The sequence below is a fragment of the Ischnura elegans genome, chromosome 11 (assembly GCF_921293095.1).
Source record: "Ischnura elegans chromosome 11, ioIscEleg1.1, whole genome shotgun sequence".
In the NCBI taxonomy this organism is placed as follows: domain Eukaryota; kingdom Metazoa; phylum Arthropoda; class Insecta; order Odonata; family Coenagrionidae; genus Ischnura; species Ischnura elegans.
The window spans coordinates 61,878,638-62,111,297 of record NC_060256.1 but is presented as its reverse complement, the minus strand read 5'-3'; the positions used below and the strand labels follow the sequence as shown (position 1 = coordinate 62,111,297).

At 38.4% G+C, this 232,660-nt stretch overlaps 6 protein-coding genes and 1 long non-coding RNA gene across 7 annotated transcripts; 5 read left to right on the top strand and 2 right to left on the bottom strand.

Moving 5' to 3' along the window:
• Positions 1 to 4,329: 4,329 nt before the first annotated feature.
• LOC124168332 lies at positions 4,330 to 11,698 on the bottom strand. Its single transcript, XM_046546505.1, has 2 exons — positions 11,442 to 11,698; positions 4,330 to 8,992 (listed from the first exon to the last, which is right to left on the bottom strand). The coding sequence occupies exon 2, from the start codon at positions 8,962 to 8,964 to the stop codon at positions 4,582 to 4,584; it is 4,383 nt and encodes a 1,460-aa protein (XP_046402461.1). The 5' UTR covers positions 8,965 to 8,992; positions 11,442 to 11,698; the 3' UTR covers positions 4,330 to 4,581.
• A 21,983-nt stretch (positions 11,699 to 33,681) lies between these two features.
• LOC124168030 (3'-5' ssDNA/RNA exonuclease TatD) lies at positions 33,682 to 42,717 on the bottom strand. Its single transcript, XM_046546121.1, has 6 exons — positions 42,266 to 42,717; positions 42,094 to 42,192; positions 41,864 to 42,024; positions 41,604 to 41,787; positions 40,959 to 41,121; positions 33,682 to 34,701 (listed from the first exon to the last, which is right to left on the bottom strand). Exons 1-6 carry the CDS (start codon positions 42,429 to 42,431, stop codon positions 34,539 to 34,541), a joined length of 936 nt encoding a protein of 311 aa, XP_046402077.1. The 5' UTR covers positions 42,432 to 42,717; the 3' UTR covers positions 33,682 to 34,538.
• Positions 42,718 to 43,217: 500 nt separating this feature from the next.
• On the top strand, positions 43,218 to 51,727 carry LOC124168230 (26S proteasome non-ATPase regulatory subunit 9). Its single transcript, XM_046546368.1, has 4 exons — positions 43,218 to 43,378; positions 43,475 to 43,574; positions 43,674 to 43,858; positions 51,186 to 51,727. Exons 1-4 carry the CDS (start codon positions 43,262 to 43,264, stop codon positions 51,432 to 51,434), a joined length of 651 nt encoding a protein of 216 aa, XP_046402324.1. The 5' UTR covers positions 43,218 to 43,261; the 3' UTR covers positions 51,435 to 51,727.
• Positions 51,728 to 71,491: 19,764 nt separating this feature from the next.
• LOC124168277 lies at positions 71,492 to 131,411 on the top strand. The gene is made up of 3 exons (XM_046546422.1): positions 71,492 to 71,775; positions 111,165 to 112,136; positions 131,215 to 131,411. The coding sequence occupies exons 1-3, from the start codon at positions 71,725 to 71,727 to the stop codon at positions 131,356 to 131,358; spliced, it is 1,167 nt and encodes a 388-aa protein (XP_046402378.1). The 5' UTR covers positions 71,492 to 71,724; the 3' UTR covers positions 131,359 to 131,411.
• A 41,002-nt stretch (positions 131,412 to 172,413) lies between these two features.
• On the top strand, positions 172,414 to 183,458 carry LOC124167759 (putative uncharacterized protein DDB_G0271606). The gene is made up of 3 exons (XM_046545773.1): positions 172,414 to 172,571; positions 178,947 to 180,212; positions 182,837 to 183,458. The coding sequence occupies exons 1-3, from the start codon at positions 172,551 to 172,553 to the stop codon at positions 182,981 to 182,983; spliced, it is 1,434 nt and encodes a 477-aa protein (XP_046401729.1). The 5' UTR covers positions 172,414 to 172,550; the 3' UTR covers positions 182,984 to 183,458.
• Positions 183,459 to 220,354: 36,896 nt separating this feature from the next.
• Positions 220,355 to 223,245, top strand: LOC124167641. The gene is made up of 4 exons (XM_046545621.1): positions 220,355 to 220,416; positions 220,932 to 221,497; positions 222,528 to 222,704; positions 223,198 to 223,245. Exons 2-4 carry the CDS (start codon positions 220,958 to 220,960, stop codon positions 223,243 to 223,245), a joined length of 765 nt encoding a protein of 254 aa, XP_046401577.1. The 5' UTR covers positions 220,355 to 220,416; positions 220,932 to 220,957.
• Positions 223,246 to 230,712: 7,467 nt separating this feature from the next.
• LOC124168493 lies at positions 230,713 to 232,020 on the top strand. The gene is made up of 2 exons (XR_006866951.1): positions 230,713 to 230,810; positions 231,864 to 232,020. It is a non-coding gene; the product is annotated as an uncharacterized LOC124168493 (long non-coding RNA).
• The last annotated feature ends 640 nt before the right edge of the window (positions 232,021 to 232,660 follow it).

Sequence of the window (232,660 nt, the reverse complement as noted above, 5' to 3'; positions counted from 1 at the left end):
ATTCAAGTGCTAGTACCTATCAGGGGCAGATTAAACATCAAATTTGGTGGGGGGGTCAATGACCCCTTTTTGGCAATAAACAGTGATTAATATAGTATTCCGGGTTGTATTGACGAAGTTTAAAGTTCATCTACAGAATTTTATGGTTTTACGATGCGTGAGAACGATCAACACATTTTGAGAGTATGCAACCCGCGTGGCACCCAAAGTGTTGGCTGGGGTGGCGCGCGCTCACTCTCGGTGCGATATCCCGAGAACCAATGGGCAGAAAAGAAAGATATCAGAGGTGATACAATAGAAATGTCTAACGAGTCGTTGTAAAAAACAGAAAAGTGATAGAATAATCCGAGAGTGACATTATCTTAAGTTATGTCCGAAAAACACCCAAAAAACACAAAATTTCTAAACTTTGAGTGCGATGCGGCACGTTTTCTCGGCATCAGATTGCAAAAATAATTTTTAAGATTTATTTTCTCACCAAATGGAACAAAACTGGGGGATGTCCCGAAAGAAATTCGAAAACTTCAAAAATAAGGACCACCCTAGGGGGTCATTGATCAGGAGAGTATAGATTACCCCCCTGGGAGAGAGGGGCGTTCCCCCGTGTAAAATGTTGCATACAAAGAGTCATGCTCTAGGATAAATGCAACTCAAACTTCTCTCACGTTAGGGACTTGTAGCCCTGAATTTTCATATTCACTCCCTGTACTACTTTACAAGGATACAAAAACTATTGAACTAATACAAATAAAAAATGTTTGATAAAATAGGGGGAAACATGTCCCCCCATTAAATTCACCACTGTTGCCTACCCTATCCTGCTCCTTGCCCTTGGTACTTGCAATGGACATGACCATTGGTGTAAATGGGAATATGCTTCGGGGGGGATGGGATGGCCTGGGGTGGCAATCAGGCCCGTCGCTAGCTGATCTGGCACCCGGGGCGAACTGGGATCGTGCGCCCCCCCCTCCCCCGCCCCATAACATTGATATATCTGCAATCGGGAGAGTTGAAAATATAATTGAAAACATTTTTTTCGTAATAAAGATATTTTATCGATTATGAAAGTAAAACATACAAGGATATTTTAAAAATTTTTTTCATCGGCGAACACAGTGCGCCCCCAACTTGCTGCGCCCAGGGCAAAATGCCCTGGTTGCCCCGCCCTCGCAACGGGCCTGGTGGTAACCTACCCCACCAGGAAAGAGGGGTCAGGGAAAAATTTTGACATTCCTGGAAATACATTTTACATAATTTTGGCACTAAAAATTGAACTTTAAGCAGGTGCAGTAATTTAATCCCTAAACTAGGCTATAGTTTGAAATATTTTTTTTTCTCTTGACCTGTGATACATGCACTATGTTTAGATTCCACATATTATTTCGCATCTAGAAATTATGAAATGGAGGAAGGATAGACATATTAAAAAGCATTTCAAAATTGTAGGTAACATGAATATTATTTATTTTGCTCAATTATTTATACTGTTACATTTCTTTAGAGGAGCAAATTTAAGCAGAATATGAACAAGACCATATCATTAATAATGATTTATATACACATGAAAAAATATTTGTAGGGTTATCATCTTTGCATGATGTTCAAAAGTAAAATCAGTCAAGTTGAGAACATTCACATGTACAGCATGCCTACATAATTAAGTATTCACATTATTAAATATTCACATAATTTAATATTCAGCATACTCATAAACTTTATGATAAGCATGGCATCATATACAGGCTTGCCAATTGCTTAAATGAAAACACAGTGTGCAGTGTGACAAATCACAGAGTAGCTAAGAGCACATTTTAAAATTAATGGAACACAAGCATGTGAACATGGGCATATCTAGCCAGGGGTAGGAGGGAGAAGCTGCTGCCCCGCCCCCTAGAAGCAAAAATCACAAAATCTTTAAGGAAAATCAGGACTGGATATTAACGAAAGTTTTTAACAACTTTTTCTTAGAATCCACAAAAAATAATATTAGTATTAGACATGTAACTAAAATATATTTTTTCTGGCAAATAATTTTAAAAACTAATAAAACGCTGTTATAGTTTTCTTAGAATGTTAGTTTTGTTCATCTTTTCCATACTTAAATGTTACAACTGAACGACCATGGCTTGCCCCCCCCCCCCTAGTTGCAATCTTGGGTATGCTCTTGCACATGAACACATCTGACACGGGGGAACAGGGGTGGTCTGGCCAGGTTGGCTGGTCGTCCATCGCCAAGGGCCCCAACCTTATGGGGGCCCTCAAAACATGCGTGTCTATTGTGATGCGTATATATGAAAGGTGTAAAAAAAGACTGAGATTACTTGAACTAAAGTATTTTTTGCAATTAAAAAATTCTACGTTTTCATTAGTTGCTTTCATAGAGGTTCCTCAATGGTTGCTTTAAAATGTATGCATGTAAAAATATACAAAAGAAATAAAATAAAGGTGTCTGAAGGTAAAGGAGAAACTGATGCTTTTTTGAAAAGGTCATACGAAAAGGTAATTTCAGAGTTTTTTTTTTTAAAGGTAAGCGCAGTTTTAAGGAAAAAATTTACTCAAACATAGATAATAGAACCATGATACATAACTAAATTATATAACATGGGACATGCTCACTTTTCATAGTATTTTTATTAAGATATTGCTCTTGTTCATTAACTTCTATCTAGTTTTTAAGAGTCAGAATAGCATCAAAATCCATTTCTGGGCATTTTCCTAAGAATTTTGTGGGGGAGGACGCATGAATTTCCTAGTAAGGAGGCCCCGATTATGAGCCCCAGCCGTGGGCCACCAGTCACCTCAGACCACCCCTGCAGGGGAAGTCACTTGCCCTCCATGAGTAGCCCCTTGGAAAAGCTTTGCAGCTTTCATAATGCATAATAGGTACATAATCCACCACATCATCAATTGCAGTGGATTTATTTCAAGGAGCAATTGGCTTCTTCAAAATTCATACTAAGTATGTGCCTGATTTTCCCAATCATTCTAGTTTTCAATTCTATATGAAAGAAGGAAGTTATAAATTAACTGCACTACAAAGTTTTCCAAATTCTGTACAACAGAGTCCATACAAACTTAAAAATATTTAAGTCAAGGAAAAGGTCGCCTCACATTGATTGAAATTTCTTGGATTTCATACACCTTTTCGCAAAACTGAGAAAATTCTTCCCTCCACATTAAAGTAAACATAATAGGTGAAGGATGTAAAGAATACTGTAAGGATGGCCATGATAGTCATGACTCTCATACTCAGCAAGCTATTTTTGTGAAATATTTATCATTCCATTCCTGATAAGTAATTAAAAATGAACCGCATAGTTACAATCACCCACATTTTATAAATAAGTCTCATAAAATTCCATAAATATCGTCAGATATGAACCCATTCATGGATCTCTAATCTACATAATTCAGTGAGTATGAATTTATGAAGTACTCAGTGTAAAGTCTTTGACCAAAAGTAAAAAAAATTACTCTTCTTCTGAAATGGAAAATCAAGGAAAAGATACTTTGTTAAGTCTTTGGTAGTTTGATGGTATCTAAATTCAGCAGTTTTTCAGCTACGAGGAATAAGTACAGAAATTCAGACAAGTTTTGATAGAATCACTATAATATTACACATCATTGCGTTAACCAGCAGGTTGGGAAAAATCCAGCGGTGGGAGGTGGTTCTTTCTACTCTAATCTGCTGGACTGGGATGGGGATAGTGAACTCTTACCCTCTCCTCTAGCCAGAGTATATTAAATCCTGGCTTCATCCATGAACAGTAGACAACATGCCTTTGATTTCATCTGCTCTCTTAGTGCAATTTACAGTCTTTTCCACCTCATATCCTTGTGAGGTGAGAGACATATTGAGATAGATAACACTAAAAAGTAGCCTTTTGGACTTCATTTCACTCTTGCACCATGACGAATTTGGCTTGTACTTGGTGTCTTGGGTTTTCTGAGGACATTAAAATGTTCTCCGCTCTTGGTGAATAATTCTTATTGGTTTCCACAACCTATTTCCAATTACATTTAACCAAGTTTTCACAACCTATTCAGCCTTTTTCATTTAACCAAGGCATGGTAACTGTGGAATCCTGCTATCAAGGGCACTATTTTCCTTAATCATGTCCTAAGTTTTACATAAGCATATAATACATAATTAGTTTGGTCAATTGAGAACCATGTCATGATTGGCCTAAAGGAAATTAAGCCTAAAGGAAATTGCCGGCCTCGGTGGCGGTGGGGTAAAGTCCTCGCCTGCCAATCTGAAGGTCGTGGGTTCGAATCCCACCTGGGTAGGCGATCCCTAACCAGGGCATGGATGTTTGTGCTGTGCTTTGTTAATGTTGAAGACCCGTTGTAAAGGCCACAATGTGCTGTTTACGGGGAATTTGGAAATAAATAAATACTAAGTATTCATGATAGCGTATTGTAATCCATGAATGATGGTAAGCCTTCATTGCCAAGCTAATCCAGAAAGTGATTGAAGAAATTCATTTCATCTTTAAATAATAGTTTTTGTGAAGAGAGTAGGTGAATTAGTTAGTGTGAATAAATTTCTCATTCTTGGTTTGCTTCATTATCACTGAGTTATAGCAGGGTACAGTTGTATGCAAGTCCTTTAAAACAGCCTCCACATAAGTAAGAGCTGTAATAATTTCGGTGATATCTTGCAGCATGGGTTGCGTTGTATTTTTCATTTCCTGTCTCATTTCTTTCTTCATCATTGAAATAGTCTCCATCAATGCTACACTGCAGCTCAATAGAGAGGCTTTGTTTAGAATTCCTATGATCACCGCTATTTTGCAAGCTCTCCCTCATTTTATGCCATGCTATGGTCATATCTTCTTTTGTTGCCTTCGTAGTGGGATGGCTTTCTCCTAGGATTGCCCTCTGCTTCTGATAAACGTTTTCATAGCAACTAAGAGACTCATTCGCTTTGCCCAGCTTCAGAAGAACAGAAGCCATGTTGTGTTCTGTTGTTAGTGTTTCTTCATTCCACTCTCCGTAAATGACTCTCATTTTCTTGTTTAATGTTCGGTATATGCTGAATGCCTCTTCATAGTTCCCAAGTTTTTCATAGATGTCAGCCATCAATTGCCTTATGGATATTGCTTGTGGATTATCCTCTCCAAGATCCATTTTTATCTGTCCATAAATTTCTTGATATAACTCTAATGCTTTATCGAGAGAACCTAGATTATACATCGTGTTTGCAATGCTTTGTTTCATATGCAAGACTTTAGGATGCCGCTCTCCCAGCGATTTCCTGAAGTGTTCATAGACCTCTCTGTAGCATCCAATTGCTTTTTCATGTTTTTCTAAGCTCCCAAGAACCTGTGCAATACAAAATTTGGCATGAATAGCTTTTTCATGTTTCTCTCCATAGGCATGTTTAATTAACAAATATACAGATTCATATGATTCAAGGGCCTCTTGATTTCTTTCTAATTTGAATAAAATATTTGCAATGCTAAACTTTGTATTCATGGACTCTGGATGCTGCTCTCCATATTTCATTTCATATATTTTGTTGACATCTTTGAAGGCACGTAATGCTTCTTCATGCCTACCTATTTGATCAAGAAGTGAAGCAATACTGTGTTTAGTTTTGAGTGTCAATGGGTCATCCTTATCAAGAATAGTTTTCAAATGATGGTATACTTCTTCATAATTATTAAGAGCTTCATAGTAATCCCCTAATTTTTCAAGGACACTGGCAATGTTTTTTTTGGCATTCAGTGTGTTTATATCAAACTCTCCCACTGAAAATTTCAATTTTTCATGAACCTCATGATACAGTTTAAGTGACTGAGTGACCTCACCCAAGTTACACAATACATTAGCAATATTCTGTTTTAAATTCAAAGCATCTGGAGAATCTTCACCATGTGTGCCGATCACTTGATTATGCATGCTTTTGTAATAATCCAATGCCTCATAATAATTACCAAGGTTGTACATCATATTTGCTATGCTATGCTTCATTTGGATAGTCTTGTGGTTACTTTTTCCAAGGGTTTTCTCATATTTCTGGTAGAGTTCCTCATATTGCATCAGGGCCCCTTCATAATCACCAATTTGGTCCAATATTTGAGCTAAACTTTGCTTGGCTTCCAGAACGAATGAATGGTCAGTACCCAAATGCTTTCCCATTGCTAAGATTGATTTTCGTCCAAAGGACAATACCTCCTTCAAATTAAAATTATCAAAGAGTCTATTAATGACATTGCTGACTAAGTAGCCAAATGCTTTGGTAAGATTTTTATTGCTCGATGAAAACTTCCAAATGGATATGATATTCTCCTCATCCAGTTTCGGAGCTGTCTCGAGCATGCGTCGTAATATTTCTTCCTCTTTGTTCTCCCTTTTTAACCTCAGTCTCGTCAAGAGTTGAACCAATCTGTGTGCACTCACCTTACTACCTATAATTTCTACTGCAGAATACTGTTGCAGCTGCCTCAGAGCCCGTAATACAGCAGTCTCGTCCGTGACTCCCAGCATAGCTTGTAAATTTTCAAGTGATACATCATGTGGGGCACAGTAAGAAATCATGTACAACAACTCCTCAGCTAGTTTGTGATCTGTTTTCCTCACAATGTCATCCACTATTATTTTCCAAGTTGTGCCTATAATTTTACTGTACGAGTCAGTATCTTCAATGTTAATGGCATAGTCATAGAGATTAGCGCGAGCATCCTGAAATAGCTCCATGTAATCAGCAATAGTGAAGTTTTTCCCAAGCATCATTTTTTCTTCATTGGCGTTAACTATGTAAGAAACGGCAAGCCGTAAAGCAAGGGGATAGTAGCGCAATGCTTTCACTAAATTCTTCGCCTGAGCTTTCTCTGAGGTTTTGCTCAGATTGATTGACTTTTCTACAAACTCCAAGGACTCCCTCTCAGCCAAGGCAATAAGTGTTATTGGCTTCAGGTCTCCCCAATTAGAGCTTTGAGATGTGATCAACATAGAATGTTTACTCTCCAAAGAACACTTTGGCATGTAGACCTGTATTTCTGCATCTGCATCCTTCTCTACTTTCATCTTATCGGCGTTGTCGAAAATGAAAATGCTCTTCTTTCCCCAAAGAATGCTGTATACCTCATCAACAACAGACTCCAGCCTCTTGGTTTTGCCTTGAGAATTTACTTCACTGATTCCCAACTCCACAAAAGCTAATCTGTGAAAGGAATTTGCCATTGCCGCAAGACTTTCTGCATTTATCCAGATAATGTTTTCATACTCACTACTGTGGTGGAAAACAAATTGCTTTGCCAGTTCTGTTTTACCCACTCCTCCCAAGTGGCTGATGGATGCAGAATTTGTTATGACTGCAGCTGACTGGACTTTCTTATTTCCGTGAAGAGCTTTGCTGATAGTAGAAAGTTCTCTAGCCCTTCCAACAAAGTTATATGCAGGGGTCTTAACTTCAAACCACATTGATGCCTGAGCTTTCTTCTTTATCATTTCAAATTGGAAATGGATATCATCAGGTGAAAAGAATTTGCCACCTTTGTCCTCAACCCAGTAAAATGTCTCCACCAGCAATTTGATGTACGCATTTTGTGTTTCATTTTCATGGAAGTCTTCCAGCAGTTCACTTCTGATGATATCATCCAAGGTTTCCTCATCAGGTTGATTGACTGCAAATGCTAGCTTCTCGAAAAAAGAATTTATTGTTTCCTCAATGTAATGTCCAGTAATTTTTTTATCACCTTCATTGGGTAAATTCATTTTCTCAAAAACAAAATCTTCCAAATCTATAAGATCAATGCCATGTTGATTCAGTTTGTGGATTAGATGATCCCTGAATGAGTTATTCACCAAGAAATCTTCCTCCTCTAGGAATCTTGGATTAATTTTAACCTTTCCTTCCACTTTGATGAAAATACTGCTGGATAGATTGAAGATGTTTTTCATAATTGGACTGTCAACTTCGGAAGTTTTAATGATCTTGCTATCTACATTCCTACCTATCAGTAATGCAAATTGTTCAGCTAAATATTCTGTAGTTGCAGTCTTGATGTCAAGCCCAGTTTCATGATTGTGAATTTCCAAGTGTTTATTCCTAATTGTATCCTTGAATACTGTATCATTACCTTGACCACTCCTGAAAAATTCTCTCTGGAGTGTACTTCGGAAATGGCTTGCCTCTGGGGACAAATTATTCATTTCCACAAAGTCTTCTTGAAACATTCCACTTTCACTTTCAATTACTTCATTAAATAAAGCTTTTTCATATAGCTGGAGAATTGGTCTCAATCTAGGAGGAGTGTGATACTCATCTAAATTAAAGTCTTTTCCATGAAGCACCTTTTCGGCAAATACTTTGGGGAGGTCTATGAAAATGTCTTTTAGGTGAGACTCGACAAAATCCTTGCCACTGAACTCGGTTTTAAAATGGAGAATTTTTGTTTGAGGTATTTCATCAAGTTTTCCTTCACCACCCATGGCACTACCATCAATAAATATATCATCACAAAGTTCAAAGTCCCCAAGCCTGTCACCATACTTGAAATTTGTGTTTGTGTAAAGTATCAGATCTTTAATCTCATCTTCCTCTCCCCTATATCTTGGATCCTCCCTTATTTTTAGAAACAATTTGAAGTATTTCTTCAGATTGAAATCTCCATCATCACCTTGCAGCATATTTTGAATGGATATACCATTCTTGTGACCACTGGTATCACGCTTTGGGTATAAGAAATGAAAACTTTTCCCACCACTCAAGCCTCTAACACTTTCTAATATCAAATGATCACAATTTCCAGAAACTTTCATCCCTGCTTCCAGATTAAAGGAGTTGTTCTTGAGTCCCCGCAGTGCCAGCACCATAAGTAGCTTGAGCTTGTAGCTATAACCGAGATATGATAATTCACCGTCATATTCTCCATTTCTCTCTGAGATTTGTCGACTTCTTTTCTTGAGGGGTGTTCTCCTTATAAGCTCAGCATGTAGCCCTCCTGGATCCATTTCAACTGTTCACTAGGTTTGATTTGACCTGAATTTGTGTAAATGAAGAAAAGAAATGAGAAAAATAAAACCTTACATTCTCAAAGCGGTAGAATAATGCTTAAAATAGGTCCCCTCTCAAGAATACCTATTTAGCATCTTTTTGCCCATTGTCATTTCAAATCTAAAGCAGTGATCTCTTCTTTAATGATAAAGGAAATACAATTTCATTGGTTAAATATTAATTTTAAGGGAAGCAATGGGCCTCAAAGGCTTTCCTGTGTATTGTGAAGTACTTTATTTCAAATAAGATCAATGTTAATGCCTAGTTTCCATGAGAAGTCATTCACCAGGACCCAGTGGCTGTGCTTAGGATTCAGGGCCCCCGCAAACATTTTTGTGGGGCTACATAAGCCTATATAAGCTGATTTTGAATAAATGGAAATCAATTAAAGGAATGAATTAAAATGAATTAATCAATGAAGTATAACAAACTTATAAACAAGTTATTTAAACTGATTATTATATATTCCTTGCTTGTCATGGGGTCCCCCCTGGGCTGGAAGGTCTGCTGGGCACTTATTGCTGCCACTGCCAGGACCATTCATTTTAAGGATTCTGTGACAACTTTAGCCTACACTATACAAAAAAGGTATCCGTTCATTACATCAACTATGGTTATGCATTAGTCCCCAAAAAATCTCAATGGATTTCAATGTGAATGCCCCAATGAAGAGATGGGCATCCATGCATATATGTATACCCAAGTTAAGGTAAATATCATTCCTTGACATGTGAGAGCTTAGTGAAGAACAAAGTGAGTGGCAATGGAGATGAAGTCCCCTGAATTGTTGGCTGCCAAAACGTTATGCCTAAGGTTATGGGATGGAGTCCCACATCAGGAAAGGAGATATTGTTAGCACTAACAATATCATCTTATGTTACCTTGTAAATTTAACCCTCATTCAGCACATCAGTAAGAGATAAAATAAAAGGCAACAAGATGTGATGCCATGTCTTTTTCGTAGTAATTTAGTAGTAAAACCTGTAATGTTATTATAGTTATAGGTGATGGAATTTTCTGGGGGGGTCAACATATTTTTTAAGTCATTTTAATGCCAAGAGCTGTGCAAAAGAAAAAAAATAATGGACCCTTACATATTTGAATACTTAATAGTATATTAGAGCCAAATTCTACCCAAAACATGAGAGCTCAAAGTAAAGCTGAAATTTGGAATATGAATTCACTTACCATGTTACTTCAACCACTTTATGTCCACTGGTTGATAAGGTTCATGGCAAACTTCGTATTCTACCATGAGATGTGGAACTTGGGATTGGAAAAATTAAGTGCTGACCCCTACTGTACCACTTGAGGGTTAATCTGATTAATGCAGCACACAAAGGGTTGCTTTGGGGATTTATACTACATGTCCAGTTCAATAATTTTTCTTGCCTTTGGAATGTAAAGGCTGCTTCCAGAGTCATTTGAGTTGATTTTGGGGGAGATACGAGAATGTCTACGGAGAAATAGTGCTTGCCAGGAGCGCAGCTAAGAAGGCTTGAGGGGGGTTTTAGGCGCAAGTAATGCTTAGGAGTGTGGGGGTATTGCATACCCGCCAGGGTAAGCAGGAGTTGCGGGGGGCCCTAATCCAAAATTTTTTTTAAGAATAATGGTTCAAAATGGTGAATTTTATGGCTTTCTGAGGGATATTTGATTAATCCTATAGCACTATGCTATAAGTAATACTGATCCATTTAAGTAAAATGGATTAAACTTAAAAATTTCTGAGCTCTGGGGTTTTATCCCCCAAATCCCCCCTCGCTGCGCTGCTGGTGCTTGCTATATATTTATTTAAATCACAGTTAAATTTACATCCTACCTATGCACGCCTGCTTCGGAGTCACCTTTATTGAAAAAAAAGGCATCCAGATTCAGCATCCAACAACTGCAAATTGAGTAATTTCTCTGGGCAAGACAAGGAGGGTCTCAGCTAGGAATTAAGGCTAGGAGGCAAGGTGCTTATAATAGGGGCACTATTATACGCACCTTGGCTAGGAGGGATTTTAGGCACAAGTAATACCTTAGGGTCTGGGGGATATGGAACACCCGCCAGGGTAAGCGGGAGTTGCGGGGGCCCTCCCCAGAAACATTTTTGGATAAATAGTGAGTTTTACGGCTTTTAGAGGAATATTTTATAAATGCTTACACTATTATAGAAGTACTTAATATGAATGCAATTAAGTAAAATGGATTTTACATGAAAATTTCTCTGAGCTCTGGGAGGGCATTTATCTCCCCAGACAAAAAGCGACGGAGCGGTAGTCAATGGATACTATCTGCATACGAATTAGATACGGAGGATTCTGTGCCGTCTGGGTCGCAAGGGGGGGCTTTTATCCCCCCCCTTGCTGTGCCACTGATCACAAGTATCACGTTCACGAACGGTTCAGAATTCTAAGACAGAAGATGGAGAAAGAAAGGTTTTTATTCTTACCAGAGTGAATATGAGGCTGCATACAGTCACATGTGGAATCCAGTCTTTATCCTTATATTGATTACCACTGTCGAATCTTCCTATATTCTCTTATGCGAAGTGATTGCTCGCATTTGAGAGTTTTGGAAGCAAATTTTAAGAGTCTTCAAGTGAATTCCGACGGAGTCCAAACTCTTCTCGATCTACGGCGGAGTGCTAAACTGATTGTGTGGTAACTCATTGTTTTTGCGACTGATTATTCTTTCCACCTTCCCAAATGTTCCATTATCTCCAGCTTATCGGGCTCAAATGCCCTTCCTTCGTCACGGAACTCGATTCAACTGCTTCGATGTGCCGTGATATCGCGATTTTTATCGGTCGCTAATGAGGCTGCGTGAGCGAAATAGATAAGACTGAGTATATTGTTTTTCTCTTAAAATCGCGGAAAAAATAACCTAATTTGATTGAAAAATCGCAAAAAAATACTGCGGGCTTATTGTGAGAATCCAGCTTCGAGGTCTGCCGATCCGATGACAATTATTTTTTATTGAAGTGAGTCAGTGGTGCTTGTAGATCCTCATTTCGGTCCAAATGCAACCTTAAATTTCCAAGTTATGTATATTCCACGCGGTGTATATCATAAGCCATTTTCATGCATCATCATCGCTGGTCAATAATCCTAAGATTGGTTTGACGCAGCTCTCCACAAAATTCTCCGATCAGCTAATCTTTGCACTCTTACGTATTTCTTCTCTTTCACATCTTCGTTTACCTTTTCATATATTTTGTTTGAGGTCTTCCTTTTCCGTTCTTTCCATCTACTTATCTAAGGGCGGATACAGAATTTTTTCGGGGGAAGGGGAGGCACAAGGTTCTGACAAGAAAACGGTCTTCTCATATTTGAGATAAAAACAACATGCAACAATTACTGTAAGAAATATTCTCCTTATTTTAATATGAAAGTTATTAAAATTATGTTAAATGAACGTGGTTACGTAATACATAAAACAAAATGAACGTAATGATAGCCGTTTTAAAAATCTTGTCTATTTTGTAAGCGTCTGGCACGTGCCCCCGTGTCCCCCCCTAATTCCGCCTATGTACTTATCCCTCGACAATTGTCTTCATCAGGCCATCATGTCTCAAGATTTGGCCTATAAAGTTGTCATCTCGCGCTTGGAGGATTTAGGGGTATCCGAAGGACTCACCTGAGATTTGAAATCAGGACCCTTCTGTCAGCAGCCATGCGTTATTCCCACTAGACTACCACGCTCCCGTTTTGATCAATTTTATACACCCAGAAAATTTAAAGGTGATATCTCAAATTTTAAGCGTGGAATTGAACAATGAATGAACGTATATTATTCGGGCCGGAACAGCCTCATGTTTTTCTTTTCTCTTAAGTTGAATTTCCCCCCTTTCTTCTCTTTTCCCGCCTGCCTTGGTTTTTGTTTCTTTTGTTCCTCTTCGCATATAGAGGGCTCTAGAAGCCAACGAAGAATAGTGCATGCCTTGCACCAGGGCATTCGTACGCCTGTGTCAAGGCGAAGAGGAAGCTTTCGTTATCTCGCCGAAGCTCGCGCGAGGAACAGGAGGCACGACGGACGCACGGGGTGCAGAGTTCGGCGGAAGCCAAGGTAAGGCGGGAATCCCGTCCTTATTTTCTTTAACACCCCCTTCATTTCTTCCTTTCCATTTTCAAGATTTGGTTTCCAGTCCCTCATTTTTTATTTTATTATTTCGTTGTAAACGTAAGGCTAAGTTCCGGCCCTGCATGGATTGCATTTCGGGCGGGACACAACGGCCCCGTGACGCGATTATTGCTCTAGGATAACCTGAAAGAGCAAATAAAAGAAATCAAATATAAACCTCACCTTGGAAACAAGTATCATTTTAATAGGGCTTTCATGGGGCTTCTCTTTTCTCTTTCTGTTCTTAGGATTTCTTCATTACTAACTCGGTCGATCCATTTCATCCTCATCATTCTTCTTTAGCACCAAATTCAAAAGCCTCTACCCTTGATTTTTAGAAAGCCATTTTAATAATCTATATTAATTTAATTAATTTTTGCTACTTATTGTGGAAGATGAATAGTGTAGACGTAGTAGTTTTCCCTAGGTTGAATTACAAAGTTCATGAAGTTGACTAAACGGCTAATTTTACGGTGCACGGAGTCATTTATTGCACTGGCGTGTCTACATTTTTGAATTTTTCATGAAACAAAAAAATAAATCAGAATTGAGAATACAATTTCCTTTAAGATGACGTATTATTTATCATTATTAGTTTTGAAAGTTTATAATTATGTCAAAAATGCACGAAACTGATTTTGACGCCGTGACTTTTCCTAAATATATGTCCTCTAAAACACAGCAAGAAATAACGAGAATGGGCTCATTACATTTTATAGTATGCTACAAAGTTACATAGTGGACGGACTGGGTCCATTGGACCCAGTTGACTATTTTCAATGCTATGGGTAATTCATTTCAACTTTTCAGCAATTTTCTTATTTACTTTGTATTTCTGGGAGATTCAATGCTTGCGGAGTTATAAACAAAGCCGTAGGCGATACTTATTACCAATTAGTGGGCGATTTTTATGGATGGGATGGAAGCCTTTCATATTCTCTTACAACGTCACATTTAGAGTGATACGGTCAGAAACATGTATCCACACCGTTTCGAAATGGGTAGTTTTTGCCACTTTCTCTGGTTTGACGCATACACAGTGTGAATTATCTACATTCTGTCCCATAATCTATTAGTTTTGTATGTGAGACCGTTCATCTAACGTCTGCAGTGCTTTCGTGGTGGTCAGTCAGAAGTTACGTTCGCAAACTGGAGTATTCTTGCTGCCTGCCAACATTTGTTTTTATTCCAACTATCTAACTGAAGACATTGAAGAATTTGAATTCCATCATTACATTTTGATACTGTACATGGTAAGTACAAACCTTTATGGATTACATAAAAGATTATAGTCTTTCATTCTAATGTACTACTTCAGCATTTACTTCATTTACCAAATCGTTTACTCCTCCGATGGATTAGTTAGATGAAGTGGTGTATTGATTGTCATCTACTATGATATACAGCAATTTTATTATTCCTAACTTTACAGGATGCTTATTGGTACCAAATTTTTTGTTGTGAGGTATTGATGGTACTGAATTCATAGAGTGACTATTGATATACTGTGTAGTTGAGGAGCTAAGAAATCGGCGTCGCCCATTCCCAGTGAGAAATGGGTGGTGGAGTCCACGTGGAACCCACGTGGAATCCACGTTGAGTGGTGGATATTTGGTGGTGGTGGATATTGAGTGGTTGGACCCACGTGGAATCCACGTTGATTTCAAGTGGATTTGTGGTGATTAGCATAAAATGGTAAACAGAATTTCTAATTTGTGGAACTTAATTCTCTGGTGACATTGCGTCATTTATCATCCTGAAACCACGCTAGTTATGTGAAAATGTATCGCACATTCTATTTTTATATAATTCGTGGAAAGGCAGCCATGAGAGCACATGAAAAATCGTAGACACATATATAAAAGGTTTAGCTATAGAGTGGTTGAGGTTTTAATGGTTTTAGGACATCACCTACTGCTGTTTTAATTTTTCCACCAAATTTCCACGTGGGTTCCACGTTGATTCCACGACCAAAAACACGTGGTATCCACGTTAATTCTCCACGTGGGTTCCACGTGGATTCCACCACCCATTTCTCACTGGGTTGGATATTACAGTCAAAATAACTATCAAGATATTTTTGAGGTAATAATAAAAAAGCATTGTTTGTAGTTCTTGTAAACATTGGTTGTTCTACTATGACTATTGAGCTCTTTGAATTGCTTGATGATATCAGAACATAATATGAGACAGTGCTTTGCTAATGATTACCTCAATTCACAACAAAGGAGTAGCACGAACAATGTTATCTTCCATTTATATCTAAGTAAAGTTTGGAATGAAAAATTGATGAATTTCATTGACACTTTATTCACAGGCTTGCTAATAGTGACACATTTAGAAGGCATTCATCTAAAGATTGCAGAAGGACGTGTTCAGCATCTAAACATACAGCGCTGACAGGAGGAGGGTAGTTGTGACTCCAGTGGTGATGGAGCCTAAAGTGTTGAATAAGGATGGAGTATAACTAAACCTTGGGCGATTTTTTCTTCATCTTGCTGAGAAAATGATAGAAATACGAAAATGGGGAATTCTTATCGAGAGAAAATTTTCATTTCACGAAATCTGAAAGAGTGGTAAACAAAACCTCATGCCACTAAAAAGGGTAGAACGCAAAGGCGTAATATTTTGCGTCATATCCTGTACGCCGTGCGGAATTTCTATTCTGTCTTCTGCTCTTTTGCTAATTTTGCGTTCTAAAATTTTTGATTTTGTTAGAAAATGGGCCATTGCTTCAAGCTTTGTAGAATGAAGAAAATGACTGGTATTGCTAGTATTTATAATTTTTACAAGTCAAATATGAAAATGTTTCACAACTCTGGAGTAAACTAGACGGGCGACCAATATTCAACAGTATTATAGAGACAAAATAATACTGCATGTTATTCGCTTTGATAATGTGACAGAAATGAGGAAAAGCAGAGGCGAAGATAAGTTGCAAACTATTAGAGAGATATTTGATGGGCGGAATGAATATTTGAAATATGCATTCGTGCCAGGACCCTGCATGACAGTTGACATCAGTTATTGATGTTCCGTCGGCACTCTACCATTAGAGAGTTTGTTTCATCAAAACTAGGAAAGTGTGGTATTATAACTTTGAATAAAATTGAAATTTTGGCTGCAAGTGGTAGTAGTGATTCATACAAATGGAATACCCAAATATACACAGGTAGAGATTATAATATGTAGATGCCAAGAGGTCATTCAAGGAAAAAGATTTGTTACAGATATGGTTGAGGGACTAATCAGCCAAAAACATAATATGTGAAAGTAGACCGCCGACTACTTTCCAGAGGTTTAGCGATTTTAGAGATCATGAGGCAAAATAAACGAGGGATTCCACCCGAGCTCACGTCTGTAAATTCCATACAGCCTACAGGGTTTTCTAACAAAGTGGTATCTCATGAATCTCATGGAATCCAAGAGAAAATCAATTATCGGAAGAATTTACATCGTGAAAAAGAAAATTATGACAAACTCCTCCCCAACCTTAGCAACCTAAGAAAATAAGTGTCGTAAGTAAAACTACAAAAAGGATAGAAAGACACAAACATCATCTTTACTATGTGCGCAAAATATATTCCAAGAGCATTCAGAAATTTTATGCAATCAGTGATTGCAGTAGCATAACGGTTTATAACATTTGTAAATGCATCATAATTTTGTTTCATCAAATTTGTTACATATCTTATTTAACATGGACAAATAATCCATTTTGTAATTTGTGTTCATGTAATTGTGCTAATGAACATACATAAAAATGGGAAAGGTGGAGTGATATTTCTGGTAGAGAGAATAATATTATGCTTCGCTGCAGTAATAGCTTCCAACAAAATAATTTAATAATAATAATAAATACGAGAAGAAATATGTTAAGGAAGTAAATAAGATGGAATCCATCTCTTAACTCAGCCTAAATTTATCATAAAGTGGTTATATTGTGGAAAAAATGTTTCAGGGTCCATTGGACCCAGTCAGGCTACTACGCGATAATTTTTTTTCAGTCTTCCTAGGGTTAACAGACAAGTGTAGTATCCTTTGAGGTTTCCCTCCCCCCTGTGAGAATGTCAAAAGGTGTGCCTACCCGGCAGGAGTAGAGTCTAACCGCAGAAGTAGTATGACGTGACGTAACTACCGGTAATGAGAAAACAACGTAAAGAACACGTCGGATGCAACCGAAAGTAGGACTAGCACTGCAGGATTTGAGAGCCTAAGATGCACCTGTGTACTAACTTTGCAATTCGTGCTACCATATGGAAACGCATGGCGGACAGACAAACAGACATCCCCTTTTATATATATAGATTTCTGCCAGTTCAAATTCATAGCTGTTTTATGGAACAAATTTATCTCAGAGTATACCTGTTTTTGAAGAGTACGCGATGCACCGTGAAATTGATTAATGGATGAGATTGGGATTTCCGTGGCTATTAATTTTGCGACGATACCAATTATCTGCCCCATTTTCTTGATAAGCTATGGGGAAGGGATTGACGTAAAGCTCATTGTTATCGGCTTTATCTTTTGTGAGTGAGTGAGTGGGTGAATTATCTCCCTACACTAGGTCCGTACCGACAGTGTTTTGTCTGGCTAATTAAATGATTAACTTGGAAAGTCAGTGTACTTATTCTTCTCCATCATGCCGTAGAGATCTTTTTCTAGTTCGATGGCTCTTATAGAATCTCCAACTGGTCAAAAATCCTTAGATTGGTCTACAATCAATTTTTCTCTCAGCCAATCTTTTTACGCCTACATTATTTTTCTCTTAATATTAATATTCACATCCTTTTTTATCTATATCATGCATATTTTATTCGCAGTCTGCTTTTACAATTTTCTCAACCACTTATCCCTCGACGGTTGTCTTTATCAGGCTATCATGCCTGACGATACAGCCGATTATTTCTTCTTCTGTTAAGGTTTTCATGATGCCTCTCTTCGCTTGTATTCTTCTGGACTCGTCATTGCTACTTCTGGCGATTCATTCGAATTTCGTCATTTTTCTACGGCGCCAAATTTTGAATGCCCTCGCCTTTAATCACTCAGCCGTTGCTCTAGTCCATGAATCACTGTCTTAGGGAGTCATACACCAGATGTTAGTCATGATGAAATTTTTTCCTTAGTTCTTTGCTAAATGTCCTGCCTACATTTGAAGGAAAAGAGCCGAAAATTTTGAAAGAAAGTGTAGCAATTACGTTGAGTGACCTTTCATTTTCTCTATCAGATATCTCTTTTTTCTGGAATTCTCTCTTCAAATGGGCTATTCTACTGATAATTTATTTCTCGCTTCTTCCGTCGCTGGTTGCGCTATATAGTCCAGCGATTACTTACATCTGTAGGACTTCCATATTGTCTCGTTCACATTACGATTGTTCCAGCAATCGTGGGAACTATCGTGCATTCACACAACGATGGCTAAAATCTGTGTTGCCCTCTAGTGCCGACATCTAAAGTGAACGAGAAATTGACGGTTAGCAAAGCTGTTTAGGTATGCATGGTCAAGATATTACTTTGTTCAACGTGTATTTAACGAATAATTTTTCTTCCGCCCATATTATTCCTTGTTTGGGCAAATTCATGAAAAAAATAGAGCGAAGGGAGCTTTACGAACTTTTCGTCTTTCTCTTGTCGCTTCCTCTTCCGGTCTCCCAGCGCCTAACCATCGTAAAGTGGCTATGGGTAAAGGTAATGTTTGGAACTACGGTAACTATTGTCAGGCCATGCATTCACACTGCTAGTTATTCATTCACACTGCTAGTTATTCATTCACACTGCTAACGGCCAACTATCGTTAGGACGATCGCTTGGACAATCGTAATCTGAATGAGGCATATCTAATTCTTAGCTTGCGAATCTATTAAATTACTATACATTACTTCCACCAATTCTTTTCGCCTCTTTTATGCAGTGTTAACGCCCCATAATTTAATTATGATAACCATAGCTCTCTTTTACTTCTTCATTGCATGTAAATTTTGCCGAGAGACTCGTTATTGCTTCTTCTGGCGTCGTCTCCAATTTCGTCAATATTCTGTGGCACCAAATTTCGAACGTCTTCACCTTTTATTACTCGGCGACTGTATTAGTCCATGCTTCACTGCCATAGAGAATCATAAACAAGGTGTAAGGTCATACACAAGTGCTCCTCTCCCCTTTCTTTTGTAGACTTTCTATTTCGCCGCTATCACCCAGTGGCGGATACAGATGGGGGGTGCAGGGGGCGCGCACCCCCTCTTACGTGCCCGCCTGTATTGCCGAACATAGCAGAAAAACAATTACAACTTTTTCATATCATAAGATTGCATTGTCTTTAATAGGTGTTTAATAAATTTAATTAAAATTTTCGTAAACTCTGAATGTGACTTGATTATTTTTTATTAGGATAAAAGTAAAAGTATTAACGCATTGATTAAGAATCGCGTCTGTGATTTGACTTTTTTATTCACCTCTTCGGATGCATCCATTGATTACGTGAGGCGTTGAGGTGGGATAGAGGGTCAAACTGCCCAACACCCATCACAATAATGGTTGTAGAACAACATCATGACGTGGACTTCAAGCTAAATTTTCCGCACAACGCCTCACATAATAGCGACCACAACCGCGCAATCAGACCGATTTTCGCGACTTTTCTGACTGAAAGATGGTGAGAAAGAGAGGAGTTAGAGGAGGTAGGAGCAGAAGGAGGACAGAATTCAAACTTTAACTATGGAAAAGTGAATTGAAATAACTTCAATGGTTATGGTGATTATATAAAATATCAAAACCAGGACATTTGAAAGAAAAAAGCCGAAAAATTTGCCGGAAATAGGGTGGTTTTCTATTATTTTTTATTGCCTAGATCGAAAGATTATTACTTCAGGAGTACGTATTTCAAGCTTTTAGATTTTTAAATGACGATGTCTATTTTTCGCGATTAAATGAAAAGTGAAAAATTTCAAGCGCGCAAAAACGCGACGGGTAAGTATGAATGCCGGGAAATCTCTCCGTGTGACGTATTTCTCGTTCCCGCTGCCGCAAGTGAGGTGACCTTGGGGCGAGGCTCTGAGCGCTGATATGACGCAGTATGCTAACAGGTAGCAGAGTACCATGCTAGCTGGTAGCGATTGGCTCAAATAAGGATAATAATACCTTATCAAACGAGGAAAACTTTCCGACCTTAGCCAGTTTTAATAGGTGATCATTAAGAGACGTTTCCCTGAGCTCTGTGCCTCATGCATGCATTTGTAATCTCAGACGATGTAAAACTCCTATCTACTCGTATAGAAACTAGGTCCCTGTGACGTCACGTGGAGTGGCATCGCATGGGCGCCAATCTGTCCTTTTTCAAATGAGGATAAAATTGACCCTTGCCATTCGTCTAAACCGGTATTTCTAAAACCAAATAATTTGTATATTATGAATACAGTAATGGTGGGTAACGAATCGCAATCAATGCCTTTCGTTTTCTTTGATGAAGGAAACTACCCTATTGTAGATACACGTTTGGTGGCCTTTCATTTGCTCTATGCTGTTTATGTTATTAACTCAATATTCCAAGTTCTACGAAGAGTAAATTTTATTCTGCAGTTTCAGAGAAAACAAAAAAAATGTGTGGCGCATCATCTGTCGCATACCAAGATACGCGTTCAGTGGATACGCGTTCGACATTTAGCCGGACGGCACGCGTTCAAATCTCGGCGGCGGCCGATATATTTTCTGTATCTTTCCTGAGAAATTCCATAATATTCGAGGAAGCTCTGACGCGGCGTTGGAGAGAGATCGTCGCCAATATATAAGCAAGCCATCTCGGCTACCAAATCAGTCTGTATTCTGAAGTGGTAATAAACGCTCCTCCACAGCAACTTCGTGAGAATTTAAGTCAGCGTAGCAATCGCCACAAATGCATGCAAAATTGTTTTCTAGAGTAGGTACAGGGACGCCGACCTACAAAAATTATTGGGGAGCCCTAACCGGGGATCTTGCCCCGGGAAATTTTACAAGTAGTGGGTTTTAAGTTTCTTAAGCATTTTATAAGAGTCATATGATCAACATTCGAACCCTGATAGCTTTATAGTTAACTTTATAACCCTGATAACTTTGGATACTCCGGGGAAAATCGACAAGCCTGACACATTTTTTCCTAACACCCCTAACGAATTTTTGACGGGGCTCGAGCCCCCTCAGGCCCCATGGAGTCGGCGCCACTGAGTACGTACATAATGAAGTGTATACTAGCAAGCGTTAAATCAATGTAATCATAAACTAGAGCAGGAATTGAAAAGTGATCTTTATGAGGACGGATCCTTCCCGATCGACCGAACTGTTTCGGTGACGTGTTTATCTATATATATAAAAGAAAGTCGAAAATCGTGTTAGTTAGAACACTTATAACTCGAGAACGGCTGCACCGATTTCAATGAGATTTGGTTCTTTGGATTCGTCACAGGCGGGGTTAACATATAGGCCATTAAAAAAAATGATAATTTCACAAAAAAAATTCATCTCTTTCCTATGGACATGCATTTAGGAGTTATAGTAACACAACAATTGATAAGTCGGTAAAAACTACAAATTAAATAATTAGTTTTGTTTTTACCACTTTAATAACTGAATTTAGTAACAATATAACATTTTAATTACTAAATATATTCAAAATATTAATTAAATTGAAATTACATTTTTTAAATTTAATTCGAGCTGATTGTAAGCCCAGCCGTGGCCCAGCTCGAGTTGACACTTCACTACCGTGTTTGTAAACAAATCTCCAAGCAATTGTTGACAAACGGTAATGTCCGTGTTCCTGTCGAGGAATCGAGTAGTTTGCTCATCAACAAAGAGTTCCAGTATATGATTGATCACCAAAAGAATCAAAGATGGTTGATTTAGCGAGCAAGAACGAAGATGTGGATGACTAAAACGAGGTAAATTCAAATAGTTCGTACTCTGCATGGATTCGAATCTTTTAAATGTGTAACAAACGAAGACGAAATCACCAACTATCAATCTGAATATTTTAAGTCCTTGGACGTACCTGGCTTACCAAGGCACGATTTACAGAAAAATGTAGTTTCTGTGCTCATGATCTTTCGAAGCCTAAACCAACCATAACTATCCAACGGAACGTGTTTGATCATTAAAAAAATTGGTGATGAATGTGATTCACGCAACTTTACTCAAAGGAAAATTCAAAGGTTAGGAAGTCCTCATTCCGTAGATTCCATGATCTCAACTCATATGCCCTTTTGAGCTTAAACGTATTCAATTTACAATTCCTGTTGCATTCGTGATAACGATTAAAAAATCGCATGGTCATTCTTTCAGTTTTTGTGTTGTTTGTGCTCATGTGCTAATGAAAACCCATGATTTTCTCATGGTCAATTTAGCGTGCTATGTTCACGAGTCGATAAACCATCCTCTGTATTTCTTCCTTCGCTTCAAGTGCGTAGCTAGGATAGGGGGTTTTGGGCGCAGCTAATACCACGGGTCTGTAGGGTATAGAAAACTCGCTAAGGTAAGCGGGAAGTGTGGGGGCACTTCCCTCAGACATTTTTTGAGATAAATGGTTCAAAATAGTGGGTTTTGCGGCTGTGTGAATAGTTAAATATGTTTTGTTTGTTAGTCATCCGTCCCCCTAATATTAATAACAAAATCATTCATAAAAAAATTCTCTAAGCTCTTGGGGGGGGGGGGGGTTATCCCCCAAAACCTCCCCTCGCTGCGTCACTGCTTTGCTTCGCTATATTTATTTAGCTTCATCCGCTTCATCTTGCGCCTGATAACAAAACAAAAACTGTTGTTTCTCAGAAGGTGCTTGACGCAAGACATTAAACCCGAATGTGTAGGGCTCACTGTGGTGCGTTTACGCATGCAGTACATTTACGCAGTGCATTTTTTCCAAACAGAGATACTAAAACTGGCGCGCCTTAAGTCATTTAATGCGAATGCTGCTTCATAGGGGCTTTTCTTGCACGATTTTGAGCATCAGTCAAGCGTCGGTCTGGGGTCGTGTCAACCTGCCCCCTGAATGGGCCAAGTGTATGCAACAGACTTGGACCTAAAACATTTTTTTACAGCTAATAACGCAAATAGCCAACAACTGAATGCGTATAATTTTTATTTCATGAACTGCTTTATCAAACCACAATGCCCAAAATTTCTTAAGCTAAAACGTAAGAAAATTTGTTGAAAAAATCCGCGTAAACGTGCTCCGATTCACCCTATGTAGATTCAATAAAGAAAATGTCTTTCTGACAAGCAATTTTGGTACTCATTTACGTAGTTTTATTGAATTTGTACCCTTATTTTATTATAATAAATTAAACATGATTAAAAACGATACAGCCGCTCCTGATTTATAAATGGTGTAAGTAAACTGTAAGTTCATTGATTGTTAGGCGGTACGAAGTTCGCCGGGTCAGCTAGTTATTCACATAAAACTATGATCATCACCACCATAAGTCAACAGTACTGAGATTGGTTTGACGCAGCTCTCCATTCGTCTCTCCTATCCACTAGCCTTTTCATTGCGACTTATTTATTCTCTTTTACATCCTTTATAACCTGTCCTATGTAACTCATTCGGGGCTATTCCTTGCTCTTCTTCACTTTCACTTGTCCTTCTACGATTGTTTTCATCAGGCCATCTTGTCTCATAATGCGGCAAACTAAGTTTTTTCAAAACTTATGGATAACTTCTTGAAAATTTCAGAATGTATAAGTTATACCTAAATTTGGAAAATTTCCCCCAGTACTTTCTAAGATACTTTTATTTACATTTGAGAAGCAGTTAAATGTAGTCGGAGGTTTACTCTGCCTACCCTGAATATTTCTGAACTTTTCATTATTAGGTAACCCTTGCGAAAATATCGCTTTTTCTCTTAATTTTATTTTTAATATTTTTCCCTGATTATGCTACGTTTCTTTGGTTCATTTATTGTTCTAATGGGTTTTAAACCTTATTTGAAGTTGAGAATAAAAAGATGCATGGAGTCGATATACCTCGAGCGAGTAATTGACTTGGAAAAATCGAAACTTTTATGTAAAATTTATGGGTAAATAGTGAAATTTGAGATTGAGATTGTATTTTTCCTCAAAAGCCGGTGATTCAACGTTTAAAATGATGCATCATTCATCACTGAATGTGGAGTATTAACGAAGTATATATGTAATGAAAATAAGTACAGAAAAAAGACCCTTCTGTAATAATATGCATGAAGATAACGTAGGTTTTAAACAAGAAATGCGTACAAAAAAGACAAAATAGACCGATGAAGAGGGAGGGAGGGATCCTACAATAAACTCTTTGGCGAGTTTTGTGGCTAATAACCGGAAAAAAGGACCAAAGTCTTCTTAAAACGAACGGAAAAATTCTCGTTAAATTTCGTAATTTTCATATCATTACAGGCGCAAAATAAAACTGGCGCCCTTGGATATTATCTGGTTATTTTCCCGAGATTGATATTATCTCGGCATTTTTTTGCTTTGATTTCTTCACCGTAAACCCTGTATGTGATAATTGCCTTGCATGGATAAAAACTTCTATGAATCACATGCCGTTACGCTACTTTTTGATTTCGATGTGAATGTATTTGTAATATACTCTCGGATGGCATTGAGCGATGAATGATTGGTGGGAAATCGCACCACTTGCGTGCATGTGTACTTGCTATTTTTTACACGCTTTTATTTAACTCACTCTGTCTGTTTGTTTGTATGTTTAGTTCAAATCTTGCAATCGAAAATTCGACCACTTTCCGACTTCCAATCGATCTGAAACTTTACAGGAAGTCGTATTCCCGGTGACAATACAATATTTTACCACTTTCGAACATATTATAAACTACTCCATAACATATACCTCCATTACATAAAAATACAACTCCACGAAATTTCTATTACATTTTATATCTAGAACACACCTGATGACACCATATGGTGAGGCCCCCACGCTTTTATTTTTAGTGAAAACATTATAGATCACCTAGGTTCTCTGAATTATCATTTCAAAAATTTATTAGTGAAAATATTATGGATTACCCAGGTTCTTTGAACTATTCATATAAAAATTTATTTTTTACTTTTTAGTCCATTTTTTGAAATATTTTTTTATTACTTGTTCCAAGCGAAATAAAAGCGTGTTTTTTAAGAAGTTTTTTTCAAAGAAGTATTTATTTATCGTTTGTCTTTCTTTCGATAACCTTGAAGAGCGTATGTGACGTTTTGCATGTTGCATTTTGGTTGTAAGTCACCCCCTACCAAATGCCCTAGGGGTGGCCCGGATATCTATGGATGTATCTTATTTTTTAATGAGAGTGCTTACAAACACATATGTAAAAATGAGCCTCGTTCTTACTTCAAAGGTGTAGCATTGGGTGGTGAATGGCTTTATTTTTTGTAGAACGCATTTTTCGATTGCTGTATTTGACTCTTTATTAATGTATCTTAGCTTTTTTGCAGAATTCGGTGCATTATACTTTAAAAATCGCCGGGATGCTTCTATTTTTCTTTAGTCTTCAACCTGCAAGTTGGTTTGTAGCAACTCACTACTTCTCAGTATCATTTATCTTGTTCTTTATTTCGGCTGACGTCTTGCATCCGACTTCACTCATTATCTGTCTCACATATTTAAGACATAGGCTTCATCTAGTGCTCTTTTCTTTGAATTTTTCCCGCCGTTATCATATTCCGGATACCATCTTGCTTCAGTAGATGCGCAATAAGTCCAACTAGTCCCTGGACCTCTTTCAGGGCCTTCCTCATCCTGCGTTTTTCTTTTACTCCTCGCCAAACCTTTTCATTTTCCACCTTGTCAGCCCATCCGATTCTTATCATTGTAGCCCGTTGCACCCTCGTTCAAATCAGTCGATTCTTATCTTCTACGCTGAGAATCCATGCATCGCATCCGCGGAGCATTACACTCCACCAGTAACGGATACAGAAAAAACTCAAGGGAGGGGGCGCAAAAGATATTTTGAGCTACCTAAACTTTTATCGCAATGAAAAATAATCAAGTTACATGGAAAATTTAAGATAGTTTTATTTACACTGATTATACGCATATACAAGACAGTGCTATGTTATGCAATAAAAAAGCTACAGTTATGGCTCTGCAATGTTCGGCAATGCGGGCAGCCCCGCAAGGGGGGGGGGGGGCGCCCCCCATATGTATCCGCCACAGCACTCCACCTGCATGTCATAAAAAGCTCCTTTCTTATTAGTAAGCTGTTGCCTTGGGACGAGGATCAGTGGCGTAGCCAGGAATTTCGTTCAGGGGTCCAAAACCAGGGAGGAAATATTTGGAAAACAGGGTACTAAGTAATGGGTTTTAAACTAATTTCAACACTTTTCATAATCGAAAAAACTTAATTAGCTAAAAAAATATTTTGTAAATTAATTATTTTTCAATATTTTGTTTTCTTTTATGAAGGAAAATAATTGTGTTTTTATATTTCGGGGCGGGGGGGGGGGGGTGTTCCGGACCCCCCGGACACCCATACCTGCAGGCAATGCCATGGCTACGCCAATGACGAGAATAGCTTATTTGTATTGAACGGATTTTTCGCTTGCTTCATTCTGCTCTTTATCTTCTTCTCTACGTCTAATCCTCCTTATTTTACTTCCTAAATATAGAAAGGAGTCAACTTGGTCAATGCGCTGTTTATCAGTCATTATCTACGCATTTGGTAGTCACTCTCTATCACATACTTTGTTTTGACTCACTATCACTTACTCATATCACAACTTTGTCTTGAAGGCATTGATTTTCATTTTGTATTATCTTCCCATTATATCATTCACCTTATATGCCATTATTTGCTGGTATTTTTCCTTTAATGCCGACATAACTAAGATGGCAATGTTGTCAGCAATAATCTGTCGGACGCTCATGTATTCATGAAAATCCAGGCATGTCTGGCGAAATCTGGACTTGTTGTGACCTTATCTATGGTCCCATCGAATCTATGATTCGTAGCGCGTGTGAATAGATAACACCGGCAATGAGGATCCCTGAAGACGACCATGGCCTTGGACGTCTTTGCGGCTATCCATTCCATGATTTTTCTGTCAGTTGGGAATTTTGTGGACGAGATTTTCGCGTAATCTTTCGAAGCTCAATTTATAAGATTCACATTCGAGGTAAACACCTACAGCAGCAATTTCTGGCTATTAGGCGTTGGACCAAAATAAAAATGGCGAAATCTTACATCACGTAATAAGCTTTAGAATACCTGTCGGCTATTTTACATGTAAAACTTTAACTCTCAAATGGAGGAGCAATATCAACATTTTAACATATATATCGCTTTAAATTTATTTTAATATTTTTAACTTTTACATTATTTTAACATTTATAAACGTTAAATTCATTTTAATATTTTTGATTTTTAATTTATTTAATTATTTTAGCTTTACATTAGTTTACATATTTAACTTTATCTTCATTTTACATTTTAACTTTAACCTTATCTTAATATTTTAACTTTAACTTTATTCTGCATGTTAAACTTCAACTTCATTTTAATATAACCTTTAACTTAACCTTCACGTTTTTGGCTAAAAATTGAGTACACAACAAAATATAGGAAGGACGTAACAGTTAATAAGGCATTGTAAATTATTTGGTATTTACGATAGAACGCATCAGAATTTTTTACTATTTCATAATAATTTCCTTGATAGCATAAAAATTAACGTAAGGAAATTAATGAAACCGATTTTTATCATTTTTGCTTAACTCCACCCTTTTCCATTGAAAGGGTTTGTAATTTGAATAAGCTCTTATAAAAAATTTTTTTTTAAAAACCAGCCTTTATATTTAGATTACAGGGGATGAGCAACGTTTATATATGACACAAAGCAAAAAAACTCAGTGACCCCGAAAAACCAAAAGTGACGTATTAAAAAAGTCACTATATTTATTAAATTTTCAGTGAATGGTAAGCCCCCTATGTTTCAAAATGCCACCCCTATGCTTTTAAATGCCTACCCCTATGTTAAAAATGCCACCCCCCTATGTTAAAAATGCCACCCCGTACGTTTTATGTAACGGTAAAACAATATTCAAACATTTACAAAACCTTACAATTGTTAATAAATATATGAAGATCATAATTAGCTGTTGTACATAAGGGATTGAACGAACTACAGCCGTTAAACAGTTGAAAGAAAATTAATTTCCTCTCCCATCCGCCCATCAAAGAATACGGTCTTGGCAAATTAATTTTCTTTCAGCTGTTGTACAGTTTTCACAAATTAAATGTATACACGAAAATCGACCATTTGGAACTTCTTAGATAAAAAACATGTTTTGGGGGGCTATAGGTTGACTGGGGGGTGGTTAAAGGGGGGTTGGAGAGAAAAAGTTATATTTTCATGTATTGTCATCGGAAATAAAGAAGTGTGCAAAATTTCAGCGTTTTTGCTTCACAGGAAGTGAGTCAAATTTGAGTTACAAGATTTGTACCAGACAAACAGACAAACAAACAGACAAACAGACAGGTTGGTGAGTTGATATAAAGGCTGGAAAAATAAATTAAAACTCACATCATTATGAGTCACCAGTGGCGCTGACTCCATGGGGCCTGAGAGGGCCCGAGCCCCCTCAAAAATTCGTTATGGGTGTGAGAAAAAAATGTGTCAGGCTTGTTGATTTTCCCCGGAGTGTCCAGATATTGAGATTCGGGTTATCAGGGTTCTAATGTTGATCGTATGACTCTTCTAAAATGCTTAAAAAACTTAAAAATCACCACTTATAAAATTTCTCGGGGTAAGATCCCCGGTTTGGGCCCCCCCAATATTTTTTGTAAGTCGGCATCCTTGTGAGTCACCGATTTAAATATTGGTTTGATGCAACTTTTCACTCAATTCACCTATCAGCTTGTCTTGTGACAACTTATTCTTCTTTTTTGTAGCCTTTTTTACCTGCTCTATCTCATCGGAAGCAGTGGCAGTGGTAACTAGGAATATGCTTTTTGGGGATGGTGGGGTTTGGAAGGGGGACCCCCCAGGCAACAGGGGTACCGGGAAAATTTTAGAAAAATGACATTCCTGGAAATGCATTATACATCACTTTGGCACTTAAAATTTAACTTTAAGTAGATGCAGTCTGTATACGTCAAAAATAGACAATATGTAGTTAAAAAAATATTTTATTTGTCTGGGAGTTTGGGGGATCTTTCCCCTTATCCCCCCCATAGTTACACCACTGACCCGAAGCCCTCCTTGCTGCCTTCCTCTCCACTAGCTCCCAAAGATTCACCACTGTAGCTCATTACGAGGCTGATGAATTTGTTTTGTCCTCTCATTAAGATTTTCTAAAGTCTTGCCATATCCCCTACTCTTTTAGCTTCCATATTACACCCGCTATCTATCCATTTGACCTTCATAATAGGATGGTTTCCTATTATTTTTTATTGCCTAAATTGAAAGATTATTACTCCTGGAGTACGTATTTAACGCTTTTAGATTTTTAAATGACGATATCTATTTTTGCGGTTAAATGAAAAGTGAAAATTTTCAAGCGCGCGAAAATGCGACAGCTAAGCATGAATGCTGGGAAAACACCTTGTGACGTCACTCTGGTTTCCGCTGCCGCAAGTGAGGTGACCTTGGGGTGAGGCTTTGAGTGCTGATACGACACAGGCTGCTAGCAGGTAGCTGAGAACCCAGCTAGCAGGTAGCACTTGGCTTAAATAAGGATTATTATTACCCTATCAAATGAAGGAAACTTTCCAAACTTAGGTGATTTAAATGGGTGATTATTAAGAGATTTTTCCCTGAGCTCTGTACCTCATGCAAGCATTGGTAATCTCAGACCATGAAAAACTCCTATCTACTCACATAGAAACTAGGTCCCTGTGACATCACGTGGAAAGCATCACATGGGCGCCAATCTGGCCTTTTTCAAATGCGGTTATAATTGACCATTGCCATTCGTCTAAACTGGGATTTCTAAAATAAAGTAATTTGTATATTATGAACACACTTATGGGTATGGAATCGCAATCAATGCCTTTCGTTTTCTTTGATGAAGGAAACTACCCTATTATTCTGTTACACCACAATACGAGAGACACAACCTTGATTTCTCCTTTGATCACAACCATGAAGCATGCTACAAATGTAGGCCCTATTGAATTTGTTCCATTTCTCAACGTTTACATTTACAACTGTTACATGGGTGCCAGGCTGAGGAATGCTCTTGTCACTTGGGCAATTCCACTGACTTTTTCCCTCTTACTTCATTCATCGTTGATCACTCGACTACCTTCATGTATCAGATCTTTCACTCCCTTCAGTTAATGATTTCCAAGTTTAACGGTGATCTTCGCCCCTTCTCTTTTGCTGCAGGCAAACACCTTGGTTCTATTCACATAAAGTTATAGCCTGAGTGCAAAGCAAAATCTTAGGTTTTCACCCGTAAATCTTCACATTTTTTCACCATTAATGCGTTGCCAATTTTCCATTTTTTGATTGTTTTCTAAATATACCATATTTTATACTTTTCAATTTCATTTTAAATATACATTATTTTTTCCTTTTTTATTATATTTTTTGCTTAATTTTACCTTAAGTTACATTTTCCTGGTTGCGTCTTTGGTATTTTTTGTGAACTGATTATTCTAATTCCCTGATAGTTATGCAGACCTACTTTTTTCACATTGCCGAGATGATATTTGTGAGGGAAGCCGTAGTGATCCATTCTTAGGTGGCGGGGTCCTTGCCTGCCAAACAAGAAGTTGCGGATTCGAGTCCCACCTGGGTAGGTTTCCCCTATCCATGGCATGGTTGTTCTTGCACGTGTAATTGTTAAATTTACTGAACTCCCCGATGTGAAATGGCCAATATGAGCTGTATTCGGTGGTTTGGGGGTAAAATAATACTAAAAGTAAAATAAAATAAATGAATCGATCGATAATATATGGTCTTATCATCTGCTACCGCCTCCTATTGCCCCTGTTCTTGCAAAGAAAAGTTCAAATCAGGTTGATGAGTCAAAATATTATGGACTACTGTCGTTTTCCTGAAAATTTTAGCCGAGGTCAGTTGAGACGACACCTGAGGGTCTCTAGGCATACCAACCCTTTGGATTTCTTCTCTCTTGGTGACAAAGGCTATGCGCTTGGAATAAATTTTGGTGTAGTAGAAGGTGACCATATTTTCGCTACTAATGGGAGCTGCAGAAGGGAAATATTTTACTATCTCGAATGGAAAACTTAAAAAAATCGAAATCTTACGTTTGAATTTGCCATTATGCGGCATTCGAAGACAAGAGCATTCGTCACCATTCTCACTTTTTAGCAGTGAGGTAATCCCCTATTGAAAATACTAGTTTTTGTTTTCTTTTGACTTGGTAACATATGCTATTTTTAATAATATTTTTTTGCACAACACAGCATTTTGAGTAGTATTCTTGCAAAATAATCTTTTTATTTTGATTTTATATTCTATATTTGATGATGATTTGATTAATTATCATATTCAAGCTGCCCTTATCTCAGACTTGGGGAAAACCAATTTTACCTTAGAATCAAGTTATCACTTCATTAAGGATTCAGATTTTCATAAAAAAATATGGAAATTATTGCTAATAGTCCCTCTTAAACTTAATGTTGCAATAAACCTACATAGCTTATCCTCTGGATTAAAATGTACCTACCCTACAAAAATGTCATCAGATTTATACCAGAAATATGATTAAACACAGAGAATTTAAACAGTTATCATCAAAAACTCAATGATAATTTACCTTAAAAAATAAAAATTGAAAGATAAAATTCCTTTATTCTTTTGTATTGCCCAAAATAAATATTTTAGGGAAAAAGTTCCCTTTAAGAATAAATATGTTGATATTCTCCATCAGGGGCGCAGTTAGGAATTAAGGCAGGGGGAGGCTTAGGTGCAACTAATACCAGGGTGTGTGGGGGTATGGAATACCCATCAGGATAAATGATAGGTACGTGATTAATAAATTGCAGAATTTTAAGGTGAAAGGTTCAAAATGGTGAATTTTATGGCTTTCTGAGGGATATTTCATTACCCTATTCCATTAGTAATACCAATCCAATTAAGTAAAATGGATTGAAATTAAAAATTTCTCTGAGCTCTGGGGGAGGAGGGGGGCTTATCTTACAAACCCCACCCCTTGCTGCGCCACTGTTCTCCATGACATAAAACCAACGCCAACAACAATCTGTGAGCAGACTGCAGTATTTCGTAAACACCATTGTACACCTTCCATAAACCCCAGGTAAATTAAAATGACCTGTAGTTCTTTGCAGCAGCCTTTTTCCATGGTTTTCAACTACAAGTTACACCTTGTTTTTCCAGTTTAACTGCAACCATGATTGACTGGCTTCTAGGTAGATAATAACCAGGCAACTAAAATTTTCATCCATGTCTATGTTTTCTTATTGAAGCACTTGTTCCTCCCACCATTAATTTTATCTCAAATAATGGTAAAAATACCTCAGATATTCTTTACAAAGACTTACCATCTTGATTATTTAGATACGCTTTGATAGCCCTTCATAATGAAGTGCCAAGTTCATATTTATATTCCATATTTTCAGTTTCCCGATATTATCAAAAAATAACACTCATTTCAAAAGTACATTTATAGTTCACTATCAGGCTGCCTGGCATTGCTTGGGACGGACAGTACCCAGAGAAGTGGAAAACTTGGAACTTTGATTTCATGGACACAAGGCAGGATTTGTAAGAAAAAGACCAAAGCAGGTACATATGTGTACACATATACCATCGAAAAAGAAAAGAAAAAAAAAAAAAGAACAATTTCCTGGTATACCGGGTGCAGGATCAGCTCATACCCCACTACACAACATTGATCATTATGTACATAAAACCGTTTTTCCTGCAGCCATGAGTGTAAAATGTATTAAAAAGTTCCTACAGTCTAAGTGTTAAGACAGAATATTTACAGAATGTGGCACTCACGGATGCAACTACAGGATACATCAGTATTTAGCCCCCTCCCTGAAGAATTATGCCATATTGACAACAGGCAGGGGTGCAGATAGGAATCAAAGCTGGGGGGGTTTAGGTGCAACTAATACCGGGGTGTGTGGGGGTATGGAATACCCACAAGGATAAGCGGTAGGTGCGAGATTAATAAATTGCTGAATTTTAAGATAAATGGTTCAAAATAGTGAGTTTTACGGCTTTCTGAGGGATATTTAATTAATCCTTACACTATTCTATTTTGTAGTAACATCGATCCAATTAAGTAATTTGGATTAAACTTAAAAATTTCTCTGAGCTCTGGGGGGGAGGGTTTAACCCCCAAAATCCCCCCCCCTCGCTGCACCACTGACTACAGGTATAACATAATTATGGCTATGTGAATGAATTTTGGAAGATCAATCAGGACCTTACCCAAGCCCAGGGCAAGAGACCTTTCAAGGCAAAAAAGGTGGCAAGGCCCTAGCAGTCTCTATCACATGCATTACTTTTAACAGACTTATAAGCATCCAGGAACGAAGAAAAGAAAACAGCAGCTAGCTTAGAGACAGAATATTTGGGCAGTAAGAACAGGTAACTAAGGATCATAAAGATGGAAATCCCAATTATAGTAAAAATATATTTATTTCTAAATATATCAACTTTTGGCAGAGAATATTCATTCTCTTTCACTAGTTTTCTCACAAGATTAAAAATTACATCAGATAAAATTTTCACTTAAACTTCAATAATAATAATAGACACCAATAGTCATCGTTTTCTTCAGAGTCCATTCAAGATTATGATTGATGATAAACTTATAACTAGCACTTAAAAAATCTTCCATAAATAGAGGAAACATCAACACTTAACAGTATCTATATTATTGCTGTCCATATCTGTGGCACTTATAATTGGAAGAACCCTGTGTTAAAATGCTTATTGAAGCTGATCGACTAATGCTCGACAAAGGTCAGCTATCACAATGAAGCAGACACAATTCACAAAACTCTGGTAACCACATACCCTCTAAAACATTGGGACATTAAGTAGGAAAAACATCGCAGGATTCTTTCTTGAAATATAAGTTCACTAATTACTCTAGTAGCTGCAAATCCACAACATAAGCAGAAAATGGCACCTATTGAGCGAATTCATAGGATTAATAACATTGGCTAGTGTACAATCATTAAGAGTACACTTTTTATAATACACCTCATGACTCAATAACAATAACACTGCTGATTTAAAATGCAAAGCAATAGGCAAGGTTTTCGTTCAAGGATACACATCATAATCAACACATAAAATCTCATAGTTAAAATGCAAGCTTCGATGTATGTGTCCAAGTAGGAAATGATATTTACAGAAAAGTCAAGGCACTCATTTTTCAACACCCCAATAAAATATCATTTCTAAATAACACAAGTGCTTAAGCACGCTTTTATATTATTTTGATATAGACTTGTTATCACAGAGTGGTTCATTCAGTTAGCCCAAAGAGCTTTAAGGCATTGAAGGCAGTGGCTAAGGCAACCTCTTCTGGAGATTTCTTCATAAAGGCAGCAATCATTTCCACTATTGCTGGTAGAGAGCAAGGTTCATTCCGCTGGAAGGTGCAGTACCGATGTAGGAAAGTAAGCGACCTAGAATTTTCAAGACAAGAAAATATGTCATTAATTCACTCATTATGGATGTATCAAACACATCAATAATTAATTCAATGCTTCAAGATGCATATTTTCTCAAACACAGATTAAAATATCTCTTTTGAGCTTAGAAAATACATTAGGATAACACAACACAAAAATAAAAAGAAACAAAATATTTCCACAATTAGGAAGTTCAAACTCAATTTAAACGGTTGAATGAAATGAAAGCCTTTTAAAAGCCCTGCCTGCTATGTAGACTATACAGGGCAGAGAAAAATGTGCCCTAAAATTTTATCCCTGGTTAGTTCGTGCCAGTAAGAACAAAAACTACCAATCTAACCAACTAGGTCCAAAATGCATCATTTTTTTAACTACAGAAAATATTGGCCAAATGCTCTGATTGGCCGTGTGTTTGGCTTGTAGCTGGATGCTAAGAACATGGGTATCTCTGGCAGCCAATCAGAGAGCTTGGTAAAAAGCTCCTGTGGTTTAGCAATGATGCGTTTTCAACCTCAATACCATTAGTAATTTGGGGTCATACTAGCATCACCTATTCAGGGCTAAAATTTCATCTGAACAGATGAAAATTAAAAACAGCCAATTATGAACTTTAAAGAACCCTTTATGATGTAAAATCAATACTAATGATCCTAGAGAAGGATATATATGTAAAACATACATAAATGAAAGATGAAAAAATAAATTCTGTAAACCATCACTTCACCACAGGTCTGAAAACCATAAAAACTTCTAGTATTTTCAGTGAAATCATGAGTCTCAAAGAGGGCAAATTATAAGGAAAGATAATCCGGAAATATTTCATCCTTGCATGTCAAGTGGTATTCTTTTTTGGGTAGCCCTCAGTGTCAGAGATAACAGCTCTGCAATATGAAATTCCCTGCCAATGACAAGCATACAAAGTTGAGTGGCTTTTTAGGCTTGTATTACTGGCTCAAAGTCAAGTAGACCTTTTTTACAAGGATACCTCTTGAAACATTATGTCTGCCCCATGGACTGATGAGTTTCTAAAAAATTGTAACAGAAAACGGAAAAAAAATTCTCATATAGAATGGAACCATGAATGTAGGGATATGGTGCGCAAGGATAATGACAAGGGTGGGTTAACCCCTCAACACCATCATTTGTACCTAATATGCGCCCTTTAAATTTAGTATGCTGCCATCATGCGTACCCAGTACGCTTCCTGAACTTCATTGTCTAATATTTTTTCTCCATCAGAAATTGTATTTTAAGTAAAAACTAATAACTCTAATTTTGAAGAAATTTTTTTCTTTCCAATAAAATATTCATACCAACTCCATGCCTTCAGGTTTTTTTTATGTTTCGAAGAAATTCCGTTTCAAACCAGCAAGTTAACGAATTCAGTCTAAAATGTCTTTCTTCAACTGCACTATCTTGAAAACTGCTGCCTATTCTGCTTGTGAGATGTCAAGAAGGGTAAGCTACTTTAGCTTGAGATATGATATCTTCCTCATAAGCTCACTGCCCTCTCTGTCTTCTCCTTGTTCGTCATCACCTTGAGCCCCAAGTGTGTTTGGTCCACCTCATTAGTCCTAAGCATCCTAAGCGAAGGGGCCATGTGATTCGCTCTGCATTTATTTTTTCCTTCTTTAGTGGACAGTAATCAATGAAGATAAGATTCTTTCTAAACAGTCAGTGTATACCAGGGCTCCTTGGAGATAATATCTCGTCTCTTGATGGAGCTTCGAAACCACGTGCTTCAGTCCACTAGAACCATTCATGCTGTGTGGTGTTCTTTCAGGCAGTGTTGAAATTCTTGTCAGGTGTACTTCCTGTATGTGGTTATTTTTATTTATAACAGGGGGTCCTATGAAATGGGAATAGCATTGAAAGGCAAAAACTCGCAAGTCTGTTTGTGTGTTAGGTTATAATAAATTCATTGGTGGAGTGGATCTCAAGGACCTGTTATTGCATTTGTACCTAATGGAATGAAAACGTCATAACAAGTGGGTAATGAAGTTATTTAGGAGACTATTTAATTCCGCAGTCCTAAATTCATATGTTGTTCACAGGGAAAACACATATAAAAAATTGACCCTCTTATCATTTCGCCTGCATACGAGGTAATATTTTTGAAGTATCCAACTCCATACAGACTGTTTGGAGATGGCCCTCACTCCTTAGACAATTTAGTACCAAGACTCACCGAAAGACATTTTCTAGGGAGAATTACTGCAGCAGGAAAGAAATCAAAGTCTCAAAGTAGGTGTGCAGTTGGCTTATACTTGGATTGCTTCAAATCATGTCACACCAAGCAGAATTACTAAGGTAAAGTCATTAGAATATTTACATATTGATGCTTGAAATAATAGCATGTGAAATGATTCAGTAATATTAGAACAAAGTCAGAGAAATGGGCGAAGTGATGAATTTGCAAGAAGGCGAAATGGGTAATACTATCGAAAATATCCAATGGTTTATAAAATTTTCAACCCCAAATCACAAAAATAAATCACGTTATTACATAAAGAATTGTATGGAATGTTAGAGAACTCGTCGCTTAATCGAAACAAAATTAAAATCTTTGAAAATGGAAAATTTATTCATTAGTTTAGAGAATGAGATATGTACATAAAACAATAACTATTTATCCAAATTGCTTGAAAAATTATCATATAGTAGCACATTACATATATATTATGCAAGTTTACAAAAATTTTCAACACTACTGATCGTATATTATGAAAGTTATAAATTATTGAACGATAAAATGTCAAAAAGGCGAAGTCATTTAAATCTCATCCGGCTGGTGGGATGGGATTTAATTAAATGCCCGCTGGTCTTGAGGGGTAAACAAGAAAAATTCAACAAGAAATGGGGAAAGGGTGAATACACATTTAGGCTCTGTGTGAGGTGTGAGGGTTTGGAAGTAATATCTTCTCTCAGTGGATATAAACAAATCACCAGTGGCTAGGCAAAGTACTGCACAGAATGGGGCAGAGTTTGCTAGGTTGAAAAGTGAATGTTGAGATCCATTGATAGGTAAAGGAGGATGAGGAGTTATTGATAGATATAGGGAAAACACAGGGAGGGTATCAGAAATGAAATACAATCCCATAGAAAGCATTGCAGAATTTGCGGACAGGATAAGGACTACCGCTTGCAGATATGTGTAACAAGGATGGCCCCAGAAACTCTATAGGCACTATGTTACCTATATGAGGCCTATTAAATACAACTTGGCTCTAACTTGAGTGCTCTCTCAGGAGTACTGGAGTGTCGGTGCTACCAAATGTTGTTAAACAAACGTCAGTCTCTCCATGAAGCAGTGCAGATAGCTAAACAAGTGGAAGCTATGAAAGAACGGGTGAAATCAAGGCTACCACCAACAGCCACAACGATGGTTTGAACTTCAGCACAGAAAACATATCTTTGAAATAAATACTTGACATATTCATCGGTTATAAATATTTTATCATGACATAGGTTTCAACATTACTACATCATCTTCAAGGTAAAAAATGGTGCGTATTGCATTGAATTTACACAATTTTAACTGGAGTGTGGGAAGTCAAGGGAGTAAAATAATAAACTGTTAATTGACTGTTAGAAGCAACAGAGGAGATGATGATAGCGAGTGAGACCGTTATACTAACATGGCCACCTTTAAAGTTTGTAATCTATGTACATATATGACTGGGTGTGCTTCGTAGTCAAGGAAGCAGACTTAACGTTGCAAGGGACGATTGCAGAAGCAGGAGCAGACTTCAAATTGACACAGGGAAAAATGAATTCCAAGATCAAGTTACCTGAAAATCTATAAATCTATGAGGGATGTGTTTTTCAACCTCAGATATCTCAGCAAAAACCCCATACAAGCGACAGACGGGTACTGTGCGGGTAGGGTAATTGTGAGTCCTCTGCACCACATGATCAAGTCATTTCTGACCGTAAGTTGATAGTTTAAAGTTAGTAGCAATCTCATTAACACTTTGCGTGCCATGGACGTAATATTACGTCCTGATAATCTTTCTGAAGATAGCCATGGACGCGTTATTATGTCTTTCTACAGTGAAACCTCGATATAACGACACCCCACGGTGCACTAATAAACACTCGCTATAGCGAATTGTCGCTTTACCGGAGGTGGAGCAAATAATAGCCAATATACCTGTTGCGAACAGATATAAAGGAACAGGAGTGGTTCGGCGACAGATAAACATCCATCCGATAAACGTAAACATAAATCCAGGCGAAAGGCGATGTTTTTTCGCATCACTAAATTTCCTTACTCAAATAACAACTAACTATTCAAACAATTTATAAGCGCTGCACTGAATAAAAATCATGCAAAGCATTGTTTCGTCAATCATTATATTTATCGAACGACAGTTTACCACATAAATTTGAGACTGAGCACTCCATTAACTTCATTTCTAACAGATCGCTAGCAATTACAGAGGTTCAGGAGTCTTGATGAAAGTCTTCCGGCGGTGAAACGCTTGCTATGGCGAGAGCCAACACCGAAAGGGTCTCGTAAAAACGAATTTTTTAACACTCTTGTTATAGGGTCAATTGACGGTGCATCGGCTATCTCTCGTAATAGCGGGGGTGTCGCTATAGCCCGTACTCGCTTTAACGAGGTTCCACTGTATTTAATTTGCTTTGTATGCGAGAAGCCGTAATATTTCGCCCGTGGTACTTTTCCACTATACTGCTTAGGTGTTCTGTTATTTCAAAAATCAAATCCTCGATATAAAAAGTTCTTTTAATGTCTTGAGGACGAAAAGTTCTCTGCAGCTACCGGCATCCTTATCTTAGGCCACTTGGTGTGAAAATTCTTTTGCGGAAAGAACCTTACGTTGAGGGTGCAGTGACCCTTTTTGTCATCCAGGATTTATAATGTCTTGCTTGGAACAATGCTTTTTATGATTTTCATGCTTTAAATAGTTCAAATTGAGTGTAATAAAAATTGTTTAGCATGTTATGGCGGTAAATCATGTGTTGCAACTTTTTTATTTTTCTAAAACAGTAGGCTTTCATTGTTAGATTATATATTTAAAAATTAGCAATAAATGTTATTCAACTCATTCATAAAGAAGAGAAAAGTCACATTTTTACTGAAATACACACCGATATAAATATATTTTTGATGCTAATGTTTTAAAAAATGTACAAATTTAGTAAAAATGGCTGGATTTTTCAGTAGGGCTTTACAATTAGCAGCCGGCACTCAAAGTGTTAACTATACTGCCTCCATTGATTCTCCCGCCAAGTGTGCACTGCGGAGCGACAGCCAGAAAACTCACCGAATGGCTTCAGCGTTGACATGTCTTGACCTTTATGCCAATAAAAGAAAATTTTTCTTTAATGCAATATGGCTAGGGTGTGAAACAGCGTGAAAATTATGTCCATTCCCATTCAAAACAAAAGAAAAGACATGCTGACTTCTGGAAGTGTTCTAATCCATGAAAACACACATCATCTCAGCACTGATGCAGCCCAACTGCTCCTCGAGCAATTTCAATGGGACATTTTCGATCACCCGCTGTGCATTACCGACCTAGTGCCACGCTGAAATGAAGATTTGGCTAGATGGCAAGCATTTTCAAATGGCCAATGATCTTCAGGACAAAGGCATAATTCATTGGAAGTCATGGGCAGCAACATTCCATGAATAAGGTATAGTAAAGCTGTATACAGGCACGACTGATTCCTCAATCGCCAAGGTAATTATGTTGAAAGAGCACCACAAGTATGCTCAATATTTAGCAATGAAAGAATTTTTAATCAATCACTTCGTCTTCTGATCATCACCCATTGGAGGTAGAAAAAAAATTGCCCTCGTAGTAAGCTCCAAGCACAAGGAATTTCTTCAGACACACCCCTACTATAATAGTCACCATGAGGTGACAAGGCTGATCTCATGCTCCTCATGACAGTCATAGCTGTGCAGCCAATAGATTGTTTTAAATGGGCTACGGCATTAAAAAACTTAAAAATAAGTTCAACAGATTCAGGCTTCAATTGATGGAAGGTAGACATATTTAAATAAATGTGCTACGATCTTTTATTTATATAAACTTAAAAATATTGAGCTTTAAAGAAGTGTGATGGTCAACTTAAAGATAACACCCAGAAAACTGTTAATTTGATGATTTCCTTGGTATTATTTAAAACTGAACATGCGCAATAAGAAATATAAATCACTACAAGTGAATTCACCACACATTTTTATGTACAGCTATTAAAAGCCTGTCTGGTCTTACCTTTCTTTTAATGCTTCCTTAACATGAGTCGGTAACTTTGAAGCTCTGGTGTTCGGATACATAAATGGTGCATCTGTTTCCACCAAAAGCTTATCCAACGGAATCAAACCATCTTCCAGCAACTTTCGCACTCCCGTGTCAGATTTGTCCTTACATAAATAACCTGAGAGAGATGATATCATTAGAGTAAAAGGTTGAGCAAAATAAAAGTTTTAATAGATTATGTAGCATTTCGTTCATTTTTCTAGGGGTATTACTATGTCCACATAAGAGGAATGAACAGCACTCCACAAATCTTCGCATCCCAGTGTAATTCTTTGCTAGGCCATCTTATATAATTCATAATAAAGTATGTACATATATCTATACAACGATTAGACAACTGTCGAAAAAAATCTTTTCAACAGGACGTCAAAACATCACCATAAAAACTTACAAGATATGACGAAAAAATCGCAAGAGGATAGCATCCTCCTCTTTCACCAGCATTGCATGCATGAACTTAGATCAAAGGTGATTAAAACGATCATATGAATGCATTCGAAAAGCTCAGCAGAGGCAGGCAATCATCATTAACCTTAAAGGATATAATCTAACATGAACATCTTCTGGGGAACTGAAAAATAGGAGAACGTTTGCAGTTACCTGTTAGTCCTAGATAGAATCCCATCTCTAAATACTTTTGAGCCTGCTCTACAGTCCCAGTAAAGCAGTGAATAATTGTGGCAGGTAGTTGATCCTCATATTTTTGCAAAATTTTTAATAAATCTTCGTGAGCGTCACGCTCGTGCAGAAATAATGGCTTGTGTAGATCACATGCAATTTTTACCTGAAACAATTTAAGGTTGAATGACTCGGATTCGGAATTTGTAAGACCATTCATCAGCATTAGTAAATTGACAAACCTGTTTTTCGAAAACTTCTCGTTGAACTTCAGGGGAAGAAAAGTCTCTGTTATAATCCAGCCCACATTCCCCAATAGCTACACACTCGGGATTACAAGCAATTTCCCTCAAATCTTCATCGTATTCGTCAGTCCATGATTTGGCATCATGGGGATGTATTCCTACGATATAAACCATTGGTTATAACAGGATTTTATAATTAATATACCCTACTGTAAAACGTGCTTTACCTGCAGTGGAATACAAAGTTCCGGGATAAATCCTAGTGAGACGGAGGGCTTCTTTGCTGGCTTTTAGCGATGCACCGGTGACCATAATTTTCTTTACGCCTTAAGAGAAGAAGAGACTCAACTTACGTCACGTTTGATATATTTAAAACCAAGCTTGCACAGTGCAACATACCTGCATCTTTAGCGCGCTGAATCACAGAATCTAAATCCCTACTAAATTTCTTGTTAGTTAAATTAGCTCCAACATCGACGATTACGTAGTTCTCGTAACAATGCTGCATACTCGAGGTGGAATTTTCCTTCGAAGATGTAGTAAGATCTGAATCATTAGAAGCCATTTTATGGTCACAAATTTAATTTTTTTTAACTTAAATAAGTAATGAACGTCTTCGATTTTTATTCGATGCCCTAAGGATGTCTCACTGTTAATTAAATGAATTACACTCGTCGGCTCATTATCGCTGTCGGCATTACTTCTCGTAAATTATTCCATTTTTACTTTAGTTACATGAAATTAATTGAAATCAATAAAACGCTATTTACATTCCTAAAAACCAAAGATAAACTACTGATGACTAATTTCTTGCGGCGGTGGCAAGAATATTAAGTAAAACATATGAAAGACAGAATTCGCAAAGTAGTAGTGGAGCCTATACTCCTGGTATTCATTACCTCATTACCCGAAAATACTAGTTTTACCCACTTATGCCGCTAGTTGTTAAAGACCTTATGGTCTAACTTCATGGAACAAAAACCGATTTCACATGACCATTCTATTTTATTTATCAAATTGCTTACAAATTAAACAGTAGATGAGTTAAAATAAGCAAATATTTGCAGATACCTTACGTTACAAGTTACTTTCTTGTAATAATCTCTTGATGTAATCCCTCCACCCTTTCATCGCATTTTGACAATTAGAGTAGTAAAAATCCGTTATTCTATTTGAAAATATAAATTATAGCTATAAATAAATTATTTATATGTACCATTTTTCATTATAATTAAAATTAACTCTCTTTTTAATAGTTTTGTTACGTTTAAAATATTTTTTGGACTGTAGATGTTAGCGCAAGTAGTGCTACATATTGGTACTACTCACAATGAATTTGTTTTGGTTTGGTACTGTTTGATCACTTCTATAGACATACAAAGGGAATTTGTAAACATGGAAGTCATGGCAGATGATGATGCGAATATGACCCGCGAAAGTCTTCTTAAACTCCATGAAGAGAAGGAGAAAATTGAAAATGAAATCATCCAGTTGAACTCTGTGCTGTCATCGGTTTGTATATATTTTAGAGTGCATTCATTTCAAGTCGTACGCACAGAGCTGAAGTTTTCCCCCGTTGTAACTCTGTACCTTGTTCTTCCTCTGTAGAATAACATAGGAATGACAGAGCCTCTTATTGACGCCCAAGGATATCCGAGATCGGACGTTGACGTATATCAAGTCAGACATGCAAGGCATAAAATAATATGTAAGTATTAAAAAGGTCGTTTTATATCAACTGTAACCTGTTTATTTCATTAGCTTTCTATTAATATGCTATGGAATTTACGGTTTTATATTGTGGCAGGTCTTCAGAATGACCACAGGGCGTTGATGCAAAGAATTGAGCACGGTCTTCATCATTTACATGCTCAGCAAAGGGAAGGGATTGGGATGGATATAGAATCGCCAGAGCCCAGAGTGGAAGTAGTGGAAATGACACCTATAGTGAGGGTTAATTTGGTCACACCTAACTCACCGGCATCGGATGCTGTAAGTATGTTCTTAACTTACATAGCTAGAACAACATTATCGTCGACACCTCTCGACATTTGCAGAATAAATTTGAGCTTGAACTTTCCAGGATATACTAAGAACGCTTTTTTCACCATCAAATTAACAGTTTTGTGGGTGTTATCTTTAATTTGACCATCACGCTTCTTTAAAGCTCAATATTTTTGAGTTTATATAAATAAAATATCGTAGCACATTTATTTAAATATGTCTAACTTCCATCAATTGAAGCCTGAATCTGTTGAACCTATTTTTAAGTTTTTTAATGCTGTAGCCCATTTAAAACAATCTATTGGCTGCAAAGCTATGACTGTCATGAGGAGCATGAGATCAGCCTTGATCAACAATGACTGGAAATTCAATAAATGATGATGCCATTTTCATTTTTTGTGCTAACTTAAAATGGATAAATACAAGAATACAAAATTCAATTTACTACGGTGGCTTCAATTATTGAGAGGAATAATGTGCCTGATAGTTAGAGATTCCATAGTAATACCATTCCATAGTTCCACAACAAATTATCCAAGCCTTGACACCCACAAATTTGCATTCCATAAAATTTGTTATGGATAGATATTATGCAAAATTTTAGCCTCTTTTTGTCAATGTATTATAAAATACGGACAGTTAAAATTTGGAAATGGCCCTAACATTACCACAACTGGCAATTAATGGTGATTTTTGTTTTCGTCCATAACTCCATTCCAGTTGGATGAAAAGTGATGATTTTATTTCTGCAGCTATGAACTCTAATTTGATCCCATGAATATCGCTATATATTACTATCATGAAAAAGATGTGCAGCAAAAACAATATGAAAAAAAATCCTGCTTGTGCCATTTTCTATTGAAAGCATCCTCAGGGAGAGGCCACGCAAAAATAGACTCATGATTTAGCTTAAAATAATCATCAATATATGGACAAAGGTCATGCAAAAAATTTATGCCTGACATTGTTTTTTGTAAAAAGAAATAATTATAATTGGTCACCAAAACAAATGTTATCTTATCAGAGGCACGATGAGGCCATGAAATGACAAGATGAACAGAGCATAAAATATTCTATGTAAGTGAGTAAACAATATTAAAGCGTGTATTATGCACCTAAAGCCTACTGTAATGGCTCTCAGAGTAGGAAATACATCTTTCATCACACAAATGTACACCCTCGAGCTATTAATTTTATGTTATCAGGAGAATTTTGAGCTGATGGAGTATTAATTTTCAAAATAATAACTATCATGGATCATAGCATATTGCATTTCTTGTAATCTTAGGCATGGTACATTTCAGAGCCATTTTAGCTCCAGATATGATGCCAAAGTCATCCTTATCACATCGCTTGAAGGGAGTAAAATTCTTGTGTACTTCACACTAATCCTTACCCTTCACACTGATCTAATTTAGAATTAAGTATCTGCTGATCTATTTTGAAATAGTAAATTATGATGCATGAATAACCTTCTAGAATTGCAAAGAGTTGAAAGTACTTATGCTGACAAATTAAACACGGAAAATAATAGGATCCCATTGGGGTTTTTGGGGTCAGTTACTCTCTCTCTTGCTCTCGCGGAAATTTCTGTTTTCACTCGTAGAATGCTCAAGCCCGATTCAAGAATGTGTCAGGAATTTGGAAGGAGAGACAAATTATTTTGTTTATTTAGAACACTAATCACCATAGAAGAAATACCATTTCATCATGAGTTATTTTCATTTTTAAATGATGCCCAATATAAAAGTGAAACTAATTCAAAATATAGTAACCAAAGATATTTTTTATGGGTTCAAATGGGTTAAACCGTATGCATTTTAAGGCAAAAACCAAAAGTAGATGTAATGGCACATTAAGCTTCTAAAGGTTGGGTTTTTCAGTGGTCTAGTACAAACTAGAGGCTGATAGGAGAATCCTTATACACCCATGCCTCGTATAGCGCAAGGGATGCGTTCCTTGGGGTCTTTGCGCTATACGAATTTGCGTTATACGATAGCGTTTTAACATTGGGAAGATAGGGATGCGTTCCTGGTAGCATAGGTCTTGGGTATTGAATTTCCTCTAAAACATATATATTCCCATAAATAGCCTTAGAAAACATTATTTATATAAATGTTTATAGGTTAAAACATCTTTAAAGATAGTATGCACGCATTTGAAGACTTTTATTCACGTTAAAAAAAATTCTTACGTGCTTTTTAAATTCCCTCCTGTCGTGCGGGTGGGCTAACATCTGCTATCTCAGGGGATCGTAATGCGTTGCCGGCAGTTGACGATTTTTCAAACTTGTCTAAAAACAACTATTATGTCACCCAGGCCCTTTTGTCGCTCATCGAAATGACAGGAAAATGCTACTTTGAATGCCATTTCATAGCTAGCGGAGTTAAAGAATGATAAATCATTTTAATTTGAAGTCCTCCGAGTCATTATAGCAGCTACGTGAAACAGTCTTTAAATGCCTTGAAACCTGACCCAGGTTTTCCTTCCCTGAAAATGAATGAACGAGATTGCATTCTTTTCCAAAACAATATCGTCTCGTCTACACTAAAAACTGGTTGAGGGGGAAAGGAGCCACTTTCAATCACAGCTTGGAGTTCATCAGAAAATGTTGCGGTGACTGCGCTATCAACACTTGCAGATTCACCTGATATCGCCGCACTGAAAATACCTGCTTGCCGTTTAAATTCTGGAACCAACCGGAGCTTTCACTAAATGTCTCGGAGCGATTACCACTCTTGTCTTTTTGTACTGATTCACTATGAACTTTCCGTATGTGTAGACCGCTTGGCTGAAGTTGGTGCGGCTGAGGTCACTGATGTTTTAACTTCGTCTTTATTCAGAATAAGGCATCGTGCGTTTAAACTTCCGAGCAATATCGCTTTGACGTTCTCCATTTTCAAAGCAATTGACCTCTTTCAATTCCTCTTCTAGGTTTATAGTTTTTCTTGATAAATTCTTGATTTTCTACACGCATTCCTATTTTTTTGTCATATTCTCTTGGTTTTTACTCTGTATGGCTCTATCTATATCACCTTCCACTGCTGAACTGTATTCCTGAGACGTAGAAGGCATACGACTGCGGGGAGGGAACGAAGCCATTGTGTTTGAGACTCTATAGTGGACCCTTTTATGTGTTGATGCTATTCATGCGCCACTCGGCCACCGCTCCATTTCTCCCCCGTGAATACCGATGACCTTGAAGGCTTTAGCGTAGACTCTACCTGGAAGTCAATCGCCCGATTACCTATATGACGGCAAAAATACGTCTCAAACCGTATTGCTGAAAAAAAACTCATTTCTACTAGCCCCACGCTTAATTAACGATCTAAATTATTCATTATTATTCTGTTAAGGAGACGAGATAATTACTTCGGTAGGCCGGCTATCTTGACCCAATGACGAGTAATACTTTTGGCCATTGCACAGCAATGGATTTCGAATAATATATAAACAAAAAAGAAGATTTGAGGCAAGCAATAATATGAATATGCGTAAAATGATAGAAATTTCGTGTGTACTTAGCGCAAGTTCACGTTTTATCACGAGAGCGTTTAAGATTTTTGATTAGGCTACACTGCGTTGCAATGTTTCCCCGAGGAACGAATTTGCGCTATATCGAAATTGCGCTAATCGAAATTGCGCTATACGAGACATGGGTGTAATATAATGGTCATGGTGTGGATAATGGTAATTATGTTATTGGCAGCTTGATTGATAGTGTTGATACCATGATTGGATAGAGTTGGGAATCAATAAATCTAAGAAGGAAAGGATAGCTTAACATTATTGTGCTGTAGATAAGGTGAAAAGGCAGCAAATCGTGGGGCAGATGTTAAGCCTGTATGACACTTCCCAATTTATTGGCCAATCTATTGGATATTGGAGCGTGGTCCAACTGACACACACTAATTTCTTGTCCAATATCCTTTTCACAATATTGGACACAATTTCTTACCCAATTTGGAATTTAGAACAGGTTTTATTTTCTCACGGCCAATCTCCAATCAGAAGTCAGTTATGTTGACTCCTAGTGGCCAAAACAAGAAGCTCTTTGCAAAACATCAGGTTTGGCTATAAAACATTGTTTTTTTTTTTTTTGTGAAAATTCGCTTGAAGTTTCTAAAATGTGGACGAAAGAAGTTGTGTCACAATTGATTGAAGCGTACAAATCACACGGGCCTCAGTCAGTGATTGTAAAAAAATTCTAGTGGATTGGAGATGGTATTATCAGGGGCGCCGACTTATAAAAAACATTGGGGGGGCTCATATCGGAGGTCTTGCCCCGGGAAGAGGTTATATTCAAAGTGTGTCGCAGCACCAAAACACTACCATGATTCACACCACTTGATTCAGTTAACCTGCTTAACCTTATAATTATTTGTTTCAACTCAAATTGTTGAATTTATTTTAAAAGGTAACTATCGTCAAACATGGGAAATAAAAGTAACAAATATATTTATGTGATTTCACAAAGCAAAATATAACTTAATTATTTTCTTGAATTATTGAGGGGGCTCCGCCCCCCCAAACGAATCTTTGAGGGGGCTCAGGCCCCCTCAGGCCCCATGGAGTCGGTGCCGCTGGGTATTATCATCACAGGATGGAATCATGAGGGAGTAGTAATAGATTGAAAGGAATATGGAAATAAGTATGTAGTCTTGTTTGACAATGCCCTTCTTCAAAGCTGTGATGTTGAATAAGAGAAAGATAACTTCTGCAAAGACTTGGGCTAAATATTTATTGGAGTTCCAGAGGGTGTCTAGTGTACCAGTCTAATCATGGTACTCTGCTACCTGCTAGCATCCTGCGTCGTATCAGCGGTCAGAGCCTCGCCCCAAGGTCACCTCACTTGCGGCAGCGGGAAGCAGAACGACGTCACGGAGAGTTTTTCCCGGCATTCATACTTACCCATCGCGTTTTCACAAGCTTGAAAATTTTCACTTTTCATTTAACCGCGAAAAATAGATATCGTCATATAAAAATCTAAAAGCGTGTAATACATACTCCAGGAGTAATAATCTTTCGATTTAGGCAATAAAAAATAATAGGAAACCACCCTATTCACCGTGGTTGTTAAATAATTTTAAAATATTTATTTTAAAATCGCTCCTATAGCAGTTGTATATTAAGTGTTTAGCAAAATTACATTTATCATCTTTGTTATTTTTGTAAGCACTTAAATGTTCTTTCTTCCTGACTTTGAAGTTTCTTCCTGTTTGCCCTACGTAGACACCATTGCAATCGCTGCATTGCAATGAATACACTCCACATCTATCCAATTGGTCTATCTGATACTTACATTTAACAATCAGTCTGCTCAGAGTGGCATTAGGTTTAAAACCATCCATAATTTGTCTCTAGGTAAATGATAAGCCATTTTCATAGAAAGTGCATTGAGGTACATCACTGTGGACCACTGCTTCTTTTTATTCTTGTGCACAGAAAACATTTGGCCTATAGCCAAACTTCTCTGTTTTTTTTAAATAAATTTGTTTATTAAATTTTGTTCAAATGTAAGTGCTTTAATCTAAAAAAATGTAGATGTTATTAATATGTTACTTGAGGGATGGTGGCCTATAGGAGCTTAAGAGGAAATAGTCTAGGGTCACAATTCAGCTGAAGCCTTTGAACTCTTCCTTACTAAAAGTCTTCATGGTCTGAGGTGACCCTGGTAAAAGGATTGGCTTTCCTAACCTGAATGTGTGACATTCAGAGACCCGAGGCTTGTCTTTTTTCTTGACTAAAAACTCTTAGCTGCCTTTGGGTGATGCTGTGCTGTGCACTAGGTCACCACATACATGTTATATGTATTATTTTACTGCTCTATGAATTCATCGCCAATTACATATTTGGTGCACAACTATATTCAATGGGTCCTTATCTCAGGTTGAAGATTTTTTTGAAGGCTTCTGCTTTCTAGAAGGATGATCAATGTGGATTTAAAAAATTTCTATTTTCTAAAATATTCCAATATGCCAGCGTGGGAGAATCCAAAAAAACCTTTCAAATATGAATTCAGCGAAAAAATGCTAAGAACATTGAAAATTAATGAAATATTTTTACATTAAGAACATTGATTACTGAAGATATACTATATCAAGTCACACTTACCCAATGGAAATGATGAAATTTTAATCCTTTTACTGTCAGCCCAGCCCAGTGCTTTGGCTGATTTCAAGAATTTTGCAAGATATCTGATTTTTTACTATTCATATAGAATACTGATTCGATTCATGGCTATGAACATAAAAATGTGCATCAGAAACATATTGCACTTGGTGAATGGCACCACTTTGGTGAGTGTCAATCCTTCGGTAGAAGATAATGGTTGTACAGAGATTTGGGGCATGAATAACATGATAAATCAATGAAATATGTAGCCAACTCATGTTGTCAAACTTAGCAAACAGAAGCTGTCCTCAAACATGCCACAAGTTTTGACGAATTATTTCATTTATTTGTAATAATTTACTACATTTTTACTTTTTTTCAATTACCAAAGTACATAGCTCAAAATACTTCATAATGTGGGTCACAAATATTACAAAGGTTTTGATTGTTTTCATTTGCCATTGCTAGTGGACTTAAAAATAGTCATTTCACATCAATCTGTGGAGCCACCTGAGAAATTATGGAGAGTATTAAATAATGCTTTAGAGAATATCATCTATAATGATTTAACCAATTATTTTTTTACTTTTTGATGGTATATGTAGAGGAAATAGTCAAACTTGGAATCCAACCATATACAAGTTAGTAGAAGAGGTTATATCCTTTGTAATACTTACTTCAGTTCACTGTAAAGCTTCAATATACTTATAGAGTGTTTAAATTTTGGGGCCTATAGCTCTCTCTCTCAGTTTCATTTTCCTTTACAATCAGTTAATTAATCATATCTGTTGTTAATGGAGATGTGTATCTTATAAATGTGGGGATTAAGTTGTATTTTCCTTCGTATCTCCTTCTAATGTTATTGCCAAATGCCATGACAGTACTCACAGTTTACTCAAAAACTGGTCCACTTGTAAATGCTAGAAAATCACAGTAGTGTCGAGATTCTCTAGAGGTCCACTCGTTTATCAGCACTTTTGGCTTGAGGACTGTGAGGGTTCTTAGCTGCAAGTGGACCACAGCCTATGAGGTTTACTCAAGAAATGTGTTAAAATGTGGGGTAGATTGGTGAAAAATAATGCTTTAGGGAATATCATCTATAATAATTTAACCAATTATTTTTTTGCTCTTTATACTTTTTCGAGGGGATAGATGTGTTGACTATGTATGTTACTTGATAACTCTTATCCTTTTTTGTTAGGGTGTCATGGAGGATGATGTCATCGTGCAGTTTGGATCGGTGAATGCTGACAACTTTCGCTCCCTGCAAGACATTGGTAATGTTGTCAGAGCTTCTGTGGGCATGCCAGTGGAGGTGATAGTCCTTAGGAAGTGGCTTGGAACTCAGAAGAAAGTGAAGTTAACTCTGACTCCTCGGAAATGGGATGGGCAAGGACTCTTAGGCTGTAATATTGTACCTGTTTCATCGGGTGATTCTGTGGAACGGTAAACTAGTCTTGGGTTGTGTGTGTGTGTGCCTTTTTATGTTATTCTAGATAACCTTTTTTTGTAATGAGAGCACCTTATACAAGGATGAATATGGGTGGATTTTCTAAGCCTATGTACCTACCAATCATCATTGAACTCAGCGCCTGCTTTTGAGTTGCCCCAATGTTCATTTTCAGTGCTTATTTAATATCTAAATGTTATTTTTCTATTCTCTACCCTTTTGAAGTTTTGATTAGCTGGCATAGTTTAACACTATCAAAAAATTAGACTCAATAAAGTAATTGTCTGACTCAGTGTCGTCATTCTTTTCTTTTTATTTATCCTGGAAGCTCTTATTTATGTACCATACAGGGTGTCCCATTTATCTTGACCACCCAAAATAACTTTTTGTCCAGATGCAAATTCAAATGCGTCATGTACTGTACTGTACAGTACTGCAGTACAGGAGAGTCCACGTGAATTTTGTGTTATGTTTTGACTTGGTTGTCATTTGTTTACTGCTAACTGCAATAAGTGGACGCGGTTGTGGTCCCAGGCTCAAAGTGACTTTAGTGTTATGTTTTGACTTGGTTGTTATTTGTTTACAGCTAACTCCAGTAAGTGGACGAGTTTCTTATGTTTTCCTAACGTTGCGTTTATGTAAATGGTCCACTTTGCTACATTTTTGAATAAGCCTTTAGGAGAGGAAATGAATTGCCGAATAAAAGTTATAGGGTGCCATTTAAAAATGACATAGCGCTGTTCATATCTTTGTAAATAACAAAGCTACAAGGAAGGCAATCATCCTGATTAATGTCCCCCTTACGGCTAATGAACATTTACTTGACAAATTTTTGAATTTGCATCTGGACAAAAAGTTATTACGGGTGGTCAAGATAAATGGGACACCCTGTATAGTGCAGGTAATCAAAGTTGAAGTGGGATCTGTAAAATTATTAGATTTTACTCCCACCTGAGACTTGAGGTTGGTCTGATGAAATGGACCTCTGACTGCTGGGATATGTCATACTCCCGCAATAGGAATGCTGTGCATATCTAAAAATGTCTACCTTAGCAATATAAGTCATGCATTTAAGTGGCTAATAGTGGAATAAAAATAAAGTGATGGCTTAGGGAGTAAGCCATTAAATGCACTTGCTGTTTTGGAATTGAAACGGAGAAGTTTAAATGAATGTGAGTAATGAATAAAGAGTGCTGACCATCTATGTATTATTAATAATTTGGCCATTGGAATACCCTTTTATAAGCCTAACTCAAGTTGCCTCTTATCAGTATTCCCCATTCTTCCTTTGCTACCCTCAGTCATCACAAGTATAATATGCAATGTATACATCACAAGCATAAGGTAAGTATCATGAGAAGGTCATCGTTGTAAGTTAACACCAGTCGATTGGTTTTACGCAGCTTTCCCCTCTGCTCTCCTATCTTCTAGCCTTTTTAAAGTTTTGCGTTTCTTCATATAAATAAAAGTGAGAAAGTGTTTAGATTTGCCAATCATTGCAGACAGTGTGGAACACTTCAATGGATGAGGACTGTGCTTCCCTAATGTATGGGACCATGTTATTTGATGTTATCCTCCACCTTGCCAACTTAGATCTTTCTCATCTTTGTGGATATCATCTTGAATTTGGTCTCGTAGACACTCGCTCAGTTGGGGCTAATCTGTGGTTTTGACCATCAGTCAGCCCTTTTCTTCAATTGCATGCCATCTATAGTGCACTCATTTTTGTCTAAAATTTGGGGACAAAAAAGTTGTTTACCTTTTGTAAGCATGTGTATAAATTATAAAAATTGAATGTGCAGGCATCAATCATAGCTTTGACAGCTCTGGCTACCATCAAGCTGTATTACATATTCATGTCAACTCGTCTTTGTATTCCATCCTTAAGGCTTTGTGACTGACGTTGCTCACTTTTTTAGCCCCTTCTTATGGAGTCCTGTATCAAATGGTACCTAGATATGAAAGGCATTCCAGGCAGTGGCGTAGACAGGAATTTTGTTTGGCGGAGATCCAAAACCAGGGGGGGAAATTGTTGAAAAACAGGGTACTAGAGGGATTTAAACTAATTTTAACACTTTTCATAATTGTAAAAACTTAATTTTTCAAAGACATCTTTTGTAATTCATGATTTTTCAACATTTGGTTTTCTTTTACGATTCAAAAAATTGTGCTCTCATATATCAGGGGAGTCCAGACCCCCCAGAACCTACCCTCACACTACGTCACTGATTCCAGGTACCTATAGGTATCTATAGATTATCACCTTTGTGACCAGGTACTATCTAGAACTGAACTGGGTACACCAACACTTGTGCTATTCGCAAAAGTTGGACCCATTTTTGGGGGAAAATCAAAATCTTTGCTCTGCATAGAATGTGTCAATGATCTTGCTTGATGTACACATATATAATATATTTTAGCATAATTATTAGATATACATAATAGGGTAGTTTCCTTCATCAAAGAAAACGAAAGGCATTGATTGTGATTCGTTACCCGCCATTAGTTTGTTCATAATATACAAATTATATGGTTTTAGAAATAGGTACCGGTTTAGACAAATCGCTACCTGGTTTGACAAGGTTCTCACAGACCATCAGCTGGTTTTGAGAAAAACCTTGTCAAAGTTTTAAACTGCTCTATTTCTATTATTAATAGGAATTTATTTTTGATTTTTGGCACATACACTAGTGATCCACTAGATACACTAGTAAGTCTTACTTTAAGAAAATATGTTATTTATTTTATTTTTTTTACATGTTTATATGAGTAATAAAATAAGTAAAATGCAGTTAGAACCTTGTCACACCAAATATTAGTTTTTTCTCCTTGCAGTTGGAACTTGGTCACTGTTCTAAATTTGTTATTATTTTACATAGAGGAATAAAAACCGGTGCAACACGTAGAGAAACATAAACTTAGTTATCTTGATTGAAAACACCAAATTTTGCAAAAATGTCAGTTAGAACCAAGGTAGCGAAATGGCAAGGGTCAAATTTTATCCTCATTTGAAAAAGGCCAAATTGGCGCCCATGCGATGGCACTCCATGTGACGTCACAGGGACCTAGTTTCTATACGAGTAGTCTGGAGTTTTACATCGTCTGAGATTACCAATGCATGCATGAGGCACAGAGCTCAAGGAAACATCTCTTAATAATCACCTATTAAAATTTCCTATGGTCGTAAAGTTTCCTTCGTTTGATAAGGTATTAATAATCCTTATTTAAGCCAAGCGCTACCAGATAGCATGGCACTCTGCTACCTGCTAGCATCCTGCGTCATATCAGCACTCAGAGCCTCGCCCCAAGGTCACCGCACTTGCGGCAGCGGGAACCAGACAGACGTCACATGGAGTTTTCCCAGCATTCATACTTAGCCGTCGCGTTTTTGTGCGCTTCAAATTTTTCACTTCTCATTTAATCGCAAAAAATAGATGTCACTAAAAAATCTAAAAGCGTGAAATACGTACTCCAGGAGTAATAATCTTTCGATTTAGGCAATAAAAAAATAATAGGAAACCACCCTATTGATAGTTATTATTGTAAAACTTATTACTTGGTATGTATCTCGTGCAAAAATTTTACACTTTCACTCTATCAGGGAATAAGCATGTTAAGGAAACGGTGTAATTGTGTTTTAAATAGAGATTAGAGAGGATGATGCTGACAGGAACTGCTGTCAGTGTATAAGGCCATTGGATTTAACATGCCACTGAAATTGCATTTCCTTCTCTCACACCAAAACTTCTTCCCAGAAAATTTAGGAGCATTTTCAGATGAACATGGGAAATTATTGCATCAAGACATTAGCAAATTTGAGAGGATATTTTCAGGGCATGTTGGTAAATCATCAATATCTCATGTACGTAGGTGATCCTTTATCTCATTTGTTGTTTAAAAGGTAATCATTCATGGTTTTTTAGCCATCCAGGGCTTCTATACATATGAGTAAAAATACAAGATACGAGCATTTTATCACAGAGATAATTTAAGAAAAACAACCCAGACTGCCCTTATGGTATTTTTGAGCTAGTGCCATTAGCATCAGCTAGGAATCAACCTTAATGGGCTTTGTTGATAAAGAGTAATTTTGCAGTATAAAGGGTGGGAGGTACAAATGCAGAGGGAAGGAGATGAGGGAAAAGTGAATCCAGTCAGTTCCATTTATTCAGCAAAACAGTGGTATTTAAATAACCCAACATGCTTAAATTTGAGGAATATGCCTGTTCTCAATAACTTAGCGTGGTGGAATTTTTTATGCGGCATGCTTCTTCTACCGAAGGATTAGTCATACTCATTATGTCAACACCCTAGCTATCTAATTTTAACCTTAATTTCTAATCCCTTCAGATAGTACTGGGAATAAAGTCTTGGATATTTAATTCCCGGCGCTACTTCGCAGATCGAGACACTCACGATATTAAGCGTCACAGAGTTTCTGCTGAATGTGCCAGTGTGTCACTAGAAATAATATACGACGTACCTCAAGCATATATGCACGAAAAACTGTTTAAATTCAATACCCTTAGTCATAAAAAAATGTTATCCCATCTATGGTTGCTAATCAATGAGACAAGCAACCAGGGGGATATTATGCGGTGGAGTAAATGGGGTAATTTGGTAGCCGTGTACCGTGTAAAACGGCCTTAAGAGCTAGCAAAGTTTTTTTTTCGTTAAAAGCTTAGCACTACAACTACAACTACCAATGAGGGAGTAGTTACAATAAAATAACTGTGGGCAGTATTTGTCTCATTCATACATAAAAATAGAGTACATGTGTTTGAAAGCAAATATTAAAAATATGTGATGAATGAAAAACCTTGATATATACTGTGCTTCATGCATGCTTGAGGCCTGAATTTGGCTGGATGCAGTCAGTGCATAGCAAACCACAAAGAGTTGGATTCTTGCAAATGAAATTACCCTTCAGGGGTTAATGCAAGCCAAAACAGAAGCTGAGTAAGATGATTTGAGTGGGAATGAAGTGAGGCTTGGCCAGGTCAGTTGGTCAGCGATCCCTGGGGGCCCCTGGCGATCTATCCTAAAACTTATATGAAAGGCGTCATTAACCCTTTTGCTGCCAGCCCATTTCAGGTGGGATGTACGAAGACTGCGGAGACTATTTTCCGGAATTAGCAACATTTCAGATTTAAAAATTTTTCAGCTACTTAATTTTATTTAATGCGTCTACATTTTTTTCCCAATTGTTAAGATATATTTATATCTTATAACCATAGATAGATTATGGAGGTTTCCATAAATCACAGCCGTTGAAAAGGCCACAATCACGAAAAAGAAGTGAAATAATTCGGGCCAATAAATCGGCCCCTGGCAGTTTTCGCTTAACCAGCGAGGGCCGATATATCGGCCTGGTGGCAATAAAATGGTTAAAAAAGACCCATATCACTTGAACCAAAGTTTGTTTTTTGCCATTAAAAAATTCTACATTTTCATTAGTTGCTTTAATAACAACATACTAAGTGTAAAAGGATCAATTGAAATAAATAATGTGTCAGAAGAATGAAGAGAAGCTGATGCCTAATTAGTAGGGTTATTTGAAGAGGTTTTATTGGATTTAGTCCAGTTTCAAGGAACAAATTCACTAAATAAATAATTGAGTTATGATGTACATATTCTTAAATTTTATAAGCTGTGTAATTCTCACTTTCTGCAATATCTTTTCTTTACATTTTTTCTTACATTTTAGAGAAGATTTTTTTGCCAACCTTTATCTACTTTTTAAAAGCCAGAATAGCAACAAAATCCATTTCCAGGCATGAAATTTCCCAAAGTTTTCGGGGGAAGAACCTCCAAATCCTACAGTATTGAGGGCCCAATCAGGAACCCAGCCAGGGGCCCCAAATCTGAACTACCGCTGCTGGGAATACATGCAAGTCACTATGGAAAGAAATGAAGAAAGGAAAGATGTGCTGCAGGTTAATATGGTGAGATTTTCTGAAGAATACCAATGTAGAAGAAAAGTGGCAGACATTGTGCACTGAGAAAAGAAGAGAGAGAACAAAAGGATAAAGGAAATTTCTAGTGCAGGAGATGAGGACAGGGGAAAATTTTTGAAACAGGGTAGTAAGTAATGGGTTTTAAACTAATTTTAACACTTTTCATAATAAAAAAAACTTCTGTTGTTATAGAAATATTTTGTAAATTCAGGATGTTTCAACATTTTCTTTTTCTTTTCATGAATGAAAATGATTGTGTTCATATATTTTGGGGGGTGGAAGTCTGGACCCCCCGAACCCTGGCTATGCCACTGACACAGATTACAAAGCTTACAGAGATGAAATTCCATTATTGAATTTTGTGATAGGGCATGGGTACGAGTGCGGCAATCACTAAGCCACTTTGATGAGGTTGAACATAATCAGGTTCCATTGTCAATAAACTACGTTAATGTAATGACGCTTCCTGTTCAATTTTCAGCACTTTTGTCATGGATTGTGTAATTGTATACATCCAGACCCAGAACTGAGGCAGAGTGGGGACATTCCCAGGGGCCAGCAAAATTTTAAAATTTTATTTTAAAAAGTTATTGAATTTTTCAATTATAATTAAATTATTTAACAATAATTAATAAATTAACAAACAGTTATATTAACCCTTTTACTGCCACCGGGCCGATATATATTGGCCCTCGCTGGTTGAGCGAAAACTTCCAGGGGCCAATTTATTGGCCCAAATTATTTAACTTTTTTTTCATGATTGTGGCCTTTTCAACGGCTGTAATTTATGTAAACCCCCATACTCTATGTTTTAAGATATAAATATATCTTAAGAATTGGGAAAAAAATCAGGACATATTAAATAAAATTAAGTAGCTGAAAATTTTTAAAATGTGAAGTGTTGCTGATTCCGGAAAATAGCCTTCGCAGTCTTTGTACCAAAACCACCTGAAATGGGCTGGCAGTAAATGGGTTGATAAAACTTCTTAATAGCAATTATGGAATGTAATTTCCACTATTGCATCTCAAAAAAATAGCGCACACATGTACATATTACATTTTAGTAGTTGGAGACTCGAGGAGGGATCATGGGATGGGGGCAAACTGAACTTTTGGCCCCCCTGATAAAACTCCTTGTTCCCGTCCTGGGTGTGGACACAGCACAGCGAGGGGGGGCTTTTGGGGGATAAAACCCCCCCCAGAGCTCACAGAAATTTTTAAGTTAAATCTATTTTACATAATTGGATTAATATTACTAATAGGAAGTGTGAGGATTAATAAAATATCCCCCAAAAGGCCGTAAAAATCACCATTTTGAACCATTTATCTTAATTTTTTTCCGGCGGAAGGCCTTCGCACCTCCCGCTTACCCTGGCGGGTATGCAATACCCTAAGCACCCCAGTATTAGTTGTGCCTGAAACTCCCCCTAGCCTTAATTCCTGGATGCGCCCCTGGGTGCAGATGCAGTGACCACTAAGCTGCTTGGGTGTCGATGAATGTAATTGGCTCCCAATATCTAGTAACTAGCATGAATGACACTGCCTGTTGAATTTTCAGCTTTTTAATTTGGAGTCTTTCATTGTATACATCTCAAAATTGCAAAACAATATTCTCATCAATTCCTTTAGGGATGTGGAGCGCATACGAGGAGATTTAAAAAGTTACTAGGAATCCTGTAACCATGTAAAAATACTCTTTGGACATCACCCCCTAAAAAATGTATCCGTGAATCTTGTCAGGGGCGCAGCTAGGAAGTAAGTCTAGGGGGGGGTTTTAGGTGCAGCTAATACTGAAGGGTATGTAATACCCACCAGGGCAGGGGCGGTCTGGCCAGGTCGGCTGGTCAGTGATCGCCGAGGTCTCCCACAACAAACTAAGTGAGAAAATATTACATAAAAAATAAATAAAATAAAGGTGTTAGTAGATTCAAGATAACCTGATGCTTATTTGAAAGAACTTTTTTAAAAGGTCATTTAAAGATATTTTAGATTACAGTGCAAACACATGCAAAAATTTCACTAAATAGTTAATAGAATCATAATACATTCTTACAATTTATAAGCTGTGAAATATTATCATTTCTTAACTTTTATCTAGTCTTTAAGAGCCCGAATAGGGTCAAAATCCATTTTGGGGCATACAATTTCCTAAAATTGTCGAGGGGGCCCCCTGGGATGAGGAGGAGGGCCTGTAACAAGTCCTATCCCAGGGCCCCAATCACCCCAGACCGCCCCTGCACCAGAGTAAGTGGGAGGTGTGAAGGCCCTTCCCCAGAAAATATTTAAGATAAATGGTTCAAAATGGAGAGTTTTACGGCTCTATGAATAGTTTGATGTTTTGTTTGTGAGTCATCCGTCGCTTAATATTAATTACAAAATTTGTCGCATTAAAATATTTTTGTAAAAAAATTCTCTCAGCTCTGGGGGCGCTAAGCGGATACAGAAACAACTCAAGGGTGGGCGCAAAATATTTCTTGAGAACTTTTATCGGAAAGAAAAATAAGTCGCATACAAAGTTTGAGAATGATTAATTTAAGCTGATTATACACATATAAAAGATAATGCCAGTCAGTGGCGGCTTGCCCATACGGACTCTCAGACGCCGCCCCTCCCAAAGATTTGAAAAAGGAAAAAAAATACCCATTCAATTATAATTATACATCTAATTAACCAAAGTGTTTTTTTCCATTCGCAAAAATTGGAAATGTAGGAAAAACACGCAAAAATAGCGCGAGAAGTTCGTATTTGTGGCCGTGGGGCGCTGTCCAAAACGTCCCAATCCATCGCCGTGCAGTTATATGAAGAGTGGTAGTGGTGGGGGCTGCTGGTGCTATGACGCTTCTAAGCTTGTGCCTTGTGGAAGTCTTGTGACACCGCCCGAGCATGCGCCGAGCGACGAATGTATGTATGTATGCATAGAGTTTAGTGTATTTATGTATGTATGAATGAGTTCACATCGCCGCGCCGCGCCGCGCCGGCCGGCGGGCGTATAATCTGGCGTCTACTTGGTGCTGCAGTGTTGCAGAATACTTGTTTCGGTTCAAATTTTATGATTATAAATATTGAAATTATATAATTTTAAATTAAACAAATTTAATACCTAGATAGCCTTACAAACTCACTAAAATACACAAAATATTTAAAAATGTTGACCCCCCGCTGAAGTGTCCCCCCCCCCCCCCCCCAGGATTTGACTCACGAGCAGGGATGTGATCCGATACGAAAAAGCACTTTAAAGCACGAAATTTCAATAGTTTCGGACCGCTGCCACTTTAAGGCACTAAACCGAAAAGGCACGAAACCGAAAAGGCACTAAACCGAAAAGGCACTAAACCGAAACTGCACGAAATGCGATGGCACGAAACCTCCTCAAGCCCGAAATGGCACTTTACGGAAAAAAGTGCCGATCCGAAAAGGTACCATAGTTTCGTGCCATATAGTGCAATTTAGTTTCGGATCTCACTCACTCAAAGGCGGAGAGGGGCTGGAGAGGAAGAACATTTGCCTATAAAAATTTTAGGAAAGACGGAATGGAGGGAAAGAGAAGGAAAGGTAATTGGCCACTCAAATGAGGTGGCAATCTGGGGAATTCCCCGCGGGAGAAAAAGGGACGGGGCGGGAGAACGTCCGTTTTCGGGACTCTATTGAGGGATTATACGGCATATGCTGGGGTTGTCCACTCATAAAGAAAGGTTCAAGGAGTTGTTTTAGAAGGTTTGGCATTTTTGGCATTTTTTTTGCATTTTGCATTGTTTGAGAAGGTTTGGGCATCGGGTGAAGACATAGTTAAAGAGGTAATTGAAGTGGTCAGGGTTCTGTGGCGTCTGGGGATAATGAGACGGAATATCCAAGGGGTTAAAGGAGAGACGAGAAGCGCAAGGGAAGGATAAAATAAGGTGGAAGGGGGTTGGGGTTTCCAACGCGAGAAGTGAGCGGCTACAGATAGGAGAAGGCGAAAAATAAACCAAGTATGAGAATTGAAAATGGACAATTTTTGAATTACCTATAATGCAAACTCTGAATAGTATTTCAGCATCCATGTGACTTTGCACTGCACTCCTTTGCAAATTCACATGTATGCTACGAGTTTATCAGGTATTTTGCAGGGAGAAATGAATCATTTTGTGATTGCCAGCAGCTGTTATACCTACTCTAATTATTTTATTCAGGTGGCGACCTTTCTTCTTACCTGTCCTAAGTAGATCATAAATTTGAGCATTTCACTTAGTAAACACCCCATCGGAGAAGGTGGGAATATGTCTGTATTTTTGTACAGTAAATTTCCGAGAGTTGTTCTCGGAGTTGAAATGCATTGTATGGTAAATAAATACTGTGGAAATTGCAAACAGTTTTATTGTTGTAGACAAGTTGCCAACAAATTGATGACGAAAAATAACTCTTCTCTTTCACCCTTTCTTGAAGAAAGTATCCCGTTCTTGATGTCATCTCTCATAATAGTTACATCAAAAAATTATATGCAAAAAGTTATTCTTTTGCTTTCCCAGTTAAATATTATGAGGTGACGAAAACTTAAACTGGGATGCTGTTGTGTCGTACGAAAGCGGATCGTGAACTATCAAAAAGCGTGATGTCATTATTGTTGACACCTTTAATGAAAGTTCTTCTAACCGTTTGACAGCGCACTAATTAATAGTTTACATAATGAAAAATCAATCCTGATATTACAGTGCCTTAGTGACATAGTGAGCGCTCATAGAAAATTAGCTCGGAAATCGGGTAAATTAACGGGAAAAAATTAACGTTTATGGATTCTATCTGCGATAAAAGCATTTTTTATTTTCTTTAAATAAAAAAATTAATGGACTTAATCGTCTCACACGGTAGTAGACATCCATGGTTGAAATATAGCATGTATATTATAAAATAAGATTAAATTATATTGATATTTATTATAATAATGTTTTCAGAACAAATTAAAATTTGGGATTATTTGCACAAAGGTTAAGAAAACACTTAGCTGTTTCACAAAATAAAATATATTGCGACCGGTTTCGATACAGCGTATCATCATCTGGCAATTACAAGTATCAGTACACAGAATTTATACCCTTGAAGGCGTTAGAGGGGTGGTAGAGTGGAGGTGGAGAATGGGGGGAACTTCGGAGTACCCATTATTGGATGCAATTAGTTTGATTGTGTTCAGCTCCTTCATCCTGTTGTAAGTCGACAATGGAATCAATCATAATCTGTGAAGCATACAATGTATTGCTGATAGTTTGTGAGAGAAGTGGTGTCTTGAATTGCGGTGTATTATTTGGTGGAGGGGGTAAGGGAAGGGAAGGTAGGTTTGGGAAATACGTCGCTGATGGGTCACTGCACGGTGTAGCCGAGGGTAGGTGTATGATGACGAAATACCGGGAGGGGTATTATGGAGTGGTGAGTGTCATCCGTAATGGTTTCTCAGAGAAAACATTGAAAAGTGGTGAATGGTGAGAATACAAGGCCTCCACGACGCGGAAGACTCGCTACCAGAAGTGTGTGGATGCCCGAAGGGCCGGTTTTGAAGAGTATTGAGTCGGTATATCAAAATGTTCCATAAATTAATTTTTTTAAAATTAGTCCTACTATTTCTGGATACCACCCTGTATATATAAATAGTAATGTAATAGATATCTACCTTAGATATCTATCAGATATGCTGCTGTTTTGACTATAATATATCTAATTGATATCTACGGTAGATGTCTATTGGATAACTATTTATCTGTCCTATATGTAGATATCTATTAAATATCTAATATGTAAATATCATAATGTAAAACGGGGGATCCAGGACTTTAAAAAATATACCAAATAAAATGAAGTTATGGATGTGTTGTGGGCCTTTGTTTTCCTTTTAATAATTGCATTTTTTGCATCGAAGTTAAATTTAAAAAAATCAATTGGGATGGGGATATTATTAACATAGTTTGGATAAATTGCTACAAAATCCCCCTGGATATATCTCTGCATGCTATGTAGGCTCTTAAAAAAATAATTTTAATGACCAAGGTGATATTTATGCCAACGTGAATTTTAATCCATGGTTACTCCGAGCTGCGGATGACGATATGCACTCTATTTTTTCCCTGTACTCGTTTTTTTATATTTATTCCTCGAATACGTGTATGCATTAATCCTTGGTCGCTCATTTGTGGGAGCTCCCGGGTAAAGCTAGGCGGATTGACCTTCAAGAGCTTTGTTATGCCATGACGCATTCAATTAGCGTAAGCATGCTAAAACGCTTTCTTCCGCTGAGTGAACGCTGGGATTCTCTTCCAGAAGTCAAACAATGAATTAAATTAAATGCTACAAAACAGTCAAATATTTTCGCTAATCAGTATCCTTGAGTAGCTACTTTCTCAAGGCAGGCGAAGGAGAGGAGCATTGGTCCACGAGGGTAACACAAGATTTTTAACATTTTTTTCCAGAATGAGCCTTTATTTCAAGGTTGTCATGTGTTTCGGAGTAATACTATCCTCTAAGGCGCCCGAAGGTTGCAATAAGATATTTTAAGCGAGATTGTAAATTCAGGAATTAGGATAAGTAAAAAAAAGAATATTGATTGATCAAAGCTGTCGCGATGCATGATGATTAAAAATGACATACGGGTGTATGCTGCGTGTACAATCGGATTTTGCACCCACCGATGTTTCGTGGCCGAATGCCGGTCACTTCTTCAAGGGAATAACCTCTAATCAAAAGAGAACCAACTAGAACCTCTCTCCTTCCGGAAAATGGTATGCATTAAAACAAACCCTTGAATGACCAGCAGTCGGTCACGAAACTTCGGTGCAAAATTCAATATACCGCGCGGCATACACCCGTTAAGTCACTTTTTAATTAATATTGATTGAATTACATAGATACGTTGGCTTTGGGAGGCAAATAATCAAATCTGAATGGTTGTTTTATCCTGAATAATAAACGTAACGGTCGTTTGAATGATTGAAAATATTCCTTGAGAAACGTAAAAAATACGGAAACATGAAATGAAATAACGAGTATGGATTCCTCCAGAACTACCACCAATAATGTGTTATTCCATCGCACGGAAATATAGGGAGATATAAGCAGCGGTGCCCACGCCCCCCCCCCCCAATGTTGGTGGCGTATGCCACCCTAATACCAAAAATTACCCCTCCCCCTCCTTCCATTTTAAAAATTCCTCCTCGAATATTTATTTACCCATAATTTTTTTCTACGGCGCAACTTGCGCATTTCATACCTCAAGTGGGTGGCCCTGTACAAAGAGATAGGCATAGGTATTTAAAAAAAAGATGTGAGTGATTTTAAATTAAAAAGAGGAAGAAGCGGCCTTAATTATTCTACGCACGAACATCGGGCAATAGAAAAATTTTAATGGAAAGTTGATCAAATTACGAAACGACAGCGAAAGAAAATTCGTCAAACTTGAGTTCGAGAAATAACCATAAATACATGAGATATAAATGATGATTTCAGGTTTGAATGAGTGAAACTTTTCCATTATGTAAAATGAAATAATAAACTTTATCCGGTTCACTAATATATTCGAAAAAGCACGACTCAGGTTTCATAACACAGTGACGATGACATGACGATGTAACTATGTCACGAAATCGGGGTCATGATTTTTCAAATATATTTGTGAGTCTAACAAAGTTTATTTTTTCATTTTCCGAATTAGATGAGACTTTCTACTTTCACTTCTATTTAACTATAAATGGAATATCCTGCTAAAATGAAGAATTTCTAAAACACATCGATCAGACAAAGAAGTAAACAATTCTCAAATGTTATACATGATGGAAAATATTAGAATATATTTTGTAAGTTTTAATTAATAAATAAATAAAACTTGTCACGGGATTCGTACGCGCGTCTCCTGGAGATGTAACCATGTAACGAAACCCGGGGCGTGTTTTTTTTGATGTATCAAGTAAACCCTCTTATAATTTTATCCTTATTCTCTAAAATAAAAGAATATATTAATGATATTTAAAAATTTTTTCATGCTTATTCTATTATTTTCTATAGTGGAAAGATTCCAAAAAGTTAAGCCTGAAATCATCAGTTATATTTTACACATGGTTTTGGCTGAGATAGCTAGCAGTGACATGAGATGTCCATATTTAAAAAAAAAGCGATTGAAAATGAAGGGGATATACTAACCGGTTTATTTTTCATATGAATTGGGCTACAAGGGAAAGAAATTATTCTAATTTTTCAGAAATAGTCAAATATATCCGCGCGACTCTTAATCGTCAGAATGTTATTTTTACCCTCAGTTCTTACCAAGATGCGTCTCATTGGTATAAAATTCCTTTGTCCGCGTCTGCTTGTATTTCAAGTTCATAAAAATCAAGGTCGTTGAAAGGAGCCGAGTGCTTGCTGTCGCAACGGAAACGCGAGCTGATATTAGGCGGTGAGATGGAAATTTGAAAGTTTTTGAGTGTCACCATTTAGAAAGCTCTTTCTTTTAGATACTAGACTGCGCGTCACATGTACCCCACGCAAGGGAGAGAGAGCTAGACTTAAAGCAATGAAAAATCTACTGCTTAGGTAAGAATTATTCATTGGAAAGTTTGTTTACTAATTTTTCGAATGCTTTTAGGAACATGTTTTCTTTCGCGGCCGTTCGATGAAGACATTTATCCACTTCCTTCCGTTTTACCAGGTAAGTATTTTAAATTTCACTGTGGTGGAGGAATGTATTTTGTATTGTAAAGGAATTATTTTGAAATTACTTTTGTATTTTTATCGAAATTCCAATTTTTAAAAGTATTTGTATTTTGTTTTTGAAATACAGATTTTTAGAGTAATTTGTATTTTGTATCCAAAATGCGTTTGACATATATTTTTACCATCTCTGCTTGATTCCACCAGGTCTAATAACTCATCACTTCATTTATCCCTATCCATCATATTATCCCTTTCAAGCTCTTCGAAAGGCCAATTCCAACCACAGTTTTGACAGTAAATAAAATATATTTGAATCAATGCATCCAAACTTAGAGTTTTCATAAAATTTATGCAAATAGATCCTCATATTACTTAATTATTGTGAAGCCACAAATTATGATCGCTGGGTATTATTAAGCCTTAAAAGTATCATAACTATAGAGAATACAAAACATAGGTATTTATTTATTAATAGGTGAATGCCACTCACCGCGTAAATCTTTAGTCTGCTTGAATTTGTGGTAAGGGCCAAATACTAACATTAGCTACTAAAGAAGCCATTTCGTATAAATTGAGATTAATTGCGATGAAAAGATTGAAAACACGTATTTTTCCACACTTTGACTTAATTCACCTCGACCGATTTTTAACGCCTACGTCATTCAAGAGGCAACCTTACTAATTATTAGTTCATGCATGAGCATTCAATTCCATGTTTCCTTGACTCAAACGAAGCCAATGTTTAGTTCTCCATTAATTTATTCTAAAGCTGAAAATTTAGGCTTTGGTGTGCTTGTCCAGCTTAATGAACCTTTGCGCCATTAACATCGTCTTCATTCTACGATTATTAAGTGAATTAATTAAAAGCAACAGGCATTCCTTAAATGCGGTTGTGCGCTATGGCATCGCTAGGAGTTGGAATATTAAGAATGAATTAATAAATACTTCTTTAAAAAAAAACTTAAAAAAAAACACGCTTTTATTTCGCTTGGAACAAGTAATAAAAAAATTATTTCAAAAATGGACTAAAAAGTAAAAAATAAATTTTTATATGAATAGTTCAAAGAACCTGGGTAATCCATAATATTTTCACTAATAAATTTTTGAAATGATAATTCAAAGAACCTGGGTAATCTATAATGTTTTCACTAAAAATAAAAGCGTGGGGGTGGAGTAATATGTTATGGTGAGGCCCCCACGCCCCCACGTTGCATATTTGCTATTAGCATGTATAGCATTATTGCTATAATTTCTTCAAATTATAGCAATAATGCTACATTTTTTTCGAAAAAATCCGCCATGTTGAAAATTCCATATTTAAAATTAATATGTTTATAACGATCAAAATACACACTTTAGATGTTCGAAAGTGGTAAAATATTGTATTGTCACCGGGAATACGACTTCCTGTAAAGTTTCAGATCGATTGGAAGTCGGAAAGTGGTCGAATTTTCGATTGCAAGATTTGAACTAAACATGCAAACAAACAGACAGAGAGAGTTAAATAAAAGCGTGTAAAAAAGACTAGCACCACGATTGTCCAATAATATTGTAAATTGCTCATATAAGTGAAAATTTAAGTTTTCATCGTTGGTAAAGTGATAGTGCTGATTAAAGTGGTAGAATTGATTGTAAAAGAGTCTGATAGGTGAGGGAGAATTAGCACGTAATATTAATTTCTAAACCTAATCAGATTTCGTGCCATATTCTTGGAGTAATAAAAAGTTTATTTTTTGCTTGTTTTCGCATTTCATACTGTTTTTAGTAAAAGCGAGTTTTTTTTCAATCTTATTCAGTATATTTTTATTTTCTACTTTTTAGTGGTGAATCATGAAATCAATTAAACCAGAGCTGTTGAAGAAACTCCTGACGTAAATTTATACCTAACGCTATCTATTGGGAAAATGTAAAACTATTTTCCAAATGGAAGTTACGTTAATGAATTGGAGCGCTATGGAACAATATTTCAAATGACTGATAAATGAAATTGTACTACTATCAGAAGCAAACAAGGGTGCAAAATTTGAAGCCGATCTAGCCATAGGAAGTTGGTTACAATTACTAGATTTCATCGATGAAAAAAAACGAACACATGAGCAAAGTGAGAAACAGTGTATACAAATAGAAAATATGGAAATGTATGCAAATATTGCAAGCAAATTGGTAAGGTATAATGTAAATATATCTGCATCAACATAATACCCCGCAAGCCGCCTAAAAGGAGTGTGGCAGGGGGTGTCAGGACACCAGCCGTTTACAGATAAAAAAATGAAGTGCTCTAACGAAGTTGGGACTAGCGTTTATTAAAGTCCTTTATGGTTCGGGGGAAAAACGAATTCCCATATCTATCCGTCCCTATGATGATTACCCATTTTTATCTATCATAGCATAAAATATATGAAGGAAAATGGTTACACCTTGAAAACTAAAGGAATGGCCGCTAGAATCAACTATGCCATTGCTATTACCATTTTTCCACATTATACCCAAGTTCTGGACAATCTGTAAATATGGACAATTTATTCTTAAATTGGTATGTTACGGAGCAACAACGCAACTGTTTGCACTCCCGAGCGAGCGAGATAAACACAACTTTGGGTTTCGTAAGCATCGTGCACGGTAATGAAGCGGTTGTTAAGTTAATTCCTCGCATTTCCATAAATGCACGTCGTTTGCCTGCACACGTCGCGCAGACAGCGCTGGAAACTCACGAGAGCTATGCATCGAAAAGTGACCGTTGGAAGAGTATAAATTACTCGAGTGGAAAAAAGCATGTACCCCCTAATTGCCCCCTTCCACTTGAGTCATACATAATTGTCCATTTCGAGCGGGCCGTGTTACGAAGCACTGAGGTACGCCCTGACCTCGTCCATCTATCTCCTCCACGCGGAGTTACCTGAGAGCTATCCAACTCCCCCGCCAGCACCCTGGCCGTTTCGCAAGAGCCATTAGCGAGGACACCGCCGGGATCCATCTCGTCACGTCCCTCAAGAACAGTGGAAACATCCGTCCCATCTACCCGGCGCACCCGTTGCAAGCCTTAACTGATACATGTCTGTGATTATTAGGCCACTATTTCACTAGAAAAAAATAGGAGCACCTACCAGCCATGCGTGAACTAAGTTCTGGGAAAGGGCAACCGATTTAGGCCTGATATAGTGGAAGTCCAACCATGGGCGTACCCAGCGAGGGTCAGCTTTTGGTGTGACATCCCTTCACGGTTAAAAATAGTATAAGATATATGTTTCATAACCTCACGTAAAAATTCATGCCGCAAAATATCTGTTGAGTTATTATAACCTTGGTTTATTTAAGTATACTGCATTTCTCGAAAATTATGACCTCCTAAAATAAATAGCGGTGATCTAAAAAATATTTTCAGGCAAACTAGTTTTTTTCCCGCTATTCTGGTGTCTAGTAGATGAGTTGAGTAAATTCTGTTACACTTCATTTAACTACAAATTAATTCCGTAATAATTCGATAAGGGTAAAATATATAATTTAAAAAATCATGCGAACGGCATCTCTTTGTGCCTATGCGCTTATGAAAACCATATAAATTTCAATGGTAATAAAAAACTTGTCCAAATGAACGTAAAGCAGTCTTTTCAAATTTATTTTCTTAATGCGTTCGTACCTCCTGGAAGTGCGGAATAATTATTGATGAATTATTCCGTATGTACGAAAAATAAGTTATTCTTTAGTTGGTTTTTTAATAACCAATACATTTAGAAATACTCCATAAAGTTAACTAAACCAGTGGTGTAGTCGTGATTTCCTAGGGGAGAATGCCAAAACGCTTTTGGTACTTTATGAATAGTACACTTTTATTTGTTTATTTTGCAATTAGTTTGAAAATTAGTGCAAAATTTTTAAAAATTATTTTATAGGGCTGTATCATCGAATGAATCATTGTTTTAACTCGCGCGTAGGTTTGAATAGGTGAGAATAGGGCTTATCTCAGACTTAGACGCAAGCGAATTTGACGCATTCAGGGAAGGGGGGGCATTTAACAGTAACATTTTCAGGGTTATGATGCAACGAAACCATGGTAACACGTATTTTATAGCAAAGAATCGTGCGTGATAATCAAATTCAAATGATTTTCGGCCTGAAAAACAATTGTGCAGCTGAAAATGATTTGAATAACGATTACGAGAGTGCGTGATCACCTATTTAACAGGTTAGGGCAGGATTTGGAGAACCGAGTACGAGTGGTGAAAGGCCACATATTCTAAAGGTTATATTCAAGGAATACGCATTGATAATGGTGAGCAAATCATATTTTTACTGAGCCGTGGGAGGTTTATTTAAGCATAAATATTGCTATTTTTAATAACATTTTTTCGCCATTATTCCTCATTACAAAATTATTAAATTCCTAAGAATAAATTTCCTGAACTCGATTGTTTCTGGCTTTACCTTGTGAAAATCCATTCTGAACAATAAAAAGTTATGGTACCTTTTCGTACGATTTATTCAATACGACCGGTTTCGTCGCTGAGGCGACATCATCAGGTACAGAAATCGTTATATTAACAGTTATTTTGCTGTTTTTTATCTGGTTGCTATTACGCGTTGGTAGGGGAGGGTTGCGTTGGGGTTGGAGCGTGACTCAGCGTCAGGGGAATTTCCAAGAGGGGTGAATAGTTGATAAAAATATTTTCCTTTGCTAAAATTCCATTCTTGATGTGCTTCCTTATCTTCAACTCCTCCAAGCAGTCCATCCTTCCCTTTTCCTCAAGGTGGAGAATTTCCGGAACAAAATCGCTCCTGTGGTCACTCTTCCATAAGTGTTTCGCGAAATAAGATTTGTCTATCTCCCCGTTTCTCAAATGCCTTCCGTGTTCTTCTGTTCTTAATCGGAACGAACGTCCAGTCTGGCCTATGTAACAGGTCTCACAGTCACTGCACTTGAGTTTGTAAATGCTACTTCTATCATTTATGTCAATTTTATCTTTCGTATTGCATAATAACGCCCTTAAGTTAGATGTGTTATAATATGCAATTTAAATTCTTCTCTGGTAAAATAAATTAATGAAAATAAAAAAATAAATGAAAGTAAAATAAATAAATTTCCTGATAAATTCTAATTCATCATATTAAAATATGAGAGCATGTAGAAAAATTTAGAAAACAAAAAAAAATATTTACAGATATATACCTACTGTAATACCAAGAAGTATGTAGAGCTATGCATAAAGAATATCCTGGGAACTCCATACCGTCCCCTCTCCTCTATGGCCGTGAATCCAGCAGCTATCGTTTATATCAGCTCTTACGAGAATGTGAAAATAAGACAGGGTGGAGCGGTCTTGAGTTGAACATGGGGGAGGCGGTAGGTTGGAGGGGAAGTTAAGAGAGACTCACTCACGTGCGTGCGTAAGGCACGCTTCTGTGCCAGCAGTGTGCTGCGTGTCCACGCATCCAATGATTTCTCCATCATTTGGGAAAAAGAAGAGAGTGGGGAAGCAAGAGAAGTTGGAGGAGAGGTGTAAAAAAGGTTTTGGTCTCCGTCGCGAGTCGGTACTCAACGCAGTAAACCACTTCGGGACGAACGACGAACCGGTCACGCGCTAAGCTTACTTTCCGAGGATCTTCTGGGGCGGCCGCATGTGAGATAGTGGCCCATAAAGAGAGAGGATACGACCGATTTGGGACGAGGGAGCATGCCGTGCCACGACAAGGCGCTCCGGAGGATGGAGACGACAGACATAACGGTAAGACGACCGCGATCATATCTCTGGCCGCTCGGCAGCTGTTTGCACACGAGTTCCAAGGGAGTGTAGTGTATCCATTCACTTACTTACTTTCGCTATCTTGCCGCATCTTGTCTTCGATACATCTCCGGCAGGCAAAGCGTTCGAATACATGAGCTTTCCCGAAATCCGGCAACATTTTTAATGTGGGTAAACTCTTCTCGGGATTCCCACCGGGTTAATTTTTCCATATGCTGAAATATGATTTGAGCTTGCCCGGCGAATGATGTGGGTAAACTCTTCTCGGGATTCCCACCGGGTTAATTTTTCCATAATGACCAACGTTTCAAGCTGCGACTCGGGGCTCATACTCAGGGCTGAATGGTGTTTTATTTTTTTGTTGGATGTTGTTTTATTTGTTTCCAACAAAACAAATACAACAACAACAACAGCATCAATCAGCCATGAGGATGAGCCCCGAGTCCGAGCTTGAAACGTTGGCCATTATGTAAAAATTAACCCGGTGGAAATCCCGAGAAGAGTTTACCCACATCATTCGCCGGGCAAGCATCAAATCATATTTCAGCATTTTTAATATTCATGTTGATGTTCGTACTATTGCGATCATTCTTAGTTGCGTACAAATGTCAGTTTCAATATTTTCTGCATAGGGTGGAGAAAAATTGTGTCGCGTAATTTTAATCAAGAACAGCTGATTCCAGTAGGAACCAAAATTAATTATGATGTGTAGGTCGAAAACGCACCAATATTAAAATACAGAAACTTTGAGCTAAGTACTCCGATTGGCCGTGAGTTTGCCCTGTTGCCGGACACTCTGGACAAATCGAATACTTTGCCTGTTGGAGATTGCGATGTATTCAAGGAAGCTTGATAGCTCAGTGGTAGAGCGGGACAGGACAAATTCGCGGCCAATCGGAGCGATTAGCTTCAAGTTAATGATGGTGCAACCTGAAATATCTACCCAAAATGCGCAAATTATCGGAAGCGGATATATACATATTGCTTCTCAGGGAAAGAATTTAAATCGCTATCGATTTAATTTGATCGTCTAAAGCTTACGTAACAAAATTTGAATTCGCCTAAAAAAAAATCGAAAAAAAAAATAAATAACAACGTAAAAATTATTATCACAGGTTTATCAAAAAATCAAACCTTGTGGATATTAGTGAAACATTCAAAAGCATTATAAAACGATAATTACTATTGAACGGTAATTTATTAAAAAATGCTATTGTAAATAAAGGTATTTTAATTCTAAAAAAATAAATTAAAATATTTCTGAAGCTAAACAACTTTATTTTTAAACAACAACGCTTTTGAAACATCGGGAATTGAAAAGAGGTGACAATTACGCGAGTTCTAACCATTCGTGATTAGTTTGAATTCGCCTATTGAGGCTGAAATGATTTGAGTAACGGTTAAGAGGATTCGTGATCAGTCATTTAACGTGAGCAAAGATTTGGAGAAGCGTATACGTGTAGTGAAAGGCTGTCAGAGCAGCAATCACGATTCAAAGTATGTTCTATTTTGGGAACACGCATTGATTATTTTGAGCAAATCATATTTTCACAGAGCCGTGGGAGGTAAATACTATAATTTTAATTTATTTTCTCCAATATTCCTTTTATCCAAATAGTTACTGATCTTGGAATCATCTTCAATAATTTTTTGGTGTTCTAGTAATAATATCAATAGATGAGTTGGAAGGATACTTACAGCATTGTATTATTATTAATTCATTGATCCGTGTATTGTTGCGATTATGAGATTTATGGTACCTTGATAGGGAAATACATATCTATGGAATGGAAAAATTAGCTCAGTAGGCCTAAAAAAGCTATTTTCCACCAATGAATAACAGATAAACTTAAATTAAGAAGGAGGCGCATTTCCTGTTTCGATGATGATGATGTCTTGTTGATAACAAAAACCTTATGGTGGGAAGATTATAGGCCATCTTTCATAAAATAAAAATAAAATCAGAAACAGCTACAAGCTTCATTTCGTAGATTTAGCTAATCATTTAGGCATCATTTCAGTGAATACTTTGTAGAATATTTCCGTTATACGTTAAAATACTAAAAAATAGATTCTAGAATGAAATTTAAGCACGTGTAAACTGTATTTTAAAATCTATCTGCCCTAAATGCTCAACATATTAGTAGCAGGTAGTTATTAATTCTCAGGGAAAAAATTGAAATTGCTATCGACCTTATTTGAGCATCAAAACCTTACGTAACAAATTGGCAGTCGGTGGTATCTTGAGAAACATATGCTACAGCCACTCATAAAAGCAGGAGGAGCGGTAGCGAAAGAAATTAACCCGGATAATGTTTGCGAAATGGAATGGTCGTATCTCGCGATGAGAAAGTCCAAGACTTCGACCTCATGAATTCATGATTTGAGAAAAGTTCCACATATTCAATCCAGATAAATCGATTAGATGGCATCTTCTAATCAAGAAGATCAGGAACTAAAATTGAGAGATGACGAGATGTGTATTAATGAGAACATTTATACCTTGTTTTCACATCAGTTTGTGAATGTAAATGATGTAAAAAATATGAAATAAAATTTATATTGTCACTACAAGCAAAACAATTTCTCTCAAAGAGACTGCCCCTCGTAGAGCTAGTTTTTCTGAATTTAACACTCCAAAAATTATTTTTCAGCATCAGAATTGGGATTGACAAATTATGGATGCAATGTTATACGAAAATTCGAAGCACTCGTGAACGAAAACTTTTGTTTCTGTCATAGAAAAATGACACAGGATAAGGGCATAACAATCATGGATAACAATCGCCAATGAAAAGCGCCTGTGGGTTAACCTTATATCGGATGGTTGGCTTAAAAATTAAAAATAAGTAAGAAATCCTCATCGTCTTTATTTTTTAGTATAGGCTTGCTTCCCTTGAGACATCTTTTTATTTACAAGGATTTACGGCGATTTTTCATGAGAAGTGGAAATACGGGGTTATTATTATACAAACGTCCTTCCTTAACCCTACAAAGATCACGTATTACTTTACCAAGACCTAACCTTACGCTGTATAAACGTTGTTTCTTGTTTATAGGCCCAAAAGTGTTTAACTTATTACCTGATTCATGTCTGAAAGCAAACAATAATAACGCAATTATGAAAAATATAGTCTTGGTTGTTTAGAATTCAAAGTATGGAGGATATTTTTCTATGATATGATACTATGTAACACATGTACGTACTTACTTCAATTCAAATGATGTGCCTAACATGTTTATATGTCAGCATGACCCTATGTAAATGATGGTAGCCATAAAACAGGTTGTCCTTAATGGCTACCTAAAGTTACTCCGTTTTAAGTAATTAATTCTATTTTGTAATTTTTTTGAGTAATAAAACAATTTATTTATTGTTTATTTTAATTATTAGTTTGAGTCAGAAAATGTTAAATCAAACAAGTAAAAATTTGGAGTAATCTGATTGTGATCTTAATCAAGGCTGTAGGCATAAAATGTTTCTGGCAGGGTTTTTTGGATTGGGGGCAGACATTTAGTATTTTTTTTCAGCTTTCGAACAAATTTGTGAGCGACCGACTAAACAGAACCTTAGTTTACGCATTAAAAAGTTTTAAAGAACGTAGCTTTGTTCATATATGCGTAATGCGTATGTTTTTCATGCATATCTGTAGCAGGGGACACGCCAACATGATAGCTTCCTTCATCAAAGAAAACGAAAGGCATTGATATGCGATTCGTTACCCACCATTAGCGTATTCATAATATAGAAATTATGTGAGAAAATTATTTTAGAAATCCCAGTTTAGACGAATGTAAATGGTCAATTTTAACCTCATTTGAAAAAGGCCAGATTGGCGGCTATGCGATGCCACTCCACGTGACGTCACAGGGGCGCAGATGCTATACGAGTAGTCAGGAGTTTTACATCGTCTGAGATTAGCAAAGCATGCATGAGCCACAGAGCACAGGGTTCAACATCTCTTAATAATCACCTATTAAAATTGCCTATGGTCGTAAAGTTTCCTCCATTTGATAGGGTATTAATAATCCTTATTTAATCCAAGCAATACTTGCTAGCAGGGTACTCTGGTACCTGCTAGCAGCCTGCATAGTAGTAGAGCTCATAGCCTCGCACCAAGGTGGTCTCACACGGCGGAAGCCGGAACCATAATGACGTCACAATGGCTTTTCACAACATTCATACTTTGCCATTGCGTTTTCGCGCGCTTGAAAATTTTTACTTTTCATTTAATCGCGAAAAATAGATTTCATCATTTAAAATCTAAAAGCGTTAAATGCGTACTCCAGGAGTAATAATATTTCGATTTAGGCAATAAAAAAATAGGCTTGTTCACTTCATTTAACACTAGGAGGACGGGAGTTTGCGGCTACCAAGAAAAATGGCTATGGGCCATTTTCACCCATCATGTTTTCCAGGTTCAAGCAAATTCTCGTATCATCAAATTGTCCAACTCCCTGTCATATATCCGTGATGCAGAATGAAACACGTCATGAAGGAGGAAAAATCACTTGCTGATGATAAAATTCCAAGGACAAATGCAATTTTTAGTGGAGACCAAGGAATATAATAGTTTTTACTTAAGAAATCCGCAAATGAAGCAATCAGAGCAATCCTTATTTGTGGAAACTAATGGAATAATTGTTTTTTAGCAATCCGTATATCGTTACAATCCTAAATATCGGAAAACAAAAGTGAAATACAATAAAAAGGTTTCAAATATTCTACTTAATGTATTCTGATATTTAATTTTATTCATAAAGAAATACTCTTGGTGTATAGAAGGAAACGGAGAAAAACATGTCCTTAATAATAGAAATTGGGGAGTAGGGGGAAATGAGTACGTTAATTTTTTAAGTTTAAATGGTTTAATTTTTATGTTTTATGGGTCATTTTGACCCTTACCTGACCTTCTAGGTATAAAATCCACTGTAGAAATGTCTATGAGTAATTGCGAAACTATTTTTATAATACCTTAGTATGAGATATCATATACAAATTGACGAAATTTCAGAGGAATAGGGGTTGCAAAGAGAGTTGAATTTAATTTTGAACGTGGTAGATGTGTCAAAATGACCCATCGCCTCCTATAGAAGAGTTGCTAATGATAAAATTCTTGGGACAAATGCAATATTTAGTGGAGACCAAGAAATATAACAATTGTTACTTAAGAAATCCGTAAATGAAGCAATCAGAACGATTCGTATCAATTTTTAGTGGAAACTAATGGAATAATGGCTTTTTATCAATCCACAAATCTTATCAAATGCTTATATAATTAGAGTTCGTGGTGTCCGAATTAAAATTCTGGTATATAAAGAGGGGACACACCTTACACCGTTGTTCCCAACAATATTGTAGGGCGAGTTCGAACTTACTGCATCCCTCTTCTAGCGCTACCACCTTTATTTGAAGAGAAGTTAGCATCAGGTTATTGTGAAAGGCTTTATGGAAATGTGGCGCACGCTCGCTCTTGGTGCGATCCCGTGAACCAAAGGGCAGAAATGAAAAATATTTGAGGTGAAGCACTAAAAATGTCTGAAGAGTCGTTGAAAAAAAACAGACAAGTGTGATAGAATAATTCGAGATTGACATCATCTTTAGCTATGCCCGAAAAAACCCAAAAATTCCAAAATTTCTTAGCTTTAAGCGCGATGCGGCTCGTTTTCCCGATTTTCCGATTACAAAAAAAATTTAAATGATTTATTTTCTCACCAAACGGAACAAATATATATAAAATGAGAACTATCCTAGGCTGGCATGTCAACATTGCCAGCTACTCTCCTAATGAAGTCGTTTTTCATGGGTAAGATGTTGATTTAGCTTTAGCCAAATCAATAATTGGGTGCCTAGCAACCAACTATTCACGGGATAACCACACATTCAACGTCCTATCATACTCGTCGAGAAACTTTGGAGGCGGTCTCAAAGGCTTTGAGACCCGATTTTCAGTGCGATTCAATAAATAATCACACTCGAAGCTCAAAGGGAGCTCTCTAGTAATGTGCGATGCTGTCATGAATGGAGGGGCGGAAGGAGAGATGTGTTGAAATTTAAATTGATACCCTTTAGCCCTTACGGATAGACTATGAGAGACATTTCTTGAAAGAGATTCTTGTGTTCATAGAATCACTGCCCTTTGCGAAAAAAACTGTTGAAATATCAACAGTTAATTGGGACCACTGTATCCAACAGTAACGGCTGAATTCATCAATAACTATTGGATTATAAGTTACTGTTATAGTTAACAATTACTTTTAGTTTTAACCGTTACTGTTAGTTTTAACAGTTACTTTTAGTTTTAACCGTTACTGTTAATTTTAACCGTTATTGTTAGTTTTAACAGTTACTTTTAGTTTTAACCGTTACCGTTAGTTTTAACAGTTACTTTTAGTTTTAACCGTTACTGTTAGTTTTAACAGTTACTGTTAGTTTTAACAGTTACTGTTAGTTTTAACAGTTACTTTTAGTTTTAACTGTTACTTTTAGTTTTAACCGTTACTGTTAGTTTTAACCGTTACTGTTAGTTTTAACAGTTAATTTTAGTTTTAACCGTTACTGTTAGTTTTAACAGTTACTTTTAGTTTTAACTGTTACTGTCAGTTTTAACAGTGGTCCCAATTTACTGTTGAAATTTCAACAGTTTTTTCGCTAAGGGTGGAAACTGCGTAGTAAACCCCGGATAAGTAAAGCTAAGAGGTTAGATTTTGTTAAGCCAAGAATTTAGAAAAAAACCTGTGTAATCGTAACCGTCGTTCCAATCATACCTATCTACATTAGCTGTGACGCATTGAATTTAAGGCTTGGGAAATTAAAGATATAGAATTAATAAAGGGAAAAGCTAACGTCAGTCGGGAAAATTCTTGCTACAGTGGCTAGGCAGCAATCAATGATATATGGCGAAGGGAACATTCGCTTTTATTTAAAAGTGTATTTTTTTCCCGTGAAAGAGATTCAGTTTAATATTTCGAACCGTGTTTTCAAATTTAAATGTAGTGTACCTATTTTAAAAAAGAGTGCCTGAAAAATATTTTGTCGTCAATTGAGAAAGAAATATTACTAACGGTGAAATTGAAGTAGTTAATCTAGATTTTATAGGATCCTCTTGTCTAACCAAGTCAAGATTAATGTCAACCACCGTTCACGGCCTGAAACTTTCTGAATTAAAGAAAAGTTGTTAGTGTCAATACAAATCATAGTTATCTCCATAAAGGTTGTTCCAACTGTTAAGGATGTCGGATAATATTAAAAATATTGATAAGTTAGGAGTTTCCTCGTGCTTCCATTCCTATGGGATCCCTTCTTAAAATATGGTAAGAAATTATTTCCTTTTTTTTTTAGAGCGTCTCAGTTTTTAAATCAAGCGAATTTTCTTAATTTAAATATCGTATAGGATACGTATAAAATCAATTTAAACTAATAAATTTTTGGTGGTTTGGTGTGTAAAATTTATAAAAAATTATGAGAATATTTACTTCTATACACGTTTTTACCACTATACCGGTGGTTTGGGGTGTAAAATTTATCAAAAATTATGAGAATATTTACTACTATACAGGTTTTTACCACTATACCGGTGGTTTGGGGTGTAAAATTTATCAAAAATTCTCATAATTTTCTTTGGTGAAAACGTGTTTTTCACATTCAATCCCGTCAGGGAAGACAAGTAAAGAATTGGCTTTTACTAGTTATTGTTTATTAAACATGGGTTAGGAAATTTGTACTCTGGGTGCCTATTGACTTTAAGAAAATATTTTTTCTGCATGGGATAATCTCACGTCGTCATGGGGTGACTTTGTCTCGCGGCATAAACTTCATTATTTTGCTAGGGGCAATGATAGGTTAATTTAACATAAGTTTTCATTCAACGATTCACTATAAACAGTGAAACGTTCTCTGAAGGCCGAAAATACTATACCTTAACATACATCACCTGATACTAAAAATTTTTAGTCAGCCACACTTAGGAAATCTAAAAACTACAATATGAATAGAAATAAATAGCGCATTTCAAAATTGAAAATGAGTTAATTTTGGGTTATATAATCAGCGCAAGCTCTGGGAATACATTGCCGGTAGACACATCGTTAGATCTCAAAATGAACCATAAATATCGGCCTACATTATGTCGAGATGGATTATTTGAAAGCTCTGAGCCTATAATTCCCCGCCAAAACATATTGAATTTTGATTTTCACGGGCAATTTTTTTTTCCCTAAGAGCTGCCGTTACGTCACGGATGTTTGGATGGAATGTGCTCCTGGGAAAGCACATAAAGATATCTTTCCCTTTTGATTGCCATTCATAACGTTCTACGGACCAGTATTAAAACCGGTTTTTTTCTTTAATCGCCCGTGGACGCCATAAATTTCACTTAATTTCTGATCGGTTTGGTCGGAGTGGATCTTGTTTTTGGATGATGCGTTAATTTTTTTCCTTATTTCGCTGAAACACGGACTGGGATATTCTTTTTTTTTTGGGAATATCTTTTCGAGCTGATCAAGCGCAAACACTATCGACGTTAATGGTCGTACTCGGGACATTTTGGGTATCATCTAGCATACCGATAGCCTTTTTTTTCAAGTTGCGATGGCATTAAAGAAATGAAGTCTCCCTTTTTGATCGCTGTGCCACTTAATTTCGTGACATATAACATTTGAATACAAAATTTGAGTCAGACCTTTCGATAGAAACTCTATTAATTCATTCCGAATGGCATGGTAATTCATATTTCTGTCTGAAGAATATTTTTTTAATTGCAATTTTGCTCCGTTCACAACTATCAATGGAAAGCGATTTTCATTCATTGGGATTAATGTGTGAATATAATGTCTACATACCATTGATGCACATCTATAATCTGACGCCATTGGTCGACATATTATCTTTATAGCTACATCGATGATATTTTGACCAATCAAATTATTACAAATTATTAGCAACTAATTATCCAAAATATTAATTCGTAATCGTGCAAAAACCCCTCTTCACTCCTCAAAAATGAAGCCTTTGATTTATTTCTATGTGGCGCATTTGAAGCAAATGAATTCCGAATCTGCTATCTCAGCGTCCTAAACAACAATATATCTATCGACCTTTGGGCTATATTGTTGATGGATGAAAATGTCTCTCTGATCATGGAGGAAGATTAATTTGTTATGTACTAAGCTAATGAGGCTCAAACTCATTTCCCAGGAATATGAAAGATATGAATGTAACCCTAAGATCATAACCCATAACCAAACAGCAAATGTCTGAGCTTAATCTCTAGTCTCCGCAAAACGTTCAAAAATCTTTCGGACCTTAAGCTGAAAAAAACCTCTTCACTTTAGTCATTTGAACACTTTTTTGGTACTCAACATATCAATTTCTCAATATTGCTAAAATACAAACAAAAATTGTGCAGGAGTGAATATTGTTTAGCGAGGATCGCAGAGTTACCAGAAAAATCATCGAGATCTGCGAATACAAATCTTCATCTTGAGGTATAAATTACATGGCATTGATTGCCGCTGGCAATGGTAGAACGTAGCAATATGCATTTTTAGTACAACAATTTTTAAAGTATTTAGACATTTCTGCAAGAGTGCTTATTTCAGCTTCGTTAGACTAGCAAAAATAACCTCTTTATGAAAAAAAATTTCAGAGCTTCGAAGCTACGACATTATATGCAACAACTCGCACGCTCCGCGCGCTCGTTAAGGGGCTCCGCCCCTTAAAAACCCCGGTTCCGGCTTCGCCGTCTACATTTGTGGTCGCTCGAAGACTTTTAAAGTTCGAATAATCTCACCTCAGCTAGGGGCCGGGGGTAGGGAGGCGCCCCACTCATTCCTCGAAACGGCTTCGCCGTTCCACGCTGGAGGGCGGCTTCGCCGCCCAGGGGTTGAGTGTGAGTTGAGATGGGTGGAGTCTACAGCGGCTGCGCCGCTTGAACATTGGGGCGGCTTCGCCGCCCTAGGGTTACTGAAGCTCCCCCTCGCCTACGCCAGTCACTCCTCGGAACGGCTTCGCCGTTCCTCGTTGTGGGGCGGCTTCGCCGCCTTGGGGTCGAGGAGCCCCCCCGCGGCTGCTCCGCTTAGTCTTCATTAATGCTCTTCTCCACCGAGAGGGGTGCCCAGGGGGATTCGGGGGTTGTAATGTGTTATGCATGCGGTCACTAATCGTCCACAGTGATCACGTAGCGATGATTGTAAAGGATAGTGCAATGCGGAGTAATAGTGGCGACAAGTACCCATAAAAGAAGACTTAATGGCAAGTTTTTCATTTTTTGCGGGGGTTCCAACGGAATACCGGGGGGTTTATACTTGTGTTACACCATTGGTCACAAATAGTTCTCATAAATTCCGTGCCGATAAGTCCTAGGGGTCCGGAACAGTGGTCTGACGATTCTTTTACCTGGGGAGGCGATTTATTAGACATTTTTTGGGAGGTTTCACGGGGTAATCGGGGGTTTTAATAAGTGGTTGGGGCACCGGTTAAATTGTGACGAAAACTACTCGGAAAGGCGACTCGGCGGAAAAGCGAAAGGTTTCTGGTATTTTTTCCCGTATGGTTTACGGTTGCTCGCCTTCACCAAATATTCTGGATCTAGAGCTCAGAGGGGACGGGTAGTGTGGCGTAATGTTTGCGAGAAGTACCCAAATAGGAGACTAAATGACACATTTTACGATTGGGAGGGATTTCAGGGGGATATCGGGGGTTTAAATATGTGTACTCCTGGCGGTCACCATCCATTTACATAAATTCCGTGGGGATGAGTCGTTGGGGGCGGTGGAATAGTCACGAAAAGTACCCAAAAAGTAGACTTATATGCAAAATTTTAATTTTTGGGGGGGTGTATGAGGGTTTACCGGGGGTTTATAGGTTTTTACTGCCAGCGGTGATCAATCGTCCACATCAATTCCGTAGCGATGAGTGGTAAGGATTGGAAAAGCGGCGGAATTGTGACGAAAAGTACCCGATAAGGTTACTTATGTGCAAATTTTAATTTTTAGGGGGTTTCGGGGGGTTTAAAGATGACGATACTATATGGTCACATTCATTTACTGTCATATCTAACAGAAGTGTGCCCTATGACATCCATATTTCGAGAGTAATACAATAAAAAGCAAACCAGTCCCCGAAAAAAGTGAGTAGTGCCCGCCATTTTTATTTTTTTAAGGTTAAACACATTGAATCATTTATTAAACGTTCATGTTTTCTGAAATAAATAAGTGTATGTAACTACAAAGTTTGAAAGAAATCGGTCAGGTTAAAATTGACATAATCTTGTGTTAATCTTTTGGAAATCGTACTTTTCGGTGATTTTCGGAATATTTTAATTTTTTTCTGAGTAACCAAGGACGACGAAAGAAAATTGTTACCTACATTTCGTAGATGATGTTGAGAGCATATATAATAATCATTTTCGTTATCATACACTTGAAATTAAGTCGAGGGGAGCGGAAGGGATGAAATTATTTTCGAAAAACCAATTTTTGGACGCCATTTTGGCTACAAGTTTCTTTAACAGAAACTAAAAACATTACAGAATTACGTGCCCACGTTCATTAGCTTTCAGAAACTGCATTAACTATGCATGTGGCACGTACGGTTCGCGCGCAGTAAAATTAAAACCGAAAGACGGTCCCCGGAAAAAGCGCGATTTCGGCCATTTTGTCGACCTAGCGACGACACGTGGCGGAAACTTCCGGTTTTCGGATTTTTCCTCCGGATCATTTCGGGTTCCCCGCACGCGTGCCAAATTTCAGCTCTCCAGCACTTCTAGAAGTGGTCGGGAATTTGTATCCATGAGTGAGTCAGTCACCACAAGGGCTGTATATAGATAGGACTCGCACGCTCCGCGCGCTCGTTAAGGGGCTCCGCCCCTTAAAACCCCGGTTCCGGCTTCGCCGTCTACATTTGTGGTCGCTCGAAGACTTTTAAAGTTCGAATAATCTCACCTCAGCTAGGGGCCGGCTTCGCCGGCCAGGGGGTAGGGAGGCGCCCCACTCATTCCTCGAAACGGCTTCGCCGTTCCTCGCTGGAGGGCGGCTTCGCCGCCCAGGGGTTGAGTGTGAGTTGAGATGGGTGGAGTCTACAGCGGCCGCGCCGCTTGAACGTCAGGGCGGCTACGCCGCCCGAAGGTTACTGAAGCTCCCCCTCGCCTACGCCAGTCACTCCTCGGAACGGTTTCGCCGTTCATCGTTGTGGGGCGGCTTCGCCGCCTTGGGGTCGAGGAGCCCCCCCGCGGCTGCTCCGCTTAGTTCTCATTAATGCTCTTCTCCACTGAGAGGGGTGCCCAGGGGGATTCGGGGGTTTTAATGTGTTATGCATGCGGTCACTAATCGTCCCGTAGCGATGATTGTAAAGGGTAGTGCAATGCGGAGTAATAGTGGCGACAAGTACCCATAAAAGAAGACTTAATGGCAAGTGTTCATTTTTTGCGGGGGTTCCAACGGAAAACCGGGGGGTTTATACTTGTGTTAAACCAGTGGTCACAAATCGTTCTCATAAATTCCGTGCCGATAAGTCCTAGGGGTCCGGAACAGTGGTCTGACAATTCTTTTACCTGGAGAGGCGATTTATTAGAAATGTTTTGGGAGGTTTCACGGAATTATCGGGGGTTTTAATAAGTGGTAGGGGCATCGGTTAAATTGTGACGAAAACTACTCGGAAAGGCGACTTTAAAATTCATTAATTTTTTTTTCAGCGATGTTCTAGGAGGTGATCGGGGGTTTCTGGTATTTTTTCCCGTATGGTTTACGGTTGCTCGCCCTCACCAAATATTCCGGATCTAGAGCTCAGAGGGGATGGGTAGTGTGGCGTAATGTTTGCGAGAAGTACCCAAATAGGAGACTAAATGACACATTTTACATTTGGGAGGGATTTTAGGGGGGCTACCGGGGGTTTTAAATGTGTACTCCTGGCGGTCACCATCCATTTACATATATTCCGTGGGGATGAGTCGTTGGGGGGCGATGGAATAGTCACGAAAAGTACCCAAAAAGGTAGACTTATATGCAACAATTTTTTTTTGGGGGGGGGGGTGTATGAGGGTTTCCGGGGGGTTTATAGGTTTTTACTGCCAGCGGTCATCATACGTCCACATCAATTCCGTAGCGATGAGTGGTAAGGATTGGAAAAGCGGCGGAATTGTGACGAAAAGTACCCGAAAAGGCTACTTATGTGCAAATTTTAATTTTTTAGGGGGGTTTCGGGGGGTTTAAAGATGACGATACTATATGGTAACATTCATTTACTGTCATATCTAACAGAAGTGTGCCCTATGACATCCATATTTCGAGAGTAATACAATAAAAAGCAAACCAGTCCCCGAAAAAAAGTGACTAGTGCCCGCCATTTTTATTTTTTCGCGGTTTTATCCATTGAATCATTTATAAAATGTTTATGTTTTTATGAAATACAATGCATAGTTGTATGTAACTACAAAGTTGGAAAGAAATCGGTCAGGTAAAAATTGACAAAATCTTATGTTAATCTTTTGGAAATCGTAATTTTCGGTGATTTTCGGAATATTTTAATTTTTTTTTGAGTAACCAAGGATGGCGAAAGAAAATTGTTACCTAGATTTCATAGAGGATGTTATAAGCATATATAATAATCATTTTCGTTATCCTACACCTTAAATTAAGTCGAAGGGAGCGGACGTTATGAAATGTTATTCGAAAAAAGAATTTTGGACGCCATTTTGACTGCAATTTTCTTAAAAATAAATTAACAATATTACGTAATTACGTACCCACGTTCATTAGCTTTCAGGAAATGCATCAACGATTCGTATGGCATGCATGGTTCGCGCGCAGGAAAATAAAAACCGAAAGACGGTCCCCGGAATAAGCGCGATTTCGGCCATTTTGTCGTCCTAGCGACGACACGTGGCGGAAACTTCCGGTTTTCGGATTTTTCCTCCGGATCATTTCGGGTTCCCCGCACGCGTGCCAAATTTCAGCTCTCCAGCACGTCTGGAAGTGGTCGGGAATTTGTATCCATCAGTCAGTCAGTTACCCCAAGCGCTGTATATAATAGAGACTCGCACGCTCCGCGCGCTCGTTAAGGGGCTCCGCCCCTTAAAACCCCGGTTCCGGCTTCGCCGTCTACATTTGTGGTCGCTCGAAGACTTTTAAAGTTCGAATAATCTCACCTCAGCTAGGGGCCGGCTTCGCCGGCCAGGGGGTAGGGAGGCGCCCCACTCATTCCTCGAAACGGCTTCGCCGTTCCTCGCTGGAGGGCGGCTTCGCCGCCCAGGGGTTGAGTGTGAGTTGAGATGGGTGGAGTCTACAGCGGCCGCGCCGCTTGAACGTCAGGGCGGCTACGCCGCCCGAAGGTTACTGAAGCTCCCCCTCGCCTACGCCAGTCACTCCTCGGAACGGTTTCGCCGTTCATCGTTGTGGGGCGGCTTCGCCGCCTTGGGGTCGAGGAGCCCCCCCGCGGCTGCTCCGCTTAGTTCTCATTAATGCTCTTCTCCACTGAGAGGGGTGCCCAGGGGGATTCGGGGGTTTTAATGTGTTATGCATGCGGTCACTAATCGTCCACAGTGATCACGTAGCGATGATTGTAAAGGGTAGTGCAATGCGGAGTAATAGTGGCGACAAGTACCCATAAAAGAAGACTTAATGGCAAGTGTTCATTTTTTGCGGGGGTTCCAACGGAAAACCGGGGGTTTATACTTGTGTTAAACCAGTGGTCACAAATCGTTCTCATAAATTCCGTGCCGATAAGTCCTAGGGGTCCGGAACAGTGGTCTGACAATTCTTTTACCTGGAGAGGCGATTTATTAGAAATGTTTTGGGAGGTTTCACGGAATTATCGGGGGTTTTAATAAGTGGTAGGGGCATCGGTTAAATTGTGACGAAAACTACTCGGAAAGGCGACTTTAAAATTCATTAATTTTTTTTCAGCGATGTTCTAGGAGGTGATCGGGGGTTTCTGGTATTTTTTCCCGTATGGTTTACGGTTGCTCGCCCTCACCAAATATTCCGGATCTAGAGCTCAGAGGGGATGGGTAGTGTGGCGTAATGTTTGCGAGAAGTACCCAAATAGGAGACTAAATGACACATTTTACATTTGGGAGGGATTTTAGGGGGCTACCGGGGGTTTAAATGTGTACTCCTGGCGGTCACCATCCATTTACATAAATTCCGTGGGGATGAGTCGTTGGGGGCGATGGAATAGTCACGAAAAGTACCCAAAAAGGTAGACTTATATGCAACAATTTTTTTTTGGGGGGGGGGTGTATGAGGGTTTCCCGGGGGTTTATAGGTTTTTACTGCCAGCGGTCATCATACGTCCACATCAATTCCGTAGCGATGAGTGGTAAGGATTGGAAAAGCGGCGGAATTGTGACGAAAAGTACCCGAAAAGGCTACTTATGTGCAAATTTTAATTTTTTAGGGGGTTTCGGGGGGTTTAAAGATGACGATACTATATGGTAACATTCATTTACTGTCATATCTAACAGAAGTGTGCCCTATGACATCCATATTTCGAGAGTAATACAATAAAAAGCAAACCAGTCCCCGAAAAAAGTGACTAGTGCCCGCCATTTTTATTTTTTCGCGGTTTTATCCATTGAATCATTTATAAAATGTTTATGTTTTATGAAATACAATGCATAGTTGTATGTAACTACAAAGTTGGAAAGAAATCGGTCAGGTAAAAATTGACAAAATCTTATGTTAATCTTTTGGAAATCGTAATTTTCGGTGATTTTCGGAATATTTTAATTTTTTTTTGAGTAACCAAGGATGGCGAAAGAAAATTGTTACCTAGATTTCATAGAGGATGTTATAAGCATATATAATAATCATTTTCGTTATCCTACACCTTAAATTAAGTCGAAGGGAGCGGACGTTATGAAATGTTATTCGAAAAAAGAATTTTTGGACGCCATTTTGACTGCAATTTTCTTAAAAATAAATTAACAATATTACGTAATTACGTACCCACGTTCATTAGCTTTCAGGAAATGCATCAACGATTCGTATGGCATGCATGGTTCGCGCGCAGGAAAATAAAAACCGAAAGACGGTCCCCGGAATAAGCGCGATTTCGGCCATTTTGTCGTCCTAGCGACGACACGTGGCGGAAACTTCCGGTTTTCGGATTTTTCCTCCGGATCATTTCGGGTTCCCCGCACGCGTGCCAAATTTCAGCTCTCCAGCACGTCTGGAAGTGGTCGGGAATTTGTATCCATCAGTCAGTCAGTTACCCCAAGCGCTGTATATAATAGAGACTCGCACGCTCCGCGCGCTCGTTAAGGGGCTCCGCCCCTTAAAAGCCCCGGTTCCGGCTTCGCCGTCTATATTTCTGTTCGCTCGAAGACTTTTTAAGTTCGAATAATCTCACCTCAGCTAGGGGCCGGCTTCGCCGGCCAGGGGGTAGGGAGGCGCCCCACTCATTCCTCGGAACGGCTTCGCCGTTCCTCGCTGAAGGGCGGCTTCGCCGCCCAGGGGTTCAGTGTGCCCCCCCGGGGCTTCCCCGCTTAATACTCGGAACGGCTTCGCCGTTCCTCGTCAAAGTTCGCCATAGCCGCCCAGAGGGCGAAGGCATTTCGGAGCTGTTTAACCGTTTTTCGTTTGAGGGGAGTCCACAGCTTCTGCGCCGCTCATCCGAACATCGGGGCGGCTTCGCCGCCCGAGGGTTACTGAAGCTCCTCCTCGCCTACGCCAGTTACTCCTCGGACGGCTTCGCCGTTCCTCGCTCTGGGGCGGCTTCGCCGCCTTGGGATTGAGGATTTTTTTTGGTGATGTTCCAGGAGGTGATCGGGGGTTTTCTGGTATTTTTCCCGTATGGTTTACGGTGGCTCGCCCTCACCATATATTCCGCATCTAGAGCTCAGAGGGGACGGGACGTGCGGCGTAATGTTTGAGAGAAGTTCCCAAATGGGAGACTTAATGGCACATTTTACATTTGGGGGGTATTTCAGGGGGATTCCGGGGGTTTATGTGTGTATTCCAGGTGGTCACCATCCGTTCAAATAATTTCCGTGGGGATGAGTCGTTGGGGGCGGTGGAATAGTCACGAAAAGTACCCAAAAAGTAGACTTATATGCAACATTTTATTTTTTGGGGGGGTGTATGAGGGTTTACCGGGGGTTTATAGGTTTTTACTGCCAGCGGTCATCAATCGTCCACATCAATTCCGTAGCGATGACTGGTAAAGCTTGGAAAAAGGGCGGAATTGTGACTAAAAGTACCCGAAAAGGCTACTTATGTGCAAATTTTAATTTTTTAGGGGGTTTCGGGGGGTTGCAAGATGACAATACTATATGGTCACATTCATTTAATGTCATATTTAACAGAAGTGTGCCCTATGACATCTATATTTCGAGAGTAATACAATAAAAAGCAAACCAGTCCCCGAAAAAAGTGAGTAGTGCCCGCCATTTTTATTTTTTCGCGGTTAAATACATTAAATCATTTATTAAACGTTCATGTTTTCTGAAAGACAATATATAAGTGTATGTAACTACAAAGTTTGAAAGAAATCGGCCAGGTTAAAATTGACATAATCTTGTGTTAATCTTTCGGAAAACGTAATTTTCGGTGATTTTCGGAATATTTTATTTTTTTTCTGAGTAACCAAGGACGACGAAAGAAAACTGTTACCTACATTTCGTAGACGATGTTATAAGCATATATAATAATCATTTTCGTTATCCTATACCTTAAATTAAGTCGAAGGGAGCGGAAGTTATGAAATTTTAATAGAAAAACGAATTTTTGGACGCCATTTTGGCTGCAATTTTCTTAAAAAGAAATTAACAACATTATGTAATTACGTGCCTACGTTCATCTGCTTTCAGGAAATGCAGTAGCGATCCGTATGGCACACACCATTCGCGCGCAGTAAAATAAAAACCGAAAGACTGTCCCCGAAAAAAGCCCGATTTCGGCCATTTTGTCGTCCTAGCGACGACACGTGGTGGAAACTTCCGGTTTTCGGATTTTTCCTCCGGATCATTTCGGGTTCCCCGCACGCGTGCCAAATTTCAGCTCTCCAGCACTTCTAGAAGTGGTCGGGAATTTGTATCCATCAGTCAGTCAGTCACCACAAGGGCTGTATATAGATAGGACTCGCACGCTCCGCGCGCTCGTTAAGGGGCTCCGCCCCTTAAAAGCCCCGGTTCCGGCTTCGCCGTCTATATTTCTGTTCGCTCGAAGACTTTTTAAGTTCGAATAATCTCACCTCAGCTAGGGGCCGGCTTCGCCGGCCAGGGGGTAGGGAGGCGCCCCACTCATTCCTCGGAACGGCTTCGCCGTTCCTCGCTGAAGGGCGGCTTCGCCGCCCAGGGGTTCAGTGTGCCCCCCCGGGGCTTCCCCGCTTAATACTCGGAACGGCTTCGCCGTTCCTCGTCAAAGTTCGCCATAGCCGCCCAGAGGGCGAAGGCATTTCGGAGCTGTTTAACCGTTTTTCGTTTGAGGGGAGTCCACAGCTTCTGCGCCGCTCATCCGAACATCGGGGCGGCTTCGCCGCCCGAGGGTTACTGAAGCTCCTCCTCGCCTACGCCAGTTACTCCTCGGACGGCTTCGCCGTTCCTCGCTCTGGGGCGGCTTCGCCGCCTTGGGATTGAGGATTTTTTTTGGTGATGTTCCAGGAGGTGATCGGGGGTTTTCTGGTATTTTTCCCGTATGGTTTACGGTGGCTCGCCCTCACCATATATTCCGCATCTAGAGCTCAGAGGGGACGGGACGTGCGGCGTAATGTTTGAGAGAAGTTCCCAAATGGGAGACTTAATGGCACATTTTACATTTGGGGGGTATTTCAGGGGGATTCCGGGGGTTTATGTGTGTATTCCAGGTGGTCACCATCCGTTCAAATAATTTCCGTGGGGATGAGTCGTTGGGGGCGGTGGAATAGTCACGAAAAGTACCCAAAAAGTAGACTTATATGCAACATTTTATTTTTTGGGGGGGTGTATGAGGGTTTACCGGGGGTTTATAGGTTTTTACTGCCAGCGGTCATCAATCGTCCACATCAATTCCGTAGCGATGACTGGTAAAGCTTGGAAAAAGGGCGGAATTGTGACTAAAAGTACCCGAAAAGGCTACTTATGTGCAAATTTTAATTTTTTAGGGGGTTTCGGGGGGTTGCAAGATGACAATACTATATGGTCACATTCATTTAATGTCATATTTAACAGAAGTGTGCCCTATGACATCTATATTTCGAGAGTAATACAATAAAAAGCAAACCAGTCCCCGAAAAAAGTGAGTAGTGCCCGCCATTTTTATTTTTTCGCGGTTAAATACATTAAATCATTTATTAAACGTTCATGTTTTCTGAAAGACAATATATAAGTGTATGTAACTACAAAGTTTGAAAGAAATCGGCCAGGTTAAAATTGACATAATCTTGTGTTAATCTTTCGGAAAACGTAATTTTCGGTGATTTTCGGAATATTTTATTTTTTTTCTGAGTAACCAAGGACGACGAAAGAAAACTGTTACCTACATTTCGTAGACGATGTTATAAGCATATATAATAATCATTTTCGTTATCCTATACCTTAAATTAAGTCGAAGGGAGCGGAAGTTATGAAATTTTAATAGAAAAACGAATTTTTGGACGCCATTTTGGCTGCAATTTTCTTAAAAAGAAATTAACAACATTATGTAATTACGTGCCTACGTTCATCTGCTTTCAGGAAATGCAGTAGCGATCCGTATGGCACACACCATTCGCGCGCAGTAAAATAAAAACCGAAAGACTGTCCCCGAAAAAAGCCCGATTTCGGCCATTTTGTCGTCCTAGCGACGACACGTGGTGGAAACTTCCGGTTTTCGGATTTTTCCTCCGGATCATTTCGGGTTCCCCGCACGCGTGCCAAATTTCAGCTCTCCAGCACTTCTAGAAGTGGTCGGGAATTTGTATCCATCAGTCAGTCAGTCACCACAAGGGCTGTATATAGATAGGACTCGCACGCTCCGCGCGCTCGTTAAGGGGCTCCGCCCCTTAAAACCCCGGTTCCGGCTTCGCCGTCTACATTTGTGGTCGTTCGAAGACTTTTGAAGTTCGAATAATCTCAACACGGCTAGGGGCCGGCTTCGCCGGCCAGGGGGTAGGGAGGTGCCCCACTCATTCCTCGGAACGGCTTCGCCGTTCCTCGCTGAAGGGCGGCTTTGCCGCCTGGGGGTTTAGTGTGCCAGAGGGCGAGGGCATTTCGGAACTGTTTCACCGTTATTCGTTTAAGGGGCGGCTTCGCCGCCCAGAGGTGGGGGGAGTCCACAGCGGTTGCGCCGCTTGAACATCGGGGCGGCTACGCCGCCCGGGGGTTGCTGAAGCTCCCCCTCGCCTACGCCAGTTCCTCGTTGTGGGGCGGCTTCGCCGCCTTGGGGTTGAGGAGCCCCCCCGCGGCTGCTCCGCCTAGTCCTTATAAATGGTCTTCCCCACCGAGAGGGGTGCCCAGGGGGATTCGGGGATTTTAATGTGTTATGCATGCGGTCACCAAAAGTCCACAGTGATCATGTAGCGATGATTGTAAAAGGTAGTGCAATGCGGATTAATAGTGGCGACAAGTACCCATAAAAGAAGACTTAATGGCAAGTTTTTCATTTTTTTTCGGGGGGTTCCTACGGAATACCGGGGGTTTTATACTTGTGTTAAACCAGTGGTCACTAATAGTTCTCATAAATTCCGTGCCGATAAGTCCTAGGGGACCGGAAGAGTGGTCTTACGATTCTTTTCCCTGGAGAGGCTATTTATTAGAAATTTTTTGGGAGGTTTCACGGGGTTATCGGGGGTTTTAATAAGTGGTAGGGGCACCGGTTAAATTGTGTCGAAAACTATTCGGAAAGGCAACTTTAAAATTATTTTTTCGGCGATGTTCCAGGAGGTGATCGGGGGTTTTCTGGTATTTTTTCCCGTATGGTTTACGGTGGCTCGCCCTCACCAAATATTCCGGATGTAGAGCTCAGAGGGCACGGGTAGTGCGGCGTAATGTTTGCGAGAGGTTCCCAAATAGGAGACACATTTTACTTTTGGGGGGGATTTCACGGGGATACCGGGGGTTTAAATGTGTGTACTCCTGGCGGTCACCATCCATTCACATAAATTTCGGGGGGATGAGTCGTTGGGGGCGGTGGAATAGTCACGAAAAGTACCGAAAAAGTAGACTTATTTGAAAATTTTATTTTTTGGGGGGGGGGGGGCATGAATGTGGGTTTACCGGGGGTTTATAGGTTTTTACTGCCAGCGGTCATCATACGTCCACATCAATTCCGTAGCGATGAGTGGTAAGGATTGGAAAAGCGGCGGAATTGTGACGAAAAGTACCCGTAAAGGCTACTTATGTGCAAATTTTAATATTTTAGGGGGTTTCGGGGGGTTAAAAGATGACGGTACTATATGGTCACATTCATTTACTGTCATATCTAACAGAAGTGTGCCCTATGACATCCATATTTCGAGAGTAATACAATAAAAAGCAAACCAGTCCCCGAAAAAAGTGAGTAGTGCCCGCCATTTTTATTTTTTTAAGGTTAAACACATTGAATCATTTATTAAACGTTCATGTTTTCTGAAATAAATAAGTGTATGTAACTACAAAGTTTGAAAGAAATCGGTCAGGTTAAAATTGACATAATCTTGTGTTAATCTTTTGGAAATCGTACTTTTCGGTGATTTTCGGAATATTTTAATTTTTTTCTGAGTAACCAAGGACGACGAAAGAAAATTGTTACCTACATTTCGTAGATGATGTTGAGAGCATATATAATAATCATTTTCGTTATCATACACTTGAAATTAAGTCGAGGGGAGCGGAAGGGATGAAATTATTTTCGAAAAACCAATTTTTGGACGCCATTTTGGCTACAAGTTTCTTTAACAGAAACTAAAAACATTACAGAATTACGTGCCCACGTTCATTAGCTTTCAGAAACTGCATTAACTATGCATGTGGCACGTACGGTTCGCGCGCAGTAAAATTAAAACCGAAAGACGGTCCCCGGAAAAAGCGCGATTTCGGCCATTTTGTCGACCTAGCGACGACACGTGGCGGAAACTTCCGGTTTTCGGATTTTTCCTCCGGATCATTTCGGGTTCCCCGCACGCGTGCCAAATTTCAGCTCTCCAGCACTTCTAGAAGTGGTCGGGAATTTGTATCCATGAGTGAGTCAGTCACCACAAGGGCTGTATATAGATAGGACTCGCACGCTCCGCGCGCTCGTTAAGGGGCTCCGCCCCTTAAAAACCCCGGTTCCGGCTTCGCCGTCTACATTTGTGGTCGCTCGAAGACTTTTAAAGTTCGAATAATCTCACCTCAGCTAGGGGCCGGGGGTAGGGAGGCGCCCCACTCATTCCTCGAAACGGCTTCGCCGTTCCACGCTGGAGGGCGGCTTCGCCGCCCAGGGGTTGAGTGTGAGTTGAGATGGGTGGAGTCTACAGCGGCTGCGCCGCTTGAACATTGGGGCGGCTTCGCCGCCCTAGGGTTACTGAAGCTCCCCCTCGCCTACGCCAGTCACTCCTCGGAACGGCTTCGCCGTTCCTCGTTGTGGGGCGGCTTCGCCGCCTTGGGGTCGAGGAGCCCCCCCGCGGCTGCTCCGCTTAGTCTTCATTAATGCTCTTCTCCACCGAGAGGGGTGCCCAGGGGGATTCGGGGGTTGTAATGTGTTATGCATGCGGTCACTAATCGTCCACAGTGATCACGTAGCGATGATTGTAAAGGATAGTGCAATGCGGAGTAATAGTGGCGACAAGTACCCATAAAAGAAGACTTAATGGCAAGTTTTTCATTTTTTGCGGGGGTTCCAACGGAATACCGGGGGGTTTATACTTGTGTTACACCATTGGTCACAAATAGTTCTCATAAATTCCGTGCCGATAAGTCCTAGGGGTCCGGAACAGTGGTCTGACGATTCTTTTACCTGGGGAGGCGATTTATTAGACATTTTTTGGGAGGTTTCACGGGGTAATCGGGGGTTTTAATAAGTGGTTGGGGCACCGGTTAAATTGTGACGAAAACTACTCGGAAAGGCGACTCGGCGGAAAAGCGAAAGGTTTCTGGTATTTTTTCCCGTATGGTTTACGGTTGCTCGCCTTCACCAAATATTCTGGATCTAGAGCTCAGAGGGGACGGGTAGTGTGGCGTAATGTTTGCGAGAAGTACCCAAATAGGAGACTAAATGACACATTTTACGATTGGGAGGGATTTCAGGGGGATATCGGGGGTTTAAATATGTGTACTCCTGGCGGTCACCATCCATTTACATAAATTCCGTGGGGATGAGTCGTTGGGGGCGGTGGAATAGTCACGAAAAGTACCCAAAAAGTAGACTTATATGCAAAATTTTAATTTTTGGGGGGGTGTATGAGGGTTTACCGGGGGTTTATAGGTTTTTACTGCCAGCGGTGATCAATCGTCCACATCAATGCCGTAGCGATGAGTGGTAAGGATTGGAAAAGCGGCGGAATTGTGACGAAAAGTACCCGATAAGGTTACTTATGTGCAAATTTTAATTTTTAGGGGGTTTCGGGGGGTTTAAAGATGACGATACTATATGGTCACATTCATTTACTGTCATATCTAACAGAAGTGTGCCCTATGACATCCATATTTCGAGAGTAATACAATAAAAAGCAAACCAGTCCCCGAAAAAAGTGAGTAGTGCCCGCCATTTTTATTTTTTTAAGGTTAAACACATTGAATCATTTATTAAACGTTCATGTTTTCTGAAATAAATAAGTGTATGTAACTACAAAGTTTGAAAGAAATCGGTCAGGTTAAAATTGACATAATCTTGTGTTAATCTTTTGGAAATCGTACTTTTCGGTGATTTTCGGAATATTTTAATTTTTTTCTGAGTAACCAAGGACGACGAAAGAAAATTGTTACCTACATTTCGTAGATGATGTTGAGAGCATATATAATAATCATTTTCGTTATCATACACTTGAAATTAAGTCGAGGGGAGCGGAAGGGATGAAATTATTTTCGAAAAACCAATTTTTGGACGCCATTTTGGCTACAAGTTTCTTTAACAGAATCTAAAAACATTACAGAATTACGTGCCCACGTTCATTAGCTTTCAGAAACTGCATTAACTATGCATGTGGCACGTACGGTTCGCGCGCAGTAAAATTAAAACCGAAAGACGGTCCCCGGAAAAAGCGCGATTTCGGCCATTTTGTCGACCTAGCGACGACACGTGGCGGAAACTTCCGGTTTTCGGATTTTTCCTCCGGATCATTTCGGGTTCCCCGCACGCGTGCCAAATTTCAGCTCTCCAGCACTTCTAGAAGTGGTCGGGAATTTGTATCCATGAGTGAGTCAGTCACCACAAGGGCTGTATATAGATAGGACTCGCACGCTCCGCGCGCTCGTTAAGGGGCTCCGCCCCTTAAAAACCCCGGTTCCGGCTTCGCCGTCTACATTTGTGGTCGCTCGAAGACTTTTAAAGTTCGAATAATCTCACCTCAGCTAGGGGCCGGGGGTAGGGAGGCGCCCCACTCATTCCTCGAAACGGCTTCGCCGTTCCACGCTGGAGGGCGGCTTCGCCGCCCAGGGGTTGAGTGTGAGTTGAGATGGGTGGAGTCTACAGCGGCTGCGCCGCTTGAACATTGGGGCGGCTTCGCCGCCCTAGGGTTACTGAAGCTCCCCCTCGCCTACGCCAGTCACTCCTCGGAACGGCTTCGCCGTTCCTCGTTGTGGGGCGGCTTCGCCGCCTTGGGGTCGAGGAGCCCCCCCGCGGCTGCTCCGCTTAGTCTTCATTAATGCTCTTCTCCACCGAGAGGGGTGCCCAGGGGGATTCGGGGGTTGTAATGTGTTATGCATGCGGTCACTAATCGTCCACAGTGATCACGTAGCGATGATTGTAAAGGATAGTGCAATGCGGAGTAATAGTGGCGACAAGTACCCATAAAAGAAGACTTAATGGCAAGTTTTTCATTTTTTGCGGGGGTTCCAACGGAATACCGGGGGGTTTATACTTGTGTTACACCATTGGTCACAAATAGTTCTCATAAATTCCGTGCCGATAAGTCCTAGGGGTCCGGAACAGTGGTCTGACGATTCTTTTACCTGGGGAGGCGATTTATTAGACATTTTTTGGGAGGTTTCACGGGGTAATCGGGGGTTTTAATAAGTGGTTGGGGCACCGGTTAAATTGTGACGAAAACTACTCGGAAAGGCGACTCGGCGGAAAAGCGAAAGGTTTCTGGTATTTTTTCCCGTATGGTTTACGGTTGCTCGCCTTCACCAAATATTCTGGATCTAGAGCTCAGAGGGGACGGGTAGTGTGGCGTAATGTTTGCGAGAAGTACCCAAATAGGAGACTAAATGACACATTTTACGATTGGGAGGGATTTCAGGGGGATATCGGGGGTTTAAATATGTGTACTCCTGGCGGTCACCATCCATTTACATAAATTCCGTGGGGATGAGTCGTTGGGGGCGGTGGAATAGTCACGAAAAGTACCCAAAAAGTAGACTTATATGCAAAATTTTAATTTTTGGGGGGATGTATGAGGGTTTACCGGGGGTTTATAGGTTTTTACTGCCAGCGGTGATCAATCGTCCACATCAATTCCGTAGCGATGAGTGGTAAGGATTGGAAAAGCGGCGGAATTGTGACGAAAAGTACCCGATAAGGTTACTTATGTGCAAATTTTAATTTTTAGGGGGTTTCGGGGGGTTTAAAGATGACGATACTATATGGTCACATTCATTTACTGTCATATCTAACAGAAGTGTGCCCTATGACATCCATATTTCGAGAGTAATACAATAAAAAGCAAACCAGTCCCCGAAAAAAGTGAGTAGTGCCCGCCATTTTTATTTTTTTAAGGTTAAACACATTGAATCATTTATTAAACGTTCATGTTTTCTGAAATAAATAAGTGTATGTAACTACAAAGTTTGAAAGAAATCGGTCAGGTTAAAATTGACATAATCTTGTGTTAATCTTTTGGAAATCGTACTTTTCGGTGATTTTCGGAATATTTTAATTTTTTTCTGAGTAACCAAGGACGACGAAAGAAAATTGTTACCTACATTTCGTAGATGATGTTGAGAGCATATATAATAATCATTTTCGTTATCATACACTTGAAATTAAGTCGAGGGGAGCGGAAGGGATGAAATTATTTTCGAAAAACCAATTTTTGGACGCCATTTTGGCTACAAGTTTCTTTAACAGAAACTAAAAACATTACAGAATTACGTGCCCACGTTCATTAGCTTTCAGAAACTGCATTAACTATGCATGTGGCACGTACGGTTCGCGCGCAGTAAAATTAAAACCGAAAGACGGTCCCCGGAAAAAGCGCGATTTCGGCCATTTTGTCGACCTAGCGACGACACGTGGCGGAAACTTCCGGTTTTCGGATTTTTCCTCCGGATCATTTCGGGTTCCCCGCACGCGTGCCAAATTTCAGCTCTCCAGCACTTCTAGAAGTGGTCGGGAATTTGTATCCATGAGTGAGTCAGTCACCACAAGGGCTGTATATAGATAGGACTCGCACGCTCCGCGCGCTCGTTAAGGGGCTCCGCCCCTTAAAACCCCGGTTCCGGCTTCGCCGTCTACATTTGTGGTCGCTCGAAGACTTTTAAAGTTCGAATAATCTCACCTCAGCTAGGGGCCGGCTTCGCCGGCCAGGGGGTAGGGAGGCGCCCCACTCATTCCTCGAAACGGCTTCGCCGTTCCTCGCTGGAGGGCGGCTTCGCCGCCCAGGGGTTGAGTGTGAGTTGAGATGGGTGGAGTCTACAGCGGCCGCGCCGCTTGAACGTCAGGGCGGCTACGCCGCCCGAAGGTTACTGAAGCTCCCCCTCGCCTACGCCAGTCACTCCTCGGAACGGTTTCGCCGTTCATCGTTGTGGGGCGGCTTCGCCGCCTTGGGGTCGAGGAGCCCCCCCGCGGCTGCTCCGCTTAGTTCTCATTAATGCTCTTCTCCACTGAGAGGGGTGCCCAGGGGGATTCGGGGGTTTTAATGTGTTATGCATGCGGTCACTAATCGTCCACAGTGATCACGTAGCGATGATTGTAAAGGGTAGTGCAATGCGGAGTAATAGTGGCGACAAGTACCCATAAAAGAAGACTTAATGGCAAGTGTTCATTTTTTGCGGGGGTTCCAACGGAAAACCGGGGGTTTATACTTGTGTTAAACCAGTGGTCACAAATCGTTCTCATAAATTCCGTGCCGATAAGTCCTAGGGGTCCGGAACAGTGGTCTGACAATTCTTTTACCTGGAGAGGCGATTTATTAGAAATGTTTTGGGAGGTTTCACGGAATTATCGGGGGTTTTAATAAGTGGTAGGGGCATCGGTTAAATTGTGACGAAAACTACTCGGAAAGGCGACTTTAAAATTCATTAATTTTTTTTCAGCGATGTTCTAGGAGGTGATCGGGGGTTTCTGGTATTTTTTCCCGTATGGTTTACGGTTGCTCGCCCTCACCAAATATTCCGGATCTAGAGCTCAGAGGGGATGGGTAGTGTGGCGTAATGTTTGCGAGAAGTACCCAAATAGGAGACTAAATGACACATTTTACATTTGGGAGGGATTTTAGGGGGCTACCGGGGGTTTAAATGTGTACTCCTGGCGGTCACCATCCATTTACATAAATTCCGTGGGGATGAGTCGTTGGGGGCGATGGAATAGTCACGAAAAGTACCCAAAAAGGTAGACTTATATGCAACAATTTTTTTTTGGGGGGGGGTGTATGAGGGTTTCCCGGGGGTTTATAGGTTTTTACTGCCAGCGGTCATCATACGTCCACATCAATTCCGTAGCGATGAGTGGTAAGGATTGGAAAAGCGGCGGAATTGTGACGAAAAGTACCCGAAAAGGCTACTTATGTGCAAATTTTAATTTTTTAGGGGGTTTCGGGGGGTTTAAAGATGACGATACTATATGGTAACATTCATTTACTGTCATATCTAACAGAAGTGTGCCCTATGACATCCATATTTCGAGAGTAATACAATAAAAAGCAAACCAGTCCCCGAAAAAAGTGACTAGTGCCCGCCATTTTTATTTTTTCGCGGTTTTATCCATTGAATCATTTATAAAATGTTTATGTTTTATGAAATACAATGCATAGTTGTATGTAACTACAAAGTTGGAAAGAAATCGGTCAGGTAAAAATTGACAAAATCTTATGTTAATCTTTTGGAAATCGTAATTTTCGGTGATTTTCGGAATATTTTAATTTTTTTTTGAGTAACCAAGGATGGCGAAAGAAAATTGTTACCTAGATTTCATAGAGGATGTTATAAGCATATATAATAATCATTTTCGTTATCCTACACCTTAAATTAAGTCGAAGGGAGCGGACGTTATGAAATGTTATTCGAAAAAAGAATTTTTGGACGCCATTTTGACTGCAATTTTCTTAAAAATAAATTAACAATATTACGTAATTACGTACCCACGTTCATTAGCTTTCAGGAAATGCATCAACGATTCGTATGGCATGCATGGTTCGCGCGCAGGAAAATAAAAACCGAAAGACGGTCCCCGGAATAAGCGCGATTTCGGCCATTTTGTCGTCCTAGCGACGACACGTGGCGGAAACTTCCGGTTTTCGGATTTTTCCTCCGGATCATTTCGGGTTCCCCGCACGCGTGCCAAATTTCAGCTCTCCAGCACGTCTGGAAGTGGTCGGGAATTTGTATCCATCAGTCAGTCAGTTACCCCAAGCGCTGTATATAATAGAGACTCGCACGCTCCGCGCGCTCGTTAAGGGGCTCCGCCCCTTAAAAGCCCCGGTTCCGGCTTCGCCGTCTATATTTCTGTTCGCTCGAAGACTTTTTAAGTTCGAATAATCTCACCTCAGCTAGGGGCCGGCTTCGCCGGCCAGGGGGTAGGGAGGCGCCCCACTCATTCCTCGGAACGGCTTCGCCGTTCCTCGCTGAAGGGCGGCTTCGCCGCCCAGGGGTTCAGTGTGCCCCCCCGGGGCTTCCCCGCTTAATACTCGGAACGGCTTCGCCGTTCCTCGTCAAAGTTCGCCATAGCCGCCCAGAGGGCGAAGGCATTTCGGAGCTGTTTAACCGTTTTTCGTTTGAGGGGAGTCCACAGCTTCTGCGCCGCTCATCCGAACATCGGGGCGGCTTCGCCGCCCGAGGGTTACTGAAGCTCCTCCTCGCCTACGCCAGTTACTCCTCGGACGGCTTCGCCGTTCCTCGCTCTGGGGCGGCTTCGCCGCCTTGGGATTGAGGATTTTTTTTGGTGATGTTCCAGGAGGTGATCGGGGGTTTTCTGGTATTTTTCCCGTATGGTTTACGGTGGCTCGCCCTCACCATATATTCCGCATCTAGAGCTCAGAGGGGACGGGACGTGCGGCGTAATGTTTGAGAGAAGTTCCCAAATGGGAGACTTAATGGCACATTTTACATTTGGGGGGTATTTCAGGGGGATTCCGGGGGTTTATGTGTGTATTCCAGGTGGTCACCATCCGTTCAAATAATTTCCGTGGGGATGAGTCGTTGGGGGCGGTGGAATAGTCACGAAAAGTACCCAAAAAGTAGACTTATATGCAACATTTTATTTTTTGGGGGGGTGTATGAGGGTTTACCGGGGGTTTATAGGTTTTTACTGCCAGCGGTCATCAATCGTCCACATCAATTCCGTAGCGATGACTGGTAAAGCTTGGAAAAAGGGCGGAATTGTGACTAAAAGTACCCGAAAAGGCTACTTATGTGCAAATTTTAATTTTTTAGGGGGTTTCGGGGGGTTGCAAGATGACAATACTATATGGTCACATTCATTTAATGTCATATTTAACAGAAGTGTGCCCTATGACATCTATATTTCGAGAGTAATACAATAAAAAGCAAACCAGTCCCCGAAAAAAGTGAGTAGTGCCCGCCATTTTTATTTTTTCGCGGTTAAATACATTAAATCATTTATTAAACGTTCATGTTTTCTGAAAGACAATATATAAGTGTATGTAACTACAAAGTTTGAAAGAAATCGGCCAGGTTAAAATTGACATAATCTTGTGTTAATCTTTCGGAAAACGTAATTTTCGGTGATTTTCGGAATATTTTATTTTTTTTCTGAGTAACCAAGGACGACGAAAGAAAACTGTTACCTACATTTCGTAGACGATGTTATAAGCATATATAATAATCATTTTCGTTATCCTATACCTTAAATTAAGTCGAAGGGAGCGGAAGTTATGAAATTTTAATAGAAAAACGAATTTTTGGACGCCATTTTGGCTGCAATTTTCTTAAAAAGAAATTAACAACATTATGTAATTACGTGCCTACGTTCATCTGCTTTCAGGAAATGCAGTAGCGATCCGTATGGCACACACCATTCGCGCGCAGTAAAATAAAAACCGAAAGACTGTCCCCGAAAAAAGCCCGATTTCGGCCATTTTGTCGTCCTAGCGACGACACGTGGTGGAAACTTCCGGTTTTCGGATTTTTCCTCCGGATCATTTCGGGTTCCCCGCACGCGTGCCAAATTTCAGCTCTCCAGCACTTCTAGAAGTGGTCGGGAATTTGTATCCATCAGTCAGTCAGTCACCACAAGGGCTGTATATAGATAGGACTCGCACGCTCCGCGCGCTCGTTAAGGGGCTCCGCCCCTTAAAACCCCGGTTCCGGCTTCGCCGTCTACATTTGTGGTCGCTCGAAGACTTTTAAAGTTCGAATAATCTCACCTCAGCTAGGGGCCGGCTTCGCCGGCCAGGGGGTAGGGAGGCGCCCCACTCATTCCTCGAAACGGCTTCGCCGTTCCTCGCTGGAGGGCGGCTTCGCCGCCCAGGGGTTGAGTGTGAGTTGAGATGGGTGGAGTCTACAGCGGCCGCGCCGCTTGAACGTCAGGGCGGCTACGCCGCCCGAAGGTTACTGAAGCTCCCCCTCGCCTACGCCAGTCACTCCTCGGAACGGTTTCGCCGTTCATCGTTGTGGGGCGGCTTCGCCGCCTTGGGGTCGAGGAGCCCCCCCGCGGCTGCTCCGCTTAGTTCTCATTAATGCTCTTCTCCACTGAGAGGGGTGCCCAGGGGGATTCGGGGGTTTTAATGTGTTATGCATGCGGTCACTAATCGTCCACAGTGATCACGTAGCGATGATTGTAAAGGGTAGTGCAATGCGGAGTAATAGTGGCGACAAGTACCCATAAAAGAAGACTTAATGGCAAGTGTTCATTTTTTGCGGGGGTTCCAACGGAAAACCGGGGGTTTATACTTGTGTTAAACCAGTGGTCACAAATCGTTCTCATAAATTCCGTGCCGATAAGTCCTAGGGGTCCGGAACAGTGGTCTGACAATTCTTTTACCTGGAGAGGCGATTTATTAGAAATGTTTTGGGAGGTTTCACGGAATTATCGGGGGTTTTAATAAGTGGTAGGGGCATCGGTTAAATTGTGACGAAAACTACTCGGAAAGGCGACTTTAAAATTCATTAATTTTTTTTCAGCGATGTTCTAGGAGGTGATCGGGGGTTTCTGGTATTTTTTCCCGTATGGTTTACGGTTGCTCGCCCTCACCAAATATTCCGGATCTAGAGCTCAGAGGGGATGGGTAGTGTGGCGTAATGTTTGCGAGAAGTACCCAAATAGGAGACTAAATGACACATTTTACATTTGGGAGGGATTTTAGGGGGCTACCGGGGGTTTAAATGTGTACTCCTGGCGGTCACCATCCATTTACATAAATTCCGTGGGGATGAGTCGTTGGGGGCGATGGAATAGTCACGAAAAGTACCCAAAAAGGTAGACTTATATGCAACAATTTTTTTTTGGGGGGGGGGTGTATGAGGGTTTCCCGGGGGTTTATAGGTTTTTACTGCCAGCGGTCATCATACGTCCACATCAATTCCGTAGCGATGAGTGGTAAGGATTGGAAAAGCGGCGGAATTGTGACGAAAAGTACCCGAAAAGGCTACTTATGTGCAAATTTTAATTTTTTAGGGGGTTTCGGGGGGTTTAAAGATGACGATACTATATGGTAACATTCATTTACTGTCATATCTAACAGAAGTGTGCCCTATGACATCCATATTTCGAGAGTAATACAATAAAAAGCAAACCAGTCCCCGAAAAAAGTGACTAGTGCCCGCCATTTTTATTTTTTCGCGGTTTTATCCATTGAATCATTTATAAAATGTTTATGTTTTATGAAATACAATGCATAGTTGTATGTAACTACAAAGTTGGAAAGAAATCGGTCAGGTAAAAATTGACAAAATCTTATGTTAATCTTTTGGAAATCGTAATTTTCGGTGATTTTCGGAATATTTTAATTTTTTTTTGAGTAACCAAGGATGGCGAAAGAAAATTGTTACCTAGATTTCATAGAGGATGTTATAAGCATATATAATAATCATTTTCGTTATCCTACACCTTAAATTAAGTCGAAGGGAGCGGACGTTATGAAATGTTATTCGAAAAAAGAATTTTTGGACGCCATTTTGACTGCAATTTTCTTAAAAATAAATTAACAATATTACGTAATTACGTACCCACGTTCATTAGCTTTCAGGAAATGCATCAACGATTCGTATGGCATGCATGGTTCGCGCGCAGGAAAATAAAAACCGAAAGACGGTCCCCGGAATAAGCGCGATTTCGGCCATTTTGTCGTCCTAGCGACGACACGTGGCGGAAACTTCCGGTTTTCGGATTTTTCCTCCGGATCATTTCGGGTTCCCCGCACGCGTGCCAAATTTCAGCTCTCCAGCACGTCTGGAAGTGGTCGGGAATTTGTATCCATCAGTCAGTCAGTTACCCCAAGCGCTGTATATAATAGAGACTCGCACGCTCCGCGCGCTCGTTAAGGGGCTCCGCCCCTTAAAACCCCGGTTCCGGCTTCGCCGTCTACATTTGTGGTCGCTCGAAGACTTTTAAAGTTCGAATAATCTCACCTCAGCTAGGGGCCGGCTTCGCCGGCCAGGGGGTAGGGAGGCGCCCCACTCATTCCTCGAAACGGCTTCGCCGTTCCTCGCTGGAGGGCGGCTTCGCCGCCCAGGGGTTGAGTGTGAGTTGAGATGGGTGGAGTCTACAGCGGCCGCGCCGCTTGAACGTCAGGGCGGCTACGCCGCCCGAAGGTTACTGAAGCTCCCCCTCGCCTACGCCAGTCACTCCTCGGAACGGTTTCGCCGTTCATCGTTGTGGGGCGGCTTCGCCGCCTTGGGGTCGAGGAGCCCCCCCGCGGCTGCTCCGCTTAGTTCTCATTAATGCTCTTCTCCACTGAGAGGGGTGCCCAGGGGGATTCGGGGGTTTTAATGTGTTATGCATGCGGTCACTAATCGTCCACAGTGATCACGTAGCGATGATTGTAAAGGGTAGTGCAATGCGGAGTAATAGTGGCGACAAGTACCCATAAAAGAAGACTTAATGGCAAGTGTTCATTTTTTGCGGGGGTTCCAACGGAAAACCGGGGGTTTATACTTGTGTTAAACCAGTGGTCACAAATCGTTCTCATAAATTCCGTGCCGATAAGTCCTAGGGGTCCGGAACAGTGGTCTGACAATTCTTTTACCTGGAGAGGCGATTTATTAGAAATGTTTTGGGAGGTTTCACGGAATTATCGGGGGTTTTAATAAGTGGTAGGGGCATCGGTTAAATTGTGACGAAAACTACTCGGAAAGGCGACTTTAAAATTCATTAATTTTTTTTCAGCGATGTTCTAGGAGGTGATCGGGGTTTCTGGTATTTTTTCCCGTATGGTTTACGGTTGCTCGCCCTCACCAAATATTCCGGATCTAGAGCTCAGAGGGGATGGGTAGTGTGGCGTAATGTTTGCGAGAAGTACCCAAATAGGAGACTAAATGACACATTTTACATTTGGGAGGGATTTTAGGGGGCTACCGGGGGTTTAAATGTGTACTCCTGGCGGTCACCATCCATTTACATAAATTCCGTGGGGATGAGTCGTTGGGGGCGATGGAATAGTCACGAAAAGTACCCAAAAAGGTAGACTTATATGCAACAATTTTTTTTTGGGGGGGGGTGTATGAGGGTTTCCCGGGGGTTTATAGGTTTTTACTGCCAGCGGTCATCATACGTCCACATCAATTCCGTAGCGATGAGTGGTAAGGATTGGAAAAGCGGCGGAATTGTGACGAAAAGTACCCGAAAAGGCTACTTATGTGCAAATTTTAATTTTTTAGGGGGTTTCGGGGGGTTTAAAGATGACGATACTATATGGTAACATTCATTTACTGTCATATCTAACAGAAGTGTGCCCTATGACATCCATATTTCGAGAGTAATACAATAAAAAGCAAACCAGTCCCCGAAAAAAGTGACTAGTGCCCGCCATTTTTATTTTTTCGCGGTTTTATCCATTGAATCATTTATAAAATGTTTATGTTTTATGAAATACAATGCATAGTTGTATGTAACTACAAAGTTGGAAAGAAATCGGTCAGGTAAAAATTGACAAAATCTTATGTTAATCTTTTGGAAATCGTAATTTTCGGTGATTTTCGGAATATTTTAATTTTTTTTTGAGTAACCAAGGATGGCGAAAGAAAATTGTTACCTAGATTTCATAGAGGATGTTATAAGCATATATAATAATCATTTTCGTTATCCTACACCTTAAATTAAGTCGAAGGGAGCGGACGTTATGAAATGTTATTCGAAAAAAGAATTTTTGGACGCCATTTTGACTGCAATTTTCTTAAAAATAAATTAACAATATTACGTAATTACGTACCCACGTTCATTAGCTTTCAGGAAATGCATCAACGATTCGTATGGCATGCATGGTTCGCGCGCAGGAAAATAAAAACCGAAAGACGGTCCCCGGAATAAGCGCGATTTCGGCCATTTTGTCGTCCTAGCGACGACACGTGGCGGAAACTTCCGGTTTTCGGATTTTTCCTCCGGATCATTTCGGGTTCCCCGCACGCGTGCCAAATTTCAGCTCTCCAGCACGTCTGGAAGTGGTCGGGAATTTGTATCCATCAGTCAGTCAGTTACCCCAAGCGCTGTATATAATAGAGACTCGCACGCTCCGCGCGCTCGTTAAGGGGCTCCGCCCCTTAAAACCCCGGTTCCGGCTTCGCCGTCTACATTTGTGGTCGCTCGAAGACTTTTAAAGTTCGAATAATCTCACCTCAGCTAGGGGCCGGCTTCGCCGGCCAGGGGGTAGGGAGGCGCCCCACTCATTCCTCGAAACGGCTTCGCCGTTCCTCGCTGGAGGGCGGCTTCGCCGCCCAGGGGTTGAGTGTGAGTTGAGATGGGTGGAGTCTACAGCGGCCGCGCCGCTTGAACGTCAGGGCGGCTACGCCGCCCGAAGGTTACTGAAGCTCCCCCTCGCCTACGCCAGTCACTCCTCGGAACGGTTTCGCCGTTCATCGTTGTGGGGCGGCTTCGCCGCCTTGGGGTCGAGGAGCCCCCCCGCGGCTGCTCCGCTTAGTTCTCATTAATGCTCTTCTCCACTGAGAGGGGTGCCCAGGGGGATTCGGGGGTTTTAATGTGTTATGCATGCGGTCACTAATCGTCCACAGTGATCACGTAGCGATGATTGTAAAGGGTAGTGCAATGCGGAGTAATAGTGGCGACAAGTACCCATAAAAGAAGACTTAATGGCAAGTGTTCATTTTTTGCGGGGGTTCCAACGGAAAACCGGGGGTTTATACTTGTGTTAAACCAGTGGTCACAAATCGTTCTCATAAATTCCGTGCCGATAAGTCCTAGGGGTCCGGAACAGTGGTCTGACAATTCTTTTACCTGGAGAGGCGATTTATTAGAAATGTTTTGGGAGGTTTCACGGAATTATCGGGGGTTTTAATAAGTGGTAGGGGCATCGGTTAAATTGTGACGAAAACTACTCGGAAAGGCGACTTTAAAATTCATTAATTTTTTTTCAGCGATGTTCTAGGAGGTGATCGGGGGTTTCTGGTATTTTTTCCCGTATGGTTTACGGTTGCTCGCCCTCACCAAATATTCCGGATCTAGAGCTCAGAGGGGATGGGTAGTGTGGCGTAATGTTTGCGAGAAGTACCCAAATAGGAGACTAAATGACACATTTTACATTTGGGAGGGATTTTAGGGGGCTACCGGGGGTTTAAATGTGTACTCCTGGCGGTCACCATCCATTTACATAAATTCCGTGGGGATGAGTCGTTGGGGGCGATGGAATAGTCACGAAAAGTACCCAAAAAGGTAGACTTATATGCAACAATTTTTTTTTGGGGGGGGGGTGTATGAGGGTTTCCCGGGGGTTTATAGGTTTTTACTGCCAGCGGTCATCATACGTCCACATCAATTCCGTAGCGATGAGTGGTAAGGATTGGAAAAGCGGCGGAATTGTGACGAAAAGTACCCGAAAAGGCTACTTATGTGCAAATTTTAATTTTTTAGGGGGTTTCGGGGGGTTTAAAGATGACGATACTATATGGTAACATTCATTTACTGTCATATCTAACAGAAGTGTGCCCTATGACATCCATATTTCGAGAGTAATACAATAAAAAGCAAACCAGTCCCCGAAAAAAGTGACTAGTGCCCGCCATTTTTATTTTTTCGCGGTTTTATCCATTGAATCATTTATAAAATGTTTATGTTTTATGAAATACAATGCATAGTTGTATGTAACTACAAAGTTGGAAAGAAATCGGTCAGGTAAAAATTGACAAAATCTTATGTTAATCTTTTGGAAATCGTAATTTTCGGTGATTTTCGGAATATTTTAATTTTTTTTTGAGTAACCAAGGATGGCGAAAGAAAATTGTTACCTAGATTTCATAGAGGATGTTATAAGCATATATAATAATCATTTTCGTTATCCTACACCTTAAATTAAGTCGAAGGGAGCGGACGTTATGAAATGTTATTCGAAAAAAGAATTTTTGGACGCCATTTTGACTGCAATTTTCTTAAAAATAAATTAACAATATTACGTAATTACGTACCCACGTTCATTAGCTTTCAGGAAATGCATCAACGATTCGTATGGCATGCATGGTTCGCGCGCAGGAAAATAAAAACCGAAAGACGGTCCCCGGAATAAGCGCGATTTCGGCCATTTTGTCGTCCTAGCGACGACACGTGGCGGAAACTTCCGGTTTTCGGATTTTTCCTCCGGATCATTTCGGGTTCCCCGCACGCGTGCCAAATTTCAGCTCTCCAGCACGTCTGGAAGTGGTCGGGAATTTGTATCCATCAGTCAGTCAGTTACCCCAAGCGCTGTATATAATAGAGACTCGCACGCTCCGCGCGCTCGTTAAGGGGCTCCGCCCCTTAAAACCCCGGTTCCGGCTTCGCCGTCTACATTTGTGGTCGTTCGAAGACTTTTGAAGTTCGAATAATCTCAACACGGCTAGGGGCCGGCTTCGCCGGCCAGGGGGTAGGGAGGTGCCCCACTCATTCCTCGGAACGGCTTCGCCGTTCCTCGCTGAAGGGCGGCTTTGCCGCCTGGGGGTTTAGTGTGCCAGAGGGCGAGGGCATTTCGGAACTGTTTCACCGTTATTCGTTTAAGGGGCGGCTTCGCCGCCCAGAGGTGGGGGGAGTCCACAGCGGTTGCGCCGCTTGAACATCGGGGCGGCTACGCCGCCCGGGGGTTGCTGAAGCTCCCCCTCGCCTACGCCAGTTCCTCGTTGTGGGGCGGCTTCGCCGCCTTGGGGTTGAGGAGCCCCCCCGCGGCTGCTCCGCCTAGTCCTTATAAATGGTCTTCCCCACCGAGAGGGGTGCCCAGGGGGATTCGGGGATTTTAATGTGTTATGCATGCGGTCACCAAAAGTCCACAGTGATCATGTAGCGATGATTGTAAAAGGTAGTGCAATGCGGATTAATAGTGGCGACAAGTACCCATAAAAGAAGACTTAATGGCAAGTTTTTCATTTTTTTTCGGGGGGTTCCTACGGAATACCGGGGGTTTTATACTTGTGTTAAACCAGTGGTCACTAATAGTTCTCATAAATTCCGTGCCGATAAGTCCTAGGGGACCGGAAGAGTGGTCTTACGATTCTTTTCCCTGGAGAGGCTATTTATTAGAAATTTTTTGGGAGGTTTCACGGGGTTATCGGGGGTTTTAATAAGTGGTAGGGGCACCGGTTAAATTGTGTCGAAAACTATTCGGAAAGGCAACTTTAAAATTATTTTTTCGGCGATGTTCCAGGAGGTGATCGGGGGTTTTCTGGTATTTTTTCCCGTATGGTTTACGGTGGCTCGCCCTCACCAAATATTCCGGATGTAGAGCTCAGAGGGCACGGGTAGTGCGGCGTAATGTTTGCGAGAGGTTCCCAAATAGGAGACACATTTTACTTTTGGGGGGGATTTCACGGGGATACCGGGGGTTTAAATGTGTGTACTCCTGGCGGTCACCATCCATTCACATAAATTTCGGGGGGATGAGTCGTTGGGGGCGGTGGAATAGTCACGAAAAGTACCGAAAAAGTAGACTTATTTGAAAATTTTATTTTTTGGGGGGGGGGGGCATGAATGTGGGTTTACCGGGGGTTTATAGGTTTTTACTGCCAGCGGTCATCAATCGTCCACATCAATTCCGCAGCGATGAGTGGTAAGGATTGGAAAAGCGGCGGAATTGTGACGAAAGGTACCCGACAAGGCTACTTATATGCTAATTTTAATTTTTTAGGGGGTTTCGGGGGGTTAAAAGATGACGGTACTATATGGTCACATTCATTTACTGTCATGTCTAAAAGAATTGTGCCCTATGACATCCATATTTCGAAAGTAATACAATAAAAAGCAAACCAGTCCCTGAAAAATGTTAGCAGTGCCCGCCATTTTTATATTTTCGCGGTTAAATCCATTAAATAATTATTAAACTGTTTATGTCTTCTGAAAGACAATGCAAAGCTGTATGTAACTACAAAGTTTGAAAGAAATCGATTGAGTTGAAATTGACAAAACCTTGTGTTAATCTTTTGAAAATCGTAATTTTCGGTGATTTTCGGAATATTTTAATTTTATTCTCAGTAACCAAGGACGATGAAAGAAAAACGGTACCTACATTACGTAGACTATGTTATGAGCATATATAATAATCATTTTCAATATCCTACACCTGTAATTACGACTAGGGGAGCGGAAGTTATGAAATATTTTTCGAAAAACCAATTTTTGGACGCCATTTTGGCAGCAAATTTCTTAAAAAGAAACTTATAACATTACATAAATACGTTACTACATTTACCAGCTTTCAAAAAATTCATTAACAATCCGTGTGGCACGCACGGTTCGCGCGCAGTAAAATAAAAACCGGAAGACGGTCCCCGGAAAAAGCGCGATTTCGGCCATTTTGTCGTCCTAGCGACGACACGTGGCGGAAACTTCCGGTTTTCGGATTTTTCCTCCGAATCATTTCCGGTTCCCCGCACGCGTGCCAAATTTCAGCTCTCCAGCACTTCTAGAAGTGGTCGGGAATTTGTATCCATGAGTGAGTCAGTCACCACGCCGGCTGTATATAGGTAGGATTAAACAAAATCTATGATTATTTACAGGACGTCTTCTTGGCATGCTTACTGGCGTCTGCAGCCCTGATTAACCTCGCTGAGAGCAAGCCACTCACTGCGTTTTCAAGCCAGCAGTTCAACGCCATACCATCCCAGATTCCTTCTTTCGTGTACTATAGAGATTCACAGCCCCGAACACAGACTCCCCTACAACCTCAAAAACTCCTTTTTTCTCCAATAAATATGGCCTATAGTGATTACCTTCTCTCCAATAACTTGAAGAACGGTGGATGGCCACCTCCTATGCCAGGTACTGTGAACCTAGGTATATTAAATCCCGGAGTTAGGCGACCCCAGGGCCTGGGTGGCTATGAAATTCGAGAAGAAGACACGTTTCCATCTGATGGAAACAATGATTTCAGCCTGACAGCTACGAATGGCATTGTCGTACCTGCGATCAACAATCCTGGATTCATACTACAGGGCAACAATGGATTCGTCAACCCTACTGTCAACAATGTCGCGTCGTATAATGGCGCTCAACAATCCTTTGGGCTGCCAGGACCTTCGCCTAGCCATCAGATCTCATCATTGAGGTACGCAAGCAGCTTTTCTAGGCCCGCGAGCCAGCAGGACGATTTGGGGAAGAGACTCATCGGGCTCAGTCCGACTCAACACCAGCGCCAGAGGAGCGTAGCGAGTGCTGGCGAGCTGATCTACCGGCAGCAGAGGGCAGGCGCCAAGCCATTCCTTACGTCTGATTCGGGGGGTGTGCAGAGAGAAGGGGGGGAAGAGCTGTCATCTTCTGAAGGGTTCCTGGGTCAGCCTTACAGGCGTCCCATATTCGTCTCAGCTGTCGGCACGCCTGTCTCAGGCGTGGGTCAGAATCCTCTGTACACGGCTGATTCAGTACAGGCGTCAAAGCTTGACGAGGCGTCAGACGTGAAGGGTGTCAAGAGCCCGGGAGGAATACCCTCGCCAGGACGCCTGCCTGTCAGCCACGATGCTCATTTTGCCAGGGTAAGTCACTTTTAAGACGATGCATTTCTGAATATACGTATTTGGTCCATATCTCTGGCAGACGGCTTCTGATTTTTGGCCTCAAATTATTCTTGTCCATCTACATATCTTCCAGTCATTTCGCTCTGATTTCTTAACTAACTCCCTCACACTGTCATAATATTCCAGGGCTTCCATAATGTGCCGTATTCATTTGCTAGTAAATATCTTTATTCTTGATACTACAGAAGATCGTCTTTAGTAAGCGATTTCAATATTCTTTAATGTTTTTACGATGCGGTCCTTTATTTTCCAAACTTCACAACCGTACGTTATTACACCTTAGACAATGTATTTTGTTTTCTTTTTATATACGACTTATTGTTAGATATTTGTCGGTTCCACAAGATACTGTTCAATAACCTTATAACTTTTCTCCCATGGTTATTTCCGTAATACAGCTTCATTCCGTCCATTTATTTCAACAAAATCAATGTTTACACCTATACATTCGTATTTATAGAAATTTAAAAATAAGAAGACTTGTGACTCTGATGATATAATATGCGTTAAATATCGAAGTAAATCTCATACTCACCACAATATTAGAAGACAACTTTTGTTTTCTTTTTATATCAGACCATTAATGTTACAGAGATTTCGAATGGTTCGTTTTGACCACGCCTTTTTCATTCCTTATTCATAACAGCTCTACATATTCTTTGGAAGTATTCTTGTGCAGCAATATCAATGGAGTAATTATAAGGTGGATGTAATAATCATAATGTAGTCTTGAATCATAAAACCAGGAAACATTTTTCATTTATTTATGATTAGAGCATTTACATCATTATTTGATTTCATCCTTTTCTTACATATTTTGCTTTCTTCACTGAAACCCTTCCTCGTGTTCTTAAGGTTTCAGGTAATTGAGGTTTTGATGTAAAAAGGCTTTGGAATCAGTAAATCCAACGATATTATTATTTATTTCCAAATGCATTTTCTGATACCGCCTTTATCATTATTACTATTAATAAAATCAATTATTATGCCGGCATTATTATGTCCATATGAGTTTCAGAATGAGCTTCAATTATGCTGGCTTTAAAGAATCGATAGCAATACATTCCTGTTTAAGATATATCAATTTCATGAAAATATATCCATAGGTATACATAATTTCATAAATAATAAAATCGTATGCGAGGGCAATTGAACACGTATTGCCACCATCTTCAAAATAGCGTACGGTACTGCTTGCCTTCTCGGAACGGGGTAATTCCCCTCCAAATAATAGATAGTTGCTCGGATGCGTAATACTGCTGCAAGTCGAACCCTCGAAGGCATGATTGCGAAAGAGCGAAAGACAGAACGTCGGAAAGAGAACATAAAAAACCCATTTGAGGTTGAAGTGCGCCCTCTATCGAGCGAACGGATACCTCGAGGATGAAAAGGCGTGTATGCCGACTTTCGGAATTAACAGCTGACTGCAGGCGGGCCGGGAATCATTCCACGGAGAGGAAATAAGCGTCCGTATATCGTATATATATTCTTATACTCTTATATATCCACCATACCTCCATTCTGCCTGTCTCTCAGTGAGCCAATCGCGTGTTGCCATGCCTTTACCTGGGGAGCACGTGAAAACTTCAAACACTGCCACTCAGTTCTTTGCCTCTCGGCGTCCCAAGAGCAGCCGTGTAGTTACGATCAGGCTGAAGCGGTTTCAAACGATACAATATCATGACGGAAAACGTTGGCAGTGCAGATCGATAATCGATTGGTAATTTGTAGCGTATCTCTAGAAAAAAAGCCATAAAGCCCCATGTAGGTAATGAAGCAAGAATTTCGGGAGAAAGGGGAATCAAACATTCCTCGAAATTTTTAAGGCAACTAAATGAAAAGAAATTTCGCGATACTGGTATTCCAATCATGATCATCGACCTACGTCAAAACTGGGCTTCAAAGGATGGCGAAGCAGTGTTGCAGAGGCTACAAAAAATCAAAGAAAATATCTTATTCCAATTTTCATCTGCAGTTTTAAAATCCCCTCTGAGGTGACCTATTTCGATGCAACATATCAAACGTGGTATATGGTAGTTGACCTATGTTTTTTTCAAATAAAAAATTTATTCCGCCGTTGGAACCAGCTGTAGCTTAATTTGAACTTAGGTAATGTATCTTGACCGTAACTACGGCCTTTGTTGGCTAAAAAACAAACAAGTAGATTTTAAGGCGCCACCGATTTTTGTTTACCATGACTTAAATATTTATCTCCTTTTGAAAACTGAATTAGTATTTTAATAACCATATGAGTTTCTATCGCGTAAAGACAATAATAAGCATGGGATACTATAAAAGTTAGCGGCTAAATTTTAAATTTGAAAATATCGTCAATTTAAAAAAAGTAATTACTGTACCAAGTGAGTAGAAATAAAATATTTCGTCATTTAAATTTCAAAGCTTTCCCGAAAATTGGATGCTATATGCAATGATTGGAAATTCAAAGTAGGTATCATAGTAAATAAATAGACGAACGTAAATCTTCCGAAAATTGCTTATCATTTTCAAAGCCTTCAAAAGTCGACTTCGGCAACGATCTTCAGTCCGACATCGTGTTTTATTTTTAAACAGTTTTATACGAAATGCATTTATTGTAGAACATGTGAAGTTCACACAGACAAAGCTAAGCATATTATAGAGGCACAAATGCCCTAAGGAGGAGGGAATGCAAAGACATTTATAACCTTCTAAGTTTTTTTTTGGCTATTTGGCTATTAGGCTGCTCGTAGAGAAGAGAATGGAGAGGAACAAATCGACTTTCGTAGCATTTGTCGATTTAGAGAACGCATTTGATAACGTGGAATGAAATTCAATGCTTAGATTTCTGAAAGAAATCGGAATTTCTGAAAGAAAAATGATTGTAGAATTGTTCATAGTTCGTATAAAAACCAAGTAGCTGTGATAAAATGTGGACCCAACTGTGCAGAAGTAAGGAGAGGGTCATTAGTTATGCGATTAATCGGTGCATCTTTAATTTACAGGAAAAGTGCTAAAACTTATGCAAATATAATTGCGTAACCCTAATGTAACGCTGCATTAAGAGATTTGCGTCAGAATAAGGCCCCAGGAATATCTGTTGTTCCAGCAGAGCTACTCAAAAATGCAGGGGAATAGGTCTTAACTCAACTGTATAAAACTATCTGCGATATGTACTTAACAGGGGATTTTCCTAGTGAATTCGAGAAGAACATCATTAATCCTATTAAAAAAAAGGGATTAGAGAAGTGCGAAGATTTTAGGACCATAAGCCTGACGACATAAGCTTCGAAGATACGGACAGTAGTCATTTACAGGAGAATAGAGCGAAGAGCAGAATTATTCCTGGATAAGAATCAATTCGGAGTTAGGAAAAACATGGGCACAAGGGAAACAAATTTTGCTCTTAAGACTGCTCATGGCGAAGAGAATAGAGGAAAACAAACCGACTTTCATAGCATTTGTCGATGCAGAGAAGGAATTTGATAGCGTGGAATGGAACTCAATGCTTAGAATTCTGAAAAAAATCGGAGTGCTCTACAAAGATCGTAGAATTGTCCATAGTTCGTATAAAAACCAAGTAGCTGCGATAAAATGTGGACCCAGCTGTGCAGAAGTAAGAACTGGAAAATGAGTGAGACCTTGAATCACGTCTTACCTTTACATATTTGATGCAATTTAATTTTCAGAGCCGGCTTGAAGAACCGTTTGCTGGAAATCGAGCGAAGAACTTGGAGTAAAAACAATCGTGTTTGATGCAGAAAATAACAAAAAATATATTTTTTACACTTTTTCGACAAACTTTATGGAAACAATTGCTTGAATTCTCATTTTAAATTAAAGAAGAGCAATAAATTGCGTGGTGAAATGTTTATTTTTCCGCATCTATTGAATTGTGAGAAACGGATTGCGCAACACATGGAGATTAATTTAAGGAACGCACCTCCAAGCCACACCTTTATGAACCCCAAATGTCAAATGAATGTGGGACGCACTATCTCATATTTAAAATAGTGCGATTGTTGAAATAATCGTGGTATGCGATATGAAGTGAGCCATAGAAAACGTTAGGTATGAAAATATATCCTAATTCCTCTTTAGCCATTTACATTCCCAATATTTACTTTTATCGACTTGTGGAATTTAGAAAACTTACATTTTTATCGTTTCTCCAGATGTTATGAGGCCGATCTTCTTTTTTTATGAACATTTTCACCAATACACTTTCACTCGAAGATTTAGTTTGCCACGATGATTACTAGTAACAAAAATTCATGCTTGTCAAGCACAGTATGTCACAAGATATTTAGGAATATGATCGTTAATATACTTAACAGATGCATGTTCTTCTTCATATCCGGTTTGTGCCTATAACGGTACCCTAAAACATAACTTGAACACTTGAAACCCGATCAACGGCGGTCACGTAGTGGGAAGGAACAAAATGCTTTTATACGCCGGCCATTCCCTGTTCACCTTGATACTTTAGTGACGTCATAAACTTTAATGACGTTAATATGCTTTTCCCTCCGATCGCGAAAGAGCCCTGGATGTCACATTTTATGTCCCTGTGATATGGTTTGAATTGCCAAAGTGGCTTCACTAAGGCTCGATCGCAGTGACTGCGTTATTGGATTAATTTGGTTCTTTAAGCTGCCTCCCCGGGGCGATAAGGTTAATGCCCCCCCGTTTTCCGACGTCATCTGCAATAGCCAACGAGTTGATGGTGGAACTTTTGAAAGCATATTGATTGGGGATTGTAATAAAGCTATGATCCATGAGGGTCGGGGGATAGGTACGAAAATTATCACTCATCAAGGTATGCGGAAAATTTGGGCTACATCGACCACAGTAACATGAGCCCATCAATCATAGTAACTTGAGCCCAACATGAAAACACGTCGTGTTGAATTCAAATCATGGTGACTTTAAGCTAAAGCTCTTACTTATTGAAGAAAGTACACAATCAAGAGTGTAATACTTAATTACTACTCGCGTATTATTTCCATTTATAATATTATGTAACCCATTTCCATGTTTGTCTCAATTTATCCTTATTTATGATTCATGTGGCCCAGGCTCACAATATCAATAGGTGGAATGAAACCCTTAGGACGGGCTCGCGGGGTACACTCCTGGGGCAGGGACTGTAAGCGTTAGCTTTTCTCCTCTACCACCGGAAGGGGAAGGACGGGAAGGATCAAGGAACGGAGGCGCCGCCGCGATGAGAGCCCGACGACGCCTCCAGGGGAAGGACGGGGAAGGAAGGGAGAGGACGAGGAATCCTGCACCGTCACAAGGCGGGCAGGTCCTACCATCAGCGAAACCAAGCATACGCAATTAATATACTAACGATCTTGGAGGAGTATTCTATGAGGAAGAATAATCCAACGATCATTACTATATCAATAGTGAAATCAGCAGCATATTTTGCTCTTAGCTATTTGTAGGCACCTAAAATATGAATAAAAGAATAAATTAAGAAAAAAATCAACGGCTGCAGAAAATAAATCCTAGAGCTGATAAACTATGCAATAATACAGGTGTGCAAACAAAACACAATCACTTTAAGGGTACAGAGGATGAGAAAAATTCGTTGTAATCGTGTGATAACTAGAAAATTTCTCGAGTTTGCGACAACTACTCAGGAAATATACAGAAGCATAAATAAATTCTATGTGATCCTCTATAAAAATTAAAAGCTTGATCTATGCTCGAAAACACTTTTTTGAACGGCTTTTTTTTTCCACATGTTGCGATTGCACTGGCGCTGTAATATGATTATTCATGCATGCCTCGCAATTGTGGAATGGCTTGTATTGAATTAAATTTTGGAAACACCGCTGAAATGACCTTAAACTAAATCAATCAAAAATGTTAATAGTGTATTTCTAACCCAAAACTAGAAATACATTTAGCAAAAACACGATTTTCATCATTACGTTGATGTAAATAAGAAAGGTATTCTTCATTTACTGTTGCGCTTTCCTTAGGGAAGTTTATGTATGACATCCAACTTTTTTAACAATACCAAACCTTTTTTTAACAATGTTTTGGCCATATAATCACCCAATGAAGTCGATTGGTACAAAATAAAGTGATTAATCGCTAATAATAGGCTATTTATGCATTATTAAAGTCACTGTGACTATCACAGATATTATTTGGATAAACAGTAATTTTTGGCATATTTTTAAAGTGCGTCGTAATAGGCGATAATAGCAAATAAATGGCTGTTCATGTATTAAAAATCATATGCCCTATCAGCGATACTTTAGTATTTTGACCGTGATTAAAGCACAAATGGTAATATCCACACTATTTTATTTATCACTTAACCGACCATGGTTTCGACAAATCTCTCGGTAAATATACTCAGGCAAGGAGGTGGGGGGTGTAAGGAGGTGGGGGGCATATGGAATTGGAGTGAGGCGAGTGGGAGGGGGAAGAGTTTAGGTGAACAAATGAGTGAAGGACGAAACCAGAAGACATACAACATGAGGAGCGTGAAGGACAGGGTTTTGACGTCATGGTTGGTTATGTGATAAATAAAATAGTGTGGATATTACCATTTGTGTTTTAATCATGTAGGTATATATCATTATTCCATAAAATTAAGCCGGAACGATTTTATGCGTTAGTATTTTGAATTAATTTAATTTTTACCTTATTTTCAACGTGGCTGTCACGCCATATTATGGAGATTCCTTTGTAAATTCTACTTTTGTCTTCTCTGCATTTCCTAACTCAGTGACTTTACTTCGTACGGATGCACGAGGCGCATGAATAATTCAGTTCGCTATTCTTCTTCGCTAATGCGACGTCATCACCGGACGTGAAGCAGTCGTCACCAGTCTTCAGTGGGAAAATTCTCAGGAGTACCTACGATGCGAACGTATAATAGTCAGGAAGAGACAGAAAGGCTGCCGCAAGACCTTTAATTGTGTCTCCGGAAACGTTTCGAACGGGAATAAAGGTGACTTCAGTTTGGCACTGGGCCAGGAAGGGAGGCACCAAAGGGATTGGTTGTCTCCGCTGACACGGATTCCTTTTCGTTGCCGGAATTTTCCAGCTAAGCGTTCGAACGCCACGCAGAGTTTAAAGAGGCATAAATTCTCAGCGAGATTTTCCTCCTTTTTTTTATGCACCCGAATTCGTTGCCTAGATACCCGAGCACCGTAAACAATGTCTTGCCGTTCCGATTATCATTCTTCCTCGAGAAAGAATGTGAGTCAAGAGATATTAAGAATGGCTTTGAGTCAGAGAAAAATGTGTGAATTACTACTGTGCGATGTGTGTTACCACTCGTAACTCAAGCGAACGACATCACGGTAAAGCAGAAAACATGCCTTAAACATAAATATGACTTACAGATTCAATTTTACCTCAGACAGTGGATGTCTCGATAATGTAATAAGATAATGCTAATTATAAAAAAATAGTAATTATAAAATTTTGTCTTGATTACAGACTTTAAAATGCGATTTGCAAAGGATTGCTAATCATTTTGCTCGACTTTATTAACCCAAAATGGACCAGGGAATTAGGTGCGAATCAATGTTATGGAGAATGTGACGCTGGATAACTGTATTGCAAGTTTCCTCCTGACATTTTGAGTGCAATTATTAGTATTATTAAACTGCCAAAGTTTAAACCCCTTGAAAGCACCAGAAGCGCAAAGGAAATATAGTGCAAAGTATAAAAATAGATTAATATGATTCATTGTCTTGGAAATATAAAAATTATTAAAAAAGGTAGAAACTATAAACTAAAAACGGTATCAGCTATGAAATCGCAATGCTAAGTTTAAAAGTAAAAATTTTCACGGAGATGGATAATACAGGATGATCTCCTATGCAGAAAAAGTAACTAACCCATAAATCCTAAACACTCATCTAAAGTTCAATCAAAGATTTATTGTACAGGTAAACTACCAATCGAAACTCTAGGAATCAATCATTTACATGCCTGACAGTGATATCATGGTGCCGGAACGCCATTCCGGCTATGGCTAACAAAAGATATAATAGTCAAGTAATATTCTAATCAATTTTGTTGCCTCAAAATTTCTTATATATACATTCGTACCCAAAACAAAAAAAAATTGCAGTAAAATTAAAACGATAACTTGTAATAAAAAACACTGAAATATTTCTATTGTAAAAATAGTTAAGGAAAGTGCGTTCGGGACTGCTAATTTTGCCATGACGTTTCTGATGCCTGAGGGCTATTATACTATAATTAACTATGAAATTACGTTTTTCTCATGTATAGAATTTGATGGATTTTAGCATCACTTTTATTCATCAAATACTATCCATGGTAATGGTTTCTTCCATAACTTCGCTACTATCAAACAAATAGCTTAAAGCAGTGGTCTCTTAGAGGCTACCATGGTGAAATTTCTCACTGGTTTCTGATACTTTCCTCTCAAATATTCGTCCCACAATCCAGTATTCAGGGATATTTGAACTACTTTTAAAAAGGCTTGCCCAACTAGCACAGATTTTGCCTTATCCCTAAATACGAGGATATTATACATATATGCCGTGACGAAACCTATCTGAAAGCAGAGATAAAGTATGAATAATCCACGCCGTTTTTTGGGATAAATCGGAGATGCACTTCCGCATTTTTGGAGATATGCCTATCCTTACGCCGTACAATTGCCGCTAGGTGGCAGCTGTTTCGCGTACGATCGCTGCGCTGCCACGCGAGATTCATGAGAACTACGTGAAAATAATGTAATAACCGTAATAACATAAATTGGCTTTCGATGAGGAAAGATTCAATGCATTACTTTTCATCATTGTATTTTATTATATTATGGTATCCCTTATAGCATCAAATATGCCAGAGACATCTCACGAGGCATATATGACCACTCTGTCTATGAGGTCTGTATGCCTATGAGATCATATCTCGTGAGATTCCTCTGAGATATTTGATGCTACATGGGATACTGCAATACAATACTGTATAATAACATACACGATGAAATATAATGCACTGAATCATTCACCATCGAAAGCCAATACCGCATTAGTCTCCACAATGAGGTTTTTTTTCACTATGTTACACATTCACGCAAGTTTAGGAACATACCAAAAATCCGTTAGAAGAAGGTGGAAAATAAACAAAATTATTGCTCTAAAAACGATATATTTAATGAATGATTCATCTTGGAACGATATACAATACACTAGAACACGGAGCAGTCCTTATACCTTCATCGGTAAACCATAAATCTTACTGTTCAATTCCTTACATCACATTATAGAGGAGACTGGTGAATTACCTTACGAATGGTTTCTAAAAGCACAAATTCGAAATCCATTACCGTTATACCCAAGAATTTGGCAATTACGATCACTAATACCTCGCATTTGTTAACAAATCACAGCACTGTCGATGATTCCTTCATTAATATCCACGACAATCCGGGATGTTTTGATGTGTCGCCACAACTGTACGTACCGTCGTAGCCTACATCGAACTCAGGCACACAAAAACGATGCTTAGGTCGCATTATCACTTTAACTATTATTGTATACACAAAATAACACCACTATACACAACACCAAAAATGTAAACACGAAGCCACTATAATGGATTTAACGGTAATGGAGGACTTCCGCGCTGCTATGCGGCCAATTTTGGCAATATGGTACCATGACATCCCCTCCCCAAACGCTTGAAATCGTGGAAAAAAGGGATATTACACATGGAGGATAAGCTTATCCCCACAATATCTGATTTCTCCAAGGATAAGTTCAAATCTGTGCTGGCTGGGTGTTGAGAATCGAAAAAAGAATTGATTGAAAATTCAAGATTTTTTTAGGAACGAGGGTTTAATAGGGTGCTTCGTTTTGCCACTTTTTAAAGTAGCGATTCGTAATACCCGGAACAAATTGCGTACCCGGTTGGGTATTACAGGTATGATTTTTTTTTCAAAATCGGTTAATATCTTCTGCTCGCCATATTTTATTGAAATTTCGAAATTTTTAATGAAAAACGTTAATTGGTATAACCTATTTTTCCAATGGGGTATAAATTGGTCTTTCCTTGATATTTTAGACCAAATACGTCAGCTCCATTGCTTTTAATTATCGAGAAATTTTTATCGTGCCCCCGAAAGCAGTTTTTGTTGGTAAGCAAACCGCAGCTCGCCGCCTCATTGTACGCATGCGATAAATGACACGAAATAGAGATGTTTTTCAGTCAAAAAGGTGGAAATCATGTCTGAAGTTGTCAAGGGTAGTCACTAGGATGAGAGTGCTCTTCTATGCCATCACCGACTATATTGACTTTATTTTCGTGTAAGAAGATATCACTGAAGTTTCTGTCAAGGTATGTGCCATTTGGAAAAAAAGCGTCTTTTTCGATAGTTACGTAAACCAGAGTACTTCAACTCTTCTCAAGCTACACGAGGGAAACAATATGACATATTAAATTCTATAGAGTAAAACGGTAGTTCAGAAAACATAGGATGACCTGTTAAAGTGTTTTACTAAGGAGGCGACGAAACTATTTTATATAGCCTTCTGCAAATGTGCCAAATTTCCCAATTGTGTCTGTCATAAGGAAAAAATGTTTCTATTCTAGAGTACTAGTTCCTTGTGGAACAGAATAATCCCCATTGGATCCCGGTTTAATCACTTATTTCCACCGTCCCATCTACGCAAGAAATATTTTTATCTTTGGTAATATCGCTTATATGATTGTTATGTCACCCTCCTAGGTTCCCGTCTGCTCGAATTTCTCGTTAGTCTATGAGTTCTTTCCCATCATGGGATAAATCTCTAGAGATGCATATTAATTTGCCAATCCATGTAGCTCTTCCGTTTGTAGGTGGAGAGAGGTAATTAGTCTCCGGTGAGAACGCTGTCTTAGTCAACGTATCTCTTACCGTGTACCGAGGCGAATACACACATTCACTCTTATTTCCAAGAACATGGTAATTAATTTGTACGTGTTAACGAGTCGTGGATTCGGAGACGGGGAGATTACGGTTTGCTGACCAATTTTATTCGCCACTTCAGCCTGCTGAGCTATAATTTGCGAGGATAAGCAAATAACTTCCAATTATTTTGACTTTTGTAGCCGAATTTGAACTCAAAACAAGTGAAGTATCACGTACACGGTATGCTATACCAAATTAACGAAAGCACCAGTATATGCTTCTCGATCCCTACCATATGTACCATACCAGGCGTAGAGGATTTATATTGGAAAATTAATATCATTGAATTTTAAATATTCACTATCTAGTTTCATTTTGGTAATGTATTTCTCATTTGCAATATTTTTGTTTTTCTTTTTATTTTGTATAAACTGTTACCACCTGGCAAATAGCCAACTTGTAACTTGTACAATATAATAATAATATATGATTCACTTTGATCCATCCTTCAGCTTATAATAAGTAGAATAAGACAGTGTGGTGGAACTGTGCCAAAAAAATAACATGCATAGCATATAGTAGAATAATGAAATAAAACTTAAGGCATAATTCGGAATTATTATTTCCTGCATTTTAATTAGGCGCATAATTATTTTGATGGAGAATAACGAAGGACTCACCCACTTCAGATCAGGAATGCATTATAGCCCGCCGTCAAAATGTAATTTTTCAGATTTTTGGAGAAAATTAGCGATAAAGCACCTACCAGATACCCTCAAGTTAAAAACTCATCAACTTAAAGCTGGATGGCGGTACTCGGTGGAAATGGGTACAGGAAACATAAAAGCCTTTGAAAATGACGTAGTGTAATGTCGAAATCTGGGTCGCTTAAGTAAACTTCTATGGGACACACAACATTGTATCATTTATTATGTTTCCTTAAAAATTCTTAGCCATTATTCCTTGAACGGAGGATCAAAAGAAGTCCATCGAAGGAAAACTGATAAATAGAAATTAAAAAAAAGTATGGAAGCATTTCAAGTCTTCATCTTTCTTTACAAAGCTATCAAAAGGTCAAGAGGAAACTTCAGTATTTTCTTCTTACTTCAGTATTTTCGTCTTTTGTTTCAAAATTCTCTCTTATTTTTTTCAGTTTTTAGTTTTTCCTTATTTACACCACTCTAGATCGGTTTTTTTCTCTTCCACCGTAGATGTTCCTCTGCCTTTATCCTGAGAGTTTTCTGATAGATATCTTCTCTTCTTTTAAAAAATTTGTTTTAGTCTATTTTTCAAAATATGTGTAGGTGCATATTCGCTTCACTTCATTTTTTTGTTTTACTTTATTAGTTCTTATTTTCAACTATTGAGTAGTTATAGCTAGAGTTGGGTCAAATAGCATTTTTCTCGAATTCGAATATCGAAAAAAATACCTATTTTTTCCCGAATACCTACTGAAATATCGAATACTGAATTACTGGATACTAAAAATGCATTTTTACGCCAATTTTAAATACAGACGGCTATAACAATTAAAAAATGCTGAACATTTTGCAAGTATTCTACTTCAATGCAGCTCCTAAATCCTAATGCAGCTGTCATCCATGATTGAATCAAACTTTCGCGTGTGGCGATCACCGCAATTCTTTTGTTTTTCGGATTCAAAGGGAATCACGGACGATCTGTGATGTCTGTTCGAAATTCAAATAATTGATGACTGCGTGATTGAATATCGAATAGCATAGAAAACACAGTATTCGAAATATTCTGTGATTCGACTAATCGAACGTCCAATTCCTAGTTAATGGAAACAGTGATTTCTAGTAATCTGTCTTCATAGAATTTTTATCTAGTTTTAATTATAATTCATCTACGAGAATCTCATGCATCTTGAAATTCTGGCTTCAAGTAAAGAGTTTTTCTGCATCATTTTCGTATTTTTATAAATGAAATTCACTTTTTTTGGTGAAACAATTGATATTAACACTATTATGTCCAGCTATAAACTTATTCGCCCTTACCTTAGTTACGTTATCCTGTATAATTACCAACATGATGGAAGCCCTCCATTTTTACGTTAAGTTTACGATGCCATGTACACACCAGAGTAAAACGTTGCTCAAAGAGAATAGAGATCACTTTGTATCTCTCTGCCACTTCAAGTCTTTCTATGTATGTCCCTTGAAATAATGATTTACACAAATCTATTCAATAATAGTTAAATTATGCTAGCCAATATGAGTGATACAATAGGAAATATTGAAATGATGACTATGATATTATGCAAAAATATTACCTCAAATTGAGTACATACAAGTTAACATTTGATCAGCTTCTCTCAAAAACAAAATAAATTCAACTCAATCGGATTATATCTTTAGGCTGCGCTTTTTAGTGAGTGTTGGTTTTCGTTAGAATATGAATGCATTAGGACTTAAAAAAAATACGGTAATAATCATCACCAATTAATGAAGCGTAATTTTTCTATTTTGCTAGAAACCATTACAGTCTTACGTTGTCATATATAAACTACGTAGTCATTTAGGTTTTGTTTTTGCTTTCATCAATATTCCGCGGAAACGTGACATTAATTTGGAGAGTTTAAGGGAGGGAGGGAGCAGCAATTTTCCTCTAATGGCCATGTCGGTAACTCTTTGACAAGGTTTGTGGGAAGAGGAAAGAAAAACATCTGTTTTCTTCTTTAAATATGAATCAGGAGTCCATCGGTAAGGGGGGTCGTGATCTTTTGAGAATGTTTCAGGAGGATCTCGCCTCAAAGGGATTCAACGGTCTCACTGAGACGACGACTACGAATGTCAATTTGTGAAAAGGAACGCGTGCCTCCCCTGCCTTCGTTAGCGTTTATGGAGACGGGAACTTGAAAGCGTCGAGCAATGCCCTTATGTACCCTTGACGTGACAGGCCAGGTAAGATCTGTGAACAAAATTTATATTCTATGCCACCTCTAAGTGACGCAGCGTCTTGGAAATGAAAATGTATCTAATGGGTAGCGATACGTTGTTTATCATTCATGTGGTTCCTATTTCAAAGCGCTTAAACTTCTATTTTTACACTAGAATGCCCGCCTGGGTCAGTTTGACCCAAAAGAGAATATTTATGTTAATTACTTTGAAACGAAGAAAAATTTAGACACATATTTCATTACTTTTCATTACTTCGTTTGGTTTACCACTGTGCAAATGTTAGGCCTGATATTATTATTTTTTCTATTTTTTCTCATCACTTATACCTGCCATGCTCGGATGAGTCCTTTTGACCCAGGCTGTCAAATTCATTTAAGCCTTTCTACTTTTCCTTTGTTTTCAATGTGACGGTGTGATTTATACTGATCTTTGTCAAAATGTTAGTGTAATTGTTTAACCTGATACCATTGAAATTCATTGTACATCCCAAACCCACCATAGGAAAAGTGATAGGTATTCACAAATTTGTGGAAGGTAGTTTCCCATAACACCATAGAAATTGTAGAACAACTACAATTTTAATATTTTTATCCTAATTAAATTTTCTACCACCCTCCCAAATACTTTCTAAGCAATATCAATTAAGAAACTGGGAAGGAATTAAATATTTTGAGTAAAATATGCAAACCTGATCATATGGGTCAAATTGACCTGCTATGGCATTAAGGCCGTTTTACACGGTACTCGGAATCGCGCAATCTGACGTACGTGCGAAGGCGCAGTCAAAATTGCGTCGTGCAAAGCGGTGAATTGCTAGAACACATGCGAGAATGCGTGGACGTGAGATGGAAAAATAGCCCCTGTTCTAATTTCGTTCATGCATTCGCGCAATTCCACGCCATTTTAGAAATAAATGCAGCTCTAACCTGCGCAATTCCGTGCCCCGTGTAAAACGGCCTTTATAGGGTGTAAGGATCGGTCGGGCATGCTAGTGTTAACCCATTATAACCCAAGGTTGCTTCTAAGTAACATAAAAAATGTAAAAAATTCCAGCTCTATTAAAGAAAGGTTTAAACAATGTGTTCTTTTGTGCTGTAAAGTTGAATGGCGAAATATGTAGCTGCCACAATAATTATGATCGAGTAAAAATGTTCACTTGTTTAAAATGACAAGTCTTCAAATTTAATTTCTCCCAGAAGCAGCTCTGGGTTAGTAAGGGTTGACAAGCTATATTTTGAGGCTTCAAAATGAATTTTTTCCTACTTTAAGATTCGTATATCATTTACATTCGTACAAATTATGGCTGTGTAGCCGATTAGATTAATTTCAATAGTTGAAGCTTTTAGCTTAATGTTTTGCATCTCACGTCATTTGGGGACAGAGATATTAGTTAACGGGTTTATCTGGTTGAGGAAGTTGAATTAGTTAAGGCAGTCGTCGAGGGAGGAAATTGAGAGGAATGAAGAGAAAAAAACTCTTAAGAGTTACACTTTTAAGAATGAGGAAATGGGAAAACAAGGTCACGGATCCTGCTTGTCGTTGTAACGCGGAAATAAGAATATATTTTTTGTACGGAAATATCTAAGTAATTTCTAATAGACGAAATGAATTCAGGCGAGATATAGAGACGATTTTCCATTACATTCGAATGAAAAAAAACCTTGGTGTAATCTAGGAAAGATTTATCTGTATTATTAGCGAATTAAATATACTATTTTTAATTCAAATATACTAATTCAATTATGATGAAAAACGCATCGTTAAGAGAAACGTATAGCAAAATTATCTGAATCCATTTATTATACCGGACATTTCATTTCTTCCAAAAAAATTTCAAGCAAGAATTAAGAGTAAGATAGGGTAAATCAGAATTAATTATTGCGTGCCAAAAATGCAATGTCTTCGATGAGGAATAATTAAAACGACCCTTATTTTACCTGTAATTCATCATAACACTGAGTGCATTTCGATAGCTCCTGTTTATTCCGCGCTATTTCATTTTTTTTTCAATAGTTGTGCATATGCCATCGTTTGTATCGTCCGGTCCTTTACTTAAACTTAACCCGGAGTTCCGACAAGGGCGTACCCAGGATCACAACTAGGGTGGGGGGGGGACAAGCCATGGTTGTTCAAGTTATCGGTAAGATTTAAGCATGGAAAAGATGAAAGAAACCAACATTTTAAGGAAACTGTAACAGCTCTTTATTAGTTTTTAAAATCATTCGCTTGAAAAAATATGATTTTCCTTAAAGACATTTGCGATTTTTGCTTCTAGGGGGGCCAGCTGCCCCCTCCTGCCCCTCGCTGGGTACGCCCATGAGTCCCGATATGCTAGCTGTATTGCTGGCACAATTGAAATAAAATGAATCAAACCCAAATGCATAAATTCGTTATATTACATTTGAACTGTGAACCTGAGACATTATTCTTTATCAGATTGTCGCACCTTATGTTAACTTGCAGATTAAGAAATAAAGAAATTTTTGCTGTGATATGAAGCTTCTTCTTGGATAGATAACATTATGACTTAACAAATTAAAGAGAGCAATTATTTTTGAAATTCTTCTTCTCTGCTCTCCATCCCTATGAGGAAACAAGGAAGTGAAATATTGCGCAAACCCATTAGCGGGAATGACTTGGAGAAAAAAAACTTCGCTCTAAATTTTACCTACTTGGATGTCCAATACGCCAGTACAGAAAGAGCAAAGGGGATTTGCGTTTGATGTTCCTTTTATTTTCCTTCTAATATTCCTTCCCGCCTCTCTTGACCTACCCTTCTCGCTTTTATTGGCTCGAAAGTAACAAAGCGCTAAACAAATCCCTGGTCCACTTTGAGGAACGCAGCTATTAACTCGCCCGTCTCGCTTCTTTTGTCTACCTAGTTGGGGATCGCGCCGAAGAGCGTCGCTAGCGGTCCGGCCTAATTACTCCCACCGAGATTGCCACACGTGCTCTCAAAAGGGACAGGAATTTCCACTTGGAAGCCATTCTACCGCGACTTAGTCACCCTCGCAATGCGGGACAAGAGGACCGGACTCTGTAGGTCGTGAGGGCTCGTCTGCCTCCGTTTCGCTATCAATTACTACGGCAGAGAGTCGACAATGGCGAAGTGAAAGTTGGAAATCAGGAAGAATGACAGCGCGTGGACGATGCGCCTTAAGCAGTGTGGGTGTCTCGCTTCATTTGTTTCGGTGTCGTCAGAATCGGCCAATTTTCGAGGATCTAATTGAGTATATTGTAGTCTGAATAAATGGGAGCGCTTTCATGAATTATGATATCATTTAAATCTCATTTCCAAAATAACACCTTCGAATTCCGAAAACTAAATTATACCAGGGTGGCCATAAATGATTTCACCCATACCGGGACATCTTATTACTGGGGGAGGGGGTTAATGGGTCCCCCATGAGGTCCGAAAACTTATTGCCTTACTCTATGGAAATGGGTTTGTAAAATCAAATCTTAGATTATTTACTGTTATTATTCTATATTTTTCCTTTTTTGACAAATCAAATTCTAAACTATTATTACCGTGTTATGTTACGCTTCCTGTTATAAACTGTTATTATAAAAAACATGTTTCTCATAATTTTTGCACGAAACTTGTACAGTTCCCGAAATTTTTGCACCTTGTAGAGAAATTTCGGAAACAGACGGGACGCCCTCAAAAGCGGTCGAAATCGGGACTGTCCCGGCCAAACCGGGACGTATGGCCACTTCAAAATTGTACTCTATTGGCTAAATAAAACTGGATGACGATAACCTCTCCCTGAGTGATGCCAAGGAAAAAAACGCGTTTCACTACCTTGAGAAGGAACTGGAGAAGTCCGCTCCCTTTTTATGCAGTGTATAAAATCCAGGGTACATTTTTCTCAACTACTATAATTCAGATGCGGTTGTGAACGACTCTTACGTTCTCCGCATAGTGCATAATGCTGACTAGACCGGAACTGTCCGTACTCCGCATAATACCCCTTACCCAACATCGCATATTGCTGTTATGCCAGCGGCCATAGGTTGTATATCGGATCTTAAATAGGAATATAACTATGTATATAGGCAGGAAACATCTTGATTTTTTTGCAAAAAAAGTGGTAATAAAAGAAAAGATTGTGACTAGAGTTAACTTCACTAACTCTTGGTTTACTTTGTGGTATTACATTATAAGTTTTTCCTGGATATACACAATTACTTATACCACTTATTTTTTATCAGAGCGCGACCCGGGTTTCAATGAATTATCATCATATTCGGGCGATAATTATGATTTGTTTATGTTATGATCCGGGTCGCGCTCTGATAAATAATAAGTGGTATAAGTAATTGTGTATGTCCAGGAAAAACTTCGAGTTAAATTATCAATCGAAAATGACTCAAAAAGCATTTAATTACCGAAAAAGCTAACTCGTAGACTTGTTGCTTAAAATTTCAGCCTCAAACGATTTCCGAGATTACTTCCAGAATAAAATTTCCACCCCCGAGAAGGTGTGTAAACCACCCCCAGGTCAATGGAAGCGTCAATCAAGGCTGTGCCATAAATGTTTGCTGACTCATTCGGAGGTGAAAATCTTCAATGACTGGACCACTTATTTAATTTCAACCTTAGTTTCATCATCAGTTATCCCTCTAAAAAGGCAATGAGAATGATATTTTAGTCGTATCTTAGATAGTGACCCATTTATGTAAAAATTAAAAAATAGCTTAGCAGGGTAAATATAATTACAAATAAGTTTTTTTTTTATATTACACTATTACTTGTACCTCTGCTTTTTTACATAACGCGACCCTGGTTTCGATGAATCATCATCATCTTCAGGCGTAAATTAATAATTAATTTACCTCTAAAGATAATGATAATTCATTCATAAAAACTCGGGCCGTGTTATGCAAAAAAGCAGTGGCAGAAGAAATAGTTTAATATCCAAGAAAACTTATAATGGAATACCACAAAGTTAATAATGAGTTAGTTAATTTTATAATTACAAATGTTCACCATGATTCAACACAGTGACTCAGTGTATGGTAAAGAATTTATCTCCACCATACTTAAATAAGTCAATTTATCTACAGAATATATGCATAGAATAAAACTTCTTAAAATCTATAAAATAGGAAATAGTTTCTCTATATAGGAATACAAAGGACTTGTAAGAGTTGATGCCTCATATTTGATTGATATCAATGATCTATTGGGTTGATGGTAAAGTTAATGATTCCCTTTTTCTATGAATTTCAGCCGTTCACCGGGTACGCCAACAACTTCGGCTATACCATTCAAGAGGATCCATTATTCGGCCCAGGCCCGCCACCCGGGACTCAGGGACGTGGACCCTTTATCCTGCCTCCAGGAGATTTCCGAAGGCGTGTGATAAACAGATGAAGATTCGAACAAGACATTGTAATTAACTCCTATTTAACATTGTCTTTTTCTTACAGCGCAAACCAAAAATGTTTATTTCATTTTTTATAAGAGGAATAAAATTTTTATAAATAAAAAATAAATGAGAGATAAATCAGGCTCTTATATCCCTTCTAAATTCCTTCGTATATCTGAATTCATTTGCTGGTTACGGAAAAGTTTTACGACTTAAAAAAATGGTACTTGCTACAACGAATAAAACTAGCAAACGAAGAATATAACTGGCTATCTAGCAGGCCACCCGGAGTTGCTCGGGAAGGATAGTACTAAGATAAGAGGTAAACTTGGAACTTCGAATTCATTGTCATTTGAAGATTTTAGAGGGGGTCGATTCTATGACTACAATCTCATCTTCTTCACCTCAAGCATTAGAATGAATTAATCAGTCAGTGGTCGGAAGTGGATTTAATAGCACTTATAGATTTATATCCATAATGAAAGAACACAAATGGTAAATTCCACACTTTTTAATTCCAAAACTCAATAACCGACCCAGGTTTCAAGTCATTGTGCCATTTTTTTGACCTTGAAAATGACATGTTGTGACACAATGGCACAATGTGTTGAAGTCTGGATCGGTTTTTGAGTTTTGGAATTAAAAAGTGTGAAATTTACCGCTTGTGTTATTTAATCATGGATTCACCGAACTTCCTCCAAATCAAGCCAGACACGATTTTATACTATAGATTTATAATCACTATAAAAAGACTTATACTATGGAGAAGACTGCTAGGGATACCGACTTACAAAAAAAATATTGGGGGGGCCCAAACCGGGGATCTTCCCCAGGAAATTTTATAAGTAGTGAGTTTTAAGTTTTTTAAAGAATTTTAGAATAGTCATATGATCAACATTAGAACCCTGATAACTCGAATCTCGATATCTGGACACCACGGGGAAAATCGACAAGCCTGACACATTTTGTCCTCGCCCCATATCGAATTTTTGAGGGGGCTCGGGCCCCCTCAGGTCCCATGGAGTCGGCGCCACTGAATACCGCATTGTTAGTAAAATAATATGTTAGTGAGTGACTTTTTCGCCCTGACCTCAAGAGGGGAGAGGGAGGGAATGGAAAAGTAAGGAGTCGTTTTAAGGAGCTCGACGATGCCTTCGGGGTAGGCATAAGGACGGAAGAGAAAGGACGCAAGAATCCTGCCTTGTCATTCGAGCGACGCGTGCTATTACTAGCGAAACCAATTTGCTGTTCGTAGCGAAAGGGAAGACCATCCAATGAAGAGAATGATCCTGAGAAATTTCGCCATATTTGAACTCGGGCAATCTACTGTCACAACAAGCTTCTAAATTTTCCAGCATTATCTCGCAGGTTAGCTAATGGCTCGTTTTTTAACGTCTCTCGCTTAAGGCCTATTTAAAGATGGAGATACATAGTGAATTGGCTTAGGACTACTAAAATTGTGGTATTTGTTCGCTAAAAAAGAAATTAGTGGATCAGACTTGAATGTGGTAACCGTGGATATATTTTCGGACAAAGTAATATTAATGAAGTAAAATGTAAAAGCTGTCATGATCCCCCAGTTATCACGTCCATCAAGAGGACGGAATGATCCAGATATGGTAAGAGCACTAGCAACTTAGGGTACAGACTATTGCGGAGAACACGCACCTTAGATAGTCATCTCTCACGAAAAGTGTCATTGTTGATGGAAATAAATGTTTTTCTTACATTTTATTACGCACTAATCATGACTCGACATACAATTATCAGAAAGAAAGACCAAAATTACATTTTTTATGTATGCCATCGGAGAATCATCAACAATCCCAATATCTTGTCACAGTCAACAATTAACTCTTCTTAAAAATCAGGAATTAGGGCCATCATGGTTGAAATTTTCACTCTAACTCTTGTTTATGAGAGATTTAGATGCAAGAATGTGCTGAGTAAAATGTACTGAATGCATAAGCAGGTGTAATAAATGAAGGTTTAATTATATTAAAATAGAAATAAGCTGCTCCTTTCTTCATTTAATTATCGAACCTGGAGGATTAAGTATATTTTAAAGGGTAGTAACTTAAAGTTCCATTTAAGGTAGATGTAGCTCGTAATCTCAGCAGCCTACGAGAACTGACACATTTTTGGGAGTTATAACCAGGTACAATCAGCCTGCTAACGTTGTTTATTACGAAGATTAATTATGTGCCAGCTTTCTTTCATTTCAAGTTAAAAGGGTCAGCGGACAAATTATCCAGCTGGTCATCCAATTTTGCTACCAAGGTAAGTCTGCAGTCTGCGCCCTGCTAAATAAACGAGTGAATTTCAAGAGCATAAAAAAAGGACGACGCACTGTGCGTGCCATAAATGAGTCACGTCAGCCTTTAAACATTTAAATGCTTCCCGCATGTGCAGAAAGTGAGCTGTTTCAGAAATTGTTCCCAACGGATGAAAGCTAATGCCATTCATTTTCTCTCGTAAGCGCGCTTAAAAAATTCCATTTGCAAGCCGGTTGAAGACTTTACTGGCTCATGATAGAAGATGATCTAGGAACAACCGAGCTGGCTTGTACTGCAGACAGTTTTTCCATGAGAAACAGTTTTGATTAAAAATGTAGCGCATTTCTGATTGAAAATAAAACATTTAAACTGAACTGTAAGATAGATTATCCTAATTGAAGGAGAAAAGAAAACTTTTATGCCCTACGACTTCTGATGACGCTAGAGTTATCAAAATAAGTGAATAAATGGAACATTTTTATCGCTATACCACCAATATTTTAGGAACTTTTTTATGTCCATTTTTGCAGTAATAATTACTGGTACAAGAATATAAGAGAGAATAATCTAAGAATAATAATAATAATCGAATAATATATATATAAGAACAATATTATCAGATCGTAAGATATTTCTGGTGTTTACATTATAATGTTTGTTGAAAGTAGTTAAGGCGGGCTTGAATGCCCATCAGTTAAAAATCTCTTTAGAAGTTATTCGTTCTCAAGCATATTAATCGCAATCAACACATCAAATATAAATATAAGTTTCAGGTAAAAAGTAGAGAGACACCACTTTTTACTATGAATAATAAAATAAAAAAAAGAATACTAATTTCCACCCCATTTTAGTATATAATCCACTGACGACTAATGGTATGGATGCTCTTCTGTTATTCTCAAGGTTATTTCAACATTTCCTACAGGTCAAGCCTGAAACTATTACATAATTTCATATTAGCAATACTCATATTATATATATCGTGAAAAATTCAACTTCCAGGTATAAGTATTTGTTTTAACAGCACGGCAAATATATGGGAAGGTCACGTTTAATGATGTGAATTTTTTAATTGCCAACTAGCACTAATATATCAAAGCGATTATTGGTATAAAATAAAAACTTCATTATGCCACCATTTTACTTTCTTATTCCTTACATATCATCGTGGCATCTTCCACAATAATCCCTTGTTTTTCTCTCTGCAACCAAGGCTCCAACTCAACATAAAACACTAAAAAAATCAAAGAGCAAATACAACAAATGAACTACATAAAATGAAAGACATAAAAAGATCGGAAAAAATTTTCAATTTGATAATTTATTTAAAAATTAGCTCATTATATTCTTTAATTTCGAACACGAATTTATTTAGCCTGACCAAGATTATCTCTCAATGAAGATTAAATTTACTGAATGATAAAAAAATAAATTTGAAAGCGATATATCAAGCGGTTAAAAATTAACATCAAGAGGAATGATTTGAGGATTTTCATTCTCACCGAGCTCCTGACGAATATGCCGAATACGCATTTCGTTCGCAATTATTTTTCGCTCGGCTCCATGGAACTCGAAGTAATGTAAAGCCATCGAAAAATGCCTCTCGATTTCTCATCTCCGTTAACGAAGCCAGCCAGCCAGCTGTGGCATTCTTCAACAAATAAATAACAAAATCCGTACCTTCGATGTTTTTTTGGAGACGGGACGAAACGTATCGAAAAAAAAGAGAATCAAAGATAAAAAAACGAACGCGTCCAATCACCGCTCGGGATCCACGAACGGAAAACTCATTTAACAAAAAGAGTCCCGATGGAAGAGGGAGTAGAAAAACATCTCGAAAAAAATTATGAACAGGAAGGGAATTTCTGCCTTTTATCAAGCATAAAATGACATTGGGCACGTTGAGGCTTTTTATATTCCAGGCTTTGGGTAGTTTATGTACTACCCACGGAATTAAAAGAGGTGCTGATTAAAAATTCGTTTTTAAAAGCTACAAAGGATTACAACTGGATGGTTAGCGCGGAAAAGATAATTAATGTGTAGTATTCTGTGCATACAACTGCTTATCAAGTACAAACGGGTTCGTGTGCGGCAGAATGCAAGTTACACCTATGTACAAAAATTAAGTCATTTTTATTTATACTCAGATATTTTTCAATATGTTAACGTAATTTCTCGCGTATATTAATAACATTTCCGGAGACATTGGTTGAATTATGCGTCTAAAAGTATATTATAGCCAACTTTCAGTTATTGATGAGAAAAAGTCCAAAACCAAGAACATGAACCGATAAACAGAGTACCTATACGCTGCACGAATTGATGATTTTTATAAAATGGATTGTGTAAAACTAAAGACATAAGAATGAAAAACTGTCAAGTAACTTAGAAATTAAATTAATTGCATATGCTACAAGGAAAAGTGTCATTGATACCAACTAAAATTGTATGATTTGACGGATTCGGAAACTGTCATTGATCCCATTTCTCCTCTCAATTTTAGTTCAATGATGAATATAATTTCAGAAGCCAAGGGACATGTGCACCAGTCTACCACGTTCAAAAATGTCTCATTAAGGAGTGAATATGATCGCATGATGAAGACAATCGTGCAGTAACAGGCAGTTGATAAAAGCGGAAGAAGAAAGCCTCGAATAAAATATGTGGAACAAGTAAAGAAGGATGCGAAAGAGAAGAAATATGTAGGTGTGAGAAGATTAGCTGATAGGAGAATTGAGTAAAGAGCTGCGCCAAACGAATCTAAGGATATTTAACCAGTTATGATGACGAGGAAGTGAATATAAGAAAGGGTTTGGCATTTGGAAAGGTTAGGGGCTCACTAATGATAAAATAAATATCGGAACCCATACGCTCCACGCAGTAGACGCTTAATAATGTAAACAGGAAGTGAATATAGCGTGACATGGATAATATAGAAACCATAGTTCTCCCTATTGTTCTGATAATTCATCTTAATTTACATCTACATCCACATTCTACACCTCGAGCCGCTACAATAGACGGTTGGGTTTTAGGACATTAATCGTAAAAAAATAAAACAAGAAAATGAGATGCGTGTTCCGAGTCTCATCTAAACTTTATTTAAGCCCCTTTTTGTCCGGGGGAAAGGGATTACTATACATTTCCGTTCGGATAAATATCTCCCTTCATAGATAATTTGTGTTGGAATCCGAAATATAGAGTTGTTCAACCATGAAGCTCTCTATGCCGCTCAAAATGTAACTATAATAGCTCGATCAGTCAAAACATAGTACGTATCTAACCTTGAGTCTCTAGCGGCTTCCAGACCAATTCGTGTATCAGCTGTGTAACGCTTTCCTTTCGCTCGTAGCAGTTTTTGACGTATTCTGACGCGCAGACTTCCTTTGTATTTTATTGAGCTCACGAATTAAGCAAGGAGGCTTGACCTTCGATTCGAACGCGGGAACTTCGAATTGGAAGACTCGAAATACGACCAAAGTCTCTGAAAAATATCATGAATAGCCGTGGGATAATAAGTTAAAATGTTGAAATATATCTGGAAATCGATTATAAATAATCCCTCTGTGCCGCATCCTGTATTGATAGAGGCAAAGATTATCGGTGAATAAAAACTGGATTTCGTCATGAAAATCTGTCAGTTTCGGTTAATAATTTCGTTTTAAAACTCCAATTTCGTCATAAAAATACAGTTTCGTCACGAAAAATACACTCGTGCCACAAATATTATTTTAATCCCAAAAATAATAATTTCACTAATAAATATGTTTGCAACCATGTTAGATATATTTTAATTGTATAAAAATGAAGGGGGCGAAGCAAAGGCTAAATGAATAGGTCAAGCATTTGTTAGATATATTTACCATAAACACTATTAGCTATGTATTTCAACCTAACAAAGCTAGAGAAATGCGGGAGTTGTATAGATGGGGAATAGTGTTGAATGGTCGAAAATTCACTTCCACACTGGCCTGCATGATGTTATTGTCAAAAATTTAGCAGCTCATAAGAGACTTATATCTCTCTCGCTTAACTTATAGTTTTAACTTAATGCATTGATAACTTCGCCTTTAACCCATTATAACCCAGTGCTTCTTTTAAGCAGCATCAAAAATGTATGGACTTTCCAGATCTATTCAAGAAAGATTTAAAATACGTGTTCTTTAGTGCAATAAAGTTTAATGGTCACATAGGTAGCTGCCACAATAATTATGACTGAGTAAAAATTTTCACATTTTTAAATGGTGTCTTGAAACTTAATTTCTCTCAGAAGCAACCCTGGGTTAGAAAGGGTTAAGGTCTTACACTAAAAATATAATATCAACACTATAATACGGTATTGATAATGAAAATATCAGGATACCGTACCGCTCATAGCTATACGGTCATCGAACACCTTGGGGTGCAAATTCGATCTCCGCGCCAAATATCCCGTTAGGAGGGACACGTTCGGTGGGAGGAGGATTTCGTTGGGGGCGCGTGAGGAAAACAAGAGACATGCGGGAAAGCGCAGTCGTGAGAAGTCTCTTCCATCCTCTCCTCCGCCCACTCACTCACTCCTTGGGCAAACACATTCCCCTACACCTCTCCTCCCCTCCAATTTCCTTCCTCCCCTCCACCCAGACGCCGATGAGTGAAAGCGAAAGTAAGCCATCTAGACTTCGTTTCCCCGTTTTTCGTTCCGCTGATTATTGCAGGAGCGCCCGCCACCCACCCGCGCCCACCGCTCCTCTCCGAAACCGGCTCGCTAAAGGATTGAGCGAAGAGCACGGAGATGCCGCTTCGATCTGCCCGCTAATCCCCTATCATAATCCAGTATCTTTCGGCGACGTGGAGGGGGGAGGATTTAAAGTGAATTGAGTGGAATTATCCTGAGCTGTTCCGTGTAACGGGTTTCTCACGACACGCAACAGTTTGAGAGACGCGAAGCAGGTGTCTTTCGATTCGTCTCTCGAGACAAGTAACTTCATTCGGCACATACAATAACACTGGCCAACAAAAAAATTATCTTTGAAAACTTTTTTTATTTTAATAGCTGATCTTTATAGATTTTTATGTGCCGAATACAAACCTGGCCTTAGTTTTTTCGTACCACCCATAGTTTCCAAGCAATATGTACTTAATATTTAGTCTAATACCCCTATACGGTATAAAGGGAAATCAATGAAACACTGTGTTAGATCATAAAATTGTTTGTATTTACTGTTCACTACATCGTGATAAAATTGTTTGTATCTACTACAGCGTGATAATACAGGGCTCACTTGTCAACTGGAATTGGTCTACATTTTCTTTCTCTTTTTTCCTTGAAGCTTCTTGGGTAGCTTTCTCTGCGATGAATCGCTTTCCAGTACCAGCTTTGAAGTACCAACAGTAATCCTCCATTATCTTTGTTCATTAGACCTACATTTTTCAATTTTATTAAACTATAAAAAACCTGTTAAATTCTGAAAAAATGCTTGGTTTCATAAATTTAACTGTAAAATGTGAATAAATGGTGGATGAAACAACTTTAAAACCATCATATTTGGATTCAGCTTCTTTAAAAACATAAGTATAAGGTATTTTCAGTAAAAAGATTTTTGATTGTTGGCCTGTGTAATCGTTCCATTCTTTCTTCAGAACTAGTAAAAAGAGAGATAAATTCAGTGTAAATACTGCAACGCATTATTTAACAAATAATAACAACTGTTACCCACGTGCCATACAAAATATTTTTTGTCTTATTACCTCTTATTCCACTTAAGACAGCAACTAAAGGGCTAAAAATATGTTCATTTATGATCGATGCACCTGACTGAGGAGAGATACAAATCACCATTGCTAATTGCACATAATAATCGCAACGATGCATGTAAAATTTTTTGAGTGACTCGGTAATATACCCGGTTCTAAACTATTGAACCGGTAGGAAATAGAGAGTAGTTATAAGGCGCATAATGATGACTGGCTCATGCTGAATTTTACGAAGCTAGTGAAACCTAGGTTAAACTATTACTTGTGAACAGCTTAAAATAGAGATGTACTCTCTATTTCTAAAATTAAAATCGCAGACCGTTGTCATAATCGAACAAGGCCATAGAGAGGCAATCAAAATATGGTATGGTTCGTACATCAGCATATATAAAAAAACATTGAGTCTCCATTTTCTTAATTACGCGTCTAAAAATTTTGGAATAGGAGGTTGTCCTCGGTGAAATGAGTCCATAAAGGTGCCAATTACGAAATGAATATGCTTAGTGGAGCTCTGGGGTTCATTATTGTCAAAAATATAGCAACTCATAAGAAACATATATCTCTCTCGCTTAAGTTTTGGTCAAAGTGCATAGTGAAATAATTTCCTAAACAACTTTTATTCAAAGCTTATGCAATATTCAGAGCTTAGAAATTCACACTACATCGACAAACAAGAAAAAAACTATTTGCGGGGAAATCAAGCATTACAAGGTGGAAGATTAGAACATTAGAAGACATGTATTTAAATTTATAACCCCCAAAGATTACAAAAATAACGGCAGATACGTAAGCAAAGAAATAAGTTGATAATTTTTACCCAAATTAAATAGAGTATTGTTTTCAATTAGTAACATTGTAAATAGTAATTTCATAACGCATTTCGCGAAAAAAGTGCTCAAAACATTTAATTTAGAGAGCCAAAGATTTGCTTATTCCATAAACAAGTTAGTAACGACAAAAGAAAGTTGATAACGTGCTGCTGGTGGTAGATAATCTTTCACTCAATTCCCTCGTTCCTGACAAGGCCCTCAAAAGTATTACCATGCATGTAAAATCAATGGAAATTATTCTTCCTTCTTGAATTCTGTCGAAAACTTTTCTAACTTAAAAATTAGTAGATACCTTTAGATTACTAAATAGGTAATTCCAAGATCATTCATGTTAAATGATTCATCATTTAGATTCTTGGCATCTTTGAATAAGTTTATTTCATATTTCAAGACAGCTCAATAAGTGCAATAAAGGGCAAAAATTGTTAAATTCTTTCATTCCTTGAGCTTGAATTAGGTGATGAGTTGAAAATATACTTCATTTTTGAATTCTATTGAAAACTTTTATAACTTATTAAGCAAATTTGTGGCACAATTTGTCGATTTACTAGAGATGCCAACGGCTTCTAATTAGAGCATATGCTGAAGTCGTGGCTTGTATTCCATACTGTCTTTCGTAATATCTCCCTTTTTGGAAGGTCATGCAGTATTTCTTACAAGCAACGGTCGAGATCATGTTGCCTACATCTGTACCTAAAAGTCACCATACCAGCATTGCATAGGAAAAAGTTAAGCGTAAAAGTGAAACAAGGCCCTGAAGGTTTTTATAGCTGTTCAGTTTTATCACTGTCATATATTGTGGGCGGGCAAAAACTCACGGACAAAATAACCCGTAAAGTATTACCCTTACTTAATTGACCTTTACAGGACTAGAAATATAGTGCCGAGCTGTAACGCTATTCCTATGTGACACTGAAATGCACCCGTTTCGAATGATTCAAGCCTCAAGGTCCCCGAGGCTCCTTCTCCATGAAACCAAGATAAAATTGCGAGCCAGATCAATACTTAGATAAAAATAATTCAATAAGAACCATCTTTCTTAACTTTACGGAAAGATGCACCCTAAATATCATATACTAATTATGCAATCTTTCGTAAAATGCAGCAAAATATCAAACTAGAGGAAAACGAGTAAAATCTCCCTACCCGCATGACACCGTATTAACTGGAAAATGTATCATGAATTCGGAGCAATGCAGCGTATTAGAAGAAAATGCCACATATGTTTTCCATACTCCATTGATAGAAATTTTGATTCTGGAAATTTTCAACCCATATCTTTTTATCCTTGCTTTAATTTTCCACTTACGAAAATATATTACCTCTATGTCATAACATTCTTTTAAATTCAAACTCACCAATTGTGTCAGGTGGAAAGAATTATGGGAAGCTGGAAGGTCATCCTTTCTTACAAGCAACGGTCGAGATCATGTTGCCTACATCTGTACCCTAAAAGCCACCATGTCAGCATTGCATAGGAAAAAGTTTAGCGAAAAAGTGAGACAAGGCCCTGAAGGCTTTTACGGCAAAAGTCCACTGCAACATCAAGGAAATATAAACGATGATATACACATCCAAAACATTTAGTTACGCTAAAAACTCCATATATGGAAAACATTTTAAAATTTTTCATGTATTGAGCTTGAATTAGATAATCATTTAAAATATATTTCCTTCTTTAATCCCTCTAAAAATCTTCCTTACTAATGAATATCTCCAGCGATTCAAATAGGCAATACAAAAACCATTTATACAAAATAATACATAATTTTAATTATTAACATCTTAGAACAGAATTATTTAATAATGGAAGATAAATCACACATCGTTTTTACCTATTGTGTAAATATTATTAAAATTATATTAAAATCCGGAAACGAAAGCTATTCTTACGAGTGGACCTTTCAAGATATTGGTTCTGTGGCATTCCCTTGGATAGGATTGTCGTAAAGTCGTGAGAGCTCTTAAACTCGATATTGGAAAGGCCACAGACGGCATTTTTATTGCCAACATCAGCGGCGCATCTATCAACGTGTGTATCGTTTTTATGGATCTTCAACAAAAGTAGAGCCGAAGATTGAGGCAATACAGACAAATCAATATCATGAAGCGTTTTCAAGCACGAATGTGTTGAGGGAACCTTCGACTGTCTTCAGAAATTGCTTTGGAATGATATAAGGGCGAATGTCGGGCAAAAACCATGAAATCTCAAGTTACATAAATTCACAAAGTATTGACCGTTGGTGTGCCACTTGGAAAAATTAAGGGTTACGGAAAAGTGAAAAGAAATTCAAAAATATGAAAACTGAATTGCGTCATGGAGGTTACTTACAGTAATTATGACAGTAAAAAACCTAAGACAAGGCAGGGGAAAAATTCGCCTCGTGCGTGATTATAAAAATGACAATTATAATTATCGGCAGGTAAGAAATTACCCTGGATAATTAAGAGCCTTAATCATAAACTGGATGCCATTTTATGTGTGCAAAAATTTTAAAGTATCATATGCACTGTGAAGGCAAAAAAAATGAAGGCGTAAAATAGTTCAATTAAAGATAAATATTTAAAATTTAATTTAGATTTAAAAGAGTTACCATCTTGAAATCCTTAAATAATTACTAAAATAAATTCCTTGAGATACAGGAACTGTTTTCTGATGTCTTCAGATTTTGTGCTTGCTTCATCTTAACATATCAATTCAACTTTATTAATCGACTAAATGGAAAAGCTACTTAATTACACCTACAAGCATCCCCAAATGAGTAGTAGTGACCCTGATTTATTTGACCATCGCTACCGCTTTTTATGATGAAAATTTCCCACATGATTCTAAAACAAACAAGTCGAAGCTGTGACCGTCAATGCCAGAATATTAAACAGAACATATTTTCACCATTAATAACAATGTTTCATGGATTATTAAGTCTACGAAAACTTGTACATTATTAGCCTCGGTAAAGTCTTAAATGAATCATAAATTTAAATAAATTTCTCTTCCATTACGATGAGTTTTCAAAACGGCGTAATCGAGAAAATGAATGCGTTTCGACCTGCTACTTTTACCTTGTAGCTATTTATATTCAATGACGATGATTCAAAGGCTTTACAATGAAAAATAATTTCATTTAATTCAATATTTTAGGTCAAGATAACTCTTAAACGAAATATTATTGCGTTTCAAATCCGTAACTTTAGCTTTTAGGCATTAATGCTCAGTGCAGATGAAGCACATACCATTCAAAACAATTTTCACTCTCTCGTAATTCCAGGTCTAGCAATTTGTGCAACAAAAATTCTATCTCAATCGTACTTTTTGGCCCAGCAATCTCGGCATTAAAAAATACGTTATTCAGGTAAAAAACGAGAGTCGTTCTGGAAAATATGCATCGGTAGAAACGAGAGGAAAGCGTAAAAGGTTCCATTGAAAAAAATGAACGAAGGAAATGAAAAACCGTTGCGAAAATCTCCTCCGGAGGGTGGGGAAGAAAAAATTTCTGGTTCCGTCCGTCGATCCAAATCCGTTCGGTCAACATGAGCAACGATGGATCGAACACGTTTCATTAAGGAGGCGCTAACTTCTAGTGCGGAAGGAGACCAGCGATGGCGTTGGTACGCCTTCAACGGAACCACGCGTGCTTTGTTTTTTGTGTTTCGGGGTCTTCTTAACCGTTGGGATACTTAACGTCAAGGCCGAAAACAATCCGTTATAGCACCCATTTCTATTTAACCCAAACAGTCCTGGCCTTCGAAAAATAGCGTATGCAAATGCCAAATCTCTCCTGTGGTGTAGGCCTCTGTAATTTAAAGATAGATTTATTTATGAAAACTTAGAGAACAGCATAAATAGCTATGAATATATGCATTGCCTTGATGAAAATTTAAACTGTGTAGTTACAGCTATAATTTCAATGGCTGAAAGAATTGCCACATTGATCTTAGAAGACTTTCGAGCAAAAAACATAATAAAAAACTATATAATTGCAATTTATTTGGCTAAAAAATTATTTTCACAAAATACGCTGTTGAATAATCAATTTTCACCTGCGTTATTATTAATTTTAACTTATTTCAATGCTCTAACATGATCCATATTCTAAAGGAACTATTAAAAATAAGTCACCAATTAACAATTTCGGTGGGAGTAATTCAAGGAGTGCAGTTAACAGGAAATATAATGTATAGGAACCGTACATGAATCTACTCCATGAAAATAAATTACATGAACTCCATGAAAAAAGACCAGCTTTAAACCGTGAATCAAAACTAGCCATATCAAAAAATAGTAATGAAATACAAGGTGAATGAGTGACTAATAGTAACAAATAATTCATCTGACTAGCAGAGGGCGGAAAAGAGTTTCGAGAACGCTTAGCTAACGTTGTGTGAACTTGCTGAAACCAAAACGGACGCCAACGGAGATTTATGACCGCATAGATATGTCGCGGAAGAGACTGAACATACCGGGAGAAACTACCGTTTGACACCAGAAGTTGGACCCAGTTGCGAAATGAAAATATCATTAACAGCTTTCTCTCGGATTGGCTTCTTAATGAGGTTAATATATTAGACCACTTTACATGACTAATTCTTACCATAGAAGGCTTCGTAATCAATTAGATAGTATTTAGTGATATCGAAACTCATTCCTGTCGTCCGACATGAAATATAACTGCATTGAAATACAACATTTACCTTTTTTTTTTTAACTATTTAAGAAAATTCCAAATTGATAAATTCGGAAGAAATTTGTAGTAAGTTGTGCGAATCCAAAAAGTTATCACCGGGCTAGTCCCGGTATACTTAGGATTTAGAAAGTTTTCAATCAGTGAAAAACCGCTGAGCAACAGAATAATTGATTGTTCCATGATAGCCCTTGATAAATATTTTTGAATGAATGCCTTTCATTCTATAAATCTAAATTAATACGTGATTCGGATAGTGAATGACTAATGTGGAGGGTATTTCTAAATTAAAGTTTTCGCGGCACATGATGATTAAAAAGTGACAAAGGGATTGTATTCCGCGTGGTATATTGGATTTTGCCCCATAGTTTCCAGACCTACTGCTGGTCCTGGTCCCCCATTCCCTTATGGAAGTAACCAGAAGTCGCTAAAGAAACATGCAGTACATGTGGAATAGGTGTACGGAGAAATCAAGCTGTTTCTCACCTATGCTAATTTATCCTTTAAATTTAAGTCATGGCTCCCAATTCCTCATTTTTATTGTAAAAAATCAATCAATTTGGCTACAGCCCAAAAATAAGAGCTGTATTTTTTAGATGTAAAATAAAACCAGAAAGTTGAATATTCATCGGGAGGAAAGCATGCTACTTCCTGCCGATGCCGTATTTGGCATAGCAGAGCCAACAGATGGTTTGCAGAAGGTTCTAGTGAGCATATAATTGACAATGAGCGAGTATCAACTGAAGATTAGTGCGAAGAAAACTAAGATATAAATAGATATAACAGAAGAGGAGACGTCAAGAGCAATCCTAAAATAGGAAATCCAAAACTGGAAGGGATGAAATAATGTTGCTATTCGTGAATCGGAATAGCGACCGATGAATAGAATTGCCACGGAATATTTCAGGCGAAAAGAGCACAAAAATAACGATCTACTTACTGCAGGCGTAATCAGCGAAGTAAGGAAATAATTCATAAGAGCTTACAGCAAGAATATAATTATCTTTGACAGTGAGGTATGGTCGACGACAGCAGCGGTGAAAGGGTGGAGTCATTCGAAATGTGGCCCTGCAGAAGAATACTGAAAAATAGAACAAATTTACCAAGTGAGTTATTAGGAAGTCCTAAAAAGAGTAGAAGGGGAAGGAGAAGCCTTATGAAAACCTGAAGGAGAAGGCGGAACACCATAATCGGCCATATTTTGAGGCATCATGTGCCCTAGGAAGGCAATCGTCGAGGTACAAGTGGATGACATGAACGGAATCAGAAAACTTAGGACAAAATGAGAGGAATAGGTAATGAGGCAAGTAAAAGAGAAGAAATACCTTCATGTAATGTATTTGGATTCTAGCTAAAATGGGTGGAGATCTGCGTCAAACCAATCTTATTGAATTACTTAATAACATAATATAAAATGGACATAAAAATTACATGAACATTAAAAATAGGTCGCCTTCCGTGGATATTCATAGATATTAAGGAACTAAGCTCAATGATGAAGATAAAAGAAAAATAGAAACGGCAAATGTTATAATTGAGAGATAATTAGGGATATTTTATGCCGCCAAATACTAGTGCATATTTTTAAAATATAAAGATCATTAAATACAAAGTCATAAAATTTCAGTTAATAGGAAAAGAAAACTATGCATAAAACAAATACTTTTTGGTGAGATATTGAAAAGAAAAATCTTCTAAAGGATCTTCCGGAGGAGAGTCGAATGGAATCAATGAAATAAGAGTTGGAATTCAATGAAGACGACAGGAGGAAGAAAGAAAATCTAAAGGCCCTCAAAATCCTGGAAAACGACATTTATCTCCATTACGTACATATACAATTCAAAACGTTCTCTCAACGACTATATCATCGTGGTTACTAAGACGACCTTAAATATTGTTGAGGGCGAATATGCGTGTTGTCCGTCTATTCCGTTCATTTAAATGACATTTTGAGTGTTTTTCGCGCTTCTTAAGCAACTTATGGACCCAATACTCGAACACACGTGACACAAATATGTTCCCACACCACTCCCAAACCCGCTTGATGAAATCAAGCGCCAATCGACTCGTTTAGAGTATAAGGCTAGAAAAATGACGTAAGAAACCTAAAATTAATGAATGAGAGAATTTCAACACTTTCATTATGACAATTGATAAAATTAGGAACATATGCTCGTAGCTTTACGGTTACTGTGTTTCTAAGAGTCGGGAGAAAACGAATTGATGAAGGTAAAAAAATGGTAGCATTTTGTGGATATTTAATCAAAAGAATTATGTAAACATCAATGAACTAGCTAAAGATTGAAACCATAGATCTTGAGACGTTGCTAGGCGCCATTAATTTCTAAATAAAAACAAAGTAAGCCGAAAAGGAACACGGATTCAAATTTTATGATGCTCATGTGAGTATAAATAAGTGGTTTATGGCATTTTTAGTAAACCACGATTCAAAACTAAGAACACTTTTCTGAGACAATTGTGGTAATACTTATTCGTTTATAGCCATCTTAAACCCATGAATTTGAGGCACATAGTAAAGAAATTCGTTTTATAGACGTATTTTTTAAAATTTTACCTGGACTTTTGCTGGATTTTTGTTTTCTAGCGGGAACAGGCGACGCAAATCTTTTATTCCACACTGAATAGATATCCTCAGAAACTGTAAAAAATGTAACAGAAGTGAGGGAGATTCGGATGTGTCCATGAATAATTCACACGCCGACCATTAATACGCCGTATCCGCTGGAGGAAAACAGTCATTCTCAAGGATGCATCACGGACCCACGGTCGTCACGGAAAGAAATAAATGTGTGCGAATGTCGGGCAGAAGCGACGATGCTGAGGGATATATTGCGAGCAGGAGGTGAGGGAGAAAATGCACTCGAGTTCTTGAATAAAAAATAATAACAGGTCCTCGGGATGAGTCCTTTGCAGCAAACGTAAACAACCGTTGCAGATGATGCGCCAGTCGCAAAACCTGGGAAGGCAAACTGGGATCGATGAGAGTTTATGGGATACGTACTCCACCTCTGGTTCCGTATATATTACAGGGAAACATCGCGTTTGGTCAGCCTTAGAATTGTAACGACACAAATGCTTTTAATCCGGGAAACGACACTGTAATAGTTTTAAAATCAATAGAGACAACACTGGTAGATAGGTGATCATTTTTAAGCGTCGAAAGGAAATCCATGATCATCGACCGGCCGGATCTAAATGACGGGGCCAACCACGTTACGCTATTATAAGGTATACAAAAATGATTAATTCTGTTAGGTGGAACGCAGAATTTCTCGTCCTATGGCTTCGTTAGCTATATTAAAAAAAAAGTTTTCTTTCTGAAAACGTAAAAAAACTGTAGAAATAACAAATAACAGAAATCCGATATAAAATTATAGAAATACAACTGGATGTTAAAAAAATATAATCCAAATGAGCAGTATTCAGAGGTTAAACATTAAGTTGTGGCTTACTTTTTGAAAATTTCCTTCGATTCTTGATTTCAACCTCTGACGAGATTACCATTGAGAGTAAAATGAATTTACTTAAAATCATGTTGATTATGGTAGTTTAAAATCTTTTAGGGCTATATCCCCGCGACAATTTTTGGGTAGCCCCAATGTTTCCCGCACTTAGCAACCCATAATGACGAAAAAACACCCACCTCAACAAAAAACTCCTCCCGCTCCTATTCCCATAATCCCTGCCACACCCTACCCTATAAATACGAATAAAATTCCTGCCCCGCCCGATTCAATTGATAAAGCGGCTTGCATCGGTCGGGAAACGTTGGGGCCACCCAAAAATTAACGATTAAATAGTTCCTGGAGTATAGGTCATATATAATGCAAAAAAGTTTATAGCCAACGTTACGGTTTATTTTAACCCGTTAAAGTCTAGCGGTACCAAATGGTACGAGCTGTTAGTGCAGTGCTAAACGAAACTTTTTCGTCATTTATCGTAATTTATTAGGGTTTTTGAGAGTTTTAAATTGATAAGAATATTTTTAATAAAATTTACCCGATAAATTTGCTATTTTAAAGCCGTAATTAACGCATTTAGAGCCGTTTCAAATTTGTGAATTATCAACTAGCCAAAAAAAAAAAGGAATTTTTAGACCAAGCATTTCGATTTTCTTTACTTACGACTTATATACTGTTAATGCAAAGGTTTTATTATGAAACTATGATTTTTGTAAGATGTATATGTCATATAAAGTATGGTTATTTAATGTGAGCCTACTATTTGGGATGTTATGATGCAAAAGATTTTGGTGGTACCACATAGTACCGCTAGGCGTAACTATTAGCGGTAAAAGAATACAATTTGCACCTTATGACTCGGAAATTCATTGAAATTTAAGTACAGGATCAGCACAAAAATCCAAAAAACTTTTTAATTCAGGCGTTACCGGGTTAAAATCTTCATCATGGAAAAAATCCTGATGGATAAAAATAGCTCTGATGAAGGTTTTAAAATAAATCGAAACGTTAGCTAACAAGGTTTTTGCATTACATATGACCTATTATCCAGGAACTATTTAATCATTAATTAAATGAGGACAAGATGAGAGGAAAAAGAAAATCCAAAAATTAACGCGGCGAAATGGCCCAAAAACCTTTATCTCCATGACGAGCAGCCGCGAAAGTTTAAATGGAGAAATAGGTTGATTGTTAAACATTAGATCAGGAGCACCTAAATGCAATAAAAATAAATGTTCGCAAATAGACGAAGCTTTAGATTTATTTATGTAGACCACATTTTATAAGACCACAGATTTATTACACTAAAATGTAAATTAATTACCTTTAATTCTGCTGTACACTCTTTTCTTGTTTCTTCTACTGCTAGTTGCCATTCCACTTCACAAACAGCATAATTATTTCATCCCTTTCACTTTTGGAGCCGAGGGCGTACCCAGAATCACAGCTAGGCAGGGGGGGCAAGCCATGGTTGTTCAAGTTTTAACATTAAAGTATGGAAGAGATGAGTTAAACTAGCATTTTAAGAAAAAATATAACAGGTTTTTATTAGTTTTTGAAAATTTGCAAGAAAAAAATCTTTTAGCTACATGTGTAATACTTATATCATTTTTCGTGAATTTAAAGAAAAGTTGTCGAAAATTTTCGCTTCAATCCAGTCCTGATTTACCTTAAACACTTTTGCAACTTCAGCTGCACCCTTCTGCCCCTCGCTGGGCACGCCCATGTTTGGATCCCCTATTTTAGCATTTGCTCCTCACCTCCTCTCTTCCTTTCTTTGGATTCTTTAGCCTCTATGGGCCGCAAGAAATTAGCCGGCGGGACTCAGACCCTTGGCATCTACGTTTCACCGCATGGACCTTGTTTATGACAACGATTTGGACGCTCTATCATTGACATCAATCTGACGATGCTGGTGGGATAACCAACGCAACCACCGTCATAAAATAAGTTCCTGCGGTGAAACGTAGAAGCCATAGAGACTGTACTCAAAATGATGGCCTTTCTACACGCTCAAAGACTTGATGACAAAGAATTGATCGAATGAAATCACGCAAAAACACCCTATACAGAGGACGAATTGAAAACAAATCATTTGTTTGAATAGTTATTGGAATAATTCCTGGATTAAATTTTCATTCAATTCAAGATATATGGAAGTTTTTCCGTAGAAAAAACTTCATGTATCTTGAAAAGCTCGGGTGAAACAAATAAGATATCAAATTTCGCAAGATTCATCAAGTCACAATGAATACTAAAATAAGGAGTTTTAGGAGTTTTTCAATGAGCCTCTCCCAATCAGACGATTATAACGGTTTTTGTTACGGCATCATGTCTTGTGTGAATGAGCGAACGAATTTATAGATCATTGATAACCAGGGAAAAATTAACGAGCATCGGCATTACAGGTTTATTTGGGTCATTTATTTGGCTGAAAAACAGGATGTTTCCCACCTCTAGAATCTCTGCCTCGTTATGAAATTGAAGATTAGCCATTCTCCAGTATTTTACGTATGTGGGGCGAACATTTCTAAAATTTTAACAGAATGTAAGTTTTATTTATTAAAAAAACCTCTCCGGTCATGGCGACTTATGGGCTGAAAAGAAAGACTATAATGTGCATATAACATACATTCATGTACTTACGATAGATAAGACAGTAATCAATTAATTCCTAAAACAGCAAAGTTTTTTGCATTGAACGCAAGCACCTTCTATTATTGTCCCAAAAATAAGACAGTAACCGGTTTCATAACGGCTGTTGAGGGATAAAAGCGGTTCATTCCTTGGTTGTCAACCTTGCTGGAACTTTGCCAGCACGAATCAAGGTTGATGAGATTTTTTCTCGCATTACCAACACGTTACGAGTAATGGCACTCGAGGAATCAAGGTTAACCAATTTTGGCAGATGCATGGTATTAATCTTAATTAATTATTAATTAAAATTAGCTCCTCTTCGAAGAATATCTCATAACTACTAACCACAGGGTACCAACCTCTATTAATAAAAAGTAACATATCAAAACAAAATTTTTGGTTTGCTTATAAAAATTAAAGCCAGTTTTACAGCGAGTGGTGAGAATGAAAAATTTCTTTTTAAGCTTAAATATCAAATGCTAATATCTAAATCTAATATCTAATTTTCTCAACAAAAATATCAATGGATGACTAAAATAGTTGACTACATTTTATGAACGAAATTTAAAATAAATCTGCCATGCCATCAGCCTTATGCACCATCTGTAGTTAAAATAAAAGCTATGAAGAATTTAAAGTTTTTTTTCGGTTAGAATTTAAAGGAGGGAAGAAATTAAAACCAAATAAATAGATTCAGAAAATTATCAAGTAATATAAATTGAAATTTTCATTTCAGGTAAAAAAAAACATTGAAGTAGCAGATATGCAATGAAATCATAATGCCTACTTTATTAAAGCTTCAAGAGCGAACTTGAAAAATTAAGTTCATTTCCAAATTTTTCCAAGAAAATATTTATCAGTAATAAACTTTCAATAAGAAAAATTTCAAATCTTTCAAAGATATTTTATACTGATATTACCAAATCCACCAGGCCTCCGCAAAAATTTGAAATATTTAAAAAAAGAAGTATATTAAATAAATTATTTTGAAACAGTCAAAATGTATACAATAGGGTGGTTTCCTTCATCAAAGAAAACGAAAGGCATTGATTGCGATTCGTTACCCACCATTAGTGTATTCATAATATAAAAATTATTTTGTTTTAGAAATACCGGGTTAGACGAATGGCAATGGTCCATTTTTATCCTCATTTGAAAAGGGCCAGATTGGCGCCCATGCGATGCCACTCCACGTGACGTCACAGGGACCTAGTTTCTATACGAGAAGATAGGAGTTATACGTCGTCTGAGGTTACCATTGCATGCATGAGGCGCAGAGCTCAGGGAAACATGTCTTAACAATCACTTGTTAAAACTGGCTAAGGTCGGAAAGTTTTCCTCGTTTGATAAGTTATTAATAATCCTTATTTAAGCCAAGCGCTACCAGTCAGGAGGGTACTAGGCTAGCCGCTAGCAGCCTGCGTCGTATCAGCGCTAAGCCTCGACTCAAGGTCACCTCGCAGGGCGGGAGGGGGAACCAGAAATACGTCACGCGGAGAGACTTCCCGACATTCATACTTAAGCGTCGCGTTTTCGCGCGCTTGAAAATTTTCACTTTTCATTTAATCGCGAAAAATAGATATCGTCATTTAAAAATCTAAAAGCGTGAAATACGTACTCCAGGAGTAATAATCTTTCGATTTAGGTAATAAAAAAATAATAGGAAACCACCCTATTGGTTCATAAATGACACTAAATTGGAAGATGTCTTTTGGTATTTTTAGCACAGTTGAAATCACTCAAAGGATATCTATTCCGGTCATAGATAGTATTAAAAAACGGAAGCAGCATTCAGCATATCGCAGTAGCTTGATAGTGGTTCGAGTTTTGGGCTTAAGGACTTATTAAACAAAATATTGTTCTTTCCCCTTTAGTGTAGACATTTTTTCAAGGTCAAACTACTATGGCAAATATTGAGGAAAGTCTTAATGGGATTACATCAGAATCACGTCAGAGTTGATTGCGTATTGGGTACAACTTGATTTCACCAGCGCTGTGTCCACAAAAGACCAGAGATGCCACTGCGAACAAGGATATCAAATTAAAACCAGTTGTCCACAGATGGACTCCGACCTTTTCGATACATTCATCTCCATTGGCGTCAGCGACTTTTTAAGTTAGTCGCGCTTGTCATTATAACTACTTGCAAAAGGAAGGGTAGCAGAATTTTATTTTGCATGAGTGTGTATTCTAAATGTTTCCTGTTTTTGCATTGGAGGAGTTAGGCATAAAAATTGAAAACGGCGTTTATCCCTGTGGTGTTCGAGATTAACTAATAAATATGGTTATAGTTAATTGCAAATAAAGCCTCTTGAAAAATCTGGCTACCATTGATGCAAAAATTGATGTTCATAGAGGGAAATATTTACATTGCACTTATGGACCCCAATAATTGCTTTACGGGTTTGATATTTAGATGACCATAGATTTGTAGCCATTTATTGTTCGGCATGTAATCCTAGATAAATTGCAATAAAAATACCCATAATTTACCTCTTCGTGAAGATTCCATACCATATAAGAACTATAATAATGCAGTAAACGATGTTATATCATATCTGAAACTGTTAATGTTGTTCATAATACCAAAATGGAATTCCAATGAATTTCTTTACACTCAAAGTAAATGGAATATTTTCATTTCTTTCTCATTTTTATATGATTATTTGTTTTCACCTGAGATTCATTGGTTAGAAACGTTCAAAACTGGGAGCAATAGTTACCAAATTAATGCAAATAATAATAGTTTTTGAATTTTTTTCAATGTACTTTCGCATCACCAACCTTTCAATTATAGACACACTACAAGGAATAATCTCAAATAATATAATATATAAACCACTGTTTAACTTCTGTACACTTGTGTTTCTGTTTCTTGAAAGAGGACAGGATGGATTCTTTACACACAACTTATAGAGAACGAATATTTTATGGTAAATTCTGTTCTGCTAATTTGATACTTATATATATGCGCATATGGAATCCCAAAATTTCATCAGAGAAGATCTTCGGGTACATATCAATAGAAATTAAATTAAAAACAGCGATTTTAACTAACTTCTACGATTACTAAAACCTATTAGAAAAAGAATCCAAGATAGCTAAGAGGAATACTGATACAATATGATTTAAGTCGCTACTCTCATACGCTAACTGCTGACCTCCTTTTTAAGGAGTATAATTTATTTCTTCTGAAATTAGGTAAAGCATGTAGTTAAAAATTAGAAAGAAAATATAAATATCAGAGGTTTAACGATTACAGGTTAATTTGGACAGTTTTTATTCATTTGTAGTATTCATGGTTCCCATACGATATTAAAATAAAAATATATGCAGTTTGGAAGCCCTCTGGTATTGGTGGTTAGAATGCTAATATGTTTCCATAAATTAAATTAATTTCCTAATTAGGGTATTCCAAGGTACAAATAATAATTCTCGTGACCTGAAGCGTAAATTAAAAAAGAATAAACTAGTACAATTAAGTATGAAAAATGTGTGTATTTTTCACCAGAGGATAAATAGAGGATCCGTCATAAAATATATCAGACTTCAGATTCAATAAGGTCGTATGCGAAATAAATGAATCTACTATAAAAGAGATGTAATACTATCACATAATTTTTGACGTTGATTTAGTTTAATGGTAGCAACGATCTTACAATATAAACCGTCAACTCTTCTGGTCAACAATTCTATCTGAAAAAAGAATACAATTAACAAAACTACGTAAGGTTTTCACCTTGATCGCCATATTGTAGAGGGAAAGTTAGTGTAGTTAGTATTTTGTAGCGTAATTTCAAAGTTTTTGTTTAAAACTGAGAGCAAACAGAGTTTTTAATTTTTGGAATGTTTACTTTTTCAGTATATGTAGTGAATAAAATCGTCAACTATGAGGTGAATTAGACGTTAAAATAGAGCGGAAAGGTAGTTGAAGGCAGTTTTGTTGGACTAGGAATTTAAGATAAGCCTGAATGGAATGATTTTTTGAGATACTACTTTGCTGTTAGGAGCGGTCGATAAGGGGAAGAGGCGAGCATTGTACCCTCGCGAGGTTGAAGAAAAGCTTTTCTTCAACCTTATCTCATTTAAAAATTAAAAAAAAAGAAAGAGTATATCCAGTATAAGTGGTTGCTTGACCATGGAGCACCGGGTTCAAATCTTGGGTGAAGACTAACCAAAGTAAAAATAAATTGAAACTCAAAACTTGTGCGTGGTGGAAGGGCTCCATATTACATAATAATAGTTATTAATAAAAGACACATTGTTACTACCACAAAATATTCAATTATGACACTAAGTTTAAAGATGTCTTCGGGAGTATTAGTAAAGCTGAAATCATTCAAAGAATATCTATTCCGGTCATAGTAGTGCAGTATAAAAGCCATATTTCTCCATATTAAAAAAACGTATGCTGCATTTCTGCATATCGCAGTAGCTTGATAGTGGTTCGAGTTTCGGGCTTATGGACTTATTGAACAAAATATTTTTCGTTCCCTTTTATTGTAGACATTTTTTTAGGGTCAAACCGCCATGACAAAAATGGAGGGAAGTCAAAGAGATTACTTTTCTTTCTCCTTCCTCTTCCTTACTTTCATCTCGATCAACCTTTTTTATAACGTAGGTAACGTAACGTAGGTATTAAAAGCCAATAGCTTATGATATCATCTTGAAAATTTCAAGGCATACATCATAAACCGTGGTAAAAACTTGCCTAAATCTCAAATTTCAAAACGTAATTTTCAATCATTTCCTCAAAAAACTTATTTGTAATATTTATGTTCTAGCATACATAGTTTACTCTACTCAACCAGAAAATGTCTGAATGATGGCGTAAATTTTAGGTGAGTGCGATCTATCGTAAAAAAATCGGTCGAGCAAGAGATTAACGTCCTCTGAAGCACTTCAGTTTCTCCAGCAAGTTTATTTTCTCCCCCTCTTTCCTAAGAGTCCATGTTACCATACCACGGAACGCCGATCTCGGGAAAAAATTCTTTAATATTATTTTTCAATCACTCTCACATCGCGATCCTCTTTGTAGCCCTTCCTATTAAAAAAACGCCTTCCGTACTAAAGAAAGTTTCTTCCTCGTATCCTTAATGCTACACAGTTGGCTGACATCCAGAAAGCCAACCAAGACCTCAAGAACTTCCCTTTTTTTAAACTTAAAGTTGAATCTTCGCATGAAATTTCACAAAAAATTTGCGCATAGCACACTGAATTTGTTTGTTCACTGATCCCGCGCGGTAGCAATATTATCATTATTAATATTCTAAAAAAATAACTGTCTAAGTAGGCAAAGGTGATGATTCATCCAGTTGAGTTAATCGTTAAATTATTCGCTGGAATCGTTCAAAAAATTGACCCGCGTCTGGGGGAAAATTTGTCATTTTAATTGTGTCGTTAGACGCATGAACAATACGATTGAAATGCCGAACATGCCGAATACGATTGCAATTTCACAGGGATTTGCGGGCAAATCGCTACTTTTTCCTCAAATTTACGCTAACGCATTGATTAAAGATATTTATGAATATACTATTCTATGTCATAACTCCCCGAAGAAATAGCTCGTGCAGAAAAATAAATGATTTTTCTAGAAGTTCTCTGCAATCCACACAGTAAAGCCTAGCGGGAAAATCGAGAACGGATCTGAAAATTGGTTGTTATTCGGGTAAACTGAGGACGCGTCCCGTCAACCGGTTGCTACCACAATCATTCACAAGATTGGTTACTCAATTATTTGCGCTGAAGCTCTTTTACTCTACGCCATGCATTCTGTCGCTACTGTTGAAGCCACTTCAAAGTGCTGCTTATTCCATGAATGTGATGCGTAAAATTGCTTTCAAATTGTAATAAAAACTTTTAAAGGGCTTTTTATCCACAAATGGACCTTTTTAGCCTTTTTCCACGTAAAGTCAGACATTCGTTTTTCCCAGATCCTCTTTATTTAAAAAAATATACAATTGTATTTTTTTGCTCTCTTTTCTTTAGCAAATTACCCCTTCTATATCTCCTCAAAAAAACCCCTCTCTCCTTCCATCAACAACTCCCTGGCAACATCAACATCAGTGTTTAAATATCAAACGTTACATCAAGTTCACTTTACGTCTATTCAACTTCAGTGACCTCGCTCACGTATTTTTTAAATTGTTAGTTGGAATGAAAAAATAAATGAACCCGTAGTTGACCGTTTTTCGATCCTTTGATCTCATTGAGAAATATTCGCGAACGAAAATCCACTGACTCAAACATTTCCGATGATAACGTCACGGGTTTCTGCTCAGTGAACCACCACTTCCTGACTACTATTCCTTTTCACGCATGCACCTCGCGTGGTTTGATTCCGCTTACACTTTTGCGAGCTTTTCCTCCCATCAATGAGAGGTTCTCCCAGAACGCATCAATAACTGGAGGTCTGATGACGTCACAAAACCATGAAAAGTAAGCTGTAAACAGGTTACTAGGCATGTTTTAGTAATCAAACATTTCCAGAATTAAGCAGGATTTTTTTGTGGCAATCTAACATTCTATTCCACAAACCGAATGATTTTATGGAATTGAGATATGTGGTCTGAGTGAGCATGATTCCTATGAATTTTTCACACTTTTTAATCCGTGTGGAATCTTGCCACTCAGCTTTAACCTACTTTTAGATTAGCTATCAAGCTGAAATTTTCAGGATAACTGAGAACCAGATGATAATTCAATTTTATTGCTCTTGTAATTGCGATTGGACTTTATATTGATTTTAATTTAGAATTTAAAATGAAATATGGAGCTGCATCAAAAAATCTAGAGATTGCTGATTTATGATAATTATGACTTTCAGGCTTCAGCGTCTGCATTTTCTCTCTTACCTTTTACTTTCCCTAAAATATTTTCAAGTGAGTCCACCTTCTATTTTGGATTCTCTTCGTCGTCCGCAATATCATTCATGGCTCTACATCACATTTCAAGGAGTTCTAAGAAATTTCACATATTTGTTGCATGAACTGTGACAAGTTGAGAGTTTATTAAATATTGTATTACGTTTTCACTAAACCCATCTGACACCCATCCCCACCTTTTACAATGATGATCGTTTTTAAACGTATCTGAATAATCCCTCTATTAGACCAGGGGCTCCGACTTATAGAAAAATATTGGAGGCCCTTGCGACACATGCCTTGATCCGGGAAATTTTCTAAATGTTAGATGAAAAATTTTGAATTATAAAGTTTTCTAAAGCATTTTAGAAGTGTCACATCATCAAAATTTGAATTCTAAAAACTCGACTCACGATAACTCGATAAGCCTGACACATTTTTTGGCTTTAAAAAGAAAACAAAGCATAAAAATACGCGGTATTTTCGTAAAAAGCTAATTTTATGTACGGTAATAATTATGCTTATGAACTATTACAGAGCAGTGAATTTGCAGCTCTGAAAAGGCTGAAATTATGTTTAAATAAATCCTAAACTATCATTAAAAGAACAAATTGATATTGTAGATTCAAGTTCTTTAATTGCCCTTAATTATTGGAGCTCCGCCCCCCAAAACAAATTTTTGCGGGGGCTCGTGGCCCCTCAGGCCCCATGGAGTAGAAGCCACTGTATTAGACCACCATTTTTATAAAGCTATGTCGGACTACTAAAAAGTCCGACCTTTACCGTATAAGTACCGACTTTAGTAGCCTAATCTGAACGCGTCACAATCGCTCCACTGATCTCATTCTCAATACGAATTTCCCTTTTTAAACCTAAAGTAACGGCTGAAAAAATTCCGGGTTGATAGACTACGTATAAACCTGTCTAACTTTTTCTGCATCTCAAATTTGTACACTTTATTTTAGTACATTCTCGGAGGCAAAACTTCGCTGATTGAGATAGAAATATGTGTCGACAAGAATTAATTCTATACTTCCTGAAAGTTTCAAGATTAAAACTAAGTTTTAAACAAGCAATAAGTAACGAAAAAAGTCAAAATACTATACGATCTATACTGATGCATCCTCTTAAACCGTCAAGCCGACCTTAGCTTTTCCGTCTTATTGGGGTCCATGAGAAAATAAAAGTACAGCTTTCTCCATTTCCAACTTGGTAGATAAATAGAAGTAAAAAAGTAAATAAATATAATTACAGACAAATGCAACCAGTGCACATCGCCAAGAGCATGAAAAAAATACAATATTTCCAACAAAAAAATAAATAATCGCACTTAGACATAACATACTAATTACAAGAATTTAAGGTGATAATACGTTATGACAACTATGTCGAACAAACATTTTTTTTTAAAGAAACGATAACATTAGGATAACACTGTGATTTAGCACAATTTTAACGAATAATGAATCGCTTTCACCAAGTTACGCCTCAAATAATCAATTTTTTCCTTCTTACTCCCAAGATAAAACTTGAAAAGGAAGCCACACAAAATAGTCGGAAAGAAAACAACCTCTGCAAGCTTGAGCACATCTAACGAAACGAGGTGGGTGGCGGGATATTTCCAAACCATTGGTCACTGAATGATATGTTTTCTCCAAACCGACAGAAGCCACTCGACTGCCCAGATAATCTCACAGAATTGACGCCCACATATCACTTTCCTTTCGATGAATATTTTAAGAACCAATAAAGGGTCCTCGAAAAGGATAAATACACCCAAGAAATCTCTAGCACACACCTACCTTGAAATGCAGGAGTACGAACTGGGGAACGAAAAATAATAAGAAAATCGAACTCAATGAAGTCATTTCTGTCATCATCGTAGCCAAAATTATGAATTTAAGTAAAAATACTCGAAATAAAGTGCTAAGATGCTTGTCAGCCTCGGTGCTGGCTGCGTTAAGTCCTCGACCGCCAAACCGAAGGTGGCGAGTTCGAGTACCGCCTCGATAATATTCCTCTTTCCTAGGCATGGAATTTTGTGTACGTTTAGTAGCTAAATTTTAATATTAAAATAAAGCTCCGATGTTAAGTCGAAGTAGCTTTGTTTTCGGTGGTATGAAAATAAATTAAAATTAATTAAAACCATTAACGGCTGGGAAAAATCTCCAGCATTCAGGCACAACTTGATAGTTAAAAGAAAAAAAAATGCGAAAGGCAACGACCACTATAATAGGTAGGTGAACAACTAATGACAAATATTTATAAAATGTCTTGAACATCTATATTGAGGCACTTGCTCTATCGGGGTAACACGTACTGGTCTGCCTGTAAACCGGAATATATTTTCTATGGCTATAAATATCTCAACCATGCAAAAATGGCCTTCGCTTAATCTCATCAGCTGATTACTTGCATAATATGTTACGCTTCAAGTGACGACGGACACTAAACTCGATCATAGCGCGATGTGCTTTGGTGGAGAGGATAATCCTGACCACAGCTATGCACGTCCTCATCTGCAGGAAGAAAGGTGTTCCGTTAACTTCTCACAAGGCAACGGCACGGGGTTTAAGAATGCTTCTCGGTTTCTTTGGAATGCGATACGGTCTTACGCTCAGCAAAAAACAAAAGACAAGAGCCGTCCGAATCGAAGGACGTCTTTCGTCTCACAGCCTACGAAGTCACGCGAGTGAAACTCTCGCGACAACGCCTGAGTGGGATATGATACCACTGAAGTGGCAATCCTCGCACCAAAGGAGCTGATCCATATGGACTAGGGTTAGAAATGTTCTTAGAGCATACATAGGTAAATGACTTCACTCTGACTCCCAATGCTGACAGCTTGATAAGAGTATTTTCACTCATGGCACTAGAATTCTAAGATTGGTTTTCTGCAACCCACCAGATCCTAATTATTACGGTAGATACGATCCGAAGGGTAAAAAATTAGGGAAATATTGAGAGATTATTTTATTAATTATTTACTATTTATTATTATTTAAATAATTTAAAAAATAGGGAAATAGACTCGGGAACGAAGATCAATAAGAAAATTGAACTCATTTAAGTCATTTCTGTCATCATCATAGCCAAATATATGAATTTAAGTAATTTTTGGGAATGGTCGGATTGGATACCTCGGATCCAAATATCCGCGGATATTGCCCTTCATCTGATACATCGGATCTAAAGTCGGGGAAGACATCGGATCTGGATCCGAAATTTTAAATAATAGCATCAGTGAATGCAATAAGGGTGAAAAGAGTTCCGACTTTCTCTTCGAATGCGCCGTCACATGCAATTCTTGTCCTACTCATGAACCGTTTTGTTTGAAAGCTCTCGCAGCGGTTACGTAGGAGAATTTCAGCCGTGGAAAATAAAAAAGGCAAAATACGACTGGTATAAAGCGTGGCTCTTCCCAAGAGATTGAACAATCACCGGGGGAATCTCAGCGTCAGGAATTTGAAAATGCATTTTGATCCGAAAATATCCGATCCGAAAGATCCGGCTCCGAAAATCAAGGATCCGATCCGAATCCGGATCCGAAAAAAATCCTGGATCCGTCCATCCGCAGTAATTCTAAATGAACTTTCTAAGCTAACTTTTCGTTATTATATCCACTCTCCTAGTTTTTGGTCTGACCGCGTGTAGTTACCCTGTGCGCTTGGTCTGTGTCCGGCAGGCGAGCGCATGTCTGATTAAGGCCAGGATGAGCGCTTCATGTCTGGTGTGGAATCACCCCGTGCCACACACCCTGGTGGTGGCTTGCACGGTTCTTGGGTGGCCCCAACGTTTCCCGACCGATGCTGGTCTATTTGAGAAACCTTTGAGAATCCCTTGAGAAAGCGGCCACCAAACGTTGGGGCCACCCAAGAATTGACGCGACGAAATAGCCCAAAAGTTTTTGTTCAAATATGATGTAAATTAAACGTTATCAAATTAATAATTTATTATTATTTCATATTTATATAATATATCATTGTGGAAAAATACAACTAACTTTCATTTCAACATCCACTGCATAACGCCTTAATCAGTTGAACTAATTTATGTGTTTTCCTAGAGGGACTTTCCCTCCAATTTTACCCTCCATTATTTCCGTACTTAAATATACTATTTAACGCTATTTTTCTTATGGAATTACCAATACGTCGGGTACTTCTCTGGAGTATAGTGCTCCACAATTCACATTCCCATTCTTTGGTAAACCCTCACCAAAATGTGTTTCATATTATAGATAATACAGATTTAGCTATTTAACCTTCAGTTCAACTTGTACCCATCATGGTTTTGGCACTATGCACCACAGTTAGGGCCTTGATATTGACGCAGGAGATCATTGCTTGTTCATGATACATACTGATTAAGAAATATGCTTAATGTGGAGACTGCTCTTTGGCATGAAAAATATTCCAGTTTTTGCTCGAGATTGATGCAAAAGGTAAATAATACCCAAGGGGTATAAAATACGACAATTTCCATTTTTTTAAATTACAGCATTTTGGAATTGGAGGCATACATTAAAATTTAATCAATATCCAGGAAAAAACCCTGGAATTCTCAAATTCTAACGAGAAATATCAGCATCCTAACACTTTTGAATTCGAAAGAAATAACAATTTAGCTATGGCACAAAGATACGTGCTAAAACTAGCACACGCTATGAAAAACTCCGTGAAAAAATTTCAGGATATGATTTCATGTAAGATATAAATATTGCGGTTAGAAAACATATACCTTTAACTATCTAATCCTCTGAGGTAGTTTAATACTGACGAAATTTAATCATGTTTCATGAGCGATAAATTAAATGTGTAAAGCTCTAGAACGGAATTTCGTATTCATAAAAGCATATTACTGCCCACATAATAATTAATGATAATTAGAGTCGTAATGGAGATAAATCGTGTTTACTAGAGACTGAAAGTTTCTCAATTAAAGTGTCTAAGCAGAAAATAATGTTGCTTATACTTTCTCTATCGTTATTAACACAAGGAAGAGTCTGGAATAACGTTATCAAGTTAGAAAGCTTAATTTTAAACGCATTGCTTCCTTTAAAACTTATGCTAATTTCATGCAATTTTCAGGCCACACAGAGTACACCCTACTCAAAAGCGAGGCGTCCTAGCTTTATAAGTAGAATTAAATTTTATGTGAGGCACCCCATGATTTTAACTGGACAAAACTTTTTGCTCGATTCACAACGTAGATTACTACCTCAGTATTCTAGCATAGTTGAGACGAGCTGGAGATTTAAAACTCTGAAAACCTTGAGTAATCATTTTAAGAAAGAGATATTAAGAGAAACAGAATACGGGAAAAATTTCCGGAAAGTCAGAGGCGCAATCAGAAACTATAATTATAATTATCACATGAATTTTACCTTTCTGGAATGGATGAGGATTTTCCAAATTATTTTTGTAACTTACGTAAGATTTATCCTTCCCGGAACTCAAAAAGCAGTTCACGACTCTAGAGCTAATGCCTTTGGAGACCGAATTTACGGTGATAATACCTAGAATTTTATAAACTGTCGTTGAAAATATGCTTGAAAAACATCTAAAGAATTCGCAATTTGCCAAATTATCTGAATGATTATTATTGCTAATTAGTAGGAAGCAACGTAAAAGAATGTAATGTGGGTGGTTGAACTCTATAACGGAATTTCAATAGGATGAATAAACTCATAAAATGCGGACGTAATATATTTAAAAGCAGGATGCCTTTTCTGTCGCATTTCGTGGAAATATAAAAAATGTTAGAGCTTATCCCACTTTAGATGAAGTGTAGTTATCTTACCCTCATCCAATCCTAAAAGCTGAATGCTTTCGCATAAAAAAAAATAAAAAGATAATTTCACTGGCAGAAGGCTTCAAACTAAAGAGGGAAAATCAAGTTTCTAATGTGTTCACTTCATAGTAATAAATGTATATTCCTTAAGAGGACGCGTTACTTTCTCTCCACCGTCCTCTTTTCGTCACCGAGAAATATTGATTTGAATTATGAAAAGAAAAATGCTATAAAGAGTCAGCCATAATGGAGGTCAATTTTGTTCACCAGAGACTGAAAAATTCTCAATATAAGTATCTAAGCACAAAAAATGTTACTTATACATTATGTATCTTTACTAACTCAAGTAAGAGTTTGAAATAACGTTACGAAAGTAGAAAGCTCAATACTCAATGTATTACTTCTTTCAAAGTGTGTGTTAATACCATGAAAAATTCAGGCAGTACCAAGTACGCCCATTTTTAAATTAGCGTGCATGTTAAATGTGAAAATGATTTTTTTAAATTCGAGTTAGATATATGTTGATAAGGATAACTGTATACACTATGAAAATTTTAATGATGAGTAATGGCTGTGGAAAAAAATACGCTACAGATTGAGTGAGAGTCAACCTCTTTAGGTGGCCAGTTCATTATGATATATTAGAATAATATATCAACATCTAGTTTCAAGAATAGTATATCAACCCAGCAAGCTGTCTGCCCAGCTGGCAGCTACCATATGCTGCCAAGCGAGGTGTGTGGCGGGGGGTGTAAGGACTACAGCCGCTAGCAAATGAAAAAAAAGGAATTGCGCGTAGTATGTTCCACCGGGTATTTATTAAAGTCGTTAATTGCTCAAAAGCAAATTCCCTTCCATATCCATTTGGCAAAATATCTCTGTCAATACATTGTTTCTGTCAGACCCAAAAAAATATAGTGAAGTTTTACAATGATGTTCTCCGCATGTTGAAAAGTCGACAAAAGGACTGGACAAAACATTTTGCACGCAAAAAAGACTGGCCATGTTTGGAAGGTTGAAGTGCATCATTAATTCCTGCTGCACTTGTTAGAGCCTCGTGCTGGAAAAGCGGGTATGTGGAATGCGGCTGGATATGTGTATGTACGTCTGTAATGACAATAGTGATTTTATTATGGAGGTGTAAAATGGATAAAGAAACTGAAACGATCTGAATCGAACAGGGTTCCAAACAAAGTAATAACCGACAAAAACAGTTCCCATGTTAATGAAAAAATGTGGGCGGCTCCATAAAGTTTTATTTTTATTAATAATAATTATTAAAAAAAAGATTTTTATACATTTTATTTCTCTTGATGAAGGCTGAAATTTACACCTTAAATTACAGAGTTCAATAGATATAAATGGTGCAATAATAAAATGAAATTATTTTATTATATTAAAAATTAAAATATAATATTAAACACATTTTTTCATACCACAATTACATGGTATAAGGTTCTTTATCAAAAGGCATTTCCTAATAAAAACATCAACTGTATCGAGCCATCTGAGAAATAGGAATATTCAATCAATTAATGTAATATTCTTAAACATACCTGCGTGATAGAATGCGTTGTGGGAACAGTTGAGAGAAAATGGCTAAAAGAGACACCTCGTTCGAAAAATAAATGAATTAGTTGAGTTAGTTATTTTTCTTCTTTAATGCACTTAGAAACTGTCATGGAAACAAATGACGATGGACAACTCGTTTATCGAAACGTCGGCCGAGATGGAGTTGGAGAACCTGACCTGGTGGAAATCCCGAGTAACCTTCCACAATAGATTTTAGCCCTTGAAAATATGCACTTGAATTACAGCCATGACATTCAATCGTAAAATCGTCGTTCCTCGAATGCTCCGCATGAGTAATTTTACGGTCCGGACATTAGAATTGTGGTTCAGCAGCCAACTTGAGGGATCATTTTTATGATCTACTCCCCGAGGAAAGATAATCAGCATAACACTTCATCTTATTAAAATGTTTTTTGTGCTCTATATCCAAAAATATACTTTCGCTCTTGAGTTCCATAGTAAAAGAAGCGGTTCCAAAGGCTATCACTGGTGAGTACCTATCTTTGAAAAATATAATCCAGTAAACTGCGGTTAAAGTTAGTAGTTCAAAATTATCACTGACGCATTGGAAAGCGAAGTTAAATAAAGCTGCAAATTTCAGCATTTAAGGAAATACCAGAATTGGCAGCTTAGCAATAAAAGATTTCCGGCGGTTTCCGGCGACCCTTTGTGGGCAAGTTTCTGAGCATTTTGGATGACTAAATTTAAACTTTGTTTTTCAACAGAATTTTTTAATTAAGACACGACCATGCTACCGACGATTAATTTTTACTTCCAGTGACGATGTCTGGTTTAAAAAATGACGTTAATCGATGAACCTATGTTCATGTTTTAATAAAAAATTCTCAGAAAAAAATAAAGAATAAATTTATTCATCCAAAATACAAGAGGGAATTAAATTTTGTAATACAATTATCAACACTATATTTTCACAGATTGGGCAAATCTTTAAAGCAAGGCGTAGGGTAAGAAAATTCAGTAGAAACCATAAGTTTTTGGGTTCCAACCGAGGGAACGCTGCACCATGGAAATGGCTCCACCCCCGGAATTTTTTTCTGGTTTTCAAGCTTCAAGCAAAACTCGCCTTTATTTTCAGCCGCCCGCATTTACATGAAAATATGAGCTTGTATTACGGCTATCTTCGGCGTTATTTCGTGAAAGCATACGATACATTTTGAAAACATTCAAATTTCACTTTCTCAGATGGAAGTCAGGTTACGCCGTTTTACGCAAACACATATGGTTATGACCATGCAGTCCAAGTGCAATCCAATGTGTACGAGTGAAATTTGAGGACTGGCTATTTTCCGAGTTGCATTGGTGCATTCGCATAATAATTAATAATTCGTATAATAATTCCTAGAATAATTTATTGAGGATAAAAAAGTAAGGAGCGCATAAATAAGAAAACGTTAGCCAACAGGACAGCGGAGAGGAGAGCTGCGTTGAAACAATCTTCGGAAAGTTGACTCATGCTATTGCTGTAACACGAACTTGTAAACATTACTCTGCATTTTAATATTAAAATATTTTTACCGAGAAAACAGTGGTAATAATATATAAAGAAACAAAAAAAGATAAGAAATTATACTGACGAAATAAACTTTTTCGTGTCTTACCGCGTAGTACAGGTTATCTTCCGATGTTTCGCAACCCCTGCCAGTCTCTTCTTCAGAGATGATAGGGCTACTTCAGGTGTGGATAGAAATACCTACATAATTTTCAGGTCGTTGAGGAGGAGAAGCTGATCAAAATGGGCACCCAGGAATTGCTGTTGGAGGCCGCCATACCTGTTGTGTTTTTGTTTTCGGATTTCTATCTCCTCTCAAACTTTTTTTTATTCCTTAGGTGCAGGGCACAAATTATATTTTATATGAATATCCAAATTGTTTCGAAGCTATAAAAACCCATTTCAAATTCCAAATCCTTTATATTTCCATTGCCAAGTCTGGGTACTTGTTTATTTTTCCGGCTATTGTCTTTCCGATATTTTGCGAGAGTAGTAGAGCAATATCAGTTATGTAAAAATTTCTATTTTTCTTGTCAATCAACATTATATCCGGTGTATTATTATAAACAGTTTTATCTGTTCGGATCGGCAAATCGTAGTAAAATTTAAATGAACTGTTTTTAATTATTATGATAATTATTATTATTGGTATAATCGTTATTATATCCTGAAATTTGGTAGCAAATGTATTGAACAAGTACGTCATGAAAGAAAATACAGGTTAAGTGGGAATGATTCTCTTCATAGACTACTAACATAGATAATCCGTCCAATATTTTCCGTCAGATCTTGTGAACAAAATTAAATATTCTTTCTCATTCGTCGGATCTCTTACTCGAGCGGTCCTACGTACGCTGTCTTTTCAGGGTCGACATTCATGGCCTCGAAGCGCATTCGGAATGGAGAAAAAGGCCGCCACGATGGTTTTCATATGGCTCAAAGGCCTCAAGGAAATATTTCTCTTACCCGAAACCCAATACCCTTGCAAACTCAGGAGAGATCCGATTGTGGACGAAAAAAGTTTTCAAGCTGAACGTGTCGGAAGAATTTTCCACGCCGACTACGCTTCATTGAGATGGATCTCTGCTGAATGTTCAGGACACGCCCATAGCACCCACCCAAAATCCTTGAATGTGAAGCTTGGGAAGGGGTGCACGATTTTGATGCGTCGATTCATTCATACATCTTATTCATACAGATATTCCGCATACCCTAGCAGCCTCTATGGGAATAAGTGTAACATATTCCCGCGTGAATGAAACCGAGAGCGAAAGGATTAGAACCTTCTAGGAGGTGGGGAATTGCACTAAGACGGGTCCCTCCCTCTCAAGGGAGGCTAAGCATCTTTGAGTATAGAGGTCAGTGAATTGTCGTGATCCCTGTGCGCTAGGAAAAATCGCGTCAACCCCAGACGGCACGCAAGTGCAGCTATAGACGTGAGAGGATGGATTAGGAGTAAGAATTGGGTCGTCTCAAGTAAGAACTCATACCCCATATAGCAATTCATTCTAGAATACGATAGATGGCACGAAAAGTTATGACGAAAGAAATTCTTACTCAATCCCACGTCGCGGCCCCAAATTTATTTGCGAGGTAAAAATAAAAGTGTCTTATGCATTCATATGACTTCACATAAAAATTGCGAAATTACATATAAGTAAGATCAATATTATTTAATTTTTTGTTGTAAAATTTGAAACGTTTACGTGAGTATTGCGAAATTATACATAAATAAGATCAATAATATTTAATTTTTTGTTTTAAAATTTCTCGGCCAAATCCGTATGAGCATCTGTATATACAAAAAAAAGAGGATGTCTGATCGTCTGTTTGGCATGCGTTTCCATACGGCTGCATGGATTGCGACCAAAGTTAGTACATACGTGCGTCTCATGCTCTTGGATCCTTGTATCAGTACACCAGGTATTTTTATGTGCCTGCTTGCCATATGCATCGGATGTTAATTGTCCAAAGAGTGTCCTTCTGGGGTGCTTAATGTTTCAATCTGTGAATATGAATGACAACTGATGGTTATTGTATGCTATGAACTATGCAAATGAATGAAATAGGGCCATCTATTACTATTTCCGCCATTATTATTATTTTTACTAGATTTTAACTTCGAGTAAAAACGTGGGTTTTTCAATTCATTAATTCCCGTTCTTTTCTGGACACACTTCGTATTTTAAAACCTTTAGAGGCCGTATAATCCAAAATTTCGGCAATTAAATATTTAAGTGATCACACGGCTGCAGCGTAAGTTTTGAGGGTGCAATTTTGAGCTATTGAACAAGGTGGTGGAACCAGGGTTTTTCAATTAATTTTTTAAATTTATTGTAACATTTCCTTATTTTTATTTAAAATAAAAAGGTTTATTATGTATATTGAAAAATATTTTATAGTAATATTTTTACAACTTTATTTTATAAAAGTTAGCCTTTAGCATTTAGGCTACTAAAAAATTTAAAAATTACGAATAAATTAAAAAAAGTGCGAAGTAGGAAAGCCTAAAACGACGGAGGACGCGCAATGCTAAATAAGAAAAGATATAAAAAAATATTAGAAAAAAATGACGATAGTACAAGGATTTGATTGAGAATTATTCTGCTATGCAACTTGACGCGTTATAAAGTCCAAAATATACAATTCTAAATACACAAGGCCCTCATAATTCAATTTTTCCACCCTCGTCATACAAACCAGAGTTTTAATTGGGAAGGACACCATTATTTCGTCGGAAAAACCATTCCGGTCTTATATTCCCCGGTGTAGCAAGGAAAATTTTAGTGTATTTGAGAGCTGCCTAAGAAGCTCTATCTTAAAATTATGATCCTACCTCGCCAAATAACTAGGGCCTTGGGTACTGCTTGATGGGTTCCTCCACGCAGAATCACTTGCCTTGCTTTTCAAATTTCCCATTACAACATTTCTTGCAGCTATACGCTGATATTTTGCCAGCTGATTAATCTCTCCTTGCCGATGATATTCTAAGATTGGTCGAACAAATGCTTCTCTTCTCTGTCTTCTTCCCTTTCACTCTAACAATAAGTCATTAGTTTTGCTACAACATACCCCCATGGATATCATTCAAAAATATGATACTCTAAAATCTTTGGTCGTAGTCCTTTTGATGTGAAGTCCCCATGGCAAATCACTGCTTAAAATTACTTAAAACTATTTTTTAATAATTAACATACCAAAGATTCAGTAATCATTTATTATAGCTGGGCTAACTTTCCAAAATCTAATAAGATTATATTTATTTGAAATAATCTAATAAGATTTTCTGTACCAAAATAGAACACATGTTCAACAGCGAAAAAATACATCCTTAAAACTTGCTGCAGCTGATCGATCACTTTAAATGTTAATGTCAAAAACTGTGCATCATAAGCCCTTTGGAATACATGCCCCTTGAGTATGACAAAATTTCAACTGCATTCATTGCTTACTTTGTCCGTGGTAGCCACTAAGATTAGACTTATTTTTATGAATTCGGCGTTTTTTGGCTCACGCTTCACTGTCTGTTCGTGAAATTTTGGTGAAAAACAATACTGTAACGATGACCCAGCCTCCATAATCGCCAGATATGGCTGCGTGTGAATTTTTCCTTTTTCCAAAAATAAAGAGAACTTCAAAGGTTCGTCGTTTTACAAGCATAGACGACATTACAAGAAATCGCTGACAGAGCTTAAGTTTACCCCAACGATCGAGTTTTGAGAAGTATTTCCAGGTTTGAAAGAAGCGCCGGCACAAGTGCATCATAACTATTGGGGACTGTTGTGAGGGCGACAAGATTAATCATAATGAATAAATAAATAAATTATAAATAAACAAATAAATAAATAAACAAATAAATAAATAAATATTTTATTCAAAAAACTAAAATTCCCGTTATTTTATGAGCAGAACTTGTATTGTAAGAATGCAATGCATCTGATTCTTATTGGTGTATAATATTTCAAATCGTTTGCTAATTGGGTACTGGGTCACATTTGAGTTGCCAGATTTTGCCCGGGCGGACTAGCAAACAAACAGAAAAGAGAGTGACTTCGAGAAAACGCGGTAAAAATGCCGAATGCCCTCGCTGCAACCTCCCAAACCCCCCAAAAACTATGCGGCATCTCCTGTTCTGGGTTTCCTAGGGAGCGATCGCCAGTATACTTATGCATGGGAAAGGTTCGGTTTGGTTCTCCGGTTCTTGATTCCATCGATTTTAGATTTTGGAACCGGTGGCTGAAACGAAGTAAAAAAGAATCGGTCCCGAAATAATTTGAACAAAATCCATTTTAAAAACTTTTCTCGAGCATAATTTACTCTACGCGTACTCTTTAATAGAAAAGTCTTTAAGGGAACAACCGCTTGTGAGGTAAATTAATGCATTTTTAGGAAAATTTCTTATTAAATGATAAAAATAAGGAATAATTAAAAAAAAAGCAAGAAATTTTAATGAAAAATTTCATCAAGAACCACCTCAGGGAAGGATTAACATCATTCTTTTTGAGGTGCCATAATTTTCGTGGCGCCTAGGTGGTATGCAATAATCCAGGCGGAAAATATATTTTAGGTCTGAGGAGGGCGGATAAGTTCATTTTAGACATTCATAATTAATTTTTGCATAGTTTTTTCCAAGCTTATGTGATAAAATATTTCATTAGAGAAAAATCACAAATATATCCATTATTTTCAACACTCTCCCCACAAGGCCCCCGCCCTGAAAAGCTACAGACCCTGTACCTACATAATGCATTTGTGCTGACCGTCCCATGCATCCGAGAATTTAAATCTAACGCTTGTAACTTCAAAGTAACCCCTTTATCCAAAGAAGATTTTGATAATTTTTTACGTGCTGAAAAACACATTTTAAGGTAGATAAGAACAAAACAAAACACATGTTTACTTATGCATATGAAGAGCTGAAAATAATGTTGCTTTATATGGTAAACTGAACTATTTTGATATTGGTAAGTTTTTAAAATCTATCACATCATATGGCCATCATTTCATCTCACTTTTTTATGGAGAAACTTGCCTTTTGGGGCCCTTTGATCAGGTCGCCGCCGGGGCCCCTAGGTAAGCACCTTCGCCCATGGACCTCGCCTCATCACCGCGTTACGGATATTTTTGAAAACCGATTAAATTGCCCGAGTGGCAATTAAAATTAAGCATCAACGGCGCTGATTCGTCCTCCTATATGCAGCCTCCTCTAAGCTTTGCTCACCGAAGAATTTACGATATATTTCAGGGGCAGTGACGAAAGCGACAGTGGAGCAGCAGAGCTCTACCCCAATTCCCGGGGTGGAGAAAACTCTTCCACAAGAGAACATTCCTCCACACCCCCCTTCCCTTCATACTGAGACCTTAAGCCTTCCCTTCCAGCGTCTCAGCGAGCTCGTGAGAAAAAAGGGGATTTAGCCCCGTCGTTGAGGTGTCGGATGATTGGTAACGTTATAGGACCAACGCCCAGACCATATCACACGCGGCATGGGAGCAAAAATCCCTTGGCGCCCAACCTACCCCACCCGCGACACCGTCGTGTGGATGGCCCCGACAGGAGGGAGACGTTACTCGGCCAGACTTGGACTCGCCGTGACTTCACGCATTGGCGCGGGCCGGCGTGTCAAGGTCGCCTCGGCGGGTATAAAACGATCGCCCCTGGTGATGCTGGTCACAATCATCAGCCAGCGCTCCGCCAAAGAGTCCGAACACATCCATCATAGCGGAGGGACTGTGAAGGAGCGATTGTCAACTTGGAGATATCGGAGCAACTTGGAGTATATTAAAGAGGGCTGTTCCGACACACAGAGCGCACCATGGCAAATAGACTACTTTGGGTGAGTGTCCTGCCAATATCATTAATCCTAGAATTAATATATTCTACGAGCGTGATGCGCCCTCTCCCAGCGGGCTTCCCCCGGTATTTTCAATGCAAATCCACAGAGGGATAGGCGCGTTTCTAATTTTAAAATGTAGAAAAAAAGGCAGGGTCTTATGTACAAATTCAATTGGAATGTTCATGTAAAAATTGAGGTCAGAGGACCTCTTTAAACACAACCATTGGAAGTAATTACACTATCCTCTGTTAAACGCACATGATGACTCATACTTACGTATCAACAGGAGACTTTAATGTGGAATAAGCCGCATTTTGATAAATGTTATTTAAAGAATGCGAGATATTGTTGCAAATGAACAAATGTATCAGTTTGTACGCCGTTAATGTCAGGAATATATACCGTTTTTTTTTAATTATTTAAAAACCAATTTTAGGAAACAATATCAATATTTAGGAAGTAAGATATGCCGTCGCATGTTCTATGATAAATTCTGTGCATTTTGGTACCTCATTTGTAGAGTTTGGTTACGTATAAGTTGAGAAAAAGGTATCTATACCGTAGAATTAATATAGAAATGGAACAGTCCACATTTCACCAGCCCGCTTTTTCAAGCGGCTTCTAGTCGGTTCCTCCGGTTCCCGGATAACCTCCTTCCTTGTGCCTTTATTTATCTGCCCCAGGTAATACATTTGAGAGTTCTTTTGAATTTTATTGATTTTTAAGGTAGCAAAGAACAGAATTGTGGGCATGGAGGTTACTTTCTTGAATTTAAATAGCACTCGGTCACAATGAATCATATGGTCATCCTTTGGGCCTGTACCTGTATGATACATTTTTTGTGTATGTCAGTAACTATTTCAGTGATCACACGGCACATATGGTACTCGATAATACTCAAAGAAATAAATGTCGGCCTTATTCCTTCAATATATTTCGATCAAAATAATTGGGGTATATAATTTTTGCTGTTTTGCATGCTGTCCTTCTGAAATATTCATTTTTTACACAGAATCCTGAGGAAATATCCACCAAATGATAATAGTAGCTTGCATCATAACACACATCCCTTTCTGACAGTACGAATTTGTAAGAATTTTGACAATATGAATCGGTATTATATTATCCACAAATTAAAATTTGGCATATCATTGCGTTTTCTCGAAAGTTTCTGGCGAATATGTTGTGTAATTTAATGAAAAATGTGACTATAAAATGACAATCACGTTAACGCCATTTCTAACAGATACAAATAGGATTACTGTAAAATGGATTAGAGGATACCATGTGCATGGCATTCGAGCAAAAAGTTGATATTGACGTCAAGTTATTAGAGCATATGAATGCCGTCTTTAAATAAAATGCTTGAAAAGGTAAAATTAAATATAAGGATAGGATTTTATTGAGAATGCAAATAATTTTTATGACTCACACGAATTAATTACAATCCTAATGTTTGTATAGCAAAGCCGTCCATTTTTGCCATCTCAACTAGTTCCTTCAGTTCTCTAATGCTCTCCCTCCGTAAGCCCTTTTTCTGTCCCAAATACTATCGTTTTCAACAAAATGTTGACACCCAGGAGTCCCACTTAACTGATGGGGCCGGGTCGGGGAAAACTTGTGAGGTTGTTACATAAAGCTATCTGTATCCCTCACTCCTATGCCACCAAGAGCGGACTAGGACGGAGGCGGAAGCGACCTTACCATTGAAGATGGAGTCAAACTCCAGGGGCATAAGCCCAATCGGAATTAAAATTAGCGGATGGCATTTCCTGAGGTAACTCACGCCCACGCTCACGTTGGGCCGTCGGAGTGTTTTCTTTCGGGCTCCGTAGCGAGGTTTTTTCCATATTCGGATTCATTTTTGGAGTGACTGTTTATGCCTCACTAATAAGTGGCCCCGTGCTCGTCACATATTTTGGCACATATCTTAGTACTTCCTCGGGGGAATTCTCTTTCAATTCTTTCCTTGGTCTTGCTCGGAGAATTTTTAGATCAAATTTCCTTTTTTTTTAATTCTCACGTAATCACTGGGCGCTATCATACGAACTATCCACCGGTTTCTACTCTTGCTCCATAGCTCTCGTAATCTTCAACACACGAACGAGGTTTCACCAAAGAGCTGGTAAATTATAGGATTTTATTGAGAATTCATTTTTTTTAAATAATTAATTCAAATTAAGTTATTACCAACCTAATGTTGGTATAGCGCAGCCCTCCATTTCTTCCTTCCTATACTAGTTCCTTTTTTCACTGCTGTTCTTCTTCTGTGAGCCCTTTTTCTGTGTTAAGTATCTTCCCAACATTTCCTTCCGTCACTGCTGTCTTTTGACTATCCACCAGGCTCTTGCGTATGGTGCAATAAAGTACCCTTTCTTCTTTAATTCTTCGATATATTTCGTTTTTCACCCTATGCAACCATCTGATCTTACTTATCAATCCAGAAATCGAAGGGTTGCAATATTTTAAATCAGCATTTCTAATCATCCATGTTTCTTATTGGAAGAGTGCCGATGCCCAGATAAATATTTTGACACACTGTTCCCTCATCTTTAATCTTACATTCTTGGAGCAGGGTAGCAGCTTTTTTCACCTTTTCCCTTCCCTATGGAGAAAACGATATAAGCTGTAAACCATCTCCACCAATCACCAATTTCGCCATTATGAATGCCGCCTCAGCTAGGGCTACATGGCGGTTGATGTCTGTTATGCTTCTTACACCAAAGGTGTTGGTACCCCCAGGGTGGATGAATGGTATTACTCGTTCCAACTTCTCAAATTTGCGGACGTAGGTCACTGTTTTCTTTCTTCCGCATATTAGCACTCAGATTTTCTTCTTAATAACTTTCGCGTTTTACTCCTGAAACACCCCTTCAATTAAGTCCAGTCAGTGATGTAAGTTGTCCCCCACTGACTAACGGCGTTTTTATTGTGTTAGAGACTTATTTTACCCCACAAAATTCATGAAATTTAGTCTTCTATTACAATTAATGAGGTTGGTAATTAAAAAACTCATGATTTTAATGGTGCATAGCCTTACCAGACCGGATTTGAGCCTTTACTGGAGCCGGAGAGAAATTAACACAGCCGTCACTGAGGCCTGTGCTTTCCAGATTCGAGATTGAAATTTAAAAACGTGTGTCACCTTTACACTGTATAATGATGATCATAAGGGACAATATTTTATCAAGAAGCAATGTATAAGTCCTTTGATAAAATTTTGTCCTTTCATATATTTTGTGCATTGTAATTGTAGAAACTCCAGTTGAAAAGGCTGTAATTTTCCGTTTACAGGGTAGTTGTAAATGAATAAATATAGATCATTCCACAGCAGGTACATTGGAACAGCGGGTTACCAATGCTTGAGCAATTTTGCAAAATATTAATGCTCTTTTTATAATGTTTGGTAACAATACCATAAAATTTGGTTATATTGTAATAATATAATTAAAACATATTTTATAATAGAAAATAACCTATTTAGTGCAACAAAAAATGATCACAACATCGGATAAAATATTGCGCCGTTATATCTTCTTCACTCAAATTTTCTAGTGAATTTGAGTTCAACTTTTGTAATTCAAAGCTCGATTGCCAAATTGAGAATAGTATCCAGTAGATTAATGAGAATGGAATTCATTACTTGAAAGTATTACCCTCATTCCCTTCAACCACTCTCTATACATTCTTGCTCCATCTCATGAAATGCATAATAGTAATGTAATGTAAAAGTATCAAGTCTGTCTTCACAGGTTCAAGTTGTAAACTACGAAATAAATATCCAGATGACAATTTCAGATATATACTTTAGTTTTATGTGAGAAAACAGTTTAAGCAAAATAGGAACATGCAAAAATTCCTTTCCATCGGCCGTATTTTGTCTATTTTCGTCACTTTACTCTAATACTTGCGTTTTCATCTCGAAATGTGCATGGTTTAAATCGTAACCTAAACTTACGTTTTCTATTACCCCATGTATGAAAAATTTAAAGTTGAGAAAATGCTGTGCCGAAATTTTCCATTTCGAGATTCAAGCGGATATCTCCAAGAGCCTACTCAATGCAGCTTGGTAATTTCGTGATGTTAGCTTAAGTTATAAACGAGCGGTACGTCACGAATAACAACCAATCAAATTTGAGTGATGACCCCTCTTAATGTCAGAAATTTTAAGAAATGAAATGAGTAGGTAAATGTAGAGGGAAACTATTACCAAGATGTTATTTGAGTGTTAAGATCGCAGTCATCGAATTAGCACCTGAGCTCTTAGTATATCATTACTTAGTTCCTCTTTAAATGTGTAAAATAAGGGTCAATGGAGCAATTATTAGGCATGCTCCTTGAAGAGAAAATTTATGCTTGGATTTAATTAGGAAAACAGAATAGGGTCTTGATTTAAAATAATAGTGATTAAGTGCGAGGTATGAGATGGGGTTGGACGAAGAAGTTAAAAGGGGTCGGCGTCGGAAGAACACACTGAATTATGTGTTCCCTCGCTACGGGATGGACTAGAGAGGACATTTTCTTTGTTTTCCGGAGAGATGACTGGAGGCAACTAATCCACCCATTTGTCTCCATATATAACACCAGAGAGCACCACACTTCGCACCTTTTCTTTTGTCAGGAATCCCGTTTCGCCTCCCACAGTTACCCCTTACCTTATTATTTTCTTTTCGCCCGAGATGCTTTCTCATTCGTGCTGGGCGTCTGTTGACGTGGAAACCCATCTGCGCGCCTTGTGGCTTGCGTCATGCGATCCTAAAACCTCGGCATGCAGGCGTTATCTCACCGTCCTCCACTGTCACCCACCCCTGTACATTAAAGAAGACACGAATAATACAAAAACATATGTGATACATACACTTGGAAACATGGACTCGATTACATTCCCAGATTAAAATTTTTATTAAATTTTTTCATTATCCCGTATCTTCGAATAGAAGCTGATGGGAATACTAAAGAAAACTGGGTCAAATTAATTGAAAGTATGTCTAGAACCAGATGTAGAGGAAAACAATAACAATACTTCACACTTATTTTTATTAATAATGAATTTCAAAAATATCTTTCGAATTACAATACCGTTAAGATATGTCTGAAAGAATTTATATGCATAACTGAGGAAATACCACCGCTGGGGATAATCTCTGATTTATTCGTAATGTGATTGGTTATCCACATAATGGCGATTAGTACAGACCTTTACTCCTGCCTATAAGTCGCCACTATGAAACAAGATATTATTTTTCTAATCACATCTGTGAAGAAAATGTCTCTTCGGGGTGTAAAATTCACCGGAAAGGCTGGTTGGAATATCCTCATTGTATTCGAACGATGATCAATTTCCATCATGTTGTGTCGAGCGGCTAATAGATCTGTGGCAGCATGAAATGTCATGGACAATTTTTCAATAGTATTACAGGTTTTACCGGACTTGTATTAGCTCAAGACTATTTCCTAATCCTTTTCCACGGCTTCAATCTTGAAATCATCGATGCAATTCTTTAATCCGAAATAAATGAATCATTATTACCTTTTTTTATCTCACCAGGTAAAAATGAGCAATATATTTCATAAAAAATTAATTGGTTTACAAGAATAATGAGGAGAACTTTATTCATTTCTCAACAGCAAGCAATATTATTTTTATCCTGATAGGATGAAAAAAGGTCAAGAGAGAGATAGAACGATGGAATAATCAGCAAGCGAGAATGCTCTTCATTGCCTTTAGCCGATTTCCTACCGTGGCTTATCCTAATACCAGCACGGCGATTTACCGACGCCCTCTTCTGGGTCCTCTATAACGAGATAAAAATAAAGTAATTTAAATACTATAAATGCCTTTTGGACGCCTAAGAAATATTTGGAGTTCAAAATATCTATTTCTCTGGTAACCTATGCATGATAATTTCTCGTGGGACTCGTGTGGGGAGCGTATTGGCATAGTGGGTAAAGCATTAAACTTCTAACCGGAAAGTCTTGCGTTCAAAATCAGGGAGGAGCCTTCGCTATATCCTTAATAACAGCCTCTAAGTGAGAGGGAAAGGAAAAGTTCCCATGAATAAGTGGGTAAGTTCTACCCTCAAATATCTAAAACAAAATTAAAATGGCTAAAGAAATGCTTAAGTCTGAGTTTTCAACTCCGTGAAAATTCGGTACAATATTCCCTAGTTTTCCTGACGGCTATGACATGATAGATATTATTTATTATTTTATTATTTGTCTAAGTATACAGCTAGCCTTAGCGTTGAAAAAAGAGTGAAGAACGCTTTAATTTACTACGGAAACTCGGTTTTTATTACCAAAATAACCTCAATTGTTAAAATAACCTTACCATACGCAACTTTTAACATGTGGTTCTTTTTCTTACGTTTTTAGGCGGCAGCTCTATGCTTCTGCAGCGTATCTGCTGGCTTGCTCCCGGCATCGACACAAGTTTTCATCCCGGCCGCCTCACCCACGCCGTTCATATACCTCGACCATCCCCAGCACCACGAGACCCTGACTGCCCACCAGCCCCTCACCTACCAACTCTCCTTGGCCTACCCAGGTGCACCCACAGCCGCCACCCCCATCGCCACCGCTGCCACGCTGACCGGAATCAGCGGAGCTACCGTCGTCACCGAATCCGTGTCCTCCCGGGCTGGAGACAGGCTCTCCTCTTCGGGACTGGAAAGGAGTTCGGGCATCGACCGCCAGAGGGAACGCCAGCAGATCCAGCAGCGTCAGCAACAGTTTAGGGAACAGCAGCAGCAGATACAGCAACAGCAGATTCAGCAGCAGCAGATCCAACAGCAGCAGATTCAGCAACAGCAGATCCAGCAGCAACAGCTCCAGGAACAGCAGCAGAGACAGCAACAGCGAGCTCAACTCCAACACCAGGGACAGCAGATCCAGCAGCGAAACCGATTTGAGTACAACGTGAACGAATTCGATAGGAGGGACGGAGTCGAATCGTTGAGGCAATCCCAGAACCAGCAGCAGCAGCAGCAACAACACCAACAGCAGTTCGCTCAGCAGCAGCAGTTCCAGCAACAGCAATACGCCCAGCAGGAGCAGCAACAGCTTCAGGACCAGCAGAGGTACAACTATGGCGTCAACGAGGCTTCTTTCGGCGGTATCTCCAGGGAAGGCAGACTTGAGAGTGCTGATGTCAATCTCGACGTGGCTAGACACGGAGAACCCATCCAGGGACGCAACAGGGTGGCGTACCTTACCGAACAGCATGGAATCCCACAGGCCCAGGATGTTGAGAACAACGTTCACCGCCGACCGGACATCTCATCCCTGACCCTCTCCCTTCAGAGACAAGGACACGGTGGCTTCTCCGCCGGAAACGCCAGGTCCCAGATTCCAGGATCCCTCTCTTTCCAGCGCCAGCAGACCCAGAGTCAGCAGAGGATTGCCTTCCAAGGTCTTGGAGTTGATGCTGAGGCGGCCAGGTTTCAGCAGAGGCAGAGGGAACAGCAAGCAGCCACAACGAGGGTGTCTGGATCCGCTTCTGCTTCCTTCGAGGATGCGTCCGTGAGGACATTCCCGACTGTACTTCCCACGCTGACCCCTACCGTTGCCGCTGTAGCCGCTCACGGACTTCCTCAAGCACACCCCACCGACGCTGGATTCAGCTCATACAGCGTTCGATTCGTAAGTGTGACATTTTAAGTAGATAAATTCTATAGATTAAGAAACGAACTCGGCAGCATTGAACCCAGAACCTCCAAATTTTACCTCCGTATAGGTACTTCAAGACAGGATTTTGATATGGGGGTTTACGGCCTTCAAGTGTGTATGGAAAACACTCCTGGGCAAAAGGAGATCCGGGGATGTTTGATGTCGTAAACGTGATTTTCAGGACTCAAAAACAGTAGTTTTCTACGAGTATTTATTAAAATAAAGTATATTTTATATTCTTTGAGGCCATCTTACTCGTTTTAACGCCTCTTTTAAAGGCCCAAGACACTTAATTTTACAAGTTATACAATAGATAATTGCGAGGCGGAAAAAACAACTTTCCAAGCCAATGCTGACCTTCTCAGCAGTATTTACTTATGAAAGGAAATAAAGTTTCCTTGTCTGACTAACATGCCTTTGCTATTTTAAATGTTCATTTCCTCTCCGCCCTGGCGAAAACAAATCATACCTGAGTTGAGGAGAGAACAGAGTCACGAAGCATGTCATTTTAATTATTGCGAATTTCTACCTGGAAAAGATCTTCACAAAGCAAGAAAGAAAAAAATGAAATAGGGGCTATTTTTAAGTTGAAACCGCTGACTTCATTAATAGGGGGATATTGTGAGAATATTCAAAAGTGAATACCAATGATAATAAAGAATAGATTTTATATAACTGTGTAGGTACGAAAAATAAAACCTTCCAGCAAGTGCTTCCTTAGAACTGAGATTCAAACGATGGAAAGCTATTTCCTAAAGTACTCTTAAAGGTAAAAATTGATTAATTTATGTTTACGGCTTTCCTTTAAAATTTACCATGTTCTACTTCACCAAGCCATAGGCAGTTTTTCCTATACTGCATGAAAACTTCAGCCTTGCCTTGTCAATAAAATCAAAATATTGTGGGGAAAAATAGGAAATGCAATTAGCAGAAACATTTGTAACCTAAGTTAGTTAAATGTTGACATACAGGATACAAATCAATTCACTAGAAAGGGCATCACGGCCCAGATAGGTCATAGTATGATCCACATTCTTCCTCAGGAATATGCCATTATTAAAGAAATCACTAGATACATCCCCATTCATCTACTTCATGGATTTTAGCAACTATTATTTGCTCTCCTCACTAAAAGAGCTAAATTAGGCCGATTTCAAGCAGCTGGAAACCGCAAGCATTATCAATTACTATACTTAAAATTGATAGTAAATTATCAGGGAGTCGTATAGGCATACCGTTTCAAACAAGAAAAAGGCCTTCAATCCGGAGCAAACAAGATTATTTCATGTCTTACGCTATAATACGTAATTATCATTGAGAAAATTTGAGGTCGAAACTCTGTGGTCACTTCTTCAATGCTGAGAATGAAATGTACTGTTTCATGGAAATGCTATCATAGCTGAATAACTAACGGAATTCCAAGTAGGGTCTAATCTCATTGGGAAAGGGTTCAAACATATTCGAGAACTTAGAAGTTGAGTGAGGTCTTACTGATGATTTCAATGCTGAGAAGGTTTTACTTTTCGTACGGCTTTTGCCTCGAATCCCTGATAAACCATGAAGAGACAGACTACTTCGCAGAATTGCTGGTGAAGGGACTAGATTTAAAGAAAATTCCAATACCGTAAAAAATGAAATGTTTTAGCTTCCAGTAATTATATTATTGCACTGTTTGTCAGAAAAATCTAACTTAAAATTGATAGAATTAAACAAAAACTTTGTAAAAAGAAATAAATACACAGGGTCTAAGTACAATATTTCAATAATAGGGCAACCAGCGATAGGGTAATAACTGATGAACCAGCATTAGGTGTTCAAAGAAAGCTGTCAGCATTAAATTTTTAGCCTGCTAGACTGAATTTGATTGAATGATTACATAATAGTTAAGTGAAATGTCCAGTATGCCGAGACAGAATTTTAATTGTGTTTGTACTTATTGATGAAATGGTGTTACAGCATAGCAACATAGATTTCATTGACTGATGGTTTTAAAAGTATTAATATTAACCACGAAAAAGACATTTACAACGAGGCCAAAAATTCATTCATAGGGTACGATAGGTAACATATTTTTAGGTAGTTTGGGAAAGAGGTTTTCATTCAGAACTAAATTAATGGCATGCATGGTTGAATTTTCATGCCATACTGAAAAATCGTCATATTGCGATGAAACGTTACTCGGAGTGGTTTAACTCCAAATTAAAATACTGATATCGAAATGTGATGTTGAAAGCTGAGATTGCTCGTTATCAGTGGCGCAGCGAGGGGGGGTTTTCGGGGATAAACCCCCCCCCCCAGAGCTCAGAGAAATTTTAAGTTTAATCCATTTTACTTAATTGTATCAGTATTACTTATAGTAAGGTGTTAGGATTAGTCAAATGTCCCTCAGAAAGCTGTAAAACTCGCCATTGTGAACCATTATTCTTAAAATTTTTCTGGAGGACGGCCCCCGCTTCTCCTGCTTACCCAGGCGGGTATGCAATACTCCCACACTCCCAAGTATCACTTGCGCCTAAAAACCCCCCTAGCCTTAATTCTTAGCTGCGCCCCTGCTCATTATAATAAGTAGAAATTAATAAAAAGCCATTTATTTCCAGGTTAGCCCTCAGTTTGGCTACGGATATTATGGAGATCAACACAGCTTGCAGCAGCAGAGCAGTATTCTTGTTCGATCAAACGTTGATGGACAGCACCTGTCGACCAACGCTGTTGGTACCACAGGAGACATCGCGGGAAACCATTGATGTCGCAGTAAAGAATGAAGGTGTTTTGTTCCTAGACCAACCACCTCGCCGTCTTCATTAGCAGTCTCAAATGCCTCCAAGGACTCTTCGCCGATCTACACTTAAATGAGATCTTCCGACAACTGAGTGTTGCGCTTTGGATTTCTACCTGTACTCCCCGCACTTGGTTTTATCCATCCCTCCAACGGTGTAAAGTAATTTTAGCTTATTGGATTTATACCCTTAAACATATATAGACCTGCTTTCCACTTTTGTGTCTCTTAAATTTTTCCTCGCGGGTTTCAGAAAGCCTTGAAATATATTTTTTACCACATGCCTACCGCAACTGCTGGCGCGTTGAATTATTCGACTTTCGAGGGAAAACTTGCTCAGCGTAAAGAAAACAAGGTGAAAGGGAGTGCTTTTTACAAACGATGTCTCCCTCACTGCCTACATTGTATTACCAAAGCTGTAAATAAAAAAATGATGATTGAAACTTTGTGGTAGAATGATTTTCAGCGGATATTTAGACCATGTAAAAGGCCATTTACTGCTGAGAGAGGAAAGAATGTCGATACATTTTTCGAAAGACGATTTATTTTGAACTCAAGGTGTTGACAAAAAATGATGCGTGTGGAAACTCAAAAAGTCAGAGTTCATTTCAAATGATATTCATGCTTGAAAATATTTAAAAATCAACGTTGTATGACAAATTTTATACGATTAAATTTGATATTATATATTGATCTCAAAGAGATAACGAATAGAATGGAAAAATGCTCGTGTATCATATTTTCTGTTATGATATTGCTGGGTGTTAGGTATATGCACGTGTATTGTAAATCTGGATAGAATATACACCTCAGCCTTAATTTTCACTCAGAATAGTGGCTGCTTTATCACAAATTATGGTGAATGAAAATTAGTCATTCCTCTCAATACTTATTTTTGTAATGTTTATCCAATGGTACTTTATGAATGGCAATAAAGGCAATGCAAGCAGCAAATAATAATTAAATTATTTAATCCAATATAAAATTAATGGTTATGACCTACTGATGCACCACAAGTTTTAAAGTGCAGGTAATTGGAACAGTTGACAAGTTTACTGCTCCGATTATTCATTCCTTCACTTCGATGTTCGTATCATTAAAATTTCAAAGCTGACCGCCCAGAAAAAGAAATCATTCCAATTAAGATGTATTATGACTACCTCTCGACCGGCAATGTTTTTTTTTCGTTTTTCATGACGTAAAACTTGTGGAAAACGTACGTTTTCATTTAGACATTTTCAGGATAATTAGAGTAGATCTCATTCAATTTTGTCTGCGAAAAAAATATGAATGTTTTGAATCACAGAAAATATTGATATGGAATTGACAAATCTGAGATGCAGGAAAATATTAGGAGGGGTCCTATATACCCCGAAACTGTTGAGATTTAAAGATACGCCTCAAGATAATCAACAGTCCCTGGCGTCAATTGGTGAAATTGCTTCATTTTAATTAAATAACTTTATAAATTTAACACATACAAGATGGAGAAAATTGTGTCAAGAAATTTTAACCCTATACAGCTGATGCCGGAATGAACCAAAATTATGAATGATGCTTAGGTCAAAAACGTACCATTTTTAAAATACAGAAACTTTGAGTTAAGCGTTCTGATTGGCCGCGAGTTTGCCCTGTTGCCGGATACTCTGGACAACTTATGACGTCGCATACTTTGCCTTCCGGAGATCGCGATGTATACAAGACATCCGGCAACGGAAAACTTGCGGCCAATCGGAGCGCTTGGGTAAAAGTTTATCTAGTTTAAAAATCGGTTATTTATCGGTTAAAAATCGGTATCTAGTTATCGGCCATCATTGGTAATTTTGGTTCACGCAGACATCAGCTATTTATCTAAGAAAAATCGTAGGATTTTTCTTCCTTATAGGAAAATCTTTGTTTATTGTAGAAACATAATATGGTTTCGCTAGTAGTAGGACCCGCCCGCCTCTATGACGGTACGGGAATCCTCTTCCCTTCCAACCCTATCCTGTCCCAGGAGGTGTCGTCGGGCTCCTATCGTGGCGGCGCCTCCTTCCTTTCTCCTGCCTTGTCCTCCCCATTCTGCGGTGCAGAGGTGATAAGCTTATAGCTTCAGACTTCGGCCCAGGAGAGTAACCCCACGAGCCCGCCCTAGGGTTTCGTATCCACTTACATCAGCTATCCAGGGTGAAAATTTCGTGACACAATTATTCTCCACCCTGTATATTGTTTTAGAACAATAATCATCCTCCATGATCATCACTAATTGATGTTGCACCGTGGCGGAACCGGCCGTCCAATATATAATACAAGGGGGTTCAATAAGTAATGCAAAACATTTGTTTTCTGAAACAGGGGTTGTATTTTTCGGCTTTCAAATCTACCATGCTATTCCCCAATCTCTTAGCCACACAACACTATTTTTCAATGAAATCTCCATTAAATGGTACGGCTTGAAGCTACTTGAAGGAAGGGCCTGTATGCCTGCACGATACCATTCCACTGGTCAATGTCGGAGCCAACGTCGTACTTGGTCCCTACTTCTTCTACAGCTTTTTAAAAATATGTTAAGTTTTCGGGAAGGGCTCAAATAGTTTTGCTGGTAGGTCGTTCCAGTCCCTCATGGTCCTTTTCAAGAAGGGGAACTGCTTTGCATTCGTCCTTTGTGATCGGCACTTAATCTTGAACTGGTGATAATTTTTTCCAACAAAGGTGAGTTTTGAAATTCTCTCTAAATTCTCTCCATGATTTTTCCTCACTCATTATTCTAAACATGCCACATAGCCTGCTTCTTTTCCTCCTCTCTTGTAAACTCTCCCACCTTAGAACTCTGAGCATTTCTGGAACACTTTCCGTTTTCTTATGCTTTCCCAACACATACCTTGCAGCTTTTCTCTGCACCTTCTCCAATTTCTTCACCTCTCCTTTAAAATGTGGGTCCCAGACAAGAGATGCGTACTCTAATGTTGGTCATACTAGGGTTGTAGAGGACATTTCTTTGGTGGCCCTGGTGCTTCCTCTGAGGTTTCTCATCACCCAGTGCTATACTTTAAAACCCTTACGGCTGCAGTCTATGTAGGGAACGTGCCTCCAAAATACAATCTGCCTCTATAATACATCCTAATCTTCCGCGAATCGACTTCATCTCCCAACCTACAGTCTTCTCGTCTTTCGTAGAAGCCTCCTCCTTTCTCTCCTCCCCCCGTGGAGGGCCGACAAAACTTTTCTGATTGCCATGTTTTCCTCAGTGCGCCGTACATGACCACCCCAACGACCTCCCTTGCTTCGTAACCGCTATGATGTTAGCCTTTCCGTGAAGTTCGTAAACGTAAATGAGTAACATTTCACGAAAAAAGATTGGTCGAACTGGAGTGATGCGTACGTACTCTTTACAAGGAAAAGTTCCTCTAAATCTCTTTTTCCAGTGTACAACTTCGGAGATATGAGGTAAATTCATTGCTACTCTTAGAATAGAATGCAAAAAAGATGGAAATATAACTGTCCGGCTTTAAAAAATTAATAAGAACTTTTTGATACAGTCGGAACCTTTTCGGTTTTGGAACCTGGATAATTCGAACTTCTTTAACGCGAAATAATCTTTAATTCGAATATTTCCCTTGGTCATTTTGTATCCAAACAATGCTAAAAATCGTGGATAATTCGAATTTTATTTAGGATAACTCGAGTTTTTGGTGTGTCAAATTAAGGTATAAATTATAATCTGCGACTCAAATTAATTTTGAATCCATGGGAATATATTCTTTTCTAACGCTATTGTCAAAAGGTTAGTGTTAGACAAAATGCGTGCCAGCTTAGAGTCTGATGACTCACGCTTCCCCTCCCGCCCGCCGCGACGAGCGTTATTTTACCGACCAATATTCTGCTAGTGAATAAAGTACGCATTCAATGTTTTTAATCTCTTTGGTTATTATGATTCCATTGCAGTGTATTATGCTATGACACCTTATCTAAACGCATACGATTACGAATTAAGTTGGTAATGCACAGTAGTTCAGATGTTGCCGATGACATTTTAAGGTTAGTGTAAAAATGTTTGCTATACTGTATACGTGTATGTTATATATGTAATAGAAAACCCTCAATAACTCCACTTACAAGTTGTCATGGAAAAAACCATGTTTGTTGGTTGGTTGGTTGTTGTTTATGTTCGGGGACGAAAGAGAGAGAACACGGAAGTTCATATAATTTTTTTTAATTAAAAAGATAAAGAGGAAGAATAAAGAAAGTAAACAAAACTGTAAGTAGTGATAAGATAATTAATTCTACCGCTACAATACGATAACTTTACTTCGTAGTTTGTTGAAATAAATAATCCTGTTTTAAGGCTACTTAAATCTTGATAATAGGCGTTAATCAAAGTATTTATATTGCAAGAGTGTCAATTTAATAAAGAGTATTGATTGGAAATATGAATTTTATTGTTTTGGACCTATTTATTAAGGACTTCTTTAATTAAAATTTTTTGATAATTCGAAGTTTTTAACTGGTCCCTTGATTTTCAAATTATACAAGTTCGACTGTATGACATGACTGAATTTTCAAGAAAGAAATATGATGAAGAAAAACGAGGAGATAACAAGGATAATAAATGAATTGTTATTAATGTTTTTAGAATGCTAAAATCTTACGAGATTATTAACATTGCATTACAAATGTCGGTCAAACTAATACCTCCACTTTCAACTCATAACCAATGACCGGAGAGCGATGCAATTGTTTGTCAGACAACATACGCAGACGATTTCCAACAAAAAAACGGATAAACTATAGTGACTCCAATCAAAGCAAAATATAGGCTGTCGTTTTCAATGTAATTTTGTGCATTTCGTCCTTCTTGATTCGTGATTCTGGAATCGAAGATAAATGTCACCAATAGGTCGTTACGCATTCAAGTATCAACTAAAACAAGCCAAAAATTAGGAGGAATCAATTATGGATAATGGATGAATACCATTTACGTTTCATTAACAAATATATTTCTTAACTTTATTGGAAATGTTCAATAGGAACATAAATTCTATACCTATTGTATTTATTTTTAAAATTTCATTGACTCATTCCTTTAAAATGAAGAACAGTAGTACTTTTTCAATTGAGCATAAATTTAGACGATTTTTGCCTTTAATAATTCTTTCTTAACTCGGATGATGATGAATAATTGTAACAAGCCATTGCCGAATAAAATTAAAATAATTTCTATCTCCAAGATTCGACAAGCATTTCTAAATATGTGTGCTATTTTAAACGTTTATAGTAATCATTGCTAATACAATATAAAACTCCAATACAATTATTGTTTGTCATTCATAAGCTTAACGTTTTGGTTCTACCTTAAGTACGCATTATAACGGAAACTGAGTCAATTATTTTAATTTAAAGGCATATGTTTATGCTCAGAGCTATTCAAAGGCTTTCTAACACACAGTTTAAAGACAACCATCCTATATTATCCAACGGTTCCATTTACTATCCATTATGTACGGGCTAACATGAGGCTTAACGATTGTTAAGATATTTTACGCACACTAAAAAGCAAAATATTAAAAACATATTCATTTAGTCGGCGACATGAGTATTGATTATAGTGCAAGGAAAAAGAAGATTGGACACATATTTTTCTTACTAAAAACGGCTTTTTTCTTATTTAGATGTGCTATGCAAACCACTCCAAATGTTATATATTTTAAATTTTTAAGGAATGATGATTGAGATATAATGAATGGTCTGATAAATTCAGCCACGAAGGGGCAAATACACGGCAAGAAAGGAAAAGGAAGATCCCAACAAAATAAAAGGAACAGGTAAAGAATGATATGTAAGAGAAGAAATACGTATGCGTGAAAAGATTTGCGGACAGAAAAATTGAGTGGAGAGCTGCGTCAAACCAATATTGGGATTGCTGACCAGAGATGATGACGATGAGGTTATGGAATAGAATATACACTACTTGATGATATAATCAGATTAAAATCCGTTGAAGTGATAGGGAATTGAAACATATTCTCCCTGGAATATCAACCTCGATATCTTCCAAAGAAAAATGGAGGAAAATGAATGAATAATGGACTTATTTCATTACTTTAACCATTAAATTACATTCCCATCAGTTATTAACCCATTATAACCCAATTTTGCTTCTAAGCAACATAAAAAATGTATAAATTTTCTGCTATATTTAGGAAATATGTAAACTCTGCTTTATCTTGTGTTGTAAATTGTAATGACGAAATATTTAGCTGCCATATACATTATGATTGAGTGAAAAAATCTCAAGTTTTCAAAGTGAAAAATCTTGAAATTTGATTTCTCCCAGAAACAGCTCTGGGTTAGAAAGGGTTAAATAGAGTTATTCCGAAAAGACTACGGTAAAAGACGCTACACGTCCGTTAATTCCAAGGCAAGAAAAAAGCATAACTTCTCATTTTATGAGGTAGTAAGCCGCCATTGAATGAACACTTACTCTCTCTTTCGTGGACTCTACGTAGGACGGCAATGCTGCCAAACGTTCCCTCTCCATTTTATGACTTCCTGCGCTGCGCAATCACAGGATTTGACCTAAAATTAAGCAGGAAAGGAAGAAATGAACTTATTTGTCCCACGAGGTCACCTTCCACTCGTAAAGAAAGCTTGGATCTGGGAAATTTAGGAAGAAGCGCCTATCCCGTACGGTCTGGAATGGCCCTCACGGATTTTCGTTCATCCAAGCGAAACACAAGATAGCAGCAGCACTGGAGGCATTTATATAAATTTAAGAAAACTGAGATGAATGCTTTCTTACCGTAGGCGCGTTTTGTAAATAAATTACTGATAAGAATAAATTTCCAATAAGAATACATTATTTATCATCATCATTAGTTAACAATCCTGAGATTGGTTTGACGCAGCTCTCCATTTTTCTCTCCTATCCGCTGGCCCTTTTTCATTGCTACGTATTTATTCTTTATTACATCCTTTTTCATCTGTCCTAGGTAACATTCGGGGCCGTCCCTTGACCACCTTCTTCCCTTCCTGTTGTTATTCTGTGAATGTTTACATCAGGCCATCACGCCTCATAAAGTAACCGACGATCTTCTAGAAATTTTCTTTTCTTCCCTCATCTACTTATGACTCATTACTTACTCGGTCGATCCATTTTATATTCATAAATAATCTTAGTGTTCTATGGATCAGAGCGTTTGGCTATATATAGCTTAATAATCGGATAGTAAGACATCCGTAATGCCATCTCTCAATAGCTGTCTCAAATCCCTGGTGAATATTTTGTGAAACTCAGAAAAAATCCTCTACGTGGGAGATGACAAAGGGGAAAGATAGAGCCTCTCTATTCCCTGTTTGACCTAAATTAAGTCGGTTATGGTTTTTTCTAGAGAGAGCTCCTGCATCACCTATCCTAACCAACCTCCAGATTGGATAACTGGTGGTTAAGAATAAATTTCTAGTCTCGTTGGTAAAAAAGGTACATATCTTTAAGAAAGCATGCAAATTTAATAGGTAAAACCATTTATTTTGACCAGGAATGGAAGTTTCAGATAACATATGATATACAAAAATTCAAAATGTGAAAATTGGTAAGTTGGAACTTTAATAAGAATAATATGAAACTATATCGAGAATTTCGTTCCATATGCGAGTACGGAAGATAATAATTTGCCTTTACCCGTAATTGAACCAATATCCCCGTATTTGGGATAATCAAGACGCTGAATTTTCCTGCTCTAATTTAGACTTTGAGAGTCTTTCAGGGATAAGTTGGTGTAGTAGTATCAAATTAAGTGGTCTATTTTGTTTTCCATGCCCAAAATCCACAGAAATGAAATTTTCAACACTTATACAATTCTCTTGACAATTCAGACTATTTTCCACCTCGAAAATTTTAAAATTGAAACCACAAAAGGTAAATTTTGATTTTTTTATCAAACTCTCACAATGAGATCAAAATTGTAAAATTTGGAATATAATACGCTAAGCAGACAGCCTATCTTGATGTTTGCGAAATTTCATCAATACCGTGCATATTTTAGTGCCTAAAATTGGTGGCCAATAATGTCGCATGATGGAAGGGACAGTCTGCGATAAGCCGCAAGGAATTTCGGTCGTTTGAATTGCGTAGAAGTCCGTGCTTGTAAAAATTAACAAAGTAGGTAATATTCCAATTACATTTATCACATTTTTATGAGATAAAATATTTTTCCAATGCCGAGTTTTCGCACTTCAAATCCCTTAGATGAAAATTCTCACTGCTACTTAATAGGGTGCTTTCCTATTATTTTTGTATTGTCTAAATTGAAAAATTATTACTCCTAGAGTACGTATTTCACGCTTTTAGATTTTTAAATGACGATATCTATTTTTCGTGATAAAATGGCAAGTGAAAATTTTCAAGCACGCGAAAACGCGACGGCTAATTATGAATGCTGGGAAAACCCCGCGTGACGTCATTCTGGTTCCCGCTGTCGCCGTGTGTGGTGATCTTGGGGCGAGGGTAAGTGCTTCGCTGCAGGCTGCTAGCAGGTACCAGAGTAACCTGCTAGCAAGTAGCGCTAGGCTTAAATAAGGATTATAATTACCTTATCAAAAGGAGGAAACCTTCCGACCATAGGCAGTTTTAATAGGTGATTATTAAGAGATGTTTCACTGAGTTCCGTGCCTCATGCATGCATTGGTAACCTCAGACGATGTAAAAGTCCTATCCACTCGTATAAAAACTAGGTCCCTCTGACGTCACGGGGAGTGGCATCGCATCGGCGCTAATCTGGCTTTTTTTCAAATGCGGTTAAAACTGACCATTGCCGTTCGTCTAAACTAGGATTTGTAAAACCAAATAATTTGTGTATTATGAATACAGTAATGGTGGGTAACGAATCACAATCAATGCCTTTCGTTTTCTTTGATGAAGGAAACTACCCTATTCGCGTTTCTTTTCTTATAATAAGCCACAGGAAAGATAATAAGATAATGGCGTAAAGAATAGAGAGGGTAGACGAGAATGAACTCTACTCTTTTGCGACTGGAGTGAAGGTGAATGACGGGAATGAAAGATGCAGAATAAAATTGCCGGAGGCTTACTGAGCGAGGTGAGAGAAAAATAAACATTTTGTGGGTTTTATTACGAGGTGCCAGATGTCGCGAGCGGGAGACTCGAAGGACTAATGAGGAAGAAGGTATTCTGAAAGCAGTGTTGGGACGGCGAAGAGTGAGAAAGGAAATGAGGAAAATATATGAAATACACGACCAAGATTGTCACTTGGTTTTTCGGCGCCATTCGTAATGAGACTGGCCCAAAAAACGAAGTACACGTCATTTGGATAAATATTTTTAAACACGCTCTCCTTATTGTAGTTAAACTTCTGGTGGCAAAAAGCATTGCGAATTTCATTCTAAATTACCCATTCATTATAATAACCTTATTTTTTATCTTACAGATCCTTTGGTAGTGCTTATCAGTTACGGATACATAATAGGACAAGGGGGGCGGGGGGCTAAGTGGGGGTCGGAAAAAATTACCATTTTATCTTGTGTGAATTGGATACCCAAAGGGCCTATAGCCCTCTTACCCCCCTTATAGATCCGCCACTGGTGCTTATCGAAGTATGGAAAAATGTTTTTAAGGGCTCGGATATGTTTTTTATTTGACAAAAAATATACGAATTTCGTTGTACCATAGGAATAAGGATAAATATCGTAGGCACGGTACCATACTTTTTTTAGCGCTGGATATATCAAATAAATGCTGCCATTAAAGTCAAAACACGGTGATTACATCAAAAACGTGCTATCGCCTGGTAATTAAAAATTGATTCGATTATAATAAAAAATCAAGTTTTAACAGCCAAACATCAAAGAAAATTGAGAGCCAGGCATTTCAATCCAAACTCGATTTTTCAACATCAATCTCTACCATTTCAATTGAATTCAACAGCGTCACTAGCGGGCTTTCATAACGTTAAAGTTACATGTTAAAGATTTTACTCCAAGGCCGATAAAATTGTAAAATTGTACACGCGCCCTTGAAAATCTAGAAAGTATCTCCTTGAGTTGATCTTTCTTGAAAATTTTAGTGAGGCCGAATGTTTCAAAGCGGTGATCCCAAAACTTTAATGTGCGTGAACATGAAATTTTTACTTCTAATAATTCGGGTATATACTCTAAGAAGGATTTGTTTAATTCTTCATATTTGCATTTTGAGTTTCTTTTCAAATTAACAATAAACATGTTTTTGGTACGTACTGCTTTTTAAATAAACTGTCGAGTTTTTCGAATAATCGAAGTTTTTGTTCAAATTTCGTATCCTGTTGAAAAGTTGAGCTTTCTATTTCCATAAAAATTCGGGTGCTAAAAAAATCGATTTTGACAGACATTTTTCCATCACTTGATAGAACAGCCCTCTAGATAGCCTACATCTTTCAGATACGCAGGATAAGAAATGCAGGGGTTAAACTTACGGGAAGGGAAAGATAAATGGTGGAAAGATAAAGTGAAGACATGAAATTCAGAATGGGCAGCATATCCCAAAGGCGAACGAAAGGAATCCCGACCAATATTGGTCCCTTCAGCTCAAGGCGGCGTAGTAACATAGGCGACCCTTCCCCACCATCAATTGTCCTTCTCAATAAAATAAGGGACACTCTCAGAGTTAATGTAAACGAGATCGATTTTGCACATTCGACCACAGTTGAAACGGAATGATATAAGATCAAGTTATGGCTTTTAATGTGCTTCCTTTTGAAAATTTTTACTACCAATGTTTCATGCTTGGATTCTAATTGTAAGTACATTTGTTTCTGCTTCTCAAACGAATATTTTGAGTGCTTTTGGAATGAACAATAAACATGTTTTTGTGCAAACGGTTTTTTTTAGAAGAAATGCAAATGTTTTCGATTAATTGATTTTCGGTTTAAGTTTAGATTTTTGCTGAAAAGTCGAGATTTTTATTTCGATTAAAAAACATTTGCTCGAAAATCGATTTCGACCGACATTTTATCATCGCCAGTACGATCCTCTCAAGGAGAAAGATATACTGTTAACTTAAAAATATAAGGACTGATCTTCCACATGTGCCCTTAGATCGCACCGTCGCGCATTGCCTACTTAACAACTGCGTCTCTCACCTTGTTTTAGATTTTTCTATATCTTAAATTCGAAAAGTTTGACTCATGTTATCAGATGTAAAGTGTTCACGTGTGGGTTGCAGGAGGATGTTAAATAAATATAATCTTCATATTTTATAAATTTCATGATGATAATACTGCATTAGCAATAAGACACCATAAAGACAAAACACGACAAATTGCGTAGAATTGATGGGTCAATGAATCAGGGCAGCTACTCTGGCGACAAAAAGGTTATTCTTCTGCATGCATTGTTGCTCTTAGTAGTGAAGAATCTGGGTTGAATTTTTTCTTGTAGATCACCGTTTTAAGTTTGCTGCCATGACAGCAAGAAACGAATGGATGAAGAATTTTCAAGAGAAATTTGTTTTGTCAACGGTTTTGTCAAAGCACAGATTTCGATCTTATGCCTGTAGCTTGCCAGATGGTGCGATAGGGCGACGAAATATTGCTATGGCTCCGTGAGTGAAGGGTCTCCCATGTCGTTATCTCTCTAGGCGCGCTCTTGGTCGACAAACGTAACTGTACCATCATCAACTGGAGGATGGCACACTTCTTGAATCCACTGCATGGGGTTTGTGACTTTTCTTTGGCTTGAACCACTTCCAACACAGTTTTTCAGTTTAACGGAGAAATCAACGTGAACTTGTCTCATTGTAATCATTTCAAGAGGATTTTACCCCATATGTCAACTCAACCCGCGCCACTTTCCTCCAATTACTCCCGTCAAAATAGAAAACAGAAGATACCGGGAGAAAGGCACCAGGATAGAAAATTTGATCTGAAATTTGATTTGATTTGGAATCGAAAATCGAGTTTTAACAGCCAAATATTGTGTTCATCAAAATCTAGTCATGCTATTCGATTCAAACTCGATTTTTCTATCTCGATCTTGACCAATTCCTTTAATTTCAGTAGCGTCACCACCAGCTTATGATAACGCCATCCATCCCACGTAAAACACCTTAAACATCTCCTTTAGACTTCTCCTTTATTTTTATGCATGCGTAATTATTTTTTCTTTGATAAGAATGTAAGTTAATGGCTGAATGAGTTTAGATTCTGTGAAATCACAGTCTGACTTTTCACGTTTAAGTCTGACGTTTTATGTTTAATGTTCTAAGCCTTTAGGTTTAAGTTAGATCACAGTATGATCTTTCTTTTGTGTATACAATATGACTTGCCTGACATTTTTGTTGTATTCGATTGCCTCCATAGTATCAACGGTCTACACAGGTGCATCTGCTGGAATTTGTACACTTTTCCTTTATGCTTAAGCATGGTTAGACTCTGATTTGTTAAATGTGATGTACAGTTATTTTTTCATCGGCCAGGGGTCACAAAAATAAATGAAATGTTATTATTATTATTATTCGTCCACGGTGGTGGATCTAAGGGGGCTAAGGGGGCTAAAGCCCCTCCCCTTGGGCATCCAACTTACACTAGGTAAAAATGGAAATTTGTTCGGACCCCACCACTGCTAGTAGGTTAACCCTACTTAGTGCCCCCCCCCTTGTCCCTATTCTGGATCCACCTCTATTCGTCCAAGACTCCCTTTCGTAACATCTGTCTCCAAATTTAAAGCCTCACAAAAATTTCATTTTTCTCACTGCGCGCAGTAGGCCTTTGGCTATTTTATTCTTCATCTATAATTATCATCATTCTGCTTCACACCTCGCAAAACAGCAAATCGAATTCTCAGTTACCTTACGCATTCTTTACCTCATTACAGCCATATTATAATTTAAATGTGAGTTAAAAATCGTGGGAAAGTAAGGGGCGCGTTATAAACTTGAAAGTGCAGTTGAAGTGAGAAAATTCATCAGAGGCATTAATTTTTTCCCCAAGATAAACACGTTTTTCGTGGGATTATAATTTTTTCTCCATTAATGTCTACGGAATGTAGCGCAAAGCGCATGACGAGGAATCCTTTCAGTATGATTCACATTGCCCCGTAAATGAAGGCTAATTTTTGACCTCTTATTCAACGTGTACCATATTGATGAAACTTGACACATACCTAGGAAAAGCTTTTTTTAGTTTGTACAAAATTTTAAAATCTTTATATGTTGACCCCATCGTGTTTCTCCAACCCCAAAATAAACATTTTCCTCAAGTGATTCCAATGCTAAAAAATAGAAAAAGTTATGAATTTCTCGGTGAAAATGTCATTTGATATCTTTTTTGGGCAAGAGGAAATCCACCTATCCAACAGTGTTAAACTGTTATATCCCTTAAACCATTCAAAACTTAAGGTAGAGGAAGACTCTATAAGGGAATGATTTTCTTAAATTAATGGTCTCCTGGTTTTAATCCATACGGCAAAATAGAAAGATTATCTGTCGTGGCATTCATAAAGTGTTGATACTTTTTAGCCAAAGTCATAGAAAACCTCACCGAACTCAAACTATTCATGAGCTAAAGACTCCAAAATTTGGGTTATTGGGTAATGGGATTGAGTTCCAATGATACATATCATCACTGTTCAACTATTTCAATGTTAACTATTTTAATACCTAGCAATTACAATGTTTCTTACACCTTAATTATTTGTATTTCAAGGTTGACTTTTGCTTCAATTCCACCTCAAGGTGAATAGATTTATTTCTAACAATTTCTTTTATTTTTCTTTGGACGCTTGCCCAGTTTCCATCAAGGAGTTGCATAAAAATGTAGAAAAGTTTCAAATTAATTATACCCATTATTTATAAGAATATAAAGAAAATCTAACAATAGACGGAAGGGTGTTGACACTTGGAAAAATTATTCATAGCATGGCATTTTCAGCTACTCACGAAGATTGTCACATAATTAAGCCGCTGTATTCAATTCGAAGCAATTTATTATGCAATTTTTCAGCCTCATTTATGAAGTGACACATTCATTTAAGTATCTCTGTGTCAAATATCAACAAAAATCCTATTTGACTTGGTTAATTTCACTTTATTTCAACTCTTATTATCCTATTTAAACTCCCTCACTTTGGGGTAAACATAAAAAAGTACAGTGAAGAAAAAAAAAGATTTATGTTAAGTGATTAACCTAGATATCGATATATGAAATTTATTTTGCCATACTTGGGTGTATTGTCAATAATTCATTAACTTTAGATTTTTCTCGACTTTGATGGATTACGCGCCGCACTTCCCATTCTTCTGGACCGCTGTGTGGCGTTGGATTGTCTTTAAGTTGATATATCACTCCATCCTGAGCGGTGGAGGTGTCAGTACTCTCCACTACCTCAAACATCAAAAGCTTTAAATCCGAGAATAATTTGAGGTCAAATGTTAAAAATGCGGTCAGGAAAATGTTGACAAGGGTTCACTCTGAAAATTTCAAAATGATAGTTTAAGGTTTAATTGAGTAACGACTACTGTCCGAGTCAGAGCGATGAGTCTTCTGTGCCTATTTTTAGCCGATGCTCTCTACGTTTTACGAGTTCCGTTGTCCAGCAGAATAATTTAATATTTACGCTTTCTTTCTCCCTCTTGGAAACTAACTTTCGCTGTCCATTGTAAAAGCGATGCTTGAAGAGCAGAATGTTTTACAAACCCCACCGCTCCGCATTCTTTCGTAGCCAGTTCTGCAGTACTACGATGAGAACTGTTAAAACTGGATGCTTCAATTTCTTCTTGAGCAAATAGAACGCATTCCCCAGGTTGCAATTTTTCAGAACAGAATATATACAATGGTAAGAAGTGAAAATAAATCTTTGCCGGGAAGAAAATATTTTTTCTTCCTATTTCCCATCATTTTGACAAATAGTAATAATAATAACTTTTCCACCAGAATCAAAGCGATCAGAGCTTATTCCGCGACAGAAATATACATTCTAGAAAAAGCTCTGTTGTTGTCTGAGACGTACTTTAGCATAGACAGCAGTATCTGCTCTAAACGCCTCCTGAGATATAATGTCTGCTTTCACTTCCGTACCTAAAGAATCGGTCTTCAATGTCTTTTTTTAAGGGTTCTGATGTACTTAACAGGAGAAATATAAAATGATAGCATGAAAAGCAATCGGATGCAGACTTGAAAAAATAATTGGTCCATAATCTATCTTAGGTAAATATCAGGGATTTATGAATACATTCTTATATGCGCATTTAAGGTAGCATAATAACGCTTACGGACATACACCATTTTACATAAGTGTCGGTTTCGTGATTAGATTTAATTTCTACGGTTATATATTAAAGTTAAGTGGACCGCTTTCAAACTTTCTCATTGGGTTCTCTCTAGTAAGCTCCGCAACACCGTGTAAGATATTGTACAATGAAAACTTTACTCTTGTTCAGAAAAGGACTTGGGCATTTTATGGGCTCGATCGAATTAAAATAGAAATAATCATTAAAGTGTTATTCTCTACTTTTAATGCTATATTTTATTTACCATACCACCGAAAACGGCACTATCTTGGCCTTTAAAATTAGGGCCTTCAACAAATTAACAATGAAGCGTACACAATAATCAATTATTGAATGGATTGGTAACTTGAAAATTTAAATTCATTACATCTATCCATAATCTTCGGCACAACATCCCATGCAGGACCCTGACCGTCATAACTTTCTTCCATCCCCCCACCATTCGCAGCGTTTTTACAGTTTTATGTACGATAAGCAGCGGGCAACTAAATTTTCGCCATTTTAGTGTCAGTGCGTAGCTATTAATGAAAAGTAAATTGCTACAGCATTACAGGAAGAGTCGAGAGAAATACGGGAAAAGTGAAAGGCGTGATATCGATTATGGGCACTGTTTAACCAAATCACAGAGACCATTGGTAAAATTAATGGCTGAAAGAGTAAGTTTAGGAATGACAGGGCGAAAAATTGACATAGAACATTCCACAAATAGAAAATTCAATTTTACTCACTAGCTTTAGACGACAAAATAATTACTTCATGCATGTTTTTCGTTAACTTGTTTCGTTTGCTAGCCTTCTTCATTGATGGAATCTTGTAATTTATTTTTAACACACTTCCTATTTTTGGATCGGCTAAAAATTTTCAGTGCAGATCAGAATCAGATGACAACGCATTCCTACACTATTCTTAGGTCTTCAACAGGATGAGCGTTTCTCTGTGCTTAAAATTAACCCATATTTTGCATTTTGTCACTTCAGCAAATTCGCATTTCAGCGGACTATGTTGTACAATTTTGAAATATGAATTTCGATTTTCTGATTAATTTTGGTAAATAATTTTGAGAAAGACGATTTTAAAAACCAAAGTTGAAAGAAAATTAATGGAAAATCGTTTCTATACTCAAATTTCCTACACCTAGTCAGGACTTCTACTGCCTAACTTTCAACGGCTAACACCGCCATCGTCGTCAGGGTGTTGATGACGTAAACAACCCGCGTCATGTAAAATTTTCCTGTAATACTTGCTCAGTTAAATTCAATTTATACAACATTTTCTGCGGCTGTTCAGAGAGCTAGAACTAAGTATCACTTATTATTATTCTGGATATCACCATTCATTGAAATAGAACAAATTATATAGTCTCAATATCCTTTGCACCTCTTCCCGCTGAGTAACGTTCAAATTGTGGTCACGTTCTTCTCACAGCTCGATAGCCTTACGCCAACGCGTTTTTTCCTTGAATATATCTCGCTTTCGCTCATTGCTGGAGCAATAGATTCTCGGAGAGAAAGGTTTTTATCTAACCCCCCGTGTGCTCTCATCCAGAATGCGATCAGCCCTGCGGAAACAAAGGTATCTGATGTCATAAACGCATGCGCGCAAACAGGGAATATCAAATTGCGTATAAAATTTTGATACTGCTAATACAATTGGCGGAATAGATAAAGAAAGATTTTGTAAGTTTCCATGGGGGTAGAACGAATTTATTTAGAAGTTTCTACTTGCGAGAAGGCATCTGTAAAGGCCGTTTTACACGGGGCATGGGATTGCGCAGGTTAAAGCTGCATTAATTTCTAAAATGGCGTGGAATTGCGCGAATGCATGAACGAGATTAGAACAGGGGCTATTTTTCCGTCTCGCATCCACGCATTCTCGCATGTGTTCCAGCAATTCACCGCTTTACACGTCGCAATTTTGATTGCGCCTTCGCACGTACGTCCGACTGCGCAAATCCGTGTACTGTGTAAAACGGCCTAAAGACTTGGCAGCACTGCCACTGTAGAATTGTTTTACTATAGTAGATGTCATGTTTGGAGATATTTAGAGATTGATATGAAAGTACCTACAAAATTTCGCAAAATGCTCAGAAATTGTATTCAATTTTGTTCAGTTGGGGTAGTAATTTACGAGTCAACGGCTAACACCACAACACCCGGAACCTTTGAAAATGTGATCCATGAAAAGATCTACCTACGCTAAACGGCTGAAGTACTTGAGAAAATTCTTTAAGTTTTCTAGTTGATGCAAATTCACGCTTAAGAAGTTCTCAGTTTCACCAAAGGAATTGAAGAGGCGTAAAACTTTTCCCAAAGCGATTAGCTTTCGTTGTTCCGCAGAGAAACGGAAAAATTGCTAGAATCATTTATGCCTTATTTAACAACATATGAAATTGCAAAACCGAAACTAGCATTGACTTATCCCTCTTCTGCAAGTGTAAACGAAAAGCCAATAAAAACACACACTTACATGGCAGGCCAAATGTACATAGCTTAAAATTTCACATAAATGACACAAATCGGAACTTAATGATGATACTGTATGATTAAATACTAGGAATGATGAAACAATAATGTGTGGAATATGCGAAGTGACATTTTTTCCTCCTCAGCGATTTCATAAAGAAAAGCCTGAAAATTTAAACTAGTCATGCAGGAAGTGTATTGATTTGAAGATAGACTTGCGTAGGCGAAAACAAAGAAGAAAAAACGAAGCTAAAGTACCCATAGAAAGACCAATAAAAAAACACCAGAATATAAATACAAGAAGAACACGCGGAATTAAACCAAAAAACTAGAGACGTTATCAAATTAATAAAAAATAAGAATATTGAAGATATAGAATCAAGTACAAATTATATGCTGTTAACCTTTTCAATTCGTTGATGGTGTCTCATAAATTTCTGTTTCGAACTATAATTTTTGGGATGTGTAGGTACTTACTGAAATGCTATTGCATCAATCATCAACATTATAAAATTTTGAATAAGCGTAAATAAATTTAACAGTGGGACTTTTGAGGGACCAGAGGGTAAATATTTTACTTTTTATCTTCTTAAAGAACAGTATTTTATTTGCTTGAAATGTTTAAAATTGTCCTCAATGCCCACGGCGTAACTGGAAATTTCGTGCATGCGGGTATTTTTTTAGCACCTAACAATGAATTTGATTTTCTTGAAATTCTGTCATTTGTTTTAAATAGGTATATTGCCTGTGATAATTTGAATATACTGATATTCATCCATTTATTTACATTTTCAAATTTACGCACATACTTCAGCAATTTTGGCTATATCAGATGGGACTCTCATACGCAAGTTTTTGAAAAAAGTTAACAAAACATTCTACTGGTTGTTTCTGCATTCCTGTATTCTTATAAGCGCTCTTTACAATTTTTTCAACCTTAAAGGTCATATATTTTACTGATAATGTATATTTTGTGGTCTTCTTTCAAAATATTCCATTCTTGTCAGTGTTCGCTGCGTTACAAATACTTATTCAATATTTTATAAAATGATATTTTTTTCTGAGCAGAATACATTTTGCAATATATTTTCATTCCTCGTACAGATTAAACTAGACCCATCAATAAACATTCATTCATTATTTCATAAGGCGAGCTATAATAGGTGTGGAGCGAATCAGAGAACTGCAATACACCACTCTCAAAGAGTATAACACTACGAACAAGAAAACGAAGCGGAAGAGTTCGAAAATTCTTTCGTTCCTCGAGCATCGAATTCACGACGGTGAGCGAAAGTTGGGTGTGGAGAAGCAAGAAAGGAAGCACCGGCCAGGGAGAGAGAGAGAGAGAGAGAAAGAAAGATGTGAATGATTCGGAGGAGAAGTTACACAAAAAAAATAGACGTGAGAAAACAGGTTGCGGGGCGAGGCGGGGTGGGCGGGCGGGAAAGGATGGATGTATTCTCAAGCGGCCCTGCAAAAGGAACGATGGGAAGGTAAAAAAGTGAGAGTGCAGCGGACCCCACGATGAACCCACGACAAGGAGAGGGTGGGAGGCTGCCTATTGGTTAGTGGTCTCTGCTCTTAAAGTGAACGGCCTCTTGGATATAAGCGAGAGTCCTCCGCGGTGCACTGGGCATAACACTTGGAGAATCGACCGGCGATCGGAAGGCTTGACTTGAAGGAGCACATCTGCGGAAGCTACGGCGAGGATGACTCATCTGATTCGGGTGAGTCGTCATAAAGTGCAAGTGCTCTGTTTATTTTTTCGTTTATACTGTGTGGGTGGCGTGTTAGGTGTTGGTGGGGAAAGCGCCGTGCTTCTCAACTGACGTCTCCGGGATCGTATCCCGGATTAGGCCTTGCAGGCCTGGATAACTCATTTCATTTGGTTGAATCGTTATATAGTGCGAGTGAATTTGTTTTTCTCCGTTAATACTGTGTGGGAAGCGTGTTAGCTTTGTGGGGAGAGCGCAGGGTTTCTGACCTGTAGGCTCCGGGATCGTATTCCGGACACTGAATGCCTGAATGACTAATTTCATCTGGTTGAGTGGTCATAAAATGTGAGTGCTTTTGTTCCATATTTCGCGTGTATACTGGGTGGGAAGAATGATAGCTTGGTGTGGAAAGCGTATTGGTTCTGACCTATTGGCTCGTATCCCGGGTGATGTCTTCGGATGTTGCAGGCGTGGATGACTCATTTCATTCTGGGAAATTGTCTTTGCTTACAGAGCGAGTGCTTTGGCTTTTTACCCGCTAGTGCTGTATGGGAAGCATGTTATGCTAGTGTTGAAAGTGCAGGGCTTCCGACCTGAGAGCTCCAGGATCGTATCCCGGGTGAGGCTTGCTGGCCTGGTTGACTTATTACATTTGGATGAGTTTGTTTATAGTGCGAGTGCTATATTTTTTCCATTAATATTGTATAGGGAGAGTGTTAGCTTATTGTTAGTGGAGAAAGCGCAGGGTTTCTAATCTGAGGGCTTCGGGATCTTATCCCTGGTGAGGCCTTCGGATATTACAGCCCTGGTTCATTCATTTCATTTTGTGGAATGATCTTTGCTTAATGGTCGAGAGTTTTTTCCCGTTGATACTGAGTGGGAAGCGTGTTTGACTAGAGGGAGGAGTGCAGGGCTTTTGGCCTGAGGACTCCGGGATCGCATCCCGGTTGAGGCCTTCGAACATTGCAGGACCGGAAGACTTATTTCATTCGGGGAAATGGTCTTTGTTCGTTGGAAAATTGTGCTTTGTTCTTTTTTCCTGTGTGGAAAGCGTTTTAGCTTAGTGGGGTAAGTGCAGGACTTCCGACCTGACAGCCCCGGGATCGCATCACAGCTGAGGACTTGGGATATCGCAATTCTGGAAGAGAGAACTCGTTTCATTTGAGAGAATCTTTGATTAAAGAGCGAGTTCTTTGTTTTTCTCCCGTTAATTCTGTGCAGGATGCGTGTTGGCTTGGTGGGGAAATCACAGGGCTTCCGAACTGTGGGCTCCGCGATCGTATCCCGGCTGAGGCCTTCGGACATTGCGGGCCTCGATAACTCATTTAATTGGGTAGTCGACATGAAGTGCGTGTTATTTAGTGTTTTTTTCCAGTGGTTACTGTGCGAGAAGCGTGTTAGCTTAGTGAGGAGAATTCCCGACCTGAGGGGTCGGAAGCCCAGAAATAGAGCATGAGTCTAGATTCGTATCTCGTGTGAGTCCTTCGGAAATTAGAGGCGTGGATGATAAATTTCCTTTGGGTCAGTCGTCATAAACTGCGAGTGCTTTTGTTTTTTACCGTTAATGCTCCTAACCTACATAGTATTAACGGGAAACCCTGGATATCATTTCTCAAGTGCGAAATTTTCCAAGGAAACGTATTCACCTCACCCTATTCTCGGAGTGAGTGAAATTTGCACGAATGTGACTTTGTCCGGGGTGAGTCCTACCCGCACATAACCAAACCAAACAACCGGTTAAAGCACTATGTGAGTTATTGCTGCTTTATAAAATGGATTGCGAAGGGTACCAAATCATTGACAAAATACTCATGCGTTTTCAAACCGTAGAGGTTGTCGATAGCCACTGAAATTTCGAACGTCTACAATGCCATCATCTTTACGCTATCTCCCCCAAAAGAATGGATGCATAAGGGGATAAAAAATTTTCTAGGGGCTGGATTAGCAAGGCAGCTCGCGTCGAGATTTACCACGCCGAAGGACCTGGGTTCAAATACCAACAATTGCAATAGGAGTATATATTTCTTCAGAGGCAATGCAGAGCCCGCTTAGGCGCAGGGAGAAACACATCACTCCCGCCTAAAGAATCGTTTTTCGCGATTTATTATTTGTTTATAAATTAAACCACTAATTATATCGAATTTTTAGCGTGTGTAGAGTGGACTATTTTCACGATTTGTCTGCATCGCAACATTTAAAAAATTTTACCTACGTCTTTTCTCAGATATAGGATATCTAAATTAGAGTCCCAAGTAAATTTTAATAAAGAAAATTTATTATGCACTGAAAATTTATTGGCGACAGCATAAGGTATATAAAAATCATTTTCATAATCATCATCACTGGTCAACAAGGTTATGGTTTCTAACCTACTTTTTCTTTCTACGTCAATCGCATGGGTGTAAAAGTTGAACTCACTTGGAATCGGGTGTAATGGTTTCTCTGCCCGTGGACCTCAGATGTGGTGTGAATGTCATATTACAAAATTCAAAAATTCAAATTGACCGTATAGCTGAAGCCCTTACACTTTTTCATAACTAAATTGTAGACTTTAATGAACGATGAATGCAATTTCATTAATGTTAATCTCCAAATCTTACCGTTGTTCTCTTAGAAAGGTAATATTTCATTTAAACCTTGTTACATTTATAATATATTTGAAATTAGTTTTGAGAATATCGCGAGGATGAATGAGAAGAAAATTTGATTTTCTCGGGACGTGATATGTAACAACTCCATAGATACGCTCGTTGAAATTCTTAAAATTAATATCGAGCCTTTATGCACTGCGCTAGATCAGGTGTCGGTAACCAAGTCATGTCCGTAGGTCGTATATTAATGCAACCAAGCAACACCCTCTCCATTGTAAATTGCGTCGTTTGATAAGCTAAAATGATTACCCACCAATACTTGTGTGGACCGCGAATAATTTTTTCGGGCCCGAGGGCCGCAATGTGCACGCTCCTTAGTTAGATTACATACATTACAAGGTGCTATATCAGCGACTGGATTATAAACTATTGATCATTTACTGCAAAAAGGATACACATTATGGAAATTAAAAATTTTAAGATTAAATTATCAAACGCTGATGATGAAATAGGGCTCCAATTCATCCATTAAGCATAATGCGGAAGAGGTAGAGAGAGCCTTCGCCATGAATTCGCATTGTTAGACCGAAAAATCATTTTATATGCCTTCATGAAGACTCAAAGCAACGTTTGAGCAATAACTTCGGGTTTAAAGGGAAGCATCACTTCTATTCGACCTATCTCTTTTGGTGAGGTATGCCTCATTCAAAGGTTTTCCATCCAGGTCTGCCATCATTTTGAAATTTTCGGGATTCATAAACAAATTTAACATACACAGAAACAAATTTAACATACACATAAACAAATTTAACAAACAGATTTAACATTCGTATTTGGGATACAGGCAAATCTGCATTTGCCTGTATCCCAAATATGAATGTTAAATCTGTTTGTGTCAAAAGTTTTTTATCTAGGCTACAGGCAAATGTTTACGAAGAACTTATTAATAAACTTAATAATTTATAAGTGATAACATGATTTTGAAAGTGTCACTAAAAGGATGCAATATGACCGGTTTAAAGTGTGATTCGTCCTCTTAAAGTTACAAAGCAACAAAGAAGAAAAATTCGAAAATAATTGCAGGAGGGTAGTGGAAGGTGTATGCAAAAAATACCTTACGGGAATGTTAGTGTTCTGAATTTTTTAAAATTTATCATCTATATTATTTTTTTCGTCTTCAAGATAGTCCAGATCCGATGTTAATTAGATTAGATTTTTATAACCATTTATTTCACCTTTTCCACGTTTACATCGGTTGTTAATGTGCTCGGGCGTCATCTTCAACGATTTCATTGCCGTCTAGGAAACTCTTAAACCTCTCGCAAATTTTCGTATCATTCATAGCATACAAACTATAGACCGTTGTTAACCCCACTCACTTCGTAACACTTCATTCATTGACCGTTCTTTGCTAAGAAATCTTTCTATGATCCAATTCAATTTCAGCAAACGAACATCACCGAGCTCAAAAAACACGTCTCATCTTAATGGTTGCTTCAGGCGATGTAAACAAAGAATGCAGCTAATTATGTTATCATACTTTAGGGGCATCTCTTCCGAAAAAAATGGCAATCGAACCCTAGAAACCTGCGAAATTCAATTATTCCCGTTATTAAATAATTAAATAAACATTAAATATCCTGAAAATAATAAGCCAATTATGCCAAGGATATCTAACCATAGTCCAACACGATAAACCGCTGGTTTAGCGAATAAAAGCTAAATGTAAATTAAAATGCAGGCCCCTTGTTAGTCTCGGTGGTGGCGGGTATAAATCTTCGCCTATCAAAGGTCGCGGGTTCGAATCTCGCCTGAATATGTTGCTTCAATTCAGGGCATGGATGTGTGTGATCGCATCTTCTTAGTTGTTGTTGAAACTCCCGCTGTAAAGGTTATTGTGCTATGTAAGATTTTAACCTTTCTTGGCGAACGGAATATTTTAACTTTTCTCGGGATTACGCGCGGATAATATCATAGAGTAAGTATATATAGAGGGCTCACCGCATGTACAAAAATCATATACAGTTTTGGTGTAGTTCTGGAACAATTAATCAGATGGCGAGGAACAATTTTTTGAGATTTTTTGTATTTGCTCGTTCCACAAGTCTAAAAATATTATCTGAAGCAGAAAGGGTCGCTACGTTTAGTGCAGACAACAGTTTTTCGATTTTGTTTATAACAATTTTTATAAACATATTTCCTCGAATTTCGGCTAGTAACTTGACTTTTCCGAGTTTATATTCCTAATCCATTTGCCGGCAGACTGTTCTTAGTATTAAGCTGAAACTTGCAGGAAACGTTTATTGTACGGTTTCCTCCTATGCCGTGAGCCCTCTAGAATATACTTACTCTATGGTAATATTTTATAAGAGCGCCGAAGCTTCGGGTTCCGACTCGTTACCCAAATAATAAAGCCGTGAGAATGGGTAACGAGTCGGAACCCGAAATGTCGCGTCGGCGCTCTTAGAAAATCTTGTAGTCTCATTGCACTTTTTTCGGGGGTAATTGAGATAAATAAAAAATAAAATACAATGAAGCTCGCTCATTAAGATCACGAATGTAACGAAATCCCGCCTAAAACGAGGTAAGTTCCTGGTCCCTTTGAAGTTCCTATTATCGCCTATGTTAATTTCCCCGCATGCAACGAGGTCGGATGATGCGAAATACCCATCATTACGAAATATTATTTGGTCCCTTGGAGAATTATTTCCATTTTTATAAAGAAATTACGGCCACCTTGGCTACTTCACCTTATCTTACCTTATCAACAGTTGCTCTTTCGTGCGATCATCACCACGTAGTTCTGCTGTCGATCTTAAAATCCTTCCATTTGCAGCCGTTTGATAAAAGGGTGGGACGTTGGTTAAATTCAACGGATTTGTTGGCTAAATAAAGACGGTATACGAAATATAAGCCGGCAATCCTGTTACTCATAGGACAAAATCCTTTATTATCGATATAACGAAATCCCGTCTATAAAGAAATGGAACAATGGTACCCTGAAATTCGTTATAAGCGAGGTTTACTGTAAATAAAAAATGAAATTAAAGTATGTTCTCCTCGGAGCGCTTCCTATTTACCGGTCGTGGCAGTCAGGCGGATTACGGGGTCGGCTGCAGACCCGCAACTCGCGAGATCAAATTCCGCTGCGACTCCTCAGGCTCCTAGGACGGAGATGAAAAGCCAACAGTGGCTTATCGGGATCTCAGAACCCCACCCCTGCCTTCAGAAGGGGACCGCGGAGCAAATATTTATGTCCTAGAACTAATGATAGGGTATCCTGAGGTAGTATACGAGTAGAATTTACTCTCCTATCTACATCGTAAATCTTCAGAGGCTAGATCACATTTATGGGGTTTGAACACATTTTCAGGCTCTTCGGAGAGACATGGGAAAGAGAATAAACTGCTAGTAGCGAGTTACGCTCGAGTCAGGGAGTATATTATGGGTGCAGCTGGACCAAGAAGAAATTTCTCCATCTCGAAGTTATTATATCAGGACCAGTTTCTTCATTTTTCAATTACGCAGCTGCTAAGGGAAAACGGTGTCAGGGAAAAGGATGTCAAGCTAATGGGGAAAAAGGGAAACAGGGTAGTGAAAAGAATGTGGCTCATAAAAAAAGTCAATCTGACACGTAATGAGTGTCATTCTGAAAGTTAATGCCGGTACGTAAATTTATAGTTGAGCACATCCTAATCGGCTTTTAACATCTAATATTTAATTACGTGTGTTTGTGGCTTTATGAAATAAAATCTGTTTCGACATTTAATTCATATTTTATGATTAAGAAATCTTTAAAATGGTAGTAAAAACTGGCCAGAAAAGAAACTAAAGAGGTTTTAAGAACAACATACTCCCACGGAAACCTACCTTAATCGGTAGAATACTTTGATAATGACTTACTTTTCCTTTCTTTCATCAATGGAATGGAACTTTGCGATGGAACAGTTGTATACCCATCATTACCATTACTACCAACACTATGGTGATCTCTTGCATGTACGAATGTTTATTCCTGAAAGGAATTGGTAAAGGAACTAGTTATGAGATTCTCTACTTAGATATCCAGTTAATACAATGATACAATAAATGACGCTATATAATCCATCAAAATGTCAAGGGCAAGCGAGAAGGGAAATTGCCGTGAAATGATTTAGTTGACCGAAAAAATAAAGCAATACATGCATAAAATCCTTCGGTGAAATTCACGAAAAGGTGAGTTTTTCGCTGCAGAGGCAGAAAATATGTGAGGTAACTCGCAGGAGCTAAAACGTCGATTCAGCACAAAAATGATGGGCTTTTGTGGCACGGAGAGAATGCTGGAAAACGGTTGCAGAGCCCGTCACACGCGCAAAAAACCAACGTCCATTAAAAGAGACTCCAATCGTTTTATATCTTTTCGGAGAGCGAAAGAAATTACTTGGTCCTTGACCGTGAAATTTTACGGCGACGCGCTTGATTGGAGCAAATCTTCGTAGCATCGTCGGAGGCAGCAGCAGTTAATGATGATGCTCGACTGTAAAATTGAGAATAAATCGCACAAGAACATTTTCACCTTCTGGTTTGACGTCACATGCCTTGATGACTGCAGTTTTTCTGTGTGTTTTCAAGCACGTGTGGCGAATTAGATGAAAAAAGATCGGATGCTTTCCCGGCGAATGCTGGTAGTGAAGGCTATTCGAGTTCTCCACCGAGTAATCTCCTTCATGGCTGCCTCAAAGTTACTATGTGAGGAATTCAAACGAAGAATTATGACCTAAGGAATTCAAAAGCCACCTACGCCACAGACAAAATGAATTACTCCATTTTACGCATTAGATGTTGCAATACAACTTAATGATATTCTACGTTATCTTCACGTTTTTCGATATTAAAACTTTCACGGTTAATTCCAGCTGTAGTCGCTGTATTTTGAGGGTACTGTACTAATTCGGGATAATACCTGACGTTTAGTTGCCGTTACTGGTGGTGAATTTACCTGGAATTAGTTTCCAGCAAAAGCCATGAAACGTTGGGCATTATACCGAAAAGCAATGGCAACAATTATCTCAACTGTTACTTAATGGAATCGTTACCTATTTTTTCTATTACTAACTTCAATTCAATGTGTGCGAAAACTCCAAAGAAAAAAATTCATTTGGTTTGAGAGGGATTCAAACACAGATTTTGGACAGGAACTCAGAATTCGCATAAAATACTCTACCATTAAAGCCACCAACGCATCATTCTTCTCGATGGATTTTTAAGGCTTCAGATGTCTAGTAGGTGTTGGGCTCGAATCTCGGCCAAGGCGAATGATATGTTCTACGTGGAATTTTTCCTGCTAACATGCACTTGCAAATGAATCCACAGGACGCCTCTTACTGGCGTCGTGACATTGGCTACTCCGCTATACCTTTACTCGAATGTGTAATTTCAACACCCCAAGAGAAAGTGACAGGTAATCGCCAACATCATATATAATAATATACTTATAAATTACTTGATAATATACTTGAATATATTACTAAAAATGATATTTTAACCATTATTCATGCGTCATGACAAATCTTAAGATTTTCGAAGAAATAGAGCTCTGTTGGTATACGTAAATGATCGATGTCCGCTCAACAATTCCACTTCTGAAATAAGGTATTCTTCTGGAAAAAAAACTTCCTTCTTAAAAAACTGATTGTAGAGACTTATATTTGCATTTATTTTTTAAGTTGATTGAAGAGGCATTAATGATACATTTATTTCACATTTATTTTTTTGTAATAAATATTAAAAACCTTCATTTAATGTATTTCCATTAAAATCCGACCTTTGAGATATCAATTGAGTCCTCTCTCATTTACAAAGGTTTACTAATTTACTGAGTTTTTTCATGATAAGAGGATTAATTTTATTAAAACTGGGCCAATTTAAAAATTCGTTGTCTCGGGTGTGACTTCATGCAATGTACTTGACATAATGAAAAGAAAAACTTTGTAATTACACGTATTTATGTTAAAGGACGACTTAGATTTCGTCTTGGCACGTTGTCATTCGGTTTTGTATAGAAGGCCCAGTGGAAGGAATAAAATCGTAATTCAGGATCTTCTTTTCAAATATACCAGTTGAAGACCTGCCAAGTCGAAGCCCAGGTCGCCCATTAATAAATTTATATGGAATAAAAAAGCTTTATTTTTCATTACACAATTTAAAAAATTGTATCTTTCTAGATTATGCGCTGAGACGTGTGATGCCCACTGTATGGGAAGAATACATTTTATGCTGATCCTTATTCGTGTTAGGCTTTAAAAACAAAGATTAAGACCCAAAACAGTTATAAATACCTTGAAGGGGATCACTCGTGCGTGAAACGCACGCAGTTTTGCACCTGTTTTCTCACTCAAACAACCGTTCCCCTCGTATTTGAATCGAAATTTATCTTCGCCCGGACACTGATCCTATCTACGGCGACTCATCCCTCTCCGTCCCACACAATGGGAATTAATGGAGCTCGAAAAACACTTCTGCATTAACTCTTGGATAAGGACTACCCTTTCGCGTTACAAGTGAGCTAACACAAAAGGAACCTTAGCATACGCACGCGCCCTCCGATAAAAGTTCTAAAGCGCTCTTTTACGACAGACTGACCCCTTTGTTCGAAGCGTTGAAAGCCAAAGGCGCGGCGGGGCAATTTCAAATGCCATTCCACCTCGTGCGCACGAGGCAAAATTCGTGGGAAAGCCCGCATTAAAATCCGAGTTCGCGACTCGCACTTGCTTGACCCCGGGCCGGGAAAGTGATAGGCGAGGCTGGGCGCATTCTTAGCTGAAGATGTTACGGGGCCTGACATTACGTACTTCCCCGTATAGCATGTCCAGTCGCGATATTTCGCGGGTAATTTACCTCCTCCTAAAAAAAAAAAAAAGTTGCCGTGGCAGTGAACACGATTTCTGGGCGTGCAGGTGGTACAAGTTTAAAGGCCGAAATATCATCGAAAGATTGAAATGTTGTCGAACGACTTTCTTGGTACATACCAATAATTTGTCTGTTGTATTTCATCTTTTCATAAATGTAAACCACCTCCACTTTATTTATTACAATTTCAATCCGACAGTTCAGATACCCATCAACACGATCCCTTTATATTTTCGACAGACACTCATATTAATCACGCAGATAGATTGCCAGCTTTAGCTTCACGATATATTTAATTGTGTACGTATATGTTTGTACACCATAAAGTTTAACATTCCATCACGCAAAAATACTTCTGTGAATGTGTGAAAAAGCCCATAATTATGCAAGTTCTAACTCATAGAATTCTTCAAATGAGTAAATAGGTAAATACATCACAAAAGCACTTTCTCATAGCCAATGACAGTGAATTGCGGGAATTTCTTCTCTGAGACGTGATGAACAGAATTTTCCAAAGAATCCAAAAGGCCTCTAAGTGTATAATTTGCATTTTTTCGTGGAACTCTATACAACTTGGACACTAATAATAATTAGTTAGTGAGAGGTTGTCCATAATATCATTACAGACTTAGAATAAACTTGACCTGTCAACGATCGTAATAGCTATGAGCGTATTGCGTTATTGCGTATTGCGTATCCATTAAATTGCGTAACTACAACGCATTAACAAGAAAATTATTAATTTTAGGAAAACGCGATCATCAATGCATTACAGTCAGTACTTCCGTTGGACGTTGAAAATAAATAATCAATGATAATTCAACGAATATAAACTGGTACACGTGTTGCTAATAAAAGCAGGTTTAGAGGTATAAAATTCGATTTCATCAATTGAAAGCGTATGAATTATGAAAATTATTTGTTTAGCATCCATGAGAGCTAGTCAATGTCCTCTACATTTCATAGATCGAACATGTTGTTTTATAGGCTACGTCTATGAAGTAAAGTCAAATAAAAAACCTTCGAAATTTACTTTTGGCATCACTATACAACCTCGAAAACAGGCAATAAAACTTTGAAAAGAAATCCTTTGGTGGATATGTTTAACTTTTAAAATAGCATAGAGTTATTGCATTAATGATCTTCATTCATCAAAGGGTTACTCGAACTAGGAAAATGCGAAAATATTAAAATTCCGGTGATTCACTCACGCTGCCTTTTTCTTTTTGCATTGTGTTTTGGGACATTGAGTTTGAGGAAAAAATTAAATTAAGAAATTTTGACCAAATCTGAGACCTTCAGGGTCAAACCCTTGTTTAATTGAGGTGAACTGACCATTTTATCACAACGATTTAAGTATCAAATCCTCAGCAGTCACGAAGCGAATATACTCCGGAATCGTAGAAATTATACATTTTACCCAACGAAAATTCAGAATTTCAAGAAACAAATCTGCCAGGGTCAAATTTTACATTTACTTTTACTGCATTTTTATCGGGTTTTCTTCCGCTTCAGTTGGCTTTTGGACAGCATTTTCGCTTTCTATCCTTCCAGCGAAACTGTTGTGATATCCCATATTTCAGCTATTATGATGTAAGGATATGAAGTCAACTCTCATGGACACTAAAACAATCATTATAATAATTCATACGCTTTCAGCTGCTGTAATCGAAGGGTATTTGTCTAAACCTAGTTTTATGAGCAACACGTGTATCAGTTTATATTCGTTGGACTTTCGGTGATTATTTATTCTTAGATACACCAAGGTGGGTACGGACTAAAATATGCTGAACATGGTGTTCTCCTAAAATTCATAGTTTTCTTCCATGCGTATGTATATAGTGGAATCGTCCATAGCTATTACGATCATTGACAGGTCTTGCTAGATCATTCTAAGGCGATAAGGATATTTTGAAGAGCCTCACGTCCCAATCATTAGTGTCTGGATTAAAAAATATTCAATCAAACAATAGGAATTATGCTCTAAACAACCATTTGCATTAATTGTACAATCCTGATCATCAATTCTTGGGGATGAAACACTCTCAATTAGTTTTAATTGGCTATAAATAGTGTCTATGTGAGGTATGTACCTGTTCGTTTAAAGAATTCTCTATCTATGGGCTTCTTCTATTCTCTCTACATCTACGGGCTTTTTTACACATTCACGGAAGTAGTGTTTTTGCGTGATACAATTCTAAAGTTTATTTCGTACAAACATCTGGGAACACATGTACATGTATCGTGAAGCTAAAGCATGCGTTCTATCTTTAAGTCAAATATGACTCTTCCTCGATATTATATAGGGAAAGTGTTGATGGGTACCTGGCCGGTCGGATAGTAATGGTACTAATTAAAGAAAGTGGAGGTAGTTTACATTTATTAAAAAAAATAAAACTGAAAATGCAAATACTTGGTATGTTTCAGGCTAGTCGTTCGACAACATTTCAATCTTTCGATGACGTTGTGGCCTTTAAACTTGTAGCACCTGCACGCCCAGAAAGTTGTTTTCACTGCCATGGAAACTTGTTTTTAGGACAAGGGAAATTACTCGCGAAATATCGCGCCTTGACATGCTATACGGGGAAGTACGTAATGCTTGGCCCCATAACATCTTCAGCAAAGAATCTAGACGCCCAATCTCGCCGATCACTTTTTCGGCCCGAGGTCAAGAAGGTGCGAGTCGCGAACTGGGATTTTAATGCGGTCTTTCCAAAGAATTTCGCCTCGTGCGCACGAGGTAAAGTGGAGGAAATTGAGCAAACCTAATGGATGCTGAACTAATCATGGTCGTAACTCATACGCTATCATTTGTCAGAATAGAAGGGAATACCTTTAAATCTAACTCAGCTAACCGACGCAGAAGAAAACCCGAGATCAAACCAGTAGCGGATACAGAAAAAACTCGTTGAATACCCTGGTAAAAAATGGCCAATAAGAGCTGTATCCGGTGGTTTGAGAATAAAACAAAACAAAAAGCAAAGTTTAAGAAGTTTTTAATACAAGTGATTATGTAAAAATAAAAGATAAAAATGTTACAATTGTAGTTCTACAGTGTTTGGAAACACGGACGGCCCCACAAGGGAGGGGCGCGCTCCCCCACGGCCCCCCATCTGTATCCGCACTGGATCAAACCATCACCGCGGAAGCATTTGAAACTGCCTGAGTCACATTCCAATAGCGATTAAATAATCCATTCTTATGACCACGTTACGATCGCATGAATTACGGATAAACGTCGCCTGGAGTTGTACTCGGCAGATCACTTTGCAACATCGCAACTTAATAAGATACCATTAACAAGCTTTCTCATGAAAGGAATTTCATAATGGGGCGAAGAACCCCGCGAAAGTTGCACTCCAACTCGGGGCAACGGCGCACTCTATTATCGGTCAGCGACTCAAGGAAAGTGAGTATTATACACTGAAGGCTCCATTGCATGTTACTGCATAATGATGACTAACACCTATCGATAATCCAAAGGAAGGAGATTCAGAGCCGCAAATGTACTTTCTCTATCCTCGACAACATCGGGTTTATGGGCACCAGGCAACGTTTATGGCCTGAATGCGGTCGCGAATGGATTGTGCTGCGGTTACATTTACACAGTCAGCAATTACGGTTATTGCGTGAATGAAAATGTCCCATAATTACCTTGCGTACGGCATGATATAGTATTTTGAAGAGGCGACTGTGAACTAAGGTCATATGCCCCAATAGGGAAAGGAATGGAAAGAAGAGCGGAGATAAACCCGGCGCCAGCGTTAACGAGTCCTTAACGAAAGGCGCCAAGGGGATCACAGTTTAACGTCCCTTCCGATGGACGGAATGCTGTGCTTAAAGTGCCTTCCACAAAACAGAGACCGAGTAGTCTCTGAAACATTTATTCCACTGCTGGAATTCGAACTCGGACTCAACGGCTGGGAAGCAAAACTCAAGCTACCGTGTTCCCAGTACCTTGAGGTCAACTTTTTACGCCTTGGGGAATTTCTTATTAGGGTTTCAAATATTGTCAATCAAACTAGAGCAATAAACCCTTTGATTGTTAGATTTAAGCTTCTACAAACAAGAAAGATGAAAACCTGAAAAATGTCCGCCAGCGCCGGAACTCGAAACTGGGCATACAGACTGTGATGGAAACAAAGTATCTAGCAAAACGACCCGACCAACTACACTGAAAATTAAAAGCACTTCCCAATCACATGAACTCGGGCTCAGATAAACAACTATTGTTGGTGGTGTAGCTGGTAGAATACCTGACCGGTAATCAGGATATCCGGCCTCGAATCCCTACTAAGCCAATTGGGTTGTTTTTACAGCGAACTTTATCCTTGGAGTATATAATTAGCTACATTATTTCTCTCGTGACGTTTTTGAAACTTTTGCGAAAGCTCATAAACAACTTTTGCTCCAAGGCACCGCGTCAATGGTTCAATGATGTCAACGTCTTCCGACCAATGGAGGTCGCTTTTATCAAGTTAATATTCCGGGAAAGACTAGTTTAAGAATTTATATACCTACTTAAGGAGATGGAGGGGGAGGCGAGAATGTTTTATGGTGTGTAAATTGGTGAGGTAGGTTGTATCTTTAATTACGACTTGGCTCCAACTTTCCTTTCCATTTTACTTGATAAAGCGACCAGAACTGGTTGGGAAACGTCGGCATCATCCCAAAACTTACGCGGCGACATCCTCCTGAATATTTTACTGCCAATACAGAGGTTTTTTTTAGGTTTAATACCTAGGAATTATAGCATATTAATAAATTGAAAGTTGCTGGCTTAATTACACTAATACTGTAATTTCACTAACCGTTTCTATACATTTGGTATTTTATTCATTTTTCTTATGAAAACAACGCAAAATTTATTGAAACAGGTTGTAACACATAAGTATTCATGGAAAATTGCCGGTAAATTTTAATTTATTAATATACTTTATTACTACGTTCCCCCCGGCTAAAATTAATTCAAACCGTGAAATGGCTAATCATTACCAAATTCCCAACGCATATTTGCCTGGAAAATACTCTGTTTTTACCGCCGTCACTTCTGTTTTCAGTTAACCTGAAGTTCTGCATGAGAAAAAATTTGCGCGTGTACGTAGTATGTTTTTATGTTGACTCAAATTTTTGGGGCGTAAATTAATAAATTATGAATTTTCACGGGGTAAGGATTGCAATAACGCTTTGGCTATTTGGCGCACGTAAGTAATTGATGTGTATAGCTGCGTTAAGAAGAGCTGCCACGGGAAAAAATTCGCGTGTCTACTAGGTATTTCTGTATACTAACTCAAATTTGGGGGCGTATAATTAATAAATTCTGAATTTTCACACGGCATAAGATTGAATTACTGTCGGCGTCCAAATGATGTGCCACTGTGCGTTGCAAATTTATATCTGGGCTTAAGTGCACGCTAAAATAATGAATTTGGCAACATGGAATCAATAGAATGTTTTTGCATTGACAAGTATCTATATTTTTATATAGGTATTAAGGATCATAGAAAATTTATTAGTTTACAAAGCACTTCAATCAGCTTTATTTTTTATTTCGGGGTAAGCTGTAGGACTAGATGTGTAAAATTTTCGTAAATCAACAAAATAATGTGCATTTTAAAAATACGCAAAAACCATTTTAATTATCTACATTAATGTTTGCAACTTACTGTAGAAAATAAATGCTGTAGACAATGCAGTGTCCCCTAAGTTGAGTTGCAAAGTTCAGGAAGTCGACAAAACGGTTAATTATGCGGTACACGGATTCATTTATTGCAGTTTTATTTATTTCGAGTTTAAATTTTTGAGTGTTGATAAAATAAAAAATAAGAATTTACAATACTATTTTGTTTAAAATGACGCATCTAACATTATTTTGGCATGCACTTAAGTCCAGATATAAATTAAAGTACTGAGGCATATCATTTTGACGCCAACTGTAACCTTGGGCTATTAGGCGCAAGTAACGGAAAATTTTCGATTATATGAATACATATTGCCAAAAGTAAGTGAATTAAAGTACGGATGTGATCAATTCACCCCATTGGGGTCGTCCTGTGTCCCCTCACCATGTATAGCGACGTCGAGTCCCTCCGTCCCGAATCTCTCACAAACGCCCTCAAATTTATCACCGGCCGAGGCTTTCCCATATCCTCCCCCAGCTGCAGCAGCTCAAGAGAGAGGAATGCCACGCGAAAGCCGCTAAGCGGGGCCGTAAGGTATTGGGTTTAACGTCGGTGGGCGTTAATACCCCCGCAGTGCAGCAGTGAACTGTCGGTCCCTACCGCTTGCACAACTGCTCCGCTCACACCCAACACCCTTTTCAAGACTCTCTCCAAGAGTCGGCGTTGTCAAGGAGACGAATAAAAAAATCGGATCACAAGTGGGACAAGTTCCTCAACTCGTCTCGCTCAAGTGGTCCGTCGTATCCCCTCACGTTCATTTTTTTTATTTTCTCTTTTTTTGTGCTACCGAGGATCGTGTGGTTGAACGAGTATTGAAGATTTTTAAGACAAATCATTTAGAAGGACGTACAGGAAAGATTTCCGGTTTATCGCTCGCAGACTTTCATTCACACTATCGCGTAAACCAACGTAACGCTGGAAAAGTAGTACTAGATAATAATAAAACGATCAGAAATGCTGCATTTAATATTTAGATACAAGGACAGAATATAAAAACGCATGTATTGAGTTCCCTTAACTCTCAGGTAGCAATAACGAAAAATCTCAAAACATTTCAAACATCTGTTTTAATTCAAGCAATATTTTTCAATATAGACGCTTTATAACCGCACATAAAACGATACAAACTGTTTACAAACGTTGGTGAGGGGTCAAAATGCTCATATTTTACGTGATGAGGAAACTAGTTTTGTGGATGGAAATATATGAATGTACATTGAAAAGCCAAGAACATATATTAGTTTTATGAATAAATTTTCCTGAATTTCAGCGCAAAATCGCACGATATCTAATACTGAATCCACAAACCTAATATTACCTTAAAATTCACAGAAAAACATAAGCGTTCTGTGGTCAAAGTGAAACTGCGATTTATAACCGAATGAGTTCCGCAGTTATTAAAAGAAAATCGTTGAGAGTGATAGCCGAGATAGATTTTCGGATTATGTATGGCCTGCGGACTTATAAGAGGAGCACGTAAACTTGAGTCGATATAATCTATGGTACATCCTTGTGGGGAGACACATCGTGCTCTGTCGGGGATTAAGAGGACGCATCTTTCCCCTTCCACCGGTCCTTTTTCGTGACCGAATTCTCGTTTCAGACTGTCATACTGTAATAGGATTGCTTCCTATTATTTTTTATTGCCTAAATCGAAATATTATTACTCCTGGAGTACACATTTCACGATCTTATATTTTCGAATGACGATATCTACTTTTCGCGATTAAATGAAAAGTGAAAAATTTCAAGCACGCGAAAACGCGACGCCTAAGTAGGAATGCCGGGAAAACTCCGTGTGACGTCGTTCTGGTTCACGCTGCCGCAAACTTTGGGGCGAGGCTTTGAGCGCTGATACGACGCAGGATGAGAGCAGGTAGCAGAGTTCCACACTAGTAGGTAGCGCTTGGCTTAAATAAGGATCAAGGCCATATATGTTAAAGGTTCTGACAACCATTGTTGGGCCCTCTCCTGACAACGGTGTTCACCGACGCCATTTTGATTCCTCAATCTATTTGTTTATTCCTTTGCGACAGGTTGATACTGGTGTTCTCGAGTATTTCGCGTCTCCTGGAAACGTTTTATCTGGCCGCTTTACTCCGTTCTGAAATCTTACAAGGATTACAAACGTTCAGATCAAATTAATTTTCATATTTGATCTAAATAGTGATCGAAATCCGCACATTGCAAGGCAACGAAATAGTAAGCATACTATTTCGTTGACTGCGAGATCATGCCTGGCTGTAGTGCTGTTGGATGCAATAATCGATCGGAAAAGGGATTTAGGTTATTTCGGTTTCCTGCAGATCCCGAGCGGAAGAAAATTTGGATTGCTAAGATTCGCCGCGATGATTGGAAGCCCACGCCGTACAGCATGGTATGCGAGGTAAGTGTTCACTAAACTTTTCTTTCAATGAGACAGTATTCTATTGTAAGTGATAGTACGTAAATGATCACAGCTTTATGCTAAGCGAATTCGGAATTATATTGATGTTTCATGCTGATTGCAAACTGCTCATGAACGAATGCCCGAGAACGTTTTTCACAAGGAAAACGTTGAATGAAAAGATAATGTGCTGATGTTATTTATGCATCATGTGTTATTTTGATTTGTAATCAGATTAGAAGATTAAAATTTACGATTTCTTTTCTTTTTTAATAGGCTCACTTCAGTTCTGATCATTTTGAAAACAAGAGAGCTGATGGTCGTAAACTCCTTAAACCATTTGCCATCCCAGAGATTCGCTCACCGACCCGCGAAAGCTCCTCGAAAGCCACCAACAAAAAGAGATGTTTGTTCCCTATTGATTGGTGAATATGATTGCTATTTTATCTGGTATATATAGTATTGGTAAAAACGTATTTAAGATATCCACGCATAAAATCTCTCTCTGTAACGAGCGATGGTATAATTCAGGGTCTAGATGACTAATTTATTTCAATTATAATTGTAAATAAGGAACGGATGAAAGGTTGATTGTGTAGTCGATGACTGTGGACTTGAATAACTATGTTAGTGAAACCTCCGATGAAAATATTTATGAGATTTGGTTATAAAGGAATGTGATGATATATGTCCACGCATTAGATATCACTAAAATTTTTTTTTAGTTTAGATTCCATTGTATTTTCCTTAGTGATCAGTCAATCGAAACCTGTGTTTTAAAAATCCAAGTGAAAAATATAGGCATCCAGGGATAAATTTCTTTATTTCCTAAGCTATTAAGCTAAGGATTCTAATATTTAACTCTTAAAAAAAATAAAACTTGGTGGTTAGCACATAGAATGAACCATTGCAATTCATGAATCATCCATGGATATTTCAGATAATGAATCATCCCTGGACCCCAGTATGGATGAACCAGTATTAGCTACAGCTTCCATTGAAGCTACTGCTCCAGCTGAAGCTCCAGTTTTGGATCAGGCAGAAGGGACAGAGGAGGACAAGGATGAGAAAATTAAACGGCTGGAATCGAAAGTCTTATCATTGCAAAGGAAGGTGAGGACTTTGGAGCAGCAATTGAAGAGGACCACTAAAGCCCTAAATGACTTCCTCAACACCGACCAAATACTAGCGCTGGGTAAGAAATCAAGGAAGGGGCACAAATGGTCAAACATCACTGTAAAAAGTGCACTACAGCTGAGATTTGCGTGCGGTATCAAAGGCTATAATTGCATTTTAAAGCTAAATTACCCCTTGCCCAGTGATAGAACTCTGAGCAGAAGGCTCGAGGGTTTTAAGTTTTATCCTGGAGTCCAAGAGGAGATTTTTGAATTCCTCCGAATTAAGGTGGACTTCATGAATGAGAAGGAGCGAATGTGCGTTCTGTTAATGGATGAAATGGCCATTGAGGAAAGAGTGGAGCTTGACAGGAGCTCTAAACCTTGTTTGGTTACACGACACTGCCTCCTTCTGAGGCAGTGGCGACGCATGCCTTGGTTTTTATGTTGGCTGGGGTTTCTACACGATGGAAACAAACAGTGGCTTACCACTACACAGGCAATTCATTCAATAGCGTTGATGTAAAGGGTATTATTATTAATTTAATTGAAAAATGCTTCGATATTGGCTTGTTGGTAACTTGTGTTACTTGTGACATGGGAAGTTGTAATCGGGCTGTGTGGAGGGAGTTCGGAGTTACTTGTGGGAAGTATTCAGTTACTTCAAATACTTTTCCTCATCCAAGTAACACTGGCTCAAAGGTATATTTCATGGCAGATGTTTGTCATATAATTAAGAATTTGCGCAACCACCTTCTTGATGGCAAATTTATTTGTATTAATGAAAATGATGTAAGGGATAATGGTTTACCTAGTAGTAGAGTTTCATTAGATCCTGTGAGGAAACTTATACAATTGCAGGCGAGCAGGGAACTGAAAATAGTTCCCAAATTGAACGAGGGACATGTGGAAGTGAGGCAATACCAAAAAATGAGGGTGCGCACTGCAAGAGAACTGATGAGCCATGATGTTGCTGCTGGAATTAGGTACTGTGTGGTGCACTTAGGTTGGAATAATGAATTTCTCACCACCGCTTGGTTTTTTGAGCAAGTCGATAGGTGGTTTGAGTTAATGTGCTCAAGGAACACTGTAATGGCTCTCAGTAAACTTAGACTGGATGTATATGAGAAAAGTATTCAATTTTTGAAATACTTTGTGGGAGTAACCGAAAGGATGAGTGTTGGGGATGGCAAGTGGAAACCTGTCCAGACTGGAATTAAATTGACTACAGAGACTATGCTGCAAATACAACATTATCTATTAAATGATTGTTCATTTCATTATGTTTTAACGTCAAGGTTTTGCCAGGACTCGCTAGAGAATTTATTCTCCTGTGTGCGGGTTAAAAATCCAATTCCATCCCCAGTTCAATTCAAAAATGCCATCAAAGCATTGGTCAATTTATGCTTGTCCCCTTCAAGGGGAATTGTGATCCCGATGAGGGAGCTCAATTGGCAGACTTCCTCAATGTTTCTGGACCAAGGGTAGAGGAGGTCCAAGAGGAGGAGACATCGACTAATTTTGAGGGCACTTGTACTCCTTTGGATGCAGTAGATCAGGGCTCCCTGTACTATTTAAGTGGTTTCGTGGTGAAACAGGTATGCGGGTTGGTACAGTGTGACACCTTAATCAATATGTTATGTGGGGATGGGAGTGATGCGGGTTCCAGCAGTACCTCCTTGTTGACCATAAAGGAGATGAAGGAAGGTGCTCTCATAAGACCCAGCAAGTGGTGTTGGGAGCTCAGCAAAGAGGCAGAAGGGGCTTTTGAAAATTATAAGGCTATTCTGGGCACAATAAGGTGTAATGTTGTAGAATTTTTGTGTAAAAAAATGAATGTTGCGACACCGGAGTTGGTGAAATGTCATGATATTCGGTCTCTATTTTTGCGCAAATTCTTTTGCTTTAGGATTGAGGTACATGCCAAAGCCCTGACTGAAGAGTATAAAAAAACTGCTCGACCACAAGGCCATGGTAGCCGAAGTGTTTTCATGAGAAAAGTTGTGAAATAAAAAGTTTTTTTTTTCCAATTTTCACTCGCATTTTTTAATCAAAGCTGAATTTCCTCGCGCCTTGATTATTTGTTTTTAGGTTTGTCAGACCCCTGCTGATTCGCACCATGATCGACTGTTCCAGTAATCATAAAAAAGGTAATCGAACTGTATTCTAGCCTGTGACGTGACTGCCTCGTATTTGAAGTGCCTTATCTCAAACTGCAGAACTGCCCTTAAATTGATAAAAAGAAATAACGTGCGTGTTCAATGCTGTTGGTTTTACTAAATATTTATTACCTTTAGCAGAGATTATTAGTAATACTTTTTCCAGGCTTAATTAAGGTTGAGGAACACTATTTTTATTCGTGTATATTATATTTCATAATTCATTTCATATATTATTATTTATATAGTATATATAGCACTATATGTCTACTTAGTACACTGGATTGTTTCAACTCAAATTTTCAATTTTTTTAAGCAATTATAGCCCGTCTTTAAAAATAGTTGAACATTTGCTTCCTTTTCAACTTTAATCAACGTGCTAGCATTCGTTGGACCATCACCGCTCATTAATTTTCGCTCAGTTTTCTACGCGTTGATGCCACAAATAGGAGATGAATTGCCTCATTTTCTAAATACGAATGCAGAGATTTTCCAAACATTTTGAAGTACCCTACACCGTTGTTACTTTCTTCAGGAGTACATTCGCTGCTGAGAGACGATACATTAGTAATTAGAAGCAGGGGCGGTCACAGGATTTCTTTCTGGGGGGGGGGGGGGCACAAGCAAGGCCGTATCCAGGATTTTGCTCTGGGGGCTTAAGGATACCTCGTAATACAAATGAACGCAATGATAAAGGGACCTTATTAAAAGTCTTGAGAATTTTTTAAGGGTTTGGGGAGGGGGAGCTGGTACCCCCGTTGCCCCCCCTAGATCCGCCTATGATTAGGAGTACTATCGAAACAATAAAGTCCTTCATTCTGTCGCTAAAAGAAAATAAACAGTAACTTTGGCGAGTAGTAAGCGTTCACATACAAGCAAAGATCGTCGGCCTCAGGAATCAAAATGGCCGCCGGGTAGGGTTGTCAGAACCTTTAACGATTATTGTCCCCCTATCAAACGAAGGAAACTTTCCGAACTTAGGTAATTTTAATGGGTGATTATTAAGACATGTTTCCCTGAGCTCTGTGCCTCATACATGCATTGGTAATCTCAGACGATGTAAAACTCCTATCTACTCGTATAGAAACTAGGTCCCTGTGTCGTCACGTGGAGTGGAATCGCATGGGCGCCAATCTGGCCTTTTTCAAATGAGGTTAAAATTGACCATTGTCATTCGTCTAAACTGGGATTTCTAAAACCAAATAATTTGTATATTATGAATACACTAACGGTGGGTAATGAATCGCAATCAATGCATTTCGTTTTCTTTGATGAAGGAAACTACCCTATTGTCGGAATAAATGGAAAAAAAACTATTGCAAACATTCTTCTGCGTCTTAAATTTTAACCTCCAAATTTTCGCCTGCGTAAACGTTTTGTATTAGAGATACGAGCTGGTGTGTTGCATCCTCTTAAAAATGACTCGTATAAAAAAACCGTACCTAGGGGCCTTGCGAGGAATAAATCAAGACAAAAAGCTTTGAAGGTGATGGTGAAGGATTATCTTCTAAAAAAAGGTGGATATGCAAAGGTTTTACATAAGAAATTGCATTAAAGCGGGAAAAAAGACACCACTACGTTGCAAACGCTACATGCATGGTGTGATAAAGGAAATTTTTGCCAGGCTATTCTAGATGCCTGTAGCCAGTAAAAAAAATTCGGCTGGGGCTCAATCAGAAAGGAAATTGATTTTAGAGGGATTAAACTAGAGACTACGTTCCTCATTAATTTTAGAGGGGGCGTGGTGATCCTCCAGACCCCTGACTCGGACTTGGCATCTATCACCGTCTGCTTATACAGACTGTCCCACAGGTAACTTTTGACCTCTAATTTTAGCATTTTTGTATCGAGCAATATTAATGAAAATTGGTATACTCAAGGGGAAAAGTCCTAAGTTTTGTTGAGTGTGAGCAAAGTTTTAAAATTTTTACCTTTTGACCTCACAATGTGGGTCCAAACCAAAAATTTGAATTTGCCATAGGGGTTTCAAAAAAATCGACGGAAAAAAGTCCGAATTGACCAAGATGTCAATTCTTAGGATTTCGAATACGAAAAAACCGAAAATAACAGTTTTATTTACGAAAATATAATATGAACATTAGGAAAATTATTCCATATTTTTCGTATTTAAAAAACATTGACCGATTATTTCCGTGACTCTGTAAAGACCAAATTATTACCCATAATAATGCACTTAACGATCACTCTATTTTCTAAGATGGCAGAAATTATTAATCGCACATATTAAGCGAAATCGTCTAAGTTTCCGCGTATTCCGAGAGCTGTTTAATTTATCTTCCTAAAGATAATATAGGGATAAAATAATGGGATATATTTAAAGCTATGACGACCTGATGAAGGCAACCGTCAAGAGTAAATGGGCATCTTCACTGGAAGAATATTAATAATGGAGGAAATATTTGAAGTTTAAGTGAAAATTTAACTATAATAGTGAGGAAAAGCAAAAGAAAACTACACGAATGAAATATGATGGATGGTTATTTGTGATAATAACGATATTTCAGGCTACTGACGATCATGTTCGAATTTGCCATATATATATATACTAGCTGACCCGGCGAACTTCGTACCGCCTAACAATAAATGAACTTACAGTTTACTTACACCATTTATAAATCAAGAGCGGCTGTATCGTTTTTAATCATGTTTAATTTATTATAGTAAAATAAGGATACAAATTCAATAAAACTACGTAAATGAGTACCAAAATTGCTTGTCAGAAAGACATTTTCTTTTTGAATCTACATGGGGTGGATCGGAGCACGTTTACGCGGATTTTTTTCAACAAATTTTCTTACGTTTTGGCTTAAGAAATTTTGGGCATTGTGGTTTGATAAAGCAGTTTATGAAATAAAAATTATACGCATTCAGTTGTTGGCTATTTGCGTTATTAGCTGTAAAAAAATGTTTTTAGGTCCAAGTCTGTTGCATACACTTGGCCCTTTCAGAGGGCAGGTTGACACAACCCCAGACCGACGCTTGACTGATGCTCAAAATCGTGCAAGAAAAGCCCCTATGAAGCAGCATTCGCATTAAATGACTTAAGGCGCGCCAGTTTTAGTATCTCTATTTGGAAAAAATGCACTGCGTAAACGTACTGCATGCGTAAACGCACCACGGTGAGCCCTACACATTCGGGTTTAATGTCTTGCGTCAAGCACCTTCTGATAAACAACAGTTTTTGTTTTGTATCAGGCGCAAGATGAAGCGGATGAAGCTAAATAAATATAGCGAAGCAAAGCAGTGACGCAGCGAGGGGAGGCTTTGGGGGATAACCCCCCCCCCCCCGAAGAGCTTAGAGAATTTTTTTATGCAAGATTTTGTTATTAATATTAGGGGGACGGATGACTAACAAACAAAACATATTTAACTATTCACACAGCCACAAAACCCACTATTTTGAACAATTTATCTTAAAAAATGTCTGGGGGAAGTGCCCCCACACTTCCCGCTTACCTTAGCGAGTTTTCTATACCCTACAGACCCGTGGTATTAGCTGCGCCCAAAACTCCCTATTCTAGCTACGCACTTGAAGCGATGGAAAAAATACAGAGGATGGTTTATCGACTCGTGAACATAGCACGCTAAATTGACCATGAGAAAATCATGGGTTTTCATTAGCACATGATCACAAACAACACAAAAACTGAAAGAGTGACCATGCGATTTTTTAATCGTTATCACGAATGCATAACGAATTTGAAATTGGATACGTTTAAGCTCAAAAGGGCATATGAGTTGAGATCATGGAATCTAAGGAATGAGGACTTCCTAACCTTTGAATTTTCCTTTGAGTAAAGTTGCGTGAATCACATTCATCACCAATTTTTTAATGATCACACACGTTCCGTTGGATAGTTATGGTTGGTTTAGGCTTCGAAAGATCATGAGCACAGAAACTACATTTTTCTGTAAATCGTGCCTTGGTAAGCCAGGTATGTCCAAGGACTTAAAATATTCAGATAGATAGTTGGTGATTTCGTCTTCGTTTGATACACATTTAAAAGATTCGAATCCATGCAGAGTACGAACTATTTGAATTTACCTCGTTGCGAAATGAGTTAAAACTACTCGATTCCTCGACAGGAACACGGACATTACCGTTTGTCAACAATTGCTTGGAGATTTGTTTACAAACACGGTAGTGAAGTGTCAACTCGAGCTTGGCCACGGCTGGGCTTACAATCAGCTCGAATTAAATTTTTAAAATGTAATTTCAATTTAATTAATATTTAGAATATATTTAGTAATTAAAATGTTATATTGCTACTAAATTCAGTTATTAAAGTGGTAAAAACATAACAAATTATTTAATTTGTAGTTTTGATCGACTTATCAATTGTTGTGTTACTATAACTCCTAAAAGCATGCCCATAGGAAAGAGATGAATTTTTTTTGTGAAATTATCGTTTTTTAATGGCCTATATGTTAACCCCGCCTGAGACGAATCCAAAGAACCAAATCTCATTGAAATCGGTGCAGCCGTACTCGAGTTATAAGTGTTCTAACTAACACGATTTTCGACTTTCTTTTATATATATAGATATGTGGCCGATCAAGGCGAACGAACAAAAATTGTACTAATAAAAACATAGACACACGTAAAAAAGGAACACTCACAAAAACACGTTCAGACGTTTCAGCGGATTGATCCGCTATCCTCAGTGCTGAAGGTGAACTGGTGCAGGCCGGGTAAGTTCCTCCAGTCGCCCTCCTTGGTGAGGTAGTGGGGGTGGAAGAAGGGGAAGGGGAGAGGGGGGGAAAGGGAGGGTAGGGTTTGTTTTGGCTTTTAATGGGCGATGTTTAGCCCGGGCGTTTCAAACGCCCTTTCAACCCAGATGTGGGCCATCTCCCTAGTCCTCACCTCGATGATAGTTGCCCTCTCTGGCAAAACTTCAATGAAGGTTAGGGAAAAACATTGGTCGAAGGTACTATTGTGTGAGGAAGTGTGAATGGGGATGGATTCCAAAAATTCATAAAGCTAATAATCCAGGCCGCCCCATAGTTTCCTGTCGAAACTCTCCTACGGAGCGCATTTCGGCCTTTGTTGATTTCTATCTCCAACCCTTCGTTCAGTCCCTTCCTTCATACATCAAAGATTCTCATGACTTCCTTTCTAAACTCAATTCCATTTCCCTCCCCCCCAATCAGCCCATCATCATGGCCACTATTGATGTAACCTCACTTTACACTTCAATCCCTCATTCTGAGGGACTCGCTGCCCTCCGCCACTATCTTTCATTACGACCCACTCCTCAAAACCCTAGCACTGAATTTCTTCTTGATCTTTCCCATTTCATTCTCACCCACAATGCCTTCTCTTTTAATAACAACCACTATCTACAAATCTCCGGCTGTGCTATGGGAAGTAGGTTTAGCCCTTCCTATGCAAATCTCTTCCTCGGCCTGTTCGAAGAAAATTTCCTATCAAATTACCCTCTGAAACCTCTCCTTTGGCTCAGATACATTGACGACATATTTATTCTCTGGTCGCATGACATCAATTCCCTTAACACCTTTGTCTCTTCACTTAACTCTTCCGCCTCAGTTTCTTTCACTTCTTCCATCTCTAACACCAACATCACTTTCCTAGATGTGAACATTCTTCTTTCCGAAAATAACAAATTCAAGACATCTGTCCACATCAAAGCCACCAACAGACAGCAATACCTCCACTATGACAGTTGCCACCCACCACATACCAAACGTTCTATCCCTTTTTCTCTCTCCGTCCGTGGTCACAAAATCTGCAACAACCCCGAAGACCTTGAGAAGTTCCTTTCCAATCTACACACTTCTCTTCTACACCGCGGGTATCCCGATAAACTGTTAATTAACAAAATTAGAAAAAAACCCTACAGTTCCAATAAACCCCGTGCCGAAAAGAATTGCTCTCCATCCCTTCTCACCACTTACTTCCCCGGTTCTCATGCCCTACAAGACATCCTGAAGGACTTGTACCCCATTCTCTCCAACCACAAATCCACCTCACAAATTTTCCCCTCTCTCTTCCACGGATCACGTATAAGAGACCACCTAACCTCAGCACCATCTTCAAAGCCACCCGCCCCCTTCAAAAATTGAACTCAGTCCCCACTACCCCACCCTCGCCGTGCAACCGTCCTAGATGTAAAACATGTAAAATTTTCTCTCCACCCCCAGCCTCTTTCCTCTCCAAACTTAAACTCCTCCCGATATCTCCTTCCACCACCTGTACCTCCACCAACATCATATACCTCCTTCAATGCAACTTCTGCCCCGCTTTTTATATAGGCCAATGCTCCACCCCCCTCAACCTCAGAATAAATAATCACCGCGCCTCCTGTTGTCCGTAGTCTCCACACGCATCTCTCCCGGTCCCCACACATTGTTTATCGCATGATTCCATCTTCAATCTATGTTTCAAAGTTTCTATCATTGCCTCCCTGTCACCCACTGACTCGCCCCTCAATCTCCACACCCTCGAATTGGCGTGCATCTGGCATTTGCAAGCCAACAAGCACCCGGGTCTGAATGTATCTTGTTGAGTTAGCCCCGCCCCAATACACCCCTCCCCTCTTCCCCCCACCTTTTCCCCTTTTTCCAACACACTCCTATTTCCAACACACTCCTCCCTAGGTTTTACATCTAGGACCGTTGCACGGCGAGGGTGGGGTAGTGGGGACTGAATTCAATTTTTGAAGGGGGCGGGCGGACATACATATAATTTCACAGGTAAGGAAAGAAAGGGATAGGAACATGGAATAGAAAAAGGTCGAGGACAACAGTGCTGTGGTAGATGGAAAAAAGCCAGAAATCAGAGGGTAAAAATGCGGCCTGACTGGGACTCGAACCCAGAACCTCCTGGTTGCCGGCCAGGTGCTCTACCAGTTGCGCTACCAGGGGGCCTATGCCCGAGTCCGTTCGAAATATCTCGTATGCGAATGCACTCGCACGACCGATCTCGCACTACGAACGTTCAAGGCGGAATTCGGTATGCCCGAATCATCTTCGAGGAGAGTGGTGCGAGGGAGAAATGATTTGTTTATGGCAACGTGTCAACAGGCTGAGGGGGAGGGGAGATTCTTGTTTCAAGACGTGGCAACGCCGGGAGGGTAATGGTAGGGGCGGTAGGATAGGGCTTCCGGACAGCGTGCAACCAATCATCGCCCACCTTTCTGTATGAATGATTTTACCCGTGAATTCAACAACTGCGTTGCTAATGACGCTTTACGAGTACGCCAAATTCATTTACACATTCACCAAGGGCATTTTGGAAGTGAACAAGCCATGTCCAAAGTTAATGAGGAGCAGAAGGAAATGCTACTGGAGTTCATTGAAGGTAATTAACATGGTGTGCCTTGCCTAGAAAATAAGTTACCGGATTAATGTTGATATTAATGTCTCCAATGTCCTATTTCAGCGAATAAAGATCTTGCCAAGGGAAAGTTTTCTACCCCACAAGGATGCTGCTGACAGTGGGAGGAAATAGCGATGAAGCTGAATGCGTGCGGAGTACGCAAATCGTGGAAAGAGTGACGGAAGGTGAGTGCATGACGTTCTTGTTGTAGATATCTGTAGTAGAACGCGATTATTCTCAAAGTAAACAAACGGCTCGTAGTATAGGATGTGGGATTGTATGACGATCTTCTTAAGTGTGTGATGATGTAATTTTGTATCATTAAGGTTTTTTACGTGCGTTTTCATATGAGCTGTAATTAATACCTTTAGCTTAGGGGTGAGCTTATGATTATCTAAAAAGAATTAGGTCCACAGTCACAGCTTTCAAATTTATTTATTATCAATTATACTGAATTTATAATACCGAATTTAAGTAGTGGGAGGAAGTGTGTGCATGCGGTTATTATTGTTGACATTTCTAGTTTTGATGCGATTATTGCCTAAGTAGAAAGCAATACAAATTGGTTTGTTCAATCACAAATAAACGAAAAACCTTAAGAAGGCCGATCGTTATATCTATTCTGTATTGCCGTAAGTAGCATAATTATTTCCCGAAGCAAAACTTTGATGAAACTGAGAATCAGTGTTAATGCTAAATGAGTGAAGTGTGAGTTTAATGAGTATATGACTTCAAAGTAATTACAATTATTTGAAAACCTGTATGATGATGGATTTGGAAGCTGATTTTGTTGTTTTCAGCAACAATGTTTACATGAGAACACTTAAACTTGATGGTATATGTTCAACTATATTTACTTTTTAACATGCAAGTCAACAGCAAAATTTGGATGACCCCTTAAAATTATTGTAATTTAAATTCATCTTGGTTTAATCATCCTCCCAGATCAATTGTGTAACTTGAAAAGAAGTGTGCATAATGCAGTATCCAATTTTATTTATCATTAAAAACCATGGATAATGCATTAATTTGCCTTCCCTAAATGTGACTTTTGGTCGAAATACATCATATATAATTTGTGGTGATTGAATTTACCAATGTGTACCCACTAAAATATCTATGAAAAATACTAGTAGCAATTAACATTCAAATTAAAAGAAACTGATTTACTTAGCACCATGCTATCTGTTGTTAATTATCAATTCAATGGAAGTAATTGCTATTTGTTTACAACCCAGATTCAAGAATGCAAGCAGCAACGAAGATGGCAGCGGACAGTTGGTCGAGGTGGAGAGAGAGAGAAGATGGTACTGGAGGAGAGAAGGATGTTGGCAGAAGAGAGGGGTCTTTGAAGAAGAGAAAGTGGCAATAAAAAGGAGGAAGATGGAGTTGGAGGAGGAAAGGGTGTAGTTGGAAAGGAATAAGGTGGAAGAAATTGAAAGGCTTGGAGGGAGATTGATAAATGTAGCTGAAAGATATTATCTCAAATGAAAAATAAAAAATTTGAAAAACATTTATTCTATATCACTTAATTCCCATTTCCCTGGTACTACAAGGACCAATATAGTAAATTATTAGGAAAAAAATTTTCTTTCTTCATGGCGGTGTTTATATCACATTCACTTAACTTATTTGTCTATTTAGCTGTCAAAACTAGTATTATTACTAGCAAATATTTAAGCATAATCCGTCAATTTGGCAAAAGTAGCATTAATAAATGATCATAACCTTTATTTCGATAGTTAGAGCTGACGATCGCGAAGGAGCTCTCAAATACGGAGTTACACTTGCGATAAGTTCCGTGGTCATATTTTTGGTTAGACGATATAATTTAATAAATTTGGAATTGTCTAAATTAAAGGGCGACTTACGTTCCCGTATTTCACGAGGAACTCGTCGTATCTTTTGCTCTTCCTCTTCTAGATCTTCTAATACTTGCAGTCGCAATATTGCCATCGCCATGTTTGTTGATTTCTCGTACTTCGAAAAAGGTTTTCACCGGGTTTCAGTGAGGGAGAGAAATTTCGTTCGTACG

Coding starts and splice junctions, on each gene's coding strand:
- LOC124168332 (XM_046546505.1), bottom strand. CDS start 8,964: ATGGATCCAGGAGGGCTACATGCTGAGCTTATAAGGAGAACACCCCTC.
- LOC124168030 (XM_046546121.1), bottom strand. CDS start 42,431: ATGGCTTCTAATGATTCAGATCTTACTACATCTTCGAAGGAAAATTCC. Junction 42,193..42,265: donor TCAGCGCGCTAAAGATGCAG/GTATGTTGCACT, acceptor TCTTCTCTTAAG/GCGTAAAGAAAATTATGGTC. Junction 34,702..40,958: donor AAGGAAGCATTAAAAGAAAG/GTAAGACCAGAC, acceptor TGAAAATTCTAG/GTCGCTTACTTTCCTACATC.
- LOC124168230 (XM_046546368.1), top strand. CDS start 43,262: ATGGAAGTCATGGCAGATGATGATGCGAATATGACCCGCGAAAGTCTT. Junction 43,379..43,474: donor TGAACTCTGTGCTGTCATCG/GTTTGTATATAT, acceptor CTTCCTCTGTAG/AATAACATAGGAATGACAGA. Junction 43,859..51,185: donor ACTCACCGGCATCGGATGCT/GTAAGTATGTTC, acceptor CTTTTTTGTTAG/GGTGTCATGGAGGATGATGT.
- LOC124168277 (XM_046546422.1), top strand. CDS start 71,725: ATGCCGTGCCACGACAAGGCGCTCCGGAGGATGGAGACGACAGACATA. Junction 71,776..111,164: donor TGGAGACGACAGACATAACG/GTAAGACGACCG, acceptor GATTATTTACAG/GACGTCTTCTTGGCATGCTT. Junction 112,137..131,214: donor ACGATGCTCATTTTGCCAGG/GTAAGTCACTTT, acceptor TATGAATTTCAG/CCGTTCACCGGGTACGCCAA.
- LOC124167759 (XM_046545773.1), top strand. CDS start 172,551: ATGGCAAATAGACTACTTTGG. Junction 172,572..178,946: donor TGGCAAATAGACTACTTTGG/GTGAGTGTCCTG, acceptor TTACGTTTTTAG/GCGGCAGCTCTATGCTTCTG. Junction 180,213..182,836: donor GCTCATACAGCGTTCGATTC/GTAAGTGTGACA, acceptor ATTTATTTCCAG/GTTAGCCCTCAGTTTGGCTA.
- LOC124167641 (XM_046545621.1), top strand. CDS start 220,958: ATGGATGAACCAGTATTAGCTACAGCTTCCATTGAAGCTACTGCTCCA. Junction 221,498..222,527: donor GGAGCTCTAAACCTTGTTTG/GTTACACGACAC, acceptor GTCCCCTTCAAG/GGGAATTGTGATCCCGATGA. Junction 222,705..223,197: donor GTGGTTTCGTGGTGAAACAG/GTATGCGGGTTG, acceptor ATTTGTTTTTAG/GTTTGTCAGACCCCTGCTGA.